This window comes from Trematomus bernacchii, unplaced genomic scaffold (genome assembly GCF_902827165.1).
Source record: "Trematomus bernacchii unplaced genomic scaffold, fTreBer1.1, whole genome shotgun sequence".
NCBI lineage: Eukaryota > Metazoa > Chordata > Actinopteri > Perciformes > Nototheniidae > Trematomus > Trematomus bernacchii.
In genome coordinates this window covers 6,483,394-6,744,261 of record NW_022987593.1, presented here as the reverse complement: position 1 = coordinate 6,744,261, position 260,868 = coordinate 6,483,394, and the positions used below count along the sequence as shown (strand labels likewise).

Below are 260,868 nucleotides of genomic sequence, written 5' to 3'. Positions count from 1 at the left end.
ATTTTACTTGTCAAACACTTACCATAATAACCAGTGCTGTGGATGCATGAATAGCATGGTCTATCTTTAACCCCTCCTTGTATAATTAACGTTGAAGTGCAGTCATATTTCATTTAATGCTGGCAGAGAAGTATAGGCACGAAGGTTATTTGAGTCACTCATTTCAGAGAGAGAGAGAGAGAGAGAGAATGTATGCAAGAGGCAGGAAAAGGCGAGAGAGATACATAGTTCAACAGATGCTGATTCAATACAGTTAAGAGAGTGCAGGTAGCCTCAACACTTACTTACTGTAGACCTTGAAAAGCATAAAATGATTGACAGCCTTTTTTTCATATCTTTGAGGTTTGAAGTTCTGTCAATGTCAAATTAATTTGCTGAGATTCAAGTAATGTTTGTCATTCTCATGGCTACGTGGATAATACACTAAATCCTGTCAGGACAAGGTTGCTTCGAAATAGCAAAGTCAGGATTTTCCATCCCGTACGTATATGCTTAGGCTGTGTCCCAATTCATAGACTAGATCCTTGTTAATCCCCATTTCTTAACCCAATACATCATATCAGGTCGACAAGACCAGTCCTATTTCAGAGCAATTTCCTCCAAAGGCAACCAAAAAAGCTGTAATGCTTATTTTGCACAAAATGTGTACCCTTTTCAGTCCCCAAAGTCCAATAATCTGTTGCGCACTGGTCAGCAATAACTGCTGATAACATTTCTAGCAATTAACAGGTTCTCAGTCAGCGGGAAATGCACAATTATAAACACTGTTGGGTGTAAATTATATTCAATCAATATAAATACATATCATTATTATTACGCTGTGCTCCCAATATCAATAGTAAAGCCCAGTGCAAATCAATAGTATAGAAACATTCACAAACCATTCTAACACAGTTGATTGTCTACCATTTGTTATGAGAAGCACAATTGTATGCTGAAGTATTTTCAAAGCTTTTGTATTCTATTTTTGCCATCCTTGTTTTGAATGCACCTGAAGTTTACCTGGGTGCAGGCTGGCCTTGCTGCCTGGATAGGTTTTGTTGGTTGGATGAGCCCATGAGTTATGGTTGGTTAGAGCTGAGACTGTCTTACAGGTCAGGTCAATGAATGAGATACTACAGGCAGCCAGAGCCTCTCAGTCTGTGTTCAAGAGGCAGGTATCCTCTCTGCATTCAAAATAAGGCTTAAGACTCTCGGGGGACTTTCCCCTTTCACCTCTCTTCTCATATTTCTCTCTCTCTTTATCTCTTTGCATTCATGTCCCATTATTGCATGTAACTAACCTAGCATACAGGGCATCATCCCAGAGTTTTGTGTCTTTCACCTGGCAGGTTGCCAGTATTAAAAGTGATGTTTTTTTCATTATGAATCGTGGCTGCACCTGTTGTCGTGATCCTGCCTGATGCGCACATCATTATTTTTTGGCGCCACCTAGAAGAATTTTGACATCTTCCTTAATCCGTCCTTTTTATATACCCTTAGGCTGCATGAAATAACTGTAAAATGTGCTGTGTCACTTTATCTAGAAGCGTTGGTTGAGGGGTAGATAGCTTATCATCTGTTTATGACAAGTAAAAAAAGCACTTTAACGTGATGCTGTGTGGGCTTCAACAAGGACATGTTTACATACTGTATGTTTACACGCCAGATTTATGCATGTTCAGCAACTGAAACAGGGCTTTCAGTTTTCACGGCGATATAACTGTTATGATTATAAAATGTAAAAATAACACAGACATATGCCAGAACATGCTTCAAAGCCTAATAAAAAGGAAAGGTCATCATTAAACTGAAGCCAAAAAGGCAATTACTCCTATTAGATCATAAGGGGGTAATTCAGCCAGAATTACACTCTCACTCTCACTCTCAGTCTCAGTCTCAGTCTCAGTCTCAGTCTCAGTCTCAGTCTCAGTCTCAGGCTCAGTCTCAGTCTCAGTCTCAGTCTCACACACACACACACACACACACACACACACACACACACACACACACACACACACACACACACACACACACACACACACACACGCATGCGCACGCACGCACGCACGCACGCACGCACGCACGCACGCACGCACACACACACACACACACACACACACACACACACACACACACACACACACACACACACATTATCAGCCTGTCCTCCTCCAAAAAACGACCAACTAGGTCGATTGTTCAGCAGCTTATTATATGGGCTTCGATATGTCTCATAATGATTTGTGTGAACATGTCTGCTTGTGGATCTCAAATCTCTGCTTGTGGATCGTCTTTTTACACACACTGAGTTTTGAGACAAACTTTCCGCCGGTCTCGGCTAAAATCTACTCGTGTCACTCGGTTATTTTCGGAAACCACGTGATGGCCTGCTGATGACGACATTTTCGCATGGTTTTCAAAGTCCGCTTTGCTTGACAAACCCCGTGATTAGTCCTCAAGCTCTGTGATTGGATGTTGGAGTGGCAGTGCGCCAAGGTTACGTCGAGCTTCAAGCAGCTCTTTGAAATGGAATGAAACCACGGCAGACTATCCAAAACTGGACTCGAACCCCTCCCGGAAAAAACCTCTGAAAAAAGAAATGTGTCTCTCAGAGTCGAAAGGGAAAAATCTATGGGAAAAACACAAAAGCAGTGTACACAATTTAAACCAATTAATGTCGTGTAATTAACAAGGATAAACTGATGTTTTTTAGTGGATGAGTACGGCAGATATCACTGTAAAATAATTTGACAGTGAGGGGAATACGTTTTTTTTATGAAAACTTCGAGACCAGAAATACTGTTTTCACCCCGTGAGGGTTGACCCTAACTTTACATGGACGCTGCCGTTACACGTTCTCCTGGCGAGACCTCAAATCATCTTCGTAATATCTATCAAACTATAGATCCTACACATCCACTGGACGTGGATTCTAAAAGTACAATATACACTTCTCGCTAGAAATCTAATCAAAAAGCATTTTAATGGCCAAACTATCCTACAATTTAGGATTTTCCAGAGAGGGTTATTTGTGAATATACGACCCTCCGGAGCGTTTGCAGTCAACAGGGAGCACTAGAGGTAAAAAACTTTAAAACGTGATTATAGGTTGTAATAAGTGCTTGAACAATCAACCTATTTGGTCGTATGAGTTGGAGGACTTGTTGGGTATTATTAGTAATACTGACACTGTTTTACCCCCAGATCATCTCCCCCCGTGACCCCACATTAGACAGACAGATACTGTATAAGTACATTGACAGGTCAAAGAGAGAATAAGGAAGTCTCGATGGTTTTTCAAATGAATAAATCACTGTGTTAAAATGTAATGGATTGCTATTTTTAGCTCCATTCATCATAAAGTGGCTTATTCAGACCATCTTATCTTTCCGTTCGATGGAGGGATGATTGTGTCTGAATGGGGAATCAGCGCATGCCTACAGTGTCTCTACAATATTTTACTTTTAATGACTGCACTAATTGAGTCGGGTCCTGCAAAGAACAAGAAAAGCATGATGGATGGGTTTAGAGACAAAGAAGGAAAGGGAGTAGAGAAAGAGGAGAGAAAGAGGAGAGAAAGAGGAGCGCTCGAGGGCGACCCCAGTAACATATAGTTGTCTGCTCTGTTTCAGTTCACAGCCGGGGTCCCTTTTGGCAAAGGCCGAGGCAGCGACACTCTCTCCTAATGAGGGAGCAAGACAGCCTAAGGACGTGCTGGGAAGTCATGAATAGAGTTAACTTTGCACATCTTTCAGTTCTTCTCTTAGTTCTTCTCTTATTCGAAATATCCAACCTGTAAGAAGAAGACGATAGATGTGTTGTTATTTCTTCACCTTGACTTACCAATGTCACAAACTGTTATGGGTAATAGTACATTTAAATAACTGTTATGTAATAACATTCTTCCTGTTAAATACATCCACGGAATATGATAAAGATAATAATGTTTTTTTTGTAACCTTATTAAGTTGAATTTAGGGGCCAGTCTGTAAGTGTTTGTTTTAGTTGTTCACTTGGTACAAATTTGCTGAACAAAACGTTTTAAATCACAATTAAACTTTTGAGAAACCAACATTTGAATTGTACTTTAGAAAACCCTTCAAAACCATTGTGTAGCCTCCGGACAAATACCCTGGGGAAAGCATGGCACATCAACAATTTCTATGTTCAATTTCATTTATTAAAAGAGCTGACTTATAGCCAAAGGAGGGCAAAGACAAATTACGATATAGCACTCATCTGTTCAAATATAGGTGCAGGAAAAAATGTGTTGTACCCCTGCCAGGGTCACATACTGCACAAAAGCATATCTCAAGGGGGCAGAACACCAGTGGGGCTGCCAAATCCAAAGTCACCTTATCTTAACGTGGCTGGATCTGATGTGTTTTACTGTTTAGGGACAATACTTAAAATACCTTCTGCTGTTAGTTCTGCTATGTCCGCTGCTCAAACTGCTACCTCATTATCTGTCATGCTCAAGGAGGATAATTATTCTGTGCCATTTTATTCCTTCGAGCTCATATCACTATATCCACTCTTTCACGGTCACTGTCTAACACTGATTTAATGGAAATGCTATGCCCTAAAAGTGTCATCTGTGAATGAAAATGTAATTTATCTGCAGCTTTTATGGTTCAACATTTGCAAATTCCGATTACATCTGTCCTAGCTTCACCTGTCAGAGTCTTAGCTACTTTGTCTTCTAAATCTTCTGAATGTCATTGAGCCGAAATCCCACTGAAATAGGGAGTCAGCGAACGATTCCCTGGATATAATAGGAGCTTAGATTATTGTCACTTGAGCTGATAAGATGCATGTGAACATGAACTGGAGACTTGGGTTGCTGTACTGCTAAGTAAAGTAGTACATTCGGTGATATGCAAATATTCTGGTGTTACAAGATAGATGTTGTATGTTTACTCCAGTTTACTGAGACATCAATGTCACACACTTGAAATCTTCAGCTAAAGAGGACAAGGAAACACTGCCTTTCAGCCTGTGTTTACCAACTTTTGAATTGATTAGGTTCATAAATAACCAAACCTAAACACTACCTAACACTTTATGCATTTAAATGGCCCAACCCAAACCACACCATGATTTTATTTTGTCTTATTCTGCACACAGAAATAACCTTAGATCTGCCTTATAACGATTTTCATACACTACCTTTTGGACAGATTAAACCTGGTAAGAAAGGGTCAAATTATTGATATTTCCACAACCAAAAAATGCCTTGTTGGAGGTTGTGTGAGGCCTAATAAGTGGCCGAGGTTAGTAACAATGTGCCCGAGTTCCCACTATTATGAAAGGCTCTTCTAAATGCTACTTACTAGTTAATAAAGGCACACAACATCCTGTCATCCTGTCGAGTGTCAAATAAAGAATTCACATTAGACAATATCAACATATTACCCAGCGAATGTTATTGTATAACTTTATATAACATAAATACTAGTGACAACCAAAGAAAAGTTGCATAATTGAATTTAAGAAAAGAAAGTGAACCAGTGTGAATATTTGGCACAGACCTGATTTTCTCTAGAATGAACACTGCTGGTATGAGGTGTGCTTCTCTCAGGGTAACATATGGAGTAACTGGACTGTGTTGTGCAGGACATATGGCTTCTCTTGCTTGGTAGAGAACAGATGCTCCTTTTTCCAGGTTGCTTTATCTGCCATTACACCCGCTGTGAACACTGACACTCCAAAGGTCAGTCCGTGATGCTCTTCTGTCAACATATTCCTTGAAGTGTCTATTTGTCACAGAAGGTAATATACATTCTATTTTCTGTGTATCTTTAAAATTGTGTCTATTAGTTTGAAAAAATATTTAACGACAGTGACCAAATAACAAAAAAGGCATTATGTTTAGTTTGACAGGGCTTACTTTTGTGTGGAAGCAGCGCTTTGGATATATATATACTGTAAATGGCCAGTCTGAAAATGAATATGGCTACTTCTATATTTAATGACAGTAAATTACCACTGCTGTCAAGGGAGCCAGTACACTTTCAGTCAAGAGAGCTAATCAGCAGAATTTAGTATTCTTTTAGACACAGAGGTCCAGAGGTCTGTTAAAGTAATTCAGTGTGAGACACAGGGCAAGCTATCTTGATATTATAGCTCATTATTGGGCCACTGTGCGCACTGTTTCGGATCTTTCACTGCAGTGGTGCGATGAACTTGTCTGCCCATGAAAAATATATAACTGTAAATCGGAGAATGCTAACAATGTACGTTAATTGTTTCCTTACTGTGAAGGAGCTTGTCAGCAATGCCTTATCAACGATGTGGCTATTCTGGGAGACATGGCAATTTAAAAACAAAGGAACATATTATTTTAAATATTAATTTCTCCTTTTGTAGACTCCTACACACTATTCATCTATTGGATGTCGGACTGTGCTTTTGTGTTGTGAGTAGATGCATACACAACGTACACTACTAAGAATTTCAAACATCTCCATCGAAATGGAAAGGACAAGATAATCCTATACATTAACTTCAGAGGCGGAACGTAGTGAGAGAGATTCACATTTTTCTCCTCTTTGTCTTTGCAGCCTAATTTCAGATGTACCTTAGGCTGTGACAAAGAGCCCTGTCTGGGTGCCCTTCACAAGACTGGGAATAAAGAAAATACAAAGATTGAGATTGTATCAATCTATCCATATAAAGCATTCTGATGCTTGTTATTTGTTTGTCAAGGTATGCACAGTGTATTGTGTGATATTAGTGTATAAGTGATCACAATATTTTTTTAAAGTATATAAAAGTGGTTAACAGACCTTGACTGTGGATCTCTTTATCATTTTTACAATAAACACACAGGGTCTCTGTGAAGGCAGGAAAGACATGAAAATAGCGTAATTGTTAAATAGCAGAATGTTCTAAGTCATTTCATATAAATCATAGAAATAACTTTACCCGGGTGAAATACTATAGCTTAAAACATTTTACTTGAAGAACAATTCCACTGTTTCAACAATACACCCATAGCCTCAGCGAGCTACTGGCCATAAGGGTTTCTACAGAGGTCTTGGAACCTCAGAATACCAGATCAATTACTTTATTTAAACATGTGTTATCGTTAACCCCACATATGCTGTATTAATTCAGATTAGGAAGGAGGTATAAACAGAAAGAGTGTGTATGTGTGTTTTGTGTGTGTGTGTGTGTGTGTGTGTGTGTGTGTGTGTGTGTGTGTGTGTGTTTGTGTTGTGTTGTGTGTGTTGTGTGTGTGTGTGTGTGTGTGTGTGTGTGTGTGTGTGTGTGTGTGTGTGTGTGTGTGTGTGTGTGTGTGTGTGTGTGTAGTGTGTTTGTGTGTGCAGTTTGCTTGCTGCATGGTTGGCATGTTCTCAGTTGGATGAGAGGTCATTGATGTGATGTCATTGCATGCATTAAATCTGGGAAAATATAACTATGTAACAAGCCTCTGGAAGGAATCGCTATGCTGGAACAACACCGAACAGAACCAAACATAGAAATAGGAATATAAAAGTGGACGGCTTCTTGGTTAAAGATTAAAGAACAGCCTTATTATGATCTATGACATAAATTGGATTACATTATTTAACTCATGATTAAGTTAACGATTCATTTATACAGCTATTTTTGGTCAAAAGTACAATCAATAAGTGATGTCAGATGATACTGGTGCTAGATCACTCTGTGTTCAAGTTTTGATAATTGGTGGATGGTTGAAATAAATGTATATGTTTTCTCCTCAGCTCAGTCACTGCACAATCTTTTCAGTTGACCCAGTAACAGCAGAAGTTCCCAGTGGGATGTATACCCCCGTTGGGAATCAATGACCTAAAGTGAGTACAGGAACTTCAGTCATGTGATGACAGTTGGCATTTGATCGTTTTTCACAACATTTAATTGGATAGTGTTTTTTGATGGAAGATCAAGGAAGCCATCTACATCCAACACACTCTTAGGAAAAAGATAGGGAAAAGAAAACGATAGGGGATACAGTTCGATGCACAACAACAAGCTATAGGTGAAACTAACTGAAAGCGTATATTAGCAAAGGGTGTACTTTTACTTTACATCTTATGCTCACTATTTATAAAAGAAAAAGGCTTAACTGGCCAAAAATAATAATAAGTAAATGGGAATTGTTTTATAAATAAATACTTTTTGTTAACTGTTGATAACTTGTCTGGAAACAGTCCATTAGAAATGATCTCCTGTAATATGAGATAAAAAGCCAGATTCTTCCTATTTCTTCTCTGACACTAATGATATGAATAATTGATGTGCTGATGGATATCCATGATTAGAAAGCTGTGCTTCAAGAATAATTAAAAGGACCTCTTCCATTTCTAATGGATGTCATTTAATTAACTAATTTAAATATTTTTCATGCAGTTTCAAATCCATTTCCAGTAGACGGAGCATCCCGTTGGATGGCAGTTGAGTTTAGCTTTTCTCTCATTAAGTAATCACCTCAACTAGGTCTTCTTTAATTTAAAGGTGGGGTAGGTAAGTTTGAGAAACCGGCTCGAGATACACTTTTTGTTATATTCCATGGAATGCTCTTAACATCCCGATAGCAATGAATATCTTAAGTGCTTTGACAAAAAATCCATAAAAAAATGTCATCTGTGGAAGCCGTAGTACTGTAAAAAGTACGACCAATCATTTTAGCCGGCCCGGCTAAAATAACTGGATGGCCTACCTGCCTGTCAGCCTTCCATCTGTGCACAAACTTATCTCGTGCCCTCATTGGTCATGTGTGCGTTTGTGTGTGTTGGAGGAGGGGCTCTGTAAGGAAGTGGGAGATTTTTTCCGGCTGTGTATTTTCAAATTCTAGCGATATCGAGCCGGTTTCTCAAACTTACCTACCCCACCTTTAAACCATCACCCTAAATATTTGGGAGAGGATATTGCTTTCTCCCTTTCTTCACAGTGAAGAAATTGTCTTCCTATCTCTCCTACTCACTTTTTTAAACCTTGTGTCACATGTACTGGAGGGGACCCAGAATCACATTCGGAATCAGCTGGTGAGCGTAACATTCGTTTATTTGAAAAGAGGAGCTGGGAGTGGAGGTTGGTTTATGACGGTTGTGGGAAACAGTTGTTCCAGGGTGGCTAGAGAGGCCTGGCTGGTCTTGGGATTGTGGCAGGCCTTTGGTTCATGGCAACAATCCGGCAAAGAATGGGTGTTTCTCAATGTCGAGGAAGGCTCCTCCAGAGCCACTATTTCAAGGATGCTACGTCATCGAGTCCCGCCGAAGGACTGTTCCAATGTCCAGGATCCTTGGAATTCTACTGAGGCCGGCGTCCTGGAAATTTCGAGGCTGCACATGTGTATCCTCCGCGGTCTTATAATCCCCACAATGCTTTGCACACGGACCAACTTCCAAAATCTTTGGCAGAAATCGCGCTCCATTTAAGGCGGGGCCTCGCATATGACACACACCTGCACACCTGTTAGCTTGTTCCACCATTCTTCGTTTTCCGAGGCTAGGAAGGATTCTTGCCTCGCTTCTGAAGGACCTGACTCGGAAGACATCCTACTAAGGAAGCGTCCTCGACATTGAGAAACACCCAGTGAGTGCAGGCCGCAGGCTTTCAGTGGGTGTTTCTCAATCGCGAGTACGCTTGCTTGGTAGCACATGTCTGCCGAGCATCTTGCTTCAGAAGCGAGGCAAGAATACTTCCTGGCATTCGGAAAACAAAGAGTGGAACAGGCTAGCAAGTGTGCAGGTGTGCGTCATATGAGAGGCCCCGCCTTACATTTTCCGTCACAGATTTGGGGAAATTGGTCCGTGCGCAAAGCATTGTGGGGATTTTAAGACCGCGGAGTCTACTCATGTGCAGCCTCGATATTTCTCCAAACGGAGTACGCCGGGCTCGATAGATTTCCAAGTATGCTGGAGATTGGAACAGTACTTCGGCGGCACTCGATGACGTAGTATGCTTGAAATAGTGGCTCTGAAGCAGCTTTACTCGCGATTGAGAAACACCCAGAGAGTGAGAGAAAGAGGGACACACGTAGAAGAAACAAACACATACAAACACTAACAGGAGTTTCAGGGACGGGCAGTGACACCTTGAACCAAAAGGGCTTCTCTGGGTTTTGTCAGCCAGCTCCTGGCTCCCACGTTACAGACAGTCCAGTTTTGTCCTAGTGCAGCCCTGTGGACAGAGATGCTAATTTGAGGTGTTGCTAGATCAGACAGCTCTGTGAAAATAAAAGCCGGAGTCCACAGAGAAGGACTTATAATGCCTCCATGCATTTTGTCTACTATCACAAGCGCAAATGTAAGAGCCTGTTTTAGACATTTAAATGACCAGGCCGCCTGTGCTACACTGGGGAAGGTAACTTCTGTTGGTTGTAGCTTCCAAAAATAGTTTCAAAAGGCATTGACTTTATAAATTGTTAATGCCTGTGCAGTCTGTAAAGGTAAGCAAACAGACGAGTGCCACAATATTATTGGGGCAGATTTTTACATTCCAGAACGTGGAAAAACTAATCTTTAACTTTAGAGATAACCTCTAACTGGTATAAATCCTGTAATTATATGAATGACCTTTTCAGCAGGACCTTTAAAGAACATTTACAGATTGCAAATCTTATTTTGTAGTGTTAAAAATGAACCACTGAACATGTTTTAATGAATATATTGCCCTATATAATCATAAACTGTATATAAGAAGTGTTCTTAGCAGTTTATCATCTAGTGGTTTGTGGACTACAGTTTGTGGACTACAGTTTGAAGCATTGAGTTTGTGACGTTGGTCATCGCATATTTGTTTTTTGGAGCCAGATGTGATCATTTTTGGATGAGATAGGGAAGCTTGAGAGGAGAGCGGCTTCAGCGGCTACAGTAATGCGCTACAATAATACTAGCGCTAATGTTAGAAGGTTTGTTAGCAAGAAACATCTGTATTTCACATTGACTTAATGTGGATGCTACTTTTGGCTGCAACAATCAGGGTTTTGAGGTGATTGAGATCATAAAGTCAATAGGGAAACTTTGACTGAGAAAACAAAATTAATAGTTTTCTCATAGACTTCTACATAATCAGACTTGTTATTGCAACTAGAAATATATCCCCCTGTTGGATTTGAGAGGAATGCAGGTTTAAATCACTACCACATTGGCTTTCCTTTTTACAGCCGGAGGTTGCCCTCTAGATTGACTTCACAATATTGTTTGTCATGATGACTTCATTTGACAGTAGAGATACAGACAGGAAGCATGAGAAAACAGAGGGGTAGGATATGTGAACCCTCCCAGTCAGAACTGAACTGGGGACAGTGTCAGCCCCATCATTGTCACTGAGAGCAGCTGTCAAATGTATATTTTTGATTTCACAGTGCGTACATCGTAGACAAACACTGACCAGATTCCCGTGCAATTCAGTATGCAAAGACTTCCATTATATTTACATCTTAGATTCCTAAATATTTTTTTTCTTTTGAGTATGAATCTAAAAATATGTGTTCTGTATAGGAAAGGATAACAGGATTATCCAATTTCCTTCTTCAGTGTTATCTGATTAAGTTACAGGGACATTGTGGTGAACCCTTTTTGGCCCGTTCACATGTGCTGACTGCCAAATAAAATGCTGTAGATGTCCTATTTCAGACCACCATGTCCTGTTGAATCCATTAGACAGATAATAAAGACAGATAATAAATGTGTGCTGTATCTGCAAAAGGACAAAACATGTTAGTTCAAATTAAGAAAAGCATAGTTACATTTAATTAAAATCCTATGATAAGCCAAGTGTGTTTTGTTGTTTTTACAGATTTGAATAGTGTTGTGTACTCTAAGCTACCCACTGGTTGAATATGTATTCCTATTGCATCATCACATTCATTATGAATGACAAGACACACAATATATACAAGTCAATCAAATATAAGTAAGTAATAAGTACCATAGTTCAAATGCGAGGAGAATCAGTTGTTACATCAGGGAGACTGCAGCAGGATTTAATAACAGAAACTGTTCTGTCTATAATAGATATGAACTGTTTGCCCTAGTTTTCCTCAAAGATTTGCCTTGTTCCAGAGAGGAAACTATAATTTCTCTCAACTTACCATGAGTGAAGCGATTGCATTGGTAACAACACCGATATTGATAGCAGTTGTGATGTAGGAAAGAGCAAAAATCAGGACACTTTTCAAATAATGTCCTCCCTGCTAAATCAGCTAAATCTGTACCCCTAAGTGGGATTTACTGATGTGGATACAACCCTAATTTGGGATTGTGTGACAGTTACTGCAATTTTCAAATCAACCCATCATTACTCAATGTAAATGATAAGAGTCAGGAGATCAGAAATAAAACAATGGCACCATCAGCTATTTTTAGCAACACAGTTACTTCTTCCTGATTCACTCAACTTGAATTAATTTGTAAGGCCTTGTCCTGCCTTTGAATCTGGGGGTGCTGTTATTCCCATTGATAAGATATTTGTTTTATCTTAACCATATACAGCGAGGATGGTCAGCAGCTCCTGTGCTAAGTTATCTCCAGATAGATCCGAGGTTATTTCATGCCCCCTGTGTTGTATACATCGTGTGTCTCTGGCTACCTTTGCGCACGTATTTGGCGCGGAATTCTTTTTTACTCGTGTAATAATTTGTTTGTAAGCTTTGCCAGCTCAGCTCAGTGCCAACTGTTGTCATGGCAACACCTGTCCCTTTGGATTACAGAGGCTGCCTGGAGCCAATTCAACAAAGGGATTTATAGCTCCTCAGTAACATTTTCGCCTATTTTACATCATCATCTTGGTAAATGATTACAAGAAAATGAAAATTGTCTTTACACACAGTTGGTATTGGTGAATTTGATGGCCCACGTTTCAATTAATAGCACCCGCACAGATCATTTGAGGCATATGAGAACAGTTTGAGGAGAAAAAGCAGCTTTTCCTATTGACACCATTCAGAAAATGTTTTGGCGTGTAGAAAGTGTGGCTGTGTTTGCTGTGTAGTTTGAGTGTGCAACCGTAATGTAACAATGCAAGTCTGACAGCTGTGCAGACAGATGCTGTGCCTTATTGTCTGCATCAATAAGATCTAGTGATATATATTTATCCTCTGATCTGGTAATTGCAGCAGCCTGAGTACTAATTAGTATTTCCAAGAAATCGCAAACAGATTGAAATTAGAGGAGGCCTGCTTGTTGTTTATTTCACTGACAATACTGTGTAGCATATGCTTTCTATCATAAAAGTGAATACACAGGAAGTTGATGAATTTCAAAATAATATTAGTCTCTCAATAAACAATGCCGTCTAGAGTACTTAATCTCATGCAGTTTCTAGGAGATATCTAAATCGTACTCACTCAACTTGGGGACACTGAGCTGTGAGGTGTTTCTATTTTTAGATCCGCCGACTGTTTGTGTGTGTGCATGTGAGGCTTTGCGAATGCCAACAGAAGGCTGTAGATAGCAAGTTGGAGAAATCGGAAATGTCACAGACAACCGAGCTGCTGAGTATCTACATGCATTTTGTCCTAAACATTTTCACCGTGATTAGTGTCAGACTCAGAGTTTAAACATTGGCAGCGCTTATATGTACTGTAGGTTTAACCCAACTTTTCCCCTGGTGAGGAGAAGATTTGGGAGGATGCTGCTGCTATTTACAGTATAGAAAAGTGTGTTAATGTGTGGAGAAAGAAAGATACAAAGTAAGACAGAGATAGAGATGGGGGATATGAGTGCATTAGCCAAAACATTGTTATGAATATGGGGTGAAATACCATGTATTGCTTCCCCTTTATGGTCAATCATTTACTTTTACAGTAGCTGATTAGGACTGACTTTCAGGCCAGGAGTAAAATACTGCTGTACATCTTGAGCCTCAAAGTCTTCAAAATGTATTCTTTTTCTACAGTTACGTCAGGCAATTCTGCGAAAAATTATATGATCATTTTCGCCAACATCGTTCACTTTAATAGTCTCCTACTTATTTTGCAGGATATCTTTAGATCTCCTTAAAGCACGTAAAGAACTAATCAATTACCACTCAATCAACTCCTGTTTGGCAGCAAGCAGCAAACCAGCTCTGATAAACTGCCCACCTCCAAGTAGTTAACCAAAATAGCCTCAAAGTCCCTCATTTTAAACACGGCAGCAACGTTTCTTAAGATAATTGTCATTAGGCTACCTAAGTATCACTTTTGACTTATAACACTATGAGACAACACAGCTTTTTCAAAAAAGATTGCATGCAAAAGTAATGAGCAATGAGTGGTCAGTTAAGGGTTATGTCTTGCTTTGTTAATACACTGTTGCCCATTCAGTTGGAAAACATTCCTCTTTTTATTCATATATTTACACATTCATATATTTTCATTTCATGAGAAGAGGTAACACATATTTTATTTCAACTTTATGGGCAATAGTGTATATAATTGCTTATTCATAAAAATGTAAGCAGCATACTAACAATGTCAATTATTTCTCAATAAGAAAGTGAAGAAAATGTATTTGAAGTCATTTTCACCTCTTTGATGTGATTTGATGTGAAATGAAATGGACTGAGCGGGGATGTCATGATTAGTGAGTGGAAATCAGCTCCGGCAGTCAATCATCTTTCCATCACAAAAACCATCAAAGCCTCAAGGGAATAAAAGCCAAGCGAACAGCGATAAGACTGACAGAGTGGAAAAAAGATGGATGAGGGAAATGGTTTGAGGTGCATGGTGGATTTTAGGATGAGAAAAAAAAAGCTATAAAGAGAGTAATACAAGTATGAGAATGTTAAAACGGATAGGGTCAGACTAATGGAAAAGGAAAATATATTCAGATTTGATAAATCCAAATATTTTGGGTTTATACTGTCAGGGCTTTCTCTCCTAATCTGTTCCCAAAAAAAAAACCTGAATCCAGACATCTTTATTCCCCTGCTCACTCACTGAAGTGGGCCATTAAGGACCGTTGTACATACTTCTGGCACACATCTTAGAAAAGATTGCCAACATCTAGTCAAGCTCATTCCTAAACTGGAAGCACAATGTACCTGTCAGTGGGTAATGTGATAAAACAAAAATATCTGCTTTTCCATGGAACCAATGTACTGAGAGTATGTTATTCGCCCGAAACCCTGTTTGCTTCCCTGAGTGCACACTATTACTTACTTGGGCAGCCCCAGTGGGAGACTAACACCTAACTCAGCATTAGCTCCCTGTTCTGGATGCAAGGGGACACGCGCTTCAAGTGAGATGACACAATGTGACACTGCACTCCAAGCTGGATGAGAGCATTGGGACTAAGGCATAAAGAGAAGTGTCTAAATGTGTTAATGTGTTAATATTGATCTATGCTGTTAATATTGATGTGTGTCGCTTAATCCTGTTTTAATGCCTTCTATATTTATTACAGAGAAAATGTAATGGTCTTGTTATCAAAATCGCTTGATAATCGTTAATGTTTCCTGAAGTGTAAGTGTAGAATGTGTCCTACATTTTTATGTATGAGAGGAACTCTGTGCTTATATAGATTTTCCTTTCTCTAGGTTTCAGTTCATTTTCCAACAGGCTACCTTATAAGCAAAATGTCTATGCTTGACCACTCTCCTGTACATACAGCAGTGCATTTAACATTTGCATCTAATATATAATGGACACCTTGGCTCTTGGCATTCCCTTTTACTCCCCAGCCAAACACGCAAAGCATCAGTCCTCATCTCTGTCGGGACCCTGACTGTTGGGTCTCACTGTTGGGAGTCATCTGCCTGCTGCTGGTCAGCTGGGAATTAAAAGCCCTGTGTGAGTTATTTATTTTACATTACATTACATGTCATTTGTTAGACGCTTTTATCCAAAGCAACTTACATACATTCAGTACTGGACAATCCCCACAGGAGCAATTTGGGGTGACGTGTCTTGCCCAGGGACACAACGACATGCTGACTGCAGTGGGACTCGAACGTGCTACCCCCTGATTCGAAGACCAGCACTCTATCCACTTAGCCACAGCCACCCCTTTGCTCTTGAGTTCTGTAGTCAGAATGATGGGCAGGTCAGTCTTTTAATTTGACAGGAACCTTCCTCAGAAGCAGCTGAATACATGTTCACACATGGTCACTATGACATACTGCAGGTCTTTCCCTCGTTTATTTAAAGAAGTCCTAATGGGTACTACCAGGAGTCACAAGGACAGATTGTAATGAATAGAAAACACAAGTATTTGAAGCTAAGGTTGCTTGACTGTTCAAAAAATATGATGCCAACAGCAAATCTTGATAATGGGGTGGCACCATCTCTAAATACTTTTCTTATCATTTGACCTAATTGCTCGAAACAGATGAATGTGGGGATCCTTTGTGTGATTGTGTTTATAGGGGCTTGACAACGAAATCAGGTATTAGTACCACAGAGGGGAAATTCACAATGTTACACCAAAAAGTGGCTTAGCAGGTAAAGAAAAGGCATGCTATAATAAACAATAAGCTTATTAAATATACAGAAGAGACAGTTAAAGGAAACCTATCATGCTATATTTAAATGATATATTGTAGGGCCATACCTATATAAGGTATATTTATACGTTTCTGTTTTCAAAATACCAAACAGATCATGCATTTTAGCCATGCCTCATTTCACTCTTTGTGCTGTTTGCTGTCTACGGGTCTGATTCTGCTGACCACGCCCCCCTGCAGGAGAGGGGAGACGTGCTCTGATCAGCTGCTGGGCTGTCAGAAGAGGGGGAGAAAAAGAGATCTCCGTCCTCCGTGTTTTATTATATAGAGTCGTTATTCATTTGTTTTAAAGCTCAATAAATAACAAAGAAGACCTTTGACCGGCACTTTTCTAATTTTGTCCGGAAGATTTAAACTTTAACGGACATCTTGACCGGCGAAAGAAACTGAAACTGAAACTCTGCCGCGCGGTCCCCTCGTTCCTTGGAAGAGGCGGAGAGGTGGGTGTTTGCTGGTGGACTAACCGGAGAGAATTACAGTGCTTGCCTCGACGGGGAGGGATTGCATTGCAGCGGGAGCAAACGCTTGCCTCGGGGAGGGAGAAAGAAAGCCACAGCGGAGAATAAACAGAAGGGTAACCATGGTAACCAAGTCTTCTTCGCTGCTTTTGTGGCAGACTACAGCGCCACTTACAGCTACAGCGTCTCCAGCACTTTCGAACGGCAATGGCCGTGGCTGTCTCCTCCTGATTGGTGGAGTTGGCCCAATAGCCGTAGCGCCACTTTCCTGACGTCAGTAAAGTGTTCAAATCTGGATCAGTTTTTATCAGATCCATTGCAGCCCCTTTTTTTAGAGATTTGGGTATGGAGGAAAATAGAGAGGGTTGTGTTTTCTGACACTTGGTGAGTTCCCTGGAACACCGGGGACACATATTCATGTATAAAAGACGTACAAAAGTGCATTTTGCATGATAGGTCCCCTGTAATGCATCCTCGGACACATGCAGTGGCCTCTATACCTAGCATTTCTATGGGTAATAGATAAAGCTAAATCATTTCTCTACAAACGCGTTTTTGCCGTTAGGCTACAATATAAATGTTAAGATTTTTTTCGTTTAGACATTTACATTTTCACATGAAAAAAACCCTATTCTCTAATTAAACAAGTCTGTCCAATTAATGGGGGAAAATATGCAGTTTGTAACTGCCCTCCAGACATCAGATAAAGACAATATAAGGTTTAAGTATAAAAAAGTTATGGTTTGGATTTAGGAAAGATTGTGGTTTGCCTTAAAATAATTACTTTACCTTTATCATCGTGGTTAAAATATGCCAATGTTGAGTGCCGTGGGAAGCAGAAAGCAAACCACAGTCTCCCATGCCAAGGTCCAATGTTTGTTGACCCGTCTATTTCCCTGACCTCTAGAGCACTTTGTGGCTTTATAAAAACATCACCTGACTTTCTGCTTTTCCCTTTACTGACAACTGCAAGAGGTCCTAACCACTGAACATAAAGACTTGTGTGATGATTTCCAAAGAGAAAAGCAAGCACACTCGGATTAAAGTATTATTATTATTTTTTTTAATGTTTTTCGGATATCATATCGTATAAACACCATATCCCAACGTGCATTGCGGCTAAAACATCCAATCACCGAGCTTCAGCCATAGCTGAGGATCTTGGGTAATCAGTTCAGTGGGTGGCCGTTTCTCAATCGCGAGGATATTGGCTTCCAAGCCAATATTTCAAGGATGCTACGTCATCGAGTGCCGCCGAAGGACTGTTCCAATCTCCAGCATACTTGGAAATCTACCGAGCCCGGCGTAGCCTGGCGGGGCCTCTCATATGACACACACCTGCACACTAGCCTGTTCCACTCTTCGTTTTCCGAATGCCAGGAAGTATTCTTGCCTCGCTTCTGAAGCAAGATGCTCGGCAGACATGTGCTACCAAGCAAGTGTACTCGCAATTGAGAAACGGCCCATGTGTATCTGTTTCCGGTTATTTTATTTTGAAATTCAGTTCCTGACGGACGCCAAAAAAGACAGAGATTATAGAATTAAACAAATAAATAAAAACAAGGATAATTGTGTGTTATTATTGAGTCAATAACAGTGTGTTATTTAGAAAATAATAACAAATTAGAAGGAAAAAAAGATTTAAAAAATACAGATTTCAGTATTCTGAGGCTCTGAGGCCCATTTCTTTTCCTCGCGGACGGCAAAAAAAGTCCGACATTATACGGAACCCCATCCGGTCATGGCCCCACACCGTTAATAGCGCACTAACGGTGTGGGGCCATGACCGGAATGGGGTTCCGAAAATTGTGAACACCACAGTAATTTAACACCTGAACTTTTGAAACAACATCCATAACATTAATCTGGCTGCAATTTATAAATGATTTGTCTAATATATCATATTCCAATCACTTGTATATAGACTCTTATTGCACTATTTCACTTTTTTACAATTTTTCTTTTTGTATTTACTTGCACTATTTCTGTTTTATTGTGTTGCACTGTTGAAGGAGCCGGTGACCTAAGATTTTCATCGTCATAACTACACTGTAGCTATGTACGTATGATCAATAAAAGCCTTGAACCTTGAACCTTGAAAAAATTGTCTGAAGAGTCCAGACAGGTGGAAAGTATCTCTAAAGGATATGTGGGGGAGGAGAGGAGTCACCTATAGGGCTCTGCAGTTAGCCCCATCGACACACGCAGGTCTACAGCCAGCTGATTTTCTTTTACTCATCTCGTTCAGGCATTGAACTCAATTAGCATCCAGCACCAGTCTTGTCTGGCGCTTGCTCTGAGGGTCCTTCCCACCTCTCTGCGGTCCTGTAGCCGACCCTCATAGTCTGCCTCCGCTTGGTCGGCTTGTGGCTGCTTGCCATCTTTTGTGCATGTTTCATGTTTATCTCCCTTCCTTACTCTATTCGGTCCATCCCTCTCCCGATGTTCTCTCCTTTTCTCCATGACTGCTTCTTCTATGTCGTGTTGCATCTTCATATTTCATTTCCGAACAAGATGGTCATGGTTTTTCACTGCTACACTCTCCCGATGTTCTCTCCTTTTCTCCATGACTGCTTCTTCTATGTCGTGTTGCATCTTCATATTTCATTTCCGAACAAGATGGTCATGGTTTTTCACTGCTACACTGCTAGACATTCAATTCTATCTCTTTTCTATAAAAACAAGTATATTTTCAAACCCTTGTTAATTTTGATGTGTTTGTGATGCATTGGTAGACACTAACACAGAAATGCAGGAATCATGTATGTAACCTCAGCTGAAGTGCAAACTGGACTCTGAAGGAAACTTTTGCAAATTTGCCATTTAAGCTAAATGGATTTGTCCTCTAGCAGTGTTCCCCACATGATTTGTGAGACTACAGTGGGTTGACTTCAGGCATTCTAGGGCATTATCCCACCAAAGAAAAGTTAATGTCGACAATGTTTTTCATTTATTTGTATGTATCTAACCGTTTCCTTGTATACAACATTCAGATTGCAAGGCAAATTAAAAAGGTCATTGTACAGGGAAATTGGTTTTAAACAGTTCATATGACATTAAATGAGCTGCCCACTGACAAATTATTTTTTATTTCACACTTTGTGTTGTGCAGCATTTAATAATGCACAGCATTGCTGCTATAATGTGTATGTCTGGAAATAGTGTACACTTCTATTTTCAAGAGACTTAAACATTTGACACATGGAGATCCTGGCATCCATTTCACCCCTACCATACAATATAAAGCACTAAAGCAAGTGACACCTGGTTCTTCAGCACTTAATTCTTACCTCATTCTCACAACACCAACATGCATATCAACCTTTGTTTGCTGTGCCTGAGTTAATTAGCGCTGACATATTCAGTCCATGCAGTCATAATTGTAATTTTAATTTCCATTCTATCTTTTTGTGTTTTTGACATTGTTCTAAGCAGCACAGACAGTCCTCTTTATAGCCCGTGGATACTTGGCTAAATTAAATTACACTCCTGTCACTGTTTAGCTCTAGTTACAGTTCCCTCTGTTTTCTCTATGCCATGGACACTGCCCTGGAGTTCACATCAAAATATATATGTGAAAGACAGACGGACATGAGTTAAGAGAGAGTTGTTCATTCTTGGACGTGAATGCAAGTTGATGTCCCTGTCACTTCCTCTTCTTTTTGATTGTCATTGCGAAGTCTCAGAGCTGTCCATCAAGAAGACATCGGCAGCAATGCCGCAGACCACTGAGATGCCAAATGATTTTTTGGCATAATGTTTTATTCAGTATCATCTTATGGTTGTTAATATCTTACATAAACAAACTAACTTGTGTTAAATATGCATGATCCTTGTATCTTTTATGTGACATCTAAAAGAGATTAAGTGTGTGTGTCTGTCTGACACACACACACACACACACACACACACACACACACACACACACACACACACACACACACACACACACACACACACACACACACACACACACACACACACACACACACACACACACACACACACACACACACACACACACACACACACACACACACACACACACACACACAGGCTTACAAGGGCTCACAAGGTGAAAACAATAACAGCTTGCTGCTGGTAATGACATTCCCTATCTCTGCAGAATACGTAAAATGAATTGAAGGTAAGCCAGAACGTTGGCCTTATTGGTCAGACTATCATGTTAATCTTCTCTTCCTAAATGGGAACATTTCAGATAAAAAAAAGAGAAAGTATAACAGGGTCAAGTGCACATAACACATTACTGTTAAATGAAGCTGAACACTATGTGAACACTAAGAATGTGCTCTTCAACAGGTTTGACGGTGTTGAGGATAGCTTTAAGAAGTTTCTTTTTTATTTATTTAAATAAATTACCAACTCTAAATACATCCGTTTTGTCATTCAATGTAACACGGACACACTTTACTTTAAATATCTAGAAAAAGAATCCCTTCCACATATATACTCTGCCTCTTTTTCTTTAGGATGATCAAGTTGTGTTGCAATTTATACAGCAATTTGAAACCAGAGGATGAAATTAATACAAGTATCACAATTGCCTTTTGGTTATCCCCTCAGTTAAGTTCTTGTTATTGGGCCTGGGGTGAATAATTGTTCCTTGTCCTTGCCTTCTGGAAATTGAGAACCAACAATTGTCATCTTTTGCAAAGTGCATGATATGCTTGCCATGTAGTAAATATTCCAACACTTAGGGGCGAAGAAGTAACCACTGCTGGGGTTGTTGTTGTTTCAGTTCTTCTCTGTTTATGGCTTGGCTGGATGCCATTTGAAACAGTACCTGCTGTTGTAATCTGGGTGGTTTCCTGCTGTGACTACATCCGTTCATGTTGAACGTCTGAGCTGGCTAACATTTGGTACAAATGACATTATTTAAGAGACATAAAACTATTTATTCGTACAACACATACATTCAAAGCTCTGCAGAGGTTCCTTTCAACAAGCACTTTTAAAAATGGGCAACTATCAAGTAGCTGGTGTTTGTGTAATTACTGTATTTAGTTACAAAAACTGATTTCAAGTGGTAAAAATATACTTCTTTAATTGATATATTCTGTGCTCACGCAGTATTTAATAATATTCACTACTATAACAGCACATCTACCTTTGTAGATAGAGCAAAGCACTTATTTTAAATACTCTCCCCCTTGCTTTTCTTGCTTTTCTTCTCAATCTAGGATCCCTATCTTGAATAATATCGCCATTCCTTGGAAAGGCATCTATTGTAGGAATATTTATTGCACAGACAAATCGCATTTCTGTAAAAGTATAGGAGATTCAATTTTTTTGTTTTTCTGTGGGCTGCATTTGATGAGACTTATATGGCAGACTGCACACAAATATGCCTGGGTCTTCCTATAGAGACTAATAGTCTAAGGATAAACCATATCTGAAGAACATTTTGAAAATATATAAACAACATAGAGAAAACTACTGACTCAGAGAACTGTTAAGTAGAGAAAAATGGTGACTATTACATTTAAAGTGACATTCACTAAACCAAGGGTCTGATTTCCAAAAGGGGAGACCAGTTTTTTAGAAGCATTGTCTGCTTTTGCACTTCCTGAGTCTGAACAATTCCAACAGATTCCTATCAAAAAGTACTCTGTTGAGGTCAAAGTACAACATTCATTATAGAACTGCATATTAAATACTGTATAAATCCTCATCAGTCACATTATTAAAACTGTCTTTTAAACCTTACTCTCTCTGGGACTACATTATAAAACCTCCAGAAGTCACCAGTCTGTGTCCACAAAGTGACGCTTCATACATCATAATATATTATTTTCATTTACTATCTTCTCAAATCTGTATTTTCTGCAGGCTTTCCAGAATATTTTTGTGAAACAGATTTTGAATAAAAGGAAACTATTACAGTCGAGACCTTAAGCGCACAGACAGCGTAGTGTGACACTTTTTCAAATGACAGGGATGGTCCGTAGAGCCAGAGTGCCATCGTTCTTTATCTCACACAGTCTCTCTCTTCTAGTGAAGATGAATGTTACTCCATCAGCTGCTTCCCAAAGGCTCGTTGATAATTGCTTGCAGTAATACTCTAATCCACTGGCTAATGCAAGTTCTCTGGAGAGGAGAATGTCTTAAGAATGATAAATACCAGCAGGCATTTGGTTGCTGTATTCTATTTAATAATTTAAAATGAACGCTTGAAAATACATTTTAAATGTATTATTATGTATTTAAGCTATGTGTTTTGTTTTGTTTTAAATAGGTGTTATTTATTGCTGGGTTATCATGTTTGATCCACTCCATGTACTTAAAGCTGCTTATTGTATGAAACAAAACGACTCCTTTCTAGCAGTTATACATGTTCACTCTCATTGCCCCCACTTTGTTTTGGTCACAGGAGGCAGCTGTATTTAACAAAGTAAAGGCTCAAATAACCTACTGAACACCTTCTCAGCACCACACAGTATATTGAAAGGACCACATTTAAATGTAAAACTACATCCAGATACATTATCTGGGTAACATCTTAAATTACAGGTCTTTGCATTTACACTTGGTATTAAAATTAATTCTTGTAATGAAAATTGTACCGTCTGTGTCGGTCGTTCTGCATCAGGACTTGTTGTCAGTTCCCTTTTCCCAATTTATTTAAGCTGAATGCCACAATTCCTCTGAGTTGATTAGAGGTTTGTTCGGATCATCTGTTGCACAGCTTGTAGGAACTTGCTCTTGATTAAAATTGAGAACAGCTGGGTTAATTCTCATTTTGGCAAATCAGAGTATGGAGATGATTTATTTAGGGATAACGAGAGGTAGGGAATTGCTTTCTTTCATTGACTTTATGCACAACCTATTTCATCAGCTATGTCAGCCTGAAACTCTTTAGGTACTTTTGAGACGTTGTTGTTATCTTAACCTTTATTATCAAGGGTTGTTTCTGAGCTTCCGAAACCTGGGAGGAAAAAGCAGGCCAACACTTTATAACAGACCCATCCTAATTGTCTAGGGTAGGCAGTGGTTGTCGTGACAGTTAAAGGTTGGCATATGGTGACCACTATTGAAATAATTTTGAAATATTCAACTTAACATGCTTTGATTGATGTACAGTCTGATCAATGTTTGTCTCACCATTGCTTAAAGCTCACTTATTATTCTATATTTGAACAATATATTAAAGGGTCATATCTATACAAAACATGTCTCTGAAGTGTTTAGCTCAAAATACCAAACAGATCACCCATTGTAGCCATGCCTCATACCCCTCTATTACCTCATTCACACCAACGCAACTCCGGTTCAAGCTCCGTGCTAGAGCTTTTCAGGTTCAGAACCGGTTCTTCGGTTTAGCTCCGGCTCTTTTCACACCGCCCAGAGTCCGACTGGTGCTGCGTCATTGCGTCATCGTTTGCGTCATGACGTAACCGTTTGCGTGCCTGCTTCATAAAGCCAAACCGCGCGGAAACCCCTCACAGCTCACACCGACAACAACAACAATGGCCGATTGTGTTGAAGCGCTACTCGTTTTGGTTTTGCTCCGAAAACGAAATGGAAGACCAGTAGGTAGCTGGTCTCTTCAGTGGACCACTGCTGCTTGTTAAGTTTCTCCATCGTTGTGTACAAACTGGATAAAACTCGGGCTTTTTGTTGTTGTTCAGGAGTTGATCCCGCCCCTGCCCCTGCCCCCGCCTCGACGTAAGCGTGACGTATGCGGTGCTTTTGCTCTAGCCGGACCATTTTTTGGTGCTTGAAACGAACCGGATTCCGGAGCTAAGAGGCTGCTCCGCTGCGGTGTGAACAAGAAAACCCGGTGCTTTTCAAGCTCCATCTCCGAACCGGCCCTGAAACACCGTTGGTGTGAATGAGGTATATGTCAGCCCTGTTACTAAGGTGCTGATTCATGGTCCATAGCTTCAAATGTAACCCGAGCTGCTGTGGCCACGCCCCTTTTGGAGCGCAGGCAAGCAGTGAGCTCTGTGAAGAGAAGAGTGTCTGTTCTGCAGAAACTCAGCTAAATGCTGCCGTGATTAAACACCATATTATGTTCCAAACCACATCAAGGATTATTTCTGAAACAGTATGGAGCTCAAACTAGTTCTCTCTCGGGTTTACCACGAGGTGAGTTCCTTTTACATCCGGCTTCTTTACACATACTCTCTCCAGTACAGCGTTAGCTCAGAGCAGTGGCGGTGCCAGAGATTTTCTTTTGAAGGTGCTCTGGGGTAGCTTGACGTTTCATAGAGGGTGCTCAAACATTTAGGGTTTCCCATTAAGGTACCGGGCGCTACAGTGGAATTGTTTACTGCAACACTCCCCACACGCACATACACAGTACACCCGCGACTGTTACAATGAAGGCTCGATAATCAGCTCACGGCATATAGGTGTAAGCAGGGGTAAAGTGCTATTTTTTTTAAGTGGGGGGTGGACCTAACATCCTCTAGGGGGGTCCGGGGGCATGCTCCCCCGGGAAGATTTTTTTTTAAATATTGAAGTTAAATGCATCAATCTGGTGCACTTTGAGAGCAAAATTAAGAGATCTATGGATACATCTCTCAACACCCATATGAGCAACCCAGTCTCACGGCATTTCGTGTTATAGTCACAACATTTAATCTATTGATTCGTGTTCACCAACACGATTTTCCACTTTTTTTCGTGTCACACAGAAGGATTTTAAAAGCAATGTATTTCTATTGGTAGTATGTTTCGTGCCTGCACCACGTCTTTTTGTCCGGTCAGGTCTTGGAAGACCGGAAGTTGTGTGGTTCATAAAAACATTTTCTTACTCAATATCAAGCCACGATTATTGTTTTTATTTTAAATCGTATAATGTCTGACTTTTTTTGCCGTCCGTTAGGAAAATAAATGGGGCTCAGAGCCTAAGAATATTGAAATCTGTATTTTTTAAATCTTTTTTTCCTTCTAATTTGTTATTCTTTTCTAAATAACACACTGTTATTTACTCAACAATAACACACAATTATCCTTTTTATTTATTTGTTTAATTCTATAATCTCTGGCTTTTTTGGCGTCCGTTAGGAACTGAATTTGAAAATAAAATAACCGGAAACAGACGTAGGCCTATAAGGGACATTTCGAGCATCATTGCGATACACACCATGATACACACCCACTGAACTGATTACTCAAGATCCTCAGCTATGGTTTAAGCTCCGTGATTGGATTGTTTAGCTGCAATGCACGTTGGGATATGGTGTTAATGCAATATGAAATCCGAAAAACGTTTTGTTTTTTTAAGAAAATAATACTTTATTCCGAGTGTTCTTGCTTTTCTCTTTGGAAGTCATCACATAACGGCATTGTAATACACAGTTCGGCTGCATTCAATATTACACATCTGCCGTAGTTCTTTATTTATAGAGCCCTGATTAGAAGACTTCTAGACAAACTGGAAGAACTGCCACCGAAACTGAATACGTGACGTGGATCATAAATATATCAGCAATTAAACAACATCTTAAATTTCTCTTCACACAATACGTCTCCTTGCAGTATCAACACTAATTCGGCTGACTTTTATATTTGATCCAATTGGTAAATTGGTTATATTTACACCATAACGTTGCACAGCTGATATAAAAGGACTTGTAGTTTTTAAAGATATTACTGATTTTCTTTGAATATAAGAATGTAAATACTGAGTTGAAAGAATAGTCAGGGGTTTTGGGTGATGGGAGACACATCTATGGATTCAGAATTTCAATAGCTTACCATTAAATAATGGATATACCTTTCTGTCTGTGATGTTTTACAAATCAGATATTAATGTGTAGAAGTAAAACATGAGAAATAGTATCACAATATCCTGTAAAATTATGTGAAAACATGAATAAAACTACACATCTTCAGATGTTATACATACATAAGTGTCCTACACTAATAATACAAAGTTATTATGGTATGCTGTGTGTACCTTGTGTGCACCGCCTAGTGGTTAAAGCACGTTATTGAATTATTTTTTTAATATAATTATGTTATATTTGATGAAAAACATATTAAGATTACATACAAGATAGGGGGAAAGTAGAAGGTCAATGATAGAAATATAGAATATAAAAAATCAAGAAGATACTGTAAGTGATCTCTACAATAAAACAGTTTAGTGCCGGATGTACAAAGATATTAATAGGAGGATGTGCAAAACAGAAAAACGAATTAACCTTTATTAACACATTAAAGAATGCTTTAGGTTAAGGTCTTCTTTTAAATAAGAAAAAAGCTTTGGGGGTATCTACAGATACATATTAAGCCTGACAAAGTACTTAACGTCTAATATATTGCTTTCCTGCAATGTTAACTGTGTAGAAGCACTTATTTTAACTGATATTATACACATTAATTATACTCTTATGTATGTAGATAGTATAAGAAATGTGCAGAATATGACAGTTTAAGGGTGGAGGTATACACACATATTGATAGATGTCTTGTGCACTGTTGAGGAACCTTTGACCCAAGTTTTTCATTCATTGCATAACTTCAACGTAGTTGTGTATATATGTCAATAAACCTTTGAAAATATTGAAATATTGAAAGGGATGTGCAAAATAGCCATTACATACAGTCTTTAATTAACTATTAGAGAATAACGAGTAATGAATATACTTTATAGGGATCTGCAGAAAAATGTTTAGTCTTCTCAAGCACCAACTAATATCTCGCCTGATTGTTGGCATAGTAGTCTGCCGTGGTTTTGTTCCATTTCAAAGTGCTGTTTGACGCTCGGCGTAACCTTGGCGCACTGCCACTCCAACGTCCAATCCCAGAGCTTGAAGATTAATCACAGGGACTGTAGTCCCAAACGATATCTGAGGATTATGGGTAGTGTAGTGTCTTCGGCCATCCTAAACTCTGAAATATTATTATAGAATTAAACAAATACATAAAAACAAGGATAATTGTTTGTTATTGTTAAGTTTTTATTACGTAGAAGTAGAAGTAGATGTATGAATGTATTATGAAGATGTATGTAGAATTACCATTTTTAGTGCCAAAAAGAATGCTTGGACACCTATACCGACAAGTGTCATGATTGTAGTTTTTGTCTGTCTAGTCATGGTTTTATTTTTAAATTCTGTTCTCCCTGTGTCTTGTCTTCCTTCCAGTGTTTGCCCTCCTGTGTCTGATTGTGTTCACCTGTTGCCCTTGTGTTTCTGCCTCCCCTGCCCAGCTGCGTCTTGTCCTGTGATTACCCTTCTGTGTATTCGTTGTCTTTCCTGTCACCCTCCATGTTTGTCACTGTCGGTTCTTGTCTGGATGCTCATGCTACGGATTTATAGATGTTAGGTTTTTTCTTGTTTGTTTATCATCTACAGCTTTTTGGTAAATAAAGCTTGCCTTTTGTTATTTGACCTTTTTGTCTTTTTAAAACTGCATTTGGGTCCTGCCTTACCCCAAACCTTGACAACAAGTTAAACACCAAGTCACTCTCGATTAAAAAGGGCTACCCTGGGAATTTTAACCATTTTTGTGGAGATGCAAACCAATCTACCACTTGTGAAAAGAGAGAAATACTTGTGTTTTAGTATGGTATAATTAAGCAATAGCTCACGACAGGCCGTGGTATATGCTCATTATTTACATTAATGTTTATGTTGCTGTTTATTGTGCACCCACTGAAAAACTATCCAGCATCAGTAGCATGGCTTACGTGGTTACTTGTATAGGTTGAGGTTGTACTAGGCTGTTGCTTGGCGTGGCGAGAATATTGCTCCACTTTCTCCGGTCCCCGAGATTTGGCTTGCAGTAGCTCTGGAGAGAGCTTTCGCACCTGTGGCCACTAACGGTCATAGTTTCTCTGCTTTGTTTCAAGACCCGCATCAGAAAGCTTTTGAATGGTGATACTTTTCCAGTTGGTCTACCTGCTCTTCACGTAGCTCTACATGTCGTCATTTAGGTGCTTTTTTTCTGGAGATAGGCACTCCTCAATCCACTCCTCCATAGTAAGACCACCCCGGAGGTCGAAGTTAACCTTAAATGTTTCCATCTTAAGCTTTGTAAGTTTGTTTCGTAACGGACGAAATGTAAATATATTTATAAAACCGACAAGTAAAATCAAGCAATCTGATTGGTCGATAGCGTTTTTGCGGACCTATTTGATTACAGATTTGAAAACATCATTGCTTGCTTTAAAAGTAGCACAATTCATTATGTCAAACCTTGGAAAGTATCTAGATATCCCTACCCTAATGCCAAAGTAACTGGCAACTGAATATGTTTTGGAGTTTGATGTCTATGTCTGGACCGTTTCGTAAAAAGGAGGGTTTCTGCCCCGTTACTTCTCCGCTGTTTTCTTGTCCCAGTTTGTCCCAGTTTGAAAAGCAAACTGCATGCAGTTTGCTTTTCAGCCCAACTGTATACAGTTAAATCGACCGGACTTCTTTCTGCAGATGTGAGCGTCCTTTAACAATGGTCAATAAGTCCTTGCTGCACATTATCCCTTACATGTTTCCATCTTAAGCTTTGTTAGTTAGTTCGTTTCGTAACGGACGTAATGTAACAGTTGTAACGGTTGTAGCTTTTCTCAGACGCGGAGGGATACTGACTTGTTGTGAAAAGTAACGACAATTCTACCCGTGGTATACGCTCATTATATCACGGCTAAGAACCAATCAGATTGCTTGATTTGACTTGTCCGTTTTATAATATATTTTAAGCTTTACCTTGTGCTCCGTCCTGCAAACAATAATACCTGGGAAAAGGAGTGGGATAAGCAAAGAGCAATTTAAACATACCCTGTCAACACAATATCATTTACCCTTGGGTTACACATCTTCACATACCTGACATCATTTATGGTGTCTTGGGATGCAGTAGTCTAAAAGAAAATACAATATGAAAGGCAGAAACTTATTATCTTTGATCCTTTTTTATAAAGGTAGATTATATGAGAGGTATGAGAGATTTAATATACTTGGGACATTCTTTTTCTTCAAAATAAAATCACACCAGTCTATATGCATCCTATTTTAAGGCCCAATGGTACGGAGGAAATTGACTAATTGAAAGGGGAGAGTACCACCTGCATATCACTGCCTCTTCTTCATTAGATACATTGATATTTTTTCCTGTTCCTGCATCTCATTGGAGTTTTATTTTCTTTCCCACCCTTTCATTGTGTCTACTTCATATTTTCCCTATATTTTTCCTCCACCGGCCCTTTCATTGAAATCCTACTTCATCTCTCCCCCTCCCCCTCCCCTCCTCTCCTCTCCATTCAGTCGTGATGCTCTGACTACACAGTCACGTTTTGCTTCATACTTTCTCAACCCCCTAAAGGCAAGGCATTTCAGGATATTTCACAGCAGAGCAACACACCAACTCTGTCACTCTAGAGACGTGGGCACACAAGCCATTTCACAGACATGCACATGCACACCCACATATACTTCGTTCTGCTAAACACGTGAGTGGCCTGAACCTGCCACGACTGATAGGGTTTTACCATACAATGACGTTTTGTCTGCTGTTGCAAATAAGCCAAGCAGCAACAAAAGCATGGATGGAATTTTCCTGAGGCAAGAAACAACACCATTTATATTTAGATTCATAAATGTATGAATGCAGTGGAGCTAAAAATAAAACAAGTTATTTTGTTTCCTCCAACACCCACCTACTTACTACCACTCTCGAAATCATTCAGCTCATGCTTCTGTGTGGCTCTCTGAGGAGATGTGCTAAAAATAGAGGTGTTTCCCGCTCACGATTCAGAATTATTTCCCTCAGTCTCTAACCCTCCCTCCTTCTGGCACGCAATCTCCATTCTTTTGCAGACCTCTGTCAGCCAGAAATAAACAAACAAACACACAAACACCACACAGTAATTTAGTTTGGCTATTTAATTTATTTTGCTGCATGGACAGAGACTGGTGTTACTTATCTAAACACACAACCATGTATATACAATCTATTACATTTGCTTGTTGTTAAAAGCTATAGTGTTTCAGAGCCAGAATAAAAGTTGTCTCTTAAACACATGCTGTATTAAAGGTTTTTTATTTCGTGGATAAACATACAAACACAAACATACACATATATAATCAGTTTTACCACTTTCATTTTTAGATAAGCTACCACCAGGTATGTTGTAATGTTATTTTCATTGACAAAATGTGTTTTTTAACAGAGTAATTGAGGTCAGAACTGCAGAATGGGGTTCAAATAGACTATAAACTAAATAAACTAAAGCATGTTGGTTAGGGTTAGGCTAGCGTTAGGGTTAGGGTTAGCTAGTGTTATTGGTTTAATTTAATGTGTTAGAGTTGATATGGCCTGTATTGTGATTCAAATTAATGTTGAGACATTTAACTTTAAGCCCACAATCTTTCACCAATCTTGATCATGGGCTTTCTTCAAAATTCCACCATTAGGCAGTTGAACAGTAAAGATGAAAGCACCGCTGTGCACATCAAATACGGGACACATCTCACGGTGCAACATAGAGTAGACTCAAGATGCTGTTAGTACCCTGTAAGTGTGCTAAGGCATGTTTGATTCTGGTAGCAAAGTAACAACTCAATAACCTGACAACAGTGTTAGGTCGAAGCTAATGGAAAGTCCATGTCATTGCAAAGCGGATGCCCATGAGAAGGAATATAGATTTATGGGAATGCATGAGCGGAAAGCGTGAGTTGATGTGTTTCACATCAATACTGTATATTCTGCCTGATGCACCTTAGCTGGACTGGGTTTCTCCATTAAAAAAAAAGCCTTCTCCACTAAAAGTTGTATCACCAAGGGGCTTTTTGGACAAGTTGGGTCGTTTTAAAACTATGACTCTCCATGGAGTAGTTAATAGTAGTACTGTAGTAGCAATAGTACTTTCATATGTGTTACAACAATATATGAAATGTATGCAATTTGTAATATATAAAATTAGTCATCTTACAAGTTAAAATCATCCTTGTTGAAATTATTAATATTTATCTTCCTGTTTTAATAACGGTATAATTAATAAGAAGGTTATTATCCCAAATAGTACCTAGACAGGTGCATATCAGTGTACACTGGATCAACAAGGATTATATAAAATAAAGTACTTGTTACCTAAACACAGCCTCAAGTGTCTAATTGCTTTAATACAATTGTTAGTAAATATACCTTACAAAGTTAAATTAAAAAGCACACAGTAAAATAAATCACAATCATTTATAACAATAACACAAAAAATTCCACTTCCACTAAGCAATGTAGTTCTTCAGGTACATCTAGCAGAGTGGTTGCCAAGCAACACACATGCACTGATGGGGGAGGTTTAACGCAATTATCTCGATATCCCCAATTATTGTACAATTGTTGCAGTCCCGATCGCTCATGCAGGGTTGTTTAAATCTGGACAGGTTTGTTTCAATTGTGCAGTATCTCTAGAATGTATTCTTAGCCCCCTCAAAAAGGCCAACATAAATTAAACCAGGGTTGATTCTTCCAATATTCACAGTTTTATAAAATGTAGCCTACTTTAGATTCACTACAGATTGTTGTAGAATCATTAGCCAGATTCAAAACAGCACACAGTCTGTTTAACGGTCCCGGCTTTCATTGGTGCTGTTACAGTTTTTCTCTCACAGTAATTAAAATTTGTCTAGTTAGATGTTTTATATTCCTCCTACATCCTGTTCATCTCTGCCACCAATCACCCACACAGACATGTTGTTACAAGGCTGAGTATAGACATGCTAAGATTGGACAGTGTAAAATGCAGTCTGAATTTCTTATGCAATGCCTTCTAAACACCCCTTAATTAGAGAAATGAAGTGGGTGCTGCCGGATTCCCTCATTGCATTAGCAGCACCTTGGAGACTGTTTTTTCCCTCTGGCAACGAGGATGACAAGGGATTATTGGAGCACAGGTCAAGTAAGACCTGAATTACATTTTTCAGGGTTAGTGCCTAGCAATAACTTACGGTATAAGCTCAATGAACAAAGCCTTGGTACATCTTACCCAAATGTTTCTACGTTAAGGACGTCTTTGGTTTCAACAAGCTCAGATAGACTAGATTCTGCCAGTTAATGTTTAGGTATAAACATTAACTGCAAACTTCTGTATAGAAAAACAATATTTTTAGCAAGATTAAAAAGGGGGTTGACTATTGCACCCGTAGTAATACTTAGTTCCCTTAGTATTGCACCCAATATCAGGAACATTTAGTGATTTATATTTGTGTCCGACATTCAAGCACAAACTCACAACATTTGATGGATGTTTTTTACTCCAGCAGTGTTCTTTTAACTTAAAATACTCTTTTTCGAAATGAATATTTTAACGGCACATTCATTGATATTGTTGACAAACACTGAACCAAGGAAGTCAAATGTGAAAACTCTAACAGTACAACCAATACAGCTGAGGATTAACAATTTAAATTACCGAGCACTTTTAGAGCTCAGCTTATTGTTGTAGAACTGGTCATAATGGTTGAATCACTATTTAATTGAAGGAAGAAATGCTGATATCAGAGACATCTACAAAACCCCATATTTCTTTCAATGACAACACAATGTTAACATCAACAGCAAGCATTTGTATAAAGTAATTTGTTGTGCTATGTCTGTGCATAGCAATTAAACTATGTTCATGTTGAGCATACATGGGGATATTGCAACACAAATTATGTTTAAGGTATGTTTAAAGTTCGAGAAAGATCACGGTTATGTATATTATAGAAGCAACCATTTATTGACAGGATGGAAATGTAGGTGTGCATAAAAGAATGAGGCGTTATTCTTTTACTCTGTTTACCATGCGAAGAAAATATAAAATAACTGATGTGTCTATAAACTTAGGCACATGGTGTTGATAATGCACAACACATTGATTTAAAAATGTGCATATGGATTTAGCTTTTTACCGAGTGAATTAAGACTGAATGACTTCCCCAGGGTACATGTGTGAAACAATTGAATGTTGATTTCATTTTGACCAGCAGGCTATACACTGGCTCTAACAGGATGTTATTATGCTCGTTAGCATGCAATTCAGCAAGACCCGGACGTGCACCTGGTTAATCCCCTCTCTAGCAAAAGCAACAATAACAACCTTGGGTTCTGACCCTTTTTATTGCGCTACACAATCATTTATATACTCTTTAATTTATTCTCCCTTATCTGTGTCTGACAAAGAGATGGAGTAGGGATATATTGTAGAGGACATTAGTGATTCTAAGATGGACTACCTGATCCCCTTATATGGGATAACAAATTGTTTTTATGCCTTATGTGCCCTTGTTGTTTGATGTTGCGCGTCTTTGCTGCAGGTGAACGTGTGCAAACATCCACACACATAGACTATAACGTAGATATCTTCCCCTGATTGCTCACTATAAAGTGCAACCATTAAGCAGGACAGAAGCCACCTGCCTGTTCACTTAGATTTTTCTGTAAACCTGCCAGGGTGAGCTTGCCTACCTGTTGAACTCATCTTGCAGCAATCACTCTATTGATTGGCCACCCATCGTGAAACTATACGCTTGTTAATACATGAAAAAAACATGCTCTCAAAGTAGAAAGAGAGATTTGAGGTCAATTTGGCACTGGGCTAACTGAACACACATACAAAGGCATTGGAATTGCATTTTAAATGCATTGCCTTTCTGGAGTCTGAAAATATATGAGAAGTATCCAGCCAACAAGGGGATCTTTAAAACGAAACAATCTCTGCTGCAGTCAGAGCAACTCGAGAACACACACACACACACACACACACACACACACACACACACACACACACACACACACACACACACACACACACACACACACACACACAAACACACACACACACACACACACACACACACACACAAGCCTTGTAAAACCTATTCCATCACCATTTCACCCTCAACTTGACTTGACTATTAAATGGCTGTTGACTCCTGCAGGGGTCAAGGCTATCATTGCCTACAATCTCCTAGAAGAGGATGGATTATATTCCATTTACCTGTATTACACTTATAATGAAAAAGTTAATCACTTAAAATGTAGATTAAATTGAGTCAAATACGGATCTTATAGCTGTTGCCTGTGATTTTGTGATTCACAATGATTTAATCACTAAGAGGCAAGGGTGACATCTTTATTTGTACCTGTATTGAATAGCCAAGGCCATTATTTCAATCACTAAACTCAACTAAAAATAAGGTGTCCTTATAGAAACAAAACATTTAATTCCATTAGCACATACTCTTGCACAGCTCATCTGAAAAATACAAGCACATGTTTTATTAAAGCAAGTATGAATATTACTAGTTTATAGAACTACAAATCATTTACAAATCTTTCATTTAATCATTTTTCATTTATTCAACGAGTAATAGGGACTCTGTTAAATTTGGACAGGACTTTTAATTGAAAGATTGCGGTAAAGCATGTTGTGTTTAAAAAAGGCCAAACAATAGGTATTTCTTAATATATTCAGTATACACACAAAAATCAACCGCTACCTATTGATGTTCAATAAAACCGAAAAACAACCCACAGGACACAAAGTGGTAAGGACTGTGCGATACAGCAAGTGCTTTGTAACTTCCCTGTACCTGCCAAGATTAAGCGCTCGCTATGACGGTTAGGGTTAGGGTTCGTCCACCTGAGCGCCAACGTTGTTTTTCAATTGATACTGTACCAAAAAGAACCCAGTGTCTTTTTTCTGAGTGCTCCACCTTTTTTGTGAGACTGCTCTGAGCGCTCTGAGTTGAAAATGTCCACTTTTCAGAAAGAAAAATGGTCATGTCACTATAGAAGATTGGATGAAAAGCTTGTGTCTCGCCGTGTTGGTCTGACAAATACAATCAAAATAAAGCCCCAAAAAGCTGTTTTTAGGAGCAGATTGGCCATGTGGACATCAGATGTTGTGGCCGGGGTTTGACTTTAATCGTCTTACTCCCTTCCTCAGCCTGTCCTCCTCCAAAAAACGACCAAATAGGTTGATTGTTCAGCAGCTTATTACGACCTATAGTCACGTTTTAAAGTTTAGCACCTCTAGTGGTCGTGTAAGAAACAATCATTTGCGGCATATTGGGACTACAACATCCGCTTTGCTTGACAAACCCTGTGATTAGTCCTCAAGCTCTGTGATTGGATGTTGGAGTTGCAGTGCGCCAAGGTTACGTCGAGCTTCAAGCAGCTCTTTGAAATGGAATGAAACCACGGCAGACTATCCAAAACTGGACTCGAACGGGTCCAGCCCCGCCACCCCTCCCGGAAAAAACCTCTGAAAAAAGAAATGTGTCTCTCAGAGTCGAAAGGGAAAAATCTATGGGAAAAACACAAAAGCAGTGTACACAATTTAAACCAATTAATGTTGTGTAATTAACAAGGATAAACTGATGTTTTTTAGTGCATGAGTACGGCAGATATCACTGTAAAATAATTTGACAGTGAGGGGAATACGGTTTTATTATGAAAACTTCGAGACCAGAAATACTGTTTTCACCCCGTGAGGGTTGACGCTAACTTTACATGGACGCTGCCGTTACACGTTCTCCTGGCGAGACCTCAAATCATCTTCGTAATATCTATCAAACTATAGATCCTACACATCCACTTGACGTGGATTCTAAAAGTACAATATACACTTCTCGCTAGAAATCTAATCAAAAAGCATTTTAATGGCCAAACTATCCTACAATTTAGGATTTTCCAGAGAGGGTTATTTGTGAATATACGACCCTCCGGAGCGTTTGCAGTCAACGGGAGCACTAGAGGTAGAACACTTTAAAACGTGATTATAGGTCGTAATAAGGGCTTGAACAATCAACCTATTTGGTCGTAATAAGGGCTTGAACAATCGACCTATTTGGTCGTAATAAGGGCTTGAACAATCGACCTATTTGGTCATATGAGTTGGAGGACTTGTTGCCCTTCCTACTGTATATGGCTGTCAGACAGAGCAGGGACAAGGTCATTCATACAAATTGTGAGAGCAAATACGTTTTGGTTGGTGCGTTCCCAAGCGCCCTGCTAGCGCCTTTCTGCCCAAAAAAAGGTGCTATGTGGAAACGGGCCCTAAGTTTGATATTGAGGGATGTCACAAAAAGACAGTTTAGTAGTTTATCACAACAAGAACCCACATTGGAGCAAAAACACCAAAAGGAAGTGGGATCGCTCAAACTGCTCTTTTAAATCAGGTCGGTATGAGCATCAGGCCAATACAAACGGAGAAAATATCACTCATGGTGCTTATATATACAGTAGTGCATTGTTACAGGGTGTCAAAGGTTCGCCCACGTATTTGAGTGCAAAATGTATTTCATGAACATGCATTCCATACATTGGCAATAATCAGTAATTGTTATTTTATAAAAAGGTGAGGAGTGTTGGGTCTAGATTTCCTGTTCATTATTATTGTGGTGTTCCTCAAGATAAACAAGACAAAACAATACATTGTATTTTCATTGACAACAAAGTATACTAGATTGTGTCTGAAGTTGCTTTGAGAAGGGATTTCTTTCTTCAATTATCACACGTCAAACAACCTACCTCAACATTACAAAGAACAAATCCAACCATTATATTTCCCATGAACTGTGTGAGATCAATAGGTGTAATGTGTACTTAGTTTAAAGCACACATGTCATGCTTTTCCGGTTATTACCCGTCCCCTTGTGTGTTATGAAGGTTTTTATGCATGTAAACGGTGTGCAGAGTCAAAACCCTCAAAGTACACCCTGTAGCGAGTAAAACTCTAACACAGAAAATACCTCCCCAAAACCCCTCGTTGGAGATACGTCATTGTCCATTTGATTCTTCCGGGTACGGGATGATGTAATCCACACCTCCACGGAGCTCAGCGCGATTCACAATGTCCCGACCAATCAGAGCACACTGTGCTCACAGGGAGGGTGGGGGCTGGAGCTATTGGAGCTGCAACGAGCCGTTAAAGGCAGAGAGTGAAATTCAGTGAATACACGTAGTTTACAGAGATGCTGTATGAGAAACCAATGTGAGTTTGGAAAATTGCACAATATAAATCTATTCTAGTAGACCTCAACAATGGAATTATGATCAGTGGAAATGGCCATGACATGTCTCCTTTAAATGATCCCTTACACAGAAACCATTGTTAGCAATCATATAGACTATGTTATCGCAAAAAAACTACTTTTTTTGCTTGCTTATTCCAAAGACATCTTCTGTTTGCAGCTCCTACTGCCATCTTTGTGCCGTGTGCGCTGAGAACAAAAACACCCTACAGATTCGAAAGATCATTTCAAGGTCAAGAAAATAGCAATCTTTGTGTAGCACTCCTTCTGCCAGTATTTGTGCAGCCATGAATATAGAGCGTGTAATCTCATTACAGGTGATGTGAATCAGTGATGCATACAGCCTTGTTACCACATGCTCAGACTTGTAAACCCAAACATACACACACACACACACAATCTGATTGAACCGAGTCACTGTGATTAATGTGACATTGTGATAAGGTTTTATTAATGTTGACGGAGAATCCCTTATTATCATGATCAACAGTCTCTGTTTGCCTATCAAGCTCTTGATCTAAGTGATAAATTGCACATAATAGTGAATGCACTCAAATTAAAACGAGCAGGTACATCATTCAGCAAGGAGCTCATTGGAGGTCATACATGTTTATGTTTTTGTTCTTATTCAATCCATAATTATGATTGCGGTAAGGATGTTAACCTCTACTGCGAGAAATATCTATTATCATGCAAGTTGGAATACAAGAGGCTGTCCTCATGAGGTTTGGGTAGAAGAACAGTTTCCTTTCATCTGTCAGCAGCCAATCAGCACCCTCCACTGACCAGCTAGACCAGCTAGACAAGGTTGGCTCTCAGTACTCCCTTCTCGCCATATGCTAATTGATCCCTTTGATGTTGAACTTACAGTACAGGGAAGGACAGAGTAAGACGAGAGAAGATTGTAGAGGGAGTGGGGATATAGGAGGTCTTCGTTCTAATGAGGAATGCTGTGTCAGCAAAACAACACAGCCATGCTGCTGACTCAAACTGAATTTCCAAAAAATAATCTTTTTTTTATCGCTGCTAATCTTTGTTCTGTTGTTTTGGGTTTGAGCTGAAAGTCGAACAAGGGCTTTTGACGAAGAAAGGTGAGTTTGTATTCTATGAACTGGGGAAAATGTCCACAAACCTCAGATCATGAGCAAACTTTCAAATAGTTTAAAGCTAATTTGTTACTTAAATAAAGAGGATGAGGTTCGACGATCATGGATTAGTTGTGTATTCGATTTTTTTCAACCAATACTGTTTCACCTTTCACTTTTTTCACATTTAGGGGAAATTAAAAGGGAATCTATGAGGTCACTTTTGCATATTAATGCTGTTTTTGAGGCAGCAAAAATTGCAATGGCAAGGGGGAAAGTGACTACAAAAAGACATACGCACACACTCGTACGGAGTTAAAATATCTATTGCACGTGTACTATCATCATACACAGGTAACAGTGGTGAACATTTTTCCTAATTAAAAGTCTGAATGACTTAAATGGAATCTGGTACGGTAGATGCAATTGATATACGGTAAGTTATTGAAATGTCATTGAAGATTTAAAGGAGACATGGCCATTTCCACTGATCATAATTCCATTGTTGAGGTATACTAAAATAGATTTATACTGTGCATTTTTCCAAACTCACATTGGTTTCTCATGCATCTCTGTAAACTACGTGTAATCACTGAATTTCACTCTCTGCCTTTAACGGCTCGTTGTAGCTCCAATAGCTCCAGCCCCCACCCTCCCTGTGAGCACAGTGTGCTCTGATTGGTCGGGACGTTGTGAATCGCGTGGAGGTGTGGTTTCCTTGTTTACCGATACACAGCGAAACACAGCCAAACTCATCCTGAGCACACACAAACTCACAGCCGAAGTAAAAACAATAAGTGTGGCTTGATATTGAGTAAGAAAAAGGTTGATAAACGCTGTGAGAATGGGTCTGCAGAGAGAATTTCGCCGCGATCCCAACTGTCTGTTATCAGCCTGCAGCCAGGGAGGAGAAATCAGCTGAGCTGCCTGCACTGTGTGTGTGTGTGAGGAAGTCCGCGGATTGGTCCATTTCGTTCCGGGTACGGGATTACATCATCCCGTACCCGGAAGAATAAATGGACAATGACGTATCTCCAACGAGGCGTTTTGGGGAGGTATTTTCTGTGTTAGAGTTTTACTCGCTACAGGGTGTACTTTGAGGGTTTTGACTCTGCACACCGTTTACATGCATAAAAACCTTCATAACACACAAGGGGACAGGTAATAACCGGAAAAGCATGACACCTCTCCTTTAATGAAAAGCAAATTCAATTTTCTCCCGGTTAAGCAATGTGCAGCCGCAGGAAAGTGGAAAGCCACCCATATATATCTGTCGTTAGAGAGATAGGAGAAGACTTGACAAGCATAAATGAAAAATAGATGAAGAATATTGTGAATTTCTTTTATACATCCAATGTCATCAGCATAATTATGACAACAGATATGATGAGATGGTACTTATTTCTACTAAATATGTCATGTTACATTTCATGAACACACCATGTGCACAGTGACACGCTGAAAATGAAAACACATTTCTTTAATTTACACCTAGGTTGACTTGTTTATCAAATTTAAATGTTATGTTGTCATCGACTGTCTGAGAGCAGCATTCAGACAGTCATTTTATGATCATTGGCTTTTATGCAGGTGATAATTACATGAATAGATTTAGTAAATGAATCACCAAATGAAAAAGATGTTCTGAGTTCAATAATGGGCTGCTCTGGCTTGCATGTCCACCAGTTCGAGACCAAATGAATGTATTAGTCATCCTCATCTTTAAATGCAAAGCACAAATCCGTTACGTAATTGCAGTTAAATCATCTGAGGAAATAGTGCAATGTCTCTTAATAGCGTTATGATAACATTTAAAACTTTTTTTCATATCATCATATATTTTTCTAAGTGTATACTGTAGCACTCTAACAGGTAAACCAGTTTGGCCTCTGGTTTTTAAAGGTGCTCCAGCCACATCGCAACATTCTTCCCCACTTAATCCAACCCTTTCATTCCTCTCCTGGACCCTCTTCATCCAACCAGGCCAACATTTAACTCATGTTCCTTCCTTTGTAACTGATTGTAACTTTCTTATAATTCCTGACCTCAACCCCAATCTTTCACTGAAATCAACCTCACAACCTTCATCCCTGTTCTCAACCTCAGTCATCCCACCCATCAACACCCACACCATCATCCCACAAATACAACCCAAACGTTCCCGAATTGCCATTCCAATTAAAACTACTTTGACCCTTTTTTAAAAAACATTTATAGCTTAATTTTAAATAGCTGATGTGATCAGGCAATTCAACAACGTTTTATTTTGATTATGGCTAATCACAACACAGATAAAAGACTGATGAAGCAGTCTACACAATTTTTGGGGGAAGGATTATTTTACATTGTGCACCTCCCTTCAGTGAGCTTAGAGATAGCACATTTGTGTTTGGTACTCCCCACCATACTGGGCAAAGAAATACCACTGGGTTCACAAAAATAAATGTATAACACTATCAATATTCAATGTATAATACAACACACTCTCTTAGAGTCAGTGTTAACATCCACATTCAAACATAATCTTTTCTGTTCAAGCAGGATTATTGGAGGTCCATATTTTACCTTAAAATAAGACAAATATCTTCTAACCCTGACCCCTAAAAGAAAAAAAGAAGGGTAAAACACAAACAACCCTTCAAACTTAGGAATACCCGATTAATATAAACCAAGCGTAAAGTATCCAATTATAACTTATCAACAAAAGTCATTCTTACCTAGCACTGTTTCAAACAACAGCCTTAGACTCACATTCACAACGGACTTCATATTCAAAAAGTACTGAGACCAAACCAGTGGCGTAACAAGGTTGTGATTGGCCCCGGTGCAAATATTGTTTTGGGGCCCCCCACCCCCCACCCCCCCAAACATAAGCGCACGCTGATGCGCTCACACACGCACGGACATACACTCTCTTTTGTCCTTTCTCTTTTGAGCGCCGCTCTTGTGCTTTGGTTTGCTGTACATTATAAATGCAAGCTATTACATTTTTTATAATGCTGCCGAACTTGCTGCTGCTAGCTACAGTACAGTGCAGGTTGATTAAACGGTTCGCTCGTCACGCAAGGTATCACATGACATGAAAGGGAGCAAGGTCATTGGACAGATAAATTACAAATTAATTTAGGTTGCTTGGTTACTTTGAAGATTGCGTGAACCGGTGAATGCCATTGGAGCCCCAAAAAAAAAATATTAAAAAGATCTATATAAAAGAAATATTTTATTTTTTTATTTTTCATTTTTTGCATGGGCCCCCGGCGGCACCGTCGATAGTTACGCCACTGGACCAAACTCATGAGAACAGCCATCAGCTTTCTGCCGCTGATAAAGACTCCAGTTTCTTTGCCATTTTGGAACACAGAGCCCATTGATACAAGTAGCCAAAATATCAAATCCATTACGCCTGTAATATTGCAACCTGGTGCAATGTGGGGCTCTTAAGGGACACCATATTGGTGTTGGTTGACTCTGCAATATAGCTACTAAAATCTCAGAAAATGCATGTTTACGGCATTCCAAGCTAAGTTTAATGGAAACAGAAAGTGCTCAAATCATAAATTGAAAAAAGTATTAACAACACAAAGGCTATTATTGCTGTCACGCTTACTTTTTAAGCAGTCCACTATCTATTTGTATAGATATTCATAAGCCATTTAAAAGGCAAAGCTCTTCCACAGCTGTGAGGGGGATACAGATCTGGCTTTGTAGCTCTCAGCTGTCTGCTCATTGAACGCTTCGTGTTACTGTCCATCTGCGTGGCTGCACACCTGATTCAGTACTAAATGATATCCTCTATTTGTTCTTTGAGAACCAGATACACAAGTCATCAAAACATTGCAACCCACACAAATTATAAAAAAACGGAGGAGCTAAAAATACACACACATATGCATTGTTTGACCAATGAGGGGTTGGATATGTTTATTTTGAAGATTGCTTATTATCTTACACCTACGCAACGCAGTCCACTATCCTTTGTTCAAACAGTAAGACGTGGGATGACATAGGAAGAAAATAAATTGAAATATCTCATGGAAATGGTATTGTGTGTAATAACAAAAACATAAAGCCTTTCCTTAAACAATGGTGTTATCTTCTTGGTTTTGATTCTGGAAATGAAATGTCAAGTAGTTGCATTTTTTTAGACAGTAGTGACAGTGTTGATTGATTGATGTGCTTTTTACCACAAAATCTTGCTTCTCTTGTAGAGAAAATAAAATGATTCTGTTCTGTTATAATATATATCATTTAAATGTATACTTTTTGGATAACTTTATTGCATAAAGTAATGTTATCATTTGGGTCCTTCAAACCATCACCACTGATGTTTCACCTTCCATCCGGTGGTTGCTCTCACAATTTTGCTGTGTACACTATAAATTGACTACAACATCCCTGACATGGAATACGTTAGCCGGTCAAGGTCAACTCGTGATCTTATTGCTAATGTTAATTAATCCCCTCCATTCCAGTCAGCTGCGTGTGCGGTTAGTATGTTCTGTAGCCCATCAATTCTCTCCTCATCTTGCCTGGTTCATGTTGCTCTTCACGCCATATCAGTTCCAACGACCATTTGTCCTTTCCAAAGTCATAGATGTAATGAGTCAGCAAACCAATGCATCTGTGGATCGGGGTGTCTGCAACATGAGCACGCTAGCTGTTTGTTAAAACAATGATGGTCAAGGCAGGGGCAATCCGCTAGATTAGGAAACTGTAAGGTAAGCATGTCGATATTTGTCATGTGTGAATGGCCATGGTTGCCCGTAATGACATTGAGTGTTTTGTGTCCTTTATTTTTGTGTCATCCAAGGGCACGTAAGGACATCAGTGGCAGTGAAATATGCAGGTTTCAAATGTGTCACAACCTTAGCCTTGATTTTGTTTAACATCATTTTGTCATACAGTGAACAAAATATCATACAACATGATTCAATTACCAACAGAACAATTAGCTGAGATCAGCTCTCTGTTGTTCTATATTCCCCTTAATGTGAAGCAGCAAAATATATCAACAATGAATAATTTGGACTCATTTCAGTCGTTAATTCAGAGTTAGGTGAGCCAAATAAACTGGCTAATATATTCAAACTAATTCTTGGCACAAGATATTGCATGGCTTCAGGGCTTTGGCAAAGCACTTCATACGGATCTACTTGTGACAAGATGCCCTTGTGTTTAAGTATTTATGCGTTTTTGTAAGTGTGTGCATTGGAATGCAAGTGCACACAGTTGGCCAAAGTGAAACCAAGAACAGATAAAAAATTCGCTTCAGTTTTGTGCCCTGGTGTGCTAGACTCAAGAGGTCTTTCAAGAGCTTTTATCCCGAGAGATCAAAGCTATAGGTTTTCGTGCTTTCAAGGACAATTGTTAATAAAATACCATCTAGTTTTTCACACTAACTGCAACCAAGGACTGCACAATATATTGTATTTTGTCTTGCAACCTATCTGTCAGACCGTGACCTTGATGTATGGCAGTGATAAGGAGTAATCACTTTAAAATGTAGACTGCAGCAGAAAGCTTTGCCATCACCTTTAAATGATAGATGATTTTTCCAGATTTTTACCCAGAGGTTTGATACAATTTTAATCAAAGAGTGTGATTTATCAGCACAGGAGCGTCTGAACTCCTCATGACACATGGCTGAAATGGAAAGACCATATGTTTTTTCTGAAGTACAGAAATTATTATTTTGTTAAAAAGTTGAAACCCAGGGTGTTCAATCAACGTGAGTTTAACCCTTCTCTTGCGTTTCGGGTCAAAAGTGACCTAGTGACTTTGTTTTTTATTATAAATATTGTGTTTTTCATCCAATTGCCTCAATACCTTATGTTATCCTCCACACTAGGCCTCTGAACATATATTTTTTTTAGTGATTTATTCAACAGTGAAACACCCATGATGTTTTCGGTCAGAATTGACCGCCATAGAAAATGAATGGGTTTGAGTGTATTATGTTCATCCAGCAGATGGAACACATCTCCACACACACACACACACACACACACACACACACACACACACACACACACACACACACACACACACACACACACACACACACACACACACACACACACAAAACAATGTACTCTAAGTTACGGGAACCTCTCACTTTCTCGCGCTGTATGATATGACCTTCTCACAGGTGCGAACTCTGTGCCCCTCGAGAAAGAAAAACCTCTCACTTTCTCGCAGTAAATGCCCCTCCATTACTGTCTCTCATGCAGTTATATTTGTGCCTTGCTCACATTTGACTCATTGACACAATGAGTAGGCGACCGATTAGGCGATTTTCTGTCAGAGAGGCTCTGGACAAATGTTTTGAACCAGATGAAGAGGAGATTGAACCAGAAATAGAGGACTATGTCTCAGAAATGGAAGACAACAGCGATCCAGACTATGAGCCTGACCAACAGTCAACAGACCAGGAAGAGGCCCCTGAGGGAGAGGCCCCTGAAGGAGAGGCCCCTGAAGGAGAAGAGCACTGAATATTTATTTTTCTCTAAATGTTCATTGAGGAAAACAGTATCAGTGTCTTGTTTTATATTCATCACAGTGAATGCAGTGAATGCTGAACTTGATGGGCCCACTGGTGGGTCCGGACCATATACTTTAGTTGAAAGTACACAATGAAACACTGACTTGCTTGTATCAAATCAATACATCCCATACATCATTGGAACGGGAAGAATCTCAGCTACAACACTAACTAAAGCATTTCCATCTCCAGTAAACACAGCCAACATGGCAAGTATTTTTATAATATACACTAATGTTCAGTAAGCACTATCTTTGAACTTACTGCAAAATTATAACGTGAAATTCACCCCTGGTGTCATTCTGTCTGTCACCCCTTGATTCTACTTGCTTTGACCGTTAAAATTAGATGTGAACCATCAAAATTGGATAAGGGGTTCTAGAGATATCACTGTGCAAAACACACAGGTCAATTTTGACCGAAAATAGTATGGGAAGGGGGGTATGACCTAACGCAAGAGAAGGGGAGGTCCAACCAATAAGAGAGACAATAAGTCCAACATGAAAGTATTGGTGCTTGGAGGCAACATTAACAATCACTTAGAGCACATGTAATAATAGGTGTAACATTTGGGTGGATAATTGTGTTTGCATGCTTCAACAAACTTAGAAAAATTGCAATTACAGACATCAGTATTTGACCGAATATGAACATTGATTAAAATAATTCAGGGGGTCCAGTAATAAAAAAGGTACTAATGCATGTTTAGATGGCAACATTCGAAATTACCAGAGCACATTTAATAATAGTTGCAGTTAATGGCTAGATAGTTGTGTTTCCCTCCTTCAACAAACTTTTATAAACTGCAATCACAGACAGCAGTGTTTGACTGAATACAAACACATATTATATATAAGCTCTCAAAAGTAACTTGGCTAATAAACAATGCACCCCCCCCCCCCCATATACACACACACACACACACACACACACACACACACACACACACACACAAACTTGCACCCAAACGCACACTCCTCTGATCCATTTAAAACATGTTGTTACCTGTCCTCTACTCACTGTCCTTGTAATCCTCTTTTTTTTGTCATCCTATTGTTGTTCTGTTAATGATTTATCTTTTGTCTGGCGATAAAATACATGAAAAGATTTAGCAAAAATGACAGACATAATGCTTCATCAGTTTAGACAGACAAACATCTGCTACATTTCAATTGCTTGTCCTGATTGCTATCCTCAAACACACACACACACACACACACACACACACACACACACACACACACACACACACACACACACACACACACACACACACACACACACCAAACAGCAACGATTACATAATATGTTAGGTAACAAGCACTGCCAGGCTTTTTTCTTTTTTTTCTTCATTATACACTGTAGGACTTTGTCAATCAAATCACATAATAGCCGTTATTTTAATTTGATTTAATAAAATGAATGGTTCCTTTGTGCACAAAATCCAGTATCCTGTTATCTGAACTTATCTCTTATGAACAACACTTTTTAAATGAATCTGCAACAGCCTCTCTGTGAGTCTCTGCCAGATGCTGTGGAGACACTGCCTCCCATTCATTTTCCATGAGTAACGGTAAATCACTGGAGCAGATCATGATGGGATTTTCACTGGTACATTCGGGCGGGGCAGGAGAAATGTTAAATTCAATAAACTGTGACCCTAAGGAAAATTGTGCCATGGTATCCAATTGCATCTGAGATCTAAAATGTGATTGAATGCCTCACCAAGGAATGTAGATTGTCAATTGGTTATATATCTAAAGTAACAGACAGAGAATCAGCACTTTTGAAACAGGGCTGAAACAGAGGGGTTTATGGGATGCTGCAATGATCTGTTTGGTATGTCGAGTCAAACACTTCAGATACATGTTTTGTATATATCTGAGACCTATAATATATTGATGAAAAACAGTATAATAGGGGACCTTTAATATATTTTAGCATTGTCTATTCTCTCTCAATCAGTTTGCCAGGCAGTCTTTCAATGGTACCTTTTACAAATACACTCACGCCAACATCTGCTATTGCGCTGCTCGATCGATATATGATATAAAGACAAATCGTGAGCTCTCTCTGCACTGTTTCTTTACCGCTTGTCTCAGTGATTCCTGTACCATTTGCTAAATCGGGACATTAAACAAGACACAGATGAAACATCAGCTTACAAAAATCAATTTTAAGGCTGAACTTTTTAAGTTAGCTTTCAACACGTTCTTTATGTTGAGGGATAGTCAGCATTTTTGTTTTCTCTCCCTTTCCATTTAATTTCAGAACAGAAGAAGTTTGTAAAATGAGCTCATCACAACAAGATGTTCTTTATTTAAAAAAACTATAATGACAAGTGTGTGCTTATGGCAGAATTATACAGCACTTTGGGGAACATAAAAGCTGGATAATGATCATTTTAAATCCCCATCTCTGAAAATGGTAGTGAAAACATTTGCATGATTCTTTTCATCTGACTGTCAGCATGTCATGCATTTTACAGGATAAGGGGGATGCTGTTCTCCCAGACTATACAACAATCACTTAAATGGTTAAATCATAGCTTAAATCGTACACAATAATTTACTGAAAATGATTAAGACACTTTATTGATGCTGAGGTATATCTGGTAACTCTAAATGTTGTAATCATGTGCCTCAAATTCTTTTTTTTACAGTTTTATCACTGACTTTTCTAATTGTTTTGGCCAATGGGATGACTTTCTTTTTAGAATTTGGCTTTAGATAAACTATAATGAAATGATTCCCTTCTAAGCACCGCGCCATTTCCATCTCAAACTCGTTTTCATTGATTTAGAGACGTAAGTGCTCAATGAAAGTCTGAAATTAAGTAAATTAGATGAAGAGCAATCAATGGTTAAGCCCCCCTCTTCTAGGTAAGCCTTTTGTAAACCATCCTCCTCTACATACATCCCACTGCTCCTATACACACATGCACACATATGCTTTTTTTTCTTCATTATACACTGTAGGACTTTGTCAATCAAATCACATAATAGCCGTTATTTTAATTTGATTTATTAAAATGAATGGTTCCTTTGTGCACAAAATCCAGTATCCTGTTATCTGAACTTATCTCTTATGAACAACACTTTTTAAATGAATCTGCAACAGCCTCTCTGTGAGTCTCTGCCAGATGCTGTGGAGACACTGCCTCCCATTCATTTTCCATGAGTAACGGTAAATCACTGATGATCACATGACCCAGATCATGATGGGATTTTCACTGGTACATTCGGGCGGGGCAGGAGAAATGTTCAATTCAATAAACTGTGACCCTAAGGACAATTGTGCCATGGTATCCAATTGCATCTGAGATCTAAAATGTGATTGAATGCCTCACCAAGGAATGTAGATTGTCAATTGGTTATCTGTGGCGTCATGATGTTCCTGATGATAATGATAAAACCAAGAATTCTTAAAACGCATTATAAGATTTCAGAACTGCAAACTTTATCATCGGGTAAGTAGTTCCAAGACGTCCTGAGCTCAGTGTAGTGACTGTTTTCTGTGGAAAAATTGTAGGAAAAATAATCAAATTGTCACTTTACATGCAAAATAGGAATGCAAAATGAAAATGCATGTATAACAGTATAACTATGTAGAATAACTTACACACCTGCAAGCCTCTATTAACAAAACATATCCTAAAACATGTCCTAAAGGCAGTCATTTTGGAGCAATGTGGACAGTCTGTTGGATTGACAAAAAGATGAATCATAGCGCTGCAGCAGCAGAGTGGAGTTTGAGGCTGGCTTGGGGATGACCCAAATTCACCCTCATCATTTATGCTATGCTGAAACATACATAGTTTACTGTCAACAAGAATTAAAAAGTCAAATAAGCTGCTGCCTTCATGTTACACCAAGGTCCATGTTTATCCGAGTAGCTCATGCAAGAAATCACAGTGTGCTGACAGACTGTTATTATATCAATGATATGTTTTTGTCTGTGTGCATGAGTACCACGTTGTACAACTGGTAATCGGATCATCAACTGCATGTGGGCCTAAGGGCCTAAATACTAATGCAGCTGGTTGAATTCCAACTGTCCAAACATTATGTCATGCATCTATGCTGTGCTGTTAATTCCTCCCCAAAAACCCTTCAATATGTGGTGTCACTCTATATGAAAGCAGATTTGATGGAATACTGTAAAATCAGGTAACATTTTGGATAAACGTGCCACTCTCTGCCATCAAGAAACATCAGTCTCTGTGGATACCGTTTTAGACTATCCTGGCCATTGTAGAGTCGCGGCTCGATCGGAATGAAACAGGCGCTGCTTGTGTCAATCCATTGTTTTGTCCCGGATAGTGTGTCTTAGTAGATGAAATCCGATCTCCGCACACATTGGCTTTTGCTATAAAAATGCAAGCCACTGGGGGTAGGGGGCTTTATTAAAAGGAAACCAAAACCAGTCCAACAGAAAAATCTTGTGTATTGTGTTTTTATTGAGATTAGATAATAACCACCTTGCGACAGAGAAAACAGCATGTTATTTGTCCTTTGCCTTCCAGTGTGTCACTTTGACCCACAAAGCTTTGCTAATGTAGTCATGCAGAAGATAACTGATGATAAGATATAGATGTTGTCAATGCTGCAGCTGGAACTGGAAAAGCAACTGTGAAATAGAGGAAAGTTCACAGCTTTTTATTGATATTTCTAGGCTTCTCAAGGGTCAGCCAGCATCATACACCCCGCTACAGTTTGTTTACATTCTTGTTCCTCAAAGTTAAACCCTAGCACCTCAGTTGATCCCTAGCATCTCATTCAAAATGAAATCATGTGAGTCGTGAAAGACTGCAAGCTATGATTGGTCTCGCGGCCAAGTCACAGCAAGATTTGTTGACTATAATAGCCTAATCTGACATCAGTTCAATCAATCAATGTTTATTTATATAGCCCAATATCACAAATGTTACATTTGTCTCAGTGGACTTCACATTTTGTACAGAATATCAGTATGACAATACGACACCCTCTGTCCTTGGACCCTCACATCGCACAAGGAACAACTTCCAAAGAAACCCCACAGTTTAAAGGGGAAAATGGGAGAAACCTCAGGGAGAGCAACAGAGGAGGGATCCCTCTCCCAGGACGGACAGACGTGCAATAGATGCCGTGTGTAAATTGAAAATATACTGTAATACATTTACAACATAGGTAGTCCAAATGTTTGGAAATGCATGTGTCTATAATAAGAAGATGAATCCACGAGGATGTCAACAATCCTGTGGGAGCCATCAGGGAAGTAGTATGATGAGAGTCAGGCAGGACCGCAGAGACCGGTTCAGCCACGACTCGAAATCCAGGACTCAGGATGCAGGACTCAGGATCCAGGACTCAGGATCCAGGACCACAGCAACAGGCACAGCCACGACTCAGGATCCAGGGCTCGCGATCCAGGACTCAGGACCAAGGACACTTCGTGTTGGCTCCCTGCACACGCAATGGGATTCAATAATGGAGTCATTCTGCTATTCTTTCCAAAAGTGTATTGGACTGATGGAACTTGAATGACGACAGGAGTCATTTCAGGGTGTGAGTACAACAAAAAAAAACACAATTTTACAGCTGTGCATTTTCCAAAGATTGTGTAAGGGAAAAATGCCCCATGGGCCAAATACAGTACATCAGACAACTAAATACACATACAGGAAGGTTCATTATTTTACGGCACTGAACACGTATTAGCAGTAACAGTGCATGCAAAACAAAACGTTTTTCAGGCTTCAACGACCATGACATATGCAGATGTTATCATTTGTGAGTGAGTGGGCTTATTAGAAAATGGGTGGCAGAAATCTCATTAGTTTTGACTAATCCATAATTAGACAGGGGATTTATTATTTATCAGGTCATTAAGCATGGAGCGACTCAGTCTTGTACCGTGCTCATTCCCACTCTCCATCCCACTGCTTCTGCTCACATGGGCTTGATTGACATTACTAAGCATGACTGTATGAAATGAGAACTCAGCTGCTCGACCTTGGCATAAACCGAACACTAAAAGGATTCAATGCATGCATGGAAATCCAACTTCTTTAACAATGACCTAGAGGAGATTTGCTGACAGACAACAGGGCATTTAACTGGAGGTTGGTTACCTGTCTGTTTTTTGAGTGTCCTCTTTGTCACTGTCATCTTCAATTCATCACTCATGCAAGGACATATAATCCAGCAGATGGACTGCCTCATCAACTCTGTTTCGGTCTCCAGTTACACATAATTATGAATGAATCCTCCGCAGCTGTCTGGCACAGAATCCATCTAAAGCTTTGCCAATATGCACACTGCTTTCTGACCTCAGTCATTTCTTTTAGAAGTGGCCTCTATTAGCTTAAGTGGCATTTCACTTTAAGGCTGTTACACACTGAGCCGATTATCGGCGTCGATAGATGTTGATAGATGTCGGGCCGTCCATGAGCGTTGTCACTGTTCGAAATGGGGGGGAGCCAGGGGAAGCTTGGCTCCCCCGAAGAGGGAGGGAGCTCCCCTGAAGGCCGACTTTGAGATAAATAGGGGGAGCCCAAAACAATCGTGAATATTTGTGTCACACAGATTAGAAATGTTGAGTGTCTGTAAATAACATTTCTGTAAATAAATAATAGTCATTGTTCATTACAGTTTCTGAATATTTGTTTTATATTTGTGAATATTTCTGGGTGTTGCCATCTGTACGTGGCGGCGCTGCATTCTTTACGCTACTTACGTTGCTATGGTTACGGTGGCGATGGCGGCGCGGTATTTGAAATGTTCATATTGATATTTATTTAACTCTGGCTTTGTAATAAAAAATATGGCAAAACGAAAACAGCCAAGCGTCGCAGCTTTTGGATTCACAAGCAAAAAAGCGAAGGAGTCTAAAAATGACAACGTGAACGGAACAACTTTTAGTTGGCCGGCTGTAAGCGGGTCGAGTTTGACAGCTCCACACCGAGGGAGAGGCCTGCCGATGCGGAGCCTGAAGAGGCTTCAACAACGGCCACAGCCGCCGGTGTAGTGACACCGTCTGTAGTAGTAGCAGAGTGATTTTATAGCAATTGATCGAATCCGCGCTGCTGCGCCAGTCAACAGAGCGTGCGTGTGACATATTTAGTAGCAGGATGTGCACTGAAAAATAGGGCTCCCCCGAAAGCAAATGGGTAATTCGAACACTGAGCGTTGTGTCGCCCAACTCAGATTGGTGTGTACTGCACCGTTGTGTCTTTTCGGAGATGCTGACACCTTCCGCCGCACTCACTCCTTTAAACCACCATCAATTGCTCTAATACCACACTCCTTGGTTGGGAATGTGTACTCTAGTAAGCAATTGTTCTTCAAACCTTTCATTGTTTGGTCTTCTCTACACCTTTTGTTTTGTTTTAAAGGTTACCTATTATGCAAAATCCACTTTTTCATGTCTTTTATACATAAACATGTGTCCCCTCTGTGTAAAGAGATTCTGAAAGTTTCAGGAAAAAAGATTCTCTCACTTTTTGTCCTGATCCATTTATATAAAAACCTGTCTGAAAATGAGCTGATCAGATTTTGGCCACTTTGTGATGTCATAACGATTTTTTGGCTTGTGTAACCATTAGCCAATCACCAACCAAGGTCACCCCCCCCCCCCCCCCCCCCCCCCCCCCCCCCCCACACCTTATCACCTGAATCTCCTCCTAGAGCACCACTGTGTATTGTTTAACTAAATATCTCTCAGAGGGGCGTGGGGAGTGGCTCCTTATTTTCATCTAAAGTAACAGACAGAGAATCAGCACTTTTGAAACAGGGCTTATGGGATGCTGCAATGGTCTGTTTGGTATGTCGAGTCAAACACTTCAGAGACATGTTTTGTATATATCTGAGACCTATAATATATTGATGAAAAAAAGTATAATAGGGGACCTTTAATATATTTTAGCATTGTCTATTCTCTCTCAATCAGTTTGCCAGGCAGTCTTTCAATGGTACCTTTTACAAATACACTCTCGCCAATATCTGCTATTGCGCTGCTCGATCGATATATGATATAAAGACAAATCGTGACCTCTCTCTGCACTGTTTCTTTACCGCTTGTCTTAGTGATTCCTGTACCATTTGCTAAATCGGGACATTAAACAAGACACAGATGAAACATCAGCTTACAAAAATCTATTTTAAGGCTGAACTTTTTAAGTTAGCTTTCAACACGTTCTTTATGTTGAGGGATAGTCAGCATTTTTGTTTTCTCTCCCTTTCCATTTAATTTCAGAACAGAAGAAGTTTGTAAAATGAGCTCATCACAACAAGATGTTCTTTATTTAAAAAAACTATAATGACAAGTGTGTGCTTATGGCAGAATTATACTGCACTTTGGGGAACATAAAAGCTGGATAATGATCATTTTAAATCCCCATCTCTGAAAATGGTAGTGAAAACATTTGCATGATTCTTTTCATCTGACTGTCAGCATGTCATGCATTTTACAGGATACGGGGGATGCTGTTCTCCCAGACTGTACAACAATCACTTAAATGGTTAAATCATAGCTTAAATCGTACACAATAATTTACTGAAAATGATTAAGACACTTTATTGATGCTGAGATATATCTGGTAACTCTAAATGTTGTAATCATGTGCCTCAAATTCTTTTTTTTACAGTTTTATCACTGACTTTTCTAATTATTTTGGCCAATGGGATGACTTTCTTTTTAGAATGTGGCTTTAGATAAACTATAATGAAATGATTCCCTTCTAAGCACCGCGCCATTTCCATCTCAAACTCGTTTTCATTGATTTAGAGACTTAAGTGCTCAATGAAAGTCTGAAATTAAGTAAATTAGATGTAGAGCAATCAATGGTTAAGCCCCCCTCTTCTAGGTAAGCCTTTTGTAAACCATCCTCCTCTACATACATCCCACTGCTCCTATACACACATGCACACATATGCTTTTTTCTTTTTTTTCTTCATTATAGGACTTTGTCAATCAAATCACATAATAGCCGTTATTTTAATTTGATTTATTAAAATGAATGGTTCCTTTGTGCACAAAATCCAGTATCCTGTTATCTGAACTTATCTCTTATGAACAACACTTTTTAAATGAATCTGCAACAGCCTCTCTGTGAGTCTCTGCCAGATGCTGTGGAGACACTGCCTCCCATTCATTTTCCATGAGTAACGGTAAATCACTGATGATCACATGACCCAGATCATGATGGGATTTTCACTGGTACATTCGGGCGGGGCAGGAGAAATGTTCAATTCAATAAACTGTGACCCTAAGGACAATTGTGCCATGGTATCCAATTGCATCTGAGATCTAAAATGTGATTGAATGCCTCACCAAGGAATGTAGATTGTCAATTGGTTATCTGTGGCGTCATGATGTTCCTGATGATAATGATAAAACCAAGAATTCTTAAAACGTATTATAAGATTTCAGAACTGCAAACTTTATCATCGGGTAAGTAGTTCCAAGACGTCCTGAGCTCAGTGTAGTGACTGTTTTCTGTGGAAAAATTGTAGGAAAAAGAATCAAATTGTCACTTTACATGCAAAATAGGAATGCAAAATGAAAATGCATGTATAACAGTATAACTATGTAGAATAACTTACACACCTGCAAGCCTCTATTAACAAAACATATCCTAAAACATGTCCTAAAGGCAGTCATTTTGGAGCAATGTGGACAGTCTGTTGGATTGACAAAAAGATGAATCATAGCGCTGCAGCAGCAGAGTGGAGTTTGAGGCTGGCTTGGGGATGACCCAAATTCACCCTCATCATTTATGCTATGCTGAAACATACATAGTTTACTGTCAACAAGAATTAAAAAGTCAAATAAGCTGCTGCCTTCATGTTACACCAAGGTCCATGTTTATCCGAGTAGCTCATGCAAGAAATCACAGTGTGCTGACAGACTGTTATTATATCAATGATATGTTTTTGTCTGTGTGCATGAGTACCACGTTGTACAACTGGTAATCGGATCATCAACTGCATGTGGGCCTAAGGGCCTAAATACTAATGCAGCTGGTTGAATTCCAACTGTCCAAACATTATGTCATGCATCTATGCTGTGCTGTTAACCCTCAGGCACTGATTCCTCCCCAAAAACCCTTCAATATGTGGTGTCACTCTATATGAAAGCAGATTTGATGGAATACTGTAAAATCAGGTAACATTTTGGATGAACGTGCCACTCTCTGCCATCAAGAAACATCAGTCTCTGTGGATACCGTTTTAGACTATCCTGGCCATTGTAGAGTCGCGGCTCGATCGGAATGAAACATGCGCTGCTTGTGTCAATCCATTGTTTTGTCCCGGATAGTGTGTCTTAGTAGATGAAATCCGATCTCCGCACACATTGGCTTTTGCTATAAAAATGCAAGCCACTGGGGGTAGGGGGCTTTATTAAAAGGAAACCAAAACCAGTCCAACAGAAAAATCTTGTGTATTGTGTTTTTATTGAGATTAGATAATAACCACCTTGCGACAGAGAAAACAGCATGTTATTTGTCCTTTGCCTTCCAGTGTGTCACTTTGACCCACAAAGCTTTGCTAATGTAGTCATGCAGAAGATAACTGATGATAAGATATAGATGTTGTCAATGCTGCAGCTGGAACTGGAAAAGCAACTGTGAAATAGAGGAAAGTTCACAGCTTTTTATTGATATTTCTAGGCTTCTCAAGGGTCAGCCAGCATCATACACCCCGCTACAGTTTGTTTACATTCTTGTTCCTCAAAGTTAAACCCTAGCACCTCAGTTGATCCCTAGCATCTCATTCAAAATGAAATCATGTGAGTCGTGAAAGACTGCAAGCTATGATTGGTCTCGCGGCCAAGTCACAGCAAGATTTGATGACTATAATAGCCTAATCTGACATCAGTTCAATCAATCAATGTTTATTTATATAGCCCAATATCACAAATGTTACATTTGTCTCAGTGGACTTCACATTTTGTACAGAATATCAGTATGACAATACGACACCCTCTGTCCTTGGACCCTCACATCGCACAAGGAACAACTTCCAAAGAAACCCCACAGTTTAAAGGGGAAAATGGGAGAAACCTCAGGGAGAGCAACAGAGGAGGGATCCCTCTCCCAGGACGGACAGACGTGCAATAGATGCCGTGTGTAAATTGAAAATATACTGTAATACATTTACAACATAGGTAGTCCAAATGTTTGGAAATGCATGTGTCTATAATAAGAAGATGAATCCACGAGGATGTCAACAATCCTGTGGGAGCCATCAGGGAAGTAATATGATGAGAGTCAGGCAGGACCGCAGAGACCGGTTCAGCCACGACTCGAAATCCAGGACTCAGGATGCAGGACTCAGGATCCAGGACTCAGGATCCAGGACCACAGCAACAGGCACAGCCACAACTCAGGATCCAGGGCTCGCGATCCAGGACTCAGGACCAAGGACACTTCGTGTTGGCTCCCTGCACACGCAATGGGATTCAATAATGGAGTCATTCTGCTATTCTTTCCAAACGTGTATTGGACTGATGGAACTTGAATGACGACAGGAGTCATTTCAGGGTGTGAGTACAACAAAAAAAAACACAATTTTACAGCTGTGCATTTTCCAAAGATTGTGTAAGGGAAAAATGCCCCATGGGCCAAATACAGTACATCAGACAACTAAATACACATACAGGAAGGTTCATTATTTTACGGCACTGAACACGTATTAGCAGTAACAGTGCATGCAAAACAAAACGTTTTTCAGGCTTCAACGACCATGACATATGCAGATGTTATCATTTGTGAGTGAGTGGGCTTATTAGAAAATGGGTGGCAGAAATCTCATTAGTTTTGACTAATCCATAATTAGACAGGGGATTTATTATTTATCAGGTCATTAAGCATGGAGCGACTCAGTCTTGTACCGTGCTCATTCCCACTCTCCATCCCACTGCTTCTGCTCACATGGGCTTGATTGACATTACTAAGCGTGACTGTATGAAATGAGAACTCAGCTGCTCGACCTTGGCATAAACCGAACACTAAAAGGATTCAATGCATGCATGGAAATCCAACTTCTTTAACAATGACCTAGAGGAGATTTGCTGACAGACAACAGGGCATTTAACTGGAGGTTGGTTACCTGTCTGTTTTTTGAGTGTCCTCTTTGTCACTGTCATCTTCAATTCATCACTCATGCAAGGACATATAATCCAGCAGATGGACTGCCTCATCAACTCTGTTTCGGTCTCCAGTTACACATAATTATGAATGAATCCTCCGCAGCTGTCTGGCACAGAATCCATCTAAAGCTTTGCCAATATGCACACTGCTTTCTGACCTCAGTCATTTCTTTTAGAAGTGGCCTCTATTAGCTTAAGTGGCATTTCACTTTAAGGCTGTTACACACTGAGCCGATTATCGGCGTCGATAGATGTTGATAGATGTCGGGCCGTCCATGAGCGTTGTCACTGTTCGAAATGGGGGGGAGCCAGGGGAAGCTTGGCTCCCCCGAAGAGGGAGGGAGCTCCCCTGAAGACCGACTTTGAGATAAATAGGGGGAGCCCAAAACAATCGTGAATATTTGTGTCACACAGATTAGAAATGTTGAGTGTCTGTAAATAACATTTCTGTAAATAAATAATAGTCATTGTTCATTACAGTTTCTGAATATTTGTTTTATATTTGTGAATATTTCTGGGTGTTGCCATCTGTACGTGGCAGCGCTGCATTCTTTACGCTACTTACGTTGCTATGGTTACGGTGGCGATGGCGGCGCGGTATTTGAAATGTTCATATTGATATTTATTTAACTCTGGCTTTGTAATAAAAAATATGGCAAAACGAAAACAGCCAAGCGTCGCAGCTTTTGGATTCACAAGCAAAAAAGCGAAGGAGTCTAAAAATGACAACGTGAACGGAACAACTTTTAGTTGGCCGGCTTTAAGCGGGTCGAGTTTGACAGCTCCACACCGAGGGAGAGGCCTGCCGATGCGGAGCCTGAAGAGGCTTCAACAACGGCCACAGCCGCCGGTGTAGTGACACCGTCTGTAGTAGTAGCAGAGTGATTTTATAGCAATTTATCGAATCCGCGCTGCTGCGCCAGTCAACAGAGCGTGCGTGTGACATATTTAGTAGCAGGATGTGCACTGAAAAATAGGGCTCCCCCGAAAGCAAATGGGTAATTCGAACACTGAGCGTTGTGTCGCCCAACTCAGATTGGTGTGTACTGCACCGTTGTGTCTTTTCGGAGATGCTGACACCTTCCGCCGCACTCACTCCTTTAAACCACCATCAATTGCTCTAATACCACACTCCTTGGTTGGGAATGTGTACTCTAGTAAGCAATTGTTCTTCAAACCTTTCATTGTTTGGTCTTCTCTACACCTTTTGTTTTGTTTTAAAGGTTACCTATTATGCAAAATCCACTTTTTCATGTCTTTATACATAAACATGTGTCCCCTCTGTGTAAAGAGATTCTGAAAGTTTCAGGAAAAAAGATTCTCTCACTTTTTGTCCTGATCCATTTATATAAAAACCTGTCTGAAAATGAGCTGATCAGATTTTGGCCACTTTGTGATGTCATAACGATTTTTTGGCTTGTGTAACCATTAGCCAATCACCAACCAAGGTCACCCCCCCCCCCCCCCACCTTATCACCTGAATCTCCTCCTAGAGCACCACTGTGTATTGTTTAACTAAATATCTCTCAGAGGGGCGTGGGGAGTGGCTCCTTATTTTCATCTAAAGTAACAGACAGAAAATCAGCACTTTTGAAACAGGGCTGAAACAGAGGGGATTATGGGATGCTGCAATGATCTGTTTGGTATGTCGAGTCAAACACTTCAGAGACATGTTTTGTATATATCTGAGACCTATAATATATTGATGAAAAACAGTATAATAGGGGACCTTTAATATATTTTAGCATTGTCTATTCTCTCTCAATCAGTTTGCCAGGCAGTCTTTCAATGGTACCTTTTACAAATACACTCTCGCCAATATCTGCTATTGCGCTGCTCGATCGATATATGATATAAAGACAAATCGTGAGCTCTCTCTGCACTGTTTCTTTACCGCTTGTCTTAGTGATTCCTGTACCATTTGCTAAATCGGGACATTAAACAAGACACAGATGAAACATCAGCTTACAAAAATCAATTTTAAGGCTGAACTTTTTAAGTTAGCTTTCAACACGTTCTTTATGTTGAGGGATAGTCAGCATTTTAGTTTTCTCTCCCTTTCCATTTAATTTCAGAACAGAAGAAGTTTGTAAAATGAGCTCATCACAACTATTTAAAAAAACTATAATGACAAGTGTGTTCTTATGGCAGAATTATACAGCACTTTGGGGAACATAAAAGCTGGATAATGATCATTTTAAATCTCCATCTCTGACAATTGTAGTGAAAACATTTGCCTGATTTTTTTCATCTGACTGTCAGCATGTCATGCATTTTACAGGATACGGGGGATGCTGTTCTCCCAGACTGTACAACAATCACTTAAATGGTTAAATCATAGCTTAAATCGTGCACAATAATTTACTGAAAATGATTAAGACACTTTATCGATGCTGAGGTATATATCTGGTAACTCTAAATGTTGTAATCATGTGCCTCAAATTCCTTTTTTTTACAGTTTTATCACTGACTTTTCTAATTATTTTGGCCAATGGGATGACTTTCTTTTAGAATTTGGCTTTAGATAAACTATAATGAAATGATTCCCTTCTAAGCACCGCGACATTTCCATCTCAAACTCGTTTTCATTGTTTTAGAGACGTAAGTGCTCAATGAAAGTCTGAAGTTAAGTAAATTAGATGTAGAGCAATCAATGGTTAAGCCCCCCTCTTCTAGGTACATTAAGCCTTTTGTAAACCATCCTCCTCTACATACATCCCACTGCTCCTATACACCAGTGGCGAGCCGTCAGGGCCCTCTAGGCCCTCTGTGAGGGCCTAAGATATTCTAAAAAATAATATTTAAAAACATTTAAAAAATATATATATTTTTTAAATATATATTTTTTTAATATTATTTTTGTTATACATACATTAGTCTTACCGAAAAAAAACTTGATTTCATTGTATTTAAAATAACATTTCCAAAGAAATAAATCCTTCGAATCTGCCTGTTCAGTCTCTGTTGAATGTCTGGCCCTCTCTGCGATTCACAGAGGGCCCGCTATAGTAACTGAACGAGAGAGTAATGTCAAATGACAGTACAATTGACCAATCATATCTTCCCTCTAAATGGGTGGGTTTTATTATCGCGGACTTTATGACAAGTTCCGCCCGCTGTGAAACTGTTCTTGTTTCCATAGCAACAACAACTTCCTGTCAACAGCGTGAACTCGCCTTCAAAATAAAAGCATGCCAAATTACACTTAAGACATACAACTGCAACGAAAGTAACAAACACAATGCAATATCATTTTCAATGTCAAAGAACACAAATGGGGTTCCCAGGTGTTGTTTTGTGTGGTAGAGGGTCGCTGTCATTGATGCGTTTTGCACCCTGGGCCGTTGTTTTGATATTCCGCTGAAGTATACGCTGTGACGTAATAACTCTTTTTTTTCCTTTTTTTCGAGGGTATTGGTGGGGGTCAGAGGGCCTAGGTATAAAGCTCACGGCTCGCCACTGCTATACACACATGCACACATACGCAGATTCACAGACTAGACCTCACACACTCCCACCATCTGTCTGAAGAAGATTAGTGATTTAAAGGCCGAGGCGTGGGAACCGCTTCATGTCTCAATGTTCAAGCTGGAATCAGGTCTCCTAAGGTAAAGAAAGCAGCCTCTTAGGGTTTTTTTTTTACAGGTTGTTCCCCAAGCTTCCACAGGATGGATGTGCACAGGTCTCCACGGATGAATGCAATAAGACAATGTACTCAAAGAGTTTCAAATGGCTGTGTGTGTACTCATCCTTACTGTTAAGAAAATCTTCAATATCAGGATACATGTATTTATTATCCTTGCAAGAATGGAAGTAGTCATCACATAAAGAGCTGCATGGGACAAAATAGTTCCCACAACAGTGTACATACATAGCTATCATATGCCTAAAACAGTGTGTCCTGACGCTCTTCTAGGAAATCATACATCCGGTTACGTATACAGCTAAGTAGGGCCTTTGTTATCATGTGCTACTCTGATATTGGAAGAGTACATTCAGTATTTTTCCAACAGTTACTAACACTGGCTGACAGTAACTAAGTAAACTCAAGTGCTGTACTTAAGGTCATTGTTGAGATACTTTGCTTGAGTATTTCTAATTTATGCTACTTCATACTTTTACTAATATTTAGAAGTCAATTTTGTGATTGTCACTCATTGCATTTTTCCAACAAGAGAAGTTAGGTATTTGCAAGTTAAATTATTAATACAGCAATTAAATTGTCTGATAAATAATCAAGTACTATTGTAGATTAAGATAGCTGGCAGTATAAAACACCATTAAAGTTGGCTCCACCTTTACCATGTCCAAGTGTCAAAGATGTGCATATTAATGGATCAATAATTAAAATCATGTGATACAATATGTATAATTCAATAAAGGACCATTCTGCTTTGTGAGTACTTTTAGTTTTAGTACTTTAAGTATATATAGACTCTTGCTTATAACAGAGTATTTCTATACTGTGGTATTATTACTTTAACCTATAAGTAAAATAACCGAGTATTTATTCTACCACTATTATTCAAAGACAAAGTTGAAGCCTTACAAAGATAATGTTAACATTCAGATAATAAAAGGGATTATATCAATTAACAGCCAGTACAAAATCAGGTCTTTAACATGTTTAGTCCACTTTAGCGCAAACATCACACCACAAAAAAGATTAGAACAACAATATATTTTAGTTTGAGGTGCAGTTTCACTGTAAAGAACCACAGCTATACACAAACATCTCAACCCTCCTTTTGTTGCCAGGTCGGTTACTGAAGATCATTCTTATGAAGCTTTTACTATATTTAGGTGACAGTTTGACAAATCGCTTGAAAAACCCGGTTAGCTAATGTAGGCTAGGCACGTCCTGGATCAGTCTCAGCCGTGAATGGTTGCAGTGATAAGAAATTGATATTGATCTTATAAAATGAGTGAGGATTTGTCAGCAAACAAGTATATTTTCCAAACGGTTCCTTTGCCTTGAAGCCTTAAATCTAAGCACATGAAGTTTTAAGTGGAAAGTGGAATGGAGAGAAAGTCCATGACCCCTTTGGTCTCCTTCTCATCCATCAATCTCAAAATCCCTAAATGTGTGATTGATGTTTGAGTGCAGATGACTTTGCTGCCTTTCGGGCTAATCACCATTTTGAAAAAGATTTTCTGTAAATTGTTTTTAGCTTGTTAAATAAAGGTTAGAAACTCAAATTCGAAAACCTAATCTCCTGCTTTGAATCCCTCAAAGGCATTTGTGTTTCTCCTGAATAATTTTGTGACCTACTTTGAGAAGGTCTTAGGGGACTAGTTTCTAAAATGACCACTCACCACCTCCTCCTGTACGCCTGCAGACTTAGATGTAACGGGTTATTCAATAACCACGATAAAAACCTTTTGCTAATACCTCCCATCATGGTGTATGTGTTCCTTCAGCCCTCTGAAATAGTTTTGATGTTCTGACTGCTGTTTGCTCAGCACAGAGGTAATGGTCTTAACCAATACTACCAGTGCAGTTTTTTATTGTCTGTGGCCTTGACATCGATTTTTGCAGCAACTTCTTTCAATTACTCACACTGTCTCTTGTTTTCCTTTTGAAAAGTTATTCCAACAAAAATAAAAAAGAAACACCGCCAAAGAACAGCTTTAGGATAAGCTCCGTTAAGTCTTGGCTTGCTTGTCCCTTAGGAAAGAGCCAAGGAAGGAACATGGAGGAAGGGGGAGAAAGTTGGACATCAGAGAACAGATCAGGACAGATATGCCACTATAAAGTAAAATCTCTCAGAACTAGGAAAGGGTATTTGTCTGTTTAAAGTCAACCTGCCAGTATCAAGCAGACAGCAGCGTAACAGGGAAAGCCTGACTCGAGTGTGACCTATTGATCATGCCTATCAGAGCGTCCCTAGGTGGAGCTTGGGTGACCAGTTTAGACAGAGAGAGAGGACAGGAGAGAGAGAGAGAGAGAGAGAGAGAGAGAGAGAGAGAGAGAGAGAGAGAGAGCATTGGTGACAGACAGTGAGTCCCTGTGCATAACGTGACATCAGCTTTAATCTTGCAATTACGATGGTAACCAGTCAGAGGAGTCCAAAGCTCCAAGTGTCTTCAGAGCACTGTCATCCTCATTAGTGTTAATCACACAAACTGTAGTAGCGCTCTTTGTGCTGCTATGTGATATATTTTGGATGCACTGCTATGTGATATATTTTGGATGCACTGATTGCGTTTAATATTATGACAGCAAAGGTTACAATGTCATCGTATGGCACTGAATACTGATTGCCTGGGAAGTGGGAACTGCACATGAATTTGAGTAATAGATGTGGCACAGTATAGATATGTGTTGGGTTATTGCTCCAAGACTCATTAATATAAATTCACCAAATAGTGTTCTACTCAGTTTAATAATTGATAATACAATCCTCTTCACTTTGCTTAAAAAGTAAGCCAGTGTAACCTTCAAACCATATACAGTCGTTTCAAACCTTAAAATGTGACATGTATATGGTGACTGCAATAATAAACTAATTCCAAATGGAAATATCAGGAAATTATATTACCTGGTCCCTTTTTCCCAAAATCAATTAAACAATTTATTTTAACTTTGACTTTGTTTGAGCACCAAGCATCATAGAGCTTGTTTTTTTGTTTGGTTGCTTTACTCAAAACAACTGAGAACATAGATGGTGGATTCATGTATACTACATTTTGGTAATGTATTATAAATGCATTCTTTTTAAAGCTTTTCTGGAATAGTTTCCTATAAATAAGGGCTTAGGGATGCATTTGTATGTGTGAATACTGGTCATGTTTAAGTATGCAAGGATTGCGTCTACATTAATTTCCATACTGATTGTGGATATATCTGTGTTGTTCATTAGGTAGAAAACAATCTCACATATTTTTGTAAAATCACATTCCCAGTGGTCACAGTGAAATTACATCATCCAAGCTGATGTTGTCTCGACAGGATTTTCGTAGTTCTGCATAGAGCCGTTGTGTGTGGTGCTTGATGCTAGAACATTTACATTTTGTGTGCTAATGACAGCATTAATCGTATAAGGTTTAAATGTTGGACAGCCTCAGTGCCTGATACAGGTAATCTGCATCTAGGGAGTGGATGTGACGGATCCTCGATCACTTTGTGCACATAGCTTTTGGTGTTTTGGGGGGCAAATGATCTTAGATGTTGTGTATTCAGATCTTTCCCTCCAGGGTGGTTATGTTGCCATTACACACTGTAACTGAGACAGTGAGAACAATTGTTAAACAGCGCTCTGTTATTGTCCTTGACTGCCCAGCCAGTCACTTCAAATGTTTTAGCTGCGACATAAAAAAAAGGTCTCCAGTGTGTTTAAATATTCAAACAGAAAGCTTCTGTTGATGTTGTACATGACCCACAAAATGAAAACGTGTGCATGAGCAAAGCCTCTGAAGATGTTTTCAAAATGTTGGCACATCAACTTTTATACATGACACAGTTGCATACAAAGTCATAAAAAGCAGCTATAGTGCACACGAAAAGCTGCAAGTTCTACGTTCTAAGTTTGCTCAATAACATGGGAGTTTAATTTTTGTATTTTGCTTGCGCACATCATCTTCTAACCTGAAAAGCTAGATGGTTTGTTACACATATCAATCTGTTTAAAATAAAGTAGGAACAAAAAAGGTGATTGGATGAACTGTCTAACTCTTGACGAAGCACATTGGGAGAAGAGCCAAAATACCTTTTTCATCAACATAAGCTTTCAAAGCCATTCTCTTCACTTCTCTAAATACAAACAATACTCTACAGTTCAGATATAACTGATGATATTGCATTATTAAACATTTTCAGTGGGGCTCATGTTTGCATTTTTTGAGAAACATACAGTATGTTGCTTTGAGGAATATTTAACCACAATCAAAGAGACAACGAAAAGAAAGACGCAGGATATTATAATAAAAGTAATAAACGTATCAACAGTTAATTATTTCACATAACCCTTTCATGTCCTGAAAATGTGCAGATACATTTCAAAATACATATTTAAATTCAGCAACTGATGATTATTAAATTAGTCACCGTTTTAACTTAAAATGAACGGGTGCTTCTAACTGAAAAAAAACAACCTTTCATAGTTCGTATATATAGTTTCAAATACTTTATTCATCTTCCCTGAACTTTCTTTATCTTGACTTTCAAATACAAAATTACAAAGAATGATCTGGTCCACTTACGTGTATTCCACTACATTGTGAAGACTGTACCTTGTTTATTTGTTCAGTAAGAGCAGGAAAACTTGAGGACCAATAAGTTGTGTTGCTAATTTTAGGCTCTGCCAAAGACTCACGTCAAAGTGCACAGATCAAAGCTGCCAGCTGTCTAATTCACCTTTTTGAAATACACTGTTCCTCCATGGCTATTTAAAGATGATTGACATCATAAATTAGGCTAGGTGCTGCATAACAGTAAATACAGTTCAATACTTTCTTTAAAGGTCCCCTATTATACTGTTTTACATCAATATATTATAGGTCTCATATATATACAAAACATGTCTCTGAAGTGTTTTGCTCGAAACACCAAACAGATCATTATAGCATCCCATAATCCCCTCTGTTTCAGCCCTGTTTCAAAAGCGCTGATTCTCTGTCTTTTACTTTAGATGAAAATAAGGAGCCACTCCCCACGCCCCTCTGAGAGATATTTGGTTATAAAGAACACAAAGGTGCTCTAGGAGGAGATTCAGGTGATAAGGTGTGTTGGGGGGGGTTACCTTGGTTCGTTATTGGCTAATGGATGCACAAGCCAAAAAATCTTTATGACATCAAAGTGGCCAAAATCTGATCTTTTGTTATTTTTTACATATTCAAGACTTTGTCTCTGGGTCGTGCATTTGGGTTCATCAGTTTGTGTCGAGGTCCTGACAATAGGGGCTCATGAATTGAACCTTGAAGTGATCGATGTGAATCACGTGACATCCACTTATGTTTCATCTCTCCCGACAACCGCAAATACAATACTAACAGCTAGGTTATTATGCACACATGGGTACACTTTATTTAAGGTGCAACTATTCTATCAGTGTACTTCCCTTTACACTTTAAAATCCATCCGTAGGTCGACTTTTATTGCAAATGCATCCAGCTCTGCCTTAAGATTGTGTTATACCTAAGCATATGGGTGAATGTTTTAATGGTTAAAAGTGAACAAGGTGTAAAGTTAAGGAATAAGGGGTTTACAATCTAGGAACCAACAATCATTTTACTTTTGGTGTTTTGAAACACATACTCTGTTATAAGGAGGTATGACCATTACTGAGCAACAAAGCTGAAAGTTGGGGGGAAAGTAAAATCAGAAAACAAAACCAAACAAAGACACACTGGAAGTAGCACAGACAATAATAAAAACTGTTTCCAGGGGAGACAAGGCTGGAAGATTTTGAAATCAGCTATTCGTAAGGGGAGTTGTTATTTTGGTGGGAGAAAAAGAGTGTTCCCCGGAAACACTGCATTGTGGTGTGTGCTACTTTCTGTATTTGCTTGTGTTTTGTGTTGTCGAAGTGACGATTTTACATTAAAAACAGTCTGGGACAGTAAACTTTCCCAATCTTTGGCAACTTGGAGGTAGCAAAGACAACAATGGAAACTGTTTTCAAGTGACACACGTCTGGCATATTTTGAAGTCAGCTCTCCGTAAGGCGTTCTGCGCTACTTTCTATATTTCTATATTTTTTACTTTGCATGTGTTGTCAGATTGAAGATATCTCCTCAATGTTTTTTAGTTGTTGTCTATTTGCGAGAATGAGAATGAAAACAGTCTCGGTCAGCAGACTTTTCCAATCCTCATCAACCTTCCCAAAAACAATGCCTTTGGAATACATATGGTAAGGTCATTTCCCAAAATGCTCAGATAAGCTTTCTTTAGCAGAAGTAAGGCACTCTCCACATTGACTTTAACAACATAATATGTTTTGTGACAAAATCAATGTGACCATGTTTTCTGATCAGGTGTTTTGCCAGAAAAGTTGAGTTTGCCTCAAAGGAAAACAGATTCCACATCTATGCTGTTTTACAGTGCTTGACATTAGACAGGCAATGAGCTAAATATAAAACACTGTTGTTTAGTGGAAGGTATCAAATATTATGTAGATCAATCAAATGTAGTATAGATACCAACTGTGACATCTGTTTTTCAGAAAGGAGCAATATGAGTGTGGATGTCTGTCTCCTCTGATGCCTTGATTGGTGTCTTACTTTGTGCAAGTTCCTGTGAGATCAGAAGTTCTGACGTCACAAGAGTCGGCAGGATAATCTTCGTTATAGTGTCTCTCCCCCCGCCCTGTCCACCCAGTAAAAAAATCCCCACTACACCACTGGCTACCACCACAAGTATATTTCAGATCTGTGGGAAACACTGGTGTGTGTGTGTCTGAAAGGTTCATTCATTGGGTGAGACTCATTGATTGTGAAGAAGTGGCCCGGTGGCCTAATGGACAAGGCACCAGCCTCCGAAGCTGGGGATTGTGGGTTCAAGTCCCACCTGGGTCGACTGTAGGTTCTATATGTTTGCACAAAGTTGACTTGATCACAACATAGCAAATCAAACATGTCTCACTATGGTTGTAAGCAACAACTAAATATGTAACATATTTAATGAATAGCAAAGGCTCCATTTGATGAAAAGTCTGAACAAAAAGCAATAGAGTCTTTAATTGAAGCAGAGGGGCATAAAGACATCACAATATTAAGTCTGGTGGGCAAAAAATATAAACATTTTGAGAAAATATTATGCTTATGTGTCGTGGTCCAACTCTTGGTTTTGGTCTCTTTGGGTTGGTCTGTGCTTCCATATATTGTTAGTCATGAAAAGGTTTTATTTATTTTGACTTTATTCAAATGGTAACAAAATATTTCACATACCTATACCTATACTACCTACTGTTAATGGAGATGAATAATATGTTTTGTAAAAACTGCATACATCAATATTTCAATATGAATAATGGACCACATTGGGTCCCTCTTAATGTCAGGTAATCATCCCACAACTGTGCACTTACCTTCAGCTCTTCAACGGATTTTAGCACCTTTAGGCCCCGTCCACACAGAGACGAAACCGATTTCGAACCGAAGTCGATTTCAAAAAAGTCTTCCGTCCACACGGAATCGGCTCAAGAAACGTGTCCGTCCAAACAAAACCGCTCGAAACCGCTGGAGACGCTGTAGTACATATGCCGGGCCTGTAAGTGGCGCTGTACTTCCGCCACAAAATACACCAAAAGCAGCGAATAAGACCCCCCGAGCATGAACATAAGGCATAAACAAACAAACAAGTATCATGGTCAGTAGCGTCTGGAGCACGAACGCAACCCTGTGATCCGCCATTGTTGTTGTTGTTGGCGAAACGCATCAGCAATGGCGCGGGGGTGAGCAGGAGAGGTGGGGAGAGGTGGGGCTATGGCGTCATCGATTCAGGAAAAGATCCCCTAGGGCAGGGGTGGGCATTTTACAGCCCGCGGGCCACATCCGGCCCGTTGGCCGGCCTTGGCCGGCCCGTGTGAGGTTGATCATAAATTATAACATAATGAAAAAAACAGCAACCTTTTCAAAATAAAAGCGTAAATACTTTTCTAACTGTGTTGCTTTTATTTTGAAAAGGGCGCTGCTGTTTTTTTTATTTATTTACGTAAACGCGCATGCCGTGAACAGCTACGAGTGATGCTGGCCGGCTAGTCCTCGAAATGTCCGCTAAGGGCAAAAAAAGAAAGATCGATACTGAATGCCGCATTTTCAACAAGACATGGACCGCTAAGTATTTATTTACAGAAGTGAAAGGTAAAGTTGTGTGTTTAGTTTGTGGTGCGCAGGTCGCTGTGTTCAAGGAGTACAATTTGAGTCGCCACTATGCTACCAAACATGCAGATAAATACAAGAACCTGTCTGAGGAAGAGCGGACAAAGGGGTCGGATGCTTTGCTAGCTAAGCTGCAAAGCCAACAACACATTTTCACAAAACATTCCACATCCAGAGATGCAACTGTCAAGACGAGTTATGTCTTAAAAGTAAACCGTTTTCGGACGGAGAGTTCATGAAGGAGTGTTTGTTGGACTCTGCCGCACTAATATGCCCGGAGAAAAAGGAGGCATTTGAGAAAGTGCCGCTCTCCCGACGCACTGTTACGAGGAGAATTGAGGACATCGCGGGAAATCTGGAGCTTCAGCTGCAGAACAGAGCGGTCAACTTTGACTTTTTTTCCTTGGCTTTGGATGAGAGCTGCGATGTACGTGACACTGCCCAGCTACTCATCTTCCTACGTGGGATAACTACAGACTTCAAAATCACGGAGGAGCTGGCAGCCATGCAGTCAATGAAAGGTACAACAACAGGGAGTGATTTGTTCACGGAGGTAAATGCATGTGTGGAAAAGTTGGGACTGAAATGGGACAAGCTGACAGGCGTGACAACGGATGGTTGTCCAAATCTGACAGGGAAAAATGTTGGACTATTGAAGAGAAATGCAGGATAAAGTGACAGAAATTAACCCTGATTAGAAATTGGTATTTTTGCATTGTATTATACATCAGGAAGTGTTGTGTAAGTCAGTGTTAAAAATTAACCAAGTTGTTGATGTTGTAACTAATATAGTTAACTTCATCAGGGCAAGAGCATTGAATCACAGACAGTTTGTTGCACTTTTGGAGGAAAGTGAGACTGAACATCGTGACATACCCTACCATGCAGCTGTCAGGTGGCTCAGCCTGGGCAAAGTGCTGAAAAGAGTATGGGACCTGAGAGAAGAGATTCAAGACTTCTGTGTGAAGAAAGGAAACAACAGCACAGCTTTCAGATGCAGACTGGATGGCAGACCTTGGTTTTGCTGTAGATGTGACTGCACTAATGAGTGAACTAAATGTCAAACTGCAAGGCAAGGGCCTTTTTGTGCATGACATGTACAGTGCAGTGAAGGCTTTCATGAGAAAGCTGCAGCTTCTCTCAAGCCAAATGGAGGACAACATTCTCACGCACTTGCCAACACTGAAGGAAGCCACACCATCAGCTGATCACCTCCAGAGGTACTCATCCATGTTAGAAGCACTGCATGGTGAGTTTTCAAGGCGATTTAAAGACTTCAAAACAGTTGAGAATAAAATGAACATGATCTTTTCCCCATTTACATGCCATGTGGATGATGCTCCCAGTGATGTTCAGCTTGAACTCATTGACCTGCAGTCTGACACACTTCTGTCAGAGCACTTTAGGTCAGTCTCACTGCCTGAGTTTTACTCTTCCCTGAAAGAGGAGAACTTTCCACACATCAGGAGACGTGCTCAGAAGATGATGGTCCTCTTTGGATCTACCTACATATGTGAACAGACATTCTCAGTGATGAAGTTCAACAAATCCAGATACAGATCCTCTATCACTGATGATCACCTCTCAGCTGTCCTTCGCATATCCACCTCAGACATTGAACCAGATTTCCGTGCACTTGTTCAAGCCCAAGACAGACTGGATTTTTCTCAATGAACAAGTAAAATGAACTAAAAAACAAAAATCAAAAGCACTCATTTCTTTTGTATAAAGCTGATTCATTTCTTATCTTTAACATACTGTAAAACACCTTTTCAGTATTGGTATATTGAGCAGAATTAAGTTCAACTTATTTTTGATTCGGCCCCCCAACACAGCTCGAGTTTCTGAAGTGGCCCCTTGTAAAAAATAATTGCCCACCCCTGCCCTAGGGCGTACCGTCTATACGATAAAGAACTTTAGCGGATACAACTGAAATCGTCTCTGTGTGGACGGGGCCTTAAACTCGTTGTTTTATTAACTGGCACACAACTTTGTATGAGTCTCACCACTCAGATTAGTTGCTAAAGTATAAAGAAGCACTTTTATGGAAAGTGAACTGAAGTACTTAAAGGAGAGGTGTCATGGCCATTTCCACTGATCATAATTCCATTGTTGAGGTCTACTAAAATAGATTTATACTGTGCATTTTTCCAAACTCACATTGGTTTCTCATACAGCATCTCTGTAAACTACTTGTATTCACTGAATTTCACTCTCTGCCTTTAACGGCTCGTTGTAGCTCCAATAGCTCCAGCCCCCACCCTCCCTGTGAGCACAGTGTGCTCTGAGCCTGCAGCCAGGGAGGAGAAATCAGCTGAGCTCCCTGCACAGAAGATGTGTGTGTGAGGAAGTCCGTGGATTGGTCAATTTGGACCAATCAGCGGGGGCTTAACGTAACGGCTCCGCGGACGTAATGTAACGGCTCCACGGATTGGTCCATTTCGTTCCGGGTACGGCTTGACATCATGCCGTCCCGGAAGAATCAAATGGACAATGACGTATCTCCAACGAGGCGTTTTAGGGAGGTATTTTCTGTGTTAGAGTTTTACTCGCTATAGGGTGTACTTTGAGGGTTTTGACTCTGCACACCGTTTACATGCATAAAAACCTTCATAACACACAAGGGGACGGGTAATAACCGGAAAAGCATGACACCTCTCCTTTAAGAGCTGGAAAAAGTAATGAAGAGGGGCATGAGGTTGTATACAGTATGTAGTTGACATGTTGTACAGATGAGCAGACAGAACATTTTGATCATCTCAGTATATCTAATATTTTAATAAAAGATATTTCATTTGATCCACTCCTCTGTTTCAATCCAGATCAACAGGGCACATCATGCAGAGTTATTTGGGTAAACATGGCTGCCAGAATAAATGTTCCATGCCAGATTTCACACGGCCCACATCATCCTGCAAAGCTACCTGTAACATGTGTGCAGTTTTTACTTACCCAATGTATCCTTTCAAATTCAGGCAAGGAAAAACTGAGTGGATTAAACGACTTAAAATTAATATAATTTAAATATAGAGTTTTTTGTGATCATACAATGGCCAAGAAAATGTTCAAGGTCCAGCACATACTGTGAATACTGTAAATAAGCTCAACAGCAAAAGAGCCAGAGGACAAGAAGTCTAATAAGGCCGCAGTCTTTCTAATTCAATCTTTTGATTAAAGACAAACAAATAGCTTGGCAGAGAAACCAAGTCGGTGGTTAGAAGGACCCTTTAGCTGGTGTTGTAATACCCATCTTTGGAGAGAGTCTTGGACAAAAACGTGTTGGAGGATAGATGAGTGGAGTTTTGATTTTATTCATCCCTAAAGTCTTCTTATATGGAGTTGATAAGGATTCAATCCTTAATCCTGCGTGTGCGTCGGACACACTGCTCTCTACTTTTGAGAGATGTTGGATGCAATGCTAGCCATACTGTCTGCAGTTCATGTCTTTCTTTCCCTCTTTCATTTTCCCCCTGGGGTTTGTGGAGAAGCCTGTCACGGAGAGTCTGATATGGAGCAGACTTTGAGAAGCATGTACCCTTCTCTTTCTCTCTGTCTCTTCCACTACAGTAAGGACAACCCAGAGGTAACTTGTCAGATTTCTCTTAGAACTGTATGTGTCCTGTTCTGTATTCATCTGCATGGTCAGTTTGTCTGATAGCTAAATTGACTGGCACCGGCTGAAATAAAGTTATCCACCAGAAAGAGCAGCCTACAGGGCCCTGCATCACCTTTCTCCATTGTAAGGAGGATCTTAAGGACACTGCCCAACATTTCCTCCATTGGGCTGACAGACAAGAGGGAATTGCATCAAATGTTCTCAGTTGAAAAAGCACCCTAGAGGGTCTTGTACCAGATCGTGTCCATTTAAAGGACACCCTTTAGTGCAGGGGTCTCCAACCTTTCTTCATCTGAGAGCTACTTTGAAAAAATGAAAGTGGCCAAGAGCTACTTGCATCACATCGCTTACATTTATTCACATAGCCCTCATCAGTTGAATTAAGCTATACTTTTGTACACGTGTGAAATTGCAATACCTAAAGCTTATCAAAAATCTTAACTTCACATCAAGGTCCAAGAAAACGAAGATTTCTCACATATTATTATGGCCCACATAATAAGTACATCACTGAACATTCACATAAGTGTCCTTAATCACCACCTTACAAGCATTTCACTCTTTTGTTAGTGAGATGAATGGCACTGCATGCAGTCCACCATACAGGTGTCTGCTGGAGTGTACCCACTTAGGTTCACTCTAATAGAGTCATTTAAATGTCCATCAGTCAGTCTTGTTCTGTATTTAGATTTCATTCATGTCAGAAAAAGCAGCTTCACAAAGGTATGTAGAACAGAACCAAATAAAGCAGACATTTTCAGTGCTGCTTGGTGAATGTTCTATAGTTTTCGGGGTCTACAAGGCTCCAGAAATGTTGTGAGTTTTGCTGAGACTTAAGCTGAACATTATTTTGGAGATCTCCACAGGATTGACACTGAACAGTTGTTCAGCCATCTTTTTCTTCTTCTTCTTCGTCTTGACATTAAATTATAAACCATAATAAATCAAGTGTATAGGTCTAGCCTCCCTATATCTGTGTGTGAAAATTGTTCTGCAGTCTAGCTGCAGCTTCTAGCTACGGTCTTCTGTTGAAAAAAAGACACTGAATGTCCTGAATGTGGCATCACAAACATGACTTAAGTCTGAACACAGCAGACAACAGGAGTATTTACAACAACACTTACATTCTCTGTCTTACTGTTACATAAATCCCATGAATGTATGAGATTAAGTTAGCTTCATCATATCTCAATCAGTGATTAAGTGAATAATAAAGTTTCTATCGGGTCACTATCAGCCTGTCACTCATTATTTTCAAGGAGGGGGCGGGGTTTGGAGGAACAGAGGAGACGGTGATCGCGGAAGCTTTCCTCCTGCCTTCACAAACTTTACACAAGTATTTATCAACTGAAAATAGCAAGAGGACATTCATACTCTGCAATCCAAGACTTGATTAAATCCACCAAAAACCTGACATGACGATAACGAGTGTTTTTCAAAAAACACACATCCCTCCCTGTGTGTCTCTGAGCCGCAGCGACAGGGCCTGATTCAGAGCGGGTCATTCTGCTGTTAGTTCTGGACTGGTGCTGGTGGAGAAAGCAGACTGCTCCGTGTGTGTTGTCGCTGTGCTGCTGTCACGTCTGTTCCTTGATCTCTGCGTCACCGACCATTTGATATTCGTGTGACAGAAAAAATTCTAAAATAAAAAAACGTTATTGTCCAGCCGCGGCCGAAAAATCAATAAGCAACCTTACTACGCTATAATCGATAATCGAGCGGCGAGCTACTGAAAAGCTGCCCGCGAGCTACCGGTAGCTCGCGATCGACGTGTTGGAGAGCCCTGCTTTAGTGCCTTAAACCAAACGGTCTCTAATGACAGAACACCATAGGGCCCTGCATTACATTTGCTCCATTGGATGGGCCCTGCACCAAATTGTATCCCCTAAGAGCACCCTGCATCACATCTTCTCCATTGGACTGACACTGTCAATTGTATCCAATGACAGAACACCATAGAGGGCTCTGCACTACATTTTGTCCATTCCCTTCAAGCAAATATTTCCTTTCATCCTGCATCAAATGCAATTTTCACCCTGCATCATGTGTTCCCCATTAAAAGAAGAACAAAGCAACCTAAATAACCGCTGTTCGCTAGGCTGGTGATTCATTCCTTGCTCCTCCTGTCTACATGTCAAAGCGTAAACAGTTAACTGAGAGCCTTAACTTTGTACCTAACCCTCAACAGTCTTACGTTGTGTTCAAGTCAAGGTAATGGACTTTCGATTTTATTATAATTGAATCATTTAGTGTTAATTGAAACTTAATAAGAAGCATGTCCAAAAAACTCATGTTCTTCATGAGAGACGGTACGTGCCGTGGTTAGTTTGTGGGTTAGACTCCCCCCTCTCCCCCTGATTGTCTCCCTCCAGATAGAATATAGAATCGAAGGGATGAAACCCCTCTTTAATGGTCACACATGCAGAGCACACAGCACACACAGTGAAATGTGTTCTCTGCATTTAACCCATCCTAGTACCAGGAGTCTAGTACTAGGAGCAGTGGGCAGCTATTTTACAGCGCCCGGGGAGCAATGGGAGTGGGGGGGGGGGGGGGTTGTCCGGTGCCTTGCTCAATGACACCACGGCAGGGCCCAGGAGGTGAACTGGGACCTCTCCAAGTAGCAGTCCACACTTCATATTTAGGTCTGTTCGGGGACTTGAACCGGCGACCCTACGGCTCACAGTCCAAGCCCCTACTGACTGAGCCACTGCCGAACAGATGCAACCTGTCTCTCAGGTGCTCCCAATCCCCAATCAAACCCTGTATAAAGGATTGAGGAGCTGTTGCACCCCTCTCTTCCCTTCCCCTCTGGGCAGCATGTGAAGTGTGTTGTGTCTGTGTGAGACCTGTTAGTCTGTGTAGTGTTAGAAGATGTGCTCCATTGTTTCTTTTGACATGGTTCTTTGTTATCGCTTTCTTTTCTAAGAAAGTTTTTTTTTTTTGTCTTCAGTTTTCAACAATATATTTTAAGTTTGCAAATGAGTTTTTTTCGCCTGGTTATTTTATATTTTTATTTCCCTTTCACCCTAGACTATTAGGCACCGTAACAGAAATTATTGTGGAAAGATTGTTATGGAGTCAAGGTAAAAGAGGGTCTAGGCGCTGATGCATTGAAGTGTGGGTGGTTTTTAATTCTTGCCCCACTGTAGTGAAATTGGAGCCATGACCTACATTTCAAACAATTTAGCTGTGAGATTAAGTATTAGTGTACTTCAAAGGAGAGGAAAAATCTGTGGCCTTGAGCCATGCGCACATGTCCACCTCAAAGTTTGTGGCTAACTCTCAGATGTTTCTATTGGAACAGTAAAGATAGCCGATGTGGTTATTTTGACCCCAATAAATCCTATAATTTCTCTGCTATATCTTCAGCAATAGTTCAGATTGTCTGGTTTGTGTGATCCTTGCCTCGCACTCATGTTCATTTTCAATTTGTCCTTCCTTCAGACTTCTGCCCCCCTGCTTACCTCATTTGTTTTCCCCTCCATCTAATCTCAGACACTTCCTGTTCGACTGTTTGTCTTCCTTTTTCTCCTTCGCTTTCTCCATCGACATCTACCTGCGTCCGTCCATATTGGACAACACCATCCTGAATTGGGTTTGATCTCTATAAGCAGCATTTATTTGATGTGAAACAGACTGAATTGAGGTTGGCAGATAGAGGAGAGCGAAATAGATGGGTGGTGACACTGACGGCCCGTCCACACAGCGGCGTGCGTTGAAGCTTGCCGGCGGGCTTGTCTGAAACTCGACCAACAACCAATCACATGAATCTCCCGCCCCTGACACACAAGCAGCGGTTTGATTGGCTAGAGCTTGTACTGGCATATGATTCGATTGGCTGACGCTTCTGCCGAGGCTTCAAAAGTTGAACATTGCTCAACTTTTGCAGCGAGCCACGCCAGCAAAGCTCCGCTTCGCTTCCCACAATGCAGTTCGGCAAAAAGTGACGTCACCCCATTCAAAGTGAATGGTGAAGCTTTCAACGCACGCCGCTGTGTGGACGGGCCGTGAGTGTTGCATGGTGTGGTGTTGTGTGTTTGTGTGTGTTCGCCAGGCTTGGGGAGTAATGTAATGTATATAGTATACAGGATACAAAAAAGATAACTATATTTCCTTACAGTTACATACAAATAAAACATAATCAGATTACTGTTACATTTTTTGAAAATTGCGAATAATTAGAAGGATTACAATGTTACTAAAAACAATGAATTAAAAGAGCTTATTTAGTTTATTGTGTAATAAACTGATTGTATTTTTTCTTTCAAGCTGTACTGTTCTTTAGGTTAATACCATAAATTGGAATCTGTACACATACTTCCTGAATTTGCTTTATAGTTTTACTTTCATTGGTTCATTTTTTCTTTTTTTAATTCAGTAGGTGAACTCATATTGTAAAAATATAGTGCTTGTGAGCTGAACTGAATGTATAAAACTCAAATGCATAATTTTCTGTTAGCTCAGTTTTTTTAATCAAATATTATATAGATTATAAAGGGCAAATGTACCCAGAAGTAAACAGTTTAATTGAATTTCTTATTCATAATTGGTCACTTAAAATAAAATGTTCTCTTTTTTATTATTTTATACATATTTTATGACAGAATAGTGCTGCTAGTAAAAACGTGGATTATAAAGCTGGAGTTGCCTTTTTCAACTAATCCCATTGAAATACCAAAGACGAGTTTTACTACATTACATATACTGTACATTGCATTTAGCTGACACCTTTATCCAAAGCGACTTACAATTACCAATTACAGGGACATTCTCCCTGGAGTAACTAAGGGCTAAGTGCCTTACTCAAGGGCACACTAGTGGTGATGTTCCAGGTGGGATTTGAACTCGCAACCTTCCAATCCTTCAGCCCTCCTCACTATCCATTAGACCACCACTACTCGCACTTACAGTAAAGGTAGGGTAGGTAAGTTTGAGAAACTGGCTCGAGATACACTTTTTGTTATATTCCATGGAATGCTCTTAACATCCCGATAGCAATGAATATCTTAAGTGCTTTGACAACAAATCCATAAAAAAATGTCATCTGTGGAAGCCGTGGCGCTGTAAAAAGTACAACCAATCATTTTAGCCGGCCCGGCTAAAATAACTGGATGGCCTACTTGCCTGTCAGCCTTCCATCTGTGCACAAATTTATCTCGTGCCCTCATTGGTCATGTGCGCGTTCGTGTGTGTTGGAGGAGGGGCTGTATAAGGAAGTGGCAGATTTTCTCCGGTTGTGTATTTTCAAATTCTAGCGATCTCGAGCCGGTTTCTCAAACTTACCTACCCTTCCTTTAACAATAACACAAATAGGTTCATTGATGGGCTTTTGATACACAGACACTATTAAAAGTGTAATTAGTAACGTTTAAACAATGTTGAACTTGCAGGTCATTCCTTTAGTTAGAATAGTGAAAGTGAGGATCTACATTATTATAGGGCATAAACTACTTCTGTACAGCTTTATACTAAACTTGAGAAACATCCAGCGAGTCACTTAAGGTTTGCAATTTCAAGGCAACATGAGTTTGTAAAGATAGTGTGCAGCTATTTGCAAATGACAGCCAGTTGGTTGCTTTTGGATTACACCATAGTTCCCTCGTGGTGAAATTGAACTTGTCATATTTAAATCAGAATCTAGAAGAGTTTATAATTGTACATGATAAGGGGATGAGAGGATTGAATTAAACGTATTGGACCCAAGCCAAAGTCCCAGCCAAATTCCCAGACTGGACATGTGGTAATTAACTTTTTAAAGGGACTTTCCACGTTATCGTGTGTCATTCAAGTGTCAGAACACAGATAATCTGAGACCCACAGGCTCTAAACTGTACACAAGCTGAGTACAGCTGTCACTCATCATGAAACCACTGGGCATTAAGAAAAAAAGAGATACATTTAGCTGTTTGTGCTGTTCTCACTCCCCCTTTAGACACACACACACACACACACACACACACACACACACACACACACACACACACACACACACACACACACACACACACTGCACACACTTATGTAAGCATACACTGCTGCCTCTCTCTGGACATCAATTTGAACTACACATTATTTAAAAGCAGGTCAGTTTAACTACGGTCATTTTGTAAATTACTGATACTTGCTCTCTTGTATGTGAGGCTCTATTGTGTCCTTAAAGTATATGGTTTATTCCTCTCTCTGTGGAGTCACAATAATTCAAACTCTAATTAACAAAGTTTCACGTGTGGAAGTGAAATAGGAAATGTATCATCATTTGCCACCTTGAAGTGGTTTAATTCCATCACATCACAATGCCCAAGGACGTATGGGTCTCTGAGAGAAGTCATTGACATTGAAGTCAGATTGATATCTTTCATGTTGTTTTTATTGTGTTTTCCAAATGTTTCTCCTTACAGTCTAGAAGGATCACAACACAGAAAATGTTCAACAAAAGAGCAACAGCATTGAGTTTGAGTTTGTGGGACAAACTGTAAAGACAGAAATTCATCCTTGTCAAATTAAGCATTGTCTGCAGAACTTAAATACAGGACGCCATAGCATATTAATCCATAGAAATATTGATTTTTAGATAGCAGATGTTTTACACTCATTGTTCTGAAATATGACAGGTCAAAACAAATGAAAACCATGCACTGATACATATATTTTTCAACAAATAACAAAAGGATTTTGGAAAAACAAAACTAATTTAACAAAGTTTTGTAAAAAATCAAGGTAGCTTAGACAAATGGAAGGCCCTATTGGGGTGTTGTATTGTATTGCCCAGTAAAAAAAGGCGGATCACTTATAAACTGATTAACGTACCATGGCTGAACTTGTGAAACACCTCTCTTAGATACTTCTCTGCAATGTGAATTCACCCTTTGCCTCTCTTCATTAATCATCCATTGACCCCGTGGATAATCTTGTGTCCCCAAATGTGCTGACCAGGGCTTTATTGCTTCATAGATTACTTGTTTTGGAATCCAAAACTGCGTAAATGTCTGCAAACATTTATTTTATCTACTGCCAGCAGGTTAATCCACCCCAAAAGAGTGTCACATGTCCAGCTATATAATGCCTTGCATGTTAAACAACAATGTTCTGGAACTGGTATTCTCTCTTTCTGTGTAAATGATACTACTGTAAAAAAAATATAGCTTCCTCACTGTTGCTGCAAGTAACTGAAATGTTGAGAAATATGACTTTGCTGCCATGCAAAGTAAAATGTAACTGCCAGGCATGGGAGAGTTGAGGGACCTTTGGCAGACCAATAAGGTTAGTCTGTTGCAACCTCATCTTTATCCATGTGTGGTTTTTTTGCACTCTAATAAATAAAACACCCACAAAAAATGGCTTGGCCTGTGAAGGGGAATCATATTCACACAATAGTATAACTAAATCCATACATATCTGCACTAAAGTTTGAGGATATGCACACACTTCAATGTTTACATTCATTCTTTGAATATTTTCCACCAAGTAAATACATTCTTTATAGTTTGAAACTTATCCACTTGGCACATTCATAATGTCCTAAAATCCTCATACTGTGGCCACTGAATCTGGTGTGAATTTCCTTTATTTTAGCCATTTATTAGATAATCTCAGCCTCATTTGGAGCGGAGGAGCCTCAGCTCCATCCAGCCATTGATTTGAGTGCTCAATAATTAAAATAATAGTATGAGGGTAGGAGGTATAGCAGAAACGAATGATACCAATATTCCTTTTCTTTTACAGCAAATAACCTAGAAAAATGGATGGCAGTGACTAAAACCAGTGAGGAAGCACCGTTATCTCATCATAACATTTGTTTCAAAGCTACATTTGTTAAAGAAAGTTTTATTAACCTTTAACATTAGTTCCAACATACTGGCATTACTTAGCTCTTCATAGCAATATAATACCTACAATTAAATTACATATTTTTACAGGAATTATTCTACATTCTTGGTTGTTGTTGTTGTGGTTGAGTTAGAGTTGTGCATTATGTAGCTAATTCAAGGAAAGAAAACAATCAATAGCCTTCATTTATTGTCATAAAGCTTAGTTTTTTGTAATTATGAAGACTATAATGATGAGAAGGTTGTAAAATCCAAACACCAAGATCACAACTCTCCCTGACCGCACTATGACCATTTAAATAAATAAATAAAAATCCATACAAATCTCAAAGGTCCATGAATTCAGTGCATATCTTCTGTCAACCTGAGCAGTTGCTAGTTTGATCAAATCCTTTTTTCCAGTTTAATAACGATGCCCTTCTCTGGTCGCAGGATGAGCTCTCCTAAAGGCCGGAGATCTTCACGTTTCTGACAAGCTTCAACACTAAAGTTACGCAGGATGGCTGCCAAGACCACCTTTTCCTCCATGAGAGCAAAACGCTGACCTGAGGGGGATTACAGACAAACACAATCCGTGGTTACTCTCCAGAGAAATATCTGAGGAAAATCTGGAAAATATGCTTGACAGATCTGATCAACTATAGACAATCACACCTTTCCCCTTTCTTACCGATACAGTTGCGGAGTCCAGCGGAGAAGGGGATGTACGCATACGGAGGCCGTCCCACTCCATTCTCAGGCAGGAAGCGCTCAGGCCTGAACTCCTCGGGCTCGGGGAAGTAGCGCCGGTCACGGTGGAGAGCGTAGGTCAAAACGATGGCATTTGCACCTTTGGGCACCTTGAAACCATCTACAGGTGTAAATAAAATGAGTTACTGTTATAAAATGGTGTTTTTTATTTTTGTACAATAAATGTAATCTCACAAAGAATGATATGTTTCAGGTGAAAATGACAGAGGAATTATTAATTTATTAAAAAGAAGAATGTGCTGTTTTAATAAAGTGTGATAACTCACTGATATGGCAGTCTTCACCAATGTTGCGGGCAAAGAAAGGCACAGAGGGAAACAGTCGCAGGGCCTCCTTGATCACACACTCCAGGTATTTGAGCTTCTTCACGTCCTCCATGTTAGCAGGCCGGTTAGATGTACCTTTGTACAATAAACAAAAACAGTGTTAAAGTCAGAACACCATACAGATAATACGAAACAGAGTGTAAATGAGGTCACGCTAACGTTTTGCACTTTCTCCTACTTCTACTGTATATCCTTGACATATGTTCTACTTCTATGGTAGATAAGAGTTTGATAGTACTACATTGTTTAAGTGACACACCCCATTGATGTGTTGCTTTTAATTAGGAGTTAAAAAGTTACTACTTTACTGCCTACATTTCTATAGATGACTATAGATCTAATTCAAGAAATCTGCAGTTAGTTGATGTAAATAATAATTTAACATTTAATTTTTTCTTTTTAATTGGCCTATAACAACAAAATAAAGAACATCAACCTGGTGTTAGCTTAGCATCTGTTACTTCAACAGAGCCATCCAGCTTACGTCATGGAAAAATGCTTTGAGGCCATCGTAAATCCACAGAGGAGTGAAAATAATTCAATTCTTCTTTGTGTTTTAAGACAAATATTTTCACAGCTAATATCTCTGTATAAGCCCCATTAGACTTGTAACAGATACATCTGAGTCAAAAGGCCTTTGGGAAGGAAAACAAATGATGTCATGAAAGTGGGAAGGTGTGGTATTTGGGGAGAGGGCATGTTACCGAACACCTCCTGGAGCTCTTGTTGAACTCGGCTGTGCGCCTCGGGGTGGGCGCCCAGCAGATGCACGGCCCAGTTCATGGAGGCTGCTGTAGTGTCATGGCCCTGCAGAAAAAGGGGTGTTGAATACAAATTTAATAGAAAATACTTAAGACTGTGAGGCTGGGTTAATTGATTTTGTTAGGACCACTTGGGGACAGAGAAAAAAGCTTGAAAATGAGCCATAAAGTAATAAAGTTATTATAGTGAATGTGTTGTTCTACACATTCAGCAGACACGGAAAAGCATTAGCAGTGCTTTGCTGTTTTGGTTTTCGAGCAATCCAGTCAAGTCTAATATAGTTTCATGAACTATTTTTTAACTAACCTAATACAAGTAACACAAAGTTCAAACATTAACACAATACATGATAAAGACAGTCAGTCATGATTTGATATGATAAAGATTGTTTGATTGTTTCTTTTAGGGTATGACAGTGTGTTGTGTATCATATGCTCATATATGCCAAACTGTGACCAGAGGAATGTGCATTTATGTCGGGGAGAAATACATGAATAAATAATCTTAGTTGTATATTTTTATCCACCAACCTCAAACATAAAGGTGTCCACTTCCTCCTGAATTTCCTGATTGTTCATCCTGTTGCCATCTTCATCGGTGGTCATCAAGAGCATGTCCAGAAATGCTCGTCTTCTCTTTGTGTCATTGTCAGAGTCGTTATCTGATTCAATATGGGAAATGTTCTCAGATCTTTCATGTATCACCTGAGAGGAAATTAGGGTCAAGGTTAAGGCTGAATGCTTTATATTGATTAAACAAATTCTCAACATCTAGATTTTCAAACCACAGGCTCCATTACTCACTTTGTTTGTAAAGGAGTGCAGGACCTTGAGTGTCCTGTCATGCTCCCGTCCATCACCAAAGTAATTGTACACAAAGTTAGGCCAAAACCAAGGTGTCCTCTGTCTGCGGCTGATAATGTCACTCATCCTAAACACAAAAAATTAGGATGAAGGCAAAGAATAAAATAATAACAATGCAATTTGACCCAATAACTCTATTATTGTCTGTGTTGTGATGAAAAGATGACTCACTTGTACACACTCTTAACATATTCTGAGTCAGAATTACTCTGGGCGTAAATCTTCTTTCCCATTGCGGTTTCTGAAAAAGAAATGTTGGATATTTGTCGGACATCTTTTTTATTGTCCTAGTCACATTCACTTCAAATATACTCACCACAGATAATGTCCAGGGCACACAGGGTAATGTAATTAAAGCAGTTAAATGGACCCTTCCCCGCCTGCTTCTCCAGCTTCTCCACCAGGATCTCCGCCTGCTCGTTCATCACTTCCAAGAACTCTGTCAGGATGGAGAAGTGGAAGGTGGGGGTCAACATCTTCCGCCGCTGACGCCACTTAGGGCCAGTGCTGACCAAAAGAAGAAGACAACAAGAAGAGTTAAAGGGTTAGGAAGAACAAAATCTTATTTACATATCTTTATATAAATCTTAGGTCAAGGTAAAGGACGAAACCAAATGAGAGAGCAGGTATTGGTATTTCCACTGGAACACACATTATTGTTCCCCAGGCGGTGATCCTTTTACTCCACCTTCAGGTTAAATTAATAATTTATTACAAATAATCAATTTAAATTAACCACATTAATAATGGTAATCCCTTGAACGTTATCAACCCTCACCCCAAAACCTCAATTTGTATGTTAAATATCCACAAATCAAGTGAACAAATGACTATGCAATTTACTTTTTAAACATTTATAATTCTCTACCACCACCTTCTGGCTGATAGTATATAAATGTTTTTCTTTTTTAAATGTAAAGACACTGCAACTAATAACCTTCTTAGGTCAAATGCAGGGATGGGCAACTTGGGTGGTGGTGGGGGCCACATCATGTATGTATTGGCCACCAGGGGGCCGCAGATTCACTTGGAACACACACACAAATTCCATGTATTGTATGTAATTATTAACAAATATACTAAGTCTGACATCTTCATTGACATTTTTCAATCTTTCAGGGAACATCCTCTAATAAGCTCACTAAACAAATATCAGTTCACAGAAATGTTATTTAATTTTTACAAGTGGCATGTTTGTATTGAACAGGTTATTTAAGAGTGGAATAATTTAAACTATTGGAAAGCACGGAAAATGCGTGTGCATTAAGATTAAACATTAAGATGACATAAACATGAAGTCATGAACACTAACCCAGACATATGGGCTCAGAACAGTCTCATAATACACACATGCACACAGAAGGATTCACACTTGTATGTCATGATCCGCAAAAGGATTCACACTTGTATTTCCGGATCCACACTTGTGTTTTTCAATGCACACACAAATGTGTTCCGTTTCATATTCATGTAAATAAAATCCAAATACAGAAAAAAGTTTTACATATGTATTTTTGATCCTCACATATTTGTTTTCCGTTTAAATCCCCTGAACCTGCAAACACAAACCGCTTTCTGTGCATGGATCGCTGTGCATTCGTGTGTGGGTTTTTTGAGACTCCCCTGACGGTCACCCGATTCGTACTTGTAATTTTTTCTATCTATAGCCAATCAGATGTCTCCTTCATTCTAAGCCAATCACATGAGTGCGTCCCCACGAGGGTATGATTTATTGCGTTCATGACACTTCATATACGCATTTTGCGCTGTCCGGAGCAGGGTTTCCGCAGACAGAATTTATTTTACCGGACAAATTTGAAACTTACCGGTCATGTTTCAATAATAAGAAGAAGAAGAATTGTGTAGCAGAGTTTCCGTTAGCAGGTAATTACCGGACTATGACCGGATATGGCTAATAACACGGGAGTAACGGATCCTATATTTTCCTCTCTCCCTCCCTCTCTCCCCGTCAGTTTCTCATGCAGCTCGCTAAAACTTCACTCGCGTTTATGTCCATATCGATCAGATCCAGCTCTCCTGATCGGCCTTTATAGAGAGCACCGATCAAACTATTAAGAGTGAATATCGGCCGATAATGACCGGCGGGGCTCCCCCCATTGACAGTTCACTGTCTAGCACTGGCTTCGTAGTGCACTGATCGATTAGGCTAAGCTAACCTGTAGCTGCCCCCTCCACACTCACAACAACTTCATACAGACATAAATAAAGCAGCTGTATTCGCCATACAGGAAACACACATTTAAAACGGTTTTGCCTGCCGTTTTTGTGTACACAAGCATTCATTAATGGTTCGGAAAGTGGCACTGTACCTTAATAATATAAAGGCTTGTATTTGCGTGCATTTCCTGTTCGGAAAGTGGCAATGTACTGAGAGTGGAGGTGTCCTGAGATTAGCGCCTGCAGGCAGGCTCCATGGACCTGTCAGCTCCGGACAGCGCAAAATGCGCACATGAAGCGCTACGTCATAAACGCAAGAAATCTACCCTCGTGGGGGCGCGCTCATGTGATTGGCTTAGAATTGAGGAGACATCTGATTGGCTATAGATAGAAAAAATTACAAGTACAAATCGGGTCACCGTCAGGGGAGTCTCAAAAAACCCACACACGAATGCACAGCGATCCATGCACAGAAAGCGGTTTGTGTTTGTAGGTGCAGCGGTTTTAAACGGAAAACAAATATGTGAGGATCAAAAATACATATGTAAAACTTTTTTCTGTATTTGGATTTTATTTACATGTATATGAAATGGAACACATTTGTGTGTGCATTGACAAACACAAGTGTGGATCTGGAAATACAAGTGTGAATCCTTTTGCGGATCATGAAATACAAGTGTGAATCCTTCTGTGTGCATGTGTGTATTATGAGACTGTTCTGAGCCCATACAGACATTAGTTGTCTAACTTGAACCTAACACACTTGTAGCCTGTCTCTGTTGACGAACAATAAGGGGAGTGTCAACCCAGGCACCTCTCAACTCTCTGCTGTTCCTCAGCGCCGCTTCCCTCCCTCCCACTGAAATTATGAATGAAAGGCGTATAGTAATCACAGCAGCGACGTGCAGTCAGGGGAGGCAGGGGAGGCAGAGCCTCACCTGTCATACTCCAATGTAAAGACAAAAAAACTAAAGAAAAGTTTCCAGTTTCTGTGGGGGTAAGGTGAGGCAGAGATGAGATCTGCCTCACCTCAGATGCGTCACCCCACAGAAACTGGCTGGAGCGCGGGCACCAAGTGCATGCCTGTTCCAATCTCACTGTAGGTCACAAAAGTAATGTTTGTAGATCCCCTTATTATATGTATACTCGTCATCCATTGTCTCTAAATAATTTATTTCACGTATATGATATTTAGGCTCGCTGGTCTCATCATACAACGGCAATGAAAAAGCACCAGGGGAGGCAGCCATAACCTCTGCCGCACTGAAGGGGGCGCACGTGAGCCCACAGGTTCTTGTTGCTACTGTTATTAATCTACGCAGAGACGGTAGACGCAAACAACAAACTAGACTTCTGAAACTAGAGGAAGATAAGGAGGACTTTTACAAAAAAGTAATAGAGATTTTTGTCCAGAAGGATAGGCAAATGGACTTCATCTTCAAGTCAAGGTAAGACCACAATTGTATTGAAAATGGGATCTTACTAAGAGAGAACAATCCAATATTTAAATGAAACTACATTTTTTGGGTATCCTTTTGTTGAACAGTCTGTTTAAAATTAATCGAAACATCAGACTAAAAAAGCTTTTGAAAATAACAGAATATTTTGATTAAGGTCAAAATATAATATTTGTAAATCTGACTCTGAAAGAGTCAGTGCCTCACCAGCCATGAACCTCACCGCACGTCACTGAATCATAAGGCGCTTTCACACCGGAGTACTTTTCCCAGTATAGTTCTGATATAGTTCCGAAATTGTGCGTTCACACCAAAAAAATCCGGAACTAGAACTTAGTTTGTGAGAACCTTTCCACCCCCTTTTCAGTCCCTGCTAGAGAGCAGGTACTTTCATGGGAGAAAAAGGTTCCCATTTCTGATTGGCTGGGCGGAGTCCCAGAAGCTTCTACTGAAGCCAGTCCCCAACTCCGGGGACTTCGGGTGGCAGTATACGCCGTGAAGTTGTTTGCGGCCTGCCAATAAACCCAAAACAGAAGAAGAAGAAGTGACATCAGCGGCTCATTTGCCTAATCCTCCCTCAGGGACTTATTCCGGTGTGAACGCGATCTGCTCTTTAGTTCATCAGAGTTCTCATTAACTAAGTACGGCAAAGTACTTGGTATGAAAGCGCCTATTGGTCGCATTCACACCTAATAGTCCGTTGCGCACCAGACGACAGTTTGTTACATTAGGCGCTTTCACACCAAGTACTTTGCCATACTTAGTACTTAGATTTTTAAGACATCCGCGTACTTGTGACGCGTAAATACTGTGCTTCCTATGTGTTGGTGCGGACTGCGTTAACACCAGCGATGAACCGCTCCAGAGTTCACTAGCAAGCGGTCCGAGACCACCTCTTTTAAGCGGACCCGAGTCCGGTTGTTTAGTTCACTTCGGAGGTCTCGGACTGCGTTCACACCAACCCAAACAAACCGCACCAACCGGTGAAACGCACCAGGGTTCGATTCAACCGGTCTATACAAGGCTGGCAAGCGGTCCGAGACCACCGCTTTTAAGCGGACCAGAGTCCGGTTGTTAGTTCACTTCTGAGGTCTCGGACTGCGTTCACGCCAACCCAAACGAACCGCACCAACTGGTGAAACGCACCAGGGTTCGATTCAACCGGACTATACAAGGCTGGTGTGAATGCGACCATAGATAACACGGCAGGGTCCGTGACAGTTTGTTTTCATCTGATTTCAAATAAACAAAGTCTTTGTTTTTAGAATATTAAACTTGTTTCGCCAAATTCAGATCATAAATACAACTTTGTAGCTTGTAAAGGCATAATTACAAGCGGTAACTTAACGTCACAGCTAGGGTTGGGAACCGAAACTCGGTTCCAGATGAGAACCGATAAGAAAATGCTGGGTACCGGGTACCCATACAAAATACACAATTTCGGTTCTGCTTAACGGTTCCTAAACGCGGTAGACCCTGTATTCCACCTGGTCCTTCTGCGCCGCGGTGACCCGGTGGAATACAGGGTAAGGGCGGAGTGGCCATCTGTGTGTTCTGGAGAATCACAGAATGGCCGGTCGTCAGCGGGCTGTTGACGGCCGGCTCGGTTCGCTGGCGGCCGGCACCGCCCTTAATTTTTTCAAACGGCATCATGTAAGTTGCGCTGACAGGCGACAGAGGTCCACAGTTGCCCCGCAGCGAGGCTCCCCCCCGCCCTCCCGTAGACAGTTCACGAGCTCAGTCACTTCATAACACCAAAGATTGATTGCGGTAAACGCTCAAATATTTTTGTTATCTAAACGTTTGACCTCTTTCTTTTAACAATTTTGGAATCGAAACGGGGAATCGATAAGAACCGGAATCGATTAGCAGAACCGGAATCGGAATCGATCAATTTCAAACGATACCCATCCCTAGTCACAGCAGGCATAACAACAGCCGGTGTTTCTTGTGAGTGTTTCCCCGGGAAACAAACACAATACACACAAACGCGTCAAAGATTATTTTGTGGTATTTGGCTGCCGAACGGAATCATGTACGCAGCTCCCAACGTAACTAGGAGTCTAGTGGACGGTATCAGTACTACAAGTAAAACATTTTTCTTTTTCTTTTTTAAATTAATTACGTTGTTTATAAATGAATCCGCAAAAAGAGGAGGTGGGACCACCATTTGCCCATCCCTGGTCTAATGTAACAAAGTAGGTTTACTCAAGTACTGTACTTAAGTAATACATTTAGGTACTTAAAGTTTACGTGAATATGTTTACATTATGCTAATTTGAGCGTTTACTTAATTACATTTGTGTTGTTTTTACTCCACTACTTTTACACCTTTAGTTACTGGTTACTTTGAAGATTTAGATTAATAATACATAACATAAATCGACACATGTTATATTACCATGTTCAACAGTGAAAGGGTGAACACATTTATGCACAAATAATTGTAATAAAGTGATTGATAAATATCTGGTGCTTAAAATGTGACTTAAGTAAATAATATGATACCTAGTAAGAAGTCCAGTTCCAAGCCAAGGGTGAAGGAAGGTGTATACATAGGATTTCTCCATATGAACCGCATTGGTCAGAACAGTCTACAAGCAACAAGTGCAAAAAAAAAAAACGTAAGAAAGAATGACCAATTAAGCAGAAATGTTGTTATTCAATAGCTGCAGATGTGAGCAGTTGCAGTCATGTAGCAGTAGCAGTGGCTACAGTGTGTTAAAGTGCAGTGACATTCAAAAGACCATGTTGTCGGGATTGCGAGGTTAAGGTCTACTCAGGGTGATTTGCTGAATTGAGTTTCAACGCAGCATGCTTCTGCCTCATTTAATGAGTGTCAAATTAATGAAAGTGCTTCAATATTTTGTACAAACACTTTTGACTATAATTGCTTTACACAGAATGTGCATTAAAAAAAAGACACACATGTTTTCTCTTATTCAACTACTGAGACTACATATTCAGAAGAAAATACATGTGGACATTCACAGATACACCCACTGAGTGCATACTTGGTGTTTAAATGTAGAGTTGTCAGTCACTGTACCTCAACATTCTCAGCATGAAACAAAATCACACATGGAAGTGTTCCAATCCAGATTTTAAATAGCGGTGCATCCCTGAACTCCTGGACAAAATCCTGAATTTGACCAAAGAAATCTGAAAAAAATAAATACAATTCACTTACAGTAATTATACAGCATCAAGTAAACACTAACTTTTTCAGTCAAGTCTTTTGTATCATATGCAGCCTCCTGTAGCAGAATGTTGATTTTTGTCTTACCTCCTGGATTGTTTTTGAACATTAGTGCATTTCCAATGATCGGATATGTTCCTTCCAACTCTGGAATAGGCTTCATTGTGAACCATTTTTGCAGGTAATCGCTGAGCAGCCTGTAGGTGATGTAAGTCAGACTCGCAATGACAATGCTGGTTCCAAATAAAGCAATAGAGTAACTACCGAGTAACACTGCCATCGTGTCTGCTGTGTCTGCTGTGTCTACTGCATGCAGTGTTTGTGTGTGTTCAAATAGCAGGAGGGCTGAGCACCTGTGCCTTTACTGCGGACATGTGACATGTGTTTGCCCCTCCTTTTCTCTGCAGCCCGCCCACTGACAGATAACTGGGTTAGGATAATTTATGGCTGTTACTATTTAATGCCCTGAAAGGAAAAAGGAGATGCATAACATGGGAGATAGTAGAGAGATAAATTAGAGTATTAAATGTGGAGGGAAATAAATGAGTTGAATATGTTGACACATAATATATGATTAAGATGTTAATTATGTAGTTGTTGGTATCAGACCGGCCCCTGACCAAGGCCTTTGGCCTATTTATGTTCTCCTTTTCATTGTGAATACCTTAATGCAACGTCCAATCTCATTGGTTAATAAATGATATCCTTACCTTTGTGATATTTATAATTAAAACCCTTTTATAGAATGATTGTAAATAATAATGGGACAAAACAACACCTACAGTAATACCAACATAATTCACTAATACCAAAAATATTTCACTGAACACAAGGCAAGGCAAGTTTATTTATATAGCACCTTTCAACACAAGGCAATTCAAAGTGCTTTACAAAAATGAAAGACATTAAGAAAATGGCATTTAAAAACAGTCATTAAAAAGCAAAGATAACAAATTAAACATTAAAAGACAAAATACATGAATAAAAGTTTACAGTGCAGTTTAAGATGTGAATAGTTCAATTAAAAGCAGCGGCAAAAAGAAAAGTCTTCAGCCTGGATTTAAAAGTATTAAGAGTTGCAGCGGACCTGCAGGTTTCTGGTAGTTTGTTCCAGATATTTGGAGCAACTACCAGAAACCTACACAGGTATACAACAATATTTATACAGTGACTGTGTTAAAAAAAACTATAACTACAAATAAATTAAATAAAAAATAAATGAATAAAAGGTATGCAATGAGCTGGCAGTCGCAGGCCATAATAACTTTTTTTTTTCCTTTTACTTTAAATTCCTTTAAAAGGCCAGTACTATAATACCTGGGGTTTCACCAGGGTTTATAGTTTGAAGGCAAATCTGTTCAATAGCAAGAACAGATTTTTTTGGTCTGACCAGTCATTCCGGTTTTGCAGCATAGTCTGTTGTTGCTGCTGAATCAGCATCTCTGTGACACTGTGTCTCAACAGAGATTGAACATTAGTGCTCTAGCAAGCATGAGGAAACTGAAGTCATGTAATTTGTATTTATCATGATTTAAAAGTTACGCAACCTTGCATTGAGTTCACATTCTGGAATACAAACATACACATACAGTAGTGAATATCTTACAGCTGATCTCAGTATCTTTATAAAAATCAGCTTTAATGAGCTCTAATTGTGCCACTTAGTAAATAGAGCCTGACACGCCCCTGAAAATGAGTCAGCTTTTAGGAAACAGAAAACAAATACGAGTGACTTAACTTTACAAGGAAACAAGTTTCTAAACATTTGTACTAGATTAAACCGTAACAGACAGTACATGGTCAAATCATTAGTTGTGTTTTAACCCTGTAAAGCCCAAATATATTATATACATTTTATTTTTTTTTACCTTTCAGATGTTGTTGTAGGAAGCCTCTGGAGCAGAAATGAAAGAGTTTTCAATTTTTTTTTAAGGGAAATGTTGTAATATTGCAACGTTGGCCTTAGGTGGGAACATAATTTCTGTATTTCTACTCACATTGTCTGAATAAATATATTGAACAACTAAGGGTTAATTTGCAGGATTGATTGCTTACTTAGCCCTATATCAGTATATAGCATGAATAATAATCACACATCAGTCATATTTTTTATGAATAGTCATTTATTAAATATTAATACAATGGTAGTCCCAAAAAAACAGTTTCTGTCGTCGGAAAAGCACAGACGGACGTCACACTTGGTGCATTGTGTGTTTGTGTACCCTTTACTGCAGTGTCTGCAGCGTCTCCTCTTTGTCTTCACTGGAAAATGTGCCATTAGGGTCCTTGCGTACATCCAGTGGAGGCTGTGATCTCTTGGATGGGGCCCCGTTTGGTGGACTCCCATCACCTGAAGATGGTCTCTTCTGAGCATTCAACGGGCTCCTTGATGTCACTGTCGGTGCTTGGCTCATGTTGCCTGACGATGGTCGTCCTCTCTTGGGTGTTTTCAGAGGAGTTGTGTTCACCTGATTAGAACAGAATCAATCAAAATACATTAGGATACCAGACAAAAATATTACAGTGAAATATAAAATAATATTACAAACGGCAAATAGCAGAAATGCATTCTTATGAGAGAGGATGCTAGATCTGCCTGAAACTGTCTCCTGTTCAGGATCTCCTGCTTTGGCATCTTTAGAGCTTTGCACTCCCGCTTGTAGAGGAGCCAGGCGTTGATCACAGCAAGGATGATGGTGTGCCAGAAGATGTTAACGTACCAGCGTCGGGACTTCATGGGGAACTTGTATTTGGCCGTAAACGAGTCCAACAAATCCATACCTCCCATGTACTTGTTGTAAGTACCCACAATGTAAGGCCTCTCAACTTCTACGTAGGTTTTGTTGGCTTGTCCCAGCGTTGAATTTTCTGCACAGGGTCTGGTCCAGCCAAGGATGACACAAGGCATATCAATGTCACTGTCCTCTGATTCCATCTCAAACTTGGCAGCAATCACATCCTGCACACTGAATCAAGGACCTCTCTTTGCTGTTGGCATTCTGAAATGGAAAAAGTTATTAATAAATATGTATCAATAATACATATGCTTATTAAATTGTAATAGATTACCTGAAGGAATAGATGGGGTGGTGGAACAAGTGTTCATTCGCTCTGGCTTAGCCTATTATCATACTAAAAAGAACACATGCACCACCCCCTTCCAGGTGTCCCGATGCAACAAGTATCTGAATCCTATTTACATTGTACACTTGAGTCACATGGCTTAGCCTATTGTCATAATAAAAGGAATACCTACACCCATACATGCAGGTAAACCAATGCAACAAGTCACACAATCCCACCTATTATCATAATAAAAGGAATACCTACACCCACACATGCTGTCACAATCTGCTCCCTCACTCACATATTTCTTCTGCATTAGCATTTCTCAGTCACCTAGTCACCTGGTAGTCACACCCTGTTTCTCTCTCACACTCTGTTACACCCATCAGCTCCACTAGTATATCACACCCTTCACTCTCACCTCAGTGCCAGATCGTACTTCGCAGCATGCTAGTCTTTCCCGCATTACCTCCCAGATTGCTTCTCCCCGGTTTCGACCTTGCCCTTATCCCTGACCCGCCTGCATCGCCTGTTTCCCGACCCTGCCTGTCCCTGGATTATTCTGCCTCGCCAGTTTCCTGCCTGTACCTGGACTATTCTGGCTCGCCTGTTTCCTGACCCTGCCTGTACCTGGACTATTCTGCCTCGCCTGCTCCCTGACCCTGCCTGTACCTGCGTCTCCCGTCTTGCCTATACTCCTGGAACCCTCGCCTGTCCCCGACCAGCCCATTGCCTACTGTCTTATACCAGAACTGTTCAGTTGAAACTATTTATAATAAAGCTGGTTACCGACTTTCCCTGGTCTCCCGTGTGTTTCATTTTGGTTCTCAGCTGGTTCGTGACACATGCAGATAAACCAGTTCAACAAGTCACACAATGCTGTCTGGCTAATGATACAGGCTAATTATCATACTAAAAGGTATACATCCAATTGTCCCCAACACATTTCAGAAAGAAATGTTTCTGCCAGAACCTGAGAAGAGTTAAATGTATTTTGTAACTAATTAACTGATAAGATACAAGTAGAGTTTAAAATATTGCTATAGATATAATTTCACATACTTTTATCAGAAATAATGTAATAATTTATTCAATTCTGGTCTTAATTCAACATCTTAACAGAGGACACATTTAGAACTTAGCTATAGTGAATTATCAAAGACATTATATTTCTATTTGTGTTTTATTTCCATATGTGAACATATAAGAAGGGCAATGTCCATGACAGGTGCACATGCTATTTTGACTCCCACACTGACCCAGGTATGTAATATTGCAACAAAGACATAAGCTGCTCAAAATCAAATTTGATTAATGCATTCCGCAATAACTGAATATGTACATGTTATAGACATTGTAATAATCCCAAAAAAAGCTATTTGAAGCATTTTACTTGAATCTGACAATCCAGTTCAATAAACAAAGAGATGTTGCTCGTTTGAAGATTCGGAAGTTGTGTGAGTGTATGGCCAGAGGGCAGGACCTATAAACACATTTAATACCCAACAGCATTGTGAGGCTGAACAAAAGGACCTTTTGACTATGTAAATGTAGTATTTAAAAAATCAAAAAACATTTACTGACTTTTTAGGATAGTGTTACGTGCCGCAGTTGGTGCTTGTGTGTGTGTGTGCTTTTGTGTGTGTGTCTCTCTCTCTCCCTGATTGTCTCCAGGTGCAGCCTCTCCCCCAGGTGCTCCCAATTCCCAACCAGGGCCTCCTTAAAGGACCTGAGGAAGGCTGCAGTGGCTCTCCTTCTCCTCTGGCCACATGTGTGCAGCCTGTGCACGTGCTGTAGTGTAGTGTCTCTGTGTGAGATCTAGTTTAACCTGTGTACTGCTAATTGTTAGATGTGCTCCAGTGTGTCTTTGGGTATTGTCTAAACGTTAGTCACTCCCTTTTGGAAGAAAGTTGTCCTTATTTACTTAAGTTTGTTTTGCAATTTGGCTGGTGAGCCGCTTTACTTGTGTATTAATTAATAATTGTATTAACCCTAACCCTAAATAAGGACAACTTTCTTCCAAAAGAAAGTGTCTAACGTTTAGACAATACACAAAGACACACCTGGGGGAGAGGCTGCACCTGGAGACAATCAGGGAGAGAGAGAGAGACACACACAAAAGCACACGCACACAAGCACCAACTGCGGCACGTAACAGATAGCTTAAAGTAATGTTGTAAAATTACAACCGGGGCCTTACAGGGTTAAGCAAAGAAAGGGTGTAGTTTCTTACTATAACCACTAGATAGCATGATGACACTATATTAAAGCTGACTACAAAGAGGCAGATTTATTCCTTGCTTTTATGGAAAAATTACGGGGATTTTCTATCAATGCAATAATGAATTATCAATAAGATTACTTCATAAAAGAAGACATAAAATCGTTTTTCTACCTAATTGATGCTTTCAAAAGCCACTTCCTGCCATACATATCAAAACTGAAATAATTCAAATAAAGGATATTTTTAAAGCATTTATTGGACTTGAGCCAACCTTTTTAGCAAACATTTTTCTTCAGATGACAAAAAGTACATTTCTTAATAGAATGTAAAAAATGTAACTGTTAAACTGGATGGCAGTGACTAAAACCAGGGACCATCATCAAAATGTATTTCTTTTGTAAGCTAAATGTGTTAAAGAAAGTTTTATTAACCTTTAACATTAGTTCCAAAAATACGTCATTGCTTAGCTCTTCGTAGCAATATAATACCTACCAATTAAATTACATATTTTTAAAGGGATTTTCTACATTCTTGGTTGTTGTCGTTGTTGTGGTTGAGTTCGAGTTGTGCATTATGTAGCTAATTCAAGGAAAGAAAACAATCTGTCTTAAATTATTGTCATAAAGCTTAGTTCTTTGTAATTATGAAGACTATAATGGTGAGAAGATTGTAAAATCCAAACACCAAGATCACAACTCTCCCTGATGCTCTAAGACCATTTAAAAAAAAAATGTCCACCATGAGAGCGGTGTAAATAAAGATCACAAAGGTCAATGTAATTAGTGCATATCTTCTGTCAACCTGAGCAGGTGCTAGTTTGATCAAATCCTTTTTTCCAGTTTAATAATGATGCCCTTCTCTGGTCGCAGGATGAGCTCTCCTAAAGGCCGGAGATCTTCACGTTTCTGACAAGCTTCAACACTAAAGTTACGCAGGATGGCTGCCAAGACCACCTTTTCCTCCATGAGAGCAAAACGCTGACCTGAGGGGGATTACAGACAAACACAATCCGTGGTTACTCTCCAGAGAATCTCTGAGGAAAATCTGGAAACTATGCTTGACAGATCTGATCACTATAGACAATCAAACCTTTCCCCTTTCTTACCGATACAGTTGCGGAGTCCAGCGGAGAAGGGGATGTACGCAATACGGAGGCCGTCCCACTCCATTCTCAGGCAGGAAGCGCTCAGGCCTGAACTCCTCAGGCTCGGGGGAAGTAGCGCGGGTCACGGTGGAGAGCGTAGGTCACAACGATGGCATTTGCACCTTTGGGCACCTTGAAAACCATCTACAGGTATAAATAAAAATAGAGTTACTGTTATACAACGGTTCGTGTTATTGTTCTACTTTGGCCATCATCCCTAAGGATTTAGATAACTTGTAATCATATTTTGTATTGAGGATAGGTAAAACGGTGAAATTGCTACAAATGAGTCCAAAGTTCAGTAACAAAGATCAAACAACATCATACAATACATGTAATCTCACAAATAAATAATGTTTTCAGGTGAAAGACTCGCCTACCCTGGCTTCTTATCAAATACATAATTTGTTGAATGTTTTATTGAAGTGTGATAACTCACTGATATGGCAGTCTTCACCAATGTTGCGGGCAAAGAAAGGCACAGAGGGAAACAGTCGCAGGGCCTCCTTGATCACACACTCCAGGTATTTGAGCTTCTTCACGTCCTCCACGTTAGCAGGCCGGTTAGATGTACCTTTGTACAATAAACAAAAACAGTGTTAAAGTCAGAACAGCCATACAGATAATACGAAACAGAGTGTAAATGAGGTCACGCTAACGTTTTGCACTTTCTCCTACTTCTACTGTATATCCTTGACATATGTTCTACTTCTATGGTAGATAAGAGTTTGACAGTACTACGTTGTTTAAGTGACACACCCCATGATGTGTTGCTTTTAATTAGGAGTTCAAAAGTCAATGCGTTACTGCATACATGTCTATAGATGACCTGACCTTTTATCTAATTTGACAATTATTAATGGAACAAATTGATTATATTGAAATTGATTATATAGAAATCTGCAGTTAGGTAATGTAAATTTTTAAATAGGCCTATAACAAATAAATACATCAACAAATAAAGAACATCAACCTGGTGTTAGCTAGCACCTGTTACTTCAACAGAGCCATCCAGCTTACGTCATGGAGAAATGCTTTGAGGCCATCGTGAATCCACAAAGGAGTGAAAATAATTCAATTCTTCTTTATGTTTTTAGGGCAAATATTTTCCAGCTAATTTATCTGTATAAGCCCCATTAGACTTGTAACAGATACATCTGAGTCAAAAGGCCCTTTGGGAAGGAAAACAAGTGATGTCATGAAAGTGGGAAGGTGTGGTATTTGGGCATGTTACCAAACACCACTCCTGGAGCTCTTGTTGAACTCGGCTGTGCGCCTCGGGGTGGGCACCCAGCAGATTGCACGGCCCAGTTCATGGAGGCCGCTGTAGTGTCATGGGCCCTGCAGAGAAAGGGGTGTTGAATACAAATAACTAAAAAATACTTACGACTGTGAGGCTGGGTTAATTGATTTTATTAGGACCACTTGGGGACAGAGAAAAAAGCTTGAAAATGAGCCATAAAGTTACTATAGTGAATGTGTTGTTGTACACATTCAACAGGACACAGAGAAGCGTTAGGAATGTGCATGTATGTCGAGGAGAAATAAATACATACATACATACATACTCTTAGTTGTATAATGGTTTTTGGAGCCAAGGCAGAACGTATAAAAGTTAGCGCTGAGCTTCAGTCTGCAATGTTCAAAACAACAGATAAAGCCAGAAATCTAGGTGTAGTCATGGACTCTGACCTGAGTTTCAACAGTCACATTAAAACATTACTAAATCAGCCTACTATCACCTAAAGAACATATCTAGGATTAAAAGACTAATGTCACAGCAGGATTTGGAAAAACTTGTCCATTGCTTTTATCTTCAGTAGACTGGACTACTGTAATGGTGTCTTTACAGGTCTCACTAAAACATCTATTAGAAAGCTTCAGCTGATTCAGAACGCCGCTGCTCGAGTCCTCACTAACACTAAGAAAGTGGATCACATCACTCCTGTTCTGAAGTCCTTACACTGGCTTCCTGTCTGTCAAAGAATTGATTTCAAAATATTGTTGCTGGTTTATAAAGCTTTGAATGGTTGGGCCCGCAAAATACATGTCTGACCTACTGCTAAATTATGAAACCATCCAGAACTCTCAGGTCTTCAGGGACTGGTCAGCTTTCTGTCCCCAGAGTCAGAACTAAACATGGTAAAGCAGCATTTTAGTTATTATTGCTCCAAAATATCTGGAACAAAACTCCCAGAAATCTGCAGGTCCGCTGCAACTCTTACTACTTTTAAATCCAGGCTGAAGACTTTTCTTTTTGTCGCTGCTTTTAATTGAACTATTCACATCTTAAACTGCACTGTAACTTTTAATCCATGTATTTTTTTCTTTTAATGTTTATTTTATTATCTTTGCTTTTTAATGACTGATTTTAAATGCCATGTCTTTCATTTTTTGTAAAGCACTTTGAATTGCCTTGTGTTGAAAGGTGCTATATAAATAACTTGCCTTGCCTTGCCTTGCCTTGCGCTTCGCCTCGCCTCGCCTCGCCTCGCCTCGCCTCGCCTCGCCTCGCCTCGCCTCGCCTCGCCTTGCCTTGCCTATATTTTTAACCACTAACCTCAAACATAAAGGTGTCCACTTCCTCCTGAATTTCCTGATTGTTCATCCTGTTGCCATCTTCATCGGTGGTCATCAAGAGCATGTCCAGAAATGCTCGTCTTCTCTTTGTGCCATTGTCGTTATCTGATTCAATTTTGGAAATGTTCTCAGATCTTTCATGTATCACCTGAGAGGAAATGAGGGTCAAGGTTAAGGCTGAATGCTTTATATTGATTCCACACACTCTCCACATTTAGATTTTCAAACCACAGGCTCCATTACTCACTTTGTTTGTAAAGGAGTGCAGGACCTTGAGTGTCCTGTCATGCTCCCGTCCGTCACCAAAGTAATTGTACACAAAGTTAGGCCAAAACCAAGGTGTCCTCTGTCTGCGGCTGATAATGTCACTCATCCTAAACACAAAAAATTAGGATGAAGGCAAAGAATAAAATAATAACCATGCAATTTGACCCAATAACTCTATTATTGTCTGTGTTGTGATGAAAAGATGACTCACTTGTACACACTCTTAACATATTCTGAGTCAGAATTACTCTGGGCGTAAATCTTCTTTCCCATTGCGGTTTCTGAAAAAGAAATGTTGGATATTTGTCGGACATCTTTCTTATTGTCCTAGTCACATTCACTTCAAATATACTCACCACAGATAATGTCCAGGGCACACAGGGTAATGTAATTAAAGCAGTTAAATGGACCCTTCCCCGCCTGCTTCTCCAGCTTCTCCACCAGGATCTCCGCCTGCTCGTTCATCACTTCCAAGAACTCTGACAGGATGGAGAAGTGGAAGGTGGGGGTCAACATCTTCCGCCGCTGACGCCACTTAGGGCCAGTGCTGACCCAAAGAAGAAGACAACAAGAAGAGTTAAAGGGTTAGGAAGAACAACATCATATTTACATATCCTTATATAAATCTTAAAATGAAGGTACAGGATGAAACCAAATGACAGAAGTGGCAATGATGAACTTTCGGTTAAAATGTTCCCTTTGACATTTTAGAACATTTAGGGAGTTTGTTCTCAACATTTATTGTTGTTTTTTATTTTAGCATCTGCTACATACCATTCTTTTACTCATCAATACATGTATTGCACCGCTGACAAATAATCCATGTAAATGAACCATATTAATAGTAATCCCTTAAACGTTATCAACCCTCACCCAAAACGTCCACAAATTACTATGCAATTCACTTTTTAAACATTTATAATTATCTACCACCACCTTCTGGCTGATATAAACAATGTTTTTTTAATTTCAATGTAAACACACTGCAACTAAGAACCTTCTTAGACTTAGTCAGTGGTGTAATGTAAAAAAATACATTTACTCTACTTAAGTAATACATTTAGGTACTTGAAGTTTACTTAAGGATGTTTAAATGATGCTAGTTTGAACTGTTACTTTATTACATTTGAGGGAAATGTTGAACTTTTTACTCCACTACATTTATTGTACATATTTAGTTACTAGTTTCTTTGCAAATGTAAGTTATTAATACAAGACATAAATCGACACATATTATATTATACTATTATAGGTTAAACAGTAGTGTATAAAATAATTCAAACAAACCCCACATTTGCCATGTTCAACAGTGAAGTGGTGAACAAATGAATGCACCAATAATTGTAATAATAAAAAAATATCTGGTGCTTTAAATGTTACTTTAGTAAACAATCTGACTACTTCTTCTACCTCTGGACCTACTCTATAGTATGCATCTGGGACTCATGGTTCCTATTATGTTATGATTGAGATGATATTTTTGTTGTCTTTGTTGTTGTTCAAAGCCAGCCAGAGTTTTCTTTATGCTAGGACTTTGTTTTTCTTTTTACGTATTAAAGCCAGATGTGTGCTATTTTATGATCATCATCACAACAGTCGTTTAATATCAAACAGAAAGAGCCAGAGAAAGATACCTAGTAAGAAGTCCAGTTCCAAGCCAAGGGTGAAGGAAGGTGTATGCATAGGATTTCTCCATATGAACCGCATTGGTCAGAACGGTCTACAAGCAACAAGTGCAAAACAAAACGTAAACGTAAGAAAGAATAACCAATGAAACAGCAATGTTGTTATTCAATAGCTGCAGATGTGCGCAGTTGCAGTCATGTAGCAGTAGCAGTGGCTACAGTGTGTTAAAGTGCAATGACATTCAAAAGACCATGTTATCATAGGGAGTGCGAGGTTAAGGTCTACTCAGGGTGATTTGCTGGATCGAGTTTCAACATAGCATGCTTCTGCCTCATTTAATGAGTGTAAAATGAACGAAAGTGCTTCAATATGTGGGTGTTTTGCTGATACATTTTTTACAAACACTTTGAATATAATTGCTTTGCACCAGAATGTGCATTAAAAAAAAAAACCCACATGTTTTACTCTTATTCAACTACTGAGACTACATATTCAGAAGAAAATACATGTGGACATTCACAGATACACCCACTGAGTGCATACTTGGTGTTTAAATGTAGAGTTGTCAGTCACTGTACCTCAACATTCTCAGCATGAAACAAAATCACACATGGAAGTGTTCCAATCCAGATTTTAAATAGCGGTGCATCCTTGAACTGATGGACAAAATCCTGAATTTGACCAAAGAAATCTGAAAAAAATAAATACAATTACATATATACAGTAATTATAGAGCATCAAGTAAACACTAACTTTTTCAGTCAAGTCTTTTGTATCATATGCAGCCTCCTGAAGCAGCATGTTGATTTTTGTCTTACCTCCTGGATTGTTTTTGAATATTAGTGCATTTCCAATGATCGGATATGTTCCTTCCAACTCTGGAATAGGCTTCATTGTGAACCATTTTTGCAGGTAATCGCTGAGCAGCCTGTAGGTGATGTAAGTCAGACTCGCAATGACAAAGCTGGTTCCAAATAAAGCAATAGAGTAACTACCGAGTAACACTGCCATCGTGTCTGCTGTGTCTACTGCATGCAGTGTTTGTGTGTGTTCAAATAGCAGGAGGGCTGAGCACCTGTGCCTTTACTGCAGACATGTGACATGTGTTTGCCCCTCCTTTTCTCTGCAGCCCGTCCACTGACAGATAATAACTTAGATAAGCCCAGTATGTATTCTCATTTATGGCTGTTATTATTGAATGCCCTAAAAGGAAAAAGGAGATGTATAACATGGGAGATAGTAGGGAGATAAATGATGAGTTGAATATGTTGACACATAATATATGATCAAGATGTTAATTATTTACTTGTTGGTATCAGACTGGCCCCTGACCAAGGCCTTTGTCCTATTTATTTTCTTGTTGTCATTGTGAATACCTTGATGTCACGTCCAACTTGATTGGTTAATAAATACCACTCTTATCTTTGTGATATTTATGATTAAAACCATTTGTATATAATTATTGTACATAATAAGGAGACAAAACAACACCTAATACCAACATAATTCACTAATACCAAAAATATTTCACTAAACACAGGAATACAAAATATTTACACTAACACAGTGAATAAAACTTTAACTAAAACTAAATTAAATACAAAATAAACAAATAACATGTGTGCAATGAGCAGGCCATAATAACTTTTTTTTTTTTTTTACTTTAAAGGGGACCTATTGTGCAAATTCCACGTTTGCATGTCTTTTATACATAAACATGTGTCCCCTCTGTGTAAAGAGATTCTGAAAGTTTCAGGAAAAAAGATTCGCTCACTTTTTGTCCTGAACCATTTATATAAAAACCTGTCTGAAAATGAGCTGGTCAGATTTTGGCCACTTTATGATGTCATAACGATGTTTTGGCTTGTGTAACCATTAGCCAATCACCAACCAAGGTAACACCGACCCACCTTGTCACCTGAATCTCCTCCTAGAGCACCATTGTGTTCTTTTTACACCAAATATCTCCCAGATGGGGCGTGGGAGTGGCACCTTATTTTCATCTAAAGTAAAAGACAGAGAATCAGCACTTTTGGAACAGGGCTGAAACAGAGGGGTTTATGGGATGCTACAATGGGTGATCTGTTTGGTGTTTCCAGCCAAACACTTCAGAGACAGGTTTTGTATATATCTGAGACCTATAATATATTGATGAAAAACAGTATAATAGGTTCAAGGTTCAAGGTTCTTTATTGTCAATCTGACATAGCTACAGAGTAATTATGTAGTTGAACATCTTATGTCACAGGCTTTTCCAACAATGCAACATAATAACATAATAACAATAAGAGCAAGAGCAATACAAAAAGAATAATAGTTATAAAATAAAATAAAGTGATGATGTGGAATAGTGCAGTACGAGTCTATATACAAGTTATTGGAATGATATATATATATTAGGTATTAGATACATACTACTGAGTAGCAGATGAATGTTTGAAGTTGTTTCAACAGTTCAATTTTTTAACAGTCTCACTGCCCGCGGGAAGAAACTGTCTCCGAATCTTCTTGTCCTTGCCAGGATGCTGCGGTAACGTCTGCCAGACGGCAACAGAAAGAACAGTTTGTGGCTGGGGTGATGGGGGTCTTTGATAATCCGTAGTGATTTCTTCCTGAGCCGCTGGGAAGTAAAGGTCCTCCATGGATGGCAGCTCCGTCCTGGTGATGTGCTGTGCAGTTTTCACCACCCTCTGTAAAGCCTTACGATCGAGGTCGGTGCAGCTGCCGTACCAGGCCGTCATGCTGCCAGTCAGGATACTCTCTATCGTGCACCTGTAGAAGTTTGCAGAGTATCCTGGAATCCATTTTGAACCTCCTCAACCTGCGGAGGAAGAAGAGCCGCTGTCGAGCTTTCTTGGTGATGGTGGTGGTGTGAAGAGACCATGTCAGGTCCTCAGTGATGTGGACCCCAAGGAACCTGAAGCTTTTGACTCTCTCCACCGTAGTCCCCATTGATGGCGATGGGGGCGTGTCCCTCTCCCTGCTGCTTCCTGTAATCCACAATCAGCTCCTTTGTTTTGCTGATGTTGAGATGGAGGTTGTTCTCCTGGCACCAAGATGTCAGGTTTTCGACCTCCTCTCTGTACGCCGTCTCGTCATCGTCTGTGATCTGGCCGATGACGGTCGTGTCATCAGCAAACTTCACGATGGTGTTGGAGCTGTGTGTGGCCACGCAGTCGTGGGTGAACAGGGAGTAGAGGAGAGGGCTGAGCACGCAGCCTTGAGGGGCACCGGTGTTTAGAATCAGGGTGGAGGATGTGATGTTTCCCACCCGCACTGCCTGGGGTCTGCCCGTCAGGAAGTTCAGGATCCAGTCACAGAGGGCGCTGTTGAGCCGAGGTCTCTGAGCTTGATGGCCAGCTTGGAGGGCACAATGGTATTGAATGCTGAACTGTAGTCAATGAACAGCATTCTCACATATGTGTTCCTGTTCTTCGGGTCCAGGTGTGAGAGGGCAATGTGGAGGGTGAGGGCTATGGCGTCGTCTGTGGACCTGTTTGCTCTGTAGGCAAACTGCAGGGGGGTCCAGAGATTCAGGGAGGGAGGAGGTGATGAATGATTTGACTAACCGCTCAAAGCACTTCATTATGGTGGAGGTGAGTGCTACTGGGCGGTAGTCGTGGGACCTTTAAATGTCATTAAATGCCATTACTGCTTTATAATACCTGAGGATTCACCAGGGTTTGTAAGTTGAAAGCATATCTGTTCAATAGCGAGGACCAAGGCCACTGAGACCATCAAAACCAATTAATATATCAAAAGAAATCTGAAGCATTGTCAGCGTCGAGGTTTTAAAATTGGTCTAATGTGCTCTCTTTGTGGTCATGATGAAACTGAGGTCATATCAAAATACTAAATTACTGTAATTTGTTGTTAAGAAGAAGATTAACCTTTATTGATTCAGTTGAAATTCAGCTTCCACTGTTTTATACACAGAGGTATATACTGTGCACACACGCACATGGAGAGTCAGCCAGTCGGTCCGGGGCCAGTTGGGGGTTTGGCGCCTTGCTCAATGGCACCTCAGCAGGGCCCAGGAGGTGAACTGGCACCTCTCCAGCTACCAGTCACGTGGTTATATTTTTGGTCTGACCGATCATTTCCAGTTATGCGGTTTAATGTAGTTTGTTGTTGCTGCTGAATCAGCATCTCTGTGACACTGTGTCTCAACAGAGATTGAACATTAGTGCTCTAGCAAGCAAGAGGAAACTGAAGTCATGTGACTTCTATTCATCAAGATTTAAAAGTTACGCAACCTTGCATGAGTTCACATTCTGGAATACAAACATACACATACAATAGTGAATATATTACAGCTGATGTCAGTATTTTTATAAAAAATCTGCTTTAATAAGCTCAAATTGTGCCACCGAATAAGTTGAGTCCTGACACGCCCCTGAAAATGAGTCAGCTTTAAGCTTTTAGGAAACAGAAAACAAATAATGACTTAACTTTACAAGAAAACCAGTTTCAAACCAAATTGTTACTAGATTAAACAGTAACAGACAGTACATGGTCAGATCTACTATACCACTAGATAGCATGATGACACTATTAAAGCCGATTTATTCCTTGCTTTTATGGAAAATTACGGGGATTTTCTATCAATGCAATAATGAATTATCAATATGATTACTTCATAAAAGTAGACATAAAATCGTTTTTCTACCTAATTGATGCTTTCAAAAGCCACTTCCTGCCATAAATATCAAAACTGAAATAATTCAAATAAAGGTTATTTGTTAAAGTATTTATTGGACTTGAGCCAACCTTTTAGCAAACACTTTATAAATGGAAAAGTTAATGAAAACAACATGGAATAGTATTGCCTTTTCTATTTTAGATGACAAGAAGTACATTTATTAATAGAATGGGTAAAACATGTAACTGTTAAAGGTGGGGTAGGTAAGTTTGAGAAACCGGCTCTAGATACACTTTTTGTTATATTCCATGGAATGCTCTTAACATCCCGATAGCAATGAATATCTGAAGTGCTTTGACAAAAAATCCATACAAAAATGTCCTCTGTGGAAGCCGTAGTACTGTAAAAAGCACGACCAATCATTTTAGCCGGCCTGGCTAAAATGATTGGATGGCCTGTCAGCCTTCCATCTGTGCACAAACTTATCTCGTGCCCTCATTGGTCGTGTGCGCGTTTGTGTGTGTTGGAGGAGGGGCTCTGTAAGGAAGTGGCAGATTTGTTCCGGCTGTGTATTTTCAAATTCTAGCACACTCGAGCTGGTTTCTCCAAAATTACCTACCCCACCTTTAAGCTAAAGCTTTTTTAAAACAACATTATGGCGATCACACAGAACACCACTTTTCACTTAAACCATTTGAATAATTGTTGTTAATGTAAAGCTGCAGTGCAATGAAAATACATATACATTTAAGTGTATATACAAGGGGGCAAATTCAGATTGCAATTTATAATCACTGAACACATACTAGGAACAAATATTCAAGATGGAATTTCCCATTCCTCCCAATTAAATATATTCAGTCCATCAATCGATTAGTCATGCCAAGTGCCATCAGGAGCTTCTGATGAAAGGCCGGCACTCTCTCCTTATGGACAGGCCAATCCAAAATGCAGCACGGATGCAACATGCCCCTGCGGAGGTAGAGTGATCGGGATAACTTGTAGTCGTGAACATCCTGCAGGAAGACCAGAATCACAGAGTCCCTGTTGGCTTCAATGTCCCGGTGAATTGCATGTTGGGCGATAAATCTGGATAAGGAAAAGAAAAGGGTAAAAGAGACACAAATCTGTGAGAACTAATTTTATCAATATGTAACATAAATACCTACAGTATGAAACCCATACCAAATAAACTACACATCACACATTTCCTAATGGCATATTTTAGATTTTACTTGATTCTGTATAAGTCTAAATCCAGCAGTGTATGTTTGATTTACCTTGTACACCAGGGGTCTCTGAGAAGGGTTTCAGTGACGACAAATAAGATTTTTCTGGACTTTCTCATATTATCCAAGATTGAGGCAGGCTGTGACATACCAGGCAGTGAATCTCGGTCCTCCAACAAAACTTGCACATGTCATTCTCTAAAGGGGAAAGTCTCCTCTCCACCCAGCTGCTGTCTTGCTCTGCATGTATGATGTAAGCATCATACTTAAATTCCCGGCCCTCTGCAACGTGGGCATCGCTAAATCCTAATGTGCGATTGATCAATATGTTCCAATAAAACAGAATCCTCCAGCCTTGGTACCGCACCACAAATGCAGTAACCATCAGCATGACGACAGCAGTGCTGCTCAGTATGTATAGGGTCTGAAATGGAGTCATGTCTTTGCAAGAAAGGGGGTCAAACTCCATGATGGAGCGGTTAAAGTAAGCTAGTGGAGTGTTGCACAGATACTGGTCCCTGAGACCCGGCACATGGGTCATATTTGTTTCATTTAACCATGTCACAAACCACAGCATGGTCTCACAGGTACAGTCAAACGGATTTTTGTCCATGACAAGCAGGCTGAGGTTGGCCAGAGGAGTTTTGAACACTTCTGGTCTCACAGCTGTGATCAGATTCTTCTGTAATTTAAAACCCGCAGTGAGTCAGATCATCAAAAATTGTGTCCTTAAGACGATTAAAAAGGTTGGAGGACAGGTTGAGGTTACAGAGGTTACCCAACCCTCTTAGAGCCTCTGCTGGTATCTCATCGAGCCCGTTACTATCCATCTGAAGAGTTACCAACCTGGGTGTGTGTTTAAGGAACAACACTGGCCCACCAAGGTTGGCACTCTTCCACAAACGGGCTATGTTATTGTGCTGGAGCTTCAGCACTTTCAGGTTTGCAAGCCCCTTCAACATATCTTCTCTGATATTAGCAATGTTGTTGTTGCTGAGATCCAGGAAAGTGAGGTTGGTCAGGGGGCTGAATGGAGAGGGATCCAGGTTCACAGCTTCGGCCTTAAGACTTTTCCTCAAAGTCAGGACTCTAAGGTTGGGCACGTTAACAAAAGACGTGGACTTTAGATTGACTGTCTGCTGGTTATTCGACATGTAAATCTCTTCAACTTGATCCAAGCCTTCAAACTCCTTCCCAGTTAGAATTTGCTTGATAAAGTTGTAATCTAGGAGAAGCGTGGTGAGGTTTCTCAAAACAGAGAAGCTTTGAGGACCAATCTGTGCAATAGCTGTTCCGGTGAGATTTAGCCTTCTGAGAGGCGACCCCGCCAGTGAGACTAAGGTCTTGCTGTTGATGTTTCTGAGCGAGCTATAGCTACTCCAGCTCATATCGAGTTCTTTAAGACTTGTCAAGCCTGTAAATGTGTGCTCTGTGATTTCTTGAGCTGTTGTTCTCTGTAATATCAAACTCTCCAGGGCACTTAAGGGTTGGAAGGAGAAATCTCCGATAGTTGGGGTGTTTTTTTTCACAAAAGCTTTTGTCATTTGGAGTTTTTTTCAAACTTTTGAGGCCCTGAAATGTGTTCTTGTTTAGTTGCTTAATCTTGTTGTCAGACAAAACAAGGGTCTGAAGCCTGGACAGCCATGAAAATGAGCCATTTTCAATGTTAACCATGTCATTATTGGACATATCCAAATAGGTTAGATTTGTTTTCTGTAGCGCTTTAAAGGTTGTGTTTGTGAGTTTTGCCAGCTTCATCCTCCGGAGATACAGGGCCTCAATAGTGGTCGCTGACAACTCTAAGCAGAGTTCAGAAAAACCCAGTGTGTCCATATTGCTTCCATCCATGATTAAAGTACGTAGGCCTGAAATGGGTTTAAAGCTGCCATGCTCCAACTGCAACACAACAAAACAAAGATATCTTGTAGTGAGACGAAAAAAGGGAAACAAAACAGACAACTGAAAGCATGGTTCTCCATTGACTACTTTCTAACCCTGGTTCCAGTTTTGACAACAATATTTCCTTTCCTATTTCTAGGTAAGTTTCTTACCGTTTTAGAGGCACAATGACATGTTGAGGACAAGTAGAGAGGATGAATTGTTTAAGAAACAAAAAGTCGTCTTTCTTCAGAGTGGTGAAGTCATTTAAAGCCAGATTGAGGCGCACGAGGTTGGGCAGCTGAATCTGAGTGCCGAGCTTGGCTGACTGCAGTTTGTTTAAGGACACATCAAGGACTTGAAGTCTCTATGAAGGACGAAAGAAGAAAATTAAATATTTAAGAGGCATATCAAAATATTGTAGTGAAATAATGAGAGGCAGAAAAATAACTATTCACTTATTTTACTCATTTTTGTCACCATTATCGCACCCATATAGCTCATGAGCCTTACAATAAACGTATCTCCAGCTATTTTTGATCCAACTCATCAGTGTGGCATCTGTACCTGTAGTGCAGAGAAGGGCTCTCCTTGTAGCTTTAGCTTATTACTAGCCATAATCAACCATGTTAGATTGATGCAATGATTCATGTCCTCCTTCTTCAGCACATGCACTTGATTGTGTCCCATGTTCAGTATCTGCAGCAGAGGCAGTGTCTGGCACAGTCCCGGGTCCAGCTTGACGATACTGTTGTAACTGACACTGAGACGGCGGAGGCCCGGGTATGGGGATAGAGACACAGGGAGGATGCTTTTCAATCTGTTGTGAGACAAATCTAGGCTGATGATGTTGCTGGGAAGGTTTTGAGGGACCGCACTGAGGCTGAGATGGCTGCAGTCAGCTATACTGTCATGCACATGGCAGGAAGTCTTCCTCTGCAAAGCTACGCAATTGTGCGGTCCCGGCATTAAGCAACATATGATGATCATCGTCGGGAGAAGGGAATTTAGGGCATTCATCGTGTCAAAAACCTTTAAGAAAAGAGAAAGAAAAACAATCTGTGTAATCCTAAATCTACATACTTTTAGTTTTTTTGGCAAATTGTAGGAAGCACAAGCACAATAACACTAGTATTGTATTAACTAATATGTAAATATGGCAAGTATGTAACAAACAGCTACCTGTGTACAGATCCGTAAGATAAAGAGAAACATTAGGAAATATTTGGAGTCGTATTTCTGACAAAGTACAATATTTACTCCTCCTTTAGCTCCGTCTTGACTAACTCGTAAGACAAATATCTGCCTCTTTAGCTGCTAAATATTCCACTATGTGTTCCAGCTGGTTGCTAGCTTTTTATCTGGGATAATATATTAGCCTCCAGTGTTTTTTAAGAGATTTTTTGTTAAAACCTCTGCCTGACACTTCTGAGAGTAAATCAAAACAGGAAAGTTGCTTAGGCTGTCTAACTGATGCAACAAGCTAAAATACACTAAATGCTTCAGAGGTGAGGGGCACTGAGTTTGGTTATGTGATCAATTTTCGTTTTATCACTATGATGAGCAATATTGGTCATATAATTCACAGTCATTTGATCTATTGTTGATATAACATATTAATTAGTGACACTATGATACAAAACATATACGGGGGAATTCTACCGAATTGATGCAAAGTGCGGTTCCCACAACAAGAAAAACTATTTAACAAAACAATTAAAGGTGGGGTAGGTAATTTCGGAGAAACCAGCTCGAGTGCGCTAGAATTTGAAAATACACAGCCGGAAAAAATCTGCCACTTCCTTACAGAGCCCCTCCTCCAACACACACGAACGAGCACATGACCAATGAGGGCACGAGATAAGCTTGTGCACAGATGGAAGGCTGACAGGCAGGTAGGCCATCCAGTTATTTTAGCCAGGCCGGCTAAAATGATTGGTCGTACTTTTTACAGTACTACGGCTTCCACAGATGACATTTTTTTATGGATTTTTTGTCAAAGCACTTAAGATATTCATTGCTATCGGGATGTTGAGAGCATTCCATGGAATATAACAAAAAGTGTATCTCGAGCCGGTTTTCTCAAACTTACCTACCCCACCTTTAAGTATTCAGACATAGATATTTACTAAGAATATGTTATGGTCTATTTAAACATAAGGCATTCAATTATATAGTGATAAGCTTAATATATACAAAAACATCATTTATAGGGTACTTTCTATTGGGAAGTAGCTGTCCCCAACCCTGACATCTACATGTCATGTTCTGTAAATAACACTTAAAACATTTTATTTTATTTTGTTGAATGGTGTATTTAGAAGATCTTTATGATTACATTCAAACAGAAGTTGGAATATTTAGATTTATTGTGGGTTTAATTTTTTAATAAAAAAACTATACTCAAAAAATCATGTCCCCAGTTTTCATGTCACTACCGAAACACAAGGGGTTTTAGTCCAATGGCTGAGTCTGGTTTTTAGCCACACCCCTGCATTTTTGACTAGGCAGTGACACTGCATCCCTGTCCCTCATGGCTGAATAGCCAGTAGCTATATCCCATACTTTTGATATAAATCTGTTCCAAAATCTGAAAATCGGCCTGTAACCTTAATAATTGTCACTACCAGACATATTATCTTCAAGTAAGTAAACTTTTTTTATTATTATTATGTTTTTATGTGTGTAAACCTCTTCAAAAACGTGTATGCTAGTCATGTAGTTGCTAGCATTCTTTAGTTATGCTCAATTTTAGCTAGAATCGTCACTACCGAAACAGTCACTACCGAAACATATGGTTACGTTTCGGTAATTGACATGATCGTTTCGGTGGTGACAAAATGGAATGGTAAGCACTGCAGGTAAATCCCATAGTTTTTAAATAAATGTGTTTTAAAGTCTGAAAATCAGTGTGTTACTTTAAAGGTCTCTTATTATACTATTGTTAGGCATATATTATAGGTCTCAGATATATAAAAACATGTCTATGAAGTGTTTTGCTCAAAATACCAAACAGATCATGCATTCTAGCCTCATTCCCCTCTCTTTCAGCCTGTTACTAAAGTGCTGATTCTGGGTCAGTAGCTTCAAACATTCACACTTCAACATAAGGCATGTTATGAGTTAAGATTAAGCAATAAGGTTGAGGGAATATGATACAACCTTGAGAACAAAATACTGTGGTCACTACCAAAACACTGGATGTTTTGTAAAAAATAAAGTATATTGACTTATCAAATAAAATGATATGATACTGGTTGGTTTAATGTATGTTCAATTTCAACAATCATCAACTCTGGAATCAATATGATCAGTATTATGCATTTTACAAAGAAAAATTGCATTGCGATTTTTATGAATTGTATAAATTGAACTTTGAAATTTGATTACAAATTAAATTGCATTGATTTAATTGTGAAAACCCTCAATAAATATTTGTTAAAATACTATTTAGATAAGGGAAGGTAAAACAATCTTAACAGGTTAATATAATACTTTTTTACTACAGTGTATGTGTACTGTAGTACTATGTTTCGGTAGTGACAGTTTTTGGTAGAGGAAGAACATTCCAATACAGTCTGAAAATACGATATAAAAATGTACGGTTATTTACTAGATATGTGTAATTTAGATATGGTACAAAATATATATGGACTACCAACATTTCAAAACTGTTCCAACCTGACTTTGCATCAATTCGGTAGAATGGCCCATAGGCCTACATGTGTTTTAGTGAGGAAAATAGTTATATTTCTCACAAATATAATAACTAAAACATTTAAAAAGCTGCCTACAGAAATCTCTTTTCCACAGGCATATAGTATAAGGCTACCTTTTCGGTAGGCATATGGGTATTACTAGGAATCATAACATCATAGTGTCACATTGACACAATAAACACTATTGTGTAGCTAACGTTTTGCATATAAAAGCTGCAGAGTTCTTACCGGATTTTGCCTTGCCATTTTATATTTTGAATCTAGACTTCATGGACTTGAAACCGAAGGCATTCACTTCCAGAACAACATCTCTGTTCCTCAGCAGCACAGCAAAGAGTCTACTGTAAGTAGAGGTTTATGAAGCACACACTGCAAAGCAAGAACATACGGAAGTGAGACATTTGAAACTCGGGTTTCACTTCCCCAGCGTCTCGACTGTAGGTCCACGAGAGAATGTAACTGTTCCATGCAAGCGTATAAACAGACGTATAGGGAACGTTGAGTTACGTTCTTACTCACTTCCTACAAACAGAGAGCAAACCTACAGTATGATCAAGTTCCTAAGATTGCGTGTCGCGCATGAAATAAATATGTCTCGTGACAGACAGCGGTAATGTTTTTGAAAGGCGTGGTGAAGACAGTGTTTGAAAAATACCTACATGTACAAAACATACCGTAATGTAGGCTATGAGGGATTTAAAGTTGATGCCAGCTATTTACGGAGTATCCCAATCGAACAATATCAGCGTAAGCCGTGAAATTATCCGAAAAATAATCGCCTAAAAATGAGCTTCAGATGTGTTGTGATTTGTAAATAGATCAGCCGTTTAGTGCTCTGCAATTCGTGATGATGCACACCGTAAACAAACAAACACCGTTGATATGCGAGTAAAGTACAAGACATTTGGAGGAGCAAAACTGGCAGCAAGTTTACCCTACAAGTAAGAAATTGATAACATGCTTACCTATTTGACTCCTCCCAGTTAACTCTGTGCTCTCTTATGAGTATGTTCAGTTGTTTGAGGCATAGTTCAGGAGAAATATATTCTGGAAACTGATCATGACTGTACTCTGAGGCTGCACCTCTGACTTCTGGCTATTTGTGGGGGAAAAACAGGTTGGCCCAGTCTGAAATGCCAGGCACAACAGTTCTGTCATTTGCAAAGCAGTTATGTAACAATCAGTACAATCTTAAGGCCATATGTGAAAGTTGGAAACCCTGATAAGCTATCCAAACTTGGATAATATGGGTCACAGACAAACTCCAGTGGATCCATTTAAACATTATATATTTTTGAATTCAAGTAGAATGAGTCAACACGAAATAGCGACCTTATTCAGGATCAGGATAAATTCTAGTATCACTTGATTTGTGTACTCCAAGTTCAACTATAATGCACACACCCTTTTATAGTCTAGTAGGAAAGGTGATTCAAATAAAGTGTGACCAATAAATGTGTGTTTCTGTTTTAAGAACAGTTGCTGCCTAAAAAAATAAGGGTACAATCAGATGGCCTTGAGTGATTCTCGGTGGCATTGTGGTTCCCTAAAAATACACACTGCACCAGTCCAGATGCAGAAAGCCTCTGTGCCCTGGTCAGTAGATCTGCATAGGGGTACACACCACACACGTATATTAGTTTGCCTTACATTACATTCAAAAAACAATATTTTTACTGTATGTTTTCATTTAACTTTCACAGATTCATTGTTTCCCACTAATTGCAATAGTGCCTGCAGAAATAATGCATCAAATCCATACTTAACAGTATGGGGGGCTGAAAATATGCCTATAAAAAGTCAAGCATATTCAAAAATATGCTTATATACAAAGAGTAGATTTGCTAAGCTTGAATATATACTTATTCATTTAAACACAACACACAACCATGCACTCATACACAAGCATGAGAGCTTCACAGCCTCAACACACTCTTTCATTGACCTTACAGTGTGTGCCTCTACTAAGGACACTTTAAAGGTTATAGCACAGTGGTAAAGTCCATTAACTTTCCTTTGGTCCAGATGTTAGGTCCAGAAACAGGAATATGATAATAAATATAATAAATATAATAATGTAATTATTTTTTCATATTTTTATTATGTTGCATAACTTTAATGTCCTCATTCAACCCCACAAGAGAAGTGAAACTTAAGTGAGATAAGTTCGGTCAAAAAAATAACTGGGTACGTTTTTTCAAGGAACCACTAGAGGGCAGTCAAATACTGTTATTGAGCCAGTTACCATCACAGCAACAGTCCATTTAGGCCCCAGTTTAGTTCTTTCATTTATTTGAGGTGTGGGAATTTTGTATTACTAAAGACTTTTTGTCTACTTTATTTATAATTGCTCAAAGAAGTTTCACCCAGTATGAGCACTTAAGAACACAATGACTGAGACAATTGTGAGAGGATCAACACAGGATCTGTGGGTTAATAAGACAAAAACTAAACATTTATATCATACTAGGGCAGATGGTGTGACAGGTGACAGGAAACAAAGGGAGAGACTGTTCTCTGTTTTATTTCACCCTTCCTCTGGTGACATCAAGCTATTTTGGCAGAAGATGCCACCTGCAAAACTATGAAAAACATACATCCTGAGTCTACAATTGTACATTTAGGCCATTTTGCTTTTTTGCTAAATAAACCCGAGCCATGAATGACAGTTCATCGCTTATCTGTAAGATTGTATTATTATTTTTTTGTTTAAAATTATAAGTTTATAAAAGAATATAAATGCATTTCCCCCAGTATATACAATGGAAGTTAATGATGTGAAAATAATGTGTTGAACAGTATATATATCACAACAGTTCTAGGCTACAAGTAAGTGCATTATTGAGACAGTCCAAACACCAATAAATCAGACGATAACCAAATGGCCAAACCCATTTTGAAAGGTCAGCAGAAATGTTAAAGCAGAAATGACCTGCATGTTAAATGAGTCATAAATTGGAAGCAGAGTTAATCAACCTACACACTCTGCAATATCACATTCAAAAGCAATTAACTCCTTGTAATTGATGGGGACGTGATGTGCCATTTCATCCATTATAGTCAGTTATGTCTGTTCAAGTGTATTTCACTCCAACGGGAAAGACTTTAACATCCTGGTGACAGCTCAGTCACTGAACATATTTTCACTGGAATATCATGTGTCATTTTAAATCTTCAATCATATCATACAACCGAGACACTTGAACCAGATTGGTCAATTAGCTTTCACACAACAGATCGCTTGTCTCACCATTCCAAAGTATGGTATTAATTCCAAGCCAACACTGACACGGTTCAAAGCCGTACTGTGTCAAAGTGCTGCTGAAATTAATGATCTATTTCACTTAAGTCCACAATGAATGGATACAAGCCTGTTTGTTTATATACACAGTACCATGTGAACACCCATTTTTAGCCTGCTAGCAGCTTAAGAGCTTTATGATGAGGCATGTCAGCTAACAGTATTTCCCCTTCTTTTCCTACTCTCTCTTTGCTATTATGGATCATTTCAAGATTAATGGAGGGGGACACTGACCCTGTGACCTTTTTTCACAGCACATGTTCTCCCTTAGGTACTTAAATTGTACACAAGGACAATTGTGCTGCAAATCTTTGTTAGTGTTACTACAATGTGCCCAGCAGGAAACCTTACGATGTCCCAAAAAAAGCAATTCTGCAAAAAAACGTCTTCTCTTGTCCTCCATAGTATTTTGCGCTTGATCCTTTCCTCAGATTAATAGAGCAGGTCTTTCCTGGGATAGACCTCAGGCCACCTGATTGGTTTAGCCCGGTGCTAAGCCGAGGCAGTTTACAGGGCTTTGTGCCAATGGCTTGGATTGTAGAAGACCTGTTCAAAGGGGAGAGAGCTATCATGGTCAGCTCTGTGGTGGTGGTCAAGTAGGGATATGATAAATAAACAAGAGACCAGGGGTTTTCTGTTGCGATAAAATAAACAGAGTGCACGAGGCTCATGGAGACAGAAAGGGCCGTGATGAGAGCCAGAGCAAATGTTGCAGCAGGGAGTTGTTGCAGCTCGATTGTGCTTTAATATTGGCTTAATCATAAAGTGCACTGTCAACCGCTCAGGCGAGGAAGGAGGAAAACCCTGTCATGAAACTGACGGGAATTAGTTGCACATCCGAGTCTCAAAGGAGAAACAACTCAGCACTGGAATGTGTGAGCAGAAACACCCTCACTGTACTGGGCTGTGGACTAAATGAAAGGCAATGCTGTACATGTTTCACTTAGCCTGAGAGTGGCTAGTGCATGTCATGCGTACGTGTGATTGAATCCACTCACGCAAGAGGGATAACTGGAGGGGGGCAGCAGCTCCATCAATGGAAGTGTGTGTGCCACATTCTTCATCTTACCGGCTCGGGTAAATCTCCTCTCCCTCATTTGCAGGCTGATTCTCTGGAGTGTTGGAATGCCTCTAAACCAAAGGTGAGTGTGCCCTCATAGCGTTTCACCGCTTTACATGGTGGATGTAAACCTTTGTTATGCAATCCTGTACATTTCCTCACTCAGTAAAATCATTATCGACATGTTCAAATCCTCACCACAACATACTAAAAAAAATCACTTTGTGCAATCCTATATCTGTGTGTTTACCCCATAAACCTAATGAAGTGGCTAATGTAGTTAATTGCAGTCTCACAGCAGTGCATTGCAATTGTCTGACGAAATAGGAATCTACTGTATCTGTGCAGTTTATCAAGAGAAAGATTTCCGTAAAAAAGCCATTGTCATTTAAGTCTGTTTTGCTTGACTTATTTTGCACTGATGTGAAAAGGGGGATACATGCACTGACAGATGGAGAGATTTTAGATGTGGAACAAGGAAAGATTAATGGACATACATGAACGCCGCAGGCAGAAGCAGCAGTAATGTTGTAGCATGTTGTCTCTGCCCTCTGCAGAAAAAAAGACACTGCAGTATATCTCCCCCCTCCCCATTTCGCTGACCAATGATGTTTGGAAGGTCAGGGGCACAGCTCTTCTACTGGTGTCAGCCACTGACACAAAGCTTGTTCAATAACACTGTGGTTATAACACCTCAGAGGAAGGGAGGGGCGTATAGATATACATTTCAATACCATGCTGGAGAGAATACAGAACACAACATGGATGATGGATGAATAATTCTGATGTTGTCCTTTATCAGGGACATGAACACAAACATTACATAAATGACTCCATTATGTGGCACACAAGGCACATGAGATTACAGTTGAGTTAGACTCAGCATTCAATGTCATGTTACCTCTGTACAGAAGCTACAGATAGTGGGATTTTCTATTCCTGCTTGTGATCAATGAAACCACATGACAGCATAAAACAACTTACTACGCTGGTGTAATGATAGAATACTTCACTTCATGCATTGGAAATATACTCTGTCAGCAGCAACTGTTGTGCAATTATTGACACATTCATTGTATTTTCTTTTTTTATTTGAGCATTAGCTGATGGTATGTGCTCCTCATCACTGGCTAGTGCTCACTAAGTGCTGACTCAGGTCTCTTCTCACTAAAAGTGGTCCCCAGGGGAGACAGGACATCAATACTGAACTGGAATCAGCAGCATGGATCTACTACTGTGCTGTTAACTCTCTGCAGTGCGGCTCTGTAAAATGCAAGGAAAGATAATTCAGTGAAGTGAAATATGCAGATTCATGAAAACCTTTTAGGGGCTTTTACTTTTTGAAACTGTCGAATTGTCCAACACCGGTTTAGCCCAAAGAGAAGCAAAAACATTCCTTTTTTTTTTTTACATATTTTACAATTATATGAAACAATTATAATCTTCACTTTGAGCAAATAGGGACATATGAGCTGTAAAAACCTTTTTTTTTTGTTCTGCATAATGATAACATACAGTATAATCTGTAGACTGGTCTAATAAGCCTACTGTTACATTACTTACAGGCAGGGGCGCCGTAAGGGGGTGAAAAGTTAGGGACGATTCTAAGGGCCCGTGACTGACAGGGGCCCAAACTATTTTAGAACATTAAGAAAAAAATGTTTAAGTAACCAATGTGATTATCTTTTCATGGGGCCCAAAATCCCTGGCCGGCGCCCCTGCTTACAGGGAGCATATATTTTAAACTGCATGAACTGATTTTCTGACCACTTGGAGAGCAGCAGAAACAAGCTGTTAACACTACATTAACTTTGTTTTATCCTGTACAGTTGACATGGCTGAATTGTTAGATAACAGAATATTCACACATCCACAAAAAACACAGAAACATTTCTTAGCTCTCAGCAAATGTCCAATGTTAATAAATAAAAAAGCCCTCATTACATTTTTCTTCTCTGTTCACCCCCCTTTGGCTAATCCACAAATTTTCTCTGGGTCATGTGGTCAAAACTGATTTAGTGATTAGGTCTCGTTTGATGTTGCAGAGCAGCGCTGTTACCAAAGAAGGAAGAGGGAGATTCATGGATCACATTCCTCATCCTAAAAAAATCTCAGCCTTTAACAGATTACTTTGCCTCACAGACAGCAGGACACATTTCTACTTTTACATTATTTCCTGTTTGAGCTGAAGCTGCGTGACCCAACATAGACTACTGGAACTGAGAAGTGAAAAGCCTGTGTTAACTTGAACTTTAACACTTTTTAAAATAAAACATTAAAGTGTTTATTTCACTCAAGACCATTTCTTACCTCAACTTTTTTTGTTTTCTAAATACAAATATCTTGTCATCGTTGCTGTTTGTACCCTCTTAGAGACTCAGAGGATTGAGACAGGATATGTGTTTACTTTGTGTGAACTGATTATGTGTGCATCAACCTTTGCACCATTTTGTATCAGTACTATTGCGTGGTTAGTCTGGATTAATCCTCCTGTTGCCTCATAATGGATGTCCCAGATCTGTCAATGTAGGTCTGATAGGATTATTTGAACCATTACTTAATTACAAGCCAGAGAAGAAGCTAAAAATCCATCAAGAGGATTAACTGCTATAACGATAAAAAAAACATATAATTCTGATGTTTTTCATTTTTTTTAAATAAATGCTTTCCCCTAACAGGCTCATTAGCAAGGGGATGATGGAAAGAGCTGTAATGCCTGTTGATTCTGCCAACTCTGTATAAGCAACACCTCCAGCTGTTTCTCTACCGCTGATAACATCCAATAATTACTCAGCAAGTGAATATGGGTGTGGGCAGAGATGAGCAAAAACACTCAATATATATCCAGTTGTTAATTACAAACCTTTTGTTGAAATTAATATAAGTTAAAATAATGAGTTTTAGCTTTTACTGTATATTCAATATCATCATATTATTATGTAGCCTACCACACAACTTTGTAAGAAATGTGTGTACAGATTAATTGGTATTGCTTCCATGATGCCCTCTACTGGCAGGCTTTAGAATATCTTGAAACTCCAATGGTGAAAACGTGATATATCCCAAAAAGTTGCCAAATAAAGACGAGAGTGCTAACACCTGAGAATCTCAAGTGAGACGTTGAACAGTGCTGTCCGAAACTGTCAGGACTAATATACCGTCTGTGCACTCTCCAAGATTACAAATAAAACATCTTATTGTTGTGTTTTAAGTGGTTTTTTTCAATTATTTGTGTATGTATTTTACCTGTAAAGTGTCTTTGAGTTTCTTGAAAAGCGCTCTATAAATTAGTTGTATATTATTATCTGGAACACAATGATCACCATGTTAAATGAGAGCCTGTTGAAGCTACCTAGAGTATGAAAAAACATCTCCCCCTACGGTAGGTCAAATCTGAACTATTTCAGCTGTTTAAAGGGGTATTATATTGCATAATGTTCAGGTATTTTGTAAACTGGTGAAACATTATATAGTCCAAATTACATTTAGCTTTTGCTTAATGATGCCTTGAAACATTGATGTTGGCTATGGAATATAAAATCAGGTGGGATATTTGATGTTTTCATGAAGCAGATTCAATTAAGGAACTCTGGTTTTGTTAAGTATAAAGTTTGGTAGTATCGTTACACAGAAGTGCTCTATGTTGCTATTCATGTATTCACACCATTAACGTTTTCTAAACACACAGTGTGATTTTTATTTTAAATGAGCAGGACATTTTCTTAAACAAATAGTAAGACATAGATATAGATAATAGGAGAGAGGTTGAGACTCTGCTTTGTTCATCGCGATTTTTTTGAATACACTATCGAGACTCCGGTTTACAAAAGAAATGCCTCATATCTGACAATGTGTGTATTTTCTCACAAAACACCTAATAGTGTGAAAAGTTCAAAGAGAGGTTCATGTGACACATTCTGAGCCAGCTGGCAGATCGAGTGGACAGGCTCTCTTGAAGATGCTCTTACACTCGGTCACATCACTTTTCATTATTCTCGCTATTTTTTTCTGTATGCACTCTTATTTCAATACCTCATACTCCATTGTTTTCTTTTTTCAACTATCTTATTCACCAGCAGTTTTATGTTTTTAAACAATATATATTTTGTCTTTTCTATGTTGGTTGAGTCTCATCTTCATTCCTGATCTTCTAGTGAACATTCTGGCAGAGTTCACATCAGCGATCCAGATATGAAACATTTCATCAGCCACAACACTGCTTATCAATCCACTCAGCAGCAGCGGCAGCACAGGAGAGGCCTGGCTTACCAACATCAGTGAAGGGTATTGAGGTGAATGAAGTGCCAGAGTAATATTAGAAATGTGTTCCGAAGAGAGTGTCTATCAGTAATGTGTTTAGAAGACACACGTGGGAAACATGAAGAGGAATGTTGTATAACGTGCGTAAGCCGCTCTGCCTTCGCTCCATGCCCGATAAGGAAACACGAGAGGTGCATGAGGTTATGAACTCCAAGAGTCAGATTAGATGTTTCAATATTAGGGTGGGGGTAGTAACACATCATACCGTATGTAGTGGTATCACAATGATCCCCGTACAGCGATTATTATCATTTTTAGACATGAAGATTGAGTACTCAAACGTAAAGCATAATGGAAGCGAGTGTAGAGCCATGATAGCATCTCTGTGATGCTTACCAAGGCCCATTGGTGCTATACATGACAATGCTAACTTACTGATGATTAGCATGTATGGTATTTACCATGGTCATCAACTTAGTTTTAGTCTATTAGCAAGCTAACATTGTTTTCAGCACTGAACACAAAGAAGGACACAGGGTTTGGGTCCTGATGATTGTTAGCTAGTCGAAGCAACTGCAGCTCTAGGTAAACTGGGTCGTCCTCTAATCACAAAGGATGGCGGTTCGATTTAATAGGTACAGCTCTACCTGGGGGAAACCTTCATCTTCTGCGACCCACTAATTCTCTGCCAGACGTAATGATTTATCCTATAATTGTTTAAATATGTCAATGTTCATCTATAATCTCCTGGGGATTTTTCAAATGCACATGCAGATCGTTGTAGGGATTACATCTTTCATACTCTAATATGTTCAATTATACTCATCTATCAAACATATTTTAAGTTATAAAAGGGGTCCATTTTGTAATTGCCATTGGCATGTCAGAGTCATCGGGTCTAAACACATTTGCTGCTTGTGATTAAGAAATTAAGTTTTATCACCTAAGCTTCGCACTTCAGGAAATTGCACGAGTGAGACAATCGTCAGAGAAATTAGCACTCTGGTCGCCTAAAAGCATCCTGTCCTGCTGTTGTAATTACAGTGTTATACTCATTATGCAACTACAGCCTCTGTTGGTGTGAGCTGCCTCCGAATGTTCGACAGCTGCTGACTCCTCATCTGACGGTAGAGAAAACAGCAAGGCATGCCTTTTACGATGCTATGCAGATGTGCTGAACATTAAATATTGTAACTCATTATGAAGTAACTGACATTGTCAGCTTGGAACAATGAAAGAGAGTGTCATTAAAATGAAGAAAATTAGTTTATCAGGTTTAAAGTATGGTATGTTTCAGTTTAAAGTGGTATTAGTTGGGCAATGTTATTGAATAATGACTCCAGGAAAACATGTTGTTTGCAAATGTTTCGCTTCATTTATACATTTTTGGCATCTTGAGGGGCATTCGCTTATTTTCTATCAGCACATAAACAGGAATTTGTAAAACAGGGATGTGAATCTCTGCATATATCTATCTTCATTTTAAATATTCATTCAAGTAATATGCATTGTCACACAGTATGCCAATGAGGTAATCACATGTGAATAGGTAAACATGAGGATTTTCGCTTGTATAAAGCTCACTTCTCTATCTTGCATCTCTGCTTCTTCCTCCATTGTGTCTTTTTTAAATTCTTTTAGCCTTAATCTTATCTCTTCCATCCTTGTCTCTCCTCTGTCAGCTTCCCCCAACATACAGTATTTCATCACAATGGAGTGCTGTTTCTTGTGTTAAAAAGTGATTGGCACAGGCATTTTCACCGGGTCTCTGTGTGATTCAGAGAGCATAGTATGAAGGCAGAAGCCATGGTGCGTGTTAGATGAAGTGATTTTTTTATTTTCGGCGGTTGAATTATGGTCGCATTTGTTCTTCTTATTCTAGGTGGAAATGTACCTTTAGACCAGTCAAAGAAGATTTATTTTGATAGACCTCTGACTACCAGTAATTTATACACTACAAAAAAGGACATTTAATAATATTTTTAAATTACAAAACGATCCTAAAACCATAAACAGAAGGTAAAGGGTCAACATGCACTTCAGTAACAACGTTAAACAGGGAGATGATGCAGGACTCTACATCAGCCGCCATTATATCTCTCACAGATTTGATAAGGCATTTCACCTGGTCAGCTCTTAGACATCAAAGCAAGTCTGGATTATAAGTGAAAGTGGCATGATGTCATTGCCAGACATTGTCCTCATGCACTCATAAGCCATCCACTCATTCAGCACCACTGTACCAATTTAACATTGGCCAGAAGAGTGAACCTCAGTATCAGCTGTTCCAAATGTGGATCTCTTTGGAAAGCTTCAGTGGAAAGATGTGAGCGAGTGCCACTGCTCAGATAAAAGAGTTATTTTCTCACAAGATCCATGTGCGAGCCTGCTCTCCCCTCTCCTCCGAGAGGCAATGAGGGTCGCGGTGGTAGTTTATGTTAGAACTTGGATATTAGATAATTGAATAATTGTAGACAGGATTAGGATTGGTAGCTGAGGCCATAAAAGCATAACACATGCTGATGTCACACTCATTGAGACAAGGTTCATGTTGCCATCCTAAAAGAGAAATACTATTATGGGAAATAAATATTTGGATTGGATGGCATTCTGGCTCTGGTCCAGATGCTTTGTGTTGATTGTAATGTAGTAGTTTTTCGACCTTGGCTGGCTTCAGCGTATTCTGTATCCAAGGTCAGCTTTTGGATTGCACTCACGTCATCACTAACTTCACTTGATGATTGTTGCACACTGGTGGCACCTCTTCTACCAATGCTTAAATGTTTGACTCTCACAGGTGGCTGGTAAATAATTCCTTTGACTATGTTTAGTGACATGTCGAGCTATGACTTGGTGACTTTTATACTGTAGTGACACCATGAGGGAAACAATTTGTTTTTTGTGAAATGTCTCAAAGCAAGCTATTACGCAGATGACTTTGAGAGGTGTATTGATTGAAATATAAGCTCTGTTCCTCGTGTGAGATGGATGTCTGAGGAACGTTGCTGAAACACCTCCTGTGTAGACATGCCATTAGCATGTTCTGTAATGTGTTGTAAAGTCCTATAACACCAATGGACTACTGCATACCAGACATAATGTAAAGTCATCATCATGCCTGGCCATGACAGAATGGATTGCAAAGAGTATGTTTGTGGATAACATACCACCTATAAAAAGGCACCAACTTTGCAACAGAGGATTCAGTAAGGGCTGTCTATACTGCACATAAGAGCTGGTGATAAAGGCCTAACAAATGCATGCCTGTCTTCACACACACACACACTCACGGACACACTCACGGACACCCACACATGTGTGGTCTAGTTCAGGGGTTCCCAACCCCCGGTCCGCGGACCGGTACCGGGCCGTAGAGGTGTTACTGCCGGGCCGCGAAATAGCTGTGAGTTTATCGTAATATTTGCAGAATTATAAATATATAAAAATATTTTATCATAATATTTTTTCAAAGAGTGTTTAATTTTCGCACCTATGCCACCAGTCATATTATTTCATCCAGTAGCTAGTTAATCTTTCACCAGAAAACCGTTGAAAATGGCTTTTATGATGAGGGATTCGGCGGCTCAGCCTTATAAGGTCTCCTCTCGTGCGCACGAGCTTGTTACCGGTGCGCCAAGTAGGAAGAGGAGCGCACAGGAGACAACCGTTTGATTGCAGACTGTTATGTTTATGTGGGGAAATGGTGGTGCATACATTATTTGAGATATATTTCAAACTCGGACTTCATTTTAAGGACATGTCGGCCAGGGGTGTAGAGCTATTTGTTTAAGCACCGGATTGGCAAAACAGAAGAGTAAACCAGTCTGCCTTGATCTATGAATTAATGTCCGGGACTCTCACGATCTGCTGCCCGCAGCTGCTTTATAGAAGGAAACCCTCCTTCACTTCTTAAAACGGCTGCAGCATCCGGAGGCAGCGGGACGTATACTCCGCTTCTGAGAAGTGCAGCACCAGTATGACTGTGTTTAACTTCATCAGAACAGCTTAAGAGTGACTGCAGGCTGCTACGTGTTAACCACACACACCTATACACACACACATCTACACACATCGAACTGCCCGATTACTCCCCCTTTTATTAGTTTTATGAAGGAGATGTCCAGTCAGTCACCAAGGCGCATGATGTGTGTGTGTATGTGCTCTGCTCAGCTCAGCTCTGTGTGTTCGGTGTGTTTGTGTCTGTCCGACACCGGCATTTGTTTTCAAATGTTTATGAACAGTAATTTACACACATATGGCTAACTCCATATATGCGGCTGTTCCCAAAATAAATTAGTTTAATCTTAATCTCGATGTAGTGCTAATGCTGTCGGAGTGCACCGGAACGAACGACACTATCATAATATCTTCTGAAAACAAATGCCAGTGTTCATAATGCGGCTTCTCCTCGTTTTCCCAGCATTCACTGGATTATCCGTAAATCATACAAACAAAACCAAAACGTTAATTGATCTGTTTTCCCGTTTTGGTTTAAAAAACTGAATAACGTCGGTTTTTTGGTTTTCCGAAAAACCAAAAAATGACACCGGTTCTTTTTTAAACTTTGTTAATATGTTTTGGATGCATATTGTTCTAGTATTTGTTCAGGCTGTTACATACAATTAGCCTCTGTTGCTACCTGCTGGTGGTGAGTAAATATTAAAATCAGTTAAAATTGACAACCGGTCCGCGATTTTTTTTTAATGTATCTGCCGGTCCTTGGCACAATAAAGGTTGGGAACCCCTGGTCTAGTTGACACTTTAGAAAGGTCAGATATCAATAACAGTCTATATGTGTAAACCTTTAATGTTGACAGAAGAAAGGGCTGCATGTGTGAACAACAAAATAACACTGCAGCTTTAAAAGGGGGGATTAGTTATTTGTTTTCTGTCCAATTTAAGACATCCTAATTAACCCCAGTTAGAAGTTCCCTCATGTAGAAGCATCAGACAGTAAAACATGGCCGTAATATTCACGTTCTTCTATAAACCACGGACCTAAGCTGCGTTCACACCGGACGCGATGCGATGTTTGGGGGCGGCGCGATTACATGTAAAGTCAATGCAGAGACGCGGACAGACGCGAATTCCCCCCGACGGCGCGCATGAAGCGGTGGACGCAGCGCGAATCACGCGATTGAGGCGATTGAACGGTGCCGCGTTAAACGCGAGAGTTCAAATTTTTCAACTCGAGCGTCAAATTCACGTGACGCGTTCTCGCGGAAGCCAATCAGCGGTGAGGATCACAGAGCTCACAGCTCCTCATATCTGTTCAGAAACTGGACAAAAGTTAAACAAGTACAAACCACAGACTGTCTGTGCCATGGCGAATACAGTCGCTGCTTTATTTATGTCTGTAGGCCGTTGTGGAATGAGCATATACAACGTTAGCTTAGCCTGGTCGACCCGATCTTCATTCAGAAAACAAGCATTTTAAAAGGTGTTTTGCCTGCCGTCTTGTCTGCAGACTTGTCAAAGCATTAATTCATGGTTGTTACTAACCGGTATCAGTATGTTGTTACTTCGGCATAATTTAGAAACGTGTATTACAATTTAATCACGGTAAAATATGTTCATTTGTTGTAGTTGTAGCTCCCGAGCCAGCGCGTCTTGTTTGAATGATGCGAGTAAACACAGCTGGCAGCCGCGGTGAAACTCCAGCGTTTAGAGCGATGCGATAGGAGCGATTAGAGCGAAGCGAATATTCGCATCGCGTCCGGTGTGAACGCAGCATAAGAGGGAAGACTTACATTTCATATAAACATAACATTTGGAAATATATTGATTAAAACCATGGTATAATTTTTGTATACAAATGTGTTCATCAATTTAATTACCTTCGTGGTTTCATCCTTAGGATTTACGTTGAGCTGTGCAAGTTGCTTCTGTTTAGCTAATGATATGAGCTAGCTTTGCATAATCGCAATGCAATTAACCATAGTGCTGTTAAAGGTAACACTATAGAGTTGACTCCATTGCATAAGCCTGAAAGATTTGTATTTGTCATATATTTGCATAAGTATGGATGCATTCCTTAAAGGTGGGGTAGGTAATTTTGGAGAAACCAGCTCGAGTGCGCTAACATTTGAAAATACACAGCCGGAACAAATCTGCCACTTCCTTATAGAGCCCCTCCTCCAACACACACGAACGCGCACATGACCAATGAGGGCACGAGATAAGTTTGTGCACAGATGGAAGGCTGACAGGCAGGTAGGCCATCCGGTTATTTTAGCCGGGCCGGCTAAAATGATTGGTCGTGCTTTTTACAGTACTACGTCTTCCACAGATTACATTTTTTTATGGATTTTTTGTCAAAGCACTTAAGATATTCATTGCTATCGGGATGTTAAGAGCATTCCATGGAATATAACAAAAAGTGTATCTCGAGCCGGTTTCTCAAACTTATCCTTTAAGTGGCATATGTCATACAGTGAAAGGGGGATCATACCTTTGCTTTGTGTCTGGTTCCATATCCACTCACGACTAGACCATCTCTAACGTCCCTCTCAAGGTTTAAAGAATTCATGAGCATATAGGGCCTTTGTTTTTCATTTCAAGTCTGCAGACCTTTGTCTCTTTATGGGAGACTTCACATTTGAAATCAATGCCAAATATAGCTAGATTAATAGATTTAGTTCTCAACCTGTTGGTTTATCTGCTACACATAAATCAGAGGATGAATGCATTTGAAACAAGCAAAACATAGTGCTAAATGTGTAAAGCCCATGTTTTTTCTGCCATGGTCACAGGATACCCAGCATTGACTATAAAGGGCTACCATCCAGTCTGTAAATAATTGAACAGCTTGGTGTGTGAGTGAGAGAGGCAGATAGACAGACACAGAGGGGGAGAATTCCCTAGTTAAGCCATCAAAAATCAAGACACGGTCTAGTTGCTTTGCTTAATGAAGACAGTGTTAAAACATATACCATTTTGTTACAGGGAAACACATTAGGTGTTTAAGACCTTACATTAAAATGTCCGTTTTAATTTAAACGCCGTGTGTCGAAACCAACACCATGCCAGTGCTGATGTAAATCCACACCTATCAGAGTTAAGGACGTTAGGATCATTACAGGCTTTCACTTTCACATAATTATGTTCCCTGTAACTGAAAATTCAACACTTGCAGTGTTACCAAGGAAGCATTTGCGTTGTAGATGCACCACAATGTTGGGTAGAAGCTACCTACAGACTACATTTTCCAAAAATACCTGCCATCGCCTAGTTGTAGGCTACCGACATTTGTAACCATTGTTATCATGTTCTGTTATTTAATACCAAAACCTCAAAATATTTTAGAGATCTCTGCAAAAACCTACAAGGAAGTGAATAACAAAGAGTAGGCCTATATCTACACAAAATATCTTCAATAGCCTACTATAGGCCTACATAATATTAAGTAGCTAGTTTACATATCCTTGGTTAACCTAAATCCTTTATGCTTCAGAAAATCCCAATACCTACTTAGTGTTAGCTTGCACATTTACAGTAGCCTATATTATGAAGATAAGGAAAATGTATGTGCTTATATGGCCCATTAGGTTTTACTTTTCGGAATCAAGAATTAGTAACGCTATCTAAAACACAAGTTAGGCCTATCTCAAAATGTCCAGTATTTCTACAAGGTTATCAAGCTGTAATTTACTTGTCACTTATTTATAGCTCAACGTTTGCCTTCAAACAGTTTGATGACAACATGGTATGCTGCCAGTTTTCATTCCCAGCGTGGGTCTGTGGATCACTCTCTAATCCTCACTGTATTATTATCATGTTCTGGCCATTAACACACAGCATGTAGCCTACGACCATAAAGGCTATGCAGCAGATAGAGGGTAGAGTGGCATTTTCCTGTCAGCAGTGAGCAGTGGTATAAAGTACAGTAACTACGTACATTTACTCAAGTACTTGAGTACAATTTTGAGAGACTTGTACTTTACTTGAGTATTTGAATGGTTTGCTACTTTGTACTTCTACCCCATTACAATCCAGAGGTAATCGTGCACTTTTACTCCACTACATTTATTTAATAGCTTTAGTTACTTTTCAAATGTTGATTAATGATTTGAATTATATTCAACACACAAAATAAGATTGTAGAGTAAATTCACCAGCTACCTGCAGTAGTAATTAAAACAAGCGTGATAAACACATTATTGCATCAATTAAAACACATTATTCTGAAATGGTCCAATTTGCATAATTAGTACTTTTAGTTCTGGTACTTTAACTTTAAGTACACATTGATGTTAATACTTTTGTGCTTTTACTTATTAACGTATTCCTACACACAGTACAAGATCCGCGTACTTTTTCCACCACTGGCAGTGAGGGAGCTGCAAACACAAGCACACACACACGCAAACACTCACACACACGCAGACACACACACGGTAGGCCTGTGTCCTCTGTGAGCACTGATTGAGCTGCGGGCGTTTCTATGGCTACATGAAGACCCAATGAGAAGCTCGCGGTAGACTGTTGCTGAATGAAAATAACAGAGGCCATTTTGCGCACGAAGCCACGGCATCATTCAATAATAATAAAAACGGAAACAGGAGGCAGGTTCAGTCCATTTCTGGGCAGGAGCGAGTGCTTTAAAGCAGTGCATGACCGCGGTGCGCCTGGCGCTTGTAGTAAAAAAAACAAGACATGCGGTAACTTCTGCCACCGCCGCTACGTTGCCTCTTCCTTGGAGGTTTGAGTCGTAAAACGTAGAGACAGGGCGACCTCTTCACCGCATTTCTATCCGAGCCCCGGTGACCCCCGAGAGGAGAGGGAGTTGCCTGCTTCAGTGACCAACACCCGCAACATCCATGCGCGTCGAAAAACAGGTGTACGGTTTCATCACAAGGACACCGCACTAGCTTCCGCTGTAGCTCGCTGTGTTTGAGTGTGTGTACTTGAGTCATTACTCATGGAAGAAGCTGCTTATCTGACGATATGTTGCGGATTTAGTCGAGTGAAGCAGCTGTCGTTTTAAGGTAGGTCCACACCATATCAGCAGTGTTGTTATCGGGCTATATATCTCCCTCCGCGCCGCTTTGAGCAGCTGCAGCAGCGGATACTACCAGAGTTTTTTTATGCTGTTTGAGGGGATATATATTATTTATTTATTATATATTATTTTGAGTGTTTTAATGAGCGTTACAAGCTACAATGAAAATATAGATGTAATGGTTGAGACCCGGGCAAATGAATCCGCTCATCCGGGATGCGGTGTGGTCGCCTCTGTTTCCAGTACACTGCATACCAGTGGATTGCTCTTTCCAGTGCATTAAAGGTAAATGCGGTGAAGCATGGGAGGATGTTAAATACTCAAGCTTTAAGCTTTAAGCTTGAATCTTTAGAAACATTGTTTAACTGTAGTAGCAACACAGCCAGCATGAGACTTGCTGCTTTGTAGCCATAAGCATGAAGTGAGATGCCATGTTTAACCTACATCCCAAATGCTTAAGGATAATCCCTATTGTTTGCTTGCATTTATAGGCTACAGTGCAGTCCGGTATTGTATGTGGTGTACCGAACCGAATACAATCATTATTCAGTAATCCTAACTCGGTTTATATGCAGGTTTATCTTCACCATTTTTTACTAATTGGAAAAAAAATGATTGAGATTATGCCCTGCAGAGTTATATACTTAAACTAACCCACCAATATGCTTGTTGCATTCACTTTTTTGAGAGGGCTTGGATGAAAACCAGTGAGCCTCTGACTCCAGACCTCCCGCGCAGTAGTGCATTTTCTATCATATTAGATGACTTGCTGTGTTGTCATATCTTTTCCTAGATCTGACAGAAAGCAGTAAGGAATATTCGTCCCCTGTGTTTCTCTGCGGCCTATTAACTGATATAAAGGGATGATGTAATGAGGAAAGAAAAAATTGCCAGCAGCACTGGATGGTATCTGTGAGTCCCATTTGAATGCTGCTTGAACATGGCGAGAGTGGTGAGGTGTCCATGATGCACAAAGTGTAACACTATCATACCGGGAACCGTGTGTGTGTGTGTGTGTGTGTGTGTGTGTGCGTGTGTGTGCGTGTGTGTGTGTGTGTGTGTGTGTGTGTGTGTGTGTGTGTGTGTGTGTGTGTGTGTGTGTGTGTGTGTGTGTGGTGTGTGTGTGGTGTGTGTGTGTGTGTGTGTGTGTGTGTGTGTGTGTGTGTGTGTGTGTGTGTGTGTGTGTGTGTGTGTGTGTGTGTGTGTGTTGTGTGGGTGTGTGTGTGTGTGTGTGTGTGTGTGTGTGTGGTGTGTGTGTTGTGTGTGTGTGTGTGTGTGTGTGTGTGTGTGTGTGTGTTGTGTGTGTGTGTGTGTGTGTGTGTGTGTGTGTGTGTGTGTGTGTGTGTGTGTGTGTGGAACTCCATCAGGGACTATGAGACTGATACATTTTCACTTGAAAGTACCGAATGTAACAGGGGGTTACACTCATACTTCACTCACTTTATTTCTCTCTTACCTCTCTAAATCTCACACAATCATTTTGATATTCCTTTGCCAGTATATTTCCTTGTTCTGGTGCCCTCTCTTTTTTTGTCTTCCCCTCTCTCTGCCCTTCTCTCTGACCTTCTTCAGAGGCTGTTGTCATGGCTCAAGTGGTGTGTGAAAAGCTTGCCTAATTCTTAGTCTTACTGATAATATGGGCTGCCTGCAGGACATGCTAGTTCCCTGAGCTGTCTCAATGACTTTAGAGCCTATTTGATCATGGTGAAGACTTCCGCCTAAGCTGCTCTGCTAGTTTCTTCTTTATAAAAAAATATTAACTTGTTGAAATTGATGGATATGATCAGCTTAAGCCAATTTATAAGGTATGTCCCACTATTAAAGAAGCTGATAACATCACATTGTGGAGAAGATAAGCACTTCCCCAATTTTATTTTTTAAATGTATATTTATCTATAATCAGGTGCTGCTTCTGTCGACATTTTATATTAGCAAGATACATGAACACATAGGGAAACACTTCATGTGCCATACAATGTGTCCTGATTGTCACGGTGAAACACTGTGATTATCTGATGTGGGGAAAAAATATGTTTAAGTGACAAAAACCGAAGAAGAGGGTACTGACGAAAGTGCATATTATCATAATCAAGTAAAGGGCTCATTCTGTTTGTGCGCTGTTATTTAAAATGTGTCTTCTTAAGAAAACTATTTCAACCAAGATCTCCTAACTTGGATCTAATGGAATATGCAATGAATATATCAAACAACTGTTTTTAACACTAATTTCTTACTATTGTGATATCTTAAAACTTAAATGTATAATAATCCAAATACTTTTAACGTCCAGTGAATTTAATAGTAAGAACACACACAAGTTTAAAAAAGGCTGTAAGCAGTCGAGGATTGAGACATGCTTTAAACTAATTAGTGACTCAACACAGAGGTATTAGGGAGTCTATCCTGTTACCAGTTATCTTCCTGTTTGAAGACAACCTAGACCACACAGGTAGGTCAGATATAAACAAAAGCAGTCTGTTGATCTTTAAGTGATGTTTGCTGCCTGGAGCTTGTAGATAATGATTAATGGAAAAATAAAACAGATTTTTAAAAACATAGATTTAATCATTTCTGTTCATTATAAACAAAACTACTGTTGTACCATTTTAAATATATAATGAGATAAAGTAAAATGTGTCAATGAGTTTTGATAGTTTCCTTGAGAACTAATAACAGTATGAATTGTATAAAGTGCTATGAAGAGATTGAGATTCTCGTCGTATGTAGCTTGTATTTCTCTGCATTTTGTGCTGTTACAAATAAGCAAAATGCTGGTATCGTCTCTGCTGAACAATATATTTGTTGAGATATTTTCCTTTTTTGATCTGCTCCCAGGTTTAAGTGTTTTCCAGTAAGTGACACTTGCCAATGTGTACAAGAACAGCTCTTCTGCTTTTTATATCCTGCCACTTACTTAACTGGGAATGGCAGGGCCTTGCTGAAGCTGAAGCTGATAATGAATTAGGTGTTGAAACTGTACGGGCGAAACCATGTCGACGCGGCCACTGTAGTCCGGAGTGGCTCATAGGTCAAAGTGTCAGTCGGTGTATTTGAGTGTGAGAGTGTGTCAGTCGCTATAAAAATAGTTTGCGCTGGTACTTTAATGAGATCATTCCTAAGCTGTTGCCGTGTCATGTTGGTTTTAATTGTTTTTATAGGCCTCAATTATTTCCTTTACATGTGAAACCTGATGGGAGATGCTTATCAAAGTCACATAGTTTTCATGCATGAGGGATGTGACTCAGAACTGTCAAATCAGATCCATCAAATGTCAGAAACCATTGGGGATGTACGGTCAGATGCTGCTCGAGTGCTTGTCTGTCATCTTTTGTAAAGGCTCATGTGGCTTAAAGGATAACATCTGTAGTAAATAGATAATAGCTATAATAGCGACATACTGTAAACTCAGGGGCTTCAGACTTTTAAGATTTTATTGGTCTCCTGATACTTCCCTGATTCTGGTTATGTCATTAGCACTTGTCAGTTGTCAGCTTTTTAAAATACCTCTATAATCCTTGGCACGTGATCAGAAAGTTCTTGGGGGGCAGCTGCTTTTTGATCATGTCTGCTGACACATCAATCACTGCAGTAGGCTGCGGAAACACCAACATGTGTAGGGTGGGTGGTTGGTGGAGATAACTCTACTTTTGGGGATTTGTACATTGTCACTTTATCATTGGCACGAAGACAGCGGACACAGATTGTGTTAATCCTTGAAATATCAACCTAAGGCATCCATGTTTGATTAACAAATGTGGCAATATATTTTGACCCAGCGTGTTCATGAGTTTACGGTTATACCAATTGTAAATGTATAGGCTAGAGTACCTGCTTAGTAAGTGGCCCAGCTAATCTCATAGTTTTTTATACTGTTGCAAATGTGGCTGCCTCTTTAAGATGCAGACTGAAACAAGGTATTGATTATGTCATTTTCACAGCTGTTGACTAAGGAGGATGTTGTCTTTACATTGAAATTAGACAGGAGAAACTCATCATGTGGCAATATCAGCAAATCTTATCGTCAGACCTAGAATCACAGTTGTTTTTCTAGAAAAAATGTAGTTCCAACTCCAGTCTTATCAGCATGATTGCTACGTATGGAGCCATATTACCATACGTTAATGGGTTTCCTTTGTAGAGGATGCTGAACTCTACCTGAACCCTACTACGCAGTTGTTTGTTAACGCTGATTGTTGTGCCTGTTAGGTTGATTGTCGAGTATAGGTGTGAAGCGAAGAAGTGGAAGCGATCCAAATAGCGAGTTGCACAGTAGCTGCCTGGTTGGTTTTAGGTATCCAGGCTCTAAATGTGAGATGCTAATAGCAATAGTTACATCACCATTCTGAGAATAGAAGGGAGTCTGGGGTCTAGAGGTGCCTCCGACTGACCTCTCTGCTGTGTATATTCAGCCTGTGTGTGTATGTGTGTGGTCATTCCCAAATATAAACTCCCATATGGATTGCACAGCAGTAAGATTATTAATGACACAGGTGAGTGGACACATAATTAGTCCGTTTATATTTACAGCCCGATGTGACACCGACTGCTCATGGTTTATTAGGGATAAAAAGAGAAAGAGTCAGTGTGTCTGCTCCTGCGTGTGTGTGCATGTATATTTGCACATTCACGAGTGACAGTGAAAGAAAATCTCATGTGAGAACAATTTGACATTCCTGTCAGTTTCCGTGTGGAGTACACCACTTGACAGAGCCCCACACTGACGACATTGGCTGCTGTGTGACATTAAAGCCCTGCAGGAGGGATGGGCGTGTGGAGGCTCTCTAACACCCCTCCCTGTCTTCTCACTCCCACTGCCATCCTAACCCCGGCTCACTTCACCATGCATACCATCAAGGTGTATATACGTGATGCATTTTCAACCATTGATGTACAACGTGTGTGTGATTGCGTTGGTGTTTATACTGAATCTGTGTGTATGTACGGTTTGTCTTTGTGTTCTTATGTGTGTGCATACTGTGGTATGCAAACGTGTGCGTGTGGTAAAATAGAGATAGTCAACCCTGTCACTTAGCCCCCACCCATCTACACTGGGGTGGGTAACTTTCCAGTCTCATAGACGAGCATGCCTGAGTCTGAAAATAGCCGTATCTGATCACTGCTTCACCCAAACAGGGAACTCTCTTCCCCGTCACTCCCACTCTTTGGCTCTCTAACTTTCTCCTCGTTCTGTTGTCTCTGTGCTTCCCAGGCATCAAACGGGGTAAGATCTGGGAATACAGCTTGACCCGGGAGGAGAGACTTATCCTGAGTGGAGGGTAGAAGACGAAATAATATATCAGAGTACAAGAAGAGACAGAGGGAGGAAAAGCACTTTGGCTCACTTCTCACCTATACCTGACTCTTCATAGCAAGTCTCCAGTCTTTTGGTTTTATGACGGTAAGAGTTACATTTCCTCTGCTTGATGGACTGTTGCACCTGTACTCTGCTGGTTGAGAGGTCACGTTTGTAGGGTTATGTCACAAAACATACTCTGACCAAAGGGGTTTTATTTCATTGTTAAATAATGTGACTGTGCATTTTTATGCCAAGACACAGCTTTTCTTAATTTCAAGTGTTTTAGCTAGATTGCTGACTCATGAAAGAAAAATAATTTAATATGTTAGTTTGATTTATATACATTTGTGCTTGAAAACTATTTCATGTCATGTTTCTGTACGCAGAAACTGATAATTTAGTGCTGTATACTCCTTTGTTTCTATGGTTATGTTATGAACGCATTGACTCTTTAAAGGGAATGCAAATTAAAGAGATCTGAATAGATTTTACAACCCATATGCCAAAAGAGAATTGTATATCTGTTCTGCCAGAACCCAAAATGATAGACCCAGAGAACAACTTTTGTCTTTTGTGACAGTGGACAGGGGAAATGGTGTCAAATAAAACCATGGTTGCGACCACGGTTACCTCAGAAATAGCATCAGCAAATTTAGATTACAGGACGGTGGATTGCAAAGTTTTATAGCCTACATCAACCCTGGAAGTTGTTTTAGGCTTCAGGAAAAGAACAAATGTTTATGAGAGTACAAGGTAAAATTAAATGTACAAACAACACAAATTACCCTGTTAAATGTCATCCTATCATTTCATATTTCGATGAACTTAATTTGGAGAAAAGTTTCCCTTCACCTTTTTACCTTCCCAGAATTTGGCCCGGTATCTCATTTTCTTCCCTCTGTCCCTTGTACATACTTCCATCTCCTATTACACTCGTTTTCATGGTCTCTTCTTTCCCTCTCAACAAAAGCCATGCTCCAATCCCTCCATTAGACCGGTCTCAGAGGTGTTGTGGAATGTCACCTTGACCCCTTGGGTACACAGTAAGGGGTGGTTCCCAGCCTTGGTTCCTAGCACAGGTTCTTTTGGTTCCCTTTTTGCCCTACCTGACACACAGGGAGGCACTTAGTCGGTTCCCTGTAAACATCACCGGGAGCACCATTTTTATCATGTAAATGTGACATTATAAAATAAATGTGATTCGTTCTAGTGCCGCTGAAACTAAATTTATGCTAGAAAAACATTTTGGTTATACAGTGCCACAATATTATGTACAGAAATGGCTTTATTGCTTGACTCAACCTGGGATGTAGGTCTTAGAAGTAGTTACTCTGTTGGAAAGAGACCAAATGGAGACAGAATTGGACATATATTTATTTATTGGACTATATTCCAGAATATAGTACATCATCTTTTGAAGTATTTGTTCAGGGAGCTTACACAGGCTGTACATAAGTACTATTGTTTCTCTTCAGGGTCTTGCTATCTTAAATTCCCTTGGTACTGTCATTCTGTTTAGCCCTTCTTATCCTCATCCCTTCCTGGTACTGGATATCTGTTTACAACCTGATGTATAAAATGACAAAGACATTCAAAGGTTTCCTTAACAGAAAAACTGCAAACACAAAGCTCTTGAATTTCAGTTCTGAATTGAATGTGTATTTTTTGTCTGAAATTTAAAATACTTTCATAGATGCTTTGGTATTTATACAAATATGTGAGAATATGTTGTTGCTTAAACGTACTGGCACTAGCATTGCTTCCTAAAACGTTGAAGCTCTTACAGAGGAATGTGGCATTTGCTCCTTATTGCAGTGTTCTTGAATGGCCATCCAGGGAAAGAGGCATTACAGAAGCCAATTCAATGATTGAAAAGTCTCAAATTGTTGGGACTTGATCTGTCATCTCTCTGACAAACTTCTTGTTGTTTATCCAGTTGAAGTGGCAAAATGTACCATCGCTCCTCAACCACCTGTTCAATTGTAGGAGTTGAACACGTAAAATGAGTATGTTTCCTCGTGCCATAAACCAGAATACATAAAGATTCCTCAGATGGTTATTCACGGTGATCTGGACCACCTTGGAGAGTAAAGGGTCCTGCCTAATGGCAGTAAATATAGCACTCCTGCTAATCAAGTTCCTCTTATCTTCATGCTCGACACTTAACACTGGTACCTGGGGAATCCAGACTATGTATGGGGAATGTAATCTTAGCCACGGCTGATAGCCATTCTCCTTTAGTGCACCCCTTGGGTCAAATAACAGACTATTTTCAAATGTTTGTTTATTATTGCCATCAGATTTTGTAAATTGTTATAAAATATTGCCATATATGGCCGCTGTTATTTTCTTGTTGAGGTGGAATGATCCTTAAGGTTTCTTTGCTGTTATGCTGTATTTTGCACAGAACAAATGTTCACACAATAATTATTAGCAGCTTTTACCACCCTAATTTTCTAGATGGCAATGTTTACTATCCCAGTGTCTGAAAAGGCTTATTTCTGCAACTCCAGAATGTTTCTTCTCCATGAGTCCTCTTACAAAACATCAAGCAAGCATTTAAATGACCAGATAGTGGCACATTCAGTCAACATCTAAGGCCATGCATATGTAACAGATTGGATTAATTTTGGTCTAAAGGACAATTTCATATAATTATTCTGACTTATTGAAGTATCCAGTCATGCTAGAATTGCTTATACTGTAGGGCAGTTAAATTGGCATTTGTCATAAAAAATATGTTTAAAGGTATGAACCTGATTTGGAAAATGTAAAAGCCCACATGGTCAGTTTCATCTTCAGCGTTTATGCTCTGTTTTTATGATCTGTCAGTGGTACTCTTCAGTAGGTCCTCTACCCTCTTGCATTAGGTGGTAGTTTCTGAATTAACCTATCATTGATTCCTGCTCTTAAGAAGGGGAATTGCTTATAAAAATCATCGACACGAAGCATTTTAGGAAATTATGATTTATGTTGCTTTTATATTGCCTGAGAGTACTATTTTGTGAGCATGAGAAAGTCTAACATGCAGTGGTTTAGATGTCTGCAGTGGGGAACGTTACAGTTTAAATATCACGTCTTAAACCGAAAGTGTTTGAGATTCCGAGGTGACCCACAGCCGGTCTCCCTTCACTCAAACATTTGAAAAAGCTGAAGCCATAACTGAGGCCATAGCTATAACACTAAGTCAAAATGTCCAGTCAGGAAAAGATCAAGCTTCATCTTTGAAATTGCTTTGGCAGTTGGCACCATATACACCACAGTTGCTGATCCTATAATTTCATTGTAACCCTGCCTATATTAACTTGTTCATGTGATTGTCTCAGTGTTTAGCTTACAGTAAGTTTCTGTAGTGTTCTTATCACTAGCCTTCTTTTGGTATAAAGCACTACATGTACAAGTCTTGCAGAGAAGGAGATAAAACATTGGCAGCTCAAGAGGTGTTATTTACTACGAAGCTGTGCCCGAAGACGGCTTCAGTCAGACAGCTTACATAAAACACATGCTAAAGTTGACTGCTTTCTGATTCAGCTCTGTGTTTGCTTCTTCAAACTAATTTATCTTGGTCATTTCTCATCCTCTGCAATCCATATCTATATCTGTTTTTTATTTGCCATGTTCTTGTCAGTTGTATCTCTTTTTTGTATCCCTCTCTTCCTATCATGAACATCGGAGCAGTATAAAGTAAATGCATCTTTAGCTGTATAGAAATGGTAAGATAACAAACCCCCGAATTGTCACATCCAGTTCTTTCTTCCTCCTCCACAGCCCGGCTCACAGTCCCGGGGCTTGTGTTGCATAATTGCATTAGTGCTCTCAGGCCGATGGCTCTGCTCGTTAGAGGGGTTGTGATGCAATGTGCTGAACACACGGGCCTCTGTTGTTGCAGTATGGGCAGTGAGTGGGCACGCAGGGTCAGCATATTGACCTCTCCTATCCATTCATACGGCCAGAGGGGGGGTCTGCTAATGAGTGGCAAGGTTGAACAAACAAGGCTGATAACAGACTTTGTTGGACGTGGTTGTTGTTCAACTAGTGGCAGTAATGTGGTGGTAAAACAGTTACATGGAGCAGATCAAATATTTTTGAAAACTATGACTCAGCTTTTTGATTTAACGATTAGTTCTTAGCACAGCCGTATAATATGGATTTTTGGATCCAACCCATGGTTTGGCTGAGTACTTGTATTTCTAACTGGCTTGAAACTGTTTCCTAAACTGTTAAGTGCTCAGAGTATTGGCTGATCTGAATAGAATACTGGCCATTATGTTAAAAACAACTATGTAATCTTGGAGGTTTGCTGAAACAATTTCAACTCAAGTTAGAATGCTAACTTTAACTTCTTAACATTATGCAAAACAATTATCAAAAGTCTTTCAATTTAGTGGACAGTTTTGGCAACCAGGGTATAAGCAGGATAATAATTCTGATGTGTGCAGTACAGCATTGTAACACTTCAGCTAAGAGGTTCCCTTAGCAAAGATGTTGATGCAAACCTCTGTGTTCTTCTTTATTAGACCTTTATGTGGACAATAAAGTAATGTCCGATTTAAAAATGTTGACTTGCCGACTTCTCTAGGGTATGATATGGTGTGACTTTTAGGATGAGTTTTAAACAAAGCATACAGAAGTATATTGTTCAATGGTCCTTCAGTGCATAGCTTGGACACAATATCAATCTTGACTCTATTTGAAGTTACCACAGCCTTGAAAAGAATAGCCTCATTATTTATTATCCTAATGTATCCTCCAGATGAATAGGTCCATATAGCTACGCTCAAGTAGGTTGGTTGGCTGTTGAGCCAATATTGTTTTATATTCTTGTCCGAAAAGGCGGTTTGGGAATGGGGCACAACCGGTGACACGTTGTGTTTGCAGTGGCTGATGTAACACTGTACTGCTACTGCCACTTCCAGTGCAGGGTTTGATCAATGATCACATTTTCTCAGCATTTAGTAGCTTCAATTTACACATTATTAGCATCAAGACTGTAAGTGATGGTTTGTAATCCATACTTAAAATGAAGAAGAGAGAGAATGTACTTTACCTTTTAGTTCACTGTTGAAATTAGAACACCTAAACCCACAGTTTTACGGTCATCCTTCTATTGTATTGTGATATTACACCATTTCATTTTTTTTTTTACATTTTTCGCTTGTTTGGCTGATGTGTATAATGAATACTCTAATACTAGAAATACTTGAAGCTGTACAATTCAATGTCCACTTTGTGTATTCACTTATAGGTCTACTCGTTGTTTCCCAAGCCTTTCTCTTTTTTTTGTACCGCAACCCTGCATTTTCACCACAAAAATGCACCACTTAAACAACTTGGATCAAGTTCAGTAATTAAGGAATGAAGCATTCTAAAGACTTCCTCTTTCGGAGGGGTCACTCTCCCTGTCAGTCGGGTTTCAGGCTCACCATGTTTCCACTGAGATTTATGTCGGATCCCCAGGGACATGCTGTTGCCTAGTTTAAAAGGGATTTTGTTCTCTCTGATCTCCCCGACTCACTTATTGAATATTTCTTGTTAATAACAGAGTAGTGCAGTCCCTTTTAAGATTTCTGCCGTAATGTGGTATTTTTTCTTATCAAGCTTTCAACAGCTGATAATCCTTGGTAGAGAACAGCTAAACATAAAATGGCTATCTGATGACTTTTCTGTTGGGTCTTTAAATAGATTTGCTAAGGAGCTTAATCTGCTGACATCCTGTGAGTATGTCTCAGTCTGAGTGACCACTTCAGGGTCAGGACCCTTGAAGCCATAGTCGGCTTATCTCCAATGATTGTTCACTCTCTCCTGCTGCCCTCACACTCGTGACACATGCGTACACACTGGAGAAAAATGTAAATGTGAATCTGAAAGTAAATTAAATGAAATCGACACATGGGATTTAAAAAAAACGAAATGGCTACAACAAACTCATATTTTTTTGTTTTGAGTTCAATCCTTTTGGAGTTTATTTGATTATTTATACAATCATTGATATATTTTTGTATATATTCATTTGTAAGTCATTATTTCCTTGTGACATATTTATTTAGTGTTTGGAGTCCATTTGCCGAAGAAATGCACCCTTTTATAAGTAATAATCTCTGTATCGAGTAAGATGTACAAGTGATCAAGTGAAGAACAAATTCATTTGTAGACTTGTAAGACCTTGTTGTTTAACATCCATAGCCATGTCCAGTAAGCACAAGACTGAAACATATTTTATGTTTCCAATTTTAAAATGTTCTCATAGAAGGATGTTGACACGTTTGTTTTTAGATTCTTGTTTTGTCTCTGCCTCGGCAAACTGCCACTGACTAATGGCATCCCGGCCAGTGCTCTTTGTGGACAATGTTTTTATTTTCTTTCCTTCCTTTTGTGCTTCCATTACCCTGTCTGGGTTAAATATTTCTTCATGTTTTTTGAGGACATTTCTTAAAATACAAGGGCCCAGCCAAATGACCTTCCTTTTGATCATAGGGCATAATGGTTTGTGATATTTGAAGCTATGCTTTAACCTAGTTCTAGTGGCATTGATTAAGTGCTGCTTTGTCATCTAAGTGCTGTCAACACAAACATTTTATGAGCGACTGATTACTCGTGGAAATTCCCATATACTCACTGCGACTTTGTCATTAACACGTGATTTGTGTCTACAAGAGTCCTTTAGAGGTCAACAATATTAACTTCTCCAGTTTGGAAAATATTCATGTTGTCAAGGGGAGGATGCCAATATATAAAATGTCTGTAGCTGAGTTTAAAATCAATGGTAATGTTCCCTTAATAAAAAAGAACGAAGCACATGCTTACAACCTATTGTTGTTACAACAGTGTCTTGTGTTTCAAAAAGACTCAAAGCTCAAACCCTAATAGTCCACTCGGATAAACTGAATAGGTCCCAGTAGGTCACTTAACAGGCTAATGAGACTTGATGGGCTTGTGGTGTTGGACATCACTGCCTTCTGTGGCTTAAAGCTCTGACTTGGGTAGTTGCAGTCCCACAGCTATTGCACTCAGTAATTATACACACACAAGTCTTCAGAGTGGCCTACCAATGCCTAAATTACAGCTGGTGGATAAACCGCTGCAAAGTAAAAAAATGAAATTACTCGAAAGAATCCTAACACACCAAAAGCCTTCTGCCAGCAACACAAGAGCAAGAACTGAAAACAACTCTTTGGAAATTAAGGTTTGTTATTAAATAATTCAGCTCATTATCTTTCATTTGTTGAACATATAGTAACACTAAATGTAGAGGACAGTTCTGGGGATGGATTGATCATTATTAGAAATGATAGAATAACAAGTGTTTGATCCGTAAACATGTATTTCCCCTACTTGTAAGCACTACATTAAGCACTATATCTTAGAGAAGCACTCCCTAATGGAAACGTTTGGTGTATACTGTTTACCACACGCATGCTTATGATCTCTCACCGGCTTTAGAGAGTGCTGCTCTTTTTGTGATTAAAAGCTTAAACAGGCCTGAGCAGATAGTGAGAGTTGCTGGGAGGTGTAGAGCCTGGCGGGGTTTCTTCAAGTGTCCAGCCATAACATTACACCACGGCCACAGCTGCTGTGTCGCCGCCGATCTGTCCCCAAGAAACATGATCCTGTTTATAATCTGACCATCATTTGGACGGCGACTGCCGGTGACGCCAGACCCATGATTTACTCCAGTGCATCTGTGTGTATGTGTGTTTTTCAGAGATAGATTTACGAGGGTATACTGTATGAGGGTGAGGGTTAGGTCTTCAGGGGGCTGAAAGTATCCCACGGTGCACGGCTTGTACCACAAGTCATACTATTTCCTCCTCACAGTCACCATTGTGAACTCTGTAGAAGTAAATAATATAGTTTACTTATAGTTGGATATGTTTATTATTGGCATATTCCTGTAAGAGGATGATGTACAATACTTACAAGTGACACCTATTTTTGAAGAGCTCTTGCAAAGATTTACTGTTATGTGTTTTACCTGCAGGAAATGATCCCAAAGGCACCTCAATATATCTAGGAAACACTTTCTATAGTAATACGTATAATATAAGTAATACATTTGTAATGCTCATGTCACTGCTTTGGCAAAACAAAAGGCTGCAGATACAAATAAAAAGTACACAACATGAAAATATAACGTACAGGACAATCTTGAGACGGGTTACTTGGCATGTTTTGTTTTGTCTTTAAAGTATCTTGAGATAAATAGAAGACGCTCAGGACATGTTATGCTTATCCATTCTAATGCTAATGAGTAATGATAAACTACAGCTCAAAGCTGCAACAGAAGTTTTTTGATACTGGTATGTCATTATAATGTATAAATGTTTTCTTAGTATCACAACGTTGTTAAAGTGAGAATATGTATTATGAGTCATCATCAAAAATACCAACTGGATGCCTGTACATTTTTGTGTGTGGTCAAATACATGGTATGCCATTCATCCAGTGCCACTCACCACAAGAGCCAACTGCTCAGTTAGTTTACACATTCATGGCAGAATAAGACTGCATACCTTTTCCAAAATAAGCCCCTCTCAGTGATAGCCACAATTATCCGGACTTTACTTGTCAATGTGCAATGAGGCCAAGAGTTGCCTTGGTGTTAAAGCACGAATGCATTTTCATAAGCAGATCTGTAACAGGATTCAACGTGAATTCACGACCAAAATCTAACCTGAACTGAACTTTCATAATGTTACACTGCCTTTATGTCTAGGGAAATGCCTACTCACTGACTTGTTATACTGCAGTGTGACATATTCTGTACAGATTTACTCACTCGGCTGAAGAAGGCACCGCCAAACTATCTGTACATTTAACCCTCCTCTGCTAAACGAAGTTACTGAAAGAAAAGGTATTGAAAAGAGCATTCCCAATTGACATCGGTGTGCTGCCTGTCCTTGCACCTAATTGGGTATTTGCTCTGATGTATGGTAACTGAACATATGGTTATACAGTGCTGGCAACTGCAAGATTAACAGAGGTGGACAAGACAATTCCATGGAAAAATCGTATGACCAAATATGGCTCCCCTACCAGGATTAATATCACTTTAAATCACTGATAAGCACATTTTCAAACTGTATGTGTTAAAACCGTATGTTTGAGAGTCGATAAAGAGTTACAACAGCTAGTTCACATCACTTCACAACAATATCTGCGTGTGTGAAACAAGGTTAGCTGTGTGTATGTTATAGTTATTTTTATACCAGACTTGCATGATCCCTGCTGCAGCCACTGAAGGCTGTCACTTGTAGTTTCTGTCATACTTTTTAAATCCTGTGATGACACACGTTTGCATGCGTTTACGCTGCGATGCAACAGTCAGTGTTGCGCCTTTTGGCTTTTGATGTGTGCCCTATTCATATCAATCATGATACCTACTGCAACAGTTCCTAGAAAAGGTCTTCATATAGCAAGAGGCATGCATTACATATGGTCACAGTTAAGTAAACATTGTATTGTGTATCATTTATCATTTGAGTTATTTTCATCTGGGTGCATTTGCTACAGTCATTATGTCCCTCAGCTGTAAGACGTTATGTTCCCACATTGAGATTCCATGGGTTTAGGCGTTGGTATAAACATATTTTCAAAATGACAAGCAGTATGTGTTGAATTTATTTGAAAAGGTATTTAAAAGACTGTGTGACAGATCATTCAAACCTGCACCTGAACGCAAATACTTGAATTGCATTTCTGTTCTGAAACAATACATCAGTTTATTAAAGAAACTAAATACCGGCACTGAGAGATAGTCTTTTCATTGTGGGCAAAATCTAATGTTTTCAGCTTCTTCTTTTTTTGGCTGGAAATTCATTAAGGGAGTTAACGATTCAATGAATTCCCTTTTTGTCAATGTTCATGCCCAGGAATTCCACAATTTAGCCTTCAGCCCAGGTTTTTTGCAGATTGGGAATTAAATGTGTGAAAGTAGGCCGAGCTGACTTGCAGTTAACAGCATCTTGTCAGCACACAGCATTTCTGCCCTAAACATCATTAGTCTCCCCAGACTTCCCCTGCACAGAGATTTTGGCTCTTTTAAGTACTGTGATTTGATCAAAGTCCTCCTAATGACCTAGTGGGCAGTAGGAAACGGCAAGAATTTCAAAAATAAATGCTTATTTTCTAGATTGGATACAAAGAGTTAACACAGAGAATTACATTGATTTATTTTATAATGAAAAACACCTAATTATTTCTTGTAGCAGTCACAAGATGATCGTTTTTTTAAAACAAGTTACTGGACATTTATTGTTTGTCTGACATACTTTGTTTTTGTTTTACAGGAAAGTGTGTCCCCCTGCAGTAGACCAGTAAGAAGTCCTCTTCAATATGAATACAGGTATTAATGTATACATGTACACAAATGCTCGCACACTGTATGAGATTGTTGGGGAATCATCCAGTCCATGTCCATTATTATTGTTTTCCTAAACTGAATATTTATGTTTTTTATTTTTGCAATGGATCTTGTTTTTTCCTGATTACAAATTAACTGAACATCAAACTATTGTTTACATTTCACACTCAACAATATAGATACCACATTGCTATTTTAAACGCTGCTATGTCTGTAGTGTTGCTCTACCCCAGGCATGCATCTATAAACATAACCCTGACCCTGTTTCACCACTTTGGTGATTATCCATATATTTGGCCTGGTTTATTGTGACTGAAAGCATCAATAAGAATACTAACCCCGTTTGCTTTTAATAACCACAGTGACGTAATTGTCTCTCAATATGTTCCCAAAGCTTTGTCCTAAACTTGGCAGTCATCCCGAGCTAAAGTGTGTATTACAGCCGGAGAATCAATGTAGAGTAATCCGTCTTTGAGGCTTCTCCACACACCACACAGTGGATGCCTGACTCACCGTAGTGATATTTACAATATAGAGGACGGCCCATGAATAGCTTTGTCGAGACAAGCGTTAAAACTACCACAGTTAGACAGTTTGACACACATTTTTTAAACCACGTGTATTGTCCAATATTTAAAATTGTACAGAACTGACCTAAACATTTGCTCCTGAAGTTAAGCTTTTTACAGACTTCAACATTTTCTGTGTTAGTATATAAAATGTATGGAAGCACCAACTGAATGTTTTTAAAAGAGTATCGAAGTTATTTTACCAACGTTGAGTTGATCGAGGTCTTTCCAAAGTGTGTCACCAGGGCAGCAAACAGAGATTTAAAAAATGTTTTAGCCAGATCGATACTTTCTCCTCGAAATGCAAATTACCCCCAATTAAAAAGTTTAAACTAATCCAATACAATCACATTTTGCTCTTGTGCTATACACCAGCTTCAACACATATCCTGAGCTCATTCAGTAAAAACCGGGCTCTTTAAGTGCATGTGCCTTGGCTCTGTTTTTATTTACGCATTTGTGTTTTTATCTGCATGTGCATGTGTGCTGCTGCTTCTGCCGCCATGATCACCTGCCTGGCTGTGATTTCTCAGATAGCGGAGGATGCTCTCGCAAAAGCTCGCACATGCTCTCTCCCATGAAGAGGGTCCAGAGCTCTCCAAATCTAGGCTCAGGTACTAACACTCACAAATACATTACAGATTAACAGATGATGGAAAAAGTGATATAGATAGCTAAAATACAGGCCGATTCAGGTATTGACTGGCCTTATCCCTTGAAGCATGAGGTAAGTCTTTAAACAGTGGCTTGTTTTTCAATATCATGTTTGGGCTTCACCAAACTGATATGACTTGAGCATATTTGAAATGTTTCCATGCTTCCTCATTATGCGTAAGCAATGTTCGGACTGTGTGATGCCCTTTTGTTTCTTATCAGTTCTTTGTTGATTGAAGTGTTTTGTTTAGTCTCCGGTCTTGGGCCTGTTTTTGCTTCCTTAATCAGTCATAATGTATTGTGATCTTGCTTTTGATAACTCATATAAGTCATGATCTCCCACTGCTCCATGCCATCCCCCCCAGATTACTCTATGACTCTAAATGGCCCCATTTAGCTTTATACATACGTCCTGAACAGGGTTTCACTTTCATGCAAGCAAACAGTGTATTTGCTGTATGTATACAATGTTTGCCTTTTTAGGTTTTACACATTATTCGAGGTTATACAGGCCAAGTTAAGATGTTTAACTGAAGAGCATTTCACATAGCCAGGGTAGGAGGAACTGATTCTAAAACATATTTTCAGCTTCCTTAAGACGTAGCTGGTCGTCCCAAGCTGCCTATTCCTTTCCTTTGCTGAAAGAGCAAAGTTAGTGCCTGGTGCTTGTCAGCATCAAAGTAAACGGCTGCACCCATGCCGGAAATATTGCACTGTCAGCTTCCTTTCAAGAATAATAGGGCACTGTCTGAAAACTGATGAGCTGTTGTGAGATACAGAAGGTTAAGAAGCATGGAAGGACTGACCAAACTCTCACTCAGAGGGCAATAGGGTCCTGTGTGTAGCCACGACAGCATTAATGTGCAGGAGACATGCAGGCGTCAGCTTCTGAGGGACCAGTACACCATTGCTGTTTAGCATACTGTTAAACTTAGAGTCTTTAGTCCAAAATATGCAGCTCTGGTCTTGAATCAAACATAGAGTATCCTCCTAGCCAAGTGGAATCAATTGACAGAGAAATATTTGCACAACTATAAAGTGGCGAGTGCAAACATTGTATCACCCAAAGACCCTCAATAGCCACTTATGGGAATATGCCAGGATGAAATGATCCTTAAAAGTCTTCTGGCTCCATGCATAGGGGTCATTCCGCTGTGTGGATTTTAATCTTTATGTTCAATAATGGGGCTCACATTAGTGTGCTCTGGAGGATTTGTCTTTTATTAGTCTGGGGAGCATAGCAAGTCCTGATGTGCATGAAATGCCTTAAGCACTCTCCTCATTCTCTTTTTAATGTACACAGTCTATTTTTATTTCTGTAATGGAGCCAGATACTGATGGAACATGTGTAGACCACTGCACATACTGTAAAGAGCAACCTTCTGAAAAAAGCCTACTTTCAAACAAATAGTGTGTGTATAGCTTTAATGGATAGTTTTAACGCTGTGAGGGTTCTGATTTTACAAATCTGTAATGTCTGTTGCCTGTGAATTCCTTTATTGTCACTTTCCGTCTTGAGATTATGATGAAAAACTGAAGATGAAATGGTGCATCTCACATCAGAATGAGTCATGTAATCCTATTTGTTTATTTTCAGATCTCTGTTTTCTCACTTAGCCCTAACATAAAGTTTCTCTTTCTCATACTAAACATTCCCAACCATTGTGAGATCATGACTACTTCAGTAGAAACCCTATGCAGTATATTTTGACATTTGTTGAAGGGAAAAAAAGTGACCACACATCCAATCATGTCACTTATTGTTGCTGTGTCTTCTCTATCCCCAGAGAGTGAGTGTCACTTGTCAGACTTGGGTAAGTTGCTGTTCTTTTGTAGTGAATTTGATGCTTTTTTGAGAAAGACCAGAATTGCTAATCAATGCAGTTTGTCATGGTAATATTATTAATGTTATCTCCAGATTCTTGGCGGTCCCGAAGTGTAACAGATGGCCTTAAGAATGGAGACGCCAGCAACTCGTCTCTAGCTGCCAAAGGCTTCCGCAGTGTCAGACCCAACCTGCAGGACAAAAAGTCTCCAACACAGGTAAAAAGTCTCACACATCACACAGACAGATGTTAGCATTTCTGTTTGTACCATGTTTTAAAGCTATTTAAATCAAAAACGTGGTCTGTTACCCCACAAACTATCGTAATTATGGATCATTTACACTGAGATTTATGTGGAATATGGAAAATCATTTGTATCAAGCTTTGCATTGATGATTTTTCTCTGTTGTTGTTTGAACTTACATTGGCTGCTGCTTTGTAATTGGTCAATAAGGATAATGATAATGATCACGTTCCATTGCCTCCCCCAAGAAAAGAGAGTTTACACTTCTCCCCCACTGGCACTAATCCGCCAGACTATCACTCCGCTGTTGCCCTGCCTGATGACTTCAGCACTGGAATGCTTACATTTAAGCACAATGAGAAAGCAGTTTTAAAAGAGTCCTTCACTATTAATACCACATCCTCTTATTCTTACTCAGAGACCAATGCAAACTCAATCCAACAGTCACAACAGTCCACTGTAGCACATGAGGTTACAAACGGTAGTGCATCTGTCACCACTAACACACAGGCCCAGGAGCGTAAGGTGTCTTCCCTCAGAATAACCCCTGTCACCTTCGCTGACCCCCCAGCTCACCTCAACTCTCACCTTGACCCCCAACCTAAAACCCAGCCCACAGGTTCCCCTCCACCTACTTCCCCACCACCTAAAACGGATCCTACCCTAACACCAGCAGCATCGCTCTCTGTCCACACCGACTCTGAGGATCTGAAGCATCCGGAGCCTCCAAACAACACAGCAGAGCCCAGGGTCACAGATCAAGCCCCAAATCAAACCCTGAGTCCATCTCCATCCCAGGTGGAGATAACGAAGACGCCTCCTGCCGTTCCACCAAGACCTTCTCCTGCAGAACTGTTGGTACATAACTGACTATATAGTGTAACAACAAAACAAAAAAGAGAAACGGTTGTGTCTGCTTTTAAGGTCAATATAATACAAAACCGCTAGTTTACTTTGGCCAGGAGGGGTTGAATTAAGAGGCTAAAAATGAAAATAAGTGTGGTTTTTCTTTTGTGCTGAAGCATACAAACACTGGGAAGTATGACAGTGTTGTTCATAGTGTTTGGCCTTACATAGACAACAAGAAATGCAGGAGTTTTTATCCTCTTCATATAATGCTTATGTGTGATGCTGTTTATTTTGTTAGTATTGGTGCTACCATCCAAACAACCAAACTAATTGTGGATCTACATAAGTGTGAACTCGTAATGTATGTGTGATAACCCACTGTTTTAATTATTTTTTACCCCTGTTGCTTTCTGTATTCTGTATTTAATGCCCTTCACAGAGTTTGAACTAACCGCCTATCACAGCATTAACCATGTTTCAGGAGATGCAGCTGCAGCTTCATGACAGTGTGGTTTCACTGCAGCATATCGCCTTCTGTTAGGCTCACGTGTTTCTTCCACACGTCCTCTGTGACAGCGTGGCTAATGAGTGATGTCACTAAGCCCTTCTCCTCCTTTCCTCCTTTTCCAAACAACTCCCTCTCCCTCCAACACCAGGGGCCTCCCTCCCCTGACCCCACAGCCCGGCACTCCCCCTATCGCTGCCACAGCTCAGAGTCACTGGACTACCTGCCAGGCCTAATGCCCAAGGCTCTGTCCCCCAGCCCGTATGTTGCTAGTGGAGCGGGTGCAGCCAGCAGGCCGAGCCTCCCATTGGTCAGCGGTATGATCGGCGGGGGCTGCGCGTCGCCCTCGGCTTCCCCCTTGACGGTGTCAGCTCTCAGCCACTACTCGTCGTCCACGGCGGGTCTGCTGGACGAGCTGCAGATCTGTAGCCTGGACTCCCCCGGTGCCTCCCCCACGCCATCGCCCACGCTCAGCCTTGTCTCCACCTACACATCCACTGCTGGCCCTGATGATGTGCTAACAGCCTTTGTGGCCTCCTCCACTACTGCAGCAGACGCTGTTACTAATGTAATTATTCCAACAAGTCACTGCTGTAACACACATTATTAACAGAAACAAAAGGGTTCCTCCTCCCCTCACACATTTCGATGGCTGAACCAATCTTTCAGGAATTGTGCTTTTACTACCGGTTTTTGCCTTTCACTAACCATCGTCTACAACCTAATGTTCCCCTATAATGTTCATGTGTCTGCACTTAGGATAACTCTGTATATGTGCTTGTCTATGTTTCTCTTCGTTGTGCCTTTTTGTTTTTAAATCTGATGCAATTATTCTGTCACTTAAGGCCAGTTCAAATCAAAAATTCAATATGAGATAAAAACAATTTTAATAGAGGTAATAGCAGGGTGAAGTTGGAAGATTTGGCTGTTGATTTCATTATGCAAGGTGCATGATGACTGTAGTTAAATGTATCACATTTGATTGCCCATGTGAGTAGATGTAAAGGACCGTTTCACAGAATGGTAAATCTTTGAAATACACTTCGTATTGACACTGAATAACCATGTTGACATACTGCTTGCACTGTTTACTCCAAGCCTTGTGCATTAAAGAGAGACACATCTAGAAATATGTTTCTGTACACCAGATGCTGTTCCCAACCTTTACTCCACTCACAGATGTGCTAACAGGCTTGGTTGCTTCTACATCCAAGAAAACATAAATTTAGAACAACACCAAAACTTAACAGAACTTGAGATTCAATCATTGATTCAAAAATACGTTACTAGTTATAATGGCAAAATTCATACTCTTGGTTTAAAATTGTTTTCTTGTCACCGTTTTTGAGAGTGATCATGATTCTTTGATTTGAGCACACTGGCCTTACAATTAATAATAACGCTTTATTTGTATCCTTTTGTCAGATGAAATCAAATGTTCCTGTGTTCAATGGCAGAGCATTTTTCAGAAAAGCTTCCCATTGTGTCCATTGTCTTTTACTAATTTAAAATGAAATGAATGTGAATCTGAAAGACTTGTCTGCTTATCGCCACCTTTTTAATCCCTTCTGTCTGTTTTGAAGTGAAGTGATTCAAAGGTGCCCCTTTCCCTCACTATCACTAACTAACTGTTCCTTCATTGTACAGTCTCTTCAGATTCAGCAATTCCTGAATCCTACCAGCCCAAATATCTGTCTACATCTACACTGATTTCCATAATAGGCTCCTCTACCCCTTTTTAATGTTAAGATTTATAACAATATGATGAAATAATGGATTTATAAAACTAACATTCTCTTGTTTTGCAATTTATTCTTCTATATTTTCACTCATTATCTAATCTTGGAGGTCAGAACAGCAACATTTCACACTATGAACGGAAATGTGTACATGTTGCTGCTATGTGTGATTGATAATGACTATCTCTGTTTCTGGCTTGTGGATCACTCCTAGGGCCAGGTCCTCTCTTATGCTATGAATGGAAGTGCTCCTCAGAGGCCCATGTCTCCTCCATCTTATCCCCCTCCCCCCACCTCCTTCCACACTGGGCTCCAGAGACAGAGCAGGAGTTCAGGTGAGTCACAGTTCGACAGTATGACATGCACAAATCATCAACATGCATGATAAGGGGAGTCATTATGCTTTTTAATTTGAAATGAGTACCTGCTGCTTTCCCTTAGAACAATTACATACACAGACACTCTTATATGCAGCATATAAAAGCCTTACACAAATATTAAACCTGCTCTGAATAGTTGAAGTGCTTAGAATTTCAAGAATGTGTAAATCTTTTAAGGACCTTATAATTAATCTCCTTATTATTGCCTACTCAATTCAATGGTTGGTGGATCTTAAGGTTAATCTATCTGTCAAAAGCCTGAGATAAGACTCCTTTATACCTGTTAGGAGAAGACGGAACCATTCAGTTGTGGGGGACAGATCAAATTAAACAAAGAAATACATGTTTTTAGTACTATTTAATCTCGAGGCATACAAAAGAGCAGTTCATATCAGAATACATCAGTGTTTGCTTGTTCCGCTTGTGTTCGTGCCCTTTCTTGGCTAATTCACTTACTATGTAGCTACAACCTCCACCGTGTCTTCTCTTTACTCTCCTCCTATCCAGAGGGCAGCGAGTCATTTCACAGGGAGTCTGTGGTGCTGGGCCACACCAGTGTCAGCAGCATGGTGCCCATCGCCCGCTTCACAGAAGAGGAGAAAAAGGTGTCCGTTATTAAAGCCCCTCATTATGAAGGCATCGGCCCTGTGGACGACTCTGGCATCCCTATCGCCATCCGCACGGTGAGGTCAAACACTTGCAGAGATAAGCACATTAGTGTGCAGTAGAATGACTCCGTTAGGTACTGTAGTATTTTTGACCTATTTCCCCTGACTTGAATCTTGATATGCGATCAGGCTCACCAGAGTTGAATACCTTCAGCTGTAAGCATATTTTCCCCCAATATAAAAAGCCCTTTCTCTCTCCTCACCATTTCTGAGAGTCTCTCTTCTTCCCTCTGTGATATAATGTTGAGCTCAGACAAGGTCTTTTGCTTAAGCACTGCAGGGTCCTTGCTGCTTACTTGTCAAAGTGTCTGTCTGTGTGTTATCTTTGTTCAGGCTTTTCCTGTATTAACACTTCACTTAGTTATCCATTTTTTGAAGAGCATGCATTTAAAGGCCGACATGTTCAACTACAGAATGAGTGAGCCAGAGAAAGCAACAGGAAGAATGAGAGACAGCCAATAAAGTAAAGTGAAAAGGTGAAGAGAAAAAAAAAAAGCTGAAAAGAAGAAAAACAGATGCTTCTTGTTGTGAGCAGACAAACATTTTTGCGGGCACTTTATTCGGTAGTCATGGAGAGTGAAGTGGTAATTGGGCCGTCTGTTGGCCGTGCCAATGCTACATGCTCAGTCACACACACTCCTTCACTGTGGAGCCAACCTGCCTCGTCTCTGACCAGAGTCCAGGCACTGGGTTTAGTGCCACTGAATAAAGGGAGGATTAAGTCTCTCTGCCATTTGATAGCTCTTTTTTGAAGTTGCTTTTAGATCTATCCTGTATGCACAAAGACACACATACCACGGTTTCCCCTGGATTTTCCAGCCAGGAGCTCCCACTTTGGTTTTGTAGCAACATGGCCTCTGTATCCTCTATTTGAAACCAAACCTGCTCACATTGATTTCTGAGAATAGGCACAATCGCCTTAACATTAACAAAAATGGAGTTTACCAAATTCCTGTTGGCACTGTCATATCTTTTTGGGTTTTATTGGCTGTGTTTGGATTTTCTGGTAATTTTTTGTGAGTATGTTTAAAAGCTGAAATAACCACTCAACACATTATGATGGAAAAACCTTTAATTTAGTTGGAAAATGATAAAATGACTCGCAACAACTCACAGTGAAACAGAAGTTAGAGTCTTTATATTCTCTAATGTGAGCTATTTCTAAGCAAGGATTTGTAGACAAGGTTATATCTGCAAGAGAGATTGAAATAGAATCCCAAAGGTTTGATTTGATTGCTCCAAAGTAGGCCTGGTCTAGAAAATATGAAGCGATATGGAGCTGCACAGTACTGTTTGCCTCTAGCTACTCCTCCCACGTCTGCACCTTATAAGGAGAAGTTGGACGCCAGCTAACATTATTTCCAAACGTTTTTTTCCAACTGATATCCAAACACACATCCTACTATATATAATTCTGCTAGCTAACACAACTTACATGCTCATAGTCAAGTGTGGTTTTATATATCATGCTTAAACTCCCAGCTACAACTGTAATTGAAATTAGATTTATGTCTAGAGTTCAAGATGATTTATCACACGTTTTTTCAATGTTTTACTGGAATAGAATAGAAAAGGATTTTGATTAAAAAATACTTCAAAATGGAAAATCCTTGTGATGAATATACAATTAACCCAGGGACATAGAATTGGAACTAAAGAAAGCTATTTTTCATTTCACTGTTATTTATCTGTAATAGATTGGATGTGAGTGTGAGAATCATGCTGTTCATTGTTTCTTATTAGCTGTAAAATAATTCAATTAAATATCTTACTCGGACAAATTAAGAGCACATACCTTGTAATTTAATTGTAATGAAACAGCCGGATATAAATAATTTTTTACAAGGTTATTTATTGTTAATAAGTAAAAAGGTGATGTTATCATCCTGAAATCGTATGGAAAGTGTCTCAAAGGATAAATCTTAAGAAATGGATTCATGTCTCAGCATACGTTGAATTCTCTGGGAGTGAAATATGGTTCTCTAAAAAGGCTGAGTGTGATTTTCTATACTCGATAAGTTCTCCGTCCCATAAAACAGTTGCAACCTTTCTAACTTCAGCTATCTAGTTTATGTAGCTTTTTCGCGTCTCATCAATCTTTATGATTATTTCTCTCTCCGCAGACGGTGGATAGGCCGAAGGATTGGTACAAAACTATGTTCAAACAGATCCACAAGGTTCACAAAGCAGGTAAGAAATGTCCCATTATTGATGTGATTCGAACATCAGACAATATGAGAGGAATTGGCCAAGCATGCATGATGGGTACGCGCGCGCGTGTGTGTGTGTGTGTGTGTGTGTATTTGTGTGTCTGTCGATTCTTGTTAAGCCCAAAGACCCAGAGCTGCTCTGAGCCAGAACTCATTAGATGAGAGCAAGAATGTCTGGAGAGGAGGAGGATTTGAGAGAAACCTCTAATAGACACAGAGCTATCCTGGGAAATCTGTTCTAATTTTATGGGCTCGACAGTATCACACAGTCAGTTCAAAGCTTGTTTGTTCTAATCTTCTCATGCTTCTTCTGCTGCAGCACACACGCAATGTGTCATTATGGCCTACAAAAACATACACAGGCCTTTGATTATCCTGCCGTGTTACCATGACTTTGTATATTACCATGACTTTGTTTATTCACATATTCTCAGTTCATGTATTTAGCAATATTACATTCCCAGCAATGTCTTATCTTTTGAGAAACCCCCTGTGGACTTAGAAGTCTGGGAAAACAGCCACTAATACTCATAGTTATATAAAGATATGGTTCAAGCTACTGATTCTGTAGGGTGTTATGACCCTTCGCAAATAAAAAAAAAAAAGCCATACTGGATTTTAAAAAATGGTGTTAGTGTCATCCTAAGCTTGTGGATAAACAGAGGAAACGTGTTTTTTGCTGCTTGGGTGATTTTGATAATGCTCTCCCCTGTGCAAAATGTTCACTATTGGAAATTACTTTGTAACTGACTGTATTCAAGCTGACTAAAAGTGGTGTTCTCCCAGGAGAGGAAACAACACACTGGACTGTAAAGTATGTTTGTGCTTGTATCCCAATAAATCATTCTTCTTTTGTTCTACAGATGATGACTATTCTGACACGTACAATGCAACATACGCGGTCATAAACAATGGTGAGAAAAGCCTTGCATATAATTAACGTATTGTCTCATTCAATAAATCATTCCTACCTAACACATCGGTCTCCTTTCTGGCTGGGTTTACCTCTTTGCTTCACCTTTTCATTATCTCCTCCGTCCTTTCCTTAACAGATGACTACAGCCTGTCGTCCGGCACCACCATGGCCCACCCCGCTCCCCGAACACACACGTACAGGCCACTCGCCAAAAGCCCCTCGGACAATGGAGGGCATCTGGGTCCTCGGGAGCCCTCGCCATCCCCTGTACCCCCCCCACCTCCATCCATGCCATCCCTCCTCCAACTGAGGGCCAGAGACAGTGACCGTGAGAGAGACTCGCCCGACACGTAAGAGGAGCTTTTTCTCTACTACTTAATTTATTACATTTATTATTATCTAAGCAATTTAAATCTCCTCTTTTCATGTACATGAATTAATAAATTGAATGGATTAACTATGTTTATGTAATAGTTATATTTATTTTAGATAATTTAAACTAAATCATTTGTGATAAACTATATTGGTAAATGATTAAATAACTTTTTGTCTGTTTTCTAATAAACACTTTTCTGTTTTTCTTGCACCAGGAATCAGTGGGGTCCTCCCGACAGGAAAGTGGATACTCGAAAGTACCGTGCAGAGCCTAAGAGTATTTTTGAATACGAGCCTGGGAAGTCCTCCATTCTGGATCATGAAAGACCAGTGAGTATATTTTACAATGTCATTTTCTGTGATTGGTAAAGAATATGACTTTTTATCAAGTTGAATCCACCTAAAAGTTGGTCGCCATAATCACATTACTGCTTCCCTTCATGTGTGATTAACCTGTGAGGCCTTTAGGAGCCAATCTGCAAACAGCTCAGGCTTTAATATTTCAACGTTCAGTAGATGTGAATCTTGCTAACTCAGCTGCCTTCAAATTAGCGTTTGGGATTATATTTATATCATTTTTACATTGAAGTGATTTCTGTATTCTTTTATGCTTATACTTGTTCAGTAAAATATTATTCATGTTGCTGATCTTCTTTACCTGGAGCTAATTAGAGGGTGATTTCATACAGATGTAAACAACTAAACATTAGGCAACATGATGTCAAAAAAACACTGCAGAGATGCTGCTACAGCCTTAAAAACTGGATAGTCAAATACAAAAAATAAGCACATGTACCTTTCTTCCTAATGTGTTTCTATATAATGGGCTTTTTCATGGACTTCTTTCAGTCAGACACAGTGTGGGCGGTAGAAAGCGAAGGTTTTCAGCGCTGCTGCCCCACTAATGACTGTACTGGCTGTTCACTCTGTGTGGGGTGAATGACAAGGCAGACAGCAGAAATAATTACTGTGTAGAGGAAGGGCAAAAATAATTGGAAGCAGGTATCTGACATAAAGAACAGGCTAATGGAGAAAGCATTATAGATGCGGGGTCTGTTATGTAGCAAAAGGAAAGGGTATTTGTGACGGTTTTGTAGATGTTTAATGTAATGACGGCAGAGAGCTCTCTCAGGGCAATAATACATGAGTCAGTTCCGGATAAGGCAATAAAAGGTGAAGCTGTAAAGAGTAGAAGAGAACCCACGCTGGCTTATATGTTGTCTGAGACTTCTTATAAGTATGTTAAGAAGCTTTTTCTCAATTTTCCAGGTTAGAAAAAGGCTTCCGATAACATTCTGTTTGGCTGTGAGGGGTCTATTTGGTTTCCAGTAATGAAACATAGCAAACAAAAATGTTTTTCTGACACTCTCTTTGTTTAGTTTCTCTGTGTGTCTTCACAATTGGCAGTCTCTGCTCTAGGCTCTCACTTTTTTTACAGGGTGACTCATTTGTCTCAAAGCTGAATTCTCTTTTTAGAAACGGGATGTAACACAACAACACGTCTCCTGGCAGTGTTTCATTTGGCCTGAAATCTCCATTTCCATTTCCATGTGGGAATAGGGTTAGAACAGAGCAGACAGAGTAGTAAACCAATGCATCATCTCTACAGTTAGAATAACAGTAAACTAAATAAACCTCTTGAATGCAGTGCAAGCAGAAGTGTGTAACATAAAGAAAGCTGTTGGAGTTTAATGATTCAGGAAAGAGTAAATGATTACATGTCTACACAGCAGTCACATTATTTAAGCTTACCTGTCTAATTTAGTGGCATGTAAATACCTACATCACATGTGATATCTTTTATTGCAGGCTGGTTTGGTATGAACATATATCTCTCTGTGATACAAAGGAAGTGTTTGGCACTATAATCTATCATGTAACATCAGCAGAGATAAACATCTGCTTCCTAAAGTCAATTTGTCCATCATGCATGCAAAATAGTGGAGGATCAGTGCAGCCAACAACACTCATACTCATACTTTATCAGTATGAGATAAAGCAGCATTACACGGCAGCTGTTGAGCCTCAATATGAACGATGCCTTTCAATCCTTAACCCTAAATGACATAGTTTTAAATCTGCCATTCAAAGAGTCATTATTTAACCATGAAGGGGTCAAATGAGTTCATTGGGCTGTTTATTTGTATTATTATTACCTATCAAAAACTAGCACTTTATATAAAACATTACAAGGAATTAAAAGAGGAATATAAAAGAAACAAAAGGTAATATGAAAAAGGCATAAAGATAGGATTTTAAAAGAGTAATATAATAATAAGCAAATAATAATATGGTAATAATTTACTTATTTATAATTAGCACTGTCCTACCTTCATGGTGTGCATGTTTATCAATATTATTACACAACAATTAAAAAACATAGTCAGTATGTTAACTTTGATCAGGTATTTCAGGTTTTTAAGTGAGTAACACATGGATAAGTTTAATGGCTGACTGATACCATACTGTTCCCACTGTACCCTATGGGAATAACCCCTTGTGTCTTCTCCAAACACTTGCGATATGTGCCCCTTTCTCTTCTTCTTAAATATAATTACTACCTCTGATGAGAATGTGGCCTTTCCCTGACATACGGTATTGAGTATTCCATCCACTGCACGAAGGTGTGGATAATGAGGCTGGATGTTAAATATGTAAAGCTCAAAGTAACAAGGTTTTCATTATCTGTCTCCTGAGCAAAGGCTTAAAATAAAGCAGTGATAATGTGATTATGTCATGGGATTGACAGCCCTGATTGCTTGTATGCAAATTAAATCAACTAGTCTAAACTGCCTAAGAAACCGTTTGGATTCCCTAGCATTTTGGAATTACTGTCAAGTAGTGAAGCGAAACATTTTCTGCCGGATTTGTCAGGAGTGAATTGTGTTTTGCATCACTGCATTCTTCCCCATGAGCCAGTCTACATCTTCATCCTGTGCCCATCTCCCTGTGCCACCTACGCTAATTCCTAACCATGAGGTCCATGTCTCTCTCTCTCTCTCTCTATGTGACTTCTTTCCACACTATCCTTCCTGTCTTTCTTCTCCCTCCTCTCTCTGTCCCTGTCATGCTCTCCCAGAACTATGATGACATAGATTTAGAGAACGAGCCTTGGTATAAGTTCTTTTCCGAGCTGGAGTTTGGGCGGCCGGTAAGTCAGGGCCGTAGCTACTCCCTCAACCGCAACCCTGCCATAGGCATACACCCACTTTCTCCACTCCACCCATGTTTTTTTTTTGTCTACAGGTAGAATGGGTGGAGCTAGTTGTTTGGGCATGTGGTACTTGTTGGGTGCTGTGACCCCCCTCCCCCCACCCTTGTGACAGGCTGTGTTGTGTCTCTGCGTTGCTGGGTTTTTTGGTCTGGTGGCTAGCAGGCACTGAAGTGTTCACACACATACAAACACACCTGGACAATTATTTTCAGTCCTGTGTTGCTAGGAAGGAAAATAGGTCAAAATGTGTGCTCCATATCCTTTAGATGACCTGACTTATTGCTGGTTGAACTGCACAGAACAGTCAGTCAATCTGTCTATCATCGCATTATATAAGCAAAACATCATTTTTCTAATGATAAACATTAGGATTTTTCTACATATGTTAATCATCTTTTTCTATTGTTAGAAATTAAAATCAATGTTTTATGGCATAATTTAGTTTAAACATTCCGTCAGCTTAAAAGCAGTTTTATTCTGAAAATCCTTCATTTCCGGTTAGCATTAGCATGTGGCTAACGTTTTGAAGGATTTTCAGAATAAAACTGCTTTTAAGCTGACGGAATGTTTAAACTAAATTATGCCATAAAACATTGATTTTAATTTCTAACACTATTCAGCCCATTTATTCATTTCTGCTAGTAGTTCTGTTTATCTTCACTTTTGCTGGAGCAACGCTCTGCATATCTACAAGCTAAATGCTGTAGTGCCCTCTGCTGGATGTAGCTAGTAATAACAACTAGTGGCTCAGGGCAGGCATTGCCTCTAACCACAGATCTGGGATCAAATCACCCCAACCTGACTGATTTACAAAGTGTCATGCCTCTATCCATGCCAGAGCATCATCAGGTGATGGTTTGTTGGGCTTATTCGAAATGTTCAGCTAAAAATGTCACATCTGGAGCTGGCATGACTTTACGGAGTCATGTTGGAGCGTGTGTTGACATTTTTAACCTGTAATCATTTCACTGTTTCACACCACTGAATAAGCCCTTAGAGTTTAGATGGTTTCTCTACATGCACTTGCTGGTCCAGCTGGGACAGAACTTCACTGTATGTTTAGTGTTTGAGTTTTTATTTTGTTGACATGTCACAAGAAGTTTTGATGGACTGAGTTTATATGCTCTATTAAACCTGCACTAAATCACAGCATTATAAATAAACACAACACTGCAGCTTGAGCTTCACTTGGCTTTCTGCTTTACAGCTTGCTCTCACACTCTGCATGTGTGTTTGGAACGTGGGCACATTTGTTTGCGTGTGTTTGTGTTATAGAAGTTGATGTAGTAGGCCTTATATATTTTAGCATAAACATACTGTTGTCTTTATGTTGCTATTTTGAGATAAGCAAACGAATAAAGCATCAATAGAGGATTTTATAATGTGTGTGTGTGTGTGTGTGTGTGTGTGTGTGTGTGTGTGTGTGTGTGTGTGTGTGTGTGTGTGTGTGTGTGTGTGTGTGTGTGTGTGTGTGTGTGTGTGTGTGTGTGTGTGTGTGTGTGTGTGTGTGTGTGTGTGTGTGTGTGTGTGTGTGTGGTGTGTGTGTGTGTGTGTGTGTGTGTGTGTGTGTGTGTGTGTGTGTGTGTGTGTGTGTGTGTGTGTGTGTGTGGTGTGTGTGTGTGTGTGTGTGTGTGTGTGTGTGTGTGTGTGTGTGTGTGTGTGTGTGTGTGTGTGTGTGTGTGTGTGTGTGTGTGTTCCATATCTTATTACTCAGATTCTCTAACAGGTGTCACTCTCTCCACATGTCTTTTGGTTTCTCCCCATGATGCCACACCTGCTTCTCCTCCTTCACCTCATTTTCACCTTCTTCCTATTCATCCTCCTCCTCCTCCTCCTCCTGCTCGCTGCTTGTGGCTCAAGCCTCCTAAAAAAAGGCTGGATTATAATCCAGACATCTCCGCTCGCCAACGCATTGAGGTAATCTCACATTCATGAGTATTCTAGTAGTGTTGTAAGTCTCACGATTTATAATAAATCAGAGAAATCTAAGTCATTATATTTTGTTGAAGACAATTAAATATTGGTTAAACGTGTGTAATGTAATTTATCAACAATTCAGTTTCAAGCACAATATGAGTATATTGTTGCTTTGTAAAGAATGTTGAACATATAGCTTTGAAGGATTGTTTGGAAATCTATCTGCTAACATCGTATTCCTTGGCAGCCTTTATGAAGCTCTAGATTTCTTTTTTTTCTTTCTTTTTTTTTACCTCGAAACATAATTCACTAGAAATCTTTTTTATGTTTTTGTAAAGGCATTTGATAGTCCTCAGAGAGACCATTGCAGTTTAAGAGAACCGACTATTCTTTACCACTAGACCCATTCCACCTGATCCATGCCAGATTTTGCAGGACATCATTTGCCCCCTGAGCTCGGCTCACAACATCCTTTGCTGTATCACCTATGCCATTCTCCTTCAGAGCAGCCCAAGAGGAAGCAGAATTTTTTCTTACACCGGTAGGTGCTCAGGTGTGCCTTGTGGAACCAGCTTCCATCGCACCTTATGCTGGGGGAGAGTTTTAAGTGTGGCACAGCATCAACCGCATGCAGGCTGTGCATTGTGAGGTGTTCTGCCTCGAGTCTTTGTTCCTGCGGACCTCACTATTCTCTTTTGTTGTCTGCCCTATTTCAGACATCCCTGCATATTCCTCCTGCTGACAAGGCTCCAGAGAGACCTGCGAGGTAACCTCTGTTTCTTTTATTTTCCTCTGCATCACCCCTTCCCCCTCCCCCATCCTCTCTACAGGACCGGTCCTTGTTGTGATACAGCAAGGAATCAAATCTGCTCTTTCTTGCCATGACTCTGGTGCATGTAGCCTCTCTGTCTGCTATTTATGATGATTTTGCAAGGATTAGTGTTACTCTTTATTTGTGTTTGCCACTGAAGCAGGACAATTAGCATATCCCTTTCACAATCTGAGCCAGATTAAATTAACCCAGCAAACCTATTGATTCCGTCCTTCACCTCTTATCCTTCCCTCAACCCCCCCTCGTCCCCCCCTTCGTCCTATTCCCTTTCAGCAATGGCCTGCTTATTCAGTCGCATTTTCCTTGGTGAATAGGAAGGGCATAAATGGGATGAGATGAATAGACCATGTAATTCATGTCAGTGGCATTGGGTGTCTTTGTTCTGAACATAAAGCCCATTGGGTTTTAAGACATTTTGAATAACGGAAGTCATTCCTTAAGAAAATGTAGATTTTTTTTTTTTCCTGTGGTCTGTTTTCCTTTTATCTATCCTTGCAGAGGACAGCATAGAAGTGAGGTAGAGAGAGAAAGGAGGGGGTGGGGGGCTGACAAAACCGGGACGCTGCAGTTAGATGGCATGTGCTTCTCAGCTTAATAGGCACACAATGATAGTGAACCTTTAAGTGGGATGACCTTCGCTATATACTTCGGTATAAATTCCTATAAATTCTATTGGCTTAGAAGCTTGCTATTACTCATGTATTGTTATATGTTGGTCCATAAGTAGTTTGAGTATACTGACTATACACATTTTCCTCCTGCAAACAGCGTACAGCACTGTAAAGAGATTTGAAAGTAGTTTTCATTGATGTCTGACTGTGTTGCAGTGCTGCCAGCGACTACAGGAAGAGAAGGAAGTCTGAGCCGTCCAGTTCCCAAGTGAATGCCCAGTCTCACAACAGAGCTGTAACCTCCCCTAAACCAGTGGATGCCTACAGACCGAGCAGCAGCCTAAAGAAGCCTGTGGTTCGTTCCTCACCAGCCTCACCCGCCAGAGCCAAAGGTACAGACATTTAAACGCAAACATTTCAATTTCACTTGATTGTTTTTTCTCTATGAATGTGTATTTTCCCTTCTCTTCCCCGGACTGAAATATGTGTACTAACCATGTTGCCAATAAATCAAAGTACTTTTTTTCGTTTGTTGTGTTTTTTTGCTTTACAACGTCTGTCTGGTGTCCTAAGTTTCCTTGATAAGTATTGGTTGAAGTCAGAAGCAAACAACCTCAAATCATCATTTTTTCCACCTTTCCTCATTCCTTTCCTAGTTCTTCTCCCTCTCCCCAGCTCTTCAATCTTTTTTTGCTGGGTATTATTGCTAAAAATGCTTTCCTCCTTCTTCTCTTTCACAATGCTGCTCTCTGTTGGACATCTGAAAGGTGGGGACGCATGCAACATGTATCCAAAAAGTTTGACCTCCCCAGGTCCTTATCAACCAACCTTTCTTCCCCCTGTCCCCTCTGACCCTGACGCTGAGGATGCCAGCCAGGAAGGCAGCACCTCCTCTAAGCAGTCTGTCTTTTGTAAGAACAGTTGGGAGACAAAATGCGAGGATACTGAGACTTGCAGCAGTGCTGACGAGGTCCCGCCCATCCCTGGCAAGATTAAGTCACGTAGCTGTGACGACCTACTCAACGATGGGCATTCTGGCGGTGGGCGAGCCACCCGCTCAGAAAGTGCTGGGTCACTGGTTTGTGATGGGAATCCCTCAGGTTCCACTGGATCCATCTCCACTCACTCATTGCCTCGCCTCCATCGGCGCCGGGCACACGATTCACCGGGCTTTCTCAAGCTCTATCGTAAGATGCACCATATCGACCGCACTCAGCTCATCCCATCTGAAGTCATCCGCTCGGTCCGTGCTCGCATCCTGGAACTAGAGAGCCAACCTCACCTTCATCTCCATCGCCTCTCTCCGTTGACACCCACTTGGGGCATGGAGGTGCAACCCGATACGGTGCCAAGTCACATTTCTACATTCGAGAGCCTTATTCAGAAGTCCAAATCCATGCCCAACTTGGACGGTGAGTTGCCTTCTGGCACTACCACGCCAGGTGGCTCGTCTTCTCGAGCCAGCAGTGGTGGCGGTTGTACACCTAGTTTTCCTAAACGCCGTTTTTCCATAGAATCTTTACTCGAGGAAGACAACAACGGCAATGGTGGAACAGTACCTCACAGCATGGACCACCTGCATCGACCCCGCAGCCCCCCTGAGGGCCAGCCTCGTATTGGGCCAGAGCCCGGCCGTGGGCGGTCCTTTCCTGCTCCTCCTGTTCCCAAAGGCCCACAAGCCAACCCAGACTACTCTGACAGTGAACAGGACGCTATTGCGTCAGACCTCAGTGACTTCGTTCAAGTGGAGGGCTCCTCATTCTGCAGTGAAAGTGACTTTGACCATTGCTCACTAACCTCTTCTGAGAGCTTGTACGGCTCTTCTAACCTTCACCACCACCACCTCCGTCATCACCACCACCATCACCAGCCTGGACACCAGAGTCTAGGCCAGAGCCAGGGCTACCAACACCGCCACCTCATCAGCTCCTGCAAAGGCCGCTGTCCGGCCTCTTACACCCGTTTCACAACAATGCTGAAACATGAGAGAGAACGAGCGCGCCAGGAGCACCAGAGACCTTCACAGCCGAGCCGCAGCAGCCATTCCCAAATCCAGAGTGCACAGTCCCAGCAAGCGATGTCCAAGCTGGCCTTCCTGGTCAGCCCAGTGCCTTTCCGCAGGAAAAAGGGCTCACCACCTACCTCTAGAAGAAGCAGTGGTGGCGATCGAGGTAGCAGAACCAAGTCCAAACAGGACATTTATGAAGCACTGGATGCAGCCTTGAGAGACATATATGAGCACATCCAAGCAGAGAGAGGCCACAGAGGAAATAGAGCACCTGATGACAGCATCCTGAGGAGAATACTGTCAGAACTCCTGCCAAATGTGCCTGAACGAAGCTCTTCATTGCGGGGGAGGAGGGGCTGTTGGCAGGGGGGTCAGTCCTCTACATCTTTGTACCCAGATGGGAGCCCCACTGGGTCCTCCTCACAAAGAGGGGATCCCTCCACACCGCGGCTACAGTCACCAATCAATGCCTGTTACGACGCCTCAAACAATAATGAGTATGAAGAGGAGCAGGGCAATGGAAATGGTCTCAGTTATTCAGGTGCAGATTTTACACATTTCACAAATGTTTGCACGTGTACACTTTGTCATTTAGCCAGTTATATCTGCATGTTTTTTATTTGCATAAACATACACTTATATATGCATATATATGTACCAAATATGCATCCCCATACATTTACCTCAATGTCACTGTAAGTATTGCATGGGCTTGTTGCCCTATTTCATTCATTGGTCAGTTTATACATCCGTTACTGTGCTTTTCTTTCTTTCTTTATGTCATTCAGTAAGACCTGAATGCTGTTAATTCTCAAATTGAACCCAGTGTTAAAAAAATATTGTTTTCTGTTTTAAGAAGATGTCTGTGAAACCAAACACTTCCCCGCTGATGAAAGTTCTGCATCTCAAATGGAAGCATGAAGTATATAAATATTTGAATGACCGTAGCTAATGCCGAAAAAAACATGTAATGTAGGAACAATTGGAATTAAATCTTGAAGGGTACTAACATGTCTGAAAGAAAGAGAAATTTAGAGCATCAGATCTGTAAATAAAAGCAGTGTAGCTTCTTAAATTTGATATACTTATTGTTTGAGAATTAACAGCATATTACTCTGGTTGGAGTAAGTTATTATTTCTCTGTTTATAATGTTATTATTATTTTGTTTTTATAATTTGTCTTTTTTGCAGTTTATTTATGGTTTGTCTGAATATCCAACAATCGTTCTTTCCTTTAAACCATTTGGTTATATGTTTATGTTTGTAAATGGTCCTTTTTGGCCTGTTTTATCATGCGTTTCAGCTATTTTTGATGCATGAGTCATATTCCGGGTTGTTTCCAAATAACTGGAAATAAAACACCTTTTGACCCTAAACTTTCATCCCTCATTCACCTGTAGGAATGGCGTCGTCATCGTCCTTTGCCACAGCACCTTTTTGTATTATGAAAATGTGACATAATTGTGGTTAGTATGGTTACTCTCATGACCTTTCTCACATGTGTTTGCTAATCACAGACCAGGATGTATCCAGGTGTTATTCTACCATGGATGGACGCCACACACCCCAGAGTAGAAGACCTACTCCTGATAGAGAGGTACAACATTGTACTCATAACACTAACGCTCACTTCATTAAGAGAATCGATTAATACCAATATTGCGTTTTTTTGTCTTAAGGATCACAATGCCACACATTTTGATGATTCTCACAGAGATTGTAAAGCAGTTTTTTATGTTTTGCTTGCCTGCTTTCTTTCTCTCACTTCCATCTCCTAGGTCTCCCATAAACAGATGACACAACTTATTCTGTTCTCTCTCCTCCATCAGAAACAGCCTGCAAGAGCCATTTATGATTTTAAGGCACAAACAGCTAAGTGAGTACAGGAAATGCACAGTGCACGCGCAAAGGGAACCAAGCTTTTAAGCATGAACGCCTAACTGCATACCAACACATCTCGAGACATTGCATTCAATGTTATGATTTGAGATTGCTGTGCTTTTTTTGTAAGATGTTTTGCTTTTTAAGAACACTTAATTGACACATCTTACCACCAGACTTGGATGGCTTTAACTAATTCATTTCATGCTTTAAATATATGCATGAATACAACTAATTTGGGCTGCATTTGATCTTCTTCCATCGTGCTTCACTGGCTAACGTTTTGTGACGGGTGTTTCTTTGCTGGTTGAAGTTGTGAGTTTATGTCTTCTCACACCTCTGTGTTGGCACTTTGATGACATGAATGTGTTGCAGGGAGCTGACATTTAAGAAGGGTGATGCAGTGAACATCATCCGACAGATTGACAACAACTGGTATGAAGGAGAGCACCGCGGTCGGGTGGGGATATTACCCATATCATATGTAGAAGTAAGCCTGCAACTATTAAACTGAACGCGAGTACTACAGGTGCATCATCTTGTGTCTTATATGTAATTTGTCTCGATGGTTTGTCTTTTCTTTTCACACTATTGTACGCGCATAAACAGAAGATGCCATCCTCAGAGAAGCAGCAGCCGATCCGTCCTCCTCCACCAGCACACGTCAGAGAGATCGGAGAGGCAATAGCTCGCTACAACTTTAATGCTGATACTAACGTGGAGATGTCTCTCAGAAAGGTAAGCCTGTTTATTGTTTATTAGAAAGCTGCACCAATGTAACCAGGCTTGTTATAATCAATAATAATGATTGAATGAATTTTTTAGAAACAATACTTTTTTGAGTTCATCATCCGGTGGTAGTGATTGTTTAAAATGTAAGATACAAAATATTTTCATATAATCCAGATGAAGTTACAAGGCCACTGTTTAACTATCCGATAGTGATATGCAATTTAACACGGTTTTCAAGACGGAGCCTAAGATTTGTGTACTTCACAGAAAGCTAATGGCTATTGCTAATTTTTTCATGTGCAGGGTAGTTAACATTTTGAAAGAGGCTCTGGGGCTATAATGGAGATATGTTAAAGCTACTGTGTATAAAATGTTGATAAGTTTTGTCTGTTGCATAATAAATGATACATTGATAAGTAGCAATACAACTGAATTCTGAAATCCTACAAGGTGGCGCTAAACCTTTGAGTTGTAGTTAAACATCCAATGTTTATTTTGTGTGTGTGTGTGTGTAGGGTGAGAGAGTAATTGTGATAAGGCAGGTGGACGGGAACTGGTACGAGGGGAGGATCCCAGACACAACCAAACAGGGCATCTTTCCTGTGTCGTATGTTAACATCATCAAGCGCTCCCCGTCCAAGAGCTCCGCCCACCACATAGACCCACATGGTTACCCTGGCAACAGGACACCCAGCTCTACACCTACCAAGGTAGGAGAATCACTACAACAAGGTGACAACAAGATAGTCGACACCTGTACAATAGAGTTACACAATTCTAAAACAGCAATTTGTTCTTTATTTACTGGTTAGAATATAGCATTTACAGCTACTTTATACAGTAATTAGTTATTTAAAATGTGCATATGTTTATTTGTGAACAACAGTATTGGTTACTTTCCAACATAACAATTGTCGCCAAAAGAAATCCCAATATATTTAAAGAAATTAGTAAAACGTCGTCTGCATAGAGGAGTGTGTAGAGCTTTACACACACAACACACTGAACTCTCTGTTTCTGGAATTACATTGTTCCTTCTTTTTCACTTCACCTTCATGAAGCCTTTCTGCCATCTACCTCCACCCCCCACTCCTCGTGACCTCCCCTCCCCTCACCCCCCGTTGAGAAGGCCTGACCTGCAAACTATCACCGAAGAGTGGCTGGCCCTCACACTGGAGCCTTCTGCCTCCTCTCCATCTCGCTCCGTCACTACCACCCCCACACCGCCCACACCCCCACCTCTCCCCTCTGACCTGACACCTTTCCATAAGGCTCAGGACTTTATGGCACCATCACCTGCACAACCACAGAGAGGCTTCGCCCTGCCGCCCCCGAGGTCTTCCATAAATTCTCCTTTCAGAGACGGGAGACTCAGTTTAGGTCACACCTCACCAACCCTGCCTTTCTCCCCACCGCCTTCTCCTCTTCCTCCTCCGCCTCCTCCTCCTCCTCCCCTTCCTTATTCCTCATGTTCACCTCCACTGCCTGAGCCTTCAGTGCGATACAACAGTGGCAAAGGAATAGCTCGACGATCACAAGTCTCTAAGCCAGAGGTGTTTTCCTGCACAGTGCCAGAACCAATACAGTCACCTACACCAACTGTGGAAGTTAACAAAAGCAGCATAATGGCTGATGTTGAACTGCAAAACTACGTAAACCCTTACGACAACCTTTTGTCTATGATTATGGATGATTCTACCACTGCAGAAGTTCCTGACTTTTCAAGATTGTCTCCGATAGATTTCCCACTAACCTCGCTAACCAATGAAACCCAGGGCAGATTTAAATCTAAAGCAGAAGAATCCGATCAGCCAGAAGTAGAACCACGAGCACTATCTCCATCCAGCGACCTGATAGGCAGCGATAGGTTAGACGAGCAGCTTCACAAGCCTCTGACTATGGAATCGCTTCCCATGGCTTGGGGGGAGCAGTCAGAAATTGCTCTGATTGAACAACGATGCGAGTCTGAAAGCCCACCATCGATGACAGCAATGGGATTTGAGTTGTTCATTGAGGAAGAGGATGAAGATATAGAGGATAAAGAGGAAGACATTAAAGGTTTTAATGAGAGACTTGGCCCACAGGTAGAGCATGGTGTGAGCTGCTTCTGTTGAGTTTGGAATTACTACAGGGCCCTGGAAGAGAGATGGAGGGAAATGTTTGAAATCTTAAAATAAATAGATCTAGTTTTGCATTGTCTTGTAAATATCTATCACAGGGGTAAATCTACTTGTGTCCTGCAGCCATTTTGGTAACCTTAATGCATTAACCGAGCATCAATATGTTCTGTAACCTTAAAGTGGACCTATCATGCTATATTTGAATAATATAGTGTAGGACCATACCTATATAAGGCATATTTATACTTTTTTTTTTTTCAAAATACCAAACAGATCATGCATTTTAGCCATGCCTCATTTCGCTCAATTTGACATTTTTTAGCTCTGTTTTTGCAAGGGCAGATTCTGTGAGAACAGCACCATCTACTGGCCTGGCATATGTACTACAGCGTCTCCAGCGCTTTCGAACGGCAATGGCCGTGGCTGTCTCCTCCTGATTGGTGGAGTTGGCCCAATAGCTGTAGCGCCACTGTCCTGACGTCAGGACAGTGTTCAAATCTGGATCACTTTTTATCAGATCCGTTGCAGCCCCTTTTTTAGAGATTTGGGTATGGAGGAAAATAGAGAGGGTTGTGTTTTCTGACACTTGGTGAGTTCCCTGGAACACCGGGGACACATATTCATGTATAAAAGACGTACAAAAGTGCATTTTGCATGATAGGTCCCCTTTAATGCGTTAACCGAGCATCAATATGTTCTGTAACTAAGAAGATCAACAAAAAAGCATCTAGCATTATCCATAGTGGCAGTTATTTTATGATTTATAATGGAAACTGAGGAAGTTTACCTGTTGATTTGTATATCTTCATCCAAAGAAGTTGATGTGACTTTGCACAATGTGAATGTATATAGTAAAAAAAAAACTAGTGAGAATTTATGGCATTATAATAGAAAGTGTACATCACTTAAAAGTATCATGGACTTTCCTAGAAAACGTTTCGACATGACATTAAAATAATCAAATTATGAAATAAGCTGCTTCAGTTTCAGAATCAGAATCAGGTTTATTACCAGGTAGGTTTACACGTACGAGGAATTTGAAAAATAAGAAGTAAAAACACAGGTAGAGAACTAGAAAAATATAGTAAAATATAACAGTACTTTGCAATGGAATGGAATAGAAGGAATAAAATATGGAATACAAATCAGCAGTCCTGGTTCAACGTCATATGTCCATGGTTTATTTGGAAAAATGTCTATTACTGGAGTGTTATTACAATTTTATATAATATGTATATATAATATTTTCCTCCATTTCTCTTCCGGTCTCAGTAGTAATTCTCAGGATTTATCTTCTGTGATTCAGCTTCAGTATTCATGTGTATGTCATTACCTCCATAGGCTGAAGTCTCTCCTTCCACTCCGACATGGCTTCCTCACCACGGCCTCCCCTCACCCTTAATACCACCAGCTCCGGCCTCCTTACCGCCCCCTTCTGCTTCTACTTCGTCTTGTACTCCTTGTGCATCTCCTTCATTAACTCCTGCTTCTTCTTCTTCTTGTTCTTCTACCCCTTCATCTTCTACTTGTACTTTTTCTACTTCTTCTTTCACTTCATTTACAACCTCGCCTTTCACTTCTTCTTTATCTTCTTCGTGTACTCCTTCGTCCTCTGTGTCCCGGTCACAACAGCAGGATGGTAACACCGTCCCTCCATCTCCCCCAGTCTCCCCTCGGCCCCCATCCCTTCCTCGCCTTATGACATCGCCAGTACCCTCAGTATCTCCATCTCCGCCTGTCTCACCCCCTCCCTCCCGCTCCTCTCACCCCTCTCCAAACGTTTCCTCACAGCGCCCCGTCCCTCACCCCTCAAGCTCTCCCTGTCCGTCCCATCCCGTCGCATCCTGCCCCGACACAGAGTCACCTGTTCCCCCTCCCACTCCCTTTAAACCAGCCTCTCCCCCCCTCACCACTCCACGCTCTCCCCACCCAGGACATATGTCTCCTATGGTAAAGGTAACGCTGGAATGTAAAGATGGTGGCCTTGATTTAGATCTCGTTTGTGGTGCAAAGGACTATGGGAAGAACTCTTCTGATAATACTATATCTAACATTTGAGTTGTTGATGTTAATGAAGACGGTTGTTGACTATGACTGTGGTTGAAGTGAGCAGTCAACTAATCAATGGACTGCAAATAATGGACATACTTAAAATCTGATTAATCGTTTATTGTGGGGAAAATGCTTTAACAATTTGCTTTTCTCTGTTTTATATCATTTTAAATTGAACTACTCTAGGTTAGTGTTACAAAAATACAATCTGGTAAATTGTGATTTTCCTAACTAAACGATTAATCAAAATGAGTCAACAGATTAACAGATATGGAAAATATGTTGCAGCCGTAGCTGAAACTACTTTGCAGTTTGTACACTAACACTGTGTCATGTTAGTGCTACGGTGATGATTCATGGACAGCAGACTACATGCTCGTGCTGGTTGTACCGTTGTGTGCTCAGGAGGATTGTAGTTGGCATCGGCATGTCGATGGATGATGTTTCACAGCATGCCGTTAGCCTTTGTGCGTGTGTGTTCAGCTCATAGTGAAGGCTGCTCAGTCCTTTTTACTGTTGAAGATTATCGGTGTGATGCCTCTGGTCTTTCTGCCTGTTAAGCAGGACGCAGTTCTTGGTGGTAAACCTCCTCGTAGCCCCATCTTGTCCCGGAGATCCTATCTGTCCCCCATTAGAGGTCGAAGGGTAGGGGGGCATGTCTTCATTCAACCATGCTCTTACTGTTCTCATTTGCAGGAAGGAAATCATTGTATTTCTGACTGATCACATTAAAACGTACAATAAAGTATGCTGTTTTTTTAAACAGTCTAAATTGAGATATTGATTTATGTTTGATGTGAGTGCTCGATTGGTTTGTCTATTCAGGTTTTTTTTTCAAAGGATTTGATAACACCTAAATGATATCTTATTTATTATAATCAACAGCATTACAGACCAGTATCTCAGTTTATCCTCTCAGCCGAACAAGAACTTTACCATTGCCAAATGTTGACTTCCTGTCTGTCTGTTTCTGTCTTTCTCACAGCGATTAGTACAGGATGCACTGCATGGTGGAGGAGACCCGTAAGTTATCATTCTTATTACACCACTTATTCGCTGTTACCCAAACAAAAATGATGTTTTAATCTTTACTGAAGGCTTAGCAAGTTATACAATATGTGCACAGTAGTTGTAATTTAAAAAACGTGTTGAACCCTTTAATCAGGTCAAGGTTAGATTGAATATTTTTACATTTGCTTTATTGGTATACCATTTAAACACAGTCAGATAGAGAAAACACTGGATAAAGAAGAACAAGCTGATCATATTACGCTGTTAAGTATCTGCAGCATATCATGGGTGTCATTTCACTGTTCCTTTTTAAAACGCAGGTACCAGACCGTGTACAACTACATGCCTCGCAACGAGGATGAGCTGGAGCTGAAGGAGGGGGACGTTGTAGACGTGATGGAGAAATGTGATGATGGCTGGTTTGTTGGTAAGAGGAGTCTTGTTGTTGTTTTGATTGTAATTTACATATTTACTTATTATAGTTATACATGTTGTATGCGTGTTTCTTGGTGCCTATATTGCATGTTTTTTGTTGTTTTTCAGCTTGTGGTTCTTTACTTAATACTTAAGAAAATACTCAATTATAAATGAAGGCTCTACCTCAATAGTGTTTACATCAAAATCAAGTAGGCATGATACCAAATACACATTGTAAATATCAACCAAAGGAGACCATTAGATAGCAATGTGATACCACCACATATTTATATATTTAACATGACTGTTGGGGAAAGTCAATCCTGCACAGCTGAGCGAGCTGATAGCCGTGAGAATCAGTTTAGCTGTGTTAATCTTTAAATTCGTTAAGGATATCCTTTGCCCACTAAAGGGGTTTTCATGTGATTCAGTTTCCCTCCAGAGTGCAGAGAGCTGAATTGATGTTATTGACAGCTACTGCCAGAGTTCTCATTGTATTGCTCTTTGTTTGTAAAGGGACCTCGCGAAGGAGCAAGTTGTTTGGAACCTTCCCAGGAAACTACGTGAAGCAGCTATAATGATGATTCCAGACTCCGCCCCTGGCTCCGCCCCTTCCTGTGACACTTCAGCGCCCTCAGCACAGCACCCGCAGGACACCACCTCCCAACACCGGCCCCACCGAGGCCTGTGGCACATTTATGTGTTTGCGTGTACGCGTGGCTCGTCAGCTGCGCACAGACGGAACATTTAGCTCTAACTAGCCATGTTTAATGGAAAACTTCTATAAAATAATATTGTTTTTTTTATCTTATCTTTTTATCCTTATTTTTCTATGATGGAGAACCCAAACTTTTTGCTCCAGTCAGTGACCTTTAACTTTTGATGGAAAGATATCGAAGGAACTTTGCAAACAGTCATTGAAAGGAAACGGCACCGCGTGATGCTTCTGTAAGATCACCACACACCACCTTTTTTCATTTTTCTGCAGTATGTCAAACCTAAAAACACTCGTTACATTTCACTTCAGTGTTCATTTACAAATACCCCCAAAGACATTCAGTGCATTGTGTTGTATAAACAGTATTCTGTCGACAGGTCTGTTGTATACAAACTGTGTTGAAGGGATTGCAGCCAGTGTTTCAGGTAAAAGGATGTTACTCTCCACACTGACATGTGGAAAAGTGTGCATGTTAGGCATCGCTCAATGTAATGATTGGTTGATAAGAATTTAAGAATATGAAAGACTGTCAATTATCAATATTAAGCAATCATTTCAAAATCTTCAAATGAGGAAGTGCGAAAATATCATTGGCTCTGTTGCACATGCTGTCTAAACCTAATACATTAGATTAAAAGTATAACATTAGGAAACACGAAAAATATTTTCGACATCTTCACACTAGGATTAATGCACTTTAAGGACATTTTAACCCCATTTTGTGTTTGTTTTATCTAAAGTTTCACTTCAGAATTCCCACACTACACTTTAATATGTGTATTGGGCCTCGGGCTGGATTGGACATGTTTTGAAAAGTGTATGCAAAAAGGTTACCAACGTTTTAGGTATTATATTTATTAGAGGGCAATTGTTGGTCAAAATGTGTATTAACACCATTTGAGAAAGGATGGAACAACATGATTTCCTAACAAATGTCAACAGCAGGAAACCCTCATTTGAAGGCATGGCATTTTCTTGTAAGGTATCTGCCAGGATAGGTGCTGAGTTACAAGTAACACACAAGTTCATGGGCTATAATCATGCCAGGTGTAATGATGTTTTATGAATTATTTAAGTCAGATGAAGGATGAGATAGCATTTTATCAAAGACTTCAGTCATGTTACTGCAGTTTTGTTTTTTAACCCTGTTGTAAGAGTGAATGAGTCACTGTGTCATGTACTTATTTAATATATCGGAGGTTTCGATCTTAGCTTGTCATGCTCAGTGAATATGTTTATTCTCATTTTACGTGTCGCATATAGGATGGACACTGACAACAAAACAATTGTTAAAGCACCTTAAGATATTATTTTATCATTCATTGTCCTTCACGTCACCCCCTGTCATCCACTGTTTCAGCTGGTGTGAGAACACTGTGTGTGTGTGAGTGTGTGTGTCTGTGGTATTTTTGTAAGCCTTTTGTATGAGAGCTGTAAAATGGCCAACATCCACTTGCTTTATAAAGTCAGCTTTTTTCTCACCCACCATCATATTTGGTTTCTTCTTCTTCTTTCTTCACATTATTCATCAGTGGTGCTAATTTCCGATTTGTATTATTGTAGCTCGGCATGTAGGCCTTTTTCTCTCCAGTTATTTGTTGCGGCAGTGACGTATTTAAACTGAAGTTACTGTAGTTAGTGAGCAGAGTTGGGGATTGCTGCCTTACGTCCAACTCACTAATTTAATAGCCATGTATACGTAAACCTCTTCCCATGATGCAAAAAATTCATTTATGCATATGTAGTCTAGAAAACATCAGGAAGTGTGCACAGAATGAAACTACAGTGTTGAAACATACAGTAAACCTCTAGTCTGCTTTGATACAACACAGGATCACATTTGGACTAAAGACATGAATTTGAAAATGTTTATACATGTAATGAAATTGTCAATCTGATATGTTATTCATGTTAATATCAAATACAATGCACACTCTTGGACCTAAGTATTTCTACAATATCTTAGCATATGTTGGATCGTTTTTTGGGGCTGTATTGCTAATAAAATCCAGCTGGTAGATGAACACTTTCCAATTATCTTTTCCGTTCAGCTTGACAGTAAAGACAACTTTGTTTTTGTTGATGACTGAAAAGAAAATCTCATTACTGATGGTTAAAGGTATGTTGCAGAGTTTTACACCACTTTTTTTATTCCAATCTCAGAGGTGAGGGGATGAATGTCTATATCCTCTTTCTTCACGCAATTCCAACTATGGACAATTGGTGGTGGTGATCAGTAGGTGGCAGCAATGTGCCAATTAAAGGGAAGAAACATTGAGAGAAAAGCTTTGTAAACACACAATTTTGGTGGGAAATGTTGAGTATAAATCTGTGAAAATACATTTAAAACTCTACAGGGTACACAGGTTATCTTTATCCAAATAATGCTTGCAGAGCTCCCGTGCTGTAAAGGCTGGTGATGCATTTGTTTATTATTGTCTACAAATTGGATGAAAATACCAAAAGCAGCAGTAATTGGCCAATCTTGTAGCTCAATCTTTCCTTATGAAACGGCTAAGTGAAAAATTGTTTATTTGTTCAAGTGTTACAAATGTTCTAAACTGCTGACTTTGTAGTTTTTAGCAGGGGTAGTGGTCAATGTGTTTGGGGCTATTTTGAGCTATGAATGAATACACTAGGCATCCAGTAAGCACTTATGGCAGCAGGAAAGTGGTTGTGCAAGTGACAAAAAAGGAAATTAAAGTGCCCATATTTATATTAATGAAGGAACATGTTACCCAGTCAAACAGTGTGGCTAATTCATGTGTTTGTGGACAAGAATGTATGTCCATGGTCATTGTTGGTTAGATTTGTTTGTTAATTGGAATTGTTGAAAATACAATTCAACACAAATATAAAACATCACCAGACATGTCCTTTAACTTTCAGTGATAGACGTACTCCAGGTTGTGTCAGTACACCGTGACATCATTGTTGGGTGTGGTTATACAGTAGGTGCAACACAATTAAAAACTTTAACCCAATGGGAAATTAAACTACATACATCTACAATCTTTAAGAAGCATTCTTTTTACGCAGTATAATGTGTTCATTAAAGTAAAGTTTAAAGGGGACCTATCATGCAAAATGCAGTTTTGTACGTCTTTTATACATGAATATGTGTCCCCGGTGTTCCAGGGAACTCACCAAGTGTCAGAAAACACAACCCTCTCTATTTTCCTCCATACCCAAATCTCTAAAAAAGGGGCTGCAACGGATCTGATAAAAACTGATCCAGATTTGAACACTTCACTGACGTGACAGAAGTGGCGCTACGGCTATTGGGCCAACTCTCCACCTATCAGGGGAATGTGGGGTTGGGCCACGGCCGGCCATTGCCGCTCGAAAGCGCTGGAGACGCTGTAGTACATATGCCAGGCCTGTAAGTGGCGCTGTAGTCTGCCACAAAAGCAGCGAAGAAGACTTCCCGCCCATAGTTACCATGGTTACCCTTCTGTTTATTCTCCGCTGTGGCTTTTTTTCTCCCTCCCCGAGGCAAGCGTTTGCTCCCGCTGCTTTAATTCAATGCAATCCCTCCCCGTCGAGGCAAGCACTGTAATTCTCTCCGGTTAGTCCACCAGCAGATGACAAACACCCACCTCTCCGCCTCTTCCAAGGAACGAGGGGACCGTGCGGCAGAGTTTCAGTTTCAGTTTCTTTCACCGGTCAAGATGTCCGTTAAAGTTTAAATCTTCCGGACAAAATTAGAAAAGTGCCGGTCAAAGGTCTTCTTTGTTATTTATTGAGCTTTAAAACAAATGAATAACGACTCTATAGGCCTATAATAATATAATAAAACACGGAGTACGGAGATCTTTTTTTCTCCCCCTCTTGACTTGATCAGAGCACGTCTCCCCTCTCCTGCAGGGGGGCGTGGTCAGCAGAATCAGCCCCGTAGACAACAGCACATAGAGCGAAATGAGGCATGGCTAAAATGCATGATCTGTTTGGTATTTTGAAAACAGAAACGTATAAATATACCTTATCTACAATATATCATTTAAATATAGCATGATAGGTCCACTTTAAGGTACACATGTATGTATGTGTTGAACCTAAATGAACCTTTACAACCTAAAATCTGAAAAATATTTTAAATTATTTTTACCAAAAAATAAAACAGTACATAGGTGAATTTTAATGTACATGTCTCTTTAATTGGTTATACACAAAGGGACAGTGCATATTGCTTATACAGTAGGCCCTGTATATAGGATGTATGATATATATGCTTACATGTGTTTGCTGCAGTCATGAATTACAGTACTGGAAGAGAGATTGTATGAACACCAAGATGAATGTTGTGCTGTGAATCTTCATCTGCCAAACTGTTACTAACTTGCTGGCAAACATTTCCATGATGTCTATCAGTGCTGACAGTTTAATATGCTTCACTCAGTGTGTTCTCTCTTAGCCAAAAACAGTCTTGGGTGTTTTTATAATTTTGGATGTAATGCAGATATTACAGGCATGCGGAGGAAAATGAAAATATATCCTCAACTGGCTGGAATAGAACACTGTGATAATAAACAAAGAGCACAGTAAATAAAGAGTTTGAAGGCTAGAGGGAAGCTTTTGAGAGATGAAAAATAATTAACCGACAAAACCGACTCAGTTTCTGGTAAAAACACAGAAAAGTAGAGACGATGTGTTGAAACTGGATTGTTGACAAGCTCAGGGGTGAGAGTCCTGGGTCCCATCCAGATCAATAGTGGCTGGAATGTGCCTGCGGGACCTCCAGGGCCTCAGAGAGGAGCTGCGCCTCCAGACCAAATAAGGACAGGAGCAGAAAGACCCGTCAACCAGAGCGAGAGGAGGCAAGCCAGGCTGAAAGCTGCCCAGGGATGAGAAGCCATGAAGGGGCGGGGGCTGGTTAACATCCTCGCTCTGATTACAAGTGTCCATGTAGGTACTTGCACACTGTGAGACAAAACTGGATTTGTTCAGGACAATTGAAGCTGCGGTAATAAAAAATCAAAAGATTGTTTTCTATTAAGAAAGAGAAGTAGTCTGAGAGAAACTAAGAAAAAGTGCTTAACAGATATTGGAAAACTGGCGAGCAAGTGCTGCTAGAACAGTCTGGGAGCCAGTTTCCAAAATCTGACCAATGACTTCCCTCCTGGGGTGGGGTCTGTCCATTCTCCTCCCCTTGCACCCACCCACATGGGTCAAAATCTCCATCACTTTGATATTCCTTCCCTCTTTAACTTTGTATCCTGCAGTGTGCTGTTGTTATCTAACAGCGGGGAGACGTTAAAGGGTCATGCCACTCAATGTCGTGCTGGACGGTCCAGCCCCCTGGGGGTTTCGCCTGACCGGAGGAAAGGACTTCAACCAGCCCCTGACCATCTCCAGGGTGAGTGACGCATAGGATGTCTTTATTATAACAACAGAAGAAGAAGAAAATAAGGTTTTAAAAGGTTTGGTTGATCATTTGAAAAGTCTACTGTTTTTAATGTAGTCAACTAAATGTATAAATTATCATATATATCATTAAACGTGCTTTAATCCATTGGTCCAGTCTAGAGGGGTCAGTGTTGTGTTTGATTCAATGTTTTCAGGAGGGTTTGTTCGACAAAGTGTCTGGAATAGTTTGGGGCTTGCACCTGTGCCACAGTAAATGCAACAGGCTTAGATACAAATAGCAGCTTACATTATACTCTGACATATGCACACACACACACACACACACACATACACACACACACACACACACACACACTTTCAAGCTGGAGAATTTGGGAGAGTGTGTGTTAATACATTCTGACCAATAAAAAGATAACATAAATTAATAATCCTCCAGATATAGAATCGACTTCATATGTTTTGAAAGAAAACTTGATTTCCTCCACAGTGGACACACACAGAATAACGCACTTATCCGTGATTGAAAAAGGGGAGCTCAGTCTCACTGTAAAGGCATCAATACTACATGTCTAGTATAACACTGCAGCTGTTCAAATGCTAGTAAACAACGTCACCATCACACAGCTTGTCATTATTGTAGACTGACAGCGCAGGCAGGGTTTGGAGATGACGTGTTAAACTAAACATAACCATTATTCACTGGAAGAAAACTCACTGTAACCAAATGACAAACCCAATGATTTATGAAGCATATGCTTGAATGAATACAAACTGTTTTGCAGTTCTTGGTTGCCATTTCAGAATGGGGAATTGTAGAATTCATCTTCATCTTTTAATGAAAATGATGACTTCCTGAAGCTAGTATGGTATTTCCTGTTTATAAAAAGTTCTAACAAACAACTGAATCACATGAACAAACAGACGTCTACTGAGTTAAACACATTAATTCTCCATTTGTTTGTGAGAGTTGGATGACAAGATCATTATCACTCTCACGTACGTACTGTGAACACGTAGCTGGGGCTAGCAGATGGTTAGCCTAGCTTAGCAAACAGACTGAAAGCAAGACGAGAAGACTAGCCTGGTTGTGCTAATGTAACTAAATCCCTTAGCACCTCTAGAGCTCACTTAATTACACTAACTAACTAAAGTGAAGACAATATGGGAGTTAATAAAGAATAAGGAAAAAGAGTCAGCACAAAGATATATATAACATACTGAGTATGAACAGTGTTGTCTTAATCAGCGGAGTGTGTGCTGTATCCCTAATGTCCCACAGGATCAGATGTGAGGAGACCCTGTAATCCCCTCTCTCCGGGTTATGTGCGTCTATATTTAGGGGAAGACCTCAGAACCACTGACTACAGTATAAGCAAAGTTAGGTCACTCAACCACTGGCTCTGTCCAATAACCCCACACACCTGTTGTGTTAGCGGACATTGTGGTGAGAGAAGGGATGGATGGGAAACGAGAGGGGGAGGCTTCTGGGAAGTTTAACACAAAGGTCAATGTGTTAAGATGTACTCGTTAGGGGGAAGTTTAGAAAAGAGAGTGAATAGCTCTTATATACCCCTTGAAAACATCTTACTAACTATGTTTGTTTACCATCTATAAGAACATTTTGTCAATTGTGTTTTTTTTAATTGTGCTACAGTAAACTCTCAGCCTTTATTTAACACAAGTGTCTTACTTCACTGCCATTTTTGGTCAGGAACATCCTCCTCTTTATGACCCGTCTGTGTTCCCTGCTGGTCAGGGAAAGTAAACACGAGTGATGATAATCATGTTTTTTCTTCAGCAGACAGCAGCCTTAAAGGGGCATGATGCCAAATGTACACATCAAGATCAGTTTACTTGATCTTCATGTCCTTGGAAGTACTTCTGAGCCTGTGGAAACTTGTCTTCTGTGGCTCTTGAGGAACATTTTCATGTCGTCAGGGTTTTTAGCATGAGCTTAGAAACAATAAGACTGCTTTAAAAAAATTCCCAGTTGGTAAACAGTCTTTTCAAATTGAGTTGCATTATGGGAGGCATGATGAACATTGTTGGAGCTTGACATGGACTCAGTCTGTTGCAAGTTTCCTAACTTTAATCTCTTTACTAACTATTATAGTTTGCCACTTAGGAGGAGCGCAACCAGCTGTTCTTAGCAAATTGTTGTCTAACATATCCATTAAATATGGAGAACCATTAGCATTCATTGATGTCCCTCGTGGCAGTCAACAAATGTGAGTCCAATCTTCTTTTAGCTCTGTTTGAGTTTCCAGCAACTCCTGAGGGAAATATCTGTCTCTTTAGCAGCTGAATGCAAATAAATATTCAGCAGCTAGTTGCTAAACTTGTCTGGCTGAGAGTCGGGTGATAATTCTTTGTTGGTTTGTCACTAAGAGCGTCCTCTTTTTAATTTACATTTAGTAATTTGATCTGTAATAGGATTAACTAACATTGTATCCTGCCGGATTGGATTCCCCAGAGATGTACTTGTTGGAAAGTTTTCCCTTTCCTTTTGATTCCTTGCTTATATATTTTTTTTTACATTGTGTATAGTATGTACATAAATATATTACACACAACTATTAACAAGAAAGACCAAGTATCCAATGTATGAAGTCCCAGGGAGCAACATAGCAATTGAGTGTTTGGCTTTATCTTGTTCCCTTGTTCAGTTTTGGGGATGTTCATACAAGAGGGAAGAATACACAGTAGATAAAAGGATGTCATGAAAAAAGAGCCAGAATGGAAAAAGAAAATGGTGGCTGTAACTTAAACAAAGACAAATGTTTGATATGAAAACTGAGCTGCACGGACACGAAAGAATCCAATAAAAAGCATAGTTGTGCACAGGTTCATGTATCAGACCTCAGAGCAGTAAAACATACAGTCGGACAGCAGCACTGCAACAAATGCTCCACTCTAATTTACTGCTCCCTCTTTGGCAGCATGAGACATCCCCTCAGCGCTTTCATCCACAGTTATTTATAGGCAGATGACCTAATTCAAGTTTCAATATAACGTCCCAGCGAGTTTCCTATGCCCAGTAATGCAATATGGATGAACATAGGTCATGGCCCGTGTAGTGTACAAGTGGGAATGCTCGGCTGGGTTTGAAGCTGCCTCCTTAGATATTTTTTCCGTGACCCTGATGCCTGGCCAGCAGAATACATATTCCATCTGGATGCTGTCACTTATTGGGAAGCAGCGCAGTGTTTACTTTATCTCCTTGACAAGGGACGGGCAGTTTACATGCATGCATACCAACCAGGGCAATCTGCAGCTCAGAGATTAGTTAGTGCATGTGGTGAAGAATATGGAGATTTAGGTCATGGATGGTATGAATAGTCTCTGTTATGAGTTGAATAGTTTGGCTTCTTACCCCTCTGTGTTTTGTGTTTCGCACAAGTATTTAGGCCAGGTGAAACTCTGAAAGAAGGAAAATAAAATCATTTAAAGCTGTGATCCCAGCAGGGGAACAAGAAGAAGGGGCCTTGCAGTTGAGTGCTAGTGATGGAGAACAGACCTAAACCTTTCACCAGGCTACCCCACCTGGACTGCTGCAATAGGATTTAGAGCGAAATACCTTTTGGTTTTCTGGCTGACCGAGTAAAAACACATTGCTGTGGGATTTATTATACTTTTGATAAGTTAGTATAAGAACTCTTTATTTTATTCATGTGTATACCTGTAGTACAGAACCATTGGTACCACTTTACAATAAGACTACCCTTATAAAGGATTCATAAAGGGTTTATAATTAGGTTATGAATTAGGTTGTAAACACTTTATTAATCATTAAGAACCATTTATAAACCAGTTCTAACATAGATACATACAACATAGGCTCACTATTTGGCAAGATGACTAAGCCTTATATTGGCTACTTAGCGAGAATCAACTCAGTGAACAACAGATACCAAGGATGCTGGCTAATGAAGAAGTAAGCTAAGTAGACAATATAAGACTTAGCAGTACAGATAAATGTGGGCTCACTATTTGGCAAGCCACCGGTCACAGTTGCCCTGTTTATCTCATGTCTTATAAAAGCTTATTAATGATTTATAAAGTGTTCACAACCTAATTAATAAATGAATTACAAACTATTCGTAAACCCTTTATAAGGGTAGTCTTATTGTAAAGTGGTACCGAACCATTTATACTTTAACAAAGAAAAACCGGAAAGGGAGTGTAATTATATTTGTTTAAACCACTCTGTCATGCAATTTAAGTGCAAAGTCTACATTGTTCTATGTCAAATGAAATAAGATATTCATTCTATACGTTATTAAGGTGACCAAACTACAGCTACATGTAAACACATGTTCTGGTCTTATTCTGGCAACTAGATTTACAGGAGTTTCACAAAACCAGAATAAATGCTGCGAAGTTACAGCAATGTTTTGTGTTTGGTGTAACCCATAGCAACATCTCTGCCTCAATGGGAATACCAATACACCTTATAGCTATTTGTAATGACTAAAATGAAAGATATAAACCTTATAGGAAAAGACTAATAAAAACATATATATACAAAACATATACAGTATGAAAAACAAAACAATTCATTTTCCTTTTCCTTTACTAATATAATTTATCACGGTTTTCCTATATATTTCTGACCCTTTACCCTGTTCTTCTCACAACCCCATCAATTACAGATGTCGGGTGACTTTGGTCAAGGCTTTTATGTTTGCAGTTGAAACTCTAAATACACTATTTATAAAATGTTTCTGCATTCATGTTTGGGTTTATGAGTGGATTTACTTTTCAAGCTATTAAACAGATCAAGAGAACTGGATCATCTGTTCTCTTTCTCTTCATTCTTGTTGAATTGAAATCATCGGTTCCTCTGCTTTCTCAATGTACAACTTATTTAGTTAGGAATCAAAACAAAGTGTCTTTATTCCAGTTTTTATTCCTTCGTCTACTCACTTCCAGATCACTCCCGGCAGTAAGGCGGCCATAGCCAACTTGTGCGCCGGTGATGTCATCACGGCCATCGAGGGAGTCCCGGCCGCAGACATGCTGCACTGTGAAGCGCAGAACAAGATCAAAGAGTCCTCCCATCAGCTCAGTCTCACTGTTGAAAGGTTATACGCAGAGACGAAATGCATGCTCATAAACAGATGGCGGACACATTACAGGCAACACCTGCCCAGTATAATGAAATGTAATACATTAGCTGTGCCATAATTTCTGCATTTGTGAAGCTGATAGTATTACATTTTGCATCAGACAGCTGTTGATTGAACTCTAAATTAAGTGTTATGGTTGCTGTGGTAGTTTTGTATTGGATTACATATTATACTGCTGTTGTTTTTACTGTGGCCAGTTTGTACATATTCATAATATACCACTGATACCGTATAGCAGTGGTTCCCAACCCTTTTGACATGTATCCCCTTAAAACTAAGTAGTTTCTATTTGCGCTAGTCTACGGTTCATTTTTTTACCATGTTACCTATTTTGATGTATATACGTTTTGGAGCTTTAAAGGTGGGGTAGGTAAGTTTGAGAAACCGGCTCGAGATACACTTTTTGTTATATTCCATGGAATGCTCTTAACATCCCGATAGAAATGAATATCTTAAGTGCTTTGACAAAAAATCCATAAAAAAATGTCATCTGTGGAAGCCGTAATACTGTAAAAAGTACGACCAATCATTTTAGCCGGCCCGGCTAAAATAACTGGATGGCCTACCTGCCTGTCAGCCTTCCATCTGTGCACAAACTTATCTCGTGCCCTCAATGGTCATGTGCGCATTCGTGTGTGTTGGAGGAGGGGCTCTATAAGGAAGTGGCAGATTTTCTCCGGTTGTGTATTTTCAAATTCTAGCGATCTCCAGCCGGTTTCTCAAACTTACCTACCCCACCTTTAAGAGGCAAACATAAGACTTAAAGAAAGAAATAACAATGTGTGCTTGTTATCAAATCACAACCTCTAGTTTTCTGTTTTGATCCCATCGTGTGCCTGCCTGATCTTCATATTACTGTGTACAGTTAGTGAAGAAATGTGCATTCTCCACTGATTGGGACTAACAGGAAATGAACAAGATGTGTGCCGATGTCGGTCATACTGCTGTTATAGAAAACTTGTGTTTTGGTTTCTTGAGCTTTTCCTACACCATCTGAATTTAGTCTCTAGGTGTGATCGCATTACTTTTATTTTATAGGTTACTTTATAGGGGCTATAGTTGCCAACAGAACATTTAAAGAAACAGGTGAATTTGGTATGGCACTCAAACACCTCTTCAAAATGTAAAAATAAGTCCACTGGTCTGACATGAGAAGGCCGACCTGTAAGCAGATGTTTAAACCACAGTTCTGATGTTTTATTATTGGTAGGGATTATAGACGATTCGCACACACTCAAAAAAGACTCTTTCAACAGTCAGTTCATCGGTCATGTCAGGGTCACTTTCTGACCAGGATCTGTTTTAAACTTCCAGGAATGAATCAAGACTGTGGTCACCACGTCTTGTGGAGGACGGTCAAGCTCATCCATATAAAATGAACTTGGAAGCGGAGAAACAGGTTTGAAAGATAGTTTTAAAATGATTTCACAATATGATATTAGCCATTTCACTTCACATCATTAGCCTCCTTATTGACTTGATTGTAACCTTGCACTCTATTCCTCCATACAGGAATTTAAACCTATTGGCGTTGCTCACAACCGGAAAGCTCAGCCGTTTGTGGCGGCAGCGAACATCGATGACACGCATCAGGTGGTCAGCTCGGCCTACAACACCCCCATTGGCCTCTACTCCTCAGGCAACATCGCGGATGCCATGGAGGGTCAGATCCGTGGCCTGGCTATACCAAAGCCTACAAGGTGATTATTTTAGACTTGCCCTAACTCTAAGACATAATACATACTTAAAGAACAGTGATTCTACTTATTTATGAGCGACTAAAATGCCTTAGGCCTATTACAGCCGTATCCTATTGATTGATTGATTGATTGATTGAAGACTTACTAACAAACCATCATTTGTCATGATCCTAGCTTCTTGCATTGCTCACATGTAAAATATTTGTAGTTTAGCATGATACAGTAGTTGACATTTGGGCTTCAAGAAAATATTAATTTGTTATAATTGATTTGTTTTCAAGTCATCAATTTGGCATTTTTTATTAATAAAGGAATAACTAATAACTTCACCTTATTAAAAATAATTTGGGACAAAATGGTGCTCCTCCTCCTCCTGCACCTAATGGCATAATGCAAGATTAGATTGCGCTCCAATCAATACAGTATGTCAAAGTAGACGGCAATGATCAAATATGAATCAAAATCACTGTAACAACAGCATAAACTAAAGGTTAGCTTTGATGACAAAATGTGAGCCAAGTTAAAAATATTTTATCAACTAACTGATTGTTTTTCTAATTGTCAACAAAAAGCACTCCATGGAATATGAGATCTTGTATTTTGATTGGACCTTCGTAAAAAAGGATGACAGTAATAAATAAATAAATAACTTATACTCTGGCAAAATGTTTATCCCAACCAACGTTGATGATCTAAACACAGCAGGGTCAATTTCCATCCATCTTGTTGTCTGGTATGTAATGATCATTACAGCCTCCCGGGGATACTGATAACAATTCATTTAGTTCCTTTCATGATTCCCTTCTGCTTCTTCTCCACTGTAATTTGATTATTTTGCTGTTATAACATTTAATAAAATCTGCTTTCCCTTTCCAATACTCTCCTGAATCACCCAGTCACTCCGTTTGTTTGACGATATCAGTGGAGAAGCTTAATTCAGCCACAGATGTGCTACAGTACGTTAGCGTTCAGCCTTCCCCTCATGTGGATTTCATTAGGCTACCTGATGTATGGTGTGTCACACTGAGGATAAATGACCGCAGCCTACAGGAATGAATCCGTCCATGGAGTAACCACAAACTCTGAATAAGTCATTAATCACATCAAACCTAAGTCATGTCAGCGTATGGAACATAGACCGGCTCTTCATCACTTCTGGGCTACTTTACATGGAAAAGTAGAGATGTATTTCCTTGTAATGTATTCATAACGACTACTACCAGCCGACTAGAGAGAGTTATTATGGTAGAACATGATTATGGAGAGATTATATAACAGTATGAAAAAGAGCATGTTGTCCATTCAGCATGCTGAAGCTAAAATCTTCATTTATTTACATTCACATCTTTCTCTTTTTACTCAATGTGTTCCAGATCATGAGTTCTCTTTCTCGTCTCACATTTAGCACCTTACTCATTTTTCTCCTTTTAAGGTCGACTCATGTTGTAGCTCTGTAATCTACAGCTGGTTCCTCTCACCAGGTCTCCCTCTACACAAGTTTATAAAACCTCAGAGCAATGCGTTATTTCTACCATGTATAAATTACATCAGCTTAGGGTGGTCCGGAGAAATAAATGTTGTACTTTACAAAAATTATTTGGCCTCCTATAGAAAAAAGCAGCGCTGTGTAATACAGTGTCAGTGTTGGCATGGAATTAAATACATTTACTACATGAGTATTTCAAATGTGTGCAACTTAATACTACTCTCAGAGGAGTAAAGCTTTCTGAGTAGAGACAGTTCTTATAAGACAGCGAGGCAAACATATGATTATCTTATACAAAAGGGTGCATTGCTGTAACTTAAAGTGGACCTATCATGCTATATTTAAATGATATATTATAGAGCCATACCTATATAAGGTATATTTATACGTTTCTGTTTTCAAAATACCAAACAGATCATGCATTTTAGCCATGCCTCATTTCGCTCTATTTGCTGTTCTCCAGCACTGTTTTTGCACGGGGCTGATTCTGTGAGCTGCAGCTGACCACGCCCCCCTGCAGGAGAGGGGAGCCGTGCTCTGATCAAGTCAGAAGTGGGGGAGAAAAATAGATCTCCGTCCTCCGTGTTTTATTATATTGTTATAGGCCTATAGAGTCGTTATTAATTTGTTTTAAAGCTCAATAAATAACAAAGAAGACCTTTGACCGGCACTTTTCTAATTTTGTCCGGAAGATTTAAACTTTAACGGACATCTTGACCGGCGAAAGAAAACCTAACTAAAACTCTGCCGCACGGTCCCCTCGTTCCTTGGAAGAGGCGGAGAGGTGGGTGTTTGTCATCTGCTGGTGGACTAACCGGAGAGAATTACAGTGCTTGCCTCGACGGGGAGGGATTGCATTGAATTAAAGCAGCGGGAGCAAACGCTTGCCTCGGGGAGGGAGAAAAAAAGCCACAGCGGAGAATAAACAGAAGGGTAACCATGGTAACCATGGTAACCATGCGCGGGAAGTCTTCTTCGCTGCTTTTGTGGCAGACTACAGCGTCTCCAGCGCTTTCGAGCGGCAATGGCCGGCCGTGGCCCAACCCCACATTCCCCTGATAGGTGGAGAGTTGGCCCAATAGCCGTAGCGCCACCGTCCTGACGTCAGTAACGTGTTCAAATCTGGATCAGTTTTTATCAGATCCGTTGCAGCCCCTTTTTTAGAGATTTGGGTATGGAGGAAAATAGAGAGGGTTGTGTTTTCTGACACTTGGTGAGTTCCCTGGAACACCGGGGACACATATTCATGTATAAAAGACGTACAAAAGTGCATTTTGCATGATAGGTCCCCTTTAAATTAACCTACAGGATACCATAAAGGATTTAGATAACATTAAACAGTATTAAAATGCAACACATCAATGCTGCAGTATTATTGATCCGGAAACAATACTTGGAAATAAATACTTACTTTTACTCAACCAAGGTTTTAAATGCAGGGCTTTTATGCATTGTGGAGTATTTAGTGTTATTTTGTATATTTTCTTAATCAAAGGATCTGAATAGTTTTTCCTGTGCATTGGTGTTAATATCCTGACCTGGTATTGAACTGTGTGTGTGTGTGTGTGTGTGTGTGTGTGTGTGTGTGTGTGTGTGTGTGTGTGTGTGTGTGTGTGTGTGTGTGTGTGTGTGGGTGTGTGTGTGTGTGTGTGTGTGTGTGTGTGTGTGTGTGTGTGTGTGTGTGTGTGTGTGTGTGTGTGTGTGTGTGTGTGTGTGTGTGTGTGTGTGTGTGTGTGTGTGTGTGTGTGTGTGTGTGTGTGTGTGTGTGTGTGTGTGTGTGTGTGTGTGTGTGTGCGCGCGTGCGTGCTGCTCAGCCCCAGGACTTTAACCAGTATCGAGGATTCTGACGTGTACCAGATGTTGCAGAAAGACCAGGAGGAGCCCCAGGAGCCTCGGCAGTCCGGCTCCTTCAAAGCCCTGCAGGACTTTATAGACAGTGATGGTGAGCTCTACTTCTTTACAACACGATTACCTCCATAACACACAGGAATGAAAAGATTACTGGTACAGAGAAATATTTCTTTGTTCAATAAAAGCCGAACAGATGCAATGCCAAACTGTACAAACACTAGATGTATTAAATTATTATTTTAAAATCAGCTTTGAAATATGAGTAATGATGTTTTGCATAAACGTTTTTTTTTCTGTGACCTTCTCTAACTGATTTGAAGTTAGTAATGTTTATGATTAATTTTTTGTTTTGTTATTGTAATACTAATTTTGGTCACAAGAGGCTGAAGTGCTCCACTACCTTTGGTTCTGAATAGGACTAAGAGCATTCAAGTTATGTAACAATACTTTAATTTAACACGACACATTTCTACACACACCAGATATTTCAAATGTACCTTTCAGGGCTTACGTACTGTACTGTTGAATAATTGGAACTAATGCAATCATGTATTCATTCGATATATTTTTTTTGTTTTAGAAATACAATTGTTTCCATATTGAACAAACAACCCTTCAACCAACTCCTATGTTAAAGCTGAACAATTACTCCAGTCAATTCTAATCATTGGTCTACAATAAGCACAAGTAGATACATTAGTTTATTTTCTAACATATAGCCCCTTTATGAATCACTGGTCTCATAACATACACAATATGTATAGTGCCACCTATGTGTTCCCCTTATTCAAGTACATCATTAGCACTCTCTCTAGTGTTTTGTTTTGTATTTATGTGCAACGGTACTGTATGTAAGCGCAGGGTTGTTTCTCTCTCTCTCTTGTGGACAGGCACTCGACCCATTGTGACCCGGACAGTGAAAGCCCCCTCAACCAAACCCACTACACCCACAGGAAACCTTCAGAAACTGCCCGTCTGCGACAAGTGTGGGAATGGGATTGTGTGAGTAACAATAGAAAAAAATCATCTGTGATTCACATTCAGACGCTCCATGAATGATTACAAAGGGTGGAGAAAAGTACAGAAAACAATGCAGTCCACAACAACAACACCATTAACTGTACTGTAGCTTCTGTAGAAAAGTATTTTGCATTTGTCTGAACATAATAAGGTAAGCATTACTGTATAAGCACTATGAATGCACAGAAAACGAACCTGTATCTGAGACAGAAAAATCTATATCACATGTCATTATACAATATACCGTATTTATGTTTTACTGTGTTATTAAGTTTTTATTTAAACAGTTTGAAGGGGTTAGTATGTTTGACTAATACATGGTAAGTTACCCTATGTCTATTTTCTTGAGACTACATTAGGGTGTTTTAAACCAGTTTATTTTAATGCTAAATAAAACGGTTGAAATTAAGAGCTTCAGAAAACTGTATTTTAATAGACGGTTTAGTCTCTCTTCATCGGTGTGTTCTACTTTACCCCTTTAACACCACTATGTGTTGAATTTCTTATATTTTTTTACCAAGGCATTGTTTAAATTGTTGTGTTATTTAGGTTTATTATTAGATTTAGGTTTATTTCAGTTAACAATCAATGAGACTATTGCTTTTTAAATTGGTTTATTTGTTGCTTTCATGTCACTCATGTCATTGACCCCCAGTTGGGATCCATTAGGGAGGGTTTCTTTTTATAGCATGCAATATATTTACTTCACGTTTACTACTACAGTGAACACAAACACTATTCCTTGCTTTTGACATATCCATTTCTGTCTTTTATGCAAAGCGGGACGGTGGTGAAGGCACGGGACAAATATCGTCACCCTGGCTGCTTTGTGTGCTCCGACTGTGACGTCAACCTCAAACAGAAGGGCTATTTCTTCGTGGAGGGGGAGCTGTACTGTGAGACTCACGCTCGCTCCAGGATGAGACCACCAGAGGGACACGACCTCATCACAACCTTCCCCTCTGCATAGATCCACAACAAACCCCTGTAAAGACAGACACTCCTGTGTCCTGCATCTGTCCTTTGTGTTTATCTGCACTTGTTATCTGATATTGTCTGTGTGCAATAATATTTCATATATACAGTATACTGTATACATTACGTTCACTTTACTTTCTGACGTAATAGTATTATGTTTTTTTCTGTGTAGGAATGTTTCACTGGTGATGGTTGAACAGCCTGGTTGTTTAATGCTCTGTAGCAGTGACTACAGACACACATTGATTTCTTTCTAATAAAGATTTCTACTCAAACTGACTCATAGATCTGTATGCGAAGTCTTTGGATGAAAAGCACCACCTGTAGGAATTATAGCATTTCTGAAAAGTTAAGCCAAAGCCATTGTTTCTAATGGCCAACAGGGGCGACTCACTGGTTGCAAAAAGAAGTCAGATCCATTAGATCCTATAGAAGTCTATGAATAAAATGCAACAACTAATCTTAACAATATAAAGCATAGTTACTGTTAGTTTAGCTTGTTAACATGCTTGCTTATTAGCACTAAAATCAATCTAAAGGTCATGGGATGACCAATGCACCTAAGTACACGGTGTCCTCTCACAGCTAGCGTAGACTTTACACTGAATAAGAAGTGGATGTAGTCCCGGTGACGTCACCAATTGGTTTGTATTGGTTTGTCAAATGTGTTTATTGTATTTTATAGTTTTTCACAATATATCATTTTGTTCATTAGTTTGTTAAACATATATTACTTCAGTTGAAAAACTCCTTGGAAAAACCTGTTTTATAAAAACGTTATTTTTTTTCATGCATAAAATGAAAATATCCTTAGTTTGTTGTAATTCATGCACGAAGCAGTTCATAAATCACACACTGAGGGAACATCACTATATTGTAATTATTTATATAGGCTTTTTCGATCAAAAATGTTCGGGGTCGGTCAGGGGGTACTTGGCTGAGAAAATGTTTCAAAGGGGGTACATTACTGAAAAAAGTTTGAGAAGCACTGTGCTGGAGTATGCAAGACACACACACAGGAATCTTTCCCTGTGACAGGCTTTCTCCAGGATGTGTTTCAGGATGGGAACTGCTGCATTTGTTACTGTACAGTTTGTAAAAAAAACTGCATTCAGTGGCACAACAAACCAGACATAGAGTAATTGAACCTGGCTTATTGGTATCAGTCCAGCAGAAAACCTATTAAAAATACATTTGTAGTTTCCTTTAACAAAATCCAGCCCTTTATTACTACACAGGAAATATTGGTGAGTATTTTTTCCAGAGTAATTACTATTTTGCTCTGAAATAGTGATATTTAATCATTTTGGAGTGTATTTATTACTCATAGCTTCTAGAGTGCGATCAAAAATGCAGAGTCAATTCTATTGGAGTTAAACCATGACCACGCTGTAACGGAGGTGATCTCTGGGGCCATAGATCTCGGTCTCCGTTACGGATTATATAGCTTCATTATTGGCGAAGTATATTCATTTGTTCCACGCTAAAACATTGCACAGGAAGCATGTGATTATATGTCATTTATGCATATATTAGTCACGATCTGTCTATGTTTTAGTTTGTCTGTCTCTGTTTCCTGTTTTAGTTTGAAAAGTGTTCCCCCTCCCGTCTTGTCTGTTGCTGGTGATTGCGTTCACCTGGTGCCCTGTGTTTCTCCTCCCTCCTCACCTGTGTCTTGTTGGTTTGATTAGTCCTGTGTGTATTTAGGTTCTGTTTTCCTGTTAGTGTGTGTGTGAGGTCCTGGTGACTGGTGACTGGTGACTGGTGACTGGTGACTGGTGACTGGTGACTGGTGACTGGTGACTGGTGACTGGTGACTGGTGACTGGTGACTGGTGACTGGTGACTGGTGACTGGTGACTGGTGACTGGTGACTGGTGACTGGTGACTGGTGACTGGTGACTGGTGACTGGTGACTGGTGACTGGTGACCGTTCACTGCGTTCACGTGAGACAGTCATATTGAGGCTGTGTATCTGTACCACAAAGAGGAATAAATGCCCACACCGGGTTGTATTTGAACTCTCTGCCTCTGCCTCCTTGCTTGGTTGGGCCGCTCAATGGTCAGCTTCACAGACGCCCACTCATGTTCCTTAAGCACTTTGGTTTATTGACCTTTTTTATTGTAAAGATCATTATGGTTCATTTATTCTATTCTGAGTAAAATTACCTTCTAGTGGGAGTGAAATGACCTTCTAGTTGGAGTGAAATGACCTTCTAGTTGGAGTGAAATGACCTTCTAGTTGGAGTGAAATGACCTTCTAGTTGGAGTGAAATGACCTTCTAGTTGGAGTGAAATTACCTTCTAGTTGGAGTGAAATGACGTTCGATTGGGAGTAAAATGACCTTCTATTATGAGTAAAATGGCAGTAGAGTTGTTTTTAATATACACTACATAGAGTAAATAACCATTAAGCAGAGTCAAATCTAAGCACATAATAGAGTAAAATGAACTCTAAAAATACAACTCTGAACAAAGAGTACATTTTACTCTATATAGGTTGGGACCAAATGTTATATTTTTAGAGTAAAATTGTCTTCAATTTGAGTCAATTTTACTCAGAGAAATTTACTGTGTACTACTACTACTTCGGAAATTCAACAATATAAACAGAGAGGGAGCACATCTGGAAACATCTGGTGTTTGTGATTAATCTGTGAACCCTGTTCTTCATCATCGTAATTTTTTCGGGTTTTTGTTTTAAGGAAATATTAGTTCTGGCCAGCAGCCACCCTGTGACATGCAGCTTCCTATAGTGATGAATTTGAGCATTGCTGCGAGGCAAATTGGCAGATGATGATGTCCCAAAGGTCCTTAAGAAATGTCAGGGAACTTGTTAGAAACAAGAAACAGACAAAAAAGGAATATAAGGTGATGTTATACACCTCCACATTAGCAACAACAGTGGAGATATTGATTTCTACATTCCTTCTATGTTTGACTTGCTTCAACAGCGTAAACTCAAACGTGAATTTCGCAGTGAACTGTTTTGTTCATTCTTGAATTACATTTTGGCTTGATTACCTTTTAAGAGAAGATATTTCATTGAAGTGAGGAAGGAAGTTGAGATTCATACTGTATGTCATTTGTGAGAATATTCCTGCCTCTGCTACAGACAGTTACACTAGTGTGTTTATGCTGAAGCACACCAAGCCGATGATCTCTCCAATTACAGTGCTGGACTGTAGGATGTATATACAAATACAAGTTTATTGTTTAATAATATTGTTAAGGCTAAACAGCATATTCATTTGGCTTATTCAGTTTCCTGCTCATACTGTGTGTTGAGAGATGTGGCTCCTGCTGGGGTAAGACCATGTTGAGACAGCGGGGGGAGCTCAAGTATCATTATTATTTAGCTCTTAGCACAGTCAACAAAGTACCAAGGATATAGTATGTGTAACTGTTTCTGCTCCTGAGTACACTATAGGGCTGCACATAATGATTGGTTTAGTTATAGATTAAGTCATTTCAGTGAGTTTTATTTTATAAAATATATCACAAATTACCAGGCCCCAAAGTTATGTCTTAAAATAGCATTTTTTGAAAGGTCTCTCTTGTGCGCCTCACACAAAGAGGATTATCCTCTTTTCTTTTTCTCTATCTTTGGTTTCCTGGTTCATGCAATGTATCTTTGATTCTCAACAGCTAAATGATATAACAGAGATGGCTTTTTCCATTAAGTAAGTGGTGACGAACCCACTGCAGTGTGTACTACCTGCTTCACCAGTCTGAAAACAGTAAAAAGGTAGTGGTAAAGAGGTTAAGTTAAAGACAGAGGTATTTGGTTTGTTGCTACATGTTATCTTTTATCATTCTTATTTAAAAAATACAGCTTTATAGTGACTTATTTGATCTGTCCATCAATCCAAAAACATACATGTTACAATGACAGTCACAAAGTTAAAATGATTTAATACATAAACTGTGATGTTCATCTTCTACCTACATTTTCCAGATGTATGTACCCTTATAGATATCATGCATTACCAACATTCCTAACAATAGCAGTAGCAACCATTAATGACAATAATCATAATGACATATTCAACCATGCTTTAAGTGAGCCTTCTCTGATGACTATGCTGTCACACTAGCTCTCTTCTTCACCAGCTCCACTTCATTATTTAACAATAGAAATCCACTTACTGTACAAAATCAATACTCTGGCCACTGACCGCAGGCCATTAATCAAATAAAAATACATATGGATGGAAAGCCAAGGCATGACAGACATAAATAGTGGCTTAAGTGCTTTCTCTTTTGAAAGCCACAAGACAAGATCATCAGCTAACGAGGATGAATTGAATTTGTTTTAAAGCTATTGTTCATTTAACTTTATTAACAATTGTCTTCCTCCTGAGCGCCAATTTTGTGACAGCAGCAGCTGCTCAATAACAGCAGACGGGAATAAACAATTATTGATTACATGCTGAATACACCATGAATAGCTGACTAAAAATGGACATGCAGAGCTAATACCTCGGCCCCTGGGCTCCTCACGTACGCACAAAGTAAATCAGTAAAGACCTGGTCAACAGGAAGGGCTCTTCAAAAGCTGAGCACCGGTGTAATTACTACCTAAGTAAATAGTGGTAATTACGATGCTTGCTGCAAACAATGACAATTTGGGGATGGGGAAGGAACTCCCCTCTTCTCTCTAATAAGAAAACCTATTTCAGTTTCCTGCACAACCCATAATGCAAACCTCTGGATTCCTTTGCGACTGTAGCTCAGACCCCATAACAAAGACCCTGATAAACAGCGAGGCTGAAACGAAGTCAAACGTAGATTATTAGCGATACAGAATGAGCTCCTTTCTCCATTTCACATGTGCCCACAAATTCACATGTATTTGATATGTATTTGTACATTTATTTGTCACTAAATCAATTGCAGTATACTGTAATTTATCACCAAACACTTCTGAACGTTGCTTGACTGCTGACAGCTGACAATATATTATCATAATTCTGTCAAACTAGGCTGACACAATGGGACATAATGGCATTTCCATAAAGCTCTATATATGACTCAATACAATTTGTTGATCTTCTTACTCCTTGGCTTAATCATTGAAATTAGGGATTTGATGCATCTTTTTTAGATAAATGCAGTTTTTTCAGATTGTGAACAGTTAAATATTTTTATTTACATGGCATTCCATTAGGCAATCAGGTTTCTTCAGCATTGTTTACATGTAAATATTTCAATGTATCTAAAAGCTCCATTCATACTCAGTTTTCCAGCAAGTTGTTTTTTAAAGCAGCAACAAAGTGAGTATGAAAACATAGAACTGCATTCTTGTTATGTATACATCCCAAAAACTACAACCTAGATATTTTTTCTAATAAAATGTATACTACCTGTTGTCAGGAAGTTAAATGATACCACTGGTGGCAACAATATCATAATGACATATTCAAGTACTTTAGGGCAGCTGAACTACTAATCACATTTTCTACTGAGCAAGACCTTATGTATAGATGTACGCTGATGACGACATAAGGAAATATACTGAGGTTTTATCATTTTTGTGAAAGTTAATATTGTAGGTTGCAGTTGATAGGTCCTGGTTCAAGCTTCAAGGGTCCCAATATAAATGGACTCTCTTAATCATTTAACAAAACTGGATATTTTTTATAATTCAAGCAATATTCTTAAGTTTCATTTAATATATTTAAAGGTGGGGTAGGTAAGTTTGAGAAACCGGCTCGAGATACACTTTTTGTTATATTCCATGGAATGCTCTTAACATCCCGATAGCAATGAATATCTTAAGTGCTTTGACAAAAGATCCATAAAAAAATGTCATCTGTGGAAGCCGTAGTACTGTAAAAAGCACCACCAATCATTTTAGCCAGCCCGGCTAAAATAACTGGATGGCCTACCTGCCTGTCAGCCTTCCATCGAGCTGGTTTCTCCGAAATTACCTACCCCACCTTTAAGCTTTCAATACAAATTCTCAAGCTTCATTCAAAATTCTCAAGTTTCATTTTCACATTTCCAGCAATGATTGTCAATGAAGATCCTTAGGCGGTTTATACTGTGTTACTTAGAGATTTGTGGATTTGCAATCTGTATAGACCCTGTCTTCATTTTTGTTTGTCTCTTTGCCTTTGGAGCGTCTCGACCTTGAATTGAAGGGATGGACACACTTGCACACCGAGAAAAAGGCCGCCCTGTAGTTGTTGTTCATCCAACCGTACAGGATGGGATTGACACATGTTGAGCACATTGCCATGATATGGAAAACAGTGAAAAGCAGCTTAAAGTCCTTCATATACAACACAGTGCTGTCGATGTCGACCGCCAACTGGAAGGCATGGAAAGGCAACCAGCTGACGGCGAAGACCACCACCATGGTCAGCAGCATCTTCGTGGTCTTCTTCGTGCGCTGATGACGGATATTTCTACCAACATAAGTCAGCTTATTCCAGATGCGGATGTAGGCTACACAGTTGATGGCCAGAGGTAAACCGTATTGAATCAGAAGTTCTGCTATGGTGTAGATGCTCCCGTTCATGCTGCTTCCTGGCCACTTCTCTGTGCACACCTGAATAGACTCGTCCGGCGAAAGGTCGTACGTCCCGTACTCCCTGAAGATGGCGAGCGGGCTGGCCAACAGGGCGCTGACGGCCCACGAGATGGCAATGACCAGAGCGCACATGTCTTTGGACATCTTGGTCTCCGTGTGGTGGACGATGCTCCTGTGGCGGTCCAGGGCGATGACGTTCATAGTGATGGTGGACACGTGCACGGCCAGGCCTTGAGCGCACGGCAGCATGAAGCACAACACCTGACCAAACTTCCACTCGCCATACAGAGTATTGACGAGGGTGAAGGGCAAACACAGCATGTTCACCAGCAAGTCTGCCACAGCTAAGTTCACAATAAAGAAATTGGTAACAGTCTGTAGATTTTTAAACATATAGACAACATATATCACTAAAGAGTTTCCAATGACTCCAAACACTATGATTATGCTGTAAGCTAGGATGAGAACAACTTGAACCCCAACCAGCTGTGTGCTGTCGTCCAGCTGCAAAATGTTCTCATCATTTATTGCGCTGGTATTTGAGCAGCAGTTGTTAGATTTAAGTTGTGATTCTTTCACTTGAGTTGTGTTGAACTGATCCGCTGTATCCATGGCAACCAGTCCCCATAAGTCACTCTGTGAAAATAGAAATCACTTTAAGCGATGGACGTACATGTTGTGACAAAGAAAATGTGTTTACAGGCAACAATCTGGCAAAATATCTTCAAGATTTCTTCAAAAACAATAAGAACATGAAGAAAAAAAGAGATGGTTATTTTCTTTTGGCATACATTTATAAATAATGTAGTATCTTGATGTAAATGATTATGTATTCTGCCAACAAACCACAACGGCACTGTGACTGTATTATTTGCATTATTTCTAGATTTTAAAATTAGTTCTAATTGAGAGGGCACAGATGCCTAGTAAATATCCAACCTGCATTACAGAAGAAGATCAACTATGATTTATGATGGTAAAATCACATGTGAATACATCTTGTAAGACGAACAGAAGAACAGATGAATAGGAAAGAATAAATGAAAATAAAGTGTTATTGTCGTTGTACAGCTAAAATTAGGAGGTCTACTCCTGAGCAGTGCAAAAGAAAATAGAAAAAATTCAAGGAAATCTTGATGACTGTAAATGTAATTAGCTTGATAAGTCTTGATGAACAAAAATACAGAAAGCCCCAAATTGGAAATCACGGGCCACTGTGCATTCCACCATGCTATCAGAGATGAGATTAAATGGGTGTAATAAAATATTATTTATGTTTTTAGCATTAGATTTAACACATTCCACATCCCTAATGTAGGACAGCACATTTTTTATTTGTTAATTTAGCAAGTCTCATTAAGTGCATACTGATCCTGAAGCTGTTTTACAGACAAAGGAAAATACAACACATGTCACACATGAATTGCTGTAATAAGGGCACATTGATCCATATACAAATAACAATTTAACATTCATGAGTTTATTCTGTCAGTCACTCCTAACACTACAAAGTGATATCTGATGATTTCATATATGTGTGTTTGCAGGCTTTGCATGTATTGACTTCTAATATCATAGGGCTGAGATTTCCAATAAAAAGATGAACCATATAGTATACATACAGTATTCTCCTTGAATAAAAAATTATGCTGTGAATATTTTTTAAATATATCTATTTTATGTATCTTATAAAAGTGAAGATAGGTGAAAACCTGCTGCTGGACATGACATCTAAAATGAGTATCTATTGGCAAATTAACCTACTCGAGCTATGGACTGCAGCCTTGTTATTCCACTGGTGTGTTATGTATCCATTACGCAAATAAAGTGGCTTGTTAGGTCAAAATTCCCTTGGCACTGAGTTTCGTGACAGTTTGTGATTATTTATAAAGAAATTACAAAATTGTCCAGATCAAAAGATCAAATGCAATATCATCAAGAGTTTAACTCACCTTTATCTCTCTGATTAAGATCTTCAGATTACTCTCATTGTTTCTGCATCCAGTTAAGTTGAGTGAAAGCTTTTGGTATGCTTCTTCTTGGTCTTGTGGAATCCGGAAAACAAAACAAAAAAAGAAGCACTCAAACAACGAAGGATCGTTATTCTTCTTCAAGAAGGAACAACGCGCTGAACAGCAAAGTGCGCAACATGTGCCAATGCGCACTGCAGCCCTCGGGCATTGTGTGCGCATTACATGCAATGCAAGACTGAGAAACAGACAGATGAGGCGGGTCGAGTCACAGAGAGGAAACTCGTCCTGCCCTGACCAACATCCTCAACTCGAGAGATGATGTCTCTTTGCCGCACAATATGTCGTTTAAATGCACTTTATTCTGCTCCGGGCGAAGCGGTTTAATAGCGTGCTTCCGCCTGTCAGTGCCAAATGAAGACGGATAAAGCTATTTTACATAGTTCATCTGTGTTCATCTCTCAGTTATTAACCTGGGTGTGCCTCTAGAGAGCAATCCTTCACGCAAAAGTAACAAGAATTTTACCATAATTTCCATGAAAGAAAAATCACAAGATAAAAACTGTTGAAAATATAACTTAGCTTAAAGGTGGGGTAGGTAAGTTTGAGAAACCGGCTCGAGATACACTTTTTGTTATATTCCATGGAATGCTCTTAACATCCCGATAGCAATGAATATCTTAAGTGCTTTGACAAAAAATCCATAAATAAAATGTCATCTGTGGAAGCCGTAGTACTGTAAAAAGCACGACCAATCATTTTAGCCGGCCCGGCTAAAATAACTGGATGGCCTACCTGCCTGTCAGCCTTCCATCTGTGCACAAACTTATCTCGTGCCCTCATTGGTCATGTGCGCGTTGTGTGTGTTGGAGGAGGGGCTCTATAAGGAAGTGGCAGATTTTTCCGGTTGTGTATTTTCAAATTCTAGCGCACTCGAGCTGGTTTCTCCAAAATGACCTACCCCACCTTAAGTATTGATTTAAAGCCGCTTTAATGTCATGTTTTTGTGTTGAAAAAAACTGATATCCAAAGATGTTTTACATTTCTTCCATCTCTTACTGCTTTTTAATTTCTAAGTATAAGTACAATGACAAAACTGAAAAGTTGACTTTAATTAAATGTATTATGTCAACACATTACACATAACTGTGTTAGCTTAGTTGAAGGCAATAATATTAAGTTGAAATAAAAAGTTTAGGTTCAACTTATAGGTCACCTATTATGCAAAATGCACTTTTTGATGTCTTTTACACATAAATATGTGTCCCCGGTGTGTCACACATCTTTTAAAAACGGGGGTACAACGAGCGTATACAGATTTGCTGCCGAGCACATGTGTTTAAAAAGCAGGAAATAAAAAAGGAACTCACCTTGTGATAAACCCGCAAGAGAAAAAGCATTTGATACTGTTTCAGAAATAATCCTTAATGTGGTTTATAACAGGATGGCGTTTTATCACAGCAGAATGTAACTTTATCTCCGGTAGAATTCTGATCAGGCATTAGCTCCGCCTCCTCTTTTTTTTTTTTTAAAGCTAAGGACCCAAAATCCGAGTTTCTCTAACAGGGCTGGAATAGAGGGTAAGGGATGTCTAAAATGCATGATCTGTTTGTATTTTGAGCAAAACACATCATAGACATGTTTTTATATATTTTTATATATCTGAGACCCATAATATATGCCTAAAAATACCATGATAGGTGCACTTTAATATTATTGCTATCCTTTTTCAGTGTACACTGAAAAAACAGAAACGTTGGCTTTAATTAAATCTATATGTCAACAAATTTCACGTAACTGTATTAGGTTAGTTGAAAGCAATAATGTTAAGTTGAACCTAATATTTTTTATTTAAACTTAATATTATTGCTTTTAACTAACCTAATACAGTTATGTGAAATCTGTTGACATAATAGATTTAATTAAAGTCAACGTTTGAGTTTTGTCAGTGTAGGCTTTCAGTGGTGTGGATACCATTTCACAGTTTAAATGTTTGGTCTGTAATATCCCGCAAGGCTGTGTCATGGGTGAAAAAACTGTTGAAAATAATGAATTCGAAATTTACTTCAGCTTAACTAGCAAACCCAAAGCAATATATTTTAATAACAACAATAATTATCAGGGTTAAGAGTGCATTAGTGGCTTTAGTGCCCTGTAATGGCCCCTTGCTGTACGAATGGATGGACTGTAACCATGTTTATGCTTCGAGCAAGTCTTACTTCTCCTCCTAGAGACAGACTGTGTATTTGTGCTCTCGCTATAGATCCATACTCTATTTTTACAGAAACTTGATTTCTAAAGCAGCCATGTGATCCATGTTTGATGTATTTATTGGAAGCTAAATTAAGGAGGCCCTTGACACCATGTGGGAATAAAGATATGAAAATCAGATTTCCCTCAGTGAATCCAGGCTAAAAGTTGAAAGCCGTCAATGTTAGAGGAGACAAAACTCGGTTACTCTTCAATCTCAGCGGGGACTCTGCACCTGCACACCGCTTAATAGAACTCGGGTGCTTGAGCCCATTACATCGGCCTCTCTTGAATCAATACATAGTGCTTCTCAGCAGGATCTGTGCCTAAGTGTAATGGAAAATCAATTATCCATCATTGGCACTGGTCTTTACCTGTGCTGTTTGACATCAGTGACTTTATACAACTTACTATCCTGAAGGTCCAGCAGCTGTGTGTATATATAAAGTTTGACAGAAAAAGTGCTGATGTTTATTTGATTCATCTGAGCTTAGGTTGAGAACTTGTTAAAAACCAAATGCATGTGAATAGTAGCACACAATAATAATCTCACCTATATTTTAGGTTGACATGGATACGGCTTAGTTACTGAAGTGTGAAACTTCAATCAAACTTTATTCGGGTAATTACAGGTGATCGTGTATGGGGGGGAATGATGTACTTCCTGTGATCAAGGAGGATTTTTGCCGTTGGGCGCATTTCCTTTATCTTGAAACATTAGCAAAGTCTTGCACTATCTATCACAGCTAGGATGATATAAAAATAGTCTACAGTTTGCACCCTACTGTGCCTTTAGAGATGCATCTGGTGGAGCAGCATGACTTCCCGCAGAGCCTCGTTAGTCAGCAGAGAGAAGAGTGATTTTTAAATCCTTCATTACAAACCAGTTTGCAGTCTCTCCACATCTCTGTTCTCCATATGCCTGCTCACAAAACGTTGGTGTGCGCTCGCTCAGAGTTGTTAAAGATTTTGGAATGATTTGGCTTGTGATCTTGGAGACAGGGCTATATCGTATGCCATCTAGATCATAGCTTTTATTTAGGTTTTCAAATTAAGCTATGAATTTCTGTCATTATATTATGGTTCTTGGACTGTTCTTATATAGCGCTTCATCCAGTCTTTACTGTCTTTATTTTTTATTATTAAGTAATTCATAGTGTTGTTAAATTGCTGATGAGAAGCCAATTACATTAGTTTGCCTTTTTTTCTGTGCGGAAAGATAGAGAACAAACTTTTTTGACCTTCAAGGTTCAAGGTTTTTATTTTTGTCATGGTTTTGGATTTATGTTTTCATTTTCCACCTTTGTTTTGAAATGTTTTCCTCCTTGTGTCTTGTCTGATCCTACTCCCTGGGTGTTTCTCAATCGCGAGTACGCTTGCTTGGTAGCACATGTCTGCCGAGCATCTTGCTTCAGAAGCGAGGCAAGAATACTTCCTGGCATTCGGAAAACGAAAAGTGGAACACGCTAGCAAGTGTGCAGGTGTGCGTCATATGAGAGGCCGGCCCCGCCTTACATCTTCCGCCACAGATTTGGGGAAATTGGTCCGTGCGCAAAGCATTGTGGGGATTTTAAGACCGCGGAGTCTACACATGTGCAGCCTCGAAATTTCTAGCTACGAAGTACGCCGGGCTCGGTAGATTTCCAAGTATGCTGGAGATTGGAACAGTACTTCGGCGGCACTCGATGACGTAGTATGCTTGAAATAGTGGCTCTGCAGCAGCTTTACTCGCGATTGAGAAACACCCCCTGTGTTTGCCTTCCTGTCGTTAGTTTCCCTGGTGTGTCTGATTGTGCCTCATTGTGTTCACCTGTTGCCCTTGTGTTTCTGCCTCCCTTGCCCAGCTGTGTCTTGTCCTGTGATTACCCTTCTGTGTATTTAGTCTTGTCTTCCCCTGTGCTCCATGTCTGTTCGTCGTCATTTCATGTCCCTGCTACCTGTCGTCTATGCTTGTCCATGTCTCCTGCCTGTTCCCGTCTGTAAGTTTGTTCCTGTCTGTCGTGCTCCCCGGTGTTTCTGTTAATTGGTTTCTTGTTTTTTCATGCCTTCGGCTTTTTATAATAAAGCTCGCTTTTTGTTAACAAACCTTTTGTATTTTTTAACTGCACTTGGGTCCTATTTTCCCCAAACCTGACAATTTTGTCATACGAACATAGCTACAGTGTAGTTATGACGATGGAAATCTTAGGTCACAGGCTCCTTATAGTCTTATTGCACTATTTCACTACCTCACTTTCAAATGTTGTTTAGTAAGTGTAAACACCAACAAATATGCATGAGTATGAATCTGAGTATTTTGTTGGATTACAACATGTTGTAGCTTTGGGAAACAATCATATCAATCTTTTTCCATTAAGTTCATTTGGAGATAATTACATAGATGTTTGTATATTGAGCGAGATAAGGTGTAAGGTGGACTGTTGCACCCAGTGTTTCTGTACATTTTAAATATTTGATCACCCAAATGTGAAATATATAAATAAAGCTTTTATATAAATGACATTGGACTTCCAATACCAATTTCAGTTTTTAATTAATTAAACTATCATAAAGGATCTAGCCAAACGTACATTTTTCAACCGTTCAGTTTGATGTCTGTTTTATCGACTTACATTAACTTAATAGCTTTGAAGGCACACACAGATCCCAAACCATTAAACTCTTATAAACATTCATTTCTTTTTTTATAAATATAAACTCCTTGATTGTCACTTAGTGTGTTCTGTTGGCAGTCATTTGAAATGTAATCCCTTTTAACAGCAGCAAGATTATTGATTTACAACACTAATCCTCTTATTCTTGAAATAATTTATCTTCTAGAAATTATAAAACATTTGTGCTGACCGTTAAGTATCTCCTGTTATCTGTAAACAGGGCTATTTGGCTTGCTGGCTTTGAAATCTCAGTGGAAATGCTAAAAGAAAGTTTCCCAATGTTGCCATGACGAAAGAAAGTTATTCTCCGCTGTAATGAACTAAATATTTACCTCTAATTTAACTGTTTATGGCATTTTTTTTCGTCCCAGCCCTGTATTCAGTTGTATAGTCTGTTCTCTTGTGCTTTCATTTTTTTTTAAACTGCTGGGTGTAAATGGGCACAATCAAGGAATTTTAGTAGCAAGTAAAGAAGTAACTTATTTTTAAAGCATGCGGTTACAAAGTGCTTAACATCTTAGAGCTGTGACTAATACATTTCAACACTGCAGTAAGACAAATAAAACCAGAGAAATACAAAAATATAATGGAATAAAATGTACACTGATGGCAGCAGAGAAGATAATATAAAAGCATTTGCACAATCATGAAAAGCAGAGAAAGTAAGAAGAAACATATTGCACTTTGTCCAAGTAAACCTTTTAGCCAGAACATGAAATATGTTTATCACAATTGAAAAACATTCATCACAGCATTCCTAGCAACTCTTCCATCTGCAGACACCATCATGTTCCCATAGGTCACTCTCTCCTTTCCAGATTACTGTTGATTTTTATCTCAGTCTTCCGGAGTTATGAGTCAACGTCAAAATATAATCTACGAGCTGCTACTGTTAATTAAGATAAATGCTGAACACCGGAGCCTGGTGAACATTAGTGATGAATAATGTACACATTTAGACATCTAACACAAAAGGTTCGGTCACGACGGCAAACTATCAAGGAAAAGACAAATACAACTTCAGTTAAAATAAGGTAAAAAGTAGAATTCTGACATTTCTATTACAGTTAACACTTTTTTTTCCCAATGTCTTTTCAGCTCAACAGCAGGACTTCATTTCAGCTCCCATCAGTGCGCTGGTCTTTCTCATGAGGGCCATCTCACCAGATAACATCAGGCTGCCATCCAGATGGTGAAGGAGACGAGCAGCGTGGGTAAAACCGTGAGCAGCGTCACACAGCCCAGATACAGCGCGACTGCTACACCACACAGTGCAGTCAGATAGGAGCTCTTCCTGCTGCAAACAATCTTCCGTACTGCTGTGCAGAACTACAAGAAACAGTGTGAGAATTAGTGATCTGAAGCTAAGTAAATCTCAAATTAGCTTGGCAGTACATGTCATTTAGGCACAAAGTAACACTAGATGGAGCTACTCTCCTCGTGAATAAGTAAAGTATATTTTTACTTCAGTGGACAGAGGGAAACAACTCTGCTGTTGAAATATCCTCATGTTAGTAAGTGTGTTTCAGCTTACATTGTTTTTCACAGGAAAACAACTGACATGCACATGCAGTTAACTTTAAACCTTTAGCTTTTGCATGTGACCTTTCTCATACAACAATCTCTGGGTGCAAACACAGTAATACCTGTAAAGAAGTCAGATTACTGGATAGTGGGTTAAGAAGCGGAATCATTTCTCAAAAGAATGATGGAAAGAAGTTGTTCAACAATGACAAATAGTCCGAATGTTTTCTCATCTATTTAGAAGACAGTTTGTAAACCATACTTCATAGAATATTCCAATAATATCAGATGGAAGGAGATTCCTCACTAATGCTGATCCAATTTAAATGAGGGGAAACACACTTTACAGTCCTGGTCCTATTCAAAAATCGATTTTGAATACAATACATTCAGCAGTCTGACTTGGGGGGGAAAACGATGGCTGTCTTCCAAAGTTACTAACTATGTTAATGTCCTTCCACTGTAGCTCAGGGAAGAAGGTTTGTCAAAGGAAAACAACTTGGAAACTGGAAAATACCTAATTATGAGAAACAGTTTTCCTGTTAAAGCCTCTTATTGGCTTTGGTTCAAGTCAAGCATTTTTCCTAGCCTGTGGAATGTGGGTTTCGTTAGAAAGGCATATCGTTTTTACAGCTAATATAGAAATAATTGTTAAATCTGATTTATTTTTTTGATCTTTCTACTGACAGGTGCCAAGAGACTGTACCTGGTATGTCTGGTAGCTGATGGACATGCCGTATCTGCAGTACATGACGTAGTGTTCACAGTTGTACCACAGTAGGCTGTAGTTGACCTTGCCCAGGAGTTTCTCTGCCCTTCTCGCTACCTCGTCCCCGTCCAAAGGAGGCTGGCTGCACACCTTGTCCATGTGGTTGACCAGGATCTCCGAACCGTACGCAAAATCAGCCAAGGAATCCACTCTGACGCTGGCAACCTTAGCGATGACTCCCAACATCAAGCGGTTATTTGATACCATTGTTGAAATTGCAGATGTATTCTTGGTAAACACAGGAAGGATGTCCGGGATGAGATGAGCCACACGATTGTCACCCAAGTAGATACCAAAATGTGTAAATAATGTCCTGGGGACTTCCAGTAAATCACCACGCTTGTAACGGGACGAATCATTTTTAGATTCCTCCTCCTTTTGGGAAGCTACGTAGAAAATGTTGAGTAGTTGGTAAAGAAACATGATGGCAGTGTGTGGTAAACAGCTCGAAACCCGTTTTATTTTAGCGGGAATTGGGAGGGGCTAGAGCGGTTAATAGGATTTAGATATTGCTCAATGTCCCAGTAAGATTTTGACAGAAATAAAGGAGCTTTCTCTAATCACTTCGTTGTGTGGTTGGATTTTGAAACTCAGGCTTTGTTGTATTAAGGTCAGGGTTCCTCATTAAGGAGGCTGAATTGGCAACAAGTTAAATCTTTATTTAGAAGGTTACTGATATTGAGAAATCCAACCACAATATAACAACATTGTTTCGTCGTTATTCAGCACTTTTTAGACATTTAGAAAACTTATATAATCACATAGTTATAGAAACAGTAGTGATATATAGGATTTAAATAAAAAAAGAAACTCAATATAAAATAAAAATATATAGTCAAATTCAAAGGTATAGGTGCTGTATTAGCATTACTTTTGATGTGTTTATTGTAACTTTTTGCAGCACATCTACACTATACATTTACACATAAACTGTGTTATTGTTTCAGCAATCTTTGAACCCATTGACTATAATTGCAACTTGAGGTGTGAGACTGGAGACGGAGTTATGATTACGAGTATGACTGGGTTGTTTTCCACACAGAATTTTAACAATATTTAACCAAAGACTTCTCAACTGTGATTGATCAATACTACTGTTACGTCAGACATTCAGCAAATAAACGCAGAATCTATTTATATGGACTTCCGTTTTAACTTTTTTAAAACTGGTATATGATTGAATATCACAAATACTATATGATGGCTTTGCTCTCACTGGCATGTGTTCTGAGATGTAGGCTGCGTCCACTCACTCAAGTAGAAAAAATAAATAGTTTATTAAACATTTTTCATATTTACAACATTATATTAAGTTCATTGCAAGAGAATTCCAACCACATATAATACATTTAGATATTGTTGTAGTCAATGTACCACTGTATATTCCTTTTGTGCACTCTAATACCTAATACAGTTATGTGTAATCTGTTGACAAAATACACTAAATTAAAGTCAACGTGTGTGTTGACTGTAATGTTAGCAAAAGTGAATCACTATCTGTATTCTTTTATAAATATATTTTTCCCAATGCTTTTATGAGAGAACCAATGTAAGTCACATAGGAGACTATTATTTGCATGTCAAAAACAAAACATTAAACATCGTCTACTCAAAGGTCATGACATGTATAGTTTTAACTCCATAAGACAGGAGGGCACGGTCCTAAGGAGGTTTCAGGTCACTCCTTGCCAAGTAGAAGCTCAGTTTGTGTGTTTGATTGTTTGTAGGTTCCTTCTGCTGCACTTCTTCAACCAGCCATCCACAGAGTTAAGGTAATGAGGATTGTGGGTAATGTTGTTGATGGTGCCATGCCATAGCAGATAATGGACACAATTCCCAGGAGGCCTGTGACAGCCACGCTGCGCTGGTCTCTGATGATTGATTTCAAGCATTCGCAGAACTATAAAAAAAGAAATACAGTTAATTATTTAATGTTGTTTATACACTATTTAGAATTGCATTGTATGCCCTACAGAACCTTTCCGATTGCCTGATACCTGGAAAAAAAAACATAGTTACTGTGAACAGTTGTGAAGGTTAACTCAGAAGGATGCCAACTTCTCAAATCTGGGCAGCCACTTGGCATTGAAGTGCAAGAGGCTCTATCATGCCAAGTATACTCGGTGTTGGTTGGTTTGAATAATCTGATTTGGCTATTTGGGAATGTGCAGCACTGTAAGTACAAGATGAACTGCGAATGGAGACAGCTTCTTCTAACACCAGAAAAAAATACGTTTTTAAAGTATAATATACATGGCATAATTTGAATGACCAATAACCAAAACAACACTTAACATAGACATTTAATTCTGCACCCATTGTCAGAAAAGCGTTTAGGACTATACCAACCTTATCTGTTTGCAGGCTGGCTGCACGTCCATATCTGCAATCGGTCACAAAGTGTTCACAGTTATACCACAGCAGACTGTAGGGAGTGGCTCCGATGTGTTTTTCAGCTCTCTTAGCGACATCTTCATTGGCCAATGCTTGATCCTTCATGAATTTATCCATGGGGTTAACCAGTATGTTGGAGCCATATGCAAAGTCCTCTAAAGTGTCAACGCGCACCGTGGCGCATCTGTAGATGACGCCGAAGATCAGTCTCGTGTTTGTAATGACAGAACCAATGAGCTTCCGGTCGAGTGTGAGCACAGGCAGGATGTCGGGGATCAGGTGAGCCACTTTATTGTCGCCTAAATAAATGCCGAAGTGGGTGAAAAGGGTTCTGGGGACTTCCAGCAGGTCTCCCCTCCGGAGGGGCTGCGGGGGAGCGCGCAGCGCGTGACCTTTCCGGTCCTCACCGTCCGACCAGCTGGACCCAAACAGTTTGAAGTTAAAGAGAAGAGAGAACTTCTCCAACAGAAAGGTAAACAGCTGCAACATCGTAACAGTTTTGGGGGAAACTACCCTCAAGTGCTTTAGGGAAATGAGCTTTTTATCCTTTCTGTCGCGAGGAGGAGAGAAAGTTCAGAGGATATCCCGAGGACACGATTGGTCCTTCTGCACGTGCAACCAAAGGGCAAATAATAATAATATCATGTGAAAATAACATTTATTAGGCATTCAGATGGACAATTGCATCAATAAGATTCATTGATAAATGTAAGTTATTCAAACTGAAATCACCTGTGTTCTAATACTCTATTACAATTAAAAGTCAATAAGTCATGCATACCACTAGTGTATTTATTATGCATAATGTTCCCCTAGCAGTACACTATATCCCTCTGAAATCTAATGGAGTAATTTAGTGCAAACACTAAAGTAAATAACTCATAAGTATAAGTACAGTGAGCATTCATGGTTGTCAATTTAATAACGGCCTTCTTTTGAATTGTGCACCTTCTTAGTTCCTTTTGGTGATTAGACCACTGCTATGAGAAACTAATTGGGCTATAAAGCTGATTGCCCTCCAGACAATGAAGTGCGGAGGACTTAGTTGACTCACAGTGGCGAGTCTGTTCTGTCCCATCCATAATCGGGATCAGTGTTGGAAAAAACCAGGCTGTTCTGGATGTTCTGCATCTTCTCAAAGGAACAGTACGACAAGATAAAACATTCTTTGACCAGATAACCTTAATCCTGTAGGCTTCAGTTACACATCCATCAGAATATGGAACTGAAAGACCAAATGAACCCACTCCGAACTAGTTGTAAGGAAATTAAACATGGAATGCGAAGCAGAGAAAAATAAATCTTAGCTTACATTAAGAGTAACATCAGTTTCTTCATTTGAAAACTTGAGAAATACATTAATGGTATGTGGAAAACAAAGTGTCAACCTGGCTGCATGTTTTTCCTGCTGATCTACGTTCAGCTCAGTCGACTTACCGCCTCTGACCACAGGTTGAACCCTGGTGGCATTACAACAAACCTTTGCCCTGAGGGAGATTTACACCATGGTCACCATTACTCCAGACTCTTGACACATGGGGGACCCTAACAAGGCTCTTTAAGTTGAATTCCTCGTCAGACCTCTTGTGAAATACGCTAACATTGTTTTTCAGGCCTTAAACTTAAGTTGATTACTGAAGTATTTCCTCCGGTTTCTTCAAAAACAATGATTCAGCAATAAACTAATAACTCTGAATTGCATCTCTGTTGCTTTGCATTCTGATTCAGTACGCCCAAGGTAACAATGTGACCTGGCATCATTGTCTGATTGCATCGATATAAAACAGCTGAAGCCACGTCTCAACAACCTGGACACGATGTGCGGAGAGAGTGTCCATGTCTTCATGGCACTTTGAGAAGAAAGAAACTCTTTCCATTGGTTTTTTTCTTCACAAAGAGGCCAGTTCAGCAACAGTTCAGCACTGTTTGGGTTCATGGGCCTGCCAGTTCATTCTCAGGTCAGCAATGCTTTATATCCATCCTGGGACTGTGTTTTTTTTTTCCACATAAAAACCAGGTCACACAGAGGTAGTTAAGGCACGATTTATCATCTAATGTCAACATGTGGCCTACAGGTGAAGCCTTATTAAGTTTTATTTTGGCGTTTGTTTTGATGTAATAAAGAGTAGTTTGTCTAGAGTCCTGAAGAATATCCTCTAATTTATAAAAATTATCCATTTGGGTTTGTTGTTACTTTGCAGCATACAAAATATTGAAGTGGCACAACCAGTGTAAATTGGCTTTGAACAAACATTCCTCGGTCTAAAATGTCAAAATATCATACTTTACTCATTCATATCACTCACTTTAAAATAGCAGAAGTGAAGAAAGCATATAATTCCTAATGTGATCCATTGATTATTCAAGTGTTTAAAGAGATGTTAATTAAAGTACTCACCCCCTTACATTTGGAATTACTTGTCCTATTGAAGCTGTTCTTCAACAACAACCTACGACAACTAAATGATCACTTATACGTTGCCTCCACTTTTATTTAATTAGATGAATATTCTGAAGCCAATCTCCCTTTAACTTTCTGTTAAAATGTTAATGTTTAAGATCCCATGTCATGCTTTTCCGGTTATTAACCGTCCCCTTGTGTGTTATGTAGCTTTTTATGCATGGAAACGGTCTGCAGAGTCACAAACCCTCAAAGTACACCCTGTAGCGAGTAAGACTCTAACACAGAAAATACCTGTTTATGCTGCCCCAGAACGCCTCGTTGGAGATTTTTCTTTTTCCATTGTTTTCTTCTTATAGTGTAGTAAGTACAGTGACGTATTGGGTATAGTGACGTAAAGGAACAATCCGCGGACCTCCTCACACACACACACTCAATCTTTTCTCAGCTGCAGCTCCACGGATTTCTCAGCCTGAGAAAGCGAGACGCGGTGGGGCTCGGCCTGGGCTCGTTCTGAGAACACACGCAGACTCACAGCCAGGCTGCAGGTGTGTGTGTGTGCTCGGGCTGGGTTCAGGCTGGGTTTTGCTGTGTCTCACTGTCTCGCAGATCCCCCGCAGCAACCAGGAAACGACACCAGTAAGCCAGCTCACACTGTCCGCTCCAGCAGCGAGCCCCGCAACGTCCCGCCAACACGGCACCCAGACCCAACGCAGCATTCTCATCTGTTTGTCATTACTGGTGTCATTTTCTGGTTGCTAACAAACGCCATTGTAACACATAATCACTGATGTTCCGCTGTAACGGTGGTGGACTCATCAGAACAGAGTGGGCGAGCTGACCAATCAGAGCACAGTGGGCTCATAAGGAGGGGGGGGCAGGAGCTCCAACAACCCGTTTAGGACAGAGAGTGAATACACATACTATACAGAGATGCTGTATGAGAAACCAATGTGAGTTTGGAAAATTGCACAATATAAATCTATTTTAGTATACCTCAACAATGGAATTATGATCAGTAGAAATGGCCATGACATGGGACCTTTAATATAACTCCAAATATTCATCATTCTTTATTTTGTGACACAAATGAACACACATCTCCATGCAGCATTTCAAGGGGGATACATGTATTTTATCATGAAAAGAGTGTACCAATTATGTTTAAGTTATAACTAAGATGTTTCTATTCAGGGACAAAAGAGGCATATGCTTTGAATATACTTTGAATGTGTGCTCACTGATAAGCTTGTTTGGCTTATTGTGGTTCCACTCCCACTGGTGGTCTTACCCACCAGTGCAGCCCCGTTTCAAACAAGAAGTCAAAATCAATAACTTAATGTTTTGTAAAGAATTTGTGGCTAAACTCCCAGAAAGTGTCCCCATGAAACCTGAGCGCTCATAGTCATATTTTGTCATTTAATATAAACCATGTTGATTAACCACCTGGAAAAAAGAGATCAGTGTCATTGTCAATTTACTGTTGCAGCCAAAAACTATATCAAGTACTGTTTAATCTGCAGTTTAACATTGCACCCTGGTGAATTTCTGAAGAGAAACGAAAAAGGGAAGAGTTGCGAGTTGGAATTTTAGCCGTTAAAGTTAAATTGTAGAAAATTAATCAAATACATTTTGAGTGTTAGTATCAAGCCTCAAGAAGTCTGCTGTGTTATCTTTGACATTTTGTCCTAGGGAATATAATTTGAAACACGCAATTTTCTAATTTGCCGTAGTAAAAAGAGAATTTCTTTAAATCACCAAATAACTATGAAAATGTTTGTTTTAAACTCAACTTTGACTCAATTAGGAGCTTAAATGGGAACTTTTTAAAGATTCTTAAACATTTATTTTAACTAACATTTGCTAGCCAATTCAAAATGAGTATTTCCAGTGGTCATGTTGTGGTCTTGTGTCAATCCAGTACTCTTGGCACGTCTTTATTGACAGTAAGCTAATATGTTTTACAGGGACATTGAGTCAACACAGTGAGTTGGTTGTTTGCAGATGAACCTCTTATCTAACAATGACCTGAGGACCTTGTTCAGATAAATATCCCACCGAGTCGAGCTACACTTCATTCTTCCAAAAAGACAAAACCACAACTGGTGGCAAAAGGCAACATGGCTCCATCACTTGTTTTAACAGCAGGAGGTCTCCTGTTACTTTTCTCCTTCTCATCAGCAGTAAGTCACTGAATTTCAATGTTTTCATCCGTGTACTTGAACACAGACATCAAATTCTTTTTTCTCTTTTTGCTGTGTAGCAAATCAGAGGAGACAACCTTGCATCATGCAACATGGGTGATGGCTTTGTAAGTATGATGTTACAAATAATAATGATGTAATCTTTGCCATGTAGATTGTAAGTCTTTGTATATATGGGCAAACTATTATAAATGTTGTATTTGAACTTCTTTTGTCTGTATTTAGGGGAAGTACTGTCCTACAACATGTGCAGTGACGGATTACATGCTGAAGTATTTCCCGGAGGTGGACAGGGATTTGGACGATTTGCAAGAGACACTTGAAACAATTGCCAATTTGACCCAAGGGGCCCAAGAAACTGTTGTCCACATGAAAGATTCTACTACGTCAGCTCAGAAGACCTCCCTGCCAGGTAACACGCTTCATCTGGTGTCATCTTCTTTAAGTAACTGATCGTTAATGTATTAAAAGTATTAAAGGACTGTGGGGAATGTTTCAAGATCAGCGCTGACACTGGCTTTTTATTTCAGATCCATACCACAGAAAATCATCGAATATGCTGGATGATGTTGTTCGGTTTGAAAAGACCATCATCGCACAGGAACAGCAAATATAGTAAGTCACCTTAGTATTACTTAAGTTATACAATCTAACATCAAACCTTAGTGCCAAGCTTCTTAAATGTAGAATCAGTAATTCGGAGATTGTTAATATTTGAACTCAACCAAAGCAAATACCCCCGTCAACATTTACCGTCCCTCTCGCTTCCACTGCCTTTCTCTTTATACATCTGTGGCCTTCCCCCTGTCATAGGCATAAGCACCAACGCCTCCTCTTGCTGATTTGCTGGAATATTTTCTGGTGGCTCTGTCCAAGTCAATACGTTTGTTGCACATTGACAAAGCCAGGGCTGGGCTTGCCTAATGCGCCAAAAATGTATTGGTTCAAAACAGCTGACTGCACCTTTTAGTATTCATACACTTTTTAAATCAAATAAATTGATGAGACAGCTATAGTTAAAAGTTACTTTGTAGATAAAAAATGTCTTCCACAACATATGCATAGTTTGTAAATCAAAATACATTGTTCTAGATTCAACACGTGACATCTTCTAAGAAAAAACTTAGAAAAGTGAAATGTGAAATCACAGAAGCAAAACTCAAACTAGTCAGAAATGGTAAACAAAGGTCATGTGATGGAAATCTGGTTAAATTATTGGTCATACAGTAACATGAGTTGTCTTGATGTGTGAAGTGTACTTGCCTACTCTTTCGTAAAAGTTTGTGGAAGAAGCACTAACTGTTTCTATTCCACTAATTAGCAGCTTGCTTGTTTTTTCTATTGTGTTTTCACCTCATACTAGTTCAAGAAAATGTTACAAACCAACAACCCCCCCTCCTCATCCCCCAGCCCTAAGAGACCACTGCATACTTTTTCTTTTGACACTTTTACCTACTTTTACTTCTCCAAGCCACCCACGCTTTCAGGTCAATGCACGCCAACCCTTCTCGCCCACACAGTTTGCACTCTGCACAGAGCATGGTGCAATTCTTTCGCCTATTGACACAGGAACTCAAACTCACTTCTAAAAAGAAAAAAAACACTTATTTTGATGTTATTTTCAAATGTGTTTAATTTGTTACTTTTGCTTCTAGTTTGTTTCTATTTTCTTATTCTTGTCGTATCTATTTTGTAAAAGACTGTACATTTGAGCTTCACTGTTTTTACTACATGAGTTTCTCAGGATAAAGCTCCTACATCTCATTTTCTCCCCTCTTTCTAGTGAACTTCAGAATTTAATTTCATCCAACGAGAGGAGAATGTCAGACTTGAAAAAGCTCTCTGTGCAGCTGCAGCAGAAATGCGCTGAGCCCTGCAAAGACTCAGTTGAAATCCAGCCCCTCACAGGATCAGGTAAAAAAATAAATCCATTGACCTTCAGACCTTCCCAGAAATTTCTCAATCATGCCTCATCTGAACGACATTTGTCCTTTTTCAGTGTTTAGTCAGAGAGTAAAATCATAAGGCAAATCAATGTAAAGTAAACAGATTTTTATTTCAAAGCGGTTATTTCTAAACCTTAAAATAAGTGTGGACATAATGCATAAGCATCAGGAAATAATATGTGTTTATTTTATCCTGTTTTATAGTCAATAAAACCACTCTAGACAGTCTTTTATGTCTTGCTGTGACCTTTGTTTGTTAAACCTTATTTTTTCTTCTTCACTTCGTTCATCAGACTGCCAGGATATTGCTAACAAAGGTGCCACCACCAGTGGGCTTTATTATGTGAAGCCAGCTACAGCCACTGAGCAGTTCCTGGTCTATTGTGAGATTGACAGCTTTGGACGTGGCTTCACAGTCATACAGAGGGTATGTTTCACTTGAGAAAATGTTGAGAAAAAACACTCTGTACTGCCTTCATCTGGCCCTGCATGATTCCCAGAGTCTTCTCTCAGAGAACTACAACTACGTAATACTCAGTAAAACAACCTTCCAGTCCTGATAGCAAACAACTGATAAGCGACCGTATGAAAATGATTAGGGTTGGATGGGGGCGCTAAACCCTTATGTTGTCATCTTTGAAAGTGTCAGGCCTTACCCAATGTAATTAAAACATTGTTTGACTTGTTTGAAATGATACCCTCCCCCCAATATCTCAAAATGATATGAAAGAAATGAGTTGCTAATTCATCTTGACTCAAAAAGCCAAAGCATTCAATTGCACGGCAGGGATAGACTGAGGACGGTTGCAACACTTTTTGCATTTCTCTCAGTAACTCTGAGTCAGGACAACTACATTTGTATATATTAAACGTACATCTCTTTGCTAAATACCCATTACATTTAAAGATGATTACATATGACCTATCGTATCATCATATGACACTGAGGACTTTTTTGTCCACAGAGACGCGATGGCAGTGTGGACTTCAAAAAGGACTGGGTCCAATACAAGGAGGGCTTCGGATATCTCTCACCAGACGACACCACAGAGTTCTGGCTCGGTCTCGAGAAGATGCATCTTCTGACGGCCACTACAATCATGCCGACTGTGCTGAGGATAGAGCTTGTTGACTGGGAAGGCAACAAAAAGTATGTATACACATGATAACGGATTACATAAGAGGAGAGCAAAGGGACTCACTGAAAAGCAAACATGACCCTGATAGTTTGTTTTTCCTTTAAAGAACGAAAAAAATGACTCAGCGGAAGTTAACAAAAACTAACAATAATCAATCCTTCTCCAGGTATGCCGATTACACCATGTTCAAAGTTAATCCCGAGATCGACATGTACCGTCTTACATACGGTTACTACTTTGGCGGTGATGCTGGAGATGCTTTTGGTGGCTTTGACTTTGGTGATGATCCCAGTGACAAGTTCTACACCTCTCACAATGGCATGCAGTTCAGTTCCATCGACAAGGACAATGACAAGTACGACGGCAACTGTGCTAAGCAGGACGGCTCCGGCTGGTGGATGAACAGATGTCATGCTGCACATTTGAATGGCAAATACTACCAGGGTAAGACAACAGGGCCAGAATCTTTAATTGGTGTTCATTTAAATTATCTGTTAAGATGTTAAAGGTTTTATTGATATATTTTATCAACAACTATCCTCCACATAACGATATCCAAGCACATGTATTCATATTAAAGGTCCACACTAAGCTGTCTGTGTTTTATTCTATAGGTGGCAGCTACACAGAAAAGGATGCAGGTGAATTTGGCTTCGACAACGGCATTATCTGGGTCACATGGCACAGCCGCTGGTACTCCCTGAAAGAGACCACCATGAAGATCATCCCCCTCAGTCGCATCACAGCAGGAGGTGGACAGCAGGCTGGGGTGAAACAGTTTGGCGGGCTTGAAGGTTAAAAAGAAGACTAACATGGTTGTGGTCTGTTTTTTGCTTTAGTTAAGGTGTTCAGCACCAAATCACTAAATTAAATTAAATGCCTCCACGATAAAAATTCTGACTTTATGATGTGTAATGCGTGCATGTTGCAGAATTGTGACGTTCACATTTTCCTTTCAGTCTCTGGGTTGTTTTGAGATTACGGTCAATACTTCTTTGGAGATTTTTAGTTTGGACTAAATTGCTGCAATCTTGGAAACACTACCTAATAAATATGGCATGCAGATCTTTTGTAAAGAATTTGCAGATGGGAAAAAAGCATTTTGTAAAAACAAACACTAAAATAAGATGTATCTGAAATTGAATTGACTCTGCAAAAGTTTAAATATGTTGTCATAGTACAACAAATATACACCTGTCTGTACAATAAAACCTTCCTTAAATGTAAAGAATGTGTCCACTTCTTTTTCATATGCTGTGTAATATATTATACACCACTACATCAGTGTTTATTAATAATTAATTTATAATTATAATTATAAAACCTTCGCAAATGTAGTAAGAAGCTATGGTTTTGATTAGATTAAGCTTCAGAAGTTTGCTATCTGATCACTCACTTACGTTTTCAGAACGCACAGTCACAGTCTTCAAGACAACACACACACACACACACACACACACACACACACACATAATTATAAGAAGATACAGCAGTGTATTTGCTTTTTTCAAAATAACAGGTTTTTGATTAGTGAGTGATCTGGCTATAGAAGACCTTTTAGGCAAATGAAATTCCAGGTTTAAAAAAAAAGCATGGCTAAAATCGATCAACAACAAAACACAATCCATCTGTAGCCCATTGTCTCCAGTAAATGAATAATTGAAAAATATTGACCAAAGCAGCGACTCTATGGGCACTTCTAACACGCACTTGGAAACATTCCAACATACATTTCAGAAGTAATTCAATCATTTAAACTAAAGTGCTCTTTATAAGGTCACTTCCCGATAGTTGAATAGTGAACTTTACTAAAAGGTTGAGGTACTTGTTATCTACTGAAAGATACCAGCCTTACTACTGTTTTAAATAGGCAGCTTGTTACCGCAAGTCTTTTAAAGGGAAGGTTTTTTTAGTTGGCTGGTTGCTGCCAAATTAAATTGTCCCAAATTGTTATTTGTTTCCACGTTTGGACAGTTTACTTTGTATTGTGCAATGTTACTTGTCCCGATGAATCACAACCTTCACCTCAACAACGACATGTGGAGTCCAAACTCCATTTGGCTAGTTGTAGATGATCTTGCCAAATACCAAATGCCCATGTATGGCCTAATGTAGGTAACAGTCTTTTGTACCCCTCAGTATTTAAAGTCCCAAAGTCAATAAGTGTTTTTGTGATATTTCTCACAATAATCACAGTAAATCTTGGAATTTACATTCCAAAAAATGGCCACCTACACCATTTGCAACAACTAGGTAAACTGTTGAGGCATGAAATGATTAGATAGCAATTACTTCATGTGCTTCAGGTAACTAAACTGGCTTGTGAACACTGAGAGTAACCTTCATTGTATCAATATATACACCATAATTATGAGTAAAAACACTAAACCTAAAGTGGTGTAAAGTAATATATTTACTCAAGTACTGTACTGGGACTTGTATTTTACTTGAGTATTTCAATTTGTTTCTACTTTGTACTTCTACAATTCAGAGGTAAATGTAGTACTTTTACTCCACTACAATGATTTAATACCTTTATTTTGATTAATGATGGTAAATATAATCAAGTCACTTAAATGCATACATAATTATAATCAAGACATATAATATATATTATTCTAAAATGGACCAATCTGCACAATGATTACTTTTACTTTTGGTACTTTAACCCATAAGAACCCACCGTGACACAAATGTCACATGACATTTAAATGTTCTGGGAAGTTCCTGCAGCTTTAGCCTTTATTTTATCTCATGAAGTCCCTAATTGACCCACACTGAACAGTCTGGTGGGCCGTGGGCCAGGTCATGTGATTTTGTGTTCCCATAACAACATGTTCAATATGTCCATGGGCCAAGCTAACACATGTGACAGAACTAGCTACATTTCAAGCTTGTTTTTTGTTGCTAAAGGTAAGATTCAAGCCATTTAAGAATTATAATGCTTACATAACATGTCCTTTATTACATTTAACATGTTTTGGAAAAAAAATCTTGATCATATTGATATGAAACAAATAAGATAAATATCGCTGTGACATTAATGTCACATAGGGACATTAACTTTAACATTTCTCAGAAAATCTTGAGTTGCACATATGCACAATTAGAAATATTATTATGATCTGCTCAGTTCATTTAGTTGATTCAATTATATTTAGTTAATATTCTATACTTTTCAGTTCAGAGAATGTTGAAACAAATTTAAACCAAAAAAATCATCCTCATGAATTAAGTTATGAATGAGCTTTACTTTAACGCCCAATGTGACATATATATCACTTTTCAGATCTTTGACACTATAGGGGGGTTACTTGTCAGAAATGTGTTATATGTGTCTAAATTATGTTCTCCATAATTTCCCCAAAAGTAGAAATGTGTCCGGGTTCTTCTTATTTAAGTATACTTTGATGCCAACACTTTTCTACTTTTACTTGAGTAACATTTTGATTGCAGGACTTTTTCTTTTAACACAGTATTCCTACACTCAGGTACTTGTACTTTTACTTAAGTACACAATCTGAGTGCTCCTTCCACCTCTGGAATACATTAACCTGTGCAAAATGGAGGTAGGAGTTGTTCATTTAGTTGTTTTACAGAATTGCTTTGACCTGCACCTCCTGGCCGCTAGGTGGCGATGATGAACCCCTCAACTCTGTTGTTGTTGTTTACTTCCGGGTTATACGATCGTCGGCTTGTGGCGGTGCTCATGTTTTCAGGATTGTAATATATGTTTTGAGTGCGACCAAACAAAACTCCATTAAAAAGTAACTTTATCGTCTGTGGTGTTTTCTCCGTGTTGATATCTCAACCATGGCCGAGGTAAGAAGAGCTTCTAAGTCTTTTCGAGGCTTTTTCTTTATGTCCCGCTCAGAAGCTACAGAACATTACATTGTTGGACCAGGCTAATTGCTGGATAGCATTACGTTTACTATACGATGTCATGTCTATATAACCTATATTCAGGGTTGGAGTGATTTATAAATGTGGCTTGTTTGTATTGGTTGAATATTATTGTATTAAATATAACTATTGTATTATACAGGATGTCCAGAAGCACTCAGTCCACACGCTGGTCTTCAGATCTCTCAAAAGGACTCATGATATGTTTGTGTCCGACCATGCGAAATCCATCGCACAGGATGAAGAAAGGTTTGTATTTTCTTTGTTTGTACAATTACATTTGAGCATTTATGACTCCTTTAAAACTCCACTTCTTAAACTCAAGGTTTTGCTTGATACTGAAGACGTTTGGCTTTATCTAAATGGTACAAACCTGATTAAAAGTGACCTGTAATGTTAAATTAGACATGATTACAGAGAAAATGATGAGATAAATTGCACTTATTTCTGCTTTAATGATTATAATAAATGATATATAAATCTTTAGGCTAGTACTTTTATAATGTATATTTTCAAGGCAGAGAAATGTTTCCATTCTCCCTTTTAAAAAAAAAAATGCTATATAGGATATATGTACTAAATTCAGCCCAGATGTTTTGTTTGTTATAAATAAGGATATTTCTCCAATATTAATATATTTGATCGCTATTATAATTAATTGCGTGTAGAATATAGTGTCGGGGGTCAGTATGAATATATAGTGAGACGGCTGTATCATAATAAGTATTTTTCTGTGTGATGATGGGTTCTCCTGTATTTCATTCACTGGATTAACCAACAGCAATCACTTGATTTGTTTTATATATATATATCATTATAATATTAAGTTGAATACCATACCATGAGAGGAGATGTGATATATATTGCTCTCTCCTGGGGAGATAAATAAATTGTTCAAAGCAACGAACTGCATATTGTTTGTTGTATGTATGTTTATGTATGTAAACATCAGAACAAAATTATGCTTATTTGCCAAGTATAGTTAGCAAGTGAATGCTTTTGAAGGACTAAATGATGCATCCCTGTCTACTGTGTTTGCAGCCAGAAGATGAAGATGTCTGTGAAACTGAAAGCAGATTACAATGCAGTTTTGCACATGCCTGTCCTGAAGGAGGGCAAAGACAGAGTGTCCCTTCTTGCTGGCAGTATGCTGGGCAACCAGAGCTACACACAGCCAGGTGAGGACGAAGCAAGCACTGTATATTACCCTCAGTGGATTATGGAGAAATCCATGCATACATTTATTTTCTTGACCCCTGAATTCCCAGTATTTAAAATCCCCTAATTTGTTTCAGGGGATGATCCAGAATACCTGATCACCGGGACACATGCCTATCCCTCTGGACCTGGTAAATACGATGGTTTTAATTTAACCAAGCTGTAATGGTAATACATCCTTACCATGAACATCATCAGCAATATTTGTGTATCTAATACAAGTGTTTTATTGTTCAATAGGAGTGGCCTTGACTGCTGACACAAAGATCCACAGGAATCCAAGTGAGGGAGGAATCAACTCCTTGGCGCTCGTTTTGCCACCTTCACAAGCCAGGTACACCTTTTATTTTATTTATCCTATACTGTGAATAATCTGGATTGGTAGCATTTTGCATAAACACTCAAGATCCTGAACACGTGGAGAACTTTTTCAGGATTTTTAAACAACTTATTGATATAAATTAACAATATTTTTGTGTCGTTATTGAATTTCCAGGCAGGACATCAGCCGCACCGCTTCCAGTGTTGGTGACATCCATCGACACACAGGAGGAGGAGAGAGATCTCACCCTCAGTCTTCTTCTGTGGTAGGTCACACTGTTTCCTCTTGATCAGATATCTTGATTGTTTACCCGTGCTCTAAAATCACAGAGAAAAAAGCTGATCTGATAATGAATTCATGTATTTATTTCAGTCTCTCTTGGACGGAGGTGGCACCAGAAATGCGATGGCGAGGAAGGCGCCCACCATGCCCAAACCACAGTGGCATCCCCCATGGAAACTGTTTCGGGTACATACAAATAATCTAAGCTTTAATTTCCCTCTTTATTTGTATATGTAATGCCAAAGCGGGGCATCTGGGATGTTTCTTCTGTGTGATTTTTAAATGTCGTATGTTTGATCTGGTAGGTCATCAGTGGTCACCTCGGCTGGGTGAGATCCATCGCCGTGGAGCCGGGGAATGAGTGGTTTGTCACAGGCTCTGCTGATAGAACCATAAAGGTGAGTAAAGTTGAAAATTACTTTCATTTTCCATTTCACTTATTGTCTTTTATTAATTAGCATGTGAACATTTTTCATAAATATGGTTTAACAAGAAGTTTTTTTTTTTTTTCAAAGATTCAAAGGTTTTATTGTCATATGCTCAAAGCTACAGTGTAGAAATGGCAATGGAATTCTTCTGACCTGAGCTCCTCCAACATGCTTTTGATGTATAATAACTAACAATACATTAAATTATAACATGAACGATGCTCTGTGACCTTGGTTACAGCAATTTAACATAGAAGCGTCTCCAGAGCCTTCAACCACATGTTATGGTCTTTATCAGCAAATTGATATTGGCTCAGTTGTCATGAAGTTATCTCAGTTGGGTCACAGGTTGGTAACTGAGATATCCTAATCATGCTGATAACTCAAGAGTAATGTGGCTAAATGAAAATAGGATGTCTGTGAACCTTTAATCAAATCTCTATAAATCTATCTTAGTGACCCTGAATGGTTAATTGCGACCATATTATATTCTTTGTTGTTTACAGCCAGATACCATCGGTTTTCCATTGGAACCGCACGCAATATCAAAAGCGCTTTTTTCAGTATCTTCTTAAACATAATACCCTTATATTTACTTAAATGCTGTTTGTTCTTGACAGATCTGGGACCTGGCCAGTGGGAAACTGAAGCTCTCCCTGACGGGACACATCAGCACGGTGCGCGGCGTGGCGGTCAGCAACCGCAGCCCCTACCTGTTCTCCTGTGGAGAAGACAAGCAGGTCAAGTGTTGGGATCTGGAGTACAACAAGGTCATCAGGCACTACCACGGCCACCTTAGTGCTGTCTATGATATCGACCTTCATCCAACTATTGATGTGCTGGTGACGTGCAGCAGAGACGCCACAGCAAGGGTAAGCTGCTACTTTGCATTCTCACTGTTAAATGGATAATTGATCACAAAATCATATGATTGGTAGTCGACTGAGTTTTACCTAGTCGAGTCCAGCCCTATTTAAAGAGAGTGTTCACCGCAACTTTAAAAATACACATATCATTCATAGGCTCTCCTGAACTCAGCTGAACAAGTTTACAGCTCAGTTGCCACCGGTTCATGATTTCTAACTTTTCACTAGTCACATATTTTAATTCATTTATATTCCCTCTGCCCTGTTACTGTGTTATAAACCGTAAGTATAGAAAAGGCACGTGGATTTGGGTGTGAACTGAATTCCAGTTTCTCAATGTTTATGCTAAGCATCCTTTATGTTCTGTTTCATGTGTTGATTAACCCTCTGTGATTTGTGTTCAGCTCTTTATATGTTGTGCTTTCAAGCATGAACAACTTCTAGCTATCAGATATCTGCATCTGTCACCTTATGCCTATACAGCACATTTCAAACAATAGGACAATAGTTAAATGGGGAACACAATACCCCTTCTGTACTTTCACTTGGTGTTGATGTACTTTTAACTGGCGTGCACCCTTCCTCTCACTGTGTAAGTAATACGTACATTAAAGAGATTTGATTTATTCCCTGTCCATGCAGGTTTGGGACATCAGGAGTAAAGCCAATGTGCACACCCTGACCGGACACACCAACACTGTGGCCACAGTGAAATGTCAGGCTGCAGAGCCACAAATCATCACTGGTAAATACATTTTTTTTTTAACCCAAAATGACCTAACAAGTTATCAAAGTCGTACCTGATTGTTTGGCCCTCCGCTAACCACTGATTATCATCTTGCAGGCAGTCACGATTCAACCATCCGGCTGTGGGACTTGATCGCTGGAAAAACCAGAGCGACTCTGACAAACCACAAGAAGTCTGTCCGAACTCTGGCAATGCACCCCAGGCAGTAAGTTACCTTACCAATAACATATTCTGTTTAAGTGTTAAGCATCACTGTTGATAAACGTTAGCTGGTTTGCGCTTTTTAGGATTAGTTGCCTGGGTTTTGTATCATTACATTTAATAAATCTAAATTGCTCAAACTAAAACAATTCTAGTTTAAAAGAAAAAGAGTTTGCAATATCCTCAACATATGGTCACCTTACTTCCTGTGTCCTACAGATATACTTTTGCCTCTGGTTCTGCTGACAACATCAAGCAGTGGATGTTCCCCGATGGAAGCTTCATCCAGAACCTGTCGGGCCACAACGCCATCATCAACACTATGGCTGTCAACTCCGATGGCGTGTTGGTGTCTGGAGGTATTCAATTCAAGCTAAACTATCACTTGTTTTTTCTGCAGTAATGTTTAACTCATGTAATAGATTATTATTTCTTAGTTGTGTTGATTCTGTCGCAGAATTCTGATAAATGTGCATGTTTTTGTTCTTTGTAGCCGACAATGGAACCATCCACATGTGGGATTGGAGGACAGGCTATAACTTCCAGAGGATTCACGCCGCTGTGCAGCCCGGCTCTCTGGACAGCGAGTCTGGCATCTTCGCTTGCAAGTTCGATAACTCGGAGAGCCGGCTGATCACTGCCGAGGCTGACAAGACCATTAAAGTATACAAGGAAGACGACACCGCTGTAAGTTATACCATCATATTTAAAATGTGTATTTTAATTGGCTCTGAAGCAGTAGATAGAAAATATGACTGCTCTTTTTTCTTTCTTACAGACAGAGGAAACCCATCCCATCAACTGGAAACCAGAAATCCTCAAGAGGAAGAGATTCTAATAATTTTTTATTTGTTTCTTTTGTCACAGTGATGTTTAATTGTATTTCTACCAATCCTCCAGTTGTAGATACACCCATCAAGTTTGTCTCTCTACTTGTGTTTCTTAACAACTTATGTGTCATGGACAGAAGTGCCCACATTGTCCTGTTTTATTCTAAAAACCATTTGCAGTCTTCATTGTAAAATGTGAGTCCGGTAAAGTGGCCATTTTGGACTGCCAGGAACATCCCAGACTGTTTGTTCTTGACGATGACGGCTCTCTGATGGCTCTGGTCCGTCTGGTCCACCAACATCAGCCACTCTTCTCTCTCAGAGGGGCTGACCTCAGAGTGGGCCTGGTTCCTGCTGGGGTCGAATCCTGCAGAGCGACAAACCAAAACGCGTTGAATAATTGTTTGGAGGAAAAATAAAATTGTATTGACTCAATTTTCCAGTTGTACAGACTTGGAAACAAGCCTTTTTTTCAGTTCGCAATGTGAAGTTTTATTTCTTCCTTTATTAAAAAGAGCATTTTTCACATAATTGCTGTTTGTTTTGTTTTGATTTGTGTACTTACCCAGGTATCTGTTGGTGACAACGTTCCTGTAGTATTTACAGCCGTTGCCTTTAATCTCCAGCCAGTAACAATGCTCTCCAGCTTTCTCACTGAGCTCCACTGTGATCCTGCTGCTGACAGTCGGCTCGATTATCTCACCTGTGAAATCATGTCGCAGCAAAAGAGATGGCCAAAAATACACAAGTGTTCGTAGGATTTTACACAGTTTGGTTTAAATGTGCAGGGCTCGGATTGCTATTCAGATAACCCTAACCCAAATACAAGTAATACATTTCCTGTCCAACAGTTAGAACATTAAAAACGTGTTAACAATGTCCCAGTTATTCCTAGACATGTCATGCACTTGTTGGAACTCCTTCTGTCATGTGTTCAGTGTCTCAAACAGGATGGCAACTTTGGAAGGATTTTCCAGAAACATTGACTCCAAAGAAACCATTTTTCTTTTAAACCCATACCTGAATCATGGATGTAGAGCTTTGAGAGAGCATGGCGAAACCCTCTCCCTGGTTTCTTTTTCAGGCGGGGTTTTGATGGTTCAGGCTGATCCACCACCTCTCCCTGAGGTTCTTCAACTGCCAGGAGGTGTCCCACGTTAAACATGATCTCCTCCTCCAGAGAGCTGAGACACATCTCAAAGTGCTCCTCATCCTTCTCTGCATTTCTAGAACGACAACACAGATGTAGGTAACTAAAATATCTAAGAGCTCAGACGTTCATGTTGAATCGTACGATCCAATCTCTATAATAGACTTTATTTGACCAAGAATGTTCCTAAATACATTTCCTTTAATCATTTGAGTGTCTGACATTGTCTCCCTGTCTGTTTGAAAGGCCTCCTCACCTGAAGTCCACCCACAGCAGGCCTGCAGTGATCAGCCCCAGCCACTCGCTCGCCTCCCAGTTGTTGGTCAGCATGACGGGCACGATGCTGACCTCCCTGCTGTCTGCGTAGTTGAGCTCTTTCTTACAGCTGCGGGACGTCTGGTAAGCTGGAGACATGAAGGGACAAATCACCACAGCCTCCTCCACACCTGCAGCCATCCTGAAAGCACACACACACAAGACAAAATGTATTCTGATTGATCTAATTCATTCATTTAATTAATCCCATTAATTCAGATTTCTCTGTACTCACGAGTCGTTTATATTTCCCGTCACCCCTCCTTCGATATCCAACCACACTGGCAGACCATCATCTTTGAGGCGGTCATAAATCTTTTTCACCAGAGCCTGGTCATCCCACTGGTAGGAGAGCATGATATGAGAAGGCATTTTTCCTAAAAATCTGAGAAAACACTTCTATCGAAAGCTTCTGTGTTGGAGTTTGTGGAGTTGCTGAACAAACTGACCCAGACAAAGGGAGCCTCAGTAACTATGCTGCTTGTTTACTCGGGTATACAGCTCAGGTTACATCTGTTGCTTGGCAACTTTGCTTGCAAGCACCATGGGAGGCTGTGTGATGGATACTCTGCCCTGCAGGACCAATGGGAGCTGCAACATCATTATCAAGGGGCTGATAGAGCTATGTGTCTAAATAATTAACATTAAATGCCTCATAAAATGTATTATTTTTTTGAAATAATATTGAATACAATGTGTCTTTTTCCAAAGGGTATTTTCTCAGGGTATTTTGAAATACTTTAGAAAACATTTTGACTCAGATACTGTTATAGGGACAGAGCTTTTCCACATTTAAGGTTAATTAAGGCTTTATTATAATTATAAATGTATATAATTTATGACAATTTATTTTATATAATTTTTGAATGACTTAATTCGATGTTGTATGCAAACCTGTCAAATATATTGTGCAAACTGTTCTCAATCTTTTCGCACATTTTGTATTTAGGGCATCAATTTCTTTTTAAAGATACAAATGTTTGGACACATGCAAAACATTATTTTAAAGGATCATAGACAGCTAGACACTTTTTCATGAGTATCATTTCAGACGCTTAACATGTTACTAAATTATTCGAGCCCATAATTGGCAAAATAACTTTATCAAACTCAGGGTTGTTTGTTTGACTGTATTTTAAAGGGTGTTGCAGTTAAACATTTCAGTGCTCTGCCTGCGGTTCTTGTTTCTGCCGTTGGAGGGAGCCATCCTAAAGCTAAATGGACATCAGCCAAAAAATGAACCTCGTCGAACTCAATTTATATTTGATTTATTCTAAACACTTCTCCAAAAGCATGCGGGCCGAATCACAGATTGTATTAACTTTCTGACAACAGTTCTCTCCATGAGTTGTTTCCCCTACTTTGCACACCTTGATCTTCGACTGGTCAACTATTGACTATGGTACCTTTCAGCACGCGGCACTAATCTCCCGGTCTAATTAAATCTTAAGCAATCCGCGCACAGATGGAGGCGATCAGCGCGAGACGTGGGCAGGAGGTGTGTTCAGTGCGCACAGTGGATACTCTGTGGCCACTCGGTGCCATGATGTGTGAGAAGCCCTGGGGGATTTGCGCTCCTAGATGTGTGGATATCTCTTCTTCAAATTCAAGCAAAAAAGCTGCTCGAATATTGTGATGGAGAATGACTGCTGGCTGTTTTCCTGTGCTCAAAAATGCAAGGTGCGTTTACCTGATTTATTTTTGGAGAGGTGCTCTGAAATGTGATGGAAGAGTTTGACTTGGACACTGAAATATGTAACGTTGCTTAAAGTTCAAAACCATGTGGAAAGGAGCAATGGGTTGCAAAAAAGCCTCACCGTCGCTACTCTGGACCCTCGTGCTGTCGCTGCTTTGCGCGCGGTCGCTCGGGCAGGTGTTCAACCTGACGCTCTCTGTTAAAGAGGGCTTGCCTGCTAAAACCATCGTTGGAGATCTGGGAGCGGGGTTAAGCAGGCCAAGCACCGGATTCTTCATCTCAGAGAGCAGAGACTCTTATGTGTTCAGAGACTTGGAAATAGACGCAGACACGGGGATCATCTCCACAGCTGTGATCCTGGACAGAGAGAGCAGAGATAAGTATGAGTTTGTGGCAGCCACCCTGACAGGGGAGATGATCAAAGTGATACTAGAGGTTACAGATGTGAACGACCATTCCCCTGTGTTTCCCTCAGAGGAGGTAAACTTAGAAATATCAGAACTGAGCCCCCCTGGGAGTCAATTTCAGCTTGAAGTAGCTAAAGATGGGGATGAGGGTGAGTTTGGTATCCAGGGATACAGGATCACAGAGACTGAGATGGGGGAGTTATTCCACCTGGAGTATCGCAGTGGATCTGAGAGCCACCCGAGCCTGGATCTCATCCTCACCAGCAAACTAGACAGGGAAACTCAGGAGCTATACTCCCTCACCATCGAGGCCTTTGATGGTGGCATCCCAACCAGGACGGGGAATCTTCATGTGAACATCCACGTCCTGGATGAGAACGACAACCCTCCCGTGTTCAACCAGACTGAATACCACGCCTCTCTGCCAGAGGATGCCCCGCTGAGGTCCTCTGTGTGTCAGGTCCACGCCACTGACCTCGACATGGGCAACAACGGCGTAATCATTTATGAGATCAACAGGCGGCAGAGTGACCCAAATGAGGTTTTCTCTATCAACCAAATCACCGGGGTGGTGTATCTCAACAAGCCGCTTGATTATGAGACTAAGGCTTTCCATGAGTTGATCATCAGCGCGCGAGATAACGGGGCTCAGCCTGAGCACAGCAGCACTTTTGTGGGTGTGAAGGTGCTTAATGTCAACGATAACAGTCCCACCATCAGCGTGCTGTTCCTCAGCGAGACAGGAGATGCATTGGTTTCAGAGGCAGCAGCGATTGGAGACTACATTGCCAGGATTTCGGTATCAGACTCCGACTTTAAGGAGGAGAGGGTCACCGTCACGCTCGAGGAGGATGATGGGAAGTTCACCCTGAAGCAGACTGATGACTTCCTGTATGCTTTGTGTGTCAACTCGGAGCTCGACAGGGAGCAAAAGGATCTGTATGAGTTGAAAGTGGTAGCATCAGATTTTGGGAGCCCACCTCTGAGCAGTGAGATTCTCCTCCTCCTGCGGGTCATCGACACCAATGATTGCCCCCCAGTTTTTGAGAAAGATGTTTACATGATTGATATTTCTGAGGACGCACCACAGGGGAGTTCCCTCATCCAGATGCGAGCACAAGACGCAGATGAGGGGGTCAACTCAGATGTTAGATACTCCATCCTTAAGTCCAACCAGGACAGCCTGTTCAGCATCCACCCAGACTCGGGCCTGGTCACAACAGCTGCAGCTCTGGACAGAGAGACACAGATGGAGGTTTGGTTCCTGGTGGTGGCGACTGATGGAGGAGACCCGGCTCTGTCATCCACAGCTACAGTCACTGTGCTGGTGGAGGACGTCAACGACAACGAGCCTGTGTTCCTGCAGCAGCTGTACAACGTGTCCATACCCGAGCACAGTGACGTCGGGAGTTGCTTCTTACAAGTATGTTGCAAAATATTTAGCACAAAGCACACAAAATCTTCCCACTTCCCAGTTAGGGGTAACTTGCCATGCAAATAGTTTTGTTTAATAGTCCAGCTTTTGAGATATCTGACCCTAAAATGCCTTCCACACCAGTAGAGGTTTAATGGGGTTAATGTGTAGGTCTCTATTAGTTAGAACTTTATGTAATACAAAGCTGACAGGAAATGAAGATGGAGAGAGAGGAAATTACATTCAACAAAAGTTTGACTGGGGACACGAAATTACATGGTGAGTGTCTTAAACACCATCAGAGTGCCTTTTACCCAATAACATTAAATTGATCAAAATGTAGTTTTTGTTGGTCAGAGCAATGCAACATTAAATGTATCTTTATTGACACTGTGTTTCCAAGAAACATTATCCAAGTATACAGAATATTCCTGTGAAAAGATGATGCTGTTGAGTGTTCAAAATGTAATGTTTCTATGTTGTGAGCTCCCCAAAATCCCATTCACTTGTTACTGGCATCTTATTTTTTGTTAAACGTAACCTATTATGCAAAATCCACTTTTTCATGTCTTTTATACATAAACATGTGTCCCCTCTGTGTAAAGACATTCTGAACGTTTCAGGAAAAAAGATTTGCTCACTTTTTGTCCTGATCCATTTATATAAAAACCTGTCTGAAAATGAGCTGATCAGATTTTGGCCACTTTGTGATGTCATAACGATTTTTTGGCTTGTGTAACCATTAGCCAATCACCAACCAAGGTAACCCCCCCCACCTTATCACCTGAATCTCCTCCTAGAGCACTATTGTGTTCTTTTTAACCAAATATCTCTCAGAGGGGCGTGGGGAGTGGCTCCTTATTTTCATCTAAAGTAACAGACAGAGAATCAGCACTTTTGAAACAGGGCTGAAACAGAGGGGATTATGGGATGCTGCAATGGATGATCTGTTTGGTATTTGGAGCCAAACACTTCAGAGACATGTTTTGTATATACCGGAGACCTATAATATATTGATGAAAAACAGTATAATAGGGGACCTTTAAGTGAAGTTATTCACAACCTGAGGCTCGGGACCCCCGTATTAAAATGATTGGAAACCAGAAAAAAGAGATTGTTCTGTTTCAAAAACAGAAATACTACTCAGGCGAGTTCATCATGTCCTTTTCAGGCTTATAAGCCATATAAAATAAAGAATGCATTTCAGAAGAGGCAGGGAGTATTCAGACAAACATGATTCATTAGACAGAAAAGCAAGCTAAAAGTTATAGCTCTAAATATACATGTATTTTTCTTATGTTTTTCTTGATAAGGACACAAGTAGACGTTGTTTATTCTAAAGGGTAATTTGACAAAAAACTTTGGAGCCACAAGATAACTTGAACCTTTCTTATATATCGTATAACAACTAGATTTTGAGATTATAGTGAAATCCAGAGTAGTTCAACATCTTATTGTCTCTGTCTCATAAGACAGATGCAGCCTTCACTGTATGCACAAAGACATCAGTGTTGCTCCTAAACACACGCACACGCACACACACATGCACACACACATGCACACACACACATGCACACACACACATGCACACACACACATGCACACACACAGCCCTTTTTCCAGATGACCACTGTGACTTTGATGTGATGATGACAGATGTGATGCCTGGTACCACACTCTTGCAGCCTGGCACAAGCTGAAGCCCATAACAAAAGAAGCCTTATTGACCAATGAGTTTCTATAAACATGACAGATATTTTGCACTCAATCCGATTAAATAGGAACTATAGGAATAGGAAAATCATTAAGGATATTTCACTGTTACAGTGGATCTTTAATGAAAGAGCTAAGACTAAAAAACAAGTCAAAGAAGTGAGAGATAAACAGTGAAAGCAACTTGGGCTCCTTTCATAATCAATTTAAGATAATTATTTAATTTCAGTTTCACTATTTCGTTTTTTTAAATCTCAAAACATAGTGACAAATTACCCAGCAGTCTGAAACACAACAATCACTTTTTTTATAATAAAACAAAACAGGGCAAAAGCTGTATCTTCAACTTTGAGGAGTCAATTGGCTTTCTTTACTTTATCCTTTGTTTACCAAAGTAACCCTGCAAACGTATCCATTACAAAGGCCCATGTGAGATTGTTCTAATTTAACCATACAGAAGTTGTTAGTGGTTTGGTTCTGTATGTGTTGGAGTTCAAATACTTACTGCTTGTACTATAACTGTGTAGCCAACACAACTACAAACAGAAATCCAAGATTTTAAAATAGTTTTCTTGGCAGACATAAAGAGCTGTAAAGGCAGTTCAAACTCTTTCAAGGAGTGTATCGAATCAGACCTTGATCCATGGGCCATGACTGTAAAACTTCCTCTGATCAGAGTTCATAAACTCCGCGATGATATCATCTTTATGGCAGGAAAGCGAGCGCTGTAACTGTAAAATGTGTCTCTTGTCACGGCACAGTGAGACATGAAAGGCTCTCTGTTGGATCGGAGGCGTGTCTTTTACTCCGCAGTTTGGCCGGCTCTTCTTATTCCCGTCAGTTACAATCTTCACCCTTTGATAGTGGGGATTTCTTTATGCTTTTATTATGTTGACCTTCTTTGGCAGAACATGAAAATAATAATGATGCACGGATACTACAGAGGTTAAAGCTAAACATTGACTAATAACTGACAGTGTGGCGCTACCATTCATGACAGATATGTAGCAACAAATTACAACCTATTTGAAAAAACTGCAATCTTTATACTGGGAATAGCATATATACTGTATATAAATATATTTGAATGGAAGAATTGGCCTGTGAGACTGCGTCTTTGTACGTAGCAGATATAGCTGCTTCAAGTATTTGCGTACAAATGTTCATAAAGTTACAAAACTTGTATCTATTCACTGAGTAAGGCCCTGAAATACAGACACACGCTCACAAATTCCATATCCCTTTTAATACACATACTACATGCTATATTTTTTCGTGGTACTTCAAATGTTATTTACATTGTTTCAGTGGCATTAACGTAACTATTTTATTTATTTTTATTTAGCCTTTATTTATACAGGTGTAAAATCTCATTGAGACACAAGGTCTCATTTGCAAGAGAGACCTGTCAACTATGTTTCTTTACTTCTTCAAGGTTGTCGCCACAGATGCAGACAGCCCTGAGTTTGGCTCACTGCTCTACTCTCTGTCTGACGGATTTGACATGCAGGACAAACATCCTCTCTTCAAAATCCACCCACAGACCGGAGAGCTGTGCGTCTCTCAGGATATTGATCGAGACTCGGGGCATACGGTCCATGACATTCTGATTAAAGCTGAAGATCCAGTGAGTGTATAAATAATTATATTTGACATACTGTGTTAAAGCCTCATCTCATAATTTATAACCTGCACTGTAATCATAACAAAATTGTGTCCTTTTACTCACAAACTACATAAAACTTTTGTTCTCTCTACTTTTTCAAATGTCAGGGAGGCCTGAGCGCCCAAACCTACGTGCACATCGAGGTGGAAGACCTGAATGATAACGCTCCGGTGTTTAACCCTGACGAGTACACCATGAGCATCAGCAGCCATGCTCAGCCCGGCACAGAAATCCTCAACGTGGTCGCTACTGACCGAGATTCTGGAAGTTTTGGACAGGTCACCTACGATATCCTACCTGGAGACATGTCCAGTTTGTTCGCACTGGACAAACAATCAGGTAGGCAGGCATTCGAATACTCAGACTTGTTAGTGTGTTAATTGTTTTGTACAAAAAAAGAGAGATGTCGGGTTTCAGTTAGAGAGTAAAAAGAAAAGGTGCAAACAGAGCAGAATATCAAGATAAAATGAAGTGTTTACCCTGCTAGTGATTCATAAATGTGTAGTGCCTTCCAGATAATTGTGTGGGCCAAGTCATTTTCTTTCTTCAGTGTTTTTATTTTATCTTTGACTTTGTTTAATTTGTTAGTTTTCTCTAAATTGTGGTTTGTTTTCAGAAGTGTTTTACTTCAGTGCTGTCATACAAATGGCACTTCACCAGTCAACGAGCCTGTCATGATGCAAATCAAAACCCTGCTCACAGTATTATCAGAAAGTAACTCAACAGTTACATATCATTATGGTTTTTAATGAGCTAGTCACGCTTCAATTACGTTTTTTCATTGGTTTTGATTAAGACTTCTCACTTACTAATGAAGTTGTGTGGCTGGCAGTCCCAGTGTTTTGGGATAAACAACAACCTTCTTTGTGTAAATCCCGATGAGATGATTGCGCTCAGCAGGGGTTGCTAAAGCTTTAGATCCCCATGTGGCAGAATGTAACGCTGAATTTGCACTCAATTTAGTACTGAATTAAATATTTTAAATCAAATGTTTTTGTTTCAAAATCAAAGGATTTTAAAGGAGTTCTACATGCACATGAGTGCTAAATACAATATGAGCAGTACTGTTTATTGTCTGAGATCATATTATGTAATGGGTTGTAAGGTAAATTCAGTTGACAACAATTAGTAAAAATACCTGAATGTGCGTCGTAAATATGTTTTTTGTGTTCTAGTTGTGCAGCATAGATTTTCTTGAGCTTTTTTAATCTAAATTGTGGTCACAGCTGTCTACAATGAGATTTATTTTAGTGAACAGACAGGATGGTTTTCTTTTCAATTAATTAATTAACCATGTGCTCTATAATTCCCAGAGCCCGATGTGATGCATTCAAATAGTTATTTTTGAAAACCAAAAGTCCAAAATCACTAAATTGGCATGAAAGCATTTGAAATAGCGGATTGAACCAAAGAAAAAGTGGCATTCATGTTTGAAAAACATTTGACATGTTCAAAGGCTAAAAGTATTCAATCATCTAATTTTGGAAATAATCTTAATTCAAATTTAACCTATTTAAATTCAGAAAAATAAATAATGAGACAATTGAATTTAGTGCTGTTTTTTAAACAAAGCAAAAAGCCATCCTTGTGAATGACTGTTTGACCTGACTGTTATCATTTTCTGTGCCTGCAGGGATGCTCCTCCTGACCTCCACCCTGACCCACCTGGGTGCAGCCAGTGTGAAGCTCTCCATATCAGCGCGGGATGGGGGGGGCTTGACCTCTGTCCGGCCTGCAGAGGTCACCATCAACGTTTTACGCAGCGCTCAGGCTCCAGCCGTGTTCCAGAGGTCGCGCTACACCTTCTCAGTGCCTGAGGACGCTCCACCCGAGACTCCTGTGGGGACGGTGGAGGCCGTAAACCCAGCAGGTGAGGGCATATCTAAAATGAAGGATTACCTGATTTTACTATTATTAGTGAAGAAAAAACAACAGCAAATGATGAATCCCAGGAAGGTTCTGGTGATAGAAGAGTCTTTTCCTATGTATTTCGAGGAATAATTCATGTTTATTTGTAATGGACATTAGAGATTATTATAATGTCTAAAACTGTGAGTTATTTTGAATTTAGAAATATGGCGTGTGTGTTCATGATTGTGGTCAATTTTGGCAACAGGTGCTTAAGGTAAAAAGCCTTACTAACGGTGTCTGACAGGGGGAAACGAGCTATAACAGACCTAAACACATTAGGAAAAACACAAATGTTCCAAAACAAATGCAAATGGTGACATTTCTTCACCAACACATGCTGCAAATAAAAAAAAACTGCAAGTAAGAAAACTAAATGTACTAATTAAAAAATGTCTGCAACATTGGACATGGCAGAAACAGTATTTAACAGGATTTGTCAGACAAAGGATTGTGACAAAGACAATTGAGCGATCATTGTCATTGTTCAAATCTCCTTCCAGACATTAGAAGGCAAGCTGTGAAGATTAATCTGTAATCCTCATTAGCCACATGTTCACATGATAAGGGTCAAAGACAAAGGTACAATACATGTATTATTGTTCTTAAAGGTCAAAGATAATCCTGAAATAACTATAGGAAATGAGTGTAGGATTAATGGTAACTATAAATATGTATATTAAAAATAAATACATTATTTGTTTTGTGAGAGTTTATTTGATGTATTTGAAGGTTTAAGAGAGTAATGTTTTATATATTATGAATTAAAGTAGGATCTTGATTAAAGGAGTTGCAGCAGTTAGTATTTAGTATTTTTCTACAGTAACTTAAACTAGAGTCTCCTCTCTCTGGAGAGTTTCCCGACACCCCAGTTTACAGGATTATCTCCTTATAGTCCTCGTGTTAGGCACCTCCACACCTCTTAGCCTTCAGCAGCTAAACCTCTCCACCTCTCGGACAGTCATTTAAGGTTGTCCATTAACAGATTAGCGCTGCAACTTAAAGTGGAAACAGCAGAATGTGTTTGACAGAAGTCGAGGAGCGCTAAGCTCTCAGCTTGTTTCAGTGGTTTGATAGTTACTGTTCGAGACAAACACACACTTGGAGGGGATTAATGCGATCTTCTGAGCTGTACTGTAATTAATGTTTGTTGCTTACTGTGTATGTGTTGTGATAATCCTTTACTATATTGGACATAAAAATGAGTATACTAATTTAAAGTTGCAGTATATATATATTGCATATATATATATATATATATATCATTCTTTATTTTCTTAATGAACTATGTTAATTCATAATATAAAAATGTCCTTCTACCCTTTTTTTGTATCTCACTTTTTCCTTTACCTTAACTCTCAAATAACCCTCCCATAACTGTTTTCATTGCGCCATCCTTTAACTATAAGTGACTTAAAATGTTGCTTTCTTTGTCTCTTATCTGTTGATCTTAGCTTTTACGATTGTAAAATCTAAATGTAGCACTACTTTAGTATAGTTTGTTTACCCACATATAAAAACATATCAAATAACATATCTTTGCACCTTTTTCCTCAACTTATGATCAGCAATCAGCAATACAAATAAGTATTAGATATTGTATCCAGATGTTGTATTGCTGGGAGCAATAAAAGATGAAAAATCAATGTACGTCCATTGGTTTGAGGAGGATTCAGAACCGCTTAAAGTAATGCTGGGACATTTTAATGTCAGTTTATAATAATAACTCTTTGTCTTCACAGACTCCGAATCCGTCTCCTACCGGATCTCCTCTGGAGACCCTCAGGGTTTGTTCTCCGTTCACCCGAAGTCGGGCCTGATCAGCAACATCAGACCTCTGGACCACGAGGTGCAGCCGTACGCTCTGCTGGTCCTTCAGTCCTTCACCGACACCTCTCCAGTCTACAGCACCACTCAGGTCAACATCACCATAGCTGACATCAACGACAACGCTCCTGTTTTCCCCAAACTGGGCGACAGCATCACAGTGTCTCAGAACACACGCCCAGGGACAGTGCTATTCATCGCTCATGCACACGACTACGACAGCGGGGCCAATGGGAGGGTGCAGTATCACCTGAAGAGTTCCAGAAACAGCACATTTGTTGTTGACCGAAACCTGGGGACAGTTACATTAAACCAGAGTTTAAAGGTGGATTATGAGCCGAGGTACAGCCTGGAAATCATGGCTAAAGATCAAGGAGAACCATATCTGAGCTCTTCTCTGACCCTCACGGTAAATGTGGACCGCACCGCTGCTGAAGACAGCCTCGCCTTCGAGACACTAGTCTACCAGGTGGAGATAGGTGAGGGCTACAGGAAAGACTCGAGGGTCATCCAGGTGAGAGCGCACCGCAGCCGGGGGGCTCACATGTCCAACTCAGGCCTCACATACTCCTTGGAGGGAGAAGCCGGATTTCCTCCTGCTCCGTTTCGAGTTCACCCAAACACCGGATGGCTGTATCTCTCCCAGAGTCTGGACTATGAGACAGAATCCATGTTTCGTTTCCGAGTGCTGGCCAGCGGCCCGGAGGCCTCGCTGGGGAACATGACGGCCACAGCCACAGTGACCGTGCTGGTGCTGGACATCAACGACAACCCCCCGGTGTTCAGCAGCGAGGTCTACTACTTCACTGTGTCCGAGGGGCCGTCGCCTCAAGGCCTGGTGGGAACCGTCAAGGCCCTGGATAAGGATTCTGGGAAAAACGCTCAGCTGTCCTACATCCTGCTCACAGATGGGAAGTTCTTCCGCATCAACGCTAAAACAGGTAAAAAGATTCAGAATAATATCATCATTTTGAGGGGAAGGTTAGACGTACTTTATTGTTCCCAAATTGTGATTTTTTTTCATACATCTGCATGTTAATGAGGCATTGCACATTAGTTAAAAAATACAATGTAAAAATGTACATATTAACAGTAGAAAGATATATATCTATAGAGTATCCTTAAGATAAACAGTATACAAAATACAGAATGGGTTAAAATAAACTATAATAGACCCACCAACTACTAAAGAATATATACAGTACACGTGTGCAAAATAGTTGCAGTTGTTTTTTTCAATTACAAATGTTAATTCAAATCCAATGTGTGAGTACATTTTATACATATTGTCCAGGGTTATTGAAAGGGAAAACAGAGGGAAATCTTGTTAAAAATCAAGAAGCTAAAGAAATGATGATGCTGGAAGTTTTCTGCTAGCCAGAGGTGAGATTTCCTGTATCCGAAATCCTTCCTGCCAACCGTAACAGCCCTCTGCTTACCTGTGCAGCCATCCTCACCTTCATGTTCCCTTCCAGGTGAGATTATCAACTGGGTGGCGTTGGACCGGGAGCAGCACAGCCAGCACAGTCTGAAGGTGATGGTGACCGATCAGGGCCATCCTCGCTTCAACGCCACCGCCACCGCTCACATCCTGGTCACTGACACCAACGACAACACGCCACAGTTCACACACCTGCCCGCCAACAAGGAGCTCAATGTTCAGGTAAACCTGTTATAATCTTACCTGTATGTTGTCCTATTCCTATCCTATAAGAAGCATTCAAAGTTGATGTACTAAAGGAAAGACTAATTCAATAAATCATATTATTCAAATTTAAGATTGAGAATGACATTTTTTCGTATTTTCTTATGGTGTTGATGTGATAAATTATGAGGACAGAAAAACAGCCCTAATTTTCAGATGATATAACTTCCATGCGTCACCATAGTGATATAAAACATCTGAATATGCATAAGCATTACTTGCTACAAAGCAGGAAAGAAGTCCTAACCAGAGATATGTGTACATCTTTTAAATGTGCAGTGTTATTGATATGTTTTTTAATAATACATGCTGCTCTCTTTAAGCAGATATGGGCTGGGCTACCTGCAGGATCCTTGGTGACGAACATGTTTGCCAAAGATTTAGATGCAGGAGAAAATGGAACAGTCACCTTCTCAATGGTCTCAGGTAAGACATGTACATCATTGTTATGCACTTCTACAGTATTATTGATGAGTTCCTGAGTATCATCGTCCTGTGTTTCTCTCAGCTGATTCAGAGGATGAGGGTTTCGAACACTTTGAGATCGACAGTGAAAGTGGAGACATCAGAACAACAGAGTTTTTTACCGATAACACCAAACCGTACTACACTCTGAGAGTCAGTGCCAAGGACAGCGGAGCCTCATCTCTGGAGGACACTGCAGTCGTTCATATACAGGTACGATCATCCCTCCACTTTATGCTGTCAGTGGCTTGATATATATTCTATACCTGTATGACAATTATATGGCTTACAATTTTATAAATGGCCGTAGTATCGATGCCCTTTTAACAGTCTGCCTTTCTCTGTTTTCAAAAACAACATATTGAAGTTTGTTCAGTTCCAGTAAAGGAAACGGTCATCAGTTTCTGCCTCAGTCGTAGAACTGATATATACATTTTAGTTATTTGTTATGCTTGTCTCTTCTCAAGCATGTTCATAAAGTCACCACTCTCTGCTTGTATCCTGTGATTGTGACTTTAAAATGATAACAATCCCATTGTAGTTTGCGCAGGGACATTAAATACCCCAAGGTCCTAAATGCGTTCATTTAGGAAATAATATGATTTAAAAAATATAATTTCATCCAAAATTATCTATTTAAATCAAAACAAAAGTAATTATACTAAACTGGACTCCACCCTTTGCATGATATATGCTCTCCACACTTTTACAAATGTACAGACCCAAAATGTACAATTTTATGATTTTTCATAAGAAAAAACAAATGTCTAAGTTGCCCATGTTTGGCACCAGGGGGAGACATTTATTATCATTTCAAAGAGGCTTTATATCAAAGTCTTAATTTAAAGGGGACCTATCATGCAAAATGCACTTGTGTGCGTCTTTTCTACATGAATATGTGTCCCCGGTGTTCCAGGGAACTCACCAAGTGTCAGAAAACACAACCCTCTCTATTTTCCTCCATACCCAAATCTCTAAAAAAGGGGCTGCAACGGATCTGATAAAAACTGATCCAGATTTGAACACTGTCCTGACGTCAGGACGGTGGCGCTACGGCTATTGGGCCAACTCCACCAATCAGGAGGAGACAGCCACGGCCATTGCCGTTCGAAAGCGCTGGAGACGCTGTAGTACATATGCCACGCCAGTAGATGGTGCTGTTCTCACAGAATCTGCCCTTGCAAAAACAGAGCTAAAAGATGTCAAATTGAGCAAAATGAGGCATGGCTAAAATGCATGATCTGTTTTGTATTTTGAAGAAAAAAAAAGTATAAATATGCCTTATATAGGTATGGTCCTACACTATATTATTCAAATATAGCATGATAGGTCCACTTTAAAGCACAGGCTGTTTAGTTTTATATTCTAAAAGTTTGAAATGTTTGTCCCTAAAGGGTAGCCACCTGACTCACTGCATTGCTTTTTTTGTCTCTATCGCCCCATATTTTGTATTTTTTCTAGTGTTTTCTCTTATTATAATATTACTGTGACTCGTCTGACATTATTGTCTGACAGTGTATGTGTTTGATCTGCAGGTTCATGAATTAGAGGCTCTCTACGGCCAAACTAACCAGCAAACCATGAGGCGTTTCACGGTGAAGGAGGACACGGAGCCAGCGACTGTCATCGGCTCTGCTGGGGTTTCATACAAAGGGAGATTCCAGTACTCCATCTCCGAGGGCGACGGCAGCGTTCACTTTGGCATCGACAGCTCTTCTGGTGACATTTACATCAACCAGCCGCTGGACTACGAGTCGGCCATGCAGTACTTCCTCATGGTGCGAGCTGAGGACGTGGGTCTCGGCCCCGGAGTGAACACGTCCGTGCTGGTGTGTGTGATGGTGGAGGATGTGAACGACCACGCACCCTGGTTCCCTGACAAACTGGTGATGTTGGGCCTGCCGGAGGACGCTGCGTCGGGATCGCTGGCGTTTGCTTTTCATGCCAGGGACGCTGACGGGACTTTTCCTAACAGTGCCCTCCGCTACTCCCTGACCTTTGACCCTCAACTCAGCAGATCATCCCGCTTCCCCTTTCAGATCAACCCTTTCACGGGGAGCCTGACTGTAACAGCACCTTTAGACCGAGAGACCAACCCCAGCTACGCCTTCACTGTGACCGCCACCGACCAGGCGAAGAGGAAGGAGGAGAGGAAGCAGACGTCAGTGACGGCTCAGGTGTTCCTGCTCGATGTGAACGATAACCGGCCGGTGTTTGTATCAGCGGACACAGTTCAGGTGATGGAGGACGCAGAGGTGGGGACTCTGCTGCATCATTTCATAGCCATAGACGGAGATCAGGGTGAAAACGGGGTCGTCTCCTTCATCATCATCGCTGGAAACAAGGACGGACTGTTCACACTGGAGGAGAAAACAGGTAGGATTCTCACAGGGTATGGATTAATGATAGATAGATAGATAGATGAATAGACAGATAGATAGATAGATAGATAGATAGATAGATAGATAGATAGATAGATAGATAGATAGATATCGATATAGATATACTATTGGTATTGGCTTTAGACATCCAATATTGGTCAGGCTTTCATTTTTATTTAAATAATTGTCTTATTATGTGTGACGACATACCGTAAGCAACAGTCAATGTTAAAATGTGTTACAAAACATCCTGATAAATCAGTGGGTTTTGTGATTTGTTATGTTCCAAATAACGTTCAGAAAGTTTTAGCCACTTTTACTTGCAAGTTTTAGAGACCAACAGACTTGTTTGATCCTCTTCCATCTTCTTCAGGCCTCCTCTTCCTCTCCGTCCCTCTGGACTACGAGACTCAGCGTTTCCACCGCCTGACCGTGCGTGCGGTGGACCGCGGGCTGCCCTCGCTCTCCTCCACCCAGACTCTGACAGTGGAGGTGGGGGATGTGAACGACCAGGCACCCGTCTTCAGTCAGAGCATCTACAACGCCAGTGTGGCGGAGAACAGAGACCCTGAAGAGCCAGTGGTCAGGGTCTCTGCCACTGATACAGACTCAGGTAATACTTGTAAGCTTTTTCATGTTATTAAATACATGATGGTAAAGTAGGATTAAGGCTCTCAGGTAAATGTTAAACACCATTCTATATAATCAATGGCTGCAACAAGATATTATTTGTTAACATTTAAGGACAGATGAAGTTGGAAATTATAAGAAAATAAAGTGAGTTTTCATTCTTCTATTCTAGCTATTATTTATGTTCTGGTTCTTGGATACAAGTTCAAATAATCCCTCTGTGAGCTGAAGATAGCAGTACGCCTTTAAAGGGCCTAGATGGCAGCACTAGCATGTGTCCTTGAGGCCTCAAAACCACAGACTCAATATGCATAAAACCAAATACTTACACTTCATAATTAAATTAAACTCTTGCTAAAGCGTCTAACCTCCAACATAATGGGGTGTTTTGTAAATTATGAAGACATGAATAGTTGTCTTGTTTCCTTTTCTGTTGCATTAAACCCTGTTGTATTCTAAATATATGATATATTGAGTCTATTAAAACATTATTCTGTTTTAGCTTTAGTGTAATACTGTAGTTCGTTTGTATTATCTTTAAAGCAAAGTACCACATGACAGAGCACAGTCTAGCAGCAGCTCACTCTGCCATGTTTGGGTTAAACTTCAGCGCTGCAGTGAATCAAGGTTATCGTCTGTTTTGTTTCAGTCCATTAGCACTTTAATTCAAACCAACCCCTGCCCCTTTTTCCCTCATGTTGTACCATTTGTGTCTTTTTCATGACCACTGTATAGCCCAGCAAATCTCATTCATCTGAACCCTAATATTAGTCACAAATCCACACATCAGTCCTGTTTATTTGAACACGTCGTGCACGGGGCCTCCTATATCCCACTTCATCCCATCATGTTGACAGTAGGAATCCTTTTAAACAGTGGAGGTGGAGGGGCATGTGGCAGGACGATCTGTACAGGAGGGGTTTCCATGTGAACTTTGAATTCTTGGGGGTGAGAATTGTCCAAGAACAGCAAGCACACAGATCCTCAGGGAGATTTGAAAGGTCCTCTCTCATGATGATTTCCATAATCCAAGCCATCTGTGCCAATAGGCGCCGTGTTTTCATCCGTCTCCTCGAATCGCCTCGTCTGGCATCGCAGCCCGCTCTCCCACCAGTCTGATTTGATTATCATTTGTGCTGCTTTCCCCCCCCCCCCAATGCTCCCCAAAGTTGACCATTGTTTTGTGCCTGTGTTGGTCTGTGTATCCAGTTTCCATGTGTTGGAGTCACTCAGAGATGTGCAATATCAGCGAGTGTGACAGCTAACCTTTGTAGTACTCTGCGTGGCCTGGACTTCACTTTGTTCAGCAAATGTTATGATGTTTTTTTTTTTTTAAGAATAACTTTTCTGTCCTCTGTGGCAAAATTATATCATAAATGCAATAACATAGGAATGAGCATGTGTCATTCAAAGGTTTTACAGTTCTGTCTGCGCACAAAAGACCTTCTAAATTGATCAGCAGGGCTTTTTTGAGTTCTTGAAATGGTCACTCAACACCCTTTTCAGATGGATGAAAACACTGTTTCGAATACAATTGGAGTTATAGAACCATTGGCAGGGAAATTGTTATCCTGACATACAACAGCATACATGTTGTTTTACTCAAATGACAAAGAAAACACATATTTTCTCACTTAGCTCCAGAAAAGAAATGTATACATCCACAAAATAAGCTGTCAACACTTTGTTTAGAGATTTATATCGCAATATATTTCTGTTTATATTAGTGCTTCTAGTTTTAATGTAATGTAAAACATACATTTTTCTCTTATGTTCCAGAGGAGAATGCCGTGGTGTGGTACAGCCTGTTGCCCGGACCCGGCTACGAGCTCTTTAACATCAACCCGTACACCGGTCTGATCGCCACCGCCTCCCACCTGGACCGAGAGCAGCAGCAGCATTTCACTCTCAGAGGTAAAAGCACATAAACACACACTGTTCAAACCTGTTGTCAGGCAAGGCAAGTTTCAAATTCAAAGTGCTTTACAAAAATTAAACCTTAAGAGCATTTGATATAATGCAATGGAATCACATCACAAAAAAACATTTCAAAACAGTCATTAAGAGAATATAAAAAAAATAGAATAAAACAGATATGTACAGTGTAAGATAGTTATGTTATCTTATCAAAAGCAGCAGCAAAAAAAGCCTGGATTTAAAATAATAATAATACATTTCATGTATATAGCACACTTTAAAAACAACGTCATATGACAATGCTATAAGGAGAAAATAATAAAACAAATAAAATAAAAAGTTATCTAAGGAGCATATTGAATAGAATATGGTAATATAAAAAAAGGTTAAGAGCATAAAAGGTTAGGATTAAAAATAGGATTAGAAGCGGTTATAATTGCAGCTGACAGACACAGCAGTGTACATAACTTCTCTGAAACACACTTTTGTTGTCAAGCTGTTTGGATGATCATCTTTTGCACAAGTGTAACATGTGATTTAATAAAATCCTGCCCTTTCAAAAGCCCTGTGTAAATCCAAAACTCATACACATAAGCTCCCTATCTTACTTTAAATAAAAGGTGCTTCTGTTCACGCCAGAGGAAGCTTTATTAATATTATTTTAAGTTTAATTTAACTGCCAAAGGAATATGAGAAGTGGCTCTACGTCACACAGTCAATGCCACTTATTTAATGATCAAGAAAATTGTTAAAACAGCCATTTTGGAGCTACATGGATAACACTTTGCTTGGTTCAGCTCAGCAGGTGAGTAGATGATTTATCACATCGAATGTTTTCTAAGCTGAAATTAATCAAAGTGCCCATGATGCAACGGGGAACAAAGAGTTTTTACAAGTTGGGAAAGTGCTATCAATCCAGGCCCTCCCATTTGACATTCCTGCCCTCCCCAAATAAACACGTTTTTTATTATTTATAAAAAAAATTGTTATAATAAATAAACTGTGAACTTTAATGCTACGATGTATGTGATGTCAGATAGTAATATAAGAGAATAAATGAAAAACAGTTATGAAATACTATATGACAGAAAAACAAGAATACAGTTTAAAAGGGGAGTGATTAGTAAAATATCCATGAAGAAAATGAAAATCTGTTTCCAGTTCTGTTTCAAATGGGTGTTGAGAGATGTATCCGTAGATCTCTTCATTTTGCTCTCAAAGTGCACCAGATTGAGGCTTTTAACTTCAATATTAAAAAAAAAATCTTCCCGGGGGAGCATGCCCCCGGACCCCCCTAGAGGAGGTTAGGTCCGCCCCCCCACTTATAAAAAATAGCACTTTACCCCTGCTTACACCTATATGCCGTGAGCTGATTATCGAGCCTTCATTGTAACAGTCGCGGGTGTACTGTGTATGTGCGTGTGGATTGTTGCAGTAGACAATTCCACTGTAGCGCCGGTACCTTAATGGGAAACCCTAAATGTTTGAGCGCCCTCTATGAAACGTCAAGCTACCCCAGAGCACCCCCAAAAGAAAATCACTGGCCGCGGCACATGAAAATCACATGCCCTCTCTGTAGATTTGTTCTGGCGCCGGGTCTGTATCAATCACAATGAATTGTTGATGGTTTAAAAAAAACTGTTAATGTTGATTTCACAATTACCAGATGGACATATGTTAAACATGTTGTCTGCAAGTTGTATCGACCAGAAAGACGTGTATCATCTATGGCTGTGATCTGGATGTACTGCATGAAGTGAGAATATAAGCACATCCAAATATTTGAAAGTCTGTGATCCTATTCTTTGTATTCAATGTTCCAGCTTTGCTGCACAGTTAAGTCAATGTTTGGCTCACATCTTCTCACTAAAAGGGTTATAAAAAATATCATGGCCTAAAGCGGCTAAAACAAAACATATAAAGTCTCTATCAAACACAGATATTTCTTTCTCTGTTTCTCATTCTCTACCTTCTCCCTTGACATGCTTCACAGCCAGAGTCATAAAGAATTCAAGGTCGTTGTTTCAGGGCAACATAATTCAGCAGATTGATTTATGTTAAGGAAACAGTAGACTTTTAAAGGGCTGAGGTACAGTCTATCTAACCTCTACTGACGGCACACTATGCCTTTTGAAGTGTTTGCTTTCACTCTGTCGTGGGAATACACTGCAATTACATTCAAGCTATTCATTGGTGTTTAGTGATTGCTTTCAGATGTTTTATCGTGATATGTGTATAGTCAGCAGTTTGATGAACAATTACACATAATACAACAACATATAATAACAGGAAAGAATAAATGTCTTGAAGCTTTGCCAAAATCATGCAAGGCTTATTGGGAAATGCAAAAATATGTGGGGATAATTTTCTCTGGCTGAGGATAAGTTTGGAGTTATTTTCAGCTTGTATTAAAAACTGTTGCAGTATAAGTTATCTTGACAGGACTTTTATTGTATATATTTCTTTCCCTTTCAAGGTCTGTACTGCCATTAAAATCTAATCTGGCGTCAGTCTTTGGTCAGCAGAGATGGAGAGTTTTGACCTCTTAGAAAAACTGTATTTTTCCATACTGTAGATTGTCACATGTAAAACATATGTTTCACATATAAAGCTACAGTAAATGGCTGCGTCTTTGACCTCTCTGAGCTCTTAACCAATAGCTGCATTTCATATTAAAGTACTTCCGGGACGGCTCTATGGACGGCATTATCAGTCGCTTGGTCTGTCAGTCAGTCTTCTACTTTAGTCAAGACAACTCGACAACTTTTGGATGTTTCTGCATATGTGGCACAGATAGTGGATGAATCCAAAATACTTTGTTATACACTGGACTTTACCTGTAGCTCAACCCACGGCTGAAATGAGTATGTGTCCCACACGTTCAGACCAAAAACATGCAAGAGTAATGGCATTCCTACCAGCCTCACTTGTTATTTTGTGTGTTAAGTATTACAAATTAGCACATTTTAGCATGCTTTTGATTCCTTTTGATTCCTGTGTGCAGTCCAGGCTCGTGACAGCAGCACGCGGCCTCTGTCGGGGACGGCCACAGTGCTGTGCTCGGTGCTGGACGACAATGACAACCCTCCGGAGTTCATGCAGTCATCGTTCCAGATCAGCCTGCCAGAAAACCTCTCTCCTGGAGTGGTGCACACTGCCCAGGCCTCGGATCCAGACCATGGAGAAAATGGAACTATACACTACTCCATTTTAGGTAAGGAACCCAGAATATTGCTCTGTATGTCAAGCTAATTGGATCACAATTTGATCGTTTTTGCAAAAATGTTATTGGAACTAACATTATACAAGTCAATAGCTCAGATATGGGAACTCCTAGACATTGTGAAAAATAAGTCTAACAGGGAAAGAAACTAAGCGAGCAAACAGGTTTGAACACATGCTGAGGTAAGCCAAAAATCATTTAGAAGAGAAAACGGAAGAACATTTCCACCCAAACTCACTACTACTACTACCCAATGTTAACATCCTTCCCTGTAAACCAACATATGTCTGTGTAATGACAACATATTAGGTTTTAAATTCAATGAAAATGATCTAGATAATCTAGCTTATCTTTAGTCTTTTGAATGCTTGACCACTCGTTGTCAAAATCCCAGCTATTACTTTGGTGAGTTCAATGCTACCATTATAGATAGAGGTGATGAACAAATTTACAAAGATACTCCGAAGCTGTGATTTAACAGATGTATTCTATAATCTCTTTCCACTGTCTTTAGGTGAGGACTACAGAGGTCGTTTCACCATCAACAGCCACACAGGGGCTGTCAGCACCACTCAGGTCCTTGACCGCGAGGAAAGGCAGAATTACACTCTCACCATACAGGCCCGGGACTACGGCCCCACCCCGCTCAGCTCCACCACCCAGCTCCAGCTGCTGCTGCTGGACCAGAACGATAACATCCCCTCCTTCACCCGTAAGAACTACCACGCCTCCGTCAGTGAGGGCCTACCTGCGGGAGAGGAGATGCTGCGGGTCAGCGCCTTTGATCCTGACGAGGGGTCCAACGGGGAGCTGACCTACTCTCTGACCGAGGACAGCAGCCAGGGGGCCTTCTCAGTGGACGCCTTCACAGGAGTGATCCGCTCCACCAGGGCTCTGGACAGAGAGAGCAGGGCCCAGTACACCTTCAGAGCTGTGGCCACTGACGGCTGCTCTCAGGGGCCGCTGAGCTCTGTGGCATCGGTGACCATTCAGGTGGAGGATGTGAACGACAACGTGCCAATCTGTGAGCAGAATCCCATCAACGCATGGGTTTCTATGAGGACTCTACCAAACCAGATAGTAGCCACGCTGTCGGCAACAGATGGAGACCAGGGTGACAACGGGACTATTCAGTTCACGTTGTCTGATGAGGAAAACCTGTTCGACATCAACAGCGAGTCTGGAGATATTTCACTGAGAAGACGAGTGAGAGCAGGTTTCTCTGAGAGGAAGCTGCAGGTTCTGGTTTCAGACAAAGGACAACCTGCTCTGACCTCCACCTGCCTGGTTTTCATTTATCTCAAGGGAGAACACGAAGGACTGCAGTTCACAAATAAAGTGTACAATGCTACTGTCAACGAGAACAGCAGAGCTGGTACGTTTTAACCCTCTTTATTCTTCCTTTTTTCACTGATCTGACTGATTTAAAACCTCATCAACCTTTTTACCCTCTTTTTGTCAAGGCACTTGGATTGCAAAAGTGGAGGCCAGTGACCAAACCAACATCAGACAAAGGATCACATACAACATATTTAGTGGCAATGAGAATGACGTTTTCTCCATCAACCGTCACACGGGTAAGAAACGTGAAATCTTGTAACGGAAAACATTGCTTTTGTTCCTTTTTTCTCGCCGTCTATCCAAAGTTGTTGCTGGAGTTCACTGTTTATGATTAGCAGATGGTATTTTTGTTATGTATGCAGGAACATTATCCATGCTTTCCTTCATTTGAGTTATGCTAAAAGCTCAAATTATCATTCACTCATCCATTTTATTTTCCACAAAACCGTCCAGAAAATGACTTTTGATTTCCAGCCTTAAATTGTTTATGTACAACCAATAAGAAAACCCTTGTTGTTTTCCATTTCTCTTTTTAAAATGCTCTTTGAACTAATCTGGTTCATCTGGTTGTTTATGTACCCGTATTTCCCAAATAATAATTATTGTTGCCTGCCTGATTGTATCATAGTCCAAGCAAACTCTTTTTTGGAGTCATGTTAGCATAACGTAGTATGTAAGATACAGTTAAACACATTATTATACTGACATAGGAACAAATACTTTCTTAAGGTCACCACAAAAACTCGAACCTAAATATGCTTCTGTCAGCACCTTTCTTAATCAATGAAAATTCATGTTTTTGTTTCAATTGCTTTCCTCCTATTTGAGCGGACAGTGTGAGCTGGCTTGCTGGTGTTGTTTCCTGGTTGCTGCGTGGGGTCTGCGGGACACGGCGAGGCCCGGCCCGAGCTCGGCCGGAGCACACACACACACACCCGCAGCCTGGCTGTGGGTCTGTGTGTGTGCTCAGACCGGGCCCGGGCCTCGCCGAGTCGCCGTGTCCCGCTGTCTCAGGCTAAGTCCAGGCTGAGAAATCCGCGGAGCTGCAGCTGAGAAAAATAAGGCTGACTGAGTGTGTGTGTGTGAGGAGCTCCGCGGATTGGTCCATTTGGATCGTCGTTACGTCACTTGGTTCCCGGAAGAAAAAAATGGAAAAAGAAAATCTCCAACGAGGTGTTCTGGGGCAGCACAGACACGTCTTTTCTGTGTTAGAGTTTTACTCGCTACAGGGTGTACTTTGAGAGTTTGTGACTTTGCAGACCGTTTACATGCATACAAAGCTACATAACACACAAGGGGACGGGTAATAACCGGAAAAGCATGACATGGGACCTTTACATTTATTTTGAATATCGACATGAAATGAAAAAGAGCTTTACCAGTGTCTGATGTTGGGTTGTCACAGTCTTTGGGATATGTCTTACTAATGGCTTATTCCTCTCCTCCAGGTGAGATCCGGGTGCAGAAAGACAACTCCCTGGACTTTGAGGCGAGCGCTGAGATCCATCTGGTGGTGCTGGCTGACAGCGGGCTGCAGACGGCCCACTGCAGGGTCTCCATCAGCCTGCTGGATGTCAATGACAATGCACCGGTGTTTGAACACAGCAGCTACAGAACAGCTGTCTGGGAGGGGCAGGTGCACAACACCTACATCATGCAGGTATATGTTATGAATATTAAACCCTTTGACATACCAAGCAGGTATATCATATATTTAGTTGTGATAATTGGTGTTAAGAGGTAATTAAACACCCAAATGTTTGCAGATGTTTGCGTCTGATGCTGACAGCGGGGTGAACGGACAGATTGATTACTCCATTGTGTCCGGTAACTCTAACGAAGTGTTCGTCTTGGACTCTGTTAGTGGGATTCTTGCTACCAATGTCTTGCTGGACCGCGAGATCACCCCTTCATACAAGTACGATGACATCGATTTAAAAAATAAATATGTTACTATTTCTAGAAAGTATGATAGTTGAGACAATAAATGTATACGTTTTTACTTGAACTAAATTGTGCCATCCTCTCATAGCTAGTCTCTGTATAAGCAGCCTAAGTGAGTTGACTTCAAATATCCATGGTATATTTTGTCAATGTTTAAAGTTATCTGTATAACATGTTTACATTTTTAGCAACAAACCATTTAATTATAATAAGAGTTTCTGCCTTTGACACTTTGTCAAACCCTTGCAGAAGCTGTAGTTGTTCCATGTTGACCAAATAATCTATGTTTTATCTTTATTAGGATTTGTATGCAAGACTTTATATTTATTTTATATTTGGCACTGTGGGGCCAGTTTTACTGCTTGCTTCTTTAGCTCAAAGTAGTTCAGCTCAAAAGTCTGCTCGAGTGAAAGTCGTGTTTCTTTTAATGTCCTCACTTGTTATTGAGAGTACAATATCCCATACAATTCCAGCCCAGCATAAAACATAAACTACCTAGCTATAATATCCAAAGTGCCATCATAAATTTTTCACTGCATTTTATATTACAGACTGGTCCTGCGGGCCGCAGACAGGGGGAACCCTCCGCTCAGCAGCACCACCACCATCAGGGTCCAGGTGGTGGACGTCAATGACAACAGCCCCGCCATCCCCCCCATGGAGCCTGTAGTTATGGCAGAGAGTAAGCACTACTGCTGTCATAGATAAACACTATATACAGTAAACACTGCGTTTGTTCTTTGTCTATTTGTGGACTTATTTTGACATCTTCTTTGGTATTGTAGATCTGCCAGCAGGTTACATGGTCACCCAGGTCACTGCCAATGATGTGGACTTGAGCTCGACCATCACCTTCAGCTTTTCAGGCAACAATAGCCTCAATGAGCCCTTTGCTATTGATCAATATACTGGTGTAGTCACCCTGACTCAGGCCCTGGACTATGAGGAGCAGACAGAGTACACCGTGGTAGTCTGGGCCTCTGATTCCCTCCACCAGACCACTGGAGAGGTCAAAGTTCAAGTGCTTGACGTCAATGACAACGCTCCAGTCTTCACCAAGGTTTCCTACCAGGTACAAATGATTAAAGTGATTAAGAAGAACTACTTTTTGGTTAAAGGGTTATAAAAAAACCATGTGTCTGGTGCACATTATACTTCAGTATAACTTGTTCTGTTTTGGTGCATACTCCTTATGTGATCAAAGAGGCACTCCTGTGGTTTGGTCTGTCACTTTCATAAAGTTGGAGAATTCACATGAGGCAGATTTAAAAAAAGACTGGTCCAAAAGCAGGGTAGTTAAAAGCATTCTTACTTTTCTTTCTTTAGTATAGGTCAATCTGAAGAAATAATGTATCCTACATTTCACATAGTGGAAATGTGTTGGGTAAACAACACTTCTTATGTTCTATAGCACTTCTTGTATATACATATTTTATATATATTGTATATCCTTTATTTTATTTATTTTTTATACCTCGGGACTGTGGGAAACAGTATTTCGATCTCTCTGTGTGCACAAACATATTTTGAGATTGACAATAAAGTTGACTTTGACTTTGACTTCTTAACCTGGTGGAGCACACTTGAAATAAATGGTCACAAGGTTGGCACTTTATACAAAGCCACCAGGTGTGTTTTGACAAATATTAGTTAATTGAACGATTCTTCCACTTCAAAAACTCCATCAAAGTCAGAACTAAACAAATCAAGTCAGAACTTTAAAAAATGTCAAAATGTTGACTGAATTATTTGAATGTTTCTATTTTTCTAAATAGAAGTGGGACTGTCCATTTGAAGGATCCTCTGAATTAAAGAGTTATTACACCTTACAACTCAATGTTGAGTTATGGAGCAGTAAAACAAATGTATTAACCTTATAAGAAAGTGGTAATTGACTGGATATAGACTTTACATCCTAATCTTTCTTCAGATGTGACTTACTATTTGTTCTCTGTTCAAGGTGGAGTTGTCAGAGTTGGTTACGGCAGACACGTTCGTCTGGTCAGTATCTGCTACCGACAGAGACGCTGGACTCAATGGGAAGATCACCTACAGGCTTCTTTCATCTCCTTTACAAGGCTTTTACATCGAGCCAGACAATGGTAAGATAGTTTTACTGCTTTACTGATGGAAAAAACATCCTACAATAGCTCCAAACAAGATTGAATTGACAGTAAACCCTCAGTAGCTGTTTACACATATATAGAAAAGGGACAGGTTAAGAAATCACCAAAAGGATAAAACAATGATCCAAAATATATTGCAGTTTTTCTGTAAAGACATTACCTACATGTAGGCTTTACACGTTTTATGACTGTCTAGTGGTCTGATTTTTATACTCTACCCTCTTCTTCCCTCTTTTCAAATTTCAAATCAGTTTTTCTGGCATCGAAAAAGGGGAACAGGCCAAAAAAAGGGCGCGGATAAAGTCTTTGCGTGGTTCTGAGCAGCTCAGCAAACAATATCAGAGTTGTCATTCTGCCAATCGCAGTATATTTCTCTAGTGTATATATTTTTCATATTCTTGGATGTGCAAGTGAGTTTCTGGGGCAGTGGGAAGAGAAGCAGCAGAGAAGCCAATTAGAAGTCATTGAGATAAAGTGCTTCAGAGGAACCATGCCTATCCTAGTATCTCCCTTTTTAAAATGTCTAAACATTAGCGGGAAGATAAATCCTATACAGAACTGAAAAGAAACCACTGCTCCTCATTTTTGGCTAGTCTTTTCCACTCAAGAATGATTCATGGGCATCTATCATTGAACTCCAGAGTTTGATATTTAAATAAATATATTTCCTCCATTTTGCGGTGACGAGCACCAATGAAAATTGAAAATTGCAATGTTGACAAAAGTCCTCTAAAACCGAAATGTTAATGTGATGGTTTTTGTGGTGAAGTGCCTCTCAATGCATATTTGTTTACTAACAATGAACAGTGCTGCTTTGGAGTAAAGTGAATGAAGTCATCATGTGCACAAATTGAAGTGGCAGTGAAGTGGAACAATAAATCACCTTATTGTTATCCAAGAGGGACATTTGCTCTCTCAGTCTGCACATGGAATTCATTAAATAATAATCACACAGGAAATTATGGTGCATTGCGGTGTCTAATGACAGGGACAATTTTGATTGAACTCTTAATATATTGCCTTACAAGCTGACATGTTTGGAACAATCCGTGAAAGTGTATTTGTAAAGTCATCCATCATTTGTGTTACTTCAGAAAGACTGCTTAATGACTGGCTGCAATATATTGTTTGAATAAAACTGAAACACACTTTAGTAGAAGATTTACTTGGACAGTGAAATCTCCTTTTAAGTACAGTTGCCTATTCACACTTTGAGCCGACACAAAGCAACATTGTCATTCATCTGGGGTCATGTTTGAATCAGACCTTTAACTTGAATTTACTTTCTACCAACAGAAATATCTGGGTCTTTTGAGCGTGTTATATTAGGGTATTGTACAGTTAGGTTGAAAACAACAAGGATAATGTAAAGTATCCTAAAAAACTTTGCCATTGGATACTTTATAACAATTATTGGTTAGTGCATCTTAAGGCCCGGACACACCAAGCTGACACCAAAGAACTGACACAGACGGACCCCGACTGTTGCGTCGCCTCGCGTCTCTGCGTTTTGGCCATGTGTCGCACTGGAACACACCGCAAAGACTTCAGCCGACGCCCAAGAAGCACGTACGAACTGCGCATGCGTGAGTGGCAATAACTCTCCTTACCAGCAGGCGGCGGTAGTGTGTATTCGTCTTCAAAAGAGGCAACAACCGGAAGACAGACTGCGTGATAACCGAGAGAAGTAGAACAGACTGCGTGATATAAACACACAACAAATAGCGTGTGCGTTCCATTTTCACTCTACAGCGAGAAGCTCATGGGGCTTTCCCGAACCTGTGTCGAGAGCTGGAGTTAAATGAAATCTCAGATTTGCCTTCTTAATAGTTTGTTTGGGTCCCTCACTTCCGTTTCGCTTCTCATGCACTGATTCGCTAGCTAAACAGCCAATCAGAGTGATTTTGATTTTCGGCCAAAAAGGCGTCGACACGGCTGAAAAGACACGACGGTGCGGGACACACCAATCTGAGTAGGGCGTGTCGACGCTCATCGTCGGCCTGACGCCCACCGACGACCAACATCGGCTTGGTGTGTCCGGGCCTTTATAATAATAACAATTGATTCACTCCTGAAAACATGTTTTGTCTTGCAGGGTCTATTTTCACCAAAAAGCCCCTGAAGGCCATCACAAACAGCAACCTGGTCCATCTGCTGGTGGAGGCCAGAGACGAAGGCGATCCTGTGCAGTCCACTGTCACCTCCGTAGATATGCTGATTCTGGATGCCAACGACCATGCACCTTTGTTCCTCCAGGACATCTTTACACTCACCGTCCCAGAGGACATGCCCACAGACACCACGCTACTGACACTTTCTGCAGAGGACCAAGACTGGAGCCCCGAAAACACCCATTTGGACTACACCATCGTCAGGGGAAATGAGGAGAGGCGATTCTGTCTGGAAGTAAAAATGGTTCAGGTTGAGAATCAGATGAGAAACGTAGGAAAACTGGTTTTGTGTAACCCTTTGGACCGTGAGACCAAGGAGAGCTACACACTAACAGTGAGTGTGTCTGATCGAGGAACTCCTCCACTGAACAGCTCTGCTGTCGTTATGGTGACTGTGACAGACTGCAATGACAATACCCCTGTCTTTTCCAGCACAGGATACCATGCACAGATTAGTGAAAACAGTCCTGTAGGTACCAGGCTGGTCCAGCTCAGTGCTCAGGATCCTGACCTGGGAACCAACGGCCTGTTGCGGTACGACATTATCTCAGGGAACAGCAAAGGTCACCTCAAGTTAGACCCTCAGTCTGGCCTTTTGGTGGTCAACAACTCACTTGACTATGAGGAAGACTCAAAATATACCCTCACCATCCGAGCATCTGATGGTGGTGATTCATCTGAAGAACGTAAAGTGGCTTTTACTGTGGTCTTCATCACAGTGTTGGATGTCAATGACAACACTCCATACTTCATGTTCCCTACCATTAACTGTTCTGTACTGGAGAACCTCCCAGCGTTTACCCACACCTGTTCTGTCCATGCTGTGGACAATGACTTAGGCCCCTATGGCCAGCTCACCTACTCTATTGTGTCCTCTTGCTTCATGGACTATGGCAGTGGCAGTCCCGAGAAGAAGGAGGCCTTTGCCATCGACCCTCTAACAGGAGACATTCACACCAGACAGACCTTTGATTACGAACGAGAGAGTGAATACTGCTTCGTCGTGGAGGCCAGAGACAAAGGGGACAAAGCAGCTACGGTGAGAGTTCAGGTGACCATCAAAGGAGTGGATGAGTTCAGTCCCGTCTTCACCCAAAAGCGATACCAATTCCTCCTGCCAGAAAACGCCCAGCTTGGAGAGACAGTCGGTTATGTGATGGCGATGGACCATGATGGAGGGGTGGACGGGATGGTGGAGTACTCCCTTGTGAAGTCATCACAGTTTTTCTCAATAAACAAAACAATTGGGGCCATTTTTGTGTCGGGTACTGTGTATCGCAGAAGAAGCCCCTATGCTAAAGAAGATATGGTGGAGCTGGTCGTGTCTGCAGGTAGTCCCAGATTGGCCTCCAGGACCACCGCCTGCCTAGTTTTGGTCAACATCTCCAGCTCAGCAGAGGCCCTGACGGGGGTTCCTCTTGATGCACATATGCTTAGTTTGAGTGTCTCGCTAATCATGTTCCTCCTTGTGCTACTCATTTTTGTGGCCTTGGTTCTCAGGTACAAGATCAAGGAAGCGTCAATCAAAAAGGCTGCTGCCATTGCCGCCAACTTGAACAACGGCACAGGCTCGTTTGGTAGAACCATTGGCCCAAGGGCCATCTCTCTGCAGGAGATACACGTAGAACAGCCCAGCGTACCGGATACCACGAGGGAGATTCCCAATCCATACAATCCATCAGACTCGAGCGGACGTGGATCAGCAGAAGGTGAGACAGCCGAAGACCAGGAGATCAAGTGGATTAATCAGTACACATGCCATAGAGATGAATCTGTGCAGGGCAACCATGACACAGAGATCCCAGACTCTGCTTTACCAAGGGACACCATCTCCTGTCACTCTATCGATGTAGGACCAGAGCATATTACATCTGTCAATAAACGTTTTGTCTCAGGAATGGCCAGCACAGAAAGCCTCTACCACTTCAAAGAGGAGGGCGGAGGTGAGGGACTACTCCCTACAATACTTAGGGTGAGGGATTTGGAGGAGAGCATGAGGACAAATGGGTATGCTCCGCTCTCAGAAGCCCACGCCTCTGCAGATTCTCTCTCTTCACTGGTTTGTCTAGAAGAGGAACTGCAGGGACAGTACAGCTGGGAACAAATGTTGGACTGGGAGCCACGCTTCCAGACTCTGGCCTCCGTTTTCACCGATATCGGGATGCTCCCCGATGAGGAGCTTCAAGGTGGACGTGAGGACTTTGCAGCAGAGGCTAGCTTTCTCATGTACCCACCACCCCTTTTAACAGGAGTGGCTCAGCCTGGCATTAGGACTGTACCTCCACGAAAACCAGGGCGTATACCAAGCATGAGAAGAAAGTCCTCTTACCGCAAATATGCGTATTCCCCCTTAGCAAGGAACACAGGACTCACCCCTTCAGCCATGACGCCAAATTTCTCCCCATCGCTGTCTTCCCTCACCATAAGGACGCCCAGTGCTTCACCAGTTGTCTCTGACACTGGGGTTGGGGGTATCAGACTCGACTCAGGGCCCCACACTGCAAGTCTATTGGAGGCAGAAATCCAGGTGTAGACACAAACTTTGATCAAGTGTTTCTGTGACATTCAAATCTGTCTTTCTTTCCAGCATCTGAAGTTATTTCTCCTACAATTGAAGTGAACTTTAAGGGACACATTTAGTTTTCATTTTGGTTTCTTGACATTAATCACGTTTTTTTAAACTCGGCAATATCATGCATTTAGTCTCAAAGGGGTCTCAAATTTCATTTGATGTCATTTGAACATAATGGAGTCATTTCATTACTTAGATTGAACTTCATTTCATTACTCTCCTCTGTAATAAACAGAATATCTGGAAAAGCCTGCATACACTCAATATATTCTTATATTGCAGCAGATGTTCGAGTTGGCAATGAATTACTGAATGTTTTACTGTAAACATATTTCTATGAGCAGAAAATGAAACACTTTGTTATTACTGTTGGTTTGCGGCTTCTAAATGAAAACCTTATATGGTTGGTTTAACTTCAATACGCTAAGAAAAGCTTCATTGTTCTATGGTTAATTCCATCCTCCTGGAACTATAAAAAATACAGACTTCTCTAATATATTCTGCCAATTAAATGCCAATAAATCCAATGACGAACATCATTTATTTGTTTCCTTTAATCTACAACTGCTCTTAATTTCTATGTTTTATTGTTAAGTCTTAGGAGTCGAGGCTTATGAAGACAAAGAAAGTTAAAATGTGATATGCTTCCCTTTTTAATGGGATTATATTGTCACTTGTTAGTATGATTTCAGATTTTTATAAACCAATTCCAGATTCTTATTTTTTCTCAGAATAATAACAGAAATTATCTGTTCCTTTCACGATTGTTTTTGTGTTGGCTGATAACGAGCAAAATGTTATTAAACGGCACTTTCTGTGCAGTTACCAGAGAAATGTATGATTTTAAATATTGCAATATCATTTGCAATAAAGAAACTTTCTCCTGCACATGTCTTGGATTCAGCATTTAAAACAAGTGATGTTTGGTACTGATGGTCTTTTTGGGATGATTTATCTTTTGTATGTACTCTGTGTATACTGTTATATTCAAGGACAGGATTTCTTACTGTTGATGAGAAAGAATAAAATGCCCCATAATAATGACTCTTAAATACGCTAAATATGCATGAATCGCGAGAGGTAGTAAAGATAAAACATATAATAAAACAAGGACAATTATTTTATGATGTACTCTACCAAGCAAAACTAGATAATTCATTGCTTCATAAAAATGTGTAATTGAAGTACTTCTCTTAAAAAATGTAAGATAGATTTGTTTTTTGACCACACTCAATGTTTGCCAGTGTTTTTACCAATAATTATCGAAAGTGAAACATGCTATACTGTATTCCCACATTTAAGGAAAAAGATGGGAATGGAAGGTCTTAGACTTTGCTTTTCAAAGAAATACAAAGTGATTCAACATGGCTCCCCTTGGTATGCTGTTAATCCAAATGTGCCGCCCTGTGGGAACATATGAGCTGAGGAAGCTGAGGAGCTAAAGTCTTTATCAGATAGTTTCATGAAAGATAATAAACAATCAGACCCAGAACCATACCAGCCAAGAGTGACCTGCTTATAGTCAATGATCGGTGCGTAATTATTTATTGACTCAGCTGAATCTCTCCTCTGCACCTCAGTAGGTTTTGACCAGCTCTGCGCTAGTCTGTATTTGTGATTTCAGCGGGTCC

The 260,868-nt window shown here is 39.9% G+C and overlaps 13 protein-coding genes, 1 long non-coding RNA gene and 1 other non-coding gene across 16 annotated transcripts; 7 read left to right on the top strand and 8 right to left on the bottom strand.

The window, feature by feature from the left end:
* The first annotated feature begins 68,090 nt into the window (after window positions 1-68,090).
* Window positions 68,091-68,163, top strand: trnar-ccg. The gene has a single exon. It is a non-coding gene; the product is annotated as a tRNA-Arg (tRNA).
* Window positions 68,164-79,432: 11,269 nt separating this feature from the next.
* LOC117481516 (cytochrome P450 4V2-like) lies at window positions 79,433-90,764 on the bottom strand. Its single transcript, XM_034129235.1, has 11 exons — window positions 90,536-90,764; window positions 90,299-90,411; window positions 89,758-89,843; window positions 83,931-84,121; window positions 83,786-83,855; window positions 83,555-83,681; window positions 83,282-83,455; window positions 82,694-82,796; window positions 81,930-82,064; window positions 81,584-81,763; window positions 79,433-81,458 (listed from the first exon to the last, which is right to left on the bottom strand). Exons 1-11 carry the CDS (start codon window positions 90,726-90,728, stop codon window positions 81,298-81,300), a joined length of 1,533 nt encoding a protein of 510 aa, XP_033985126.1. The 5' UTR covers window positions 90,729-90,764; the 3' UTR covers window positions 79,433-81,297.
* Window positions 90,765-92,673: 1,909 nt separating this feature from the next.
* LOC117481947 lies at window positions 92,674-94,319 on the bottom strand. Its single transcript, XM_034129889.1, has 3 exons — window positions 93,518-94,319; window positions 92,994-93,447; window positions 92,674-92,916 (listed from the first exon to the last, which is right to left on the bottom strand). The coding sequence occupies exons 2-3, from the start codon at window positions 93,381-93,383 to the stop codon at window positions 92,674-92,676; spliced, it is 633 nt and encodes a 210-aa protein (XP_033985780.1). The 5' UTR covers window positions 93,384-93,447; window positions 93,518-94,319.
* A 1,657-nt stretch (window positions 94,320-95,976) lies between these two features.
* LOC117481946 (cytochrome P450 4V2-like) lies at window positions 95,977-102,398 on the bottom strand. The gene is given in 17 exon segments (XM_034129888.1): window positions 95,977-96,720; window positions 96,844-96,883; window positions 96,885-96,950; window positions 96,952-97,020; window positions 97,022-97,026; window positions 97,322-97,456; window positions 98,117-98,126; window positions 98,129-98,182; window positions 98,184-98,223; window positions 98,266-98,279; window positions 99,443-99,610; window positions 99,710-99,836; window positions 99,941-100,010; window positions 100,086-100,276; window positions 101,364-101,449; window positions 101,934-102,046; window positions 102,174-102,398. Coding segments are annotated over 17 exon segments (1,542 nt in total). The 5' UTR covers window positions 102,367-102,398; the 3' UTR covers window positions 95,977-96,559.
* Window positions 102,399-105,752: 3,354 nt separating this feature from the next.
* On the bottom strand, window positions 105,753-113,928 carry tlr3 (toll-like receptor 3). Its single transcript, XM_034129242.1, is given in 11 exon segments — window positions 105,753-107,086; window positions 107,278-107,401; window positions 107,404-107,918; window positions 107,920-108,782; window positions 108,784-109,122; window positions 109,184-109,199; window positions 109,292-109,335; window positions 109,337-109,471; window positions 109,672-110,136; window positions 113,052-113,192; window positions 113,789-113,928. Coding segments are annotated over 10 exon segments (2,751 nt in total). The 5' UTR covers window positions 113,070-113,192; window positions 113,789-113,928; the 3' UTR covers window positions 105,753-106,854.
* Window positions 113,929-130,029: 16,101 nt separating this feature from the next.
* LOC117481514 (sorbin and SH3 domain-containing protein 2-like) lies at window positions 130,030-176,570 on the top strand. Of its 2 annotated transcripts, XM_034129232.1 has the most exons (26): window positions 130,030-130,431; window positions 135,655-135,843; window positions 146,028-146,083; window positions 147,204-147,284; window positions 149,112-149,138; window positions 149,243-149,367; window positions 149,605-150,252; window positions 150,900-151,316; window positions 152,702-152,822; window positions 153,375-153,550; window positions 155,659-155,725; window positions 156,609-156,659; window positions 156,798-157,011; window positions 157,252-157,366; window positions 160,116-160,187; window positions 162,111-162,167; window positions 162,884-162,933; window positions 163,827-164,002; window positions 167,136-167,215; window positions 167,448-167,494; window positions 167,875-167,989; window positions 168,109-168,237; window positions 168,747-168,941; window positions 173,389-173,426; window positions 173,735-173,841; window positions 174,348-176,570. In XM_034129232.1, exons 3-26 carry the CDS (start codon window positions 146,074-146,076, stop codon window positions 174,407-174,409), a joined length of 3,180 nt encoding a protein of 1,059 aa, XP_033985123.1. In that variant the 5' UTR covers window positions 130,030-130,431; window positions 135,655-135,843; window positions 146,028-146,073; the 3' UTR covers window positions 174,410-176,570. The 2 variants fall into 2 exon arrangements, with proteins under 2 accessions (XP_033985123.1, XP_033985124.1); XM_034129233.1 differs by lacking the exons at window positions 147,204-147,284; window positions 149,605-150,252 and having other exon boundaries at window positions 167,397-167,494.
* Window positions 176,571-179,748: 3,178 nt separating this feature from the next.
* Window positions 179,749-192,359, top strand: LOC117481520 (PDZ and LIM domain protein 3-like). The gene is made up of 7 exons (XM_034129238.1): window positions 179,749-179,905; window positions 184,849-185,000; window positions 186,360-186,444; window positions 186,558-186,745; window positions 190,046-190,173; window positions 190,973-191,084; window positions 191,883-192,359. Exons 1-7 carry the CDS (start codon window positions 179,813-179,815, stop codon window positions 192,070-192,072), a joined length of 948 nt encoding a protein of 315 aa, XP_033985129.1. The 5' UTR covers window positions 179,749-179,812; the 3' UTR covers window positions 192,073-192,359.
* Window positions 192,360-198,134: 5,775 nt separating this feature from the next.
* On the bottom strand, window positions 198,135-199,250 carry npy2r (neuropeptide Y receptor Y2). Its single transcript, XM_034129241.1, has one exon. It carries the CDS (start codon window positions 199,227-199,229, stop codon window positions 198,135-198,137), a length of 1,095 nt encoding a protein of 364 aa, XP_033985132.1. The 5' UTR covers window positions 199,230-199,250.
* Window positions 199,251-204,686: 5,436 nt separating this feature from the next.
* LOC117481525 lies at window positions 204,687-207,903 on the top strand. The gene is made up of 3 exons (XR_004555783.1): window positions 204,687-204,816; window positions 206,590-206,834; window positions 207,705-207,903. It is a non-coding gene; the product is annotated as an uncharacterized LOC117481525 (long non-coding RNA).
* Window positions 206,059-208,496, bottom strand: si:dkey-30k22.5 (lecithin retinol acyltransferase family protein). The gene is made up of 2 exons (XM_034129240.1): window positions 207,722-208,496; window positions 206,059-206,820 (listed from the first exon to the last, which is right to left on the bottom strand). Exons 1-2 carry the CDS (start codon window positions 208,205-208,207, stop codon window positions 206,665-206,667), a joined length of 642 nt encoding a protein of 213 aa, XP_033985131.1. The 5' UTR covers window positions 208,208-208,496; the 3' UTR covers window positions 206,059-206,664.
* A 164-nt stretch (window positions 208,497-208,660) lies between these two features.
* Window positions 208,661-211,892, bottom strand: lrata (lecithin retinol acyltransferase a). The gene is made up of 2 exons (XM_034129239.1): window positions 210,134-211,892; window positions 208,661-209,684 (listed from the first exon to the last, which is right to left on the bottom strand). Exons 1-2 carry the CDS (start codon window positions 210,665-210,667, stop codon window positions 209,532-209,534), a joined length of 687 nt encoding a protein of 228 aa, XP_033985130.1. The 5' UTR covers window positions 210,668-211,892; the 3' UTR covers window positions 208,661-209,531.
* Window positions 211,893-214,604: 2,712 nt separating this feature from the next.
* fgg (fibrinogen gamma chain) lies at window positions 214,605-219,096 on the top strand. The gene is made up of 9 exons (XM_034129236.1): window positions 214,605-214,762; window positions 214,843-214,890; window positions 215,009-215,195; window positions 215,314-215,398; window positions 216,567-216,697; window positions 217,023-217,156; window positions 217,695-217,879; window positions 218,035-218,312; window positions 218,483-219,096. The coding sequence occupies exons 1-9, from the start codon at window positions 214,700-214,702 to the stop codon at window positions 218,665-218,667; spliced, it is 1,296 nt and encodes a 431-aa protein (XP_033985127.1). The 5' UTR covers window positions 214,605-214,699; the 3' UTR covers window positions 218,668-219,096.
* Window positions 219,097-221,534: 2,438 nt separating this feature from the next.
* On the top strand, window positions 221,535-227,197 carry plrg1 (pleiotropic regulator 1). Its single transcript, XM_034129234.1, has 14 exons — window positions 221,535-221,690; window positions 221,914-222,020; window positions 222,813-222,949; window positions 223,067-223,120; window positions 223,230-223,323; window positions 223,486-223,576; window positions 223,684-223,779; window positions 223,899-223,991; window positions 224,642-224,893; window positions 225,530-225,632; window positions 225,732-225,840; window positions 226,056-226,195; window positions 226,330-226,523; window positions 226,615-227,197. The coding sequence occupies exons 1-14, from the start codon at window positions 221,682-221,684 to the stop codon at window positions 226,672-226,674; spliced, it is 1,539 nt and encodes a 512-aa protein (XP_033985125.1). The 5' UTR covers window positions 221,535-221,681; the 3' UTR covers window positions 226,675-227,197.
* LOC117481945 lies at window positions 226,825-228,146 on the bottom strand. Its single transcript, XM_034129887.1, has 4 exons — window positions 228,073-228,146; window positions 227,687-227,892; window positions 227,232-227,369; window positions 226,825-227,033 (listed from the first exon to the last, which is right to left on the bottom strand). The coding sequence occupies exons 1-4, from the start codon at window positions 228,144-228,146 to the stop codon at window positions 226,825-226,827; spliced, it is 627 nt and encodes a 208-aa protein (XP_033985778.1).
* A 1,531-nt stretch (window positions 228,147-229,677) lies between these two features.
* On the top strand, window positions 229,678-260,252 carry dchs2 (dachsous cadherin-related 2). The gene is made up of 20 exons (XM_034129231.1): window positions 229,678-231,657; window positions 234,797-234,988; window positions 235,135-235,366; window positions 236,661-236,897; window positions 238,678-239,703; window positions 240,238-240,425; window positions 240,794-240,893; window positions 240,976-241,145; window positions 242,468-243,308; window positions 243,687-243,926; window positions 245,723-245,857; window positions 248,865-249,074; window positions 249,598-250,458; window positions 250,547-250,660; window positions 251,873-252,084; window positions 252,191-252,342; window positions 252,920-253,050; window positions 253,154-253,440; window positions 254,329-254,470; window positions 256,590-260,252. The coding sequence occupies exons 1-20, from the start codon at window positions 229,912-229,914 to the stop codon at window positions 259,196-259,198; spliced, it is 9,825 nt and encodes a 3,274-aa protein (XP_033985122.1). The 5' UTR covers window positions 229,678-229,911; the 3' UTR covers window positions 259,199-260,252.
* Window positions 260,253-260,868: the final 616 nt, after the last annotated feature.

What these genes read in the sequence shown, in the direction of transcription:
- LOC117481516 (XM_034129235.1), bottom strand. Translation starts at nt 90,728, where the DNA reads ATGGCAGTGTTACTCGGTAGTTACTCTATTGCTTTATTTGGAACCAGC. An exon ending in TATGTTAAGAGTGTGTACAA is followed by an intron (nt 83,682 to 83,785) that starts GTGAGTCATCTT and finishes TTTTGTGTTTAG; the next exon opens with GATGAGTGACATTATCAGCC. An exon ending in TGGACACCTTTATGTTTGAG is followed by an intron (nt 82,797 to 83,281) that starts GTTGGTGGATAA and finishes CTTTTTCTGCAG; the next exon opens with GGCCATGACACTACAGCAGC.
- LOC117481947 (XM_034129889.1), bottom strand. Translation starts at nt 93,383, where the DNA reads ATGGAATCAGAGGACAGTGACATTGATATGCCTTGTGTCATCCTTGGC. An exon ending in ATTTCTGCTATTTGCCGTTT is followed by an intron (nt 92,917 to 92,993) that starts GTAATATTATTT and finishes TGTTCTAATCAG; the next exon opens with GTGAACACAACTCCTCTGAA.
- LOC117481514 (XM_034129232.1), top strand. An exon ending in GAGACAGAGCAGGAGTTCAG is followed by an intron (nt 152,823 to 153,374) that starts GTGAGTCACAGT and finishes CCTCCTATCCAG; the next exon opens with AGGGCAGCGAGTCATTTCAC. An exon ending in CTCACCCGCCAGAGCCAAAG is followed by an intron (nt 164,003 to 167,135) that starts GTACAGACATTT and finishes TGCTAATCACAG; the next exon opens with ACCAGGATGTATCCAGGTGT.
- LOC117481520 (XM_034129238.1), top strand. Translation starts at nt 179,813, where the DNA reads ATGCCACTCAATGTCGTGCTGGACGGTCCAGCCCCCTGGGGGTTTCGC. An exon ending in AGCCCCTGACCATCTCCAGG is followed by an intron (nt 179,906 to 184,848) that starts GTGAGTGACGCA and finishes ACTCACTTCCAG; the next exon opens with ATCACTCCCGGCAGTAAGGC. An exon ending in AAGTGTGGGAATGGGATTGT is followed by an intron (nt 191,085 to 191,882) that starts GTGAGTAACAAT and finishes TTTTATGCAAAG; the next exon opens with CGGGACGGTGGTGAAGGCAC.
- npy2r (XM_034129241.1), bottom strand. Translation starts at nt 199,229, where the DNA reads ATGGATACAGCGGATCAGTTCAACACAACTCAAGTGAAAGAATCACAA.
- si:dkey-30k22.5 (XM_034129240.1), bottom strand. Translation starts at nt 208,207, where the DNA reads ATGTTTCTTTACCAACTACTCAACATTTTCTACGTAGCTTCCCAAAAG. An exon ending in TCAGCTACCAGACATACCAG is followed by an intron (nt 206,821 to 207,721) that starts GTACAGTCTCTT and finishes TGTTTCTTGTAG; the next exon opens with TTCTGCACAGCAGTACGGAA.
- lrata (XM_034129239.1), bottom strand. Translation starts at nt 210,667, where the DNA reads ATGTTGCAGCTGTTTACCTTTCTGTTGGAGAAGTTCTCTCTTCTCTTT. An exon ending in CCAGCCTGCAAACAGATAAG is followed by an intron (nt 209,685 to 210,133) that starts GTTGGTATAGTC and finishes CTTTTTTTATAG; the next exon opens with TTCTGCGAATGCTTGAAATC.
- fgg (XM_034129236.1), top strand. Translation starts at nt 214,700, where the DNA reads ATGGCTCCATCACTTGTTTTAACAGCAGGAGGTCTCCTGTTACTTTTC. An exon ending in TTTTCTCCTTCTCATCAGCA is followed by an intron (nt 214,763 to 214,842) that starts GTAAGTCACTGA and finishes TTTGCTGTGTAG; the next exon opens with CAAATCAGAGGAGACAACCT. An exon ending in CCAGCCCCTCACAGGATCAG is followed by an intron (nt 216,698 to 217,022) that starts GTAAAAAAATAA and finishes TTCGTTCATCAG; the next exon opens with ACTGCCAGGATATTGCTAAC.
- plrg1 (XM_034129234.1), top strand. An exon ending in ATCGCACAGGATGAAGAAAG is followed by an intron (nt 222,021 to 222,812) that starts GTTTGTATTTTC and finishes CTGTGTTTGCAG; the next exon opens with CCAGAAGATGAAGATGTCTG. An exon ending in TGGCGTGTTGGTGTCTGGAG is followed by an intron (nt 226,196 to 226,329) that starts GTATTCAATTCA and finishes TGTTCTTTGTAG; the next exon opens with CCGACAATGGAACCATCCAC.
- LOC117481945 (XM_034129887.1), bottom strand. Translation starts at nt 228,146, where the DNA reads ATGCTGACCAACAACTGGGAGGCGAGCGAGTGGCTGGGGCTGATCACT. An exon ending in CTGCTGTGGGTGGACTTCAG is followed by an intron (nt 227,893 to 228,072) that starts GTGAGGAGGCCT and finishes TTGTCGTTCTAG; the next exon opens with AAATGCAGAGAAGGATGAGG. An exon ending in TGTCACCAACAGATACCTGG is followed by an intron (nt 227,034 to 227,231) that starts GTAAGTACACAA and finishes GTCGCTCTGCAG; the next exon opens with GATTCGACCCCAGCAGGAAC.
- dchs2 (XM_034129231.1), top strand. Translation starts at nt 229,912, where the DNA reads ATGTGGAAAGGAGCAATGGGTTGCAAAAAAGCCTCACCGTCGCTACTC. An exon ending in TCGGGAGTTGCTTCTTACAA is followed by an intron (nt 231,658 to 234,796) that starts GTATGTTGCAAA and finishes TACTTCTTCAAG; the next exon opens with GTTGTCGCCACAGATGCAGA. An exon ending in CACCTTCTCAATGGTCTCAG is followed by an intron (nt 240,894 to 240,975) that starts GTAAGACATGTA and finishes TGTTTCTCTCAG; the next exon opens with CTGATTCAGAGGATGAGGGT.